The 221983-nt window shown below is 44.4% G+C and overlaps 3 protein-coding genes and 1 long non-coding RNA gene across 20 annotated transcripts; 2 read left to right on the forward strand and 2 right to left on the reverse strand.

Moving 5' to 3' along the window:
* The first annotated feature begins 9828 nt into the window (after nucleotides 1-9828).
* On the forward strand, nucleotides 9829-81193 carry ABI1 (abl interactor 1). 11 transcript variants are annotated; one of them, XM_068146077.1, is made up of 12 exons: nucleotides 9829-10074; nucleotides 31695-31862; nucleotides 52205-52381; nucleotides 60926-60940; nucleotides 61723-61823; nucleotides 65221-65361; nucleotides 68226-68326; nucleotides 69439-69519; nucleotides 71163-71339; nucleotides 74332-74418; nucleotides 78521-78706; nucleotides 80282-81193. In XM_068146077.1, the coding sequence occupies exons 1-12, from the start codon at nucleotides 9958-9960 to the stop codon at nucleotides 80455-80457; spliced, it is 1527 nt and encodes a 508-aa protein (XP_068002178.1). In that variant the 5' UTR covers nucleotides 9829-9957; the 3' UTR covers nucleotides 80458-81193. The 11 variants fall into 11 exon arrangements, with proteins under 11 accessions (XP_068002178.1, XP_068002181.1, XP_068002180.1 ...); XM_068146080.1 differs by lacking the exon at nucleotides 74332-74418 and having other exon boundaries at nucleotides 9840-10074; XM_068146079.1 differs by lacking the exon at nucleotides 69439-69519 and having other exon boundaries at nucleotides 9840-10074.
* A 1629-nt stretch (nucleotides 81194-82822) lies between these two features.
* Nucleotides 82823-104316, reverse strand: PDSS1 (decaprenyl diphosphate synthase subunit 1). Of its 5 annotated transcripts, none has more exons than XM_068146089.1 (11): nucleotides 104160-104316; nucleotides 102461-102525; nucleotides 101481-101604; nucleotides 100976-101106; nucleotides 94202-94343; nucleotides 93051-93162; nucleotides 92852-92961; nucleotides 88082-88162; nucleotides 87775-87888; nucleotides 83973-84053; nucleotides 82823-83234 (listed from the first exon to the last, which is right to left on the reverse strand). In XM_068146089.1, the coding sequence occupies exons 1-11, from the start codon at nucleotides 104283-104285 to the stop codon at nucleotides 83094-83096; spliced, it is 1227 nt and encodes a 408-aa protein (XP_068002190.1). In that variant the 5' UTR covers nucleotides 104286-104316; the 3' UTR covers nucleotides 82823-83093. The 5 variants fall into 5 exon arrangements, with proteins under 5 accessions (XP_068002190.1, XP_068002192.1, XP_068002194.1 ...); XM_068146090.1 differs by having other exon boundaries at nucleotides 83143-83737; XM_068146092.1 differs by having other exon boundaries at nucleotides 83143-83740.
* Nucleotides 104317-106068: 1752 nt separating this feature from the next.
* LOC137444919 (uncharacterized) lies at nucleotides 106069-113985 on the forward strand. The gene is made up of 3 exons (XR_010988300.1): nucleotides 106069-106358; nucleotides 108059-108151; nucleotides 113903-113985. It is a non-coding gene; the product is annotated as an uncharacterized lncRNA (long non-coding RNA).
* A 4609-nt stretch (nucleotides 113986-118594) lies between these two features.
* On the reverse strand, nucleotides 118595-177729 carry APBB1IP (amyloid beta precursor protein binding family B member 1 interacting protein). Of its 3 annotated transcripts, none has more exons than XM_068146096.1 (14): nucleotides 177641-177729; nucleotides 165114-165185; nucleotides 164109-164196; nucleotides 161917-162203; nucleotides 160692-160769; nucleotides 157807-157966; nucleotides 155450-155571; nucleotides 146432-146506; nucleotides 143997-144140; nucleotides 139780-139890; nucleotides 126128-126226; nucleotides 125082-125196; nucleotides 122524-122615; nucleotides 118595-120393 (listed from the first exon to the last, which is right to left on the reverse strand). In XM_068146096.1, the coding sequence occupies exons 2-14, from the start codon at nucleotides 165183-165185 to the stop codon at nucleotides 119863-119865; spliced, it is 1974 nt and encodes a 657-aa protein (XP_068002197.1). In that variant the 5' UTR covers nucleotides 177641-177729; the 3' UTR covers nucleotides 118595-119862. The 3 variants fall into 3 exon arrangements, with proteins under 3 accessions (XP_068002197.1, XP_068002195.1, XP_068002196.1); XM_068146094.1 differs by having other exon boundaries at nucleotides 122518-122615; XM_068146095.1 differs by lacking the exon at nucleotides 177641-177729 and adding an exon at nucleotides 177282-177606 and having other exon boundaries at nucleotides 122518-122615.
* Nucleotides 177730-221983: the final 44254 nt, after the last annotated feature.

Below are 221983 nucleotides of genomic sequence, written 5' to 3' on the forward strand. Positions count from 1 at the left end.
GAGGTACTTTATATCCATCACAGAACTGTAATGGAAAATCACTTTATATCAATTTTATTGTTCTAATGGACTGTTACAGCATGAAGTTACTGTAAATAAATAACACTCAGAGACTATCTCAATGAGGCTTTTTCAGTTATGAACACATAATACTACTGAATGGGATACTTTCTGTCAGATTTGCTGCTCTTTTCCTAAGGCAGAGTAAGAAAGGATTGGAATACTCAGTTCTTTCAGTTCTTTTATCTGAAATCAGATGAGGAACCTTTCAGGCCAAACAATATGAATAATTAACAATTAGAGATATTAGCCATTTGACCAAAGAGATTCAGCCTTTTTTTTTTTTTTTAACATTTTTTTCTTCCACTGGAAACCAAAATAGTCTTCCAAAGGCAGTGGGTTTCACCAAGTGTGTAGGATAAAAAAGACCTGCTCTCTTTGCCTGTGTGATGATAGATGACAAGCACTAGGTAATTACCTGGTCAAGTGTGTGGGCAACAGCAGTACCAACATGAGGATTTTTTTTTTCTTATCTGCAGCAAATGACCTTTATGTAGCAGGAGTATCTGGCAATGACTGGTGGCTGCACTCCAGAGTTTTCTGTGATTTTTTTTACCACTGTGCTAAAACAAGAGCAATAAGTTCCTGAGTCCATGCCTGTGTGGAAAGTGCTGACTTTTTTACAGCCCATTCTGCAACAGCACAAACCTAAACAATCTGCATCTCATCATAGTTCCTCTTGACCTGTGCTGCTGCTTCTTCCCTTTCACACCTTTACATTCCCCTTTTCTTTGCCTCTTGAAAACCTCTCCACTACCTTTTGTCTCAGAAGTTATCACACTATTGCATTCCAGGCACCAGGGGACAGGACCTCTGTGCACAATCCATCACAGGGGTACTCAAAAGTGTGCTGCAAAGAGCACAAAGGCAGAGAGAACCCCCTTGGCCCTTGCAGTGCATAGTGAAACATCATCAGCCTAGCCCAATTCCTCAGCAGATGTATCTTAACTCCTAAAAACCCTACTGGGAATATGCAAATATATTGCTTTTAGAACCAAATGTTGCCAGGTGTTCTCAGGAAGAACATTAAGTATGACCCTGAAACTGCCCCATTCAAAATCCAGAGCTACTGGGTGTTTACCACTTGGCTGAAATATTTGTTTGCATTCAACAGGAAGCATTGCTGCTTGTTCCATCTCACAGATTCCCTGAAGAGGCACAATAAAGTCTGCAACAGAAATATGTGCTATTGGGGCTAAACTATGACCGACAAAGGTATGAACAACTGAAAGCAAAGCATTGCAAGGGGAAACAACAGCACATTTCACACACAGCAGTCAAGTGTCTGCATCTTCCATGTAAAACAGCATTTTGATCCCTTTGTAGTTACAACAGCATTATTTTTTTATATCATAGTATTATAGGATCAGTCAGGGTTGGAAGGGACCACAAGGATCATCTAGTTCCAACCCCCCTGCCATGGGCAGGGACACCCCACACTAGATCAGGCTGCCCAGAGCCTCATCCAGCCTGGTCTGAAACACCACCAGGGACGGGGCCTCAACCACCTCCCTGGACAACCCATTCCAGGGCTTCACCACTCTCATGGTGAAGAACTTCTTCCTCATGTCCAGCCTGAACCTCCCCACCTCTGGCTTCATTCCATTATATTTTTTTTTCCTTAAAGGGTTAGAGTTAGAATTAGGGTGAGAGGTTAGGCTTAGAGTTATGCTTAGTGGTTAGAACTGGGTTAGGGGTTAGCATTAAATTAGGGTTTAGGGTTAGATTTAGGTTTAGGGGTTAGCATTTAGGGTTGGGGTTAGCATTTAGGGTTGGGGTTAGCATTTAGGATTGGGGTGAGAGCTAGGGTTAGGATTAGGGTCAAGGGTTAGCATTAGGGTTAGGTTTAAGGCTATGAGACACTTTCCAATTGGTGTAAAATCTTGCATAGGCTCCCCTTTCTACACCAAGGAAATTTTGGAGTACAAACATGTCAGAGAGCAAAGGGTGAGACATTCATACAGAAGTGATGGCAAGCTTAATTAAGCCACTTCACAGGCAGAATTACTTTAAAGAAGGCTAGAAATATTTTTAGTACTGAGTAAGCATATATGTATTACATGACAGTGTTTAGAAATCCCCACCCTTCCTGGCCAGGACAATTCTGTGGGTTTTTCAAGGTTATGACCAAATAAATAGAAACATTCACAGCTAATGTTGACATCAAATAGCTGAGCACAGCAGGAATCCACCATCAGTAATTTACATATTCACTTCTAATTGTGCCTTTGCATCATCAAGACTGTTCATACTTGCATTTGCTGGCCTCTGCACCAAGTCATTTTCCAGTGCCATGTATTCACTTTCACTGCAGGTAACTTTCATTAGTGGTAATTAAAGGACAATTTTTACTGCATTATGCTACAGGAAACAGTAAGTGGTTGCTGAGATTGATTAATATCTAAACCATGTTCAAGACATGAAATCAATCTCATGGGCACATGAGATTGTTCCTGTTATGTAATGAAAAGTAACAGGAAATAAACCCCCTATTTATACTGAATAGCCAGTGCCTACCCTTTCAATTCTGCTCTAAATGGCCTGATTTATTTTTAAACGTTCCCAACAGAGAATAGCCTCAGTCTGTCTGTAATGACTTTTTACCCTCATTATCTGCCCAGGCTACGTTTGGGCTCTGACTGTGACAATGCCAAGGAGGATGTCAATGTTGTCTTAGCGTGGAAGCGATGTTTTAGTCGACAACTGCATCTGAGGGCTGCGGTGCATCCAATCCCATTCCTTCTGCCTCTAGTGCCTTTTGAAGATACTCCTTTTCCAATACTGCTCAGCCCCACAGACTCAATACTGCTCTGTGCTGAGGCTTCCCTGTGAGCTGGAACAGACCCAAAAACGGCACTGTGCTTTCACTCGCTGAAAAAAATAATGCTATTATGCTGTGCCTTATTCTGCTATCCAAATATTGTGCCCCAAAATACTATCTCTGCAGAACTGCTGTCAAATATTTATTGTTATTGGGGAAATGGCACTCTTTCTGTGGTAGCATGATGTTATCATTTAATTATTTTTTCTTTTCTGCTTTCTGATGGCAAGCTGCGATTCAATGCAGTATATATTTAAATGCAAACGAGGCACACCAATTAATCAGTGGAGAATACAAATGCTTTTAATCTGCATAAAAAAAAAAAACCACCCACCTGTGGGGTTTAGGAAAACACCAATCTGTTAAATAGAAAGCGTAAACAAGTAATTCCTATTCATGCTCACACTTCCTCAAGCACAATGAAAAATGGCAATTGTGCAATTCAACTATCTCCACAAGAATATATTCTTTTAAGCTTTTGCATTGTGCTACAAACAGCTGGATGAGACTTTGTTTGGTTTGTTTCTTTTGGCATAAGAATGGATTTTTTTTTTTGCATAAAAAGGTTGATTAAAAAAAGTCAAAAATCCATGGAGATAGAGCAAAGGTTAGCTCTGAAACGCTGAGAACTGAAACACAGCTATTTACTGCTTTCTGGTTTTTACTGTCTCGTTAATCATAGACTCGTAGAATAGAATCAATAAGGTTGGAAAAGACCTCAAAGATCGTCAAGTCCAACCTGTCACCCAACACCTCATGACTACTAAACCATGGCTTCAAGTGCCACGTCCAATCCCTTTTTGAGCACTTCCAGGGACGGTGACACCACCACCTCCCTGGGCAGCCCATTCCAATGGCCAACAACTCTCTCAATGAAGAACCTTCTCCTCACCTCAAGCCTAAACTTCCCCTGGCGCAGTTTGAAACTTAAGGATATAAACAAGAGAGCAAGAACTGTGACACTGGGTACTAGTTTCTGAACTACCACTGCCCTACTACATTGTCTTTAGTCTACACAGAAAGACATGTTCAGCTGTAATTCTCCACTAGGAAAGGTTTCCTTGACTTTATTAATCACTACTGAGCTTCCTGTTTTAATACGAGTACCTTCTGACTATCAGTAGTTTTCATCTATAAAGTCATGCAACTCCTGTAATTAGAATTGAGATTCTTTAAACTTGGTTGCCCTTTTCTCTTGCACATTTAATTTCCACAACAAAATAAAAAGGAGCACTAGTTAAATCCTGATTACAGAAGCTTAGTACTGAAGATAGAAAATAAATTAGGCTAGAAACTGCAGTTTAGTATAGCCATGAGTGTGGACTAATCAATTTTGAGGTGTGTATAAACTAGATGAAAGTGTTATTACAGGCAGCTGTCCACTATCTGGGATCACAGGAGTCTCAGAACCGAAGAACAGAAAAAAATATTAGAGATGCTCCAAGGAATACCAAGCTAAGACACTTCAGTTCTGTATACAGGAAATACAGTCCTGAAGAGCTTTTTAATTCTGTGCCCAGCACTAGCCAGTGGTCTCAAGATGTGATTGGTGGTGTTGCATGAATTTGCAAAGCCATCTTAGGCTCCACATCTCAAGGAAGCAGTCCTGTGCCTGATGACCCTGCAAATAATGTCAGCCTGCTAAGCCTGGGGTGGCTTCACAATTCTGTGTTACTCTCACAGCCTTTACCAAGTGTTGCAAAACAGAACAGAAATGGCACTAGTGGTGTTTTCAGACTTCAAAACATCTCCCAAGAGTCCTGCTAGGGACAGTCACTCCGAAGAGATAAGCAAGTAGGCTATTGCTGACATGGGACATCCACCTTTCAGTGTCTGCTTTCAAGTCAGGAGACTTGCCTTTGGATCTGCTATGTTCCTTGTCACTGCTAATTATCCAAGCACTACTTTTTCCTGAGCAAGGTGTCTCTCTCTCTGCTTTTGACCAGAAGCTCTACACAGGGTGTAACACCTTTGCTGAGAAAAATTTTATTTCATATACACAAAGAAAGTTTTCCATTGTAAAGGAAGGCTTGGCATTCTCCAACAAACAGCTATCTCATCAGGAAATTCCAACCAGCCATGTAATGAGTGGGCCAAAGCTGCATGGGTCCATTCAGAAAGCTGACTTTCACTCAGTGCCTACCCCTTGCACTGGGATTGATTCTTTTCATATTTAAAATAACCCCCAAAGCCATTAAATAAAAGAAGGCCAAGAAACATTTGCTAATAAAAAGAATTACTGCCAGAAACCTACCTCCTGCTTTAAGTGGCTGCTTAAAGCCAGCCCTTCCTTAAAATGCTTTTATTACAAAAATAGTTTAGCCTCATTTGTTATGGGTGTAAGAAGAAAGCCATCTTGTCACACAATACCATGTTACCTGGTTTAGGGCTGAATATGTGTATCTGCATCACCAGAGTCTGGACATTCCACTTTACTCATGCTGTTAGGGCAGTGGATGACTCCTCTGCCTTGGCAGTATTTTAAGGGATTAAGAAAATAGATCTACCTTCTGATAAGCAGAAAGGAACTAGATCTGGAGCTGGAAACAGAAGATAGTCGAGGAATTTTTTGATGCAGTGAAAATGGAAGAGCAAAGTCAGAAGGCAACCTGGTGGTCAGAGGCTGAGTTGAGAAAGAACGAACATCAAAATTAAAAACACCAATGGAACAAGAGATCAAATAGAACATGGGAGAACAACCAGGATGACAAACTGAGAAAAGGGAGGTGAGACAAAAGGAAGGAATGCTGACACCAGAGCACTGTTGAAGAGCAAAGATAAGCATGCAGGATGAAAAGGAGAGACTTTTATGAAAAAGAAGGCTGAGACAGAAGGCAACTCCTGCTAGTGAAAATGCATTAGAGGAGAAAGGTCACATCAAAATACAGCAAAACTAAGTATTTTTGCATGGCTCTTATCTTGTGCATTCTCAAAGCACCAATTTTGAACCTTATTATTTTTTGCTCTCCAGTAGCTCTGGCTGCCTAGCAATGCCTGGCTGGCGTGTGCTGGCTCTGCTGCGCTGCGCTCACCGGCTGCCTAGCAACTGCCGGGGGGTGCAACAGGGTGCCCGGGGATGCAGCCCTACCCTAAACACTCTTGCTCCACAGCAAGGCAGGAGGGAGCATCTCCAAATGTTACAGCTGTGTTGAAAACCTTAGAAATATTAATTAGGAAAAAGGACACACAGAGGTCCCCATGAGAGTGCAGAGAGCCTGACAAATGGTTTCTGAGAGGTGGGAGCAGCCTCATTCATCACTGCAATACTCACACACTCTGTAATGGGAACTGAAATATCAATATGGTTAATTATTCAGGTTCTCAAGTTCTCTGTGGGCTGGATCTAGAGCACAGGAAAGCAAGCCAACACAGCGATGTACCTTCTTGAGCAGCTACTTCTAATTTGGTGTAGGAATTACCTAAACCACAACTTTTGGTCCCAGGAAAAAACTTTAAAAAATGAGAGTTGTGGTATGAAGTATTCCCACAGGCCTGTCCCAGTACAGGCACGCTTGGGGAACTGTAATCCACAGAAAAGTTCTTATAAGAGCATGAGACTTGGCATTTGGCAGTAGAGTCGATGTGGCTGATCTGAACAGGCCCTGTGTCCTCTCTGCTTCCAGCTGCCCCCTCAGATCCCTCATCTCCCTTTCCACTGCACTGTCAAAAGTGCTTGTGTGGCTGAACAGCCGGATTGGGAATTGATCCAGCTGAGAAACAGCCCAGCAAAAAAGAAAGAGTTATTTTCCAGTCAACACTAGTGAAGCAAGTACTGCTCCCAAGAGAAAAGCAAAGACACATGTCAATCTACAGCCTAGGAAAAGGAATAGACAGTTACAGAGCTACACAAATTGCACTGCAGAGGAGATTGTGTTGATGATGCTGCTACTTTGATGCTGCTCTAAACAGCTGCATTTAGAATATAACCACATTTTTCTCTCTCAGTTAAAAATTCACTATGTCACTGAGAAGTACATAAGCACATTTTACTCTGTGTGTGATCTCTTTCAGGGGATTGTTTGGGTAAAGAAGAGGAGCATCACTGTATTTTTTCTTCTATCAATTCAGCCTCCCTAGCCAGGAAAATGTTCATTGCCAGCTCCCTTGCACACTTGAAGTATCTTAAGTTAGTTAACTTTTCCTTCTAATCTTCAGTTTATTGTCTGGAGTAATGGGAAAGCGTGATAACTAGAAAAAAAACCAAACAACCTAACAAATGATGGAAGAAAATAATTTCTGAAGAAAAACACAGTTAATGCAGTTCAGATGCACACTAGTGTCTTCAGCAAATGCCAGCTCATGTCCAGGGTTTATTTACCCCGGCTCACTGCTGGGTCTGCAGGATTTGTCCAGCCTTTGCATAGCTACCCAAATGTCTGCTATGCTTTTAGGCACTTGGGCATCTCTCAGTGTACACACCATGCACGCACATGGAACCAGCTTGGGTCATGCAGCTGAGTCCATAAACCTTCCAAGAACCTCAGACATGAGAAACATGCTGCAAAGACACTGAAGTGATGCTGCAGGAAGTCAGTTGTGAAGGCAGTAGGACTAGCATGGGGCAGGAGCCAGTAAGACCTGCTGATCTAATCAGCTGAGTGTGCCCACACCAGAATTCCCAGTGCATTTTGGACTGTGTGGCCCTGATAGCAATACTGCTGTGGTTGTACGGCACTAAGCCAGAAAGTTCTACTGGGGATGACTTCGCTCAACACGGAGCCAGTTTGGGTGTTCGTACCTATCCCAGGTGTGGCCACCAGACATGGGGCTAACGCCCGGCTCTACCAGGTAGGCTGAAGAGAAGTCCCAGCTGTCACACGGTGGCGCTCTCCGACTCGGTCTGCCGAGGTCTTCCTGGCTGCGGCCGCATTTTGACGTCGTGTTGGTAGCTTTTTGGGTCGAGATCCGTCGGAGGGAAAGGGACTGTAAACCCTCCTGGAGCTTCCGCTCTACTGCTTGAAGCGAGTGCACTTCCTGCCAGCCAGCACTGCCCCGATCAGCTGCTGCCCTGCCTTCTGCTTTCACGACTAGGTTGCCCGGGTGAAGCACAATGTATTTAGCAAAACACTACTGAGTTTTTTTCCATGCTGAAAAAAAGCTGATGTGCAAGACCCCACATATCTGCTGTCTCCTGGTACGGGGGCAGCAATAACATTTTAAGAAGAGCTGACAATTGCTGCGCTACGTTTGAGGAAGTTAACAGCTTCCATGCAGCCACTCTGTGATCGGTAGGCAATTTACTCATCCAAGCCAATGGGTGTTCAGCGATTGGAAGCCACACCGAAGAGAGAAATCAAATTTGTCTTTGCATTATGATAGCTTTAAACTACAAGCCAGAAAAGGAGAAGCCAGTGCCCAAGATGGTTTCTGATCACACTTGGCCTGGTACCTATTAAAAGCTTGTCTATATCTCAATACTCTTGCAGGTCAAGTTAAATTATTTGACATTAAAAGGGCACTTGGAATCCAAAAAAAAATGTTTTATTGGAAATTACATGCTGACCTAAAGAGGGTTATTGAATCCTCCTTGAAAATAATTTTGCTAAGCTGCCAAATGAATTAACCATCAGAAGATCTCAATGTAGATGCATTTCTATCCCACAGAAAGTGCTGTGTATGCACCATCCCCTTCCTCTGCTGTCCCAGACAGTACTCAAATACCTCTCAGCACCTCTCCAGATGTTCCCAGCCAGCAGGTGGTTGTGTGCAGGGAAAGTGCAGCCACCAAGAAGGTGGCTGCAACACCCACTGCAAACACCTTCCCAGGCTCCCCTGTCCTTTTCTTACACAGTTCTAGAAGAGAGATGCTGGACTTTGCTGACCTGAGAATCAGACCTCCTCTCTCCACCTTGGTTTGGAGGTAGTACATCGGTAGGCATACCACAGAACGTTGACCAGAAGAGTTTTCAGTTCCGCAAACAGAAGGCAGCCTCTAGAAGACATGCAAAATCCCACACAATTACTCAGAGATGAGGCAGTCTGCTCATATTATGAAGTGCTTAACCACCCCAAAATGCGACTTTTCCACCACTGTGTGTGTTTCTCTGGCACTACTAAAATGCAAGGACTAATTACATTTGTACAGACAGCACACAAAGCCAAGGCATGAGTAACGGGCCTTGGAGACAGCTTCTTCTGGGCCTATTACTCATTGCCAGGGCAGGCTTGAACATCCCAGCATAGAAGCCACCTGCTATTATTGGCTTTTCTTCTGCTATGATCACAGAAACAGAATTCTGCTTACAAAACCCCCAAACCCACAACAAAACCATCACATGCAAGAAAGACTTGCACTAATCACCAGACCCTATCTTCCATGCTTTTCTAACAACCAAAGGCAGCCCCAAGCAGTGATTAACAGCCGAGAGGTAAGAAAATAGCAGGAAAAATGTATTTACCTCAGCCAATTATTTTAAGTTCTTATGAAACGAAAGCTTTGACAAACACTTAATGTCAATTATTCCTACTGGGCAAGCCTTCACAAAGATGTAGATTCAATATCGGAAAGGGACTAATTGCTGCTAATCGGGAAGAGTTCTACCAATTTTGTTGTCATCGTACAAATTCCTAACCTGACAGGAGGCTGGATAAGGAGGGCAGTGTGTCCTTCCTAGACCCTTCTGGCTTCTCCGAAGAGGCGCAGCCTCAGGGCGGCACTGCCAGGGCTAATGCTTTCTTTGAAGGCGGGCAGGGGAAGGACACAAGCGTCTTTCTTAATCTGCAGGCGCCCAGAAAGCCGGTCCGACAGCCCTGCCGTCGTTCTCCGGCCGCAGGGCCAGGCAGGGCGGCGCCTCCGGGAACCGCCATCTCCGCGCCCTGTTCTCCCGGCGCAGGCGTGCTGCACGGCTCCGCGCTGCCTACAACTCCCGGGGTGCTCTGCAAGGCGGGGGTGGGGTTTTTATAGTTTTTTTTTCTTTTTTTCTCCTTTCCTCCCCGCGGAGGGGGAAGGATGGGTGGGGAAAGCGACAGCTCACGAAAGCGAGGCGAGGAGGAATCCCACAATACCAGGCGGGTTGCGAGCCAGGCACTGCCGCTGTCTCTTTAATGCAAGAGGAAGCGATGCGGAGGGGTGGAAAATGGCAGAGTTGCAGATGTTGCTAGAGGAGGAAATCCCTTCTGGCAAGCGGGCTCTGCTCGAGAGCTACCAGAACCTCACTCGAGTCGCCGACTACTGCGAAAACAACTACATCCAGGTGAGGAACGGCGGGCATGGCAGCCGGGCCAGCGGCGGGGCGGGCAGGTTGGGCTCGGCTCGGTTCCCTGGTGCGGGTGGTGGGGCCGGAGACGCCTGAGGGGCAGCGCGGCGCTCGGCTGCCCACGCCGCGGCCACTCGCCCCGCAGCCGTTCCCCCGGGCTTGCCTTTTCTTTCAACTTTTCCAGCTGAACGACTGGACGTCCATCGCCCTGCTCCGGAGGGGAAGGGAGGGGGTTATTATGTCAGTCCGGCTCGGAGGGTGTGTCTTTTTTTTTTCCTTTTTTTTTTTTTTTTTCCCCCTCCCCGTTCTCCCTTCTGTGTTTTTTTTTTTATTTTTTCTTTCTTTCTCCCCTCTCTCCTTTATTTATTATGAGTCACATCCCAGAGACCTCCCTGGGCTGGGGTGGGGGCTGAGCAGGGCCGTGAGGGCCCGATGAATTTCTCCGTGTGGCCGGCTCAGACCCGGTATCTCCGGTTTTCCCCCTCACTTCCCGGCGGAACTGCTGCCTCTGGGGACAGCCGGCGGGCCCCGGGGCGGCGGTCGGTGACGGTCGCCGAGGCGGGCAGCGCCGCTCCCTTCCCCGCGCCCGTGCGAGGCGCGGGTGCCGGCCGCCCCCTCCGCCGGGGCCGCCATCCGCAGCGGCGAGCGGAAGGGCCCCGCACACGGGTGACATCACGTAATTCGGTCATCGGCGGGGCTCCGCGGTGGGAACCGTGCGCTGGGTCCTCCTCGGCGAGGCCAGGGAACCGCGGCTTTCGGCGTGGCGCGTCGAGGTCCTCCCCGCTGCCGAGAGCGGTTTGTAGGGGCAGGAAGCTGCCCCTTTACTCAGGCTTCGCTGTGTGAGCCGGGGCTGGCGTTTCAAAATGGCAATCGGTGCCTCTCGCGGTTCAGACGCCCTGCTCCAGTCAGCTCACGCCGGCTCTCCCATGCTGGAAGAGGCTCCGCTGGTTGGAGCATGTCTCCACCAGCCGGTGTGGATGCCCCGGTTCCCCACCCCCCGCCCCGACTACCAGTGCTTCTTGGCCTTGCTTTAAATCTATTTTTGTGGAGCGACTTTAAGCACAACTGATCATTATTCCAGGATTCGAAGCACATAACTCGTGAAGTCTGTATATTTGGTCATACTGGTGTAGATACAGAACCATCCAGAGATGCTCAAATTCATTTTCCTTATCTTTACTTTAAAAAAAAAATGAAGGGAAAAGCAAATAAACTCCTTTACTAGCCGGCTCGTAAACTGAACTTGTTGAATCTAATACTAGACTACCTGTGCCGGGTATTTAATACAGGCTGTTTGATTTTCTGGCATCCATCACTGCTGGAAAGATGTCCTGCTGCTTGTAGTAATGGAGCAGCAGATTTGAATATACAGCTTTAGTAACATAAAAATATATATTTTTTTTCCAATTTCATTTGTCCTTTCCTTGTTTGATTAACCACTTGGATTAAAACTGCTCCAGCAAGCCACGTTTTTGAGATCCTTTTGGTTTTTTTTTTTTTGTGTGTGTGTGCTATGTGAGGTAGTATGAGTTAATGTCTATTTACTCTTCCGAGTTTTTTGCTCCACCCAAAGAAAGCTGCTGATATAAATGCTTCTAAGAGGCGAGGTTCATTTGGTTTTACTCATGGGAAATATGACAAATACATGAGCATGGTAATTGCAGCACAAGTTTTGACCTGTCTCCTGCTCCTGACTTTTTTTTTTCCCTGTGTCAAAAAGTTGCTGGCAATCTTCAGTTACACATTTTCTTTGGTGTCCTAAAACTTGTCTTTTTCTTGTTTTTGAAACAAACCAACCCAAACCCATCAACACTTCAGCTAGTTCCCATTTGGTCATTTGTAGGGTTTTTAATTTTTTCTTTAGTTTTTTTTATTTGGTAGCTCATTTTCACCTAGAGCATCAAGGTCAGCTGGATGTGGGATTGGCACAGTCTGTTTTATCCGTGGTACAGCTGTGTTTACCTCTTCTGAGAGGAAGCTGGAATTCTAAAATTCAGAGCGAGGACTTGCACAGGAGCTGTGAGAACGAGCTTGCTTCTTGTGTGCCCTCATGGCACACTTGTTCAGTAAAAATGACAAAGATGTGGCTAAAATTCCATATATATATATATGTTTTAATGTGGGGTGGAGGTGGGTTTTTAATCAGCACTTTGTACAAAGCCATCTGCTCTCCAGTTGGACTACTGAACAGATTATACTTCCAGTGCCTGTGGTGGGGCCACTGCAGGATTAGACAGTGTGACACAGGGCACTGGGTTATGAGATTTGGGAATGTTGTGTGCATTGTGACACAGGGAAGGGAGGAAAAGGGAGGAAGAGGCTTAACCAACACTGTTTGTGTTTAACATAATCATAATTTTATATGAAAAAGGCAGGCCAGGACAGAGAGCCTGGCCATGATGTGAGTGCAGAAGTGGCTGTGCATCATAATTTACCCCATAGTACGTGATTGATTCAATCTGGCCTCTTTGAGTTTGGGTAGCTTTAAATCTTGAGAGTTTTCTCTCTGTTTGTGGGAAAAGGCTATGTGCTTCTTATTTAGGAAAACTTACTGTGTGCTGTTGCCCACTCTGTATTGTGGCATTGAGGTGGAACAAGTTCCCACCTACAGTATCGCTGTATTCAAACTGTATCTGTATTTTTTGGATCTAAAAACACATGAATCTTGTTTCATCTCTTTCACTTACTCTGGGAAAATTTCACTCTTGGTGATTTTTTGTTTTTCTTTAAAAAAAGAGAATTTGTCTTCAGGAAATAAATGAAACTTCTTCATAGATGCCATATATAAAAGTAACTTCCAGTATCTAATACATTCCACAAATCCTTTTGCCTGCAAATAAAATCTGGGATTAGTCCCTTTGTGTGTGTGTAACTGTAAAAGGTTATCTTAAAATCTGTAGCAGGAAGATACTAATGAGGGATTTCATCACTATCCTCGACATTATGAACTGTATCAGAACTATTACAGACATAACACAGGGAATTAAAACCCTTACAGCTCTAATTATAGTTCTTCAGCTGAAAACATTAAATTCCAGAGAGCTTATCCAGTCAGTTTGGTGGCTGAATGGAATTATTTTCACTTTTTAATGAACTTATTTACAATAACTAGCCTGTGAAGTGTTAGAAGGGCACAGGAAACCAGCACCTCCAGTGTTGCTGTGCTGATGGCTTCCTTTTGAACAAGTTCAGTTGACTGGTGTAGCACAGGGAGGCCTCACTGTGCTATAAAAACACTGCTCACAAATCTCCCTACTGTCTAAATGGGATGTTTCTTGTAGCTGTGTTTATACATAGGCAGGTGCATAGTTCTCTCTGCTTCCAGACCACTTGGGAAGGTCTATCTGTAATTTTTTATCTATTTAATATTTTTTTTAAGGCTCAAATACCATTTTAATTTGACTGCAAGAGCCTCTAAATGAATAGCTTGCAATATGTACTACTTGTGTGAATTCTGATCTTGACGGTATCTAGGGGGTAGATTTAGCAGCTTTAGAAAAGAAGCGAAAGACCTTTTAAGGAAGTAAGAGCAGTGTTGCCTAAACGTGTGGGGATTTTTGCTGTCTTCTTATTTCCTCCTGTAGCTTCCAAGCAGTAAGGGGAAACTGGACTGTGAGTTAGCAAGACTGTTTTGGGGAAAAGAGACAAAAGGTTTCGGTTTGGCTGCTATTTAAAAGTCTCTTTCCAGCTGGTAGAAAAAATAAGCGTGAGGTTGGGCAGATGTGTTGCACGCAAGGAGTTTCACAAATCCTTATATTCCAGTATGCAAATAGGAATCCTTTCTGTTTGATAGGTTGGATGATCTGCATCTCCTGAACAATAGATAGTAGATACTGGACAGGAGATAACTATTTTCCCCATGATGTTTCTTGTTGCTTAGACATTGGTGAGTGATCTGACACGCAAGTTTTGTTGTCTGGTGTGTGGAAGGTGGCTTACCTTAGTTCAGTACAAAGTCCACTCAGAATGTCTAATTCAGGAAGTGACCTGCTTTAAAAGGCTAAACTTCTTAAATTGTCATTACCACAAATCTTTTATGTGCTGTGAGAACATGCATGTTCCTGTGTTCGTGGGTTAATTGGTTTGCATTGAGAACGAAAACAGCGATTGGGTTTTTCTTTCCTAGTTCTGTTGCTAGATTTGGAGCGTTCTGAAAACAACCACCCAAATTAAGCCATTTCACTTTCTGTAACACCAAAATATGATTCAAAATTGGACAGCTTGAGAGCAACAAGATGAAATATGGATGTACCATCCACTATGCTTTGTGGGTTTAAATCATATTCTGTGAGAAGTTGCGAGCTTGTGCTTTCAAGCACTGTTCTTTACAAAGGCAGTCTAAGCAAATGCTTGCCAACAGTATAAAAGGCACTTGCTATTGTTTGTGAATGTTTGGGGGTTTAAGAACAAAAATAATGTGGATACAAGTTGATGGTTTAGGCTTGCAGCTCTTCTCTGCCTTGTACAGGTTTTCTGTGGCAGTGCATTTTCTTGTTTGGGGAAATACAGCTGTATATTTAACTCAGAAGATATGGTGCAGCTTCACTGAATCAGCAAGGGATTGCAGGATACGGATCCTGTGGTGTTGTACACCTGGTTTGGGTCTGGGGGAGGTGGCTGATCTCAGACCAGCTTTTCCTAATTTGAAATATTTCCATTAATTTTGGTACCTTTGGTTTAAGAAGCCAGCAAGATGTCAACTGCTCTTCCTGCTCCATTTTTTCTTTGGTATTTTTTCAGCAGATGATTTTATCAGCACTGTTCTACCTTAATTAGGTGGAGTAAAGTGGATTGCCATAAGCTTTTACAGGTGCAGACTTCTTCCACAAAGGAAGCGCCATCCGCTCCCTCCTGTGTTGGAAGGAAGAAGCTTGCAGGTTGTCTGTTGTCAGTATATATTAAGTGTGATCCTTGCTTGCTGTGCCCAGCCCTGTGGAATTGTTGGAAGGAGGAAAGAAGAGTATGATATGCAACTGTCTATTGCTTATCTCCCCCTGGATCCCTGTGAGCTTGTTGCAGTGTGTTTAACAGTGAAGAGAAAATAGATGGGCCTTAAGGAGGGCTCATAAAGTGGAGCCCTTGTTGTCCTGAAGGTAACAGTACAGGAGCAGTCTGTGTACAAGAAGGAAACATTGTACCTTTGAGGGCAAAGTTCCTGTGGGGATCTGTGCTACTGATCTGAGTTTAACAGCAAAACCCCTTGAACTCTGAAGGAAAAAAAATTCCCTGGTATCTTCCTTTAGTATTTTGAATTGTCTTAATTTTACAGGAGCATAAATGGAGGCATAGAATTTATAACTGACTTGTGGTAGGTCACACAGGGACGTGCTGTTGGATTTGGGAACAGAACCTAATTGTCTGGAAGTGCAGTGCTGTGCATAAGGGTTTCCCCCTCTCCCCCTCTCTCTTTCCAAATGGCCTCAGCAAAAAGTATGTATCTGCAGAAAAGCAGAAAGAGTGTCCACAGTGACACTGCAATGAATCCCTGAGGGAAAACAAGCACCTGAAACCATCACTGACCTCATTAGCAGCAATTACTTTAAAGAGTTTTACGTATCTCCTCTTATAAGAACCTTGAGATTCTATTTTTTTGCTTTGCAAACTCCTGGAGTTACATAATGCTCATAGCAGTGTGTCTGCACGTTGGTGGGTCTCTGTCTTGGTAGATGCACGAGAAGTTATCACTCTTCGGTGAAAGCAATCTGTGTTTGACAGTTCTGGTGACTGAAATCTTTCTTATCTGCAGACAGCAGAGTGGCAGATGTGTGGACAAAGTGCCAGTTCTGTTGTGGCAAGGTATCCCTGAGGCATGAGAGGATATCTTGCTCTCTCTCTGCCTGTGTCTGGTCTTAATTAGTAACTAAGAGGAAAGTGTCATGTCGTGGTTTTTATTTGTTGTTGGTTTTATTTGTTGTTGTTCCTGGTAGGAAATGACTTGTGGGACTCGGTTACTTAGTGTCCAGGCTTGTTCATAATTATCTGAGCATTCTTGCTCTCTCTAATACTTGTATTACTGAGAGTAGTGCTCCTTTGATGTTGTTCCTTCCACCCCTAGATTTGAGCACTGGTAGCAGAGATGGGTGGGCATGGTCACAGGGATCCTCCCTTCCCTGCACCCCTGAGTAAAGGGAAGTAACTACTGAATTCGTAATAGTAGATATGGTGCCTCAGTGTGGTTCCTCCCTTTTCCTGAGCTTGTGCTGGTGAGGCAGATACCACAGACAGAGACTTGATGTCTCTTGTGGGTTGCAGAAAGAGCCCTTTGCAGATGGAAATGTGCATAGAGCTCTTGGAGGCCAGGACCACAGTGCTGTGGAGAATTGGTCATGACCTGCTCCTGAGCAGAGCTCTGTGAGCAAGATAGTGTCGGCAGCTGCCTTTCCTCCTGCACCACCAGCCTGCCAGTGTGTCCTTCTGACAGTGTAGGGGGGCTGTCTCCTCTGCTTAGGGTTAGTGAAGTAAAAAGTGTTTCTTACAGGTGGGGCTTTGGAGAATCCATTTATTGCACGGCACATGAGGGAAGAGCTCTAAACTACTCCTCTTGGTATTAGAGGGAGTGTGTTCTGTTTTGTTGGGTTGTTTTCCTTGAGTTAATTAGTATGAGTGTGGATGCCACCTTTGCTTGAGACTATGCAAATAGTGTTACTCATTACTCACGTGAGCCCTTAATGCAGTTAACAGGAGCCCTGCACACTTTGCAGAGTGTAGATTTGTTACTATGATGCCAAAATTTTGCAAGAAGAGGAGAGCTGGGGAGCCCTGCATGGGGATTTCAGCTTGGAGCAAAACAAGAGAGCATCGTTTTCAGATCCTGCTTCTAAGATTCACCAGTCTGTACTAACATGAGATGAAACTGGCCACCAACCTGCTGGCTAACCTGACAAAACAAGCTGCTTTTACTCTGAAAAAGACTGCTTGAAATATGTTTAGTTAGTAAGTGCTAGGTTTGACAGAATAAAAAAGGCTCTGAAAATTCAAACCTTTATTATATATAATATTATATATAATATATATATATTATAATTTAGGCCCCTCCTCCTGTGATAAAGTCTCTTCCTACCAGCCACAGATGATGTGTGTATCTTCTGTCATCATGGAATATTCTAAAAGAACAGTGAATACTGTCTGCTGCAATGAGATACAGCTTTCTTAGGTTCCTTCTGTTAAGACAGTAGCTATATTTGTGGTAGTGTCCTCCCTCCCTCTTCCTTCCTCTCTTCTTTTCCAAAGAGCCCAAAATAATCAACTCTGTACTCTCTGCAGCAGGAGTTAGCACACTGCTCAGTGTTGTGAGGAGGCTCTGATGCCATAGTGGTGAGCAGCTAATGAGCTCCTGGGGAAGAGGCTCTGCATCACTTTCCTAATTTTATTGTGACCTCAAAGACAACTAGGAGTGAAATGTGGTGCTCTTCCTACTTATGTTAAGAAAGCAGGAGGCCTCAGAACTTGGCCAGAGGAGGAGGCTTACTAAAACAAATATTAGTTTGACATCCTTCGAGTTGAACATAATGTTCTGACTGAGTGGTTCCAGGACAAAAAAATAGAAATTGCTTGTTTACTACTTGAACCATAACAGCTCTTTGAAAAGAATTGAAGTGTAGATGTTTCTGGCTTCTTTCTCATCACTGTTTCACATGATGATGCTTTTTCTAAGCTATTCTTTGCCAGGTAAGCAGAGGGTGTGTGTTTGGCCTTTTTTCTGGCTAATCTTTCACCAGATGCGTATCTTCTCTTTCAACCTCTCATCTCCTTGTTGTACTTTGGGCTCAGCAAATCTGTATTTGTCCTGCAGCAGGCATTGTCAGCTGAGCATCTTATTTGACTTCATTGTAGCAGGTGTGCTGCGAATTAATATCTGAACTATGATCCCCTTGCAATAATTCTGTGTTTCCTGGAGCCTAAGATAAGAAAATGTCTCCATAAAAGAAAGGCAAGACAAGAACAAGGTGTCCAGGCAGCTGCATCAGGCTGCTGCAGTAACAATTAGGGAGCTGCAGAATGCTGTGCCATGGCTTGTCTTTTCATATTCATATACCTGATAATGTTAATCACTATAACAGAACTAATTGTTACTAGTGGCAACATTTCCCTCCTTACTTCTTCCTAATCTGTGATCTAAATGTGAATTTGCTGATTTCTGTCTTGCTGTTGGAGTCAACCTATCTGCTTTCTGGCGGCTTTTCCCTAGACCTGTTGTCTCACTTATTCTCCTCCTGCTGCCAAATACTGTGGACTTTTCTTTTGCTACCATTGATGCCAGAATGCTCTCACCACAGTTTTTGCCTCTGAAACACTCACGTGCTTGCTGTCTACCTCATTGACTTTCAGTGTCATTTCAGATCTCATCTGAAAACCTCTTTTCCCTTGCCTATTTCTTTTAATTAATCTCTTTCTATTATTTAACTGCATATTTTACTGCCTTGCAGCTTAAATTATGCAGCTGTTTTTTTCCATAATGCCTTTCAGAAAAACAGCTTCTACTAGGCTAGGTTTGAATAATTTGAAACCAGCAGCTACTGGAGGCATTTATATATACTTCATTGTTTAGATTACCTGTACTGGCATAGAGTTGAGAGAAAGGCCTTGGTTGGGAAGTGGTCTGTAAGCGCCTGAGGAAGCCATGATGAGCAGGATAAAAGGGAAACAGAAGGCAGCTGGGGAGATGTGGTATGCATCGGCACTGACATGCTTCTGTCTACTAGCAAAACTCTTAGGAGGCCTATCACATACCTGTGGCCAGGCCTTTCTTTTATATAAAACCTGTCTTGCTTAGGAAGCTGGTCCTTTTGTTACTCTGAGACCAAGGAGTGGAAAGGGGTTAGTAAAACTTCTTTGCTTGGAGGTCTTTGGATCTCCTAACAGTGAGGGCAAAGTGGATGTGTCAGGGGAAATGATACTCTGCTAACATCCATTAGCAGGTATATATACACAAAGCAGAGCTGGACTTGATCCTGAAGGGTTTTCATAAAACATGATTCTAGCTTCCAGGATTCCCAGTGTGAGGCCTTGTGGCAGGTGGCTCGAATGATAACTTCAGTCAAGGTCCAGAGAGCATTGGACTAACAAACAGATATGGTTGATAAATGCATTTATGTGGGGCAGATCCTTGGAGACCTGGCTGGGGATCATTCTGATTTGCTGGCCGACTTGCAGGATTTCTAAATCTCTGGGAGGAGCTGTTGGTTTTGTGATGCAAACTCCTGGCTTTGGCTGCATTTAGATAAAATGTGTGTCTTGTCTGGAAGGGCTTTGCTGTGCAAGGGCTGTCTTCAGATACCGTGGGTGTTTCTCTTGCTGCAGCAACCGTATGTTCTCCCAGCACTGAAACGATCTGGTTGCTGCAGGAGTCCTGAGACTTGTCTGGGAGCATTGCAAGTACATGTTGTCTTAAATGGCAGCAGATTTTGTATCTCATAAGATGTCTTTAGCATTGAATGTTAGATAAAATTGCTATTGCCTTAGGTGTAGTTGAAGCTTAGGCTCATGCAGTGCTGCTTCCTTTGTGAGAAATTCTGTATCACCTGAGTAGTGACTGTGTAATTTCTAGATGTGTATTTCATTGTGGCAGTCTGTCCTTTAAACCAACAGAGAAGTATGACAGTCAATGGAAAGCTTTCTAGAATGTGTTGCCTCTTCTAAAAACCTCCTATTCATGAAAGGAGAACTTTAACCTCAGCTCCTGTCAGTGCTCTGTGGTGGATATTGACTGTCCAGAGACCAAGGGAGATGTTTGTTGTCATTGTGAGAGAGGCTTGTGCACTGAGGATAAAAGCCAGCTGTGCAGGGATATGGTACCTGTGGGCTGTTTGCTCCTCTGAGGGGAGAAGAGTTGCTAGGTTTGGTCCTGACTGTGGGATGAGTTGGGGATTTTTGAATGTGTTCCTCAGGCATGGAAAACTCTTAAGAGTTAATAAACTATGTTTAATAACTTTCTGCCTTGCTGACAGAGAATGGAAATAGTTTGAAAGATGGTTTTTGAGCAACTCCAAGTTTCTGGTAGGGATAAAAGTATGGGAGGAATGGGGGAGAATGTGTAATGCTCTTTCACTGCATGTCTTCAGCCACTCTGTCCTGCTGTGATGTGGTAGAAAGACAACATTAAAAGCAAATATGGTTACTATTTGCTTTCAACCTAGAGCAGACAGCTAGGGAGGTAGCTTTGCTTTTCTGTCCAGCTTGCTGTGAGGGGTTGCTGGAGCAGTGCTGGGAGTGGGGGGAGTATGAACTGAAGCAGGTACTTACTGGCTGTGTAGCCTCCCACAGGGCCTGTGGGGATGAATGTGGGGAATACTATGAGTCATGCTTGTCAGTCTCATAAAGCAGGAGGCCTTTTTAAAATTGCCCTTGGAGGGGAAGAGGTGTTTAATGGAGCAGTTGAGAAGGAATTATGCAAAAAGAGAACATAAATAATGAGCAAAAGATACCTGTTTAAGGTTCTTGTGTCCTCAGAAAATGGCTAAATACAAACTAACCACTGTGAAAGTTAAGAAAAATGCGTCATCAGTAGGCATAAAGATGTTGCTGTTCATGATGATGTGGAAATTCTCCTTTTGTGGCTGGGAAAATGAATTTCTGTAGCTGTTGAACAGAAATGATAGGGTTTTTCCTTCCAGTTTGCTTAAAAAAAAACACCCTAAGATGGGAAGCTGAAAAGCAGTTCCTCTTGTAAGAGCTGTTTGGGAGGGGAGGTGGTAAAAAGACTACTCTCCAGTTTTGCTTTGGATGTATCTTCAGTATGTAGGCTGCTTTTGCATAAAAAGTCTTCCCTCTTCCATCCCCCTATTTGTGCAGGGTTTCATTTACATGCAATGCTGTATATTCTCTGGTACAATTGAGAGCATATTTTTAGGGTATAAGTTTTTGGGTTTTTTGCTGCCGACAGCTGCTTCTTACTGTTTGAAAGAGTTTCAAACTAAGCTTCTGAAATGGAATTATTCCAGTCCTGGTTTTGCTTGCATCTAGTCATGTTCTTGTTGTCAACAGGCTGTTTTCTCTGAACACCACTCATCTGTGATTTTAATAAGGCCATTTACTCTGTCAAGCTGGTCACAGGCTAGATAGTAGTAAAGCGTCCTGGTGTCCCTCCTACAGGTGCTGCAGTAGAATAGTTCAAGGATTGGCTTACTACTGGAGGGGAGTGGTGGGTGGGATAAAGTGATGTGCATTTGCTTATTCTCATTTATCTGGTTGCATGGAAGTGCAAGTACTGCTGTCATTTGTAGGACTCTGCACTCCTGCGTCTGCCTAAAGCCGCCCTCCTCACTGCTGCTATGCTAACACCACATCAGCTCTCTCTCTGAGAGACAGTTTGTTTTATTTTAACACATTATTTTAAAAGAACATTTATTTTATTAAACCCCAGCACAACCCCCTTATTTCCAAATGTAACATTCTGTTTCCTATTGTAGAGCTTGCGTTCTCTTTTTCTGTTGGTTTCCATACGTTGCCTTTTATCTGTTACTGGATGTGGAGATTACCATAATGATTTGCTTGTTACTTGTTGTCCTGTTTGGTTTTCTTGAGGGGAAAGAGGCAGTGGTATATTACTAACTTACCATTCCTGCTCCCTCTCCTCCTCCTCCTCCATTTTCTTGAGCCATCTCTTTCATTCTGTGGTTCATGTTGGGTTGTTTTAGGAGCTAGATTCTTACTTGCTGGAATGACCCAGTATTCAAATGAGCTTATGTATGCAAGGTTTTGGAATGCTGTTGCTAACCATAGGCTCAAATTTCAGCATAATACAAAGTAATTCTTCTAAAAAAAAACAACTTGGATGTTGTGTACTTACAGCCACTATCAGATAAAAGTTGTACAACCAGGTCCAGAAGTGTGTGAAAGGCCAAGCAATATTAGCAGCTGTTTATGTGATCAGATGGAAACTGCAATCCATGACTTTATCACCATGAGGTCACTGTATAGCCTGCATGCTATGTGGGAGCAGGTCTGGTGCTGGGAAGCAAGCTGCTATAAGAGTCTGGAGATCCACTGCACCAGCCTTGTGAGGTATGTTCAGGCCCTTGGATGGTTTCCTGATGGACTGAGTATATTCATCTTCAAGGCACTAAATAGCAGGGTAGTGCTGCAAAGGATGAGGAGAGGGTTTGACCCTGTGATGGCCCTTGTTTTCTTTGTCTTAAAAAAAAATACTGTGACTTTGGAAACTGCCTGAGCTGTAAAATCTGGCCACCAGCTGTGGCAAAAGTGCCTTTCTTGCACATGAGAGCTCTTCCTGAATTGGGAACACTTGCAGTCTAGACATGTGCTGGATGTCAGAAGGCCTGTGTAACTCTTGGCTCTACATTTTAGTGCCTTGAGATTCTTCCTGGAGCTGGACAGGCCTGCTAATGACTTTCCATGCTCTTCTTTCCCACTTTCTGTCCTGTTTTGTTGTCCTGTGGTATCTCTGACATCTTCAAGTGAAGAAACATATTGGGGTGCAGAGCATAGCTTTGAGCCTGCTTGCTTTTGGAGCAACCCTTCTGCAGGTGCTGATGTTCAGTGTGTAGCTGTTTTGGAAACAGCAGTTGAAGTTACTCTGTTGTATGGGTTCAGAGCACTTTTGGCATACAGTCTGTGGTACCAGGACATGCTGAGGTGCCACTGTCACTTGATCCTTCCTGCTCAATCTTGTTGTCTTAACCTTACTTGCTCAATGCAGTCTGGTATGGTTCCAGGCTTGGCTAAGAAGGTAGGCTAGAGAATGAGGATCTGGAAAGAAAGGTAGTCTTGGAAGCTCATACATAAAAAGGTCATCCAATTTTAGATTGTTGCCTGTCCTCAGATAAAGATTATTTATCATAGGATTTGGGGCTTATTCCTTAAGTTTGATTTATCAAAACAGAGATGAACATCTGACTGTGAGCACTCAGGAGTCCTTGAGAGTAAGCTGAAGAGGTAAATAAATTCCATAGAAGGAACCACATTATTGATGTTATGAAAAGTCACACAGTATAAGCTGAAAATCTTTACCCCAAAACAGGTTTCTCTGAGCTGCCTTGATTCAAAGGCTTGCATGATGTGTAAATCTACCCAGTTCTGATGTTTCACTCCAGTTAGATTTCTCCCAGTTAGAGGGATATTAAGGTAATTAGTAAATACTAAAGTGTCCCCTTCCTATTTCTGTGAAAAACAGCTCTCTGGCTTATCAGTGAACATGGCTGTGCTACATGAGCTTAAAATCTGTGGGTGGGTGGTGGCATTTAAGAGAGTAAACAGAAAGCCATTTTAATTTCAAGCCCTATTACAGACACAGAACAGAAGATCAATATTTGAAACAGTGCATAAGGAGACAAATGGAATGTAAGATTTCTAATTCCCTTTTATCTGCTGTCTGATGTGCTGAAATAATCACATGCTCCAAAGCCTTGGGTAGCTTTGAGTGCTGAAGAAGGAAGACTGCTATGGAAATGCCCAGAGTTTCTTTTCCTAGCTGACAGTCTGAGGGTGGCATTGGTTTATATTTGAAGTTCATGCTCATGTCTCTGTCAGAGCCTGCTTCATGTGAGCTCTGAAGAAGCTTTTCTGTAATTGCGTCGGGTTGGAAGGGACCCTGAAAACCCATCTTGTCCAGTCCCCATTGTCATAAGGCAAATCATAGGCACTGCAAAGATAGCACTGCAAGGAACTTACAAGTATAATTTTGAAGCAACTGTACACGCTGATACCATGCAGAGCTTTACAGGAATGGAAGATATGGTTTCTGTCCTGGGGCTTGTGTTGTACAAATCATGGAAAACACAGAAAATAAGACTCAAACCAAATGTCTTCAGCTTGCTGCATATGCAGTGTTGAAGTCTCACTAATTCAGTGTTCAAGGTTTGTGTGAAAATGACACATGGGCTTGTCTGCTTCTGTCATTTTAGTTCAGGGTGCTGTGCTATTTTGGTTTTAGACACAGACTGTAACAACTGACATGAACAATGTGTTGTGCCAGCATATGTTTACTGTGACATCTCCTCTATTGGATTTGTTAGGAGAAGAGAAAATGCTGTTTTCCACAATATTTTTTTTTTCTTTTTAATATTTATTTTATTGAAGGGAGTGATTTAGTCCAGAGCCAGCATGGCCACTGTTTGCTGCATTGGGCAGAAAATGCTGCTAACAGAGCAGCTGGCACATATCTTCCCAGGCTCCATCTGTCGGAGTCTGCATTGCTCTGTGAATCGCACTCCTATTGGATAGATCCCCTTCTTCCTGTAATGTTGGCAGCCTGGATTAAAATGGAATTCCTAAGTTGATTTCTTTTTTTATTATTATTTTTTTTTTAAAGTTATTTACCATTTTAACCCCCCCATGCTTTTGTAGGCTGCTTCTGCTCTCCTTCACAGGTCTGTCGAAGCCTGTGTTAGTGTTGTGAGCGCTGTGTCTGTGTGGACTTGGCTTGGTTTAATTAAAACAAACATATATGAGGGTAAGGTAGGTAGTGGGAGCTTAATCTCAGGTGTGGTTCTCTGCTGGGTACACACAGGTGAGACTGGGCTGGGATCTGATGACCTTCATCACTGTATCTCGGCAAGTTAAACACCGGGGAACATTCATCTTGCATTTTTTTTGTTATCAAGACCTTAGACATTTTTACCATCATGAGGTATACATATGTTTGTGTGTATGTATGATATAGACATGTTCCTTGCTGTCCTTTGGAATGAGCTCCTTCCCATAAGGGTGAAACTTCTCTCTCTACCTTCCCCAGAAGAGACAATGATTAGAAAAACTGAGGCTCTTCTTTTTGCAGTTAATCAACAGAATAAAAAGCAACTTCCAAGTAACAAGATCTGCAGGGAGGCAGGGACAGATTGGCTAAATTGGTCTTGGCCCATAGAAATGCTAATTTGCTATCAAGGCTATTCAGGACTGGTCAGGGGAATATTATTGATGGAAATGAAGGATTTGCTTCTAGCTGATTGTCTAGCATGTACAGGATTTGGGGGAAGGGCCTGTCTGCAGCAGAGCTTGTGAATTACAGGCGGTGCTTGGTACATTGTCCTGCGTGTTTGCTAAACTACAATCATTTGGTATGTGCCTTGTCCCTTCAGAGGTGGAATAGCTGACCAGTCAATGATCTTTGTCAAGATAACATTTCTAAAAATAGAGGGTGAAATCTTGTTTGTGGGCTGTGGTGTGTTTCTTGCTGTGGTGGTGATCACCTTACCGTCTGGTGCCTTGAATGGATGCCAGCTTGATTGCACAAGGTCTTTACCTGGGGAGAAGAGATTTCAAGTTCTGCCAGTTCCTCTGCATTTGATAGGGCTGAGTTACTGCATCTTATCTTGGAGAAACCTGACAGACATGGTATTATTTCATACCAATGGGTCTTTTTGTTGTGGATGCTGGAAGGAAGTTCACTTGAGTTGAATTGTAGGTGCTAGCCTGTCTGTGCTTACTGAGGTTTTCTGCCTCAGTAGATGGAAGAATTGCTGTTGACTGAATGTGCTTGCAAGAATGTCGTCATCCTGGTTTTAGTTTGGGAATTGCTGTTTTGAGAGGCATCTTGGGGTTTAGAACTGTTCTGAATAGTTAGACATCTTTCTGTGCTTCCCCTTGTCTAAATTCCTTCATACTCCTTGAACAACCAGTTATTAAGTGGTTGAGAGCTTGATACTTCTATTTGACACCACTTTTCACTACATGTGTAGAGAGAGGTGTGTTGAATAGTCAGTGCTATTTCTCATTTTCGCTGTCAGTGAAGGATTGGCTGCCAATCCCCCTGGAGAGGCGGCCTTGGACAGGAGGTGAGCATGTTCAGTGACTGCAATACATTGCTATTAATAGCATGCAAGATATTGGGAGATTAAAATCTTGAGATTTTATGCACCCCACCCTCACTCCCCTCAAATTCAGGAATGGTAGAAAAGTACAGCAAAATTACAAGTGACAGCAAATGACTTCAGTAAAACACTTGAGGGGTTTTGTGCTGTGCGTACTGTAGTACCTTTGTGATGCAGAACTAGTGGAGATTTGGGTGTGCTCTGCAACACGTGGGGTTTAGCTTTAGCTCCCTTTCATTTGTAGGCTAGGTTTACCCTGATGTTTTATCAGGCTGTGCTTGTACTATGTTCCTTCCTGTTCCTTGTCCCCACATTAATGCTTGCTTTAAAACTTCCCCACATCTGTTTTTACTGGTGATAGTACTGATATGCATGGCAAAGCAGGTGGCTCCAGTGTAAGAATACTGATGGTGGCTGAATAGTGGTGATCTGGGGCTGATAGTGTTGAAGACAGTGTACTGTAACCTTCTGAAGTTTCACCTGTGGTGCTATGGGAGGCTGTCTCTTGTGCTAGTGTGTTGGGCAGAGGTTAAACTTGAACTTCTGAGCTAAGTCTCTTGGTGGCTTGTTTCACTTTCCAGTTGGGGTAGTAAGGTGCTGATCAGTGAGGAACAGTCTGTAACTTGCAGGCATGTAAATATTAGGCCTAGTACAGCTCTGTTGATATTGGGAGGTACTCAGTTCATCATCCCCTTGAAGTAAAAGCCACCCTAATATGCTCTAGAGAGACTATGGCATAAGCACAGAAAGCTGATGTCCAGCAGACAACTGACACATCTAATTCATGACTGCCCTTGCCTGGATGGCACACATAGCATAAGCAACCTCTGCTTGTAAATTCTGAAGCTTAGTTTCCTCTGCCACTCTGAAATTAGATATATCCTTTAAGGCTATAGTTGTGATGAGAGATCCATGAATGCTCCTTGCTGAGCACCTGCTAGTAATAACCACAGTCTGTTTAGATCTTGGGTGGCTTCCAGGTCATAGTTGGCACCTGAAAGTCCTTCAGAAGATAGGAACTTGTGGCACTTCCTGCTGTGACTTGCCAATTAGACTTTCCTCTCACATGTAAGTGGTATTCTAGTGTACTACCTATCAGTGAGGCAAAAAAAGTCTACCATGATGCAGTGTGGGTACAAAGCAGTCTAACAAGCTTCAGGAACTATAATGAAGGGGCAGCCAGTTTGGTGTGATCTGAGGAGCTGCTTTCTGACTGTTGTTAGATAGAGCCTGTTCTTATGGTGGGGTGTTTATCTTAGAGGGAGTTTGAAGCAAAGTGAGTGGATCTGAAGTGGAGAGAGGGAAAGCAGAGACTGGAGAACAGGTAGTGAGGGTATGGACCAGTGCACTTGAAACAAATGCTTCCAGAGATGCTTTTGCAGTGTAAGCTGATGCGATTTTTCAAGAGGAAGCTTGACATGCAGTCCTGTGCTGTATGAACTAGAAGGTGGTGGGAATTGGCTGAGAGAAAGCCGGGTGGGCAGATGGTTTGAACACTGCATAGACACTGTTGCAGGGACGTGACTGCGTGGGTGGCAGTTTGGGGAGGAGGAGAAAAATTGGACTGGCTGCAACTTGTAAAGATCAGCTGCTGCTGGATGATGGACAGGCTCCGCACTGTTTGACCTTAATGTGTTACTGAGCTGAAGAATCAGTAAATGAGATTCTACCCTCTTTACTGTGGCAACTGCTTGGGCGCAGTTTTGACTTGACTGTAGTAATTATGTAGAGTTTGAAAGGATGCTTTATGTTGTTTTGCACTTGACAAAAATAGAGGCTGTGCAGTGTGGAATGCCATGCAAGTTTGACTATCTTTTTGTGTGTATCTGGCGGGGGGGGGGGGGGGGGGGGGGGGGAATGTTAGTGTTAAACTTAGCTATGTGAAAGCAATTTCAAACTGCAGTTTTGCCATAGTAACGTGATTAAGGGTGAACTGGGGATACAGGTGGGAGCTTACTTTAAGAGGGAAACTTCAAAAGCTGTGATATTCTACATTTAAAGAATATTCTCTTTGCTACTAAAGGCCACTCACTTTCACTTATATCAAGGACTGCTGGAAAAAAAATTACATCTCTGAAGCTTTCAGCAGAGCTCAAAGTATTTCTGAACTATTAGGAAAGTAAATCAGCCTTTGTATTTTTAAAGTGTGGATAGATAACTGCTGCTCTGGTATGACACTGAACTACTTGAAGGTATGGAAATCTGCATTACCTTAGACACTGCTTTTAGTTTCTGCTTCAGGGAGGTGAAACTTACAGTAAAAAACACTGGAAATCCCAGCTCATGGCTGCCACACAGGTCTTGGCTTCACCTTCTCCCCTCCCCCATTTACTTGTTGTGAAACTTTTAGCTTATATCTTGCAGATGCCAGCAGTTCTAATTGGAAAAATGTGAAAGACTGTGTGTCAAATTAGTTTTAATATAAACTGTGAACTGAAATTGCCTGAATTATCTGCAAAGCTTGAAAATACTCCTAACCTAATTCTGCTAGGACACAAAATACATTCCACATCACACCTGTGTTCATCGAATCTTGTTGCCAAACTAATTGTTTAGTCAAATAACTGATGTTAGGTCCTTGGGCAGAAGAGGGCAAGGCTTTTGGTCAACAAATCATTAGAGAAGTCCAGAGAAGGGCAACAAGGCTGGGGAGAGGCCTTGAGCACAAGCTGGGAGCTGGGATTGTTTAGCCTGGAGAAGAGGAGGCTCAGGGGTGACCTCATTGCTCTCTACAACTACCTGAAAGGTGGTTGTAGCCAGGAAGGGGTTGGTCTCTTCTTCCAGGCAACCAGCACCAGAACAAGAGGACACAGTCTCAAGCTGTGCCAAGGGAAGCTTAGGCTGGAGGTGAGGAGAAAGTTCTTCACCGAGAAAGTCGTTCACCATTGGAATGTGCTGCCCAGGGAGGTGGTGGAGTCACCATCCCTGGTGATGTTCAAGAGGGGATTGGACATGGCACTTGGTGCCATGGTCTAGTCATGAGGTCTGTGGTGACAGGTTGGACTCAATGATCTTTGAGATCTCTTCCAACCTTAGTGATACTGTGAAGAAACTTTTTATACACTGAAGTTTTGTCATTTGACAACACTCAGTAATTGAGTAACCTTTGTAAGCTATTAGTGTTTGGCCTAACATTATTTAGTTGAGACTGTGTAATAAGAAAACTGCTTGAGTAAAGGCCCAACAGATCTACACTAGAGTTTATGTAAAGTTAAAATCATCTTGTCTGTCTTGTTCAGTAAATCTTTTGTTTCAGATACTACTGAAGTTGCTGCCAGTCTTTTCACCATTGCCCAGAGTGGGAAGTTCAAGGGTAAATCATGAGCTGTTTTCTTTAGGTTCCAGCTCAGCAGGACAGTGTTTTTAAAGTCATTGCTAGTGGTGGTTTGAGGCTTAAAATACCCTCTTTGGAAAGTCAGGATGCTTTGAGGAACTTGCTTCTTGAATCTTGACTAGTTGTTTTACAGATCCTTTACCACTGACACTTGTTTTCTAAAGAAGCAAAATGACTCTTACTAATGCTCTCTGACAGCTAGATATGTCATGGTCTTTTATTAGGTGAAAGGTAGCTTTCTTTGCATTTGGAAATACTGAAAAATAGAGTTCTGCATGGTGTGACCTTAGTATGTGAAATAGCTGCATTACCTCCTAGCAACAGATTGCAACTGTTCTTGCTGCTTTACCTTGTGGAAGGCTTCTGTCTGTGGATCTATTTGAAGGATGACATTAACCAAATGTTCTGAGCAGTATCAAAACACTGCTGGGAAGGTTAATAATGAATAGGAACAAATTTCTTGGATTGGAGGAATTCAGTCTTGTTTATAAAACTCTTCAGTTGAAAGGTAGCCTAGTGTGGTTTGTGTTGCAGTATGCAGGTCATGCTGCAATGTTGTGATGTACTCGAACAGGCTTCTGGCTTTCTTAAAGCAGGAGGTACAAGAGATTGCTTATTAGCTACTGCATCTTTTTACATTTTAAATCAAGGGCTGGCTTAACACTTGTGAATGTTAAACTAAAATATTGAAGTGAAGAAATTGAGTCAGATATAGGAGTGAATGAGTGTGTGGAAAGGTGCAGCAGCTAATAAGGAATCCTTCTTATTTGTCTTGCTTTAAGAAAACCAGAAGGCTGTTCGTGCACATTAGAAAGTTGCAGGTCAAGAGAGGTGATTCTGCCCCTCTGCTCTGGTAGACCTCACCTGGAGTACTGTGTCCAGCTCTACATGCCCCAACACAAGGACATGGAACTACTGTAGTGGGTCTAGAGCAGGGTCACAAAGATGATCAAAGGACTGGAGCACATCTCTTATGAAGACAGGCTGCAAGAGTTGGGGTTGTTCAACCTGGAGAGGAGGAGGCTCCAGTGAGACATTAGAGCAGCCTTCCAATACCTGAAGAGGACCTACAAGAAGGCTGGGGAGGGACTATTTCAAAAGGCCTGTGGTGGTAGGATGAGGGATAGTGATTTGAAACTGGAGCAGCAGAGATTTAGGTTGGACATTAGGAGGAAGTTCTTTACAATGATAGTGGTGAAATACTGGAACAGGTTGCTCAGGGATGTGGTTGAGGCCCAATCCTTGGAGACATTCAAGATCAGACTTGATGCATCCCTGGGCAGCTTGATCTCGTTTGAAGTGTCTGTGCTGACTGCAGGGGCGTTGGACCAGACAAGCTTTGAGAGGGTCCCTTGTTGCAATCTGTGAATCCGGAAAACACAAGGCTCTGTTGAATGCAAATGGAATTGCTTTGTTTCCTTACTTTGTGCTTTATATGGTAACTGTGTGTTGAGTGTTATTCAAAGAAATTAACAATAAAAAATAGAAGTCTAGTTGGAATGGGCTATTAATATGAACCTTGGCTTTTGGTTGCTGAGATCAACTGACTACTCCATAAATAAATAAAATGAGGAAGAAACTATGTTAGCAGTGAGTCATCATGCACTGAGATCCTTCCTTGTGCAGTGCACCTTTCCTGCAAAGGGGACAAAGGAGAATTCTGGAGAGCTGCAGTTTGCAGTAACTTCCAGTTTGAGTAATAAATGAAGTACATGGTCTCCACTGCCAGCTCCCAGGCTGTGATAGAGGGAGCACTTCAGAGTGGGTTGCATTGTATTTTTAAAGTGGAGATGGGGTTGGTACCTCCCAGTCTACCACTAAGAGAGGACTTACTTGGTCCTTGTGGTTCAAATCATGGAAGCAGTTAATGATCTTAGATAGTAACCTGCCTCCTGACTACAGGGCAATGCCTTGGGACAGGCTGAGAACTCTGACTTAGCAAGGTGTGATTTCAGGGGGAAAGTGATCCTGTCTTTATCTTTTTTTCTTTGCTCCTGATGCCTCAAAATGTGTATTCTTGGTCAGGGGAAATGTCACAAAGACTCTTGCTGGCAGGAGCCCTCTGTGCACACCATCCTGATGTATGACTGGCTGTGGGAGGGTTGACTTTGTAGGTGGCATGTGCAGTAGGAAACACCCAGCTGTGGGAAAATATTTCTCTGTCTGACTGGCATGGGCTGTGTGACCTCAGAGAGAGGGTGAAGGCTGCATGCCAGTGTTGGTGCGAAACTGCAGGCTTGCTGGGAAATGAGGGCTTGGGTGGGCTTTAGAAACTCAACTTCAGCAAGTCATGGTAGTGTTGAGTTTTCTACTGAATGAACTGGTTCTTGGCATGTTAATTTTGGTTAAATACTTATCAAATTTTCAATCTGATCTTATTATTGAGGATGTTTGAGATGGAGATGGAGTACTTTGCACAATCAGAATAATCTGATTTCAGTTTGTATTTTTTTGTTACTGCCTTCCCACAGCCTTTTCCTGGCCTTCAGCAAACATCTTGTTCTTTTGCTTTACAGGCTCCAGATAAAAGGAAAGCATTAGAAGAGACCAAAGCCTACACGACTCAGTCTCTAGCCAGTGTTGCTTATCAGATCAATGCACTGGCCAACAATGTATTGCAACTGCTGGACATCCAAGCATCCCAGCTGCGGAGGATGGAGTCCTCCATCAACCATATCTCCCAGGTAATCTTTTGGAGGAGGCATTATCTTGTCTTGTATTATTGAACTGGATAATTTATGTTGACTTCTCTTGAATTCTCTGACTAACATGACAGAAAATGGTGAGGCTTTTTGTCTTTTGATATTTATGAAAGCCACTTTGTGGTGGAGGTCATGACTGAAATAAACCATTTCCTTTATAAAGCAGCACTGGGATTATATTTGATTTAAAGCAGGAGTTAATAATGAAGATTCCAAGATCTGAAGCAGCAGCCCCAGGGGTGCAGAGAGAAGTATTCTGTTTCTGAAGGAAGTCCAGGTAGAGGTACCAGACCATACAAATGGTGGTGTTTTGACATTGCAACCTATGCAGTAATCTCATTTGTTTTTATAGCCTTGCAGGATGTAATTTCATGATCTGCATGGAGAAGGACAGGGGTACACATGCTGCCACTACTGCTCAAACCACTCTGTCCAAGGCAGTTGGATGACTGAGCTGACCTGGCTTGTACTGTGATTGCACATTGCTAGAGTTGATGCAGGGGGGACATGGAAATAGGCAAGGGGACAGAACAGACCTGTCAGTGTCAGCCCATGTGCCATTGGCTGAACCCTCTTAGTAGCTGGCTGCTGCTGTGGAGGGAGTTGCTGCTGCTACCTACCTTGCACCTGGTCTGATTGTATGGTAATTTTAAAAGTACCTGCAGCTGAAACAGGAAAGTAGGAGGGAGTACAGTTGCTGCAGATAAGTTTTTATGACTACCTCTGAAGAAATAACTGGATAAAGGACTGACCTACAGGCTTCCCAAGCATTGGAAGCCCTTTTATACTGAGCACATCTTGTGTGTTTCAGAGCTGCAGTGTGTGTACAGTGATTATTGTTAAATTCTCATTGGCCTACTGATGACTAACCATACAACATGCCAAAATGTTTGATACTAGCACAAAAGGTGTTAACCCTCTGTACTGTTTGCTGCTGCGATTGAAGGCACTGTGCTGAAAGCTATTGAGTCACCTGATACATGAACTGTTTGCTAAAGACCGTGAACAATCAGTGCTTTGTAGAGCTTTTGAGGAGTGTTTAGCAAGGTCACTTGCTTGTAGTTTCTGTCCTGGTTGGTCTTTCCTGAAACTAACGCTTGCAGACTAATTTTGTGAACTCAAACTTGCTACAGATAATGCACAAATACCAGCTCAATTGTTTTCTTGGAAATGCTGCTTCTGCTGAAATGCTTCATCTGCATATTTTAAATCTGCTGTTCAGTTGCTCTGATAGACTGTTTCTAAATTCTTCAAGGTCTCCAGCGTCTCCTTCCCCATGCTCATATCAGTTGTGAATATTTTCATGCCACTAAAGCATGGGGATGAAGATGTTCTCAAAATGGAATTCTCCATGCAAACCACATTGCCTAGAAACGGATCTGAGGTATTGCCAGTCAATTACTCAGCTCTGGGATTTGCAGCAAAGAGCAGGTAGCTGAAATAAGCTACACTTTGATAGTTTTCCTCATTAAAGAATAATAATTCTATAGTAGAAAATCCTATGGCTTTTCAGACCTGCAGACAGTTTGTGTTTCCCTGCTGTGTTTTAGTCCTCTCTGCATGCTTTCCAAGATGGCTTTAGGCTAAATGGCTGGACAGCCAATCTTGATTAGTAGCCACTCAAATGTTTTTCACAGGTTGCACTGGGTTGGAAGGGACCCTCAAAGGTCATCTTGTCCAACCTCCCCTGCAGTCAGCAAGAGCATCTCCAACTAGCTATTTGCCCTTCTTTACTAGGAAAAGCACTTAAGAGAAGTTGGATGATGGAGTTGTGTTAAATTCTTGTCACTGGGGTTGAATTTGACAGGTGGAAAATTTGCTTAGCTTTATAGGAAAACATTCGTTCAACTTTGGTTTCTTGTTGAGAGCAAAACCAGAGACTGTACATGAGCTATGACCTGGTGGTGAGGGAGTGCTGCTCTGAGCACACAGGCAGTGAACAGCTCCAGGAATGGCTTTCTTGGAATAGCCAGAGCAAAAGCCTGCCCAGCTGTGTCTGTATTTTCTGCATTCAAATTTGGTTTTCAGCTGTTATGTGTGGGCCCTGGGTGACCTGCCACGTAACTATTTACTACACCTGATACACAGAGCTGTGCACATACAGCTCAGCTTTTTGACTGAGACCCTTGATACTGACTTTGAGCTTTGCCAAGCTGCCTTGACCTTTCCAAGCTGCTCTGTTATGGCAGATGTGGTGCTTAGGGACATGGTTTAGTGGTAGACTTGGCATTGTTATGTTAACAGTTGGAATTGCTCTTAAAAGTCTCTTCCAACCTAAACGATTCTGTGATTCTCTGTGTACACACCTTTCAACTACCTGCTAGCAGCTTTCTGCTGCAGTCATAGTTACATTGCGTAGTTCTGTCAGTTCCTATTTACTACTACAGTTTGGTTTCATTTGCTTTGAGGATGGGCACACTTGGAAGGGAAATTTCAGGTAGGAGTTGAACTAGTTTTGATGTAGGCAGATGTGGTATCAGAGACAGCCTGAGTGCTGCACTGTTCTGATTGTGCCATCTCAACTTTCCCTGCAGGACACTGGTGTGAAAAAGCAACGGAGGAAGGGCTTTGAGCCCCTTGTGGTTCCTCGCAATTACAGCTGGCTGGCCTGCCCATGTATGCTAGGCAGCAGTACCAGAGCAGCAGTTCTGCTATGGTTGAGATTGTTTTCAGTTGCAGAAAGCAATTTTCCTTGACGATTGAACTGCAATAGCCAAGTGTCTTGCTTGCTTTGTAGTGCATGAAGTGTAAGGTATCTGAAATAGGTAGTATTTTGTTTTGTAGCAATTTTTAGGATTACATGGACTTGACAGTGAAAGGGGAAAGTAGAAGCTGGGGGTCAGTCTGCAGTGGGAGTGTCACCAGGGAGGACCTTGGTCATTGAGGTGGGGAAGGAATAAAGACTTGTAACATTCAGCATATGATATTTTTTAAGGTGTGCTGCAACTAAAACCCAGGATTATTTTTGGGTACCCTGATGATATACCCAGGATATCAGGTAGCGATAGGACTAGGGGGAATGGAATGAAGCTGGAGGTGGGGAGATTCAAGCTGGATGTGAGGAGGAGGTTCTTCACCATGAGAGTGGTGAAGCACTGGAATGGGTTGTCCAGGGAGGTGGTTGAGGCCCTGTCCCTGAGGGTGTTTAAGCCCAGGCTGGATGAGGGTCTGGCCAGCCTGATCTAGTGTGGGGTGTCCCTGCCCATGGCAGGGGGTTGGAACTAGATGATCCTTGTGGTCCCTTCCAACCCTGACTGATACTATGATGAGTTGAGCAAGACACACTTCTATTTGTGCTCTGAAAGCAATTTATGCTTATTATGTTCATTTTCTGTGTGTATTTAAATGAAATTCTAGTTTGCAGTCTAAACTTGTCTTGTTCATTTGTGCCATTCTGATGTGAGTCTCTGAGCCAAAGAATGAATTCTTTAAGGAAGAAACCCTCCCTTCATTCTGAAGAGCAGTGTCTTCTAGAAGAGGAGTTAAAATTTAGGCTTCTTGTAATTTGAGTATTTGACAAGGGAAAACTGCTGCTCCAGAAATTTTGGACTATGTCCTTTTGCTCTTTTGGCTTACAGATTCTTGACTGTTCTTCCCTCTTCCCCTCCTCTTGGAAACAGGAGCTGTTTTAAGCTTATAGTTAAAGATAAATGTATTGCTGCTGCACTTCCACAGGCTTCAAGAGGATGAAGATGGGACAGCCACATTCGTCAGAGGAGAGAGAGGTTGACAGGGACATCCTTGTTTACTGTGTCAAAGCTGAAAAATGTAACAGATCAGCACTCACATTTATGTCAGGGCAGCTGCTGTACTGGATGTAGCAACTACTCTTTCTTTTTTTTTTCCTTTTTTTTTTTTATTCCTGAACATAAACAGTTTTTAAATAGCTCAGTACCTCCTGAAGCATGAAGCAAGCAAGAGTCTCCTTTTTAAGAAAGGATGATTTGCACCACGCAGGAGACACTGCACCTCTTAAACGTTCAGTGTGAAGATTTCCTTTGACATCTAAAGCTCTCCTCTAATGGGAAGTAGGGACTATTAGAAAACAGCATTCTGAAAGCATAACTCTCAGCCAAAACATCTACAGGGATGGTGACTCCACCACCTCCCTGGGCAGCCTATTCCAATGCCTGACCACTCTTGCAAGAAAGAAGTTTTTCCTAATGTCCAACCTAAACCTCCTCTGTCACAATTTCAGGCCATTTCCTTTTGTTCTCTCACCTAATACTAAGGAGAAGAGACTGACCCCCACCTCACTACAACTTCCTTGTAGGTAGTTGTAGAGGCCAATGAGGTCCCCCCTCAGCCTCCCCTTCAAAGTCAGGAAAGAAACTGCTGCTCCATGTCTGCTTCCGTACAAACTTGCCTTTCTGCATGTCCAAATCAGACCAAGTGTTCCTGCAGGAGCTAGAGTATCATCTGATGTTGTATACATTAGAGAAAAAATGTCTTCTCTCTGCTTCTCTTGGACTGTCACTGCCTGTCAGTAGACACAAATATTCTAAAAGTGGCAAAGAAATCTGCACCTTTTGTTTGGATTAACTTGGCTCCAGCAATATTCCTTCTCCCAGTTAAGTGCTGACAATTATCTCTCTGGCCTTTGATTCACATACTGTTCTTCCTGTACTCTCTGTGGTAGAGGCCAAGGCTCCAAGCTGTACTGTGCTTACTCTTATCTGTGTGCTGATGATGATTGTTGTTAACTGTCTGCATATCAGCTTCTACATGATCTGTATAAACTGCTCAGAATGTAGCAGAGTGCCTTAGGCTTGCCTTGTCGGCACTTCTGCTGAGAAATTCCCTTCATGACCACAAATGAATACACATAGGATCTGTTTGTAATTCCTCTACAGTTCAGTCAAAAAAACCAAACCCACAAACAAACCCCCCCATCACGTGACCACCACCATCAACACAAACAACCCCCCTGTGTTAGTTATTTACACCTAAGAGAGAGCAACCACAACCTTCAGCCTTTCTGTGATGGGGAAGAGCAGTGGCTTTGATGAAGATGAAGAAACTGAGCCAGAAACCTTTTGGGTTTCCTTTAATTCTTTATTCCCACTTTTTGGTGCATGCAGGATTTGAACTTATTTTTGGGGAGTAGGGACATTGCTAACTTTAATGGCAATTGGTTGTAATTAATGTCTTCAGATGCTGATTCCTGTCCCACAGTTGGGGGGAAGGGCAGTCCGAGTGCTTGGTTTTCAATGTGGCTTAGACCATTAAAACCTCCTTTCTGCTAAATGGGTGTTTGGCTGCAAGCTCTAGATACCTCATTAAATACTAAATTAAGAGACCTGATACAGCCTCTTGTCTGGCTGAAATCAAAGCCCAAAATCCCAGGACTGTGAACAGTGCCCTGAAAGGCCTTTTTGATAACGTTCTGCAACAGAGGAGTCTAAGGTGTTTGTGCAATCTTTCTTCTTTAATGAAAACTTCACACATCTGGAAGATACACCACAAAAGTGAAATGAATCACTAACCTGTTGTGAAGTCACATGTTGGACTTCTCAAGAAGGCCAATCAGTTTTTTCTTCAGATGAATCTGGTCAGATAGTTGCCTGAAATTAAGTTTTCTTGTATTTCAAGTGTCGATAAACCAGCAGCCTTCACCTGTGAATAGCTCCAGTTTTACCTGGAGTTTGGGTTTTCTTATCTCTGTCAGTGTTCCAGTGGCAAAAGGAAATGCAGTGTGGGAGCTGAAAGGAGGTTGTAGCCAGGAGGGGGTTGGTCTCTTCTCCCAGGCAACCAGCACCAGAACAAGAGGACACAGTCTCAAGCTGCACCAGGGGAAGTTTAGGCTTGAGGTGAGGAGAAAGTTCTTCACAGAGAGAGTTGTTAACCATTGAAATGGGCTGCCCAGGGAGGTGGTGGAGTCATCATCCCTGGAGGTGTTCAAGAGGAGATTGGACATGGCACTTGGTGCCATGGTCTAGTAGTCATGAGGTCTTGGGTGGCAGATTGGTGATCCTTGAGGTCTTTTCCAACCTTATTGATTCTATGATTCTGATGGCTGTAAGAACATTGTGTCTAGCACAGCAGCAGGTAACCAGCTACCAGAGTGTTAAGTTGGTTACCATATCTGTGCCATGTAATACAGCTGTTTAGGACACTGGTTTTCATAGAAGCTGGGTAGTGTTAGGCTTTAGCTGACCATATTTGAGGAGAAGGAGAGGGAAAACAAATGCAGTCTAATTGTGGAGCAGATGAGTCTTGGGGGTGCTGCGTCACTGAAGCTACCACCCTTCATAATCTGCCACTTGTGCTCTTCTGCTGAGTGCTTGTGGCTAGGCTTGTGCTGTTCAGAAGGGAATTGCTTAATGCTTTCTGCTGGCTGATTTTACTGGGGAGCACATAAGTGCTTAGTTAATGTTGATCTGCAGATGGAAAACCAAGCTGTGATTCACAGGAGTGTTTTATAAGCCAGTAACATTTTGCCACTCTTTATGCTGCTGCTGGTTGGACTTTGTTCTCTTTACTACCAGCCTTTTGGGACCCATTATGCATGTCCTGAAAAAAACCCTTTACAGGTTATTTATATACAGTGAACAAACTCTTTATTAGTTCATGGGAGGTATATGAATGACTTAGTAGCTGTTCTTCTAAAGCTGAGGCAACTTCCATTGTTTCATTGTCACTTTGAAGAAGTGTGTATGAAGGGTGGAACTCTATCCAACTGTGTAAATCTAACTGAGCATTTGCCATGTGGCTGCTGTGTCCTGGTGTGTATCTCTTCTCCAGCATCATCTGGGACAGTGTGACCTCAGCATCACAGAGCACAAAGTGAAAAGTGTAAGGGGGGGAAAAAAAAAGGTGTGTATGAAATATTATCTGGTAGTATAACTTACGGCTGAACACCTAAACAGAAATGGGCTACCATGAGTAAATTTGGGGTTTGTTGGTTTGGGTTTTGGGTGTTTTTTTAGTACTATCTAGTCTCCTGGAGAATATTAATTCTTAACTGACCCTACTGCTAGTGCCATCATGGAAATGGCATCATAGTGGTAGTAGAAATAAAACTGTAGCTTTGTGTAGTTAACAGCTGCAGTGTATTGAGAGTTGTTGGGTTTGCTGGGCTGTTGTTTTGTTGTGTGTTTTTTTGTGGTGTGGGTTTTGGTTGGTTGGTTTGGGTTTTTTTTTTGGTGGTTTTGGAGGAAAAATCAGAACCTTTCTCTGGACTAGTACAGTTTGAGTGATAACTACTGGAAGCCATGATTAGCTTTTTCAGTCATTCCCATTTGGAATGCTGGCTGTGCACGTGGAAGCAGCTACCATAAAAGTATGTCCACCTCTTCCTTAATTCCAAAACATATCTTACTAAAGCAGTCAGTCTCCTTTCTAATCTTCATTCCTGGTTCCAGGAAACAATTTTACTTAATGATTTGCATAATTGTGTCTTAGAGGCATGAAAATGTAAGTGGTACATGGCCTTAGCATTGCAGTTCTTATATTTTGTTTGCTTCCTCTGTGAGGATCTGCTAAATAGCTGATTATTTTCCCTCCACCCCCAAATGTACTCTGGTATGAATGCTAATGTGAAATGATTTTTGTAGCTTCACCTGTTCATGCTTGAAACCACTTGCTTTTTCCTCTGGCATGTTGTCCTGGGATGGTTGTTTCCAGTGGATCCATCAGCTCAGTTCAGTGTGGTGTCGCATGGGGACTGAAGCATAGCTTGCTGCTCCTCTAACTGGCTTCTCTGTTCCTTTCTTGCAAGAGCAAAAGGATGTCTTGTCAACCTGATCTTGTCATGCTCTCTCAAATTCCTGTATGTGGCAAAATCAGGAGCAACCAGAGTGTGATTAAAAGCTATCAAGCTTCTGTACAAAGTGAGAACAAGTCGGATGGGGACCTTAGAGTTAAAAGGGGGCACCATGGAAATAATAAAACATATCTTTGCTTCAGGGAAGGTCAGTTGGGCCATCTTTTGAAAATATACAAGAAGGAGGAAATGCTAAATAATGACTGAAAGGCTTGATTTGATCACAGGAAATTCTGCTTTCAGGTTCAACTCGGTGTATTATGGGATTGCTTTTCTTCGCTTTAAGTTACATTTTTGAGCCGTGTTCAAAACCAGACTGTGTAAGGTTGCAGGCTAAGCCTTCAAACCACAAATCAACCTTTATCTGACTGGAAAGGGGATAAACGTCGTCTTTGGGAAGCTGATCCTTCTTTGTCCATTTATAGGATTTCCTGATGTGTGTTGTGAAGTATTGGGCAAGATGCAGCAATGGCCAGATGTAGTGCAGGGCTGGAAGAGATGAGTTGGACTGTAGATAAAGCTTGTTGTCTCCTAAGCTGGGCTGGAAAGAGGTTTTGAGCAATACACTTTTTTTTTTTTTGCTCTCTCCTAGCTGATAGGAAATGTGTTGTAACTAATGACATGCAAGCTCATGTGGGCTAGCAAATTGTTTATTCTTCTTAATTAGAAGGAATTTAAGGGCTACTTAAAAAACATGCAGGTTTAAAAATGAAGCTTAGTTTGAAATGCTGCAGTTGATGTTTCATCTGCCAAGGCACACATGAACGTAACCTTTGAGAGTGGATGAAGAGTCTGTAAAGGTACCAGAGTAATGGACCTGTGTGTGACCTGCCCTTGGTGATCCTATTTTGGCAGGGGGCTTGGACTTGATCTCCAGAAGCCCCTCCATGCTGGAATGATTCTATGAAGAGTATTAAAAATAAGTTATTCCAGTAGTCCAGCTCAGGGCACTCTTTGCCTCCTGTAGTGAAATGCTGAAGTAACCGAGGACGTTCTCAATTTGGGAGGTGAAACCACCAAGTCATACCATGAAATTGCTATCTTAGTGTAATTGTGGGTCAAGGTAAAGAGAGCAGTCCAGTCAAACAGCCAAAACCAAATAAAACTTGCTCAACTATCTGAGCTATTACCTGTGTCACTGTTTGGATTTAGTTTCCTCATACACCCTAATTCTTACAAGACAGCACCAGCAGGTTTGTAAGCCTGGAAGCTAAGAGGAGCTGGACTTATCCTTTATTGCTTCCTGTCTGCACACTGCAGGTGATCTGCTCACTGCTTGTGTATCACTTCTTTTAGTCCCTTCCTGAACTGATGAACAATTAAGCATATCTGTTTCTGTGCTATATGAATAGTGCTCATCTGTGTGACTTGCAGGCATGTCCATTAGTGCCTCATTTTGACAGTGGCATGACAGCTGACTGCAGGAGTGCTTCTCCTTCATGTCAGAGTTTTGAAGCATTCCTCATGTAGTAGCATTGGGTACTACTCTGGCATCTGGATGCTAAAACTGGAGGAGAGAACTGGGGGATATTCATAGACTCATAGAATCAATAAGGCTGGAAAAGATCTCAAAGATCATCAAGTCCAACCTGTCACCTGTGTGTTGGTTAAAATAATGCAGTTTTCCCTTTTCTTATAGCAGGCTGTGGCACGTGAACAAATCATGGAACTTCAGGAAGTGGAGGGATGATTTCCATAAGTTCTTCCTGAGAGAAATCCAAGTTCAGTCACTTGGGATTTTGATCCTTTAAGCATTCCTTCTGTAGCAGAGTTTGCCTCTTGGCTGGCACAGAGAGTATCTAGCTTCAGTCTCCATTACCTAACTTCTGGACTTCCAGACCTGGGAGCAAAAGGAGTTTGATGGCACCACAACTACAAGTTTCTTGCATCTTAGTTTCAACTCAGCTTTTTTATGAAACTATTTCCCTGGGCTGGATGAAATATGTAGTCTTTTAGTCAACTCTTCTGAGATGCTTTCTACTAGAGCTGCCTGAATCACTTAGAATAAGTGTATCTAACACATTTATTCTTTTGGAAATTACTTGGAAAGCTTTTAGAATGCTGTTTCCTATGTGAAATGTTTGCCTGAAATAAGATTGTGAGGACACTGTTGAGTGGTCATTCTTGGGTAATGCCAGGTCACCTACTTCAGTGCTGTTTAAAAGCATCATTTAATCAGTAGAAAAAGAACAAATAAAATGTGGATTGAATTTTTCCAAAGGCATTTTTAGAAAGCAGAGGTTCTGCAAACAATTACATGACTTAAGCAAACATCCTGGAGAAACAGATTGTGCAGATCTTAATAAAGATACTTTTGCTGTGTACTCCTCCCCCTCCTTCCCCTTTGCCTGGATTTCTTCATTGTGGTGGTACTTAAAACAAATGCATAGCTGTTTATATGAGCGCCATACTTTGGGAAGTAAACACTGTCTATATTGCTGAATGGATATATACAGCTTGCATCCAGAAAGTCCATTGACCTCCCTTAGGAAAACCACCAAAGTGGTGGTCAGAAGGCAGGCCCTGGAAGTTGGCACAGCTGTCTTTTCATAGTCCATTAAATTGTGTCTTAATGCACCCCATTATGGCTGAGGGTAAACATTTGACTCCTCACTGACACCTCCTTCCCTGACTAAGGTAACTGCAGCAGTCTGTTCATCCCAGTCACTCTTCTGCACAGTTAGTTCCTGGCAGAAGGTCAGTAACTCTTAGTGTGCTTAGCTGTCCAGTATTGCATGAGTCAGTGGTCAGTCATACTTGAGTCTGGGGTGATTGTTGTGGAGCTGTAAAGCTTTCTCTTGAAATGCCATGGAGCAATTCAGAGGCTTCTTGCCCACTGTTGTGTTTGGAGCGCCTTTACCAGGACACCAGTGTACCTTCCTCATTTACAAATTCACAGATTGCATCAGGATGGAAGGAACCCTCAAAGCTCATCTGGTCCAACCCCCCTGCAGGCAGCAGGGACACCTCCAACTAGAGCAGGCTGCCCAGGGCCATATCAAGTCTGAATGTCTCCAGGAATAGGGCCTCAACCACATCCCTGGTCATCCTGTTCCAGTATTTCCCCACTCTCATTATGAAGAACTCCATCCTAACATCCAACCTCAATCTACCCTGCTCCATTGCCCTCTCACCAGAAGCTCTTTTAAACAGTGCCTCCCCAACCTACCTGTAGGTCCCCTTTGGATATTGAAATACTGCTCTAAGGTCTCCCTAGAGCCTTCTCTTCAGGCTGAACAGCTTGTAAAACACTTCACTGATCAATATTTGTGTAGTGTGTGTCTCACTTTTGCCTAAAGAGATGTTAAGAGATGGCCAGTCTCTCTTTCTGCTGCTGTTCACTCATGCCAGGCAGTGTTTTGTTCTCCCCCACCCCAAATTTGAGACTCAGAGGGGAGACAGTGTCTTGAAAATACAGATTTCTAGTTGCTTCTTTCTGTGTGTCATCCCCAACAGCTGACACTCCATTTCTCCCTGAGCTTTTGCAATCAAGTTTTAATCATTATGCTAATAACTGCACAGTGGAAATGTCTAATTTCTGAACACATGATCAGGCTGACTAATGAATTTACTGTAAGAGCAGTGGGAAAATGCATTCAGCACGGGGTACACAGAGGTGTCACCCCCTCTGTGCCTATGCAGAACACTTCTCTTGAAGCCTTGTGCTGCCTTTCAACCTGCCATCAGGCTGCAGTGTTTGTGTTCAGGTGCACTTGCACAGGACAGAGCCAAGAACTCACTCCTGGGTATGTGCATGTACAACTCTGAGAGGCTGGCCTCAGGGTGGTGTGTTGACTGGTGATGTTCTTTCTTTTTGAGCCATGGTCCTTTGCCTTTGTCTGGAAAGTTTTTGGTGGAGTGAAGTTGTGGCTCAGTACAGAGTGAGTGCTGCTAGGACTGCTGAGGCTGAGTAGATGTTCTCAGCACACATAATAGTAGCATTTCATATCGGTTGTGGCTAAGAGTAGGAGGCTAAGGGAAATCCATTTACAGAAACAACATGCAACTTCTTGCTTTAGTCATGTGTGGAAATGAAAATGGCAGTGGGGAAGTAGAACAGCCTTAGAAATTCCATCTCTGCCCTGACCCTTCCTCCCCACCCTATTAAAACTGGTAAATGTCATACGTGCTTATTTAGTTATCTATCTTCTGCTTTTATTAAACATATCCTAAATTACAAGAGTCCTATGTGACTCAGTCCAGAATACTGATGTAGTTTTAGGAAAGAAACATGGGAGGGAGTTTTTGTTAACAATTTTTGTGTGTGTCTAGAATATTTTAATAGGCTTCCGTGCACAATTCTGTAGAAACTGGGATTTCAGAAGTTGGAGCTGTGTGAAGTCAATGATGCTTCTAAGCCTGCCTTCTGCTGAGGTACCTTCAGAAAGATTACTGGTTACTGAAAGAGTTTTGAGAAAGGGGAGACTTGGTCAAGGAGTTTAGCTGTCTTGGTCTGTATTTGTCTTTTTGAAAACAGAATTGAGGAGCTTGTCAGATCCTAATCATTTTGATATGAAAGTGATGTGGAAGAGCTCTTTGCTCCAGTCATATGCTGAAGGAAGGTAGTGGCATGGGTAGTTAGCTAACTGCAGAGTGGAAGAAGTATACTGAAGGTTTTTTTTCAGTGGGATCTATAGTGGCTAAGGGTTGTTCTTGACATTTATTAATGAGATGAGAAGAAAACCTGTTCATTGCTGATTATTCTCCCATTTGAGTAGCACCGTATAGTGTTGCAGCCATGTTGATTGCTATACAGACTTGCTTGCTTTGTACCAATAATCTTGAAAAACTCCAGAACTTCAGTAGCTCTCATCTGGAGAAAAGATAATCTTCAGTCTTTGAACATTTAGGCAACAAAAGAAGAGAAGAAATTCCTTATGTAGAAAGCTGTTTGTGGCACTAAGCCAAGAGGGTTTCTGGTGCAGTTAATACAACCTTTAGCCTTCTGATGGCTGCTAAATTAATACTCTTAGGTTGTTCCCAGTGCAGTGCTGACCCAACTGAAAACCAGCAGATTTCCCATTGGCTTATAGAATAGAACAGAATAAACCAGGTTGGAAGAGACCCTCGAGATCATTGTGTCTAACCCATCATCCAACACCATCTAATCAACTAAACCATGGCACCAAGCACCCCATCAAGTCTCCTCCTAAACACCTCCAGTGATGGTGACTCCACCACCTCCCTGATCAGCCCATTCTAATGGGCAATCAGTCTCTCTATGAATAATTTCTTCCTAACATCCAGCCTAAACCTCCCCTGGTGCAGCTTGAGACTGTGTCCTCTTGTTCCGGTGCTGGTTGCCTGGGAGAAGAGAGCAGACCCCGCTGTACCACTGCCATTAAATGATCAAAACGGTAGAGAAATCAGAGTAGGTTTTGTGGGGGAGTTTTGTTATTCTTCAGAGTAATAATTGTTTTGAGATATGCAATAAATCTATACATGCACTATTCCAACCATGTAAGATAACCTGTATTGTTGGAAAAGATTGGCTTTGGGGTGTTTTGAGGTTTGCTTTGGTTCTCTTCAGGCGTGAGCATTCAGGCTTGTCATTATTCCAGCTTTATCAGTTCCTTACCTCAGACAAACTTTCAGAGAGTTCAGAGTTATTCTATTGAGTTTATGGGGTTTTTTTTATAGGCTTTTTTTAGATGGTTTCCTTTTCAGCCACCTGCAGTGCTCTTTGCAATTGCACATGTTCATCTCCGAAGAGGTTGCTTTTTTTGGCACACAAAATGCTTTTTGTTTGACATACAATTTTTTGTCTACTCCCATGGTGGCTCTTTAGTGAGTCCAAACTACTGAAGAAGCTGTTTAATTTTTTTCCTTTCTTGTCAGAAAGCAAGCACAAACACAGAATATATTTAATTTGTGTGTTTTGTTTAATTCTAGACAAGCACATTGCTTCCAGTAAGAAAAAGAGGGACTCATTCAGCTACTTTTAAGATGCTGAAGCTCTGGCATGGGAGCTTGCACCAGCATATTTTGTTTCTCCTTTTTTTTCAAATGAACCTACTCACACATGCATATCTTGGGGGGGGGGGGGGGGAACAACCCAGCAAAAAAAGACATTTGAAATAACTCACTCTAATTTCAGGTGCTGAAATACACTCACAGATAAAGTTGAAATTTTGACTTGGCACAATCAAAAGCATTTATCTGCTTTTTGTGCTCTTGTAAAGACTGAACACCAACGTAACGTGTTATGACTGCACATGCAGAATGTTGTTCTGTCAAAATCAATCAGCAGGATTGTACATTTGAAAAGGCTTATCTTTGTGAAGTGTCTTCTATTTTAAAGACTGGTTTTAATCAGCAGATTTTTGCATCTCTGGCTTGTGTTCAAATATAATTAATAAGTCTTTGGTTCCCTTTAGATAGTTTTGGGTTTTGTTGGCTTGGTTTTTGGTCGTGTGTGTCGTCCCCCCCCGCAGAAACTTGTGTTAGCAATGCTGCTGTTAGATAACCATTGATATCCAGTTCACTGTATAGGACATCTACAGCTCGCTGGAGTAGAGGGGATGTACCTTGACAGTTTCCCTTCTCAGAATCCTGTCTTGGTGAAGGGTAGATAAAGGGTGCAGAGGGAGAACTGGAGCCTGGAGAAGAGGAGGCTCAGGGGTGACCTCATTGCCCTCTACAACTACCTGAAAGGTGGTTGTAGCCAGGAAGGGATTGGTCTCTTCTCCCAGGCAACCAGCACCAGAACAAGGGGACACAGTCTCAAGCTGTGCCAGGGGAGGTTTAGACTCGAGGTGAGGAGGAAGTTCTTCACCGAGCGAGTCATTAGTCATTGGAATGTGCTGCCCAGGGAGGTGGTTGAGTCACCATCCCTGGAGGCGTTCAAGAGGGGATTGGATGTGGCACTTGGTGCCATGGTCTAGTCATGGGGTCTGTGTTGATAGGTTGGACTCGATGATCCTCGAGGTCCTTTCCAACCTTAGTTATACTGTGATACTGTGAACTGAGAAAGAGAACTGTTCTGCAGAAAAGTGTTTGTCCTACACCATGAAACTCAAGAGGATGGTTAGCAATCATTTATTTGGGTTCTCTCCTGCCGTGGTTGTGAAGCGGTGGTGTGTGGTGCTCAGACACAGCTGACTCTCCAGCAAATACTGGAAGGTGTATTCTAGAGTGGTAGAGGATTGTGTGTTAGAACAGAGAATAACATCCTGAAAGTGGCTTATTTCTTCCTCACTCCCAGCTTCTGATGCTGAAAAGCCACAGACTTCAGGAGGCAGGTAAAAGATAATTGCAAATAATCTCCTCGTCTTCCCTGCTCTGTCTCTTCCCGCAGCGATCTACATTTCTTTTCTACCTGCTTATTAAAATCATTCTCTAAGGGACTGAACTAGCAGTTGGAATTGAAAGACCAATAAAACTCCCCAAACCAGTTAGCTGGAATGCAGAAATTCCTGTTCCCCACTGACGTGTGTCAGACATCATTAGAGGGCTTCCTTTTTTTCCCCATGTTCTTTAAAAAGTGATGTTCACAGCGCACTTCCTGTTGGAGTGTGTGTGCATTTGGTTTGCTCAGGCAGCTAAAATGGGCAGGAGGCTTTGCCAGCACACAGGAAGCATGATCTGTAGCTCACTCCTGCATTTCCCCTAGCAATTAAAAGCATGGGTGGAAGCTGTTTCACAGAGAAGTCTTGGCTATCTTTGTTGCTGAATTTTGCTCTGGCAGAGCAGACAGCTATGGTGGAGTTGCCCCTACCTGTGCTCGCCTACACTCCCTGTCTGCTCTCAAAGCTGCTGCAGGTGGGCAGCTCCAAGAAGCTGGCCCAAGCAGCAAGGTGCTTAGAACAGCACAGGAAGCTTGGCAGAGCCAGGACTAGGGCTTCAATCTGCAGTTTTGCAGGGTTTTGCTTCTAGCCATAGACCCAGCCCACTTCTTGCCTGCACTTGAATGACATCCTGGCAGACAGCTGCGTCTTGCGTGCAGGGCCAGCTGCTTCTGCAGCACTGTCTGACCTCCATACTCCAGATGTTTGAAGTTCCATTTCCCTCATACTTATGTGAACTTTAGCAAAGTGCTTCTGGCATTTCACCAATGCAACAGCAAGGAGGGAGGACTGTGGTTTTTAACTGTTTTCTTTCCATAGTGAGGGCCTCTGTAGAGCTGCTAAAAATCTCTTCCTCTGTAGGACTTAAACTCCATTTGCCTTCAGTTGCCATCTGTCAGTCTTCTTTCCCACATCCCTTTCCCTGTTCCCAGAGACTCCTGCAGACCTCATTTTCTTATGCTGTGTTGACATAGTCTTCCTTTCAGCTGGGGAAGGTGGGCTGAGGGTGTGATGAGAAGCCCTTGTATCTCTCCATAGATGCCACTTATTTGCAGAGCCTAATTCTGAGGTGGCATTTCAGAGGTGAGACTTAATGACTTCCTTCAGCTGGCCCCTTTTTTTGTGCTCAGCATCTTGCATGAACGTGTGCTGACATAGCAGTTAGACAATGATGTGAGAAACTTCTTTACTTCTGCCCCATCTGAAGGATGAATGTGTCCTCCGTAGCAGTCCTCCCATTCCCAGTTGGCACTAAGAAACAAACATCAGGCATGAACTCAAGCCTGGCTCTTGGACAAGTGGGATGGTTTCTTTGCTCTGATTCTTGTCCTAGAATGTAATGCACCTGCTCCCAGCCTCTCTAGCCTGTCCTTGCCCTGTGTTCCCTTTGTGCATGCCCTTTTTCTGCTCGCTTTCTCCAGCAGCATGTGTGACTAGACTTGCCAATATGGTCCTCTGAAAAGCATCTGTATAAATAATCCTTTAGCTGAACAGACCTCTCTTCCCTCTCCTTTGCAGTGCTGTTGTGTAGGTATTTGTTCCACCTCACAGATAGTGCTTTGGAAACTGGGGTAATTGAGTCCAGTGCTCAGTGAATCCTGGTCTTCCTTTTGGAAGAAAGACTTCCAGTTTCATAGCAGCAGGAGGGCTAAAGGTGAGGCTATGTGACTATGGCCAGTAAACTGTAAGCCTGTTTCTCTAGATCTTATTTTCTGCTTCTTGATGTTAAAGAGGTTTTAGCAAAGCCCTCTCTCTTTTCTGGGTTGGTTCTTTGTTGATTTGATTGAGGTTTTTAAGACATCTGAGTATCTTAACTCTTGTAAGCATGCACTCTCTCAGTCAGGAATCAATGTTTTTGTTACATATGCCTTGCATGGAAATTGGTACAGCTTAAGAAACATAAATCTGGAGCTGGACATGCCATGGGCTGTGTGCATTATTGTTTTACAGTCTGTACTTCTGAATTCTAAAACCATACAGCAAGCAAACTGTCCTAGGTGAATGGAATGCCTGTCACATACTTCCCTCCCTGACACTGCCCTTCCCAAATGTCCTGATATCCCAGGAAAAGTACTTAATGGAAAGGTAGAAAATATCTTCAAACGTTTGAAATCTGGTCTGCTTTATGCCAGTGGTGACTGCTAGGAGAGTCTGGGAGAATCTGCTGGTGATTATAAAGAAAAATATCTAAATTCTTAAAGCAAGTGGCAGCTTTATAGGATTACAGTGGTACATATCTGGATTCAGACACAAGTGAAGAAATCTAGTGTCAAACTGTCACAACAAAAAACACATCCACCACTTTTGACATCCTCCACCCCCCATCTGTGGATGATACTAGTAAAGTGCATTCTTAACATTGTGAGCTGATGTATAAATAAAAATACACGTGTTCATTATGAGTATAAATATATTTTAAAAGTGTGCCCTTACCTGTGTACCCTTTGAAAATGGGACTTAGTTATTTTCCCTTTGTTCTGTCTAGTGTCTTGCAGCCTCTGATGATGACGAGCGTTTTACACAGACCATGCAAGTTGTTGGGTGTTGATGTCCTTAGGTGATTGCGTTAATCTCTAAAGGCTCTTGATTGTGAACCCTCTCTGCAGGAAAAGGAAGGTGATGTATCAGATTACAGGAGAGAGGTCTTATCTGGCTCCTCTAGCCTTTTACCTTAGGAGGCCTGGATTTACCAGGACTTGAGGAGATGAAGCTTTCTGGAGAGCCTGCCCTACTAACTGCAACTTGTCTGTATGTTAAAGGGAATGTGTGAGAAACTTCTATCTATAAACCTACAAGAAAATACTGCTGGATTTGCAGCTCTGAAAATACAACTCTTCATTCTATTTCAGTTGCCTCCTACATTGCCAGCACCATGTAAGAAGCAAACACACAACTACTGTTTGGCTCTCTTGTTACCAAAGCAGATTGGACAGGTACCTGTAGCTGCAGGTGCCACACATGGCCAGAACTTTGGCAATGGTCTAGTTTGGCTGCTGCCTGGTACATGTGACTTGTATTTCATGGCAATTAACTCTGGTCTGTCTGGATAGCTATGTTATCCTGCTCAAAATTGCTTGTGTTTTGGAAGTTAAAAACATTGCCTTTGAGTAAAACTCCAACACCAAGCAAATAGATAAAAATACTGGCATGAGCAACAGTTCTGTGCTTTGTTTTGCATGATGAACACAACAGTTAATAACATGCAGTCTTTATAGAGCTAGCAAAAAGTCATTGCTGCTTGAAGAAGCAGGGTGCTGTCAGGTGGCTGATATTGCTCTGGGCAAAGCATGTGCTGGGAGCTCTGTTTTGCATAGGGGCAAGTATCACCTCGCTTTTCAGGTGTTCCTGCTGTGATAAGAGGTCAATCTGCTTTGCTTTGAGCAGAGAATTAGTCCCTTAACCAGGCATACCTGCATGAGCATCAGGATTTACATACATACCCTAACCTGCTGGCCCTGCACTCTGGCACAGACAATCATAGAATGGCTCAGGTTGAAAGGGACCTCAGAAATCATCTACTCCAACTCCTCCTGCCATGGGCAGGGATAGCTCTCAACTAGACTTGGTTGCCTAAATCCTCATCCAGTCTGGCCTTGAACACCACCACAGATGTGGCATCTACAGCCTCCCTGGGCAACCTATTCTAAAGTCTCACCACCCTCATACTGAAGAATAAGATCCAGACTAAACCTCTCTCTCTCTCATCCTAAAACTATTACCCCTGGCCCTGTCTTCTCTTGGCTTGGGTTATATTATGAAAGCTGTAGGAAGACTTTACAGCTGGCTGCTCTATACCTAATTTTGGATAAGCTGTCTGATGTAATTAATATATGTTCTTTTTTTTGTTCTAAGAGGTTTTCCCATTAACAAGAATTTGTTGCAAGATTGCTTCAGTCATTTTCCAAATCTTGTATGGCACAGCATCTGTTCCTGGAATTTCTTATCCTCTGCTCTAGTAATTTGTGGAATTCTCATTGTTTATTGCAGGGAGGAAAAGGCAGTCTTCCTGGACCACCTGCTAGGAGAAGATACAGCTTTTTGTACTGTGAAGGGCTTTGGGGTTTTTTTGTTTCTTTTTTTCTTTTGACATCAACATCAAGAGAACTCTTTATACTAAAGATGTGTTTCTGTTTATCTACTGAACAAAAAAGTGAATTTATTAGTAACAGTAGCTGCTGTCAGTGAGAATGGAGTAGGAGCATGGACTTATTTCAAGGGGCTTAGTAGCATTTTAAAATACAAGAGTTGGGGCTGCTCAGCCTGAAGAAGAAGAGGCTCCAGGGTGACCTTAGAGCTACATTTCAATATCTGAAGGGGACCTACAGGAAGGGCTTGATCTTGAGGTTCCAGTAAATTAAATCCTAGAGGCTTGAAACAGACTTCCTAGAAGTGGAACTTCTGTGGCACCTAATGCCTGATTTGTACTTGCTCTCTTTCAGCTAGTGTTTCAGTGGTGTTTATACTGCATATAGAAACTTAGCCCTTACTCAAAGCTTGGTTTGATCCTTCAGACTGCTGGACTGACTTTTCATTGTCTCTTTATTTTAGAATACAAAACTTCATTTTAGAATAAACCAAACCAGGTTGGAAGAGACCTTCAAGATCATCCTGTCCAGCCCATCAACCAATCCAACCCACCTAAACAACTAACCCATGGCACCAAGCACCCCATCAAGTCTCCTTAGATATGCTGAGCTCTATCAGTTGATTAGGAAATATTTTATGTTCCTTTACCTGCAACTTTAAGGCTCTGTTTTATTCTTTTAGTAAAGCTGCTATAAAGAATATGACTGAAATTAGCCTCGGTGTAGGAATAAGTCCTTCTCTGTGCAGACACTTACTCTGATATGCACTGATGGCTTTGCTGAAAGAAATTACTGCACAGACTTCCCAAGCTTAGTGCTCCTCTGGGGCTCCAGGCAAATTGCTTAGCTTGTCTGTCCTGGTTTCCCAGCTGTGGAGTTGGAGTAATTCATTACTAGTGTCAGTCATAGGAATGTCAAGGGTTAATCTGCTAGGACTACGTAGTGTCTTTAGTGTGTCAGAGCAGTAAGGTATTGTTGTAATTGTGTTATTAATATTGGTTATTTCATTAAAATGTAATTTTCAAGCAATGTTCATGTAGATTAAACTCATTTCATCAATGAACTGGCATCCTTCCAGCAGGATTAACTCGGTTCAGAGTCTAATGGTGAAGCTTAAACCTGTAGATAGCTCTGTAAAGAAACCAGCAAAAGCCTCAAGAAACCTGTGCTTTCTTGCTTTGAATCTAGACCGTGGACATCCACAAGGAGAAGGTGGCTCGCAGAGAGATAGGCATTCTGACCACCAACAAGAACACCTCGAGAACTCACAAAATCATCGCGCCAGCGAACATGGAGCGCCCTGTAAGGTACATTCGAAAGCCTATAGACTACACGGTGCTGGATGATGTTGGCCATGGCGTAAAGGTAAGCATGCCTGGGCACCCGAACGCTGAGAGTGACACAGACCAGGAGCTAGGACTGGGACAGAATGTGGTTGACATTAAAACCTTTGAGCTCATTTGTAGTAGGAAGGATTATGGGTTTGATACGCTGCCATGTACAAACATTTCAGTAATGGACTGGTTGACAGTGAGGGGTTTCTGAGCAATGCTTGCCACAACCCTTGTGACTGTCAGTGTCTGGAAGTAATGGCTCATGATCTTAGGACTTGTCAAAAAAGCCATGACTGACTTCTAAAATTATCACTCCTGCCTCCTCTGATTGTCTCTGCCAGTCCCTTTGCTTCTTTTGTTATTGAGCAAAAATAAGTTACCCGTTATGGGAAAACTGGCTGGTGGGGTGGGCAGTTTGGTTGGGATCTTTAGGAGGGTGGTCAGCTGGTTGGCATTTAAATCGTAGTGGCACTTTGTGTCTCACTCCCTTTGTGCTATTAGGCAGCCTCATTTTTCCTTTTCTCTAAATAAAGCCTTCATAAATGAATGTTTCCCTCCCCTGAAATGGTCATAGATGAAGTGAATTGATACAGCACCCTTTACTCTCTGGACATCATCTTATAAAACAGAGCTTTGGTTTCCCCTAGAGCAGGCCTTGTCTTGAGTGGCATTAAGAAGCTTTTATTCAACACCCATGTATTATCTAAAGCTTGATGGGCTCTGGTCAGTCAGTTGTGCAGCTAGATCAGCCGATCATGTGCCCTTTGAGTCACTGAGCTTTTGAGAAACAGATCTTTTAGAATTACTTGACATGAGAGTGACAGGTACCTCCTGCTTTGTAGTAACCCTCTAGATGGCAAGAGGAGTCTTAATTTCAACACAAGTTAGAAAGCAGCTCCATACCATGACAATTCTAGGCTATGAATTAATGTAGTGAGAACTTTAGACCACTTGCAGTTCTTTGTTTTGCTTGTAGCTAATCCTCTACTACACATGTAACACTGAGGCTTGTTTTGCACTAACAATTTAAGTGAGACTGGATGATGTGCTTTGTGGAGGCCTTTGCTGAAGCCTGAAAAGCATGCTCTGAATTGGTGTGAAATAGAAACAGTTGGGTCAGAGAAACTGCTAATTTTTCAGTACAGTGTCTGCATTTGAGGAGAGAGCTCTCTGAATAGAGAATACAGCAATCCACAGATTTCGTGCCAGGATAGTGGTCTCTGCATTTCAGTGCTCCAGGGATCAAGTGCTATAAAAGACTTCAAAAAAAAAAGAAAAGCAGATTACTATTATGCTCTGCAATTGATGCTTTGCTGAACCAATTGTATTGTGCAGGCTCAAAATGGGGTTCCTGATCCATAGCACCGAAGTCGCTAACGTGTAGCAGTTACGTTTTCCAAGACGATTCCTTTGCTTTTAGCAGTACTGGTCTCTTTATTGATGTGACCCTGTTTGTTTAGGGAGTGGAAATGAGGTGCTGTTTGCCTATTTCAAGGCAGCCTTCATAGAACATTTTATAATAAGGGTTTTTTTTTTAACTGTTAACTGTTTAATGCTCTATTAATCTTAGTCTGGTCAGAGGTAAAATAGCTTCCAGTAATAACCAAAAGAACTAATTACAAGTCAACTACAAATTATATCTTGCTGGGTTTTATTGATTTGTCTTACAACTGTAGAAGGCATGAAACCCTCAGCAGAAAAATGATGCTGGTATTTTCTGTGTGGACTTTTTATGCAAGTGAAATAAGTTGCCAGCTAGGCCTCAGGTATGTAGTTGAAGAGGCTTGTCATGCATTTGACACATTGACCAATGTGGACATTCACTGCTGAGAAGAGTGGGAAGGAAACATACAAGGAAGGAAATGAAAGCTACAGGCTGCTTTATAGGCTATTTCTGCTTCTATTTCATTAAATACTGATCCTAGGAAAAATGTCATTAAAATATGCAGTATATTTTAAGGGCTCCTCTCGATTTGGTTTATATAAGAAATGTAAATAAAAATACTGTCTCAGATTTAAAAGGAAAAAAGAGAAAAAAGGAAGATGGGCAGTCCTCAGAGTGAATACTGCTTTCCCCTGTACATCTGCCATCTGAGCAAATGTAGAAATGTCTCCATGTATACTCACAGCTGATTTACTTTGTGTCTCTAATGCACGTCATGGCTGTGCAGAGGGGATGGAAAAGCAGATGCCTGTGCTCGTGCCATGGAGAAGGGCTCTGCATGCTGCTTCTGCCTCACATGCATGCTGCAATTTTTGTAGGGGCAGGTGTTGAGAGTGGGTGACACTAATGGTAAGCAGCTGCCCTGTATAGCAGATTTCCACCTCTCTGGAAGGCAGTGCTCTTTCTTCCTCCAGCAGCAGCTTGGTATAAAAGCTTTCGTTGAGCACCCTGGGATCACAGAGGTGTTTTCTGCTTCTGCCTGAAAACTCTGTGGCAGCTCCAAGCTATCCCATATGGACCTTTCCTTTGCAGGGGCAGATACAGAGCCTCCAAAAGGAGTAAAACTGCCTTTAAAAAAAATTATCACTTATACATATATATACACACACACACACACACACACTATATGTAAATACATGCCTATGAAGCCAAGGCTAACAGCAGTCAGAATCAGGGTGGCTTTTAAAGTTGCTTTGCTATGAGAAAGCTTTCCCTTGCAACACAAATATTATGTGTAGATGGCTCCAAGAAACACACAGGCAAGCATTTTTGCCGGTCTGTTAAGTAGTTGCTCATCTGCCACCCTCTGGGGATAGGGGAATGTAGCTGAAGTCATCCTTGGTAAATAAGAGTAACTGTCACGATGTGGGAGCCTACCTTCCTGTGTAGAGCTTGGTTTAAAATTATTAGGCAGAGGCTACTTGGACATTTCCTTCCTTCTCTTCCCCTTCTTTTGTGCAAGGGAAAAAAAAAGAGTAGTGTGCCAGCAAATAAATAGGTCAAATACAATTACTCATACAGAAAATCCTCAGTTTAAGAGGGGGGAGAAGGAGGAGGAAGCTTGGAAACTGCCTTAGAAGCCTAGAAGTTCGTCTTTGAATTTATTACAATCTTCTTTTTTTTTTTCAAATAGAAGGCAGGTAGAATTGCAGCAATTTGTATAATGGCATCTAAGTGGGGAAATTGAAATGATGCCTTATGGTTAAGTGAGATAAAATGTTGAATACATGCTAAATTGAAATGCTTAATAGCTGTAATTGGATCAAGTTTGGGTTTGTAGAACTATCAGATCCATAAACCAAGCTTGAATTGTAGATGAAGACTGATCACTTTCCCAGTTTTGTCACCATCAAGCACTTGCATTTCAGTCCATTAGAACTGTAAGAATCTCTCCAGCCCAGGAAGTCAAACAGGAGTTAAGCATTCAGGAATATTTCTCAAGCGAGTGGAAGTTGGAAGGACTCCCTTAAAGGAAGGGATTGGGCCAAAGCTTGCCAAATGCTAAGCTTAGAGATGGGAGCCTTGCTCTCACCCTTGTGATACTTCTCAGCCTGCCCTACTTCCCTGCAGTCCTCGTGCTCACATCTGTGCTGGTGCAAAACCAAAGTGCAGATGCGATGCTGATGTGAGGGTGGAAGGCTACCTAATTGTGTCTGCTTCTCCTTTAGGATAAGACCTTTTCTGTGATAGCCACTTGAGTATTAACCTCTAAATAATTCACTGCAATAAAAACAAAGGCAGGCGTCCTGAACCTGAGCCTTTGCTGCCTTTGTCCCTGTATTAGCCTCTGTCAGACACTCATGCTTCAAAGGATGTCATGTTGCCAATTTCATTAATGTCACATCATCCCTCTGGGGTCATGGCCAAACAGTAAATATTGCTGTAGGGTAAAGAGCCCTTCTCTGGGGGGGAAAAGGAACTCTTCCTGTTGCCAGCTGTAATGACTGTTGGGACTGTTGTCACTGTAGATTTCATTGGGCACTTGCCACTGGAAATTCAGAAGTGTTTGGTGTCAGCTGATACAACGTAGGTTTCAAACCTTTCTGCTTACAAAGAAAACTTGAAACTGTGAGGTCTCTTTATTTTCTGCTTTTCATTTCATTCATTTATTTTCCTTTGACTTCCCTGTGGCTAAATTTAAAGCTAGCAATGCAAAAGAATTCAAAAAGCTGGAAGTATTCAAAGGCAGGAGTCCAGGTATCTTTCTCTGAGCAAGACTCTGAACTTAAGTTAGTCTGTCATCCAGCAGCAGAGTTGTTGGGGTTTTTTTTTTAGGCTAATAAAAATATGTAAAAAGATTTTAAGATCAAATGTGACCTGCAAATTTTTGCCTGCTTGTTTTGGAAACAACAGTAAAAAGGAGATAGAAGTCATTCTAACAAGTTACATCTGGTAACTGTTAACAGGAGATGATGTAATTACTAGGCTGTAAATAACACCTGGGAGAGTATATAGTTAAAGGTGAAATTGCACTGAAGCTCTCTTCACTCACATCACACTATTATCACTTCACTTCACACTATTAGAGTGTTGAGTTTGCCAGAGCTTGCTATTAATGCAGATTAGACTGGCACAGGTTTTTAAACCTTTATTTCCACTCATCAGCATTTATATAGGACAGTCTTTATTGATGGTTTTCAGTGCTCCTAGGTCTGTCAGCATATAGAGTGAGACCAGCCCTTTAAATTCAGGAGCTGGAGAAATAGTGAATGACATAGACCAGGGGAGGTACAACCTACTTGCACAGAGATGTGAAGTTTCTGCCGCCTGAGACGACTGAAATGTGCAGGAGAAACCTGCTGGACCTCAGTGTGATGAGGATTTTGCTCCTCTCTGCAGACCTGGCCTCTCATATTTCTGTGCTTATAGATATATTTGCTCACACCAAGAAGTTGTGTGCAACGTCCACAGCACTCATTTTCCAAACACAGCTTGGAAACACTAATTCCCTGAGTCATGATTAATGTTCCCCCATGAGTTGTTACTTGGCATGGAAACTATGAGAAACAGATAGATGGCTGTCTCCTGACACCAGCCAGCAGAGTCCCTCAAATATTTGGACATCCTTTGGCTATCAATAGATACTCCTGGTGGCCTCACGCACTACCCATTCTTGGTCCTGTCCCCTTGGCCTCAGTTACAAGAAACCTGAAGCACTGTCTTTTTTTTCAGCAGGTATTTTCAGACTATTTAGACTGCTAGAACTGGGTGTGCTGGAACTGGCTGTGCTGGAATTGCCAAAATAACTTGTCTTAAGCAAGTAAACCTCTTACTTAGAGTCAACACTCAACTGTCCCAAAGCATTGCTAGTCCTTTCTTAGTCCAGGTGCTCTGAATTCCTGGCACCATTTACAGAAGCAGCCTCACTTTTGACTTTGCTGGAGGCCCTCATGGCTGTTGCAGACCCCTCTTTTGCCTGTGGCTTCAGCTGCATTACTCCTTTCCAGCCTGCTGCTGTCTCAATCCCTGGCCAAGCTGCTCTCCCACACTGCAAAACTCTCCGGATGTGTCACTGCCCTAGCTGTGATCTTTTGGAAGTGCAGTGAGGTTGACTCCTGTTTCTTGAGCCTGAGACTGTGGTTTCTTTCTCTTAATTTTGTGACAGCCCTTAAAACTTTGTTCAGGACTGCCATGTGCTTGATGGACTTTCCCTGGAAAGGCAAATTTGTTCTGCTTCCTTCTCAAAAACATCTCTCTGCTATGATGCTTGCAACAAACCTCAATCAATACTGCTGCTTACCATGTCTCTTGGAACATCCTGATCTGTTTCTTTGCCTTGGCATCACGAGCATCTCCAGCAAGCCCACAGGCTGTGGTTTTGTTCTCATGTGTGTGCCATCCAGGACTCTGGTATTTGGCTGAAAACTGTCTCCTGTGCGTGCAGTAATGCTAGTGTGGGGAGAAGGGACTCCTGCTTCATTACAGCTTCTGCAGGAGTTCTCTGTGCTGCTCTTCATTTGACTAAGCCCTTTTCCTTTTGCACCTCCTATCATTTTATAGATCCTTCTCAGAACAGTCTATTCCCTCACCAAGCTGTGAACCTTATGCATGCTGCTGCTTCTCTTCCTCATGTGCTGCATTTCCTTCCTTCCTGACTCTGACCTTCTTGCTTATCAGGCGGTTGGTGATGGTTGTGTTCTGCCAACTGAGAGAGGCATTTGTAGGGGGGTGCTTAACCATGTGCCTTTTGGTTTTCTGCTGGCTTTGTATCCCCAGTTTTTCTTAAAATCATGAGTCTGGACCCTGCTGCCTAGGCTGCTCCCAGTTCAAAGCAATTTTAATTGCTTAGAAAGCACTCCATTTGGGTTTCAGACCATGAAATGCAGCAAGGTCGACCTCATACACTTAACCAATAAATACAAGAAAATGCGTCCTCCTAATTAATTAGCTTATTAACCATGATTAAATAGCCATATGGTTCATCTTGCTTGAATTAATTTACTTACCTCCCTTATTTCTGTCTTTTGGATCAGGAGTTCGTCTCCCATAAGAATCCCTGTTCTTTTTGTGTTCTTCCCTTCTGTGTTTTCTTGCCCATGACTCCTGTTTACATTGGTAGCAGCAAAGAGGACATGTGCAAAGCTTTTTACTTCTAGAAATCAATATGCCAACAGTTCCTAATTCTTCCCAATAGTGTGTGTACCTGTCTCTCTGTTGTTTTACTGTAACAAGAGAGATGAGGCTCACCTGATGCAGTGGTAGAGACTGGAATCGAGGTCAGGAGCTGTAGGACTTGAGATACATGCTCAGTGTGTTAAAAACAGCAGAAGGGCTCGAGAAGATGAGGATTACTGAATCACTGCTAGCTGGTGACATTCATGTTGCGACTGCAGCGGAGGCAGAAGGTAGCGGTGATTGAGGAGGAGGTGGAAAAGCTCGCCATAAGTGCTGAGTGACACTGCATACGGAAGGAGGGAGAGGAAGCTTCTGGTTTGATGGTTTTTGAGGCAGGCAAATTTAGTAGTAGAGGCTGCGTAAGGAACCTTTTAATCCTATACAAGGTTTCTCTCTGTGGCTGCTGGGAACGGATGGGACCGAGTGTGTCACTTCTTAGTCTCTTCTAACAAATTCTTTGTGTTATGCCATTGCCCTTGGCAACTGGTGAAGTAAGGGGAAGGGTCACATATTCCCAAGAGAGAGGAAGGCCAATTTCAGTGCTAAAAGCCTGTGTTCAAAATATAATGCTTGAGAATCTACCCTGGCAGCCTGGAAACTGAGCCTTCGTGTTTAGCCATGAAATGAGTATGTGGGGACAGAAGTGGTTTAAATGCCTTACTTCTGCCACTGCTGCTGAACTTCTGCCCAGTCTGGGAGGGAATGGGATGACCTTCAGGTTATTTACCACAGCTAAACTTTTCATTTGAGTTTTGGAGCAGCTTTTGTGTTTCTGTTCTTGTAAGACGAATCGCTTAAGGGCAGCGGTTTCAACCTCTTTTGATTTGTAAGCCCCAGCTGTTCCTCAGTGGTTTTTGCAGACCCTGTCAGAAATAGCACATAGGCACTTTGCTTTGTAGCATCTTTTAACCAGTTTGTTTTTCTGAGTTCATGGATGCCTTGAAACTGATCTGTGTTTCTTGGAGGAGGAGATGAAGATGCAAACTGCACTTGGAAAAGTAGTTCATTGAGAGGCTTCTTCTGGAAGTGATGGTTTATTTCCAGACCAAACACTGGGATTACTTTATGTTTGGGGATTTTGTGTTTGCTACTTTTTATTTAATTGGTGAAATCAAACTTTTTCTCCATTCAGAAACAGGGGTCCCCATTGTGGTGTCTCCATCTCTGTCCCCCATGTCATTGTGTGTCCTGTAGTGCCACAGAAGAAACTTAAGAGAACTGAATTTGAACATTCTTAAAATTTTAGATTGGTTTTCCTTATGAGGCCATATTTTCATATATATTTAGTTAGTTAGTTTCATTTATGTATATGTATGTGCATCTGTATTTTTTTCTTCCCTCTGCAGTGACAGAAGCTGTAAAAATGATATAGTCAGGTCATATAATGACTTGATTCTAAAAGCTGAAATTTCAAAATAACCATCATTATAGCTCTGCCAACACAGTTCTGAGCAGCCAGTGCTGTGCTCTGCCTTGAATCAGGTTTCAATCAATAACCCAGAGGTGAAAGGCACTGCCTCTCATCCTGGTTGAGAACTCCTTGCTTTATTTACCTTCCAGCACACCAGCTAGGATTTCTTCAAAACACAAGGAGGTTAAGTGTCAAAGCAACAGGCAAGTCTGTTCTGTGCCATACAGCTCGAACTGTGGGTTTGTCAGCCAGCTCTGAGGTGCACATTGCCATTGAAATAGCACTGATTTGGGTTTGGACTTGAATGGTCAGCAAAGGGATTTTCAACCCTTTGCTGCCTGTGGGGAGTCTGGCAAACGGACCAAGCAAAGCTTTGCTAAACTTCATTCTGACACAAGTATTTGTCCTGTGGTCACTCAGACAAGGAGCTTTAAATGACTGAGACAGGAAAAATCTCTGTTAGTGTACTGGGATGGAACTGAGTAACAGTAGACACAAATGACTTTAAAAAAAATGTGATTATCTGTAGTTTAACCTGTCCTATCAGTTGTGATGGATCTGCCATTAATTTCTACCTTTTTCCCCCCTTTTTTGCCAACGTTAAGTGGCTAAAAGCCAAGGTAAGAAGTGTTATTTCTCCTTTGACCCACAGTGCCTCATGTGACTGATAGTAGAGGCTGCAGAGCCATTAAAACTGAAAACTAGCACTCTCTTATGCTCTCCTCTGCTTTCCATAGGATATTTAGATTAAACATGCTATACTTGACTTTTTTTTGTTTTCATTTACAGCGTCAGTATATCTGCAATACATTGACACCTGCATTTAGCCATAGAGACATTAATTCCTCTAACACGTTTAGTGCTTTGCTCTGAATTTAGTAGATGCCTTGATTCCCTTCACTTACATTTTATTTATTTATTTATTCATTTATTTATTCATTTATTTATTTATTGGTGGGAGACTTCCCAGACAACCTGAATGACTCTGCTAGTCAAATAGCAGGGAAAGCGAGAAATTAAGGGCCCGTGCTGACCGTATTGTGCTGTCAGTGTTAAACTTTGATTGAAATTATTAACACCCCCCCCCCCCAGTGGAGATGAACATAAATGTGGCTTCCCATTAAAGAGGATATAAGAGATTTGTACATGAACCTGTCAATTGCCTACCCCTCTGATGTCTGCTGTAAATTAATAGCACAAAAAAAAAAGAACATTAAGCTTGTGTTTAGACTCTGTATTTGCTGGTGTCTGTCTTGCGTGTAGTTGGAAACTTGCTGTTTGACAGCTGTCTGGGAATTCTCACTTTGTATTCTTACACTCAAAAAAAAGAAAAAAAAAATAAAGCTGTCAATAATAGAGCTGCTCTGTTATAAAAATAAAACCACGTTTTCCCTTATTTCAGCATGGAAATAACCAGCCTGCAAGAACTGGCACCTTGTCAAGAACAAATCCGCCTACACAAAAACCACCGAGTCCTCCCATGTCAGGCCGGGGAACTCTGGGGTAAGCAAGGAGGCTGCTTGGGTCCTGTCTGTGTAATAGCAGGTTTTAATTGTGCCGGTTTTGGTGTTCTTTAAATACATGGATGGATGGAAACAGATTGCTTTGAGCAAAGAAACAATTATCTCTTCAGTAACAACCCTTTCGGCTGCATTGATTTTTGTTTTCCTGATGATCTTTTGAAAGAATGTTATTTCATGGAGGAAGGATTTGTCACCGATACAGGTGAATGAGGAGGCTGTTGTTACCTCTGATTTTTGGGGAGAAATCCTTAGTGACACAAAAGAATAGCAATTGTAACTCCAGTGAGGGAAAGAGGGTGTTAAAGTTTATCTACTTATTCCTTAATATTCTAGGAGATAGGAAATGGCTGTTGGTGCCATATTTGTTGTGTTACTGAAGCAAAATTTGTGCATTGTGAACATATTGGCAGCACTGATTCTCAGAGGCTTAGGCATTTTTGGTTTTATGCTGAAATGAGGAAGGATTTTGCTATTCTCAAGTCCCACTGTGACAAGAGTTCCCTGCCGTTGCCTCGTATTTTGCTGCTATGGACCTGTGGGGAGTGAAATCTGCTTATCTTGGTGTGCCAGCAAGTAGTTGTTGCTAGAGACCAAAACATTAATACTTGAGAAGCTCAGAGCACGTGCCATATGGTTTTGTCTGTGCAACATCTGCCAAAAGGCGTCCTAAACAAGACTTCCTACATATTTGTTGCTCTGCTTTATGTTCTGAGGGGCTGAGGCACTGTAAGGTGGCAGGCATGGTTGTGTTGGATTCAGATATGTTTATCTGGATGAGGTGGGGAGATGGAAAAATAAGGAACAATGACACACAACAGGATGGGGACCAGGAGCAGCAGTGAAGGAAAATCAGAAGCAGCAACTCCCTTTGTCAATGACTTCAGTGATTTTTAATTCTGACTTGATGCATGGCTGCTTCAGGATGGCAGCGTTTGCTGTGTATTGTGCAAAGAAATCACCCCAGAGGTTTCCTCAGCATGTTTTGTGAAAATTCCCATTGCTCAAGGGCACACAATCAGTATTCCAATTGTCTCTCTTATCCCAGCTGAGAGAGAGTTGTTTATCAGCCCTGGGAAGCTGGGTTGTGTTTTCATGTCCTCCTGGACGTTTGCTGGTGTACGAACAGCATGGATGTGCTAGTGAGCTGCCTCTCTAATGCTCCCCCCTGAACAAGCCAGAGCTGTTTGGTTGCCTTAGCTGATGCCTGATAAGGATTAATCAGCTGAATGTCATTTCCAGATGAGCCTGACAAGAGGCAGCAGTTGGCTGAGGGGGAGGAATAGTGTGGGTTCCTAACAGAGATTTCTATCTGCCCTTCTTGTTCAGGAAGTACAGCTCTTGTCTTCAGCAGCCGTGTTCTGCCAAAGCATGAAATATCAGAGGCATGACTCTTTCCCTAATCTATGCAGAAAAAATTGCTAGAAACCACAAAGATACTACTCCTCTCCCTTTGATCCAGAAAACAGAGATAAGCATGTAAAATTAGAATGAGCTTGGCCTTTTTCACTTTGGCCTTTAAATATGAACTGCCTGTTGTGCAGCTTGTTCCTTCCAGGAGGGACTATCTAAAGGAGTATGGTGAGGAGGGAGTCCTGCACAGGCTGAAAAGGGAAAGGGTTAGGGTTAGCAGAGGTCTTCTTGCTGGGCCAGGTATAAGCTATGGAAAGCCTTAGATGCTCAGACTAGAACTACCTCAGGGCAACAGTGGATTGCTGGGGCTGAATGGAGGGTGTAGTTGCAGTTGTGCCCTGAGGGTCCTGGGCAACAGCAAGGCTTTGGACTCCCTGTAGGTCTCCCTGGTGGTCATGGGCATCAGCATTGCACTGAAGCATTGGGGAGTGCAGTGAGGTGGGGAGCGCTGGACAGTGTCAGGACGGAGTGTTTTCCTCTTCAAAGACTGGCAGAAAAGCTGAGGGAAGGATTGAACTGGAGTGATACAAAGAAACTGGGTTTGGCTTCTCTGATGCTTAGGAGTTTGAGTGTTTTAGTGAAGCCAAGAAGAACAAAGGAGAAACTGAGGCATGGCTGAACCTGAGGATGTAGTGGGTGGCTGCATTTGACAGTACTTGTAAATTGTACAAAACAAGTAGTACTAGAGAGCTGAGCAGTAGTTCCTATTGGCAGTGCATTGCAAGGTAGAATACTTGAGGCATTGATTTTTCAAGGTTGGAAGCATATGTAAAGTCTTCCCTGCTGTTAGAATTTTGTCTGGCAATGTTTAGAGCTCTCTCTCTTACAACTGCAATATGAAGTTTATTTATTTTTTCCCACGACTGAGCTCTTTTGGCAGATCCATAGGTGGTGGCAGCCTGCATATTAAAGTCATCTGGAGTTCTTTGTATAGACAAACTCATTTACAAACACCACAGAGCATGCAAACAATGATGGGATTTCCATTTTTCTCCTGGAGAGGTTGTAATGAGAGAATGTTACAGTTACGTCCTCTCTTGTAAAGAGGAGGTCAGTCAGTTCTTAAAACACTAGGAAGCCATGTAGTTTACCAGCTCAGTTACAACCAGTGACAGGACAAATGATTGAATGCCAGGAGTTTAGTATGCTTGGGTTTGTTTAGCTGGTGTATTGCCAAACTCCACGTCTTGCAAGGGATCGCTTGGTTGCTAGCGAAAACTAAAGAGCTCTGCAGTTTAGGACAATACATGCACTGTTCTTAAGGCAGTGATGTGTGTGGTAAATAGATCTCAGAAGATCCATCTTATATTTCTGACCTGATGCAATCTGCTAGGTGACCCTGGAAGCCACTGGGCTTCACTTTGGCTGCAAAATGGAGATAATGAAGCTCATCTGTGAGGCTTAAGTGATCACTTAAGTGATCTGAGATGGCTTGGTTGCAGTGTGAAACAATGCTACTAGAAAGAGTGCTGGTGATGTGTGACTTGTCCTCTGAACCTTTCAGCCTTGCTCCTGTTTTAAGGAGTAGAATTCTTTTAACTAAGAGTACTTTTGGAAGGCATTTGGAGGGGAGGGGAAACAGTTCAAGGGAAAGCGATTGTCCTGTGCAGGGTGCTGCTGAAATGTAACCCCAGTATGTTATGCAGGAGGAACTGTGGGATGTTTTGGGCTTCAAAGAATGTATTTTGGGTGGTAAATTTAGTTCAGGCTTTTTAAAGCAGTTTGTGTTGTAGGACAACTTGTATGGATCTATCTACATAAGACTGTGTTGGATAGTCGAATGTGACCTGTCTACTGTGCCTGGTGGAATTTGCTTCATGTACTGTAATGTGGATCACTGCAGTGATCTCTCATGAAAACTTCAGGAAACACATAGCTTCAATACTTTATACCTTTGGTCTTCTGATCCTTTATCTTTCTCTCTTCAAATCTTTTTTTTTTTCCCTCTGTTTTTTTCCCTTGAGCAGGCGAAATACTCCTTACAAAACCCTCGAGCCAGTCAAACCACCAACAGTCCCCAATGATTACATGACCAGTCCTGCCAGACTGGGCAGCCAGCACAGTCCAGGAAGGACAGCTTCCTTGAACCAGAGACCAAGAACACACAGGTAGAACTCTCTTCTCACTGTTAACTCTTTCCTGCCTGGCATGCTGATGCTTGCTAAAGTCACCTAAAAATTTTGAATCTTTATGCCTGTTGACTTACTGTTGAAAGGCAAAAGGTGAGCTATTCTACCACCTCTGCGTTAGCAGAACTTCACTGTGTTCTTCATACTTTCTAGAAGCCTCATTATCTAGCAACTTCCATAACCACAGACCTTGTTTTGTATCATCAGTTTGTTTTGTTCTGTGCTAATTGTTTCTCAGGAATAAACAAAACTTCCAAACTTAGGCAGTTGCAAGGTAGGGTAATGAGTCCTAATGGATTTCAGTCTGTATTATTAACCTTAGCCTACAATACACTTAAGCTATTTTTTGTCTCCAAGACCACTAACTGCAAAGGGAAATTTCTGTGGATTAGAAACACTGTGATGAAGATATTCTGCAAGAGCTGGTTGCTTTGTTTGTCTAAAACTTCATGCTCATAATCAATGCTAGCATGATAAAACCTATTCACAGAGCAGGTAATAGTATCAGCCCATTGTTTCAACATGCTTATGGGCTTTGGTGAACAAGTAGTGTGTGTTCTGGGGGAGAAGGGTTCTGAATGTACCTTGCTTGGGAGCTAGTTATTAATGTAACTTTTTTTCCCCTCAATTTGCAAGGCTAGATCTTTCTCTGAGCCTCTTCAGCTTTTTCAGACTGAAGTTTTGAAGTTTTCAGACTGAGTTCAGGTTTTTTTTTCAGTTAGATTTTTTTATTGTAGACTCTAAACTGTAGGGGGAAAAACCCAACACAAAATAATTCAATGTAGTTAGAAATAAGAGTTCAGCTTATTTTTTTTACAGCCTTTATTTAGGTTTTTTTCTTTAGTGTCTTTTTAAACTCAGTAGGCAGTTAATCATGGTAGGTCACTAATGGGGGTTGAGAGAATATTTTGGACACAGTTGGTCATGAAATGCTGTCAGAACAAAACAACTTCCAAATCTGGCTGCAGCAAAAAATCTTGTTAATCTGTTTAGCTGGCTACTGTGAATGCTCCCTCCTCTTGTCTCACAAGGTTGTCTTTTATGTAGACTGCAGTTAGAAATTCAGCTGCAACCATGGTGACAAGATCAAGGTCTTCAGCAGACAGAACACTAATTTTGAAGGAATTATCTTGGCTTCCATTTCACATCACTGATTTGCTTTGTTGTAACACTGTTATTTTCATAAGATACATTTGAATGGTTTGTGCTTGACTCTTGACAGCACTGATTTGTGGCTACCCAGGAGTGGTAAATAGACTATAACCTTACTCAGGACTCTTTAATTAACATGGATGGGTTAAAGTAGTGTTTTGGCTTCAAAACATCTTGACTACTTAATTCTTTATGTTATCCATTTAATCCATGTAAATTCAAGCCTTGGCCTGAGGAGTGCTTTTGGATGAGAATAAGGATGGATTCTGCCTGAATCTTGATTCTTTGTCAGCTCCCTCAATGGAAGGAAGCGTTAAGGCCTCCAGAGGGACGTGTAGAAATGTTAGCCAGTAGTTCACTAGAAGCATGTGCTTCAAAAATCTATTGCTGGCCTTTAATGTGTCTCTCATGTAATGGTACATGGACCAATTGTTACCTGAGTGTACTTTTACCTTTCAGACTGTCTTAAAAATGAACTTCTCATACACAACAAGTGTGTGCATGGCTTGGGGAAGTGTGTTAAATACATAGGAAGTTATCCATACCATTCCCCACACCACACCTCATTTAGTTTATTGTGGCTTTCTCAGTTTAAAAGTTTTCAGTCCAAACAAATGTTCCTTCAACTGACAGTATAAATAATTATTTACAGTTTAGGCATGAACTCTTCCCAGCCCCACGTTATTACTTTGAATTAGAATAGAATAGAATTAACCAGGTTGGAAAATACCTTCGAGATCATTGAGTCTAACCTATCATCCAACACTATGTAATCAGCTAAACCATGGCACCAAGTGCCCCATCCAGTCTCTTCTTAAACACCTCCAGTGATGGTGACTCCACCACCTCCCTGGGCAGCCCATTCCAATGGCCAATCACTCTATGAAGAACTTCCTAACATCCAGCCTAAACCTCCCCTGGTGCAGCCTGAGACTGTGTCCTCTTGTTCTGTTGGTGGTTGCCTGGGAGAAGAGACCAACCCCCCACTTGGCTACAGCCTCCCTTCAAGTAGTTGTAGACAGCAGTAAGGTCTCCCCTGAGCCTCCTCTTCTCCAGGCTAAGCAACCCCAGCTCCCTCAGCCTCTCCTCACAGGGCTTTTGCTCCAAACCCCTCCCCAGCTTTGTTGCCCTTCTCTGGATAAGTTCCAGCAAGTCAACATCTTTCCTAAACTTAGGGGCCCAGAACTGGACACAGTCCTCAAGGTGTGGCCTAACCAGTGCTGAGTACAGGGGCAGAATGACTTCCCTGCTCCTGCTGGCCATGCTGTTCTTGATACACGCCAGGATGCCCTTGGCCTTTTTGGCCACCTGGGCACACTGCTGGCTCATGTTCAGCCTACTGTCAACCAGTACCCCCAGGTCCCTTTCTGCCTGGCCTTGAACTATTCCTGCAGATGTTACTCCATTGCCTAGAGCTGGTATGGCTGCTTACCTTTTTATTTTGTAAAGCATTTAATTAAACACTTTAAGCATAGTGATGTTTATGTTACCAGCTCAGCTAATTCCCTTTATTAGGAGAGTATTGCATCCAGACTTGATTAGCTGTGTGTAATTGTAGGTAGACACAGAGGCATTTTATAGGGGAATTTTCAGCAGTCTCTCTTAGGCTAGCAGAGCTCACACAAGCAGTGTGACTGTTGGGAGGCCCTTGCAGGAGATGCTGTGCTCACCCTTGTGCTCTTACCCCGCAGCGGCAGTAGTGGAGGAAGCGGCAGTCGAGAGAACAGCGGAAGCAGCAGTATTGGCATTCCCATTGCCGTGCCTACACCTTCACCACCAACCATCGGACCAGGTGTGTGGGGCTCCTCCGTGGGACCTTCAGCTGCAGTGTCAGCTGTTGGTGTTTGACTAAATACAATGGGGTAAAAACTCTCCTGAAGCACAATCCTGGTCAGGAGATCTCTTCTGAGTGATGAGGAACATCTAGAGTCTTAATTCTCTACCAAAAGTACTTGCAGAACAATCACTTACAGTGGATGGTTCAAACACTTTTTTACTGGTCCATGTTTTTTTCCAAGATAACCAAGGAGGGGAGGAGGTAGGAGAGATGTGTATCTTTTCAAAGCTTATTTTTAACTGCCTGTCTGCAATTTGGCATTTCTGGCTGCCCTGAGAAGCAGCAGCAGCAATGTACGTGTTTGATTGGAAATGTTGTCTTCTGAAATAGGCTAGCTTCACCATCTGCCAACGATGGTATGTACATGTTCTTCATTAAATAAAAGTCTTTACTGTGCATAGAATGCAGGAGATGACCCACAAAAAGACTGTTAGTGGTAGAATTCAGGCTTATCCATGGGTGTTAATGCTACAGTTACAGGTCTGAAGTTGCTAAACAATGATGGAGCTCATGGAGAGAGCAAAGCTGGTGTACATAAGACAGCTCAGCAATGGAAAAGAACCAGGCAGGATCCCTTTTCACCACTTGTCATCCAAGTTTGACAAGACTTCACTTCCTTATGCACATGTAGGCTTTCCCTTCCTACCTGTTTGTGACCCTGCAGTGGTACAAATAGGCAGGAAATTTTGCTGTTGTCTGGCATCCCATAAAAATCAGTGGGAATAAAGTTCTGCAGGTACAGAGCCTTGTGTGGCATCAGAGCCTGAATTTCACAGTATAACTTAGGTTGGAAAGGACCTCGAGGATCAGTTCACAGAATCACCAAGGTTGGAAGAGACCTCCAAGATCACCAAGTCCAACCCATCACCACAGACCTCATGACTAAACCATGGCACCAGTTGCCAGAAGCTGAGTTTCTGTGATTATTTGGAAAGCCTATCACGTGCACCTCCTTCCTTATTTGTTTGGGTTTTTTGGTTTATGTGGATCTTTTAAAATCTTATTTATTTCTTTTTTTAAAAAAAATAAGTATCTGGCCTAATTGGGAATATAAACTATTTTATTAGCACACATTTCTGTTCCTCCTCCTCCTGGAGCCCCACCAGCACCACCACTGCCACCACCTCTCCCGATGGGCAGTCTGATAGGTGAGACTCGTGTCAGTGCTGCAGTGATCGCAGCCACGCTGCATAATCAATAATCATCTCTTCCTAATGGACTTAGTCAAGGGTGTTTCTCCTTCTCTAGTGGGGTCTACTTGATTTTTTTTAATACAAAAAGTTGCTCTGGGATTAATTTTGTTTGTTTGTTTTTAAACAAATCTAATCTCCACTAATTTCCTGTGGTTAAAGCCTCTGAAGGTACGGGGAAAAGGTTGCCAGTTGCTTGAAATCTCTGTTTGCAATAGAGCAAAGATCCAACTAGCATGGTCTAGAAGAGCTCAACATCAGCTTGACTATTAATATTCAGTCCTATCAATCCTGCAGCTGAAACTAAGCCACAGCAGTTTCACTCTGGATTAAAACTGGTAGCTGCCATGTGGGGTAATTGTGTGGGAGTGAGGTGGCTGAGAAGCAGAAGTGGCTGTCACGGTGGCTTGGGTTTGATTCTGTAACGCTGCAGGCAGCAAATTGCAAGACTTGAGGATGTGAGCTAAGAGCTGTTGAAAAACTGCTTCAAGCGTTGCATACAGCTGTTGGGATGGGATCTAAAAGCAATACTTTTCAAAATAGGCAGGAAAAAATACCCCACCCTTTCCTATCACGGGCTGAGGACAGCATTCATTGATTGTGTCATGAAGCTGACTTTGGAGGCTTTGACCCACGTAACTTTTTGCACTTTCACTTACTGAAGCATTAAGTGAAAGTGGCTTTGGATAGCAGTAGAGCACTGCAAACTTCTGATCCCACACTGTGCATACCTCTGTGTGTGTGTACATTTTGGGATATATATTATATGTTGATGTAAGATATATGCATAGTTACAGAAAAGCACAACACAAGTGACTGCAAAGCCCTTTTTGTATTTAAAAGTTGCCTTGATCCATGTGACCTCACCGTGTGAGATTGGTTAAGTTTGCAATGTGTAACTCTTGCCTCTGCCTGTAGGGAGGCAATCCAAAGGAGAACTTCAGTTGTTTTATTAACCTTGAAGTTTGTGCAGCAAGCATGTGGAAGGTACAAGGTTGCTCATCCCGAAGAAGGAGTGATGTCTTGCTGTCAGCTGGCCCTGGTGATGCTGATTTCTTAGTAAAGATTCCAGCAGTATGAAGGCGCAGCAAGCAAATATGATTGATAAATGTGCCAGGTGTCTGAAGCTTATGACACTGGTGGTACTATTTTGGTAGAGTGTCTTTCTATATCAGACTGGAGACGAGTTCTGCTTCACAATGGGAAAACATTTGTTTTGAGTGGAATGCGGGCTGCTCTTTTGTTTGTTTGGGTTTTTCCCCCCTGTGTGCTTTTTAATAAAGGGCATTGCATGTAGAATAATTGAGATATGCTTGGGACTTGGAAGCTGATTTGATTTTCGAGTCCAATCCAGTCTCTCAAAGCAGTCCCCAGCATTTCTCAAATGCCCTTTATATAACTGTTGGTTTATGGGTGCTTTTCTGTGTTATTGATTATTACAGGGATGTTTGTTTTCTGTTCAGCTCCTCTTACTGGCCTTCAATTACTGGAGACCTGTAATCAAATATTTCCCAGGTTTGGGGCTTTTTTTTTCTGCATTCTGTCCCAAGTGATGCTCTGCTTAAGTCTCTTCCTTGGTTCCTCTGGCTAATACTTTTCAGCTGCTCCGGGCTCAGCTCCTGGTTCCCAGTATGGCACAATGACCAGGCAAATCTCGCGACACAACTCTACCACTTCTTCAGCATCTTCTGGTGGATACAGACGGAACCCTTCTGTGACTGCCCCATTTTCTGCTCAACCTCATGTTAATGGCGGGCCTCTTTATTCTCAAAACTCAAGTAAGCTTCTGAGCTCTGAAATCACCCACTGTTTTGAGCAAAATGATTGTACAAGCATGCATGGCATTTTAATTCATTTATGAAGAGCATCAATCAGATTACTGCTTTCTTTCCCAAAATAGAAGGAAAAACAAACAAGTAAAACCATGTTGGAGTTGTGCAGTGATTGCACTCTATGCAATTACACTGTTTTCCCCTCTGATTTATTTGCTGTTACTCATGACAAGAAATTATTATGATTGCCTGTCTAATTATAGGCACGTTATACTTAACATTTCAGGTGTGCTGAATAAACTAAAACCAGATTTTTTTTGCAGGAGACCTAATATGGTTGTAGTGCAGTCCCTCCACTGCTGGGCTAGTGGCAAGAGAGCACTGTCAGAGCACAGGGCTCGTGTAACAAAATTTTTCCACTGCACAGATCCTCCCTGTCTCTGTCTCTTTCCTAAGTCCTTTCCTGACTCTAAGTTTGTCCTTTGTTCTTAGTTTTGACTTGACTGTTCAAGAGCAGCTCAGTCTCTCTCTTTTTAGCAAACCTCTATTTCCTCAGTAGTAGTAATATAGATGGAGATGAATGAGAGAAGGGATGGAAGCCATAGGCAAGTGAGCAGGTTTTAGTGAGCAGGAGCCCACCTACCTTACAGGGCAAATGAGGTTCGCTGCAAAAGAAGGGTCTAGCTGAACATTGGCAGAAAGCTGTTTCTGTCTGGAAACACCTTCCTTGCTGTTTCCATACATTTTGACCAGCTACACATAGAGAAGTGATAGTTCTCTGATGGATTCCGGTGGTGTTCTTCACTGTGCCAACTCTTCAAACTTCAGAGGGACACTTCCCTTTAAAAAAGAAGTGATGCTTGGGCTGAAGATAATTCTGGACCAGTGATTGCTGATGCTTTAGGAAAGAATGCATAGGAAATGTTGGGGACACTGAGGTGAAGAGTGTTCTCAGTGTTTTACAAGTATGACATTTATCAGAAGCGTTTTTATATGCAGCCACAGTGCCTCTCTTTGTTTTTTACTTCTCCCAGTCCTGATTTTCCTCTCATTTTCTCTCACCCACTCTGGCCCTCCATTTTCCTCCTCACTCTTTTATTTTTTTCCCCACTCCAGATTCATTCACCCTACCAACAGAAACTCCTTCCTGTTTGAACGGTTGGTGAATAAGCAGGACTTTAAAGTTCTGGCAGTAGTTCAGTTCGGTGCTCTGCACACCACCGGTTCTCAACATTTCTATTGCTTCAAAGCAATTTTTTGCTCAAATGCAGGTGCTGTTCCTTAACCCAGCCTCTCTGATGTTTTCAAAATACTGATTGTCAGCATTATTACTGTATTTTTTTTTCCCCCCAACAGTATTTTGATGAATGTGGTTTTCTGCTTTAAGCTGGTTTTCTCTGTTTCTGTAACTGGTGATTTTCAATTATTTTATATTTATTTTTAGTTTAAATTCTGCTGTCTTGACACTGAACCCAGGTCCCCTGTTCCTTATGGTTTTCATGCTAACAATTGCCTTTTTTTTTTTTTCCCCCCTCTTAGATGGTAACTTCAGTTTTGTGAGAAACCTCTTTGTTCTCCTCCTTTTATTGATCGTTTCTTCCATGCAGTTTATTTGGTTATTTGGTTTTTGTAATGAACTAAATGCTCCATTTTTTTTTTTTCCTTTTGTTCATCAAGCATTAATCTTAGTTATGGCTTTATTTAAAACTGTTGCTTACTTGGAAGTGCAGAACCTCTTTCAAATTTGGTTCCAACTGGATTAGCCTGCTCAATTCCCACCTTCACGGGAATTTGTCTGCTTCAAGTGCAGGAGAAATTCCACTGGGGGGGGGGGGGGGGGGCTTGGCTGGGCTTTTTAATCTCCCCTCCCACAACACCCCACTTCATGGGGAAACACCCTGCCAGAGCTGATAACTTGGAATGGCATGATGGCATGGTTGGAGAGGACATGCCTCCTTCCTACCTGCAGAGGGGAGAGCTGAGCATCTCAGCTGTCAGCCCAGCATCTCTGGGCGCTGGTGCCATGTGTGTGCTATCTTATTCCTCACCCAATAGGTGCAAACTTCAGAGAGGACCAACTTGCAAGTGCTTCCTGGGAAGCTCTGAGTGCTGTGTAGTGAGCTGTAGCTGTTGAAGCCTTTGCCAGCCTCTTAGGCTGCTGAGTGCCTATTAACCACAGAGGACTTAATTTAGTATCATAGTATCAGTCAGGGTTGGAAGGGACCACAAGGATCAACTAGTTCCAACCCCCCTGCCAGGGCGCCCCAACCACCTCCCTGGACAACCTCCCTGGACAATTTAAAATAAAGCTCTGTTCTGCTGTAAGCCCATCTGGCTTTCCTACCAACAAGCAACAAGGTGCCTTTTTCTATGCAAGACAAAGCCAGTAAGGCCACCCCAACAGAACAAGACTATAGGAGGTGCTCTCTGTGTGGAGATGAAGCATTGATGCTGCAGTCTTGGTTCCCTTGTACAGTACCTGTTAGGGCTGCTTTGCTGCACTCCTTGTAACTGCTCTGGTCTTGTTTCAGAGGAGTCCTGAATCCTGCAGAACATCACCTCTGCCTCTAGGATTGTGCTTTTAAAAGAGAACTGCTAAGTTTGAGCAATCCTCATTTGGCAGCAAGATGTTTTGTGTGCTCCCCAAGTGAAGCAAGTGCCTTTACCCTTCACGCCCCGGCCCCACCTCCCCACCCTGTGAGCCTCCAGACACAGCCTGCAGTCAGCTTTTCACTCAGCTGAACCCAGGGGCACGCTTTGCTCTTTGGTCCTCTATTGGCTAACCACAAATTCAGCCTTGTTGGAAACACAAGCTTGAAGAAGGTTCTTCCCTGTGCGTGTTCTTGTTGTTCTTGACACGCTGTGTGTTGTGGTCCTCGTTACTGACGGCTGCTTTTGTTTGTTCCCTTTTTTTTTTCCCCCTTCTTTTTTTCTTTTCCTTTTTCCTTTGTCTGTTTGACTTTCCCCAATATGGGGGGTGTGTGTGTGTTGCTACCAGTTTCTATTGCTCCACCCCCTCCCCCTATGCCTCAGTTGACTCCACAGATACCTCTCACAGGCTTCGTGGCCAGGGTGCAGGAAAACAGTAAGTTTGGACAAGCCGAGCTGTTAAAGGGGTAGAGCCTACTTTCTTCTAGCATGCATGGCTGGCAAGTCAGACTCTTATTTTGTTTCCTTTTCCAGAAGCTAATACCATCTTGCATTCTAGTGTCAATATGCTATTGGAGCTGAAGGGCACACTCTTCAATATTTTATAACACATGCATGATTGTTACTGACCCATTTTAAGTTCTGAACTGCAAATTTATTCTAGAAACACAGTGTGAAATGTGGGGCATATGTTTGGTGTGAATATAGAAATGTGTCTTAATTAAAAACATATTAATTTCTTGTTGAATTATCCTGCCTGAGACTTTTGCACCAGAGGTAGTTGGTTTAGTTTGTGTTAGCAAGGCTTGCTTGTGTAGGTTGTCAGAATCTCTGCTGCGTAACCACTGGGTTCAATGCTGCAGCTGCACACTGCAGTCTTACAGTCTGCTGCCCTTACCAAGGAGCTTGGAAGATTCTTCTTCTCTCAGCAGCCTTTCATTCTCCATTTCTGTGTGTTCTTTAGCCAGATTTGCCTCCTGAGCGTGCAGCTTAGCTCTGTCAGGTTTGTGAGGGAAGTGCTTGCTCCTTGGCCAGGCTCTGTGCTGCAGGGTGTTCCACACTGGTAACTCTGCTCTCACCCTCACTGCTTGATTCCTTCCAGGGCAGTGTTACTGCCCCCAGTGCTAGAGCAGCTGTAAAGTTGTGTTCTGTATCTGGGGACGTCTTTACTGCAGGAGGACAGTGCAGTTCTGTAATCACCAGAATGAGGGGACATGAAGGAAGCCTGAAATGCTTTTGAAGTTTCTGGGAACCACAGTGAAGCTTGCTAGGATCTCAGGAGCTGCTGCTGTGTAATAGCTACATATCCCCAGCATGCATTTAGGGCCCCCACCCCTGCCTAGTACTGCTGTTCAGATTCCCATTAGAGCTTTTAATTGGTCATATTCTGGGTATATTCCCCTAGAGGCAGGAGGCTTCTCTCTGGTTCTTACTGGAAAAGGAGGTATTTTGGTGTTGTGGTAGGTAAATAGCAAGAATGATATGCCACAAAACTCTGCTGTGAGCCTTTCCAAAATGCAAAGTGCAGGGGGAATTCTAAAGATGGAGATTACAGAATGCCTTCACTTGCAGATAAACTTGGGAGAACTGACACCTGCTTCTGAATTGCTCTAAGTATTGTCCTTCTGGAGTTAACACAGCCCTTGGGAGAGCGGAGGTGGAAGGGACAGACTGATTCGTGTGTGCCACAGCAAGATGCCAGCTGACTTGTGAATGAGGCTGCAGCAAAACCAGCTGAAGCTTGAAAATATGGTCTTAGGAATGGTTTTCTTTCTTTCAACAGTCCCTTGGGTTTGAAAGTTATATAAGGAGTATGGCTTGGAGCTGCTGCTGCTGCCTCGGTTTGGGGGCAGGGATGTGTGGCAGCCTGTGTGTGTGCTCAGCAGAGCTGCCTGCAGAGGCTGCTCTTGAGGTTTGCCATTGGGTGCTAGACTGTCAGCTGTAGGGGGAGTGGAGCTAGGGAGGGTGGGTAAGGCTTATCTTTTCCTTTTCACAAAGATCTGGGGGTTTGGAAAGCAGCATCCTCTACTCTGTGTGTCTCTTTCAGAGGCGCTCAGAGGCCCTGGGAACTGTGCTCACCTATTCTTTTTCCTGCGCCCTCTGCCCAAACTGTGGCTGTCTTCTTCAGAGAGGTTTTCCAGTGTGTCTGGTGCCCAGGGACAACTGATTGGAGGCAAATTGCTGTCCTGTCACACTCCATCCTTTCACAAGGAGTCTGCTAGTCCCCTTTAAAGATCAGAGATGTGAATACAAGCAAGAGAAGATGCCTCAGCTTGGAGCTGTATAAATACTGGTCCTTCTCCCCTTTTCATTTAGTATGGTGTTCTGTATGCTTTTTTTATGCTTCCTTAGGATAAGTAATTCTCTTGGACAGACTGCCTGGTTTAGGTCTAGAACCAGGAGAAGTCTAGGTTAAAAACCAAGAGGCAGGGAGATACTTCCATGGGCTGGCATTGTCTGATTTTCTGTTCCATTCTCTCCCCTTGTTTCAATGTGAAGTTGAACTGTTTTAAATGTTTCCCATAAAGTGTGCAGTTTCTGCATTGCATCTGAGCTAGGATATGTGTTGGCACTTTCACACTTGCATTTCCTGCCCTCTTTTCTTCTTCTCAAACAAGCAGCTTCATTGTTGAATAAATACAACTTTTTGCATTTCTTAAGGTAAGGAGCTCTCAAAGGCTTGTTTCCACACTAGTTTGTTGGGTTTTTTCCTCCTGGCTGCAGACAGAAATTAAGGGGAGAAACACATTTTGTGAAAGATGTGCCAAAACTCCTGCACAAAACCAATCCATTCATGAACAGTGTGGTCACATGGCTGTGGTGGCTTACTGAAGCCTGCCTATGAGTGCTGTTCAGTAACAGGGGCAAGACGTGGCACTCACTTGGCCAAAGGCTTTGTTAGTCTGCCTCCAAGTGACATAAGTGGCCTCTGTGTGGGACAGGAATCACTGACAGTGTCTTACTGCTGGAGAGAGCTGTGTGCTATAAGCTCAACTGATGAAGTGGAAGAGGAGCTGTGCTTGCAGGTGAAAGCAAGGGGTAGAGAGCAGGCTGGGTGCCAGGGCTGAGGCAGCCTTTGCCCCAGCACTTCCTGCTGACCTCTGCCCCCCTCAGAGTACCAGGTTTGATTTCCACTACACCAGCACAACCAGCGTGACTCAGCTAGGACACAGGAGATATGCTCAAGCCCCTTGTCAGGGGCATTTGGCTAGAGTGCAAAGGTTAGGCACTGCTGGAGTAGTGGCCAGGTGAAAGTAAGGGTAAGAAAGCAAGCAGAAACCCACTTCTAATCTCCTGTGTCATTGTAACTAGCAGCAGCTAAAGCTTCACTCAGTGGTGCTCTTTCCTTGCTGTGCATCTTGGCTCTTATCTCAAAATTACTGTCATGTGCTGGGACTCCATGTTCTGGAGCATGTGCCCAGCCTGATGGCTCCTTGCAGCCAAAGCCTTTCTAGAGCAGTGGCTTTCAGCCTTTGTTTTCAGTGTGCAGACTCCCGCATCTGTTGTAATTAAAGCTGTCTTGCTACGTAACAGAGTTGAGCTCAATTACAGTAGCTTCCTTCCAGAAACTTCTGTCTTGGTAGTGCTTACAGCTAGGTCTGTGTGTAGTGGGTCAGTTTCAAGAAAAGGTTAAGTGACTTGATGTCTGATGACATCTGAGCTGCCTTCCCTCTCCTTTGCTGTCAGCTGCAGTCAACATTACTGAGAACTGATCTGGTAGACTGATTTGAAGAGTGACTTGTACCATAACACCTTTCTCTTTCTCTTTCCCCAAGCAACTTGTAATTGTGCTGATTGCAGAATCTCAGGGTGGGAATTGGGCATTTTGGATTATACACTGAATTCCTTCAGCACTTCTTCCCCAAGAGCAGCAGCTGCCTGTTGTAGTTTTCCATTTATTAACGGAATCCTGGATGTGTGCACACACAGAGGCTAGTCTGCAAGATAAGGATCTGTACACCAGTTTTCTTCTGCAGAAGGATTACTTGGCTGCTCTTACCTGGTTAAACCTCAAACATGAGGCTCCTTTTTTTATGATGCACACCAGATCTTTTGATTCCCTTAATGCTAGCTTTGAGAGAGAAGGCAACCAAGGAAGCAGTGGTCAGAAATAATGATTTTTATAGCCAAAGGATTTGTTACAAAATACTCAAGCTGCTGGCCCAACCCAGAGGCCCGTTGCTGCCTGGCTCAGAGGGTGCCACTCGGAGTCCTCCCATAGCTAACCGCTGCAGCTCGCCCCTCAGCGCATGGGCGTCGGGGCAGGACCTCTCCTGCTGCTGGTGTTGAGCTTTGCCCTGCAGCATGTGCTTTGACTCCTAGCATTTCTACATAGATCTGACCCCTCACTAATAACAAATGTAGCTCTGTGTGTTGTAGCTCTTAATACAAAGGCTCTGTTTCTAATCGGTGCATGGTACTCTAGTGCATGCTGTGTGTGGTGTCCCCCCACCCCTTCTATTTGCAGTGCACAGCCCCAGGTTTGTTTGCATCTCCACACCCTTTTGATTTAAGACAAAAATGATCTCCATTTCTAGTTGCTGATAGCCCGACTCCTCCCCCACCACCGCCTCCCGATGAGATGCCAATGTTTGATGACTCTCCTCCTCCTCCACCACCCCCCCCTGTGGATTATGAGGATGAGGAGGCTGCTGTTGTGCAGTACAGCGATCCCTATGCAGATGGAGATCCTGCCTGGGCACCTAAAAACTACATAGAGAAAGGTAAGAGAAGCGTTGCAACTGCTACTGCAGTAGCAGGGAATGAATGGTATCTGAAGGGGATAGAGGACTTAGCTTGGAGCTTGGGTCTGGTGAATACAGTCCTTGTCCTTGCTAAGTCAAGGCTAAGCCATTCTTCTCCTAGTTTGTCTGTGGCTGCATCCAGTATGGTAACATCTAGTCCTCCTTTGGAAGGATCCTGAAATACCTGTGAGCACTCCAGAATGGTTTCAAATGATCCTTTGTTATCAGAAGCAGATGTACATCAGGTGGCTTTCATCTTTGTCCAGCTGCTGGACTGTGTCTGTAGCTACCTCAGGATTGCTGGGCAGTCATCTAGAAACAGTCCTGCAAGAAGGCCAGAAGGTCCAAGCTCTGCTGATCCCATCAAACTAGATAGCTAGAGTAGATAGCTCCATGGGGTATAGATAGATAGACTCTCAATTATGGAATGTAGTGAGGCTTCCTTGGAGGCTGAGCTCAGCAGGCTGTGAATAGTGCTTGGGTATGAACTCAATAGTAAATGTCTCTCTCCATGAATTATTGAGCTGCTGCTTGCCCGCCTGTAGAGCTGTGTGCTGACAGTGGCTATGCTGCCAACAGCAGTGCTGCAAGATGTCTTAAGACCTGGCTGGTACTCTGCACGTATGAGATGGGGTAGGGTACCTGTGATACCTGTCTTGGCAGGAGCACAGTGCTCTGTCTTCACTCCCAGCTGGACTATATGCAGGATATGCCCATGGAGTGAAAACAACTGATACACCACATCATAATTTGCTAGGCAGTAAGGCATCAGGCTGTGATTTTGTGAAAGGATTGCCACACTCATGGAGCTCTTTACTTCACAATAATCTTCTAAGTGTCCATATGCTTGGCTTTGAGTTGCAGCCAACTGTACCTGTCAGCTGTTGGCCTGAGCACTGTCACCACCCACCTCATGCTGGTAGCTGAAGTTGCAGGAACATTTTCCAGACTTAATGTTCAACAGGGAAATTCATTATGGAAAGTCCCAGGACAGCAAACTAGCCTTTTAAAAACCACTTTACTTCAGAAGATGTTAGTGCTGGTGCTATGAAGGTGACTCTGCCACTCTGCTCTGGTGAGACCTCACCTGTAGTACTGTCTAGCTCTGTGGCCTCCAACACAAAAGGGACATAGACCTGCTGGAGTGGATCCAGAGGAGGCCACCAAGATGATCAGAGGGCTGGAGCACCTCTCCTATGAAGACAGGCTGGAAGAATTGGGGCTGTTCAGCTCAGAGAAAAGGCTCTGGGGTAGTTTAGAAGGGCCTGTGGTGGATAGGACAAGGGGCAATGGTTTGAAACTGGAGCAGGGGAGATTCAGATTGGATATAAGGAAGAAGTTCTTTGCAATGAGTAGAACAGGTTGTCCAGGGATGCGGTTGAGGCTCTGTCCCTGGAGACATCCAAAATCAGACTCGATATGTCCCTGGGCAGCCTGATCTAGTTGGAGGTGTCCCTGCTGCCTGCCAGGAGGTTGGACCAGATGAGCTTTGAGGGACCCTTCCAACCCAGTGCCGCCTGTGACTCTCTCAACGTGTCCCTGTTGCCTCCACAGTTGTTGCCATCTATGACTACACAAAGGACAAAGACGATGAGCTGTCGTTCATGGAGGGTGCAATCATCTACGTGATCAAGAAGAACGATGACGGCTGGTATGAAGGAGTTTGCAATCGAGTAACTGGCTTGTTTCCTGGGAATTATGTTGAATCAATCATGCACTATGCTGATTAAAACCTTTTGCTTTTCAACGTTGGGTCTTGTATTCAGTCATGCCATGATTATTTACAAGGGGTAACTAAAAGCTAACAGAATTGTCTTAATCTCCTTTCACGAGGAACGTGCCCATTCCTTCAGGCCACGCTGCCCCCCAGGGTATGATGGGAGGCCCATCTCCGAGCCCCTGGAGGCAGCGCGTCTGACCTGATGGCAATTTGTAAAACAAGCAGCTGTCTGTAACTGGTTATACTTATTTACTTATGCATTGTTAATTTCATGACCAGCCTAAAAAAAAATATTCTGGGGGGGAAGTAGGGTAATAATATTTAATGAACCATGATCAGATTGTGCCATTCCATTTCTTTTCTTTCCAGTGCAGCATGGTAACTAACACTACGTTAGACTAACACATTAAAACCTGGATGAGAAGTTTTAATGTTAGTGCTGGTCATAATTCCTTTTATTTTGGTTGGTTTTGTTTTTTTAGACTCTCTGCTCATTCTTGGAACTATATTTGTTTAAAGCATGCATACAAAACTTATGTATTGAAATATACTTTTTTTTTGGTTGGTTTTTTGTTTTGTTTTGTTGGTTTTTTTTTAAATCCAAGATGCTTCCAATTGTTGTAATCTTTACCTGGAGTATTCTCACTAAAGTCTATTACAAATGAAGTTGTTTTTTTTGGGTCTAAGGTGTCCATGTGAATCAAAAAAAAAAAGAAGAAAAGGTTAAAAAAAAAAAAACAAACTAAGGGTGGTCTTCTGTATGTGTAATTTGTACCTGAGTTTTTTTAATGAGTAAATTTACATTATGACTTTTTTCCATTCATAAATATATAAGTGAACCAAAGGTCTTGTCCAGTACTTTGTTGGTTGGCTTGGCACAGAAGGTGGGAATGCTAAAAGGCAGCAGAAGAATGGCTTTGTTATCCCAGGCACGCTGTACTGAAAAGCGAATGTTTGTGTACGTGACTTTATCACCCACAGAGGGCAAATAAATTGGCTCTGAAACCTAAATGAGACACATTCATACACACTCTTCAAAGTCCTCTTCTTCCAAAAGCAGTTTCAGCAAGCATTCTGGGTTGTACCTAGTTCTCTAGCTGCAGTGAGTTGACCATCACCTGCACCTGCCCTTTCTCGGGGTACACTGTCTGTTGTTCCCACCTGAGCAGGGACAGCAGGATCTGATCTCAGCTACAACCAAGGGGGAACAAACAGGACAGGAACGTGGCCAGTGTTAGATCACAGGCAGAGATAGGTGGAGGTGTTGTCCTTCCCCGTGCTACAACTTCTGTGGCTTAAATAATCTGAAAAGGAAGGGGGCAGTTACTGTAAGAGGAATGTGTCTGGGATTTCAAAGCAGGCCTCCAGGAAGGTACTGGCCTGGAAGGGGATGGAGATGAAGCTTTGAGTGGCTCTTCAATCATTCATTTCTAGCATGAGTTAGAAACACTGAGCCTTTCATTTTCTGAACAGGATACCGAATCGGAGCTGGCTACAGTTAACTGCTGGAAGTTAGCAAACAACAGCACACCTGCATTTCCTTATCACAGTATCACTAAGGTTGGAAGAGACCTCGAGGATCATCGAGTCCAACCTGTCACCACAGAACTCATGACTAGACCATGGCACCAAGTGCCACGTCCAATCCCCTCTTGAACCCCTCCAGGGATGGTGACTCCACCACCTCCCTGGGCAGCCCATTCCAATGCCTAACTCACTTGGTGAAGAACTTCCTCCTCACCTCAAGTCTAAACCTCCCTTGGCGCAGCTTGAGACTGTGTCCCCTTGTTCTGGTGCTGGTTGCCTGGGAGAAGAGACCAACCCCTTCCCGGCTACAACCACCTTTCAGGTAGTTGTAGAGGGCAATGAGGTCACCCCTGAGCCTCCTCTTCTCCAGGCTAAACAATCCCAGCTCTCTCAGCCTCTCCTCACAGGGCTGTGTTCAAGGCCTCTCCCCAGCCTGTTGCCCTTCTCTGGACACATTCAAGTGTCTCAGTGTCCTTCTTGAACTGGGAAACTTCTCAGTGATCTTGAATGGGACTTTGACCAACCTGGTCTAGTGGGAGGTGTCCCTGCCCATAGCAAGGGGTTGGAACTGGATGATCTTGAAGGCTCCCTCCAACCCAAACCATTCTGTGATGTGCATAACCAAGTAATGGCGGCATAGAGAGAGGCTTCAGCAACAAAGCAGCTTCCATGGCTGTAGTTTTAACAGCCAGGGAAGCATTCAAACCCCCTCTTTTCCCAGGCCATCTTCACCTGCTGTTCACACCCAGTAGCATGCAGGCTCTGGTACTGAGTGACACGGGGAACCACTCCAGTTCTCATACACTGATGTTTATTCTCCTTGTGGCTGTTGTGCACCGACATGTAAACATCTTCCCCACCCCCTCCCACAACTAATAGCCCCCACTAAAACAGCTGTACAGCACAGTTTGAGTTGCTCTGATTGCATGGCTTCCCACAATAAAACACTTGAAACGTTCTGGTTTAAAAAACAAAAAGAAAATAGAAGTAGAACTTAAAAAAAAAAATAATTCTTTAAAAAAATAATTTTTGGTAGTTTGTGGTGGAAGCAAATAATTCTTGAAGTAGATTGAGGCACAGTCTGGTAAGTAGCTGCCAGGAGGAGTGGAAGGAGCGCTCTCACTTGTCTCGCATGAGGACCATTTCTGTCAGCTGGATGAGGGCTTCTCTCTCGGGGGATGGCCGCAGCTTGCTGATCTCTCTGGTGGCTGCATGGCAGTAGCGCTGGGCGAGGTAGGTGGTTTGCTGCACACCATCACTCTTGGTAAGGAGACAGTGAGAGGTAAAGCATAACTGGTCAGCCTCCCTCCTGCTCCTCTCGTTACAGAGGAAGATGCAGGGTCAGTAAGTACCCTGCGCACTAATTACACGCTGAAGGGGAAGGTTTGTTCTCTGGTCATCGAATCCCCCTTCTCTTCCTCCAGCTGTCCAACACCCATGCTGCACTTCAGTGCGCTCACAATGTAACACTGGTATCCATAACATCCTGGGCAGTATGGCTAGGAAGTAATGGTTTAACCCTCCCCTCCTGCCCTAAATAGAGATGGACCCGTATGCACAAATGTAGGTATTCATTTGGCACAGGCAGTTAATTCAGCCTTTCCGGACCAGAGTCAATTCAAACTGACAGGCACTGTGCACTGCAGTTACCAGACTGCGTGGTAATTACATGCTGCTTCCGTCAGTTGTTGGGTACAGCTACTCTTCAGCTGAAGAAACTGAGTTCATGCATGAGCTTTTACTTTAATTATGTGGGGCTTATGCTACTGGAAGGAAAAAAAAACAAAAGAGAAAAAATGGTCTTCAGTACCAAGCATTGCTGCTAAAACCCAGCCCAGAAAGATGCCTGGAGAGTGCTAACTCTCTATTGTACACAGCACAGCCCTGAGCAGGTCTCTGGAAATGCAGCCCTCATGCTGGACTCGAGAGGTAATGAACTCCCACCTGCTGGCAGCAGGGCCAGCACTGTGGGGCTGCAGTGTGTGGGAGCAGTCCTACCTGCAGCACGTATTTGCGAGCACGTTCAACGTCTCCGGGCTTGCTGAAGCGTCGCATGATCAGAGCATTCATTTCTGGAAACTAAGCACAAAGGGAGAAGGGTTTGTACTGCTCAGGAGCTGCTTGTTGTGATAAGGTCAGAAAGCAGCCAAAGGAGAGTTGTTAGCCGTTGGAAGGTGCTGCCCAGGGAGGTGGTGGAGTCACCATCCCTGGAGGTGTTCAAGAGGGGACTGGACGTGGCACTTGGTGCCATGGTTTAGTAGTCATGAGGTGTTGGGTGACAGGTTGGGCTTGATGATCTTTGAGGTCTCTTCCAACCTCATTGATTCTATGACAGCCCTCTTCTTCCCCTGTCCTTGCTGCTTCTACAGGTGTAGCTATATCTATGCAATCTGCCTGGGCCTATAGCACTGCAAACTTAAACTGGCAGCCAGTGGGTAGCAAAAGGTAGGACCTGGTGAGCAGGTCATCCAGTGTGGTCATGTCTGGTGCAGCTGCTTCCAGGTCTATCAGGAGCTTTTAGATCACAAAAGGTTTTCAGTGTTGGCACACCTAGAAGCAGCAGCACCTCTTCTCCCACCTGTACACCAGAGGACAGGTTTGTTGTGTCTCTGTTGGACAGTTCAAACTGTAAATCCTTCCAGGATACCTTTAACTGCTGTGCCCACTCAGGCTTCCCATGGTTCTGGTATTTTATGTGCAGGGGCTCTGCCTGTGGAAAGCACAGGACAGGTTCTTTTCTGTTCTAAGCTCTAAGGCATTTTGTTTTCAGTCACCTAGAATTTGTAGTTAGTACTGTATGGTCAGGTAGACAACTAAAGCCAGTTGCTTGAGGAGGTCACTGCATCACTTATCAAAACCTGCAGGCACTTGCTTCAGATGATAGTCCAGAAATACATAGCCTGGTGCTTAATAAATGAATTAAGGCCAAAACTCAAGGCAGATACTCTGCAGAAGAATTCTTGTTAGAGGAAAAGAGGTGTTTGTTCATCTTGTCTGAAAGGATTACAGGCAATGATTCTTTCATGACTGTACACTTGTAAACAACGATCTGCTTTCCCTGCACACCTTTGGTCCTGAAACTGCAGATCTCCAAACTTGTTAGGGAACAAACAGGTAGCATCCCTCACTGTTGTGACATTTCCCTGTTTCTCACAGGTAGTTTTCTTGGAAGATACACTTAGAAGTTTATTGATGACTCATGCTTGGCTTTCTCCAGCTCCTAGCTTTCCTCCTGTGTAATGACAATTTAATTACAACGTTCCTTTCACCCATTTTCGTATCATTTCTATTTACAATGGTACAGGATGCATACACTTTCACTTGTTATATTTAAGCAGTAAAGGAGAGGAAAATCTCCAGCCCTGTAATGTAGAGCTGTTATCAGTAGATTTCAGGGGCAGTATGTAAGCCTTTGATGGGAATGCTTCTCAGAAAAATATCCTCTCATTCTTCAGCTGTACCAGCCTGAGAGTGGCTTTAGACTTGCACTAGAAATACTGGTGTTTGTCCTTAACCAAATAAAAGGGGGAGGAGGGATTTACTGAGACAACTGAACTTAATTACTGAATAAACAGATCTCACATCAAGCTAAACTGTTTTTGTATAGGCTCCCCAAGGAGCTGCTTGAATCCCCATCACTGGAAGCATTTAAAAGAAGTGTGGATGTTGGGCTGAGGAACGTGGTTTAGCACCAGACTTGGGAGAATTAGGGAATGGTTGGACTCAATGATCTTAAAGGTCTTTTCCAGCCAAAAAGACTCTATGATTCTGTGTATTAAGGGTTCTCAATATTCTAATGCACAGAGAGATTTCAGAAGGGAGAGGGCAAGAAGAAAAGGTGGCTGTCACTGAAGATCCAGAGCACATTAAGAACTGAAGCATGTTTGTCAGAAAGACAACATGAGGATGACCAGATAAGCTAAGGGCTGCAGGGCAGCAGTAACACTCATGTCAAGAGAAATGACAGACTATAGCTAATTTTGGACTGACTGCCAAGTTCTGGCTCAGAAGTTTTTACTCTGAAACATTTCAGTAGCAGCGCAGAGAAATGTCTGTTGAAGCTCAAGACTCGTTTAGCACTTGAACTTTTTCATGTCATTTAAGTCTGCAGTGCTGTCCTTCCAGTGGCTGGAAAAGGAGAGGAAGCTTTCAGCAAAGAATCCTTCTGGTTTGTGTGGAAAACTCTGCACGCTGGTCAAGTTATCTGAGTGCAGAAAAACACACCCTTGCCATCTAGTGAAGACAGGAATGAGGAAAAGCATTTAAAAGTGACCTACAAAGAACAAGTAAGACTCTAAAATAGAAGTGACATTTTCTTCTCTCGTGTTTCCGTATTATGAACTCATTTTCTCTTACAAAGCTAATTAAATGATAGATGAAAGTCAGACAGGCAGCCCAAACAGACGAATAAAAGAATAGTTTTAATTTTAAAAAATGGAATATTCAACACCCACAAGACAGCCACTCTCTGCCAAAAGCAAGAGCATGTGCAACATGTCCTAGTTTCTCTCTCCAGGCAGCTTTAACACACAAACACACCAACCATTTCACAATCACATCCTCTTGCTGTTCCTCAGTCTCTCACTGTAGACAATGCCAGTTACTGATGACTAACGAGGTCCTGCTGCTTATCAACAGATTCTGAGATCAGGATTCAAGACGTTGTTTGTGAATCCCCCAGATAAGTCTGTGGGGAGGAAGTGAGAAGATGGAGGAGGCTGTTCTCAGCAGGCATTGCTCTGCATTCTTAAGTGGCTGATGCTCTTTGCTCCCCTGCCTTTTCGGAGATGTGTGTCCTTGTAAAGGTACAGAGGGTGACAGAACACATGTGCACATGTTCTGCCATCCCCCCACCCCAGGCTCTTTAAGAGAGGAGGGGAAGTAAATGTCATAAAGTTGTAATTTTATAATAATTTTCAAACTTTTCCCATCTCCACCTCTGAGCAGTTCCAATGAGATCAGAGACTAAAGCCGTACTGAGCTAGCTGGGCCAGTTTCTGTGTTGTGCTGTGAAGTTCAGTAGGAGAGATTTGCTTTCTAAGTCCCAAATCTGCTCTCCTCAGGTGAACCAGCAGCTTAAGCAAGATGCACTAAACTGGTTTCCCCCACACTTTTCATGGATTAGCATCAATTTTACTGTTTTGGTGCTGCTGACATTTCTGTTTTGCTTCTACTCCTCCAAATAGTTTTTAAGCCACTAAAAATCTTGACTGATTTTAACCTTCTTTTATGCATGATAATCCTTCCTCTCTTCTCCAAACTACTACATTTACCTTCAGAAGGGAATTTTCCTTGTGCTTGTAACTGGGTAAGACTCAAGGACAAAATGATGAAGAGATCAAATCCAAGAAGTGGAGGTGCCCACCTAAAATCTAGGCCCCAGAATGGATAGAAAGCCCAGAACTTGGCAAAAAGCCTACAGAGAGAGTCAAGCCTGGGGAGACCAAGGTGTCTCAGGAAAGAAGATAAGCAAGAAGCTACTTAGGAATAACCTGCAGAAAACATGCAAACACTGCCTCCTGTGCCAAGGGTGAGCACTGGAACTGGAGCAACAAAAAACCCCAGTTCAGCTCTTCATACAACAGCCTCACGGTAAAAGGAGCTGTGCAGGAAGCTGTTTCTCAGCCTGAAGGAACACCTGTGCACACTAAATCCAGCTGCTCTGAAAGGCACTGGTGTTTCACAGGCCATGCTCATCACTCAAGCTGCATGATGGATGTGCTGGAGCTGGAGCTCTGGGTGTGCTGTGAGGAGCAGTGCACACTTTCTGTCCTGGGGAAAGAGACTCCTGCTGCCTTACCTGTCGACAAGCGAACAAGACAGGGCCCGTAGCTAATCCGAGCTTGAGATCCGCCGCTGCTGGTTTCCCCAGATGGTCAGCACATGATGTAAAATCCAGCACATCATCTATTAGCTGGGAAGAGAGAAACAGATTACTGTAAAACTTACTGCCTTTTTTTCTTTCTTTTTTTTAACCCACAACTAAATATATCCTAATCCTCTCAAAGAGAAGATGTCTAGAAAGGATTAAGACAGCCCACTTTGATTTCTAAAGCAGTTTGGAAAAACTGAGATTTTCATTTCCTTTAGTTCAACCAAAGCACTACCTGAAAAGCTATGCCAACATTCTTTCCATACTGGTATGCAATCTCATGAACTTTGGGATCAGGGCAGCCTAGGATTGAGACCTAAACAAAAAAAAAAGACAACAAAAACAAAGCCAAGTAAATAGAGAGCTTTAGTTAGCATCCACTTTTACTCTCGGACCATAGGTGTGACACAGCAAGTATAGGCAGCAGGGATCTGGGAGAGGAAAAAAGCTGACTCAGGAGCACATACTTAGAATAAATAAACTTAGAATAAACCAAACCAGGTTGGAAGAGACCTTCAAGATCATCGTGTCCAACCCATCAACCAATCCAACCCACCCAAACAGCTAACCCATGGCACCAAGCACCCCATCAAGTCTCCTTCTGAACACCTCCAATGACGGCGACTCCACCACCTCCCTGGGCAGCCCATTGCAATGGGCAATCACTCTCTCTGTATAGAACTTCTTTCTAATATCCAACCTGAACCTCCCCTGGCACAGCCTGAGACTGTGTCCTCTTGTTCTGGTGCTGGCTGCCTGGGAGAAGAGACCAACATCCGCCTGTCTACAACCTCCCTTCAGGTAGTTGTAGAGAGTGATAAGGTCACCCCTGAGTCTTCAAAACTTCAAAATCCCAGCTCCCTCAGTCTTTGCTCATAGGGCTTGTGTTCCAAACCCCTCACCAACTTTGTTGCTCTTCTCTGGACTTGTTCCAGCAAGTCAACATCCTTCCTAAACTGAGGGGCCCAGAACTGGACACAGTACTCGAGGTGTGGCCTAACCAGTGCAGTGTACAGGGGCAGAATGACCTCCCTGCTCCTGCTGGCCACACTGTTCCTGATGCAGGCCAGGATGCCATTGGCCCTCTTGGCTGCCTGGGTACACTGCAGGCTCATGTTCAGCCTGCCATCGACCAGTACCCCCAGGTCCCTCTCTGCCTGGCTGCTCTCCAGCCACTTACTTCTCTGTGTTCATGGGTACACACAAACAGCCAAGCTGATTAGGAAACAAGGCTGAACAACAGTGCAGTATTAAAAATATATTCAAGACTGAAAGAGATTAGCTTCATCAAACATTTAACAGGCTTAGAAATTCTAATGAGGGAAGAAGAGAGAAGAAATGTGGCTGCAGTGCACACGCAGACGACCAGTCACACAATTTACTACCTATATAAATCAGCCAGGAGATAATTGGAGGTCAGACAACAGCTAAATAGACATTGCACGCCTCATAAAAGATCCACAAACCTGAGTGTGCTGCACCCAGCCTAGGGGGGACAGCTGAGACAAGGAAGGTGATCTTTAAGGGTGATGTTAACTAGAAATGAATTGCTCAGGAAGGTGACTGATTAGCTTGCAGATAAAGGTACTGAGGGATGAGTGGCAAAGAAGACAGTGAATGAAGGAAGTACAGCGAGCTAGACAAAAGTATCACAACAAAACATCTTTGAGTACAAAGGAATCGACTCCTCAAGAGACACAAGTTTGGCTGAATAAACTCCACAAAGCTAAAACAGAGCACAAAGGCACTTCTGCTTTTTTCCATTTAAGTATTGATTATACCCTTTGCAAAATGAGGCTGGTTATGTTTAAATACCCAGGTTTATTTCAACCCTCACTAAACAATTGGGAAGGAGGGGCAAAAATCCATCCTGGTCTACTGCAAACATTCCAAATCTGCTGTGAGTAACAGAAGGAGTGAGGATACATTTTCCTTAATGTAAGACTAAATTTCTGCTGGGAAAACCACACAAGATAAAAATGTATGTGTGTATAAACTCCTCTTCAAGATAATGTTACATAGGGTCATTAAAAAAACCCCAAAACCAACCCCAAAACCAACTCCAGAGCAGTAGCTCTGAAGCTGGAAATAAGAAACAACTTTATTTCCTAATAAACCCAACTCACACAAGCTCAAAGATTTTTTTCATGCATCAGTCAGTTTCATAACAGCATCAGAACACTTCCCAGTCATAACCTGCATCTGTGGATAACAGTTAAGCCCCAGAGGAATCTGGATGCCTGAGGCATTAACAGCATCTCTCTCACATTTCCCAGTTTTATTTAAAAGAGGAAACCATAGCAGGAAAATAATGCTGCTTATGGCTAATCATGCAAAGTCCTGGCAGCTATTAAAGCAGACTGAACTGCAAATCAGACCTATTGAAACAGATGCTGCTAGGGATATCAAACCAGAGCATTTTGCCCTTTCATCCTCCTCTTGATTCTTGTCTCTGGAACAGCAGCGATTGCCCCGAAGAGCATCTGCTGCTGTACCATGCCTGGCAAAATTCTGGTTGGTTCTGTAACATAGATCAGACAAGTTCAGCAAATGGGGAGGGGGCTGCATCTCCCCTGTTTCAATTCTATCCTTACCTACCACCATCTTTCACATCAAGAATCAAAACATGGAACCCAGCAGAACAGTGACAAAATCCTGGTTAATGGCAAAGGGTCAGAGCAGACACAAGGTGGTAAATGAAGAGGGGAAGTGCTGTGTGAAGGAAGAGCTTTCTCATCTCATCTGAAAGATCAGAGCAGAGCTTTTGCTGCAGGGGACAGTTTCCTGGGGAGGCAGACACTACCTACATAAAGAATCAAAGCACCTTATGTACACTCAGAAAGCAGAAACGTGAGTTGCAAGCAAAATTCATCCACACAACATTCATTCTTCCATCTTTGAAAGAGAAGACCTTCAGAGCTCCTGTTCAGGTTCTAGACATTTCTGAAGACAAAAAGAATGTAAAAACCAGACTGCTGTGCTGGTGGGGGTCAGAGGTATGAATTTTCCTAGACACCAGGTCCACATCCTGGTGGTTCTTTCTGATGAGGCCCTGTGCACACAGCAGACTACGAATGAGGTAAAGCAGGAGCTCACAGGCAGATCCAGAGCTGCAGGCTGTTCCTTTTCTTCAGTGCCTGAGGCAGACCTTCTGTGCAGTCTTGCCTCACATGAGGAGGCTGCATGCTTTCTCCTAGCAGAGAGCTCAAGAATCTCTAGTGCAACTTCACCCTTATCTCAAAACAAGCACAATTTAATCCTTCTGAGACTGTGCTGTACAAAATATAAACAGCTTTGTGAGGGTTAGGAATTCATACTGCAGCAGGATAAAGAAAAGAGACAGAGAAAGAACCTGCTCAGCTTATTTTGCTATCTCCAGCGTGCCCAGTGACTAATAGAAATTCCACTTCAACTTTATTGCTTCTAAATTCTTGAACCAAAATCACCTCTCTTGTTCCTCTAAAAAATGCCTCTCAGTAACTAGGGCTTTAGTGACCATCTGGGCCATCTGCCACCATTTCCTTTGGCAATGTGTTACTTTGACTGCAGCTCTGGTACCATTCCTCCACGCAGAATTGCTATTGTGGAGATAAACTGGAGGCTGGGATTGTGCTAACACCTCCAGCAGACTGATCTGTCCACAAAAAGAGGCCTTTGCTAATTTGAAGGGCTTTTGATTTGAATGCAGCAATGCTTTGGCAGTGCAGAAGGTATCTAATAGTGACCAGACCAGTGCTGACAGACTGCCTATTACCTTGCTCAGATATTTTTCCAGGAATACTCCCCTCTTCCTCCTGTAAGGCATGACGCTGTAGAACTGCAAGGTGCCACCTGTACTTACAGACTGAAGGAGTTGGGGCTGTTCAGTCTGCAGAAGAGAAGGCTCCGAGGTGACCTAATTGTGGCCTTCCAGTATCTGAAGGGGGCCTACAGGAAGGCTGGGGAAAGACTTCTCAGGATCTCAGGTAGTGATAGGACTAGGGGGAATGGAATGAAGCTGGAGGTGGGGAGATTCAGGCTAGATGTGAGGAGGAGGTTCTTCACCATGAGAGTGGTGAAGCCCTGGAATGGGTTGTCCAGGGAGGTGGTTGAGGCCCCATCCCTGGGGGTGTTTAAGAGCAGGCTGGATGAGGCTCTGGCCAGGCTGATCTAGTGTGGGGTGTCCCTGCCCATGGCAGGGGGGTTGGAACTAGCTGATCCTTGTGGTCCCTTCCAACCCTGAATGATACAATGATACTATGATCTTCCTTCCAGTTAATACATATATCTTATTTAAGCACAGAAACAAATCACTGTTTTCCCCCCCTCCATCATTAACAGAAACTGAACTGCTTCTGGTGACACACCTGCCTGGTTGGAGCTGATGTTCTGAAACCCAGGATTCTCTCTCCTCAGCTTTGTCACTACAACTAAACATGGGGTTTTTTTTAATGAAAACATCACATTGAAATCAGATTTTTTTTTTTTTTTGGGGGGGGGGGGGGGGGAGTGATTAATTAACTGAGAAACAGGTAGGGTTGGATATAGCAACTGACAATTAAAAACCCCAGACAAATCAAGAAGTACCTGATCCTGTTCTTTCACAATGCCACGTAGGGTATGCAGAATTAGCTGCTTCCTCCCACTGTTATAATTTAAGGCCCCACTGGGCACCAGTGAGCAGGACCAGATGTCAAGCAAGACTTAAAATTAAATTATAGTACCATGAATTACCAACTCTGTCTCAGAACTGAGGAATTTCCTAACCTGCAAGCTGCCACCATGAGCATTGTTATGATTCAAGTGAAGATAACAACAAATCTGTGTAGGAATATGAAGGAGAAAAGAAATGAAGGCGCCACAGCTGAACTGTGCTATCGTGCACAATCTCAAACCCATTCAGGTTCTGGCAGGATACCATTGAAAGAGCTTGCTTTGGAGGGTCTCCAGAGAAACCAGCAGTAATAGTTTGGCTGTGAAGCTCACAGACTGGTATGTTAACTGCAGAAGAGACAGACGTACATACTGCTTTACAACTGTTGGCTATCAGACTCGCGGTCTTCTTGAAAGTCTTCTCGAGGTAGTGAGCAAATCTCTCATTCTCATTTTCCTTGGAACCCAATTGGAGGAATTCACCTAAGAAAGTTGCACAGATGGGAGTTTTCATTTGTGGGTTTACTGCTTAGGCAAGCAAATCTGAGGGTAAAAGTAGAAAAAGATCTTACCACGCACCAGATCTTCAATCACCTGAGTTAGAACAGAGACGATGGTAGTGTTTCCAATTCTTGCTAAAGCTACAGAGGCAGCTGAGAGGATGAAGTCACCAGCTAGAACAGCCTAAGATCAATAAAAAATGGATCTTTTAAGGCTTTTCCTGTTAGTACACACAAGATAATTTCCTTCATCTGGCACATTTTCCTACATAAAGCACACACAGCCCATTGTAATGGAGAGAAAAGGGAAGATAACCAAACATTAACATCTGAGCCATGTTTGCATCCCTATCTCACATTGCTGTTCATGTTCTTCCATGTAAGCACTGTCCTCCCTGTGTGCAATATCTGAATACCTGCTTGCCTGAGAAGTGTTTTTGAACATTACTTCTTTATCTGACCACTCTCTTGTGAGTGTTTTGCCATGCTGGCTCTGGATTACCACAAGTTCAGTCAGCACAGCACTGTGACAGAATGAGGGGGCAATGGCTTCAAACTACAGAAGAGCAGATTTAGATTGGATGTTAGGAACAGATTCTTTACTATGAGAGTAGTGGATCACTGGAAAAGGTTGCCTGGGGAGCTGGTTGAGGCCCCATCCCTGGAGATACTCAAAGTGAGGCTTGACAGGGCTCTGGGCAACCTGATCTAGTTGAGGATGTCCCTGCTTACTGCAGAGGGGGTTAGATTAGATGACCTTTGGAGATCCCTTCCAACCCAGACCATTCTATAATTCTTTCTCTGCATTTTCTGATGAAAACCTTCCTTTTAATGCTCTATGAAGAAACACCTCTCTCAGAAAATGAAGAGAAAATAAAATTCATGCTGACTGAAGCGTTGTTGTGTTTGCTACTGAACCGGAGTACCATACAGTGCTCTGGGTGAAGCACCATTCCAAAGTATTCCATCAGCATTGCAAAGAATGGCACAGGGACTGTAAAATCCATAAGGAGCACAGTACAATCATACATTATTATCTAAGGCTTCCAACAGCTCAGAAAAGGAACACACATTTGTCTCCCCCACAATCTGTGCCCAGCTCTTCAGACTTATTTTTAGCCTATCCCAGGACTGTGCCTGGGGATGGCGATGTGACGAAAGCTCTGGGTCCTTGTGCTCTGCTGAAACTCCAAGGCAAGTCCTGTATGGGACAGCAAGCTCACCTTCCTCTCTCCCCAGATCTGGTTGACTGTCATTTTCCCCCTGCGAGAGTTTGCATCATCGATGACATCATCATGAACGAGGCTGGCTGTGTGGATCATCTCAGCTATTATGGCCACGGAGCGCTGGCTTGCTTGCACCTCCCTTCAAGAAAGGGACAACTGTCAAATGCTTGCATCGAGTACACCTGTGGCAACACCCTAAAAGAAATCTCTACTAAAACAGCACAATGTTTCTCTGACAACAGCTGTTGCAGCTTTTCCATGGTCTGAAACCCACCTTTCAAATGTGGAATTAGGAAGAGAATAGAAAGTAAGACGGTGTTAGTACAGTTAAGTGCAGAGGGATGTTTCCATCCTTATTAGGCCTGTTTCTGCCTTGCTGCATTCACAGTACAGCAAAACTCCTGACTTACTGCCTCTAATCCCTCTAAATCCAAACTGCAATAAATAGCACAGCACCAAGGATGCCTGGTTCCAGGAAGATGAAAATCGAGGAATCAGCAAAGAAAAGAATGCCAGGTGGCCACAAAGATATCCAAGAGCTGGAACACCTCTGCTACCAGGGCAGGCTGAGGGAGCTGGGGTGGTTCAGCCTGGAGAAGAGAAGACAGGCAGGCACAGCAACCTGTTTTCTAGATTTGAAAGACTTAACTCAAGGGTCTTACTCTTTACATCATCTGACTACCTTAAGACCTTGGAGGTTCTTCAAATGCCTAAGGAATTAACTGGAATTATACTGCAATCACTCTAGGATTGTAAACACTAACTACCAATCACTTAGTGAAATTCAGCCTCTGGGAAGATCTAACAGGGATGATTCAACTCTCAACAGCCCACACCTACTTTATTTTTTTAAACTAGGTGAAAAGAAGGTAATGGAAGAACATTGAAGCAGCTATCTAGGGAATAATGTTGGCAAAATGAATAGAACAGAGCAGACCTAGCTCACACAAAGGACCTCCTACCCCTAGGGCCCAACTGCCACTGCCTTGTTCCGGCATCTTTTTCTCTTTTTCTACCCCTTTTCCTCAGGATCCCAGAAATGGCTATCCCAGTGAGCCTTGCCTTACAGCTCTAACAGCCCATGGGGACAAGAAAAAAACACCACACAACCCCCCCAAACTCAACAAAAACCTAACAAAAAGGAATAATGACTTCTGATATATAGTTCCCTTACTTCTGGCGTACAGGTAACAGAGCAAACCACACTATTTCCCAGCAGAGTAGAAAAAAACAACCAAAACCACAACAAAACTGAGACAAACTGAAGAGCATCCCAGCTCAGATGAAGGGAAAGGAAAATCTTGCCTTGCCTAGGCCTATTCAAGATCTAGTGATTAATCACAGCACGAAAGAACATCTTGCAGTCTGCTGACATAACGCTGCGTTCTGACACCTACCTCTGTGCAGAGCTCTGCATTGCTGTCAGTGGGAGTTCTACATCCTGAACAATAGCAGGATGTGTGGCTCACAGGCTGTGAGAATGTGGCTTTTCAGTAACAGAGAATACAGGCTGGAAACCTTCACAGTTGTTTGACAGTAAGCTTTACTGTGGACTAGTGATTTAGTCAACCTCTAGTTCAGTGTTAAGCAGTTTTCCAAAACAAACTCTCAGTTACTAAGAGAACTTACCTTCAAAAAACTGTAAAGGTCTCCAGCCTCTTTCATGCACTGGTCTCCTTTTGGGGACTCCCTTTTTCATTAATTATGTCAACAGACTGGACTTCCTGCTGGGAAGTAGCAGTAAATGGCAACACTCACCGACACACCGAAATCTTTCAGCAGCATGAAGACAGCAGAAGGACAGACAATTCAAAAGCAGCTTTTGAAAAGTTCTGCATCCTAGTGCATTTCATCCCTGAAAGTGACTAAAACCGGCAGAGGAATGCTCCTGGTTCATCTGCCTGGCTCCCAGAATGCTGTAGCAAATGTGACCAGTTCACCTGAAGGGCTTTTTCTAAACTACTATTTCTGCAAGTTCTCAAGCAGGGTTCTTCCCATTGCTGGCAAAAAAAAAGATAGATTAAAAAAACCTGCAGTAGTTTCCTACAAACATCTGACTGTGATTGTCAATCAGAGCATGCCTTTTGGGGGAAAAACAAACAAGGAACAGGATCTTTCTCATTCCCTGCCATTTTTTGTTCTGCTTCGCCTGCAAAACAAAAGCAAGGAGTAGCAGTAACTCAGCTCAATAGATGACTGGCTCCCCACAAGGCCAGGAAGTGCAGAGATGCCACTTTTAGGTCAAAGAAGGCATCCCAAGATGGCATATATTGACACAAAATGTTTATACAACTGTAAGTTTGGGGTTTGGGGTTGTTTTTTACACACACACTGTATTAATTTTTAAGTCCCTGCCATGTTCTGTTTTTCAGTAGGATCCCCTGCTCGACAATGTGAAAGCTGTTATAGACCTACAGTGCCCTGAGCTCTGTTCCACTACAGAACTTGTTTCTTGTGCACTGAACCAGACCAAAGCTGATCTTACAGGTTAAGAATCCCCCAAATACACAAGCATACCTCTCCCTCCAAATATCCCTATTCAAAAACATAAAAGGAGAGGGGTACAGAACCTTAAAACAACAAAACCAAGATGACACAAACCAGTATATACATTCAGCAACAGGAAGCTTTGCCAGTAAGCAAATATTGCCAGTTTGAAGACAGGAAATGTGCAAAAAAACCCCTTGCAAAATTTCTGTGTCATGAGCACACTCCTCAAACTACATTTTCTTTTGTTAAGTCCCTGTGGCTCAAAGAAATGAACATTTCAGCAAGAGTCTGGGACAGGGAAGGGCACTCACTGCAAGCTAGGGGAAGCACAGAGAATGATGTGTTGACACAGGAGTTACACAACAGCTGTAGACATCTGACAGCCATGGTTTGGAGGATGGGGAAAAAAAGAGGGCTAAGGTTGCTGCCAGGTCCTCATATCTTTAGGAACTATCATACTATCAAGTTGAGCCAGGATATTATAGTTAAGTATTTCTTGCACTGTTTTGATGGGACTTGTTTCCCTCTTCCTCCTGTAAACCTTTTGTGCTCACTCTTTTCTCAGTTGAGATGTCTCTGTACCTCTTTGGCCTTATTCTGGCTGCAGAATTAGAAATAAAAACTCCTATTTGCAACCACCTCTGGAGAATGCACCCTGACCAGAAACATCACCTGCAGTCAGGCTAAGTGATAATGCTGTGAATTTATGCACACAGGTATGTGAAGAAACAGCAGAGGAAGTGTGAAACTGAAGGTCTGCATGACCTCATCTTAAACTCTTACAACAATTCTCACTCTTGTGGGGAGCCAAACTCCTATCATTAAGCAAAAAGCCACTGCCCAAGGGACCTAAGGAATTTAGAGTTGGACTTCCAACACTTGGACCTTCAAGGGTACAAAACCCAGTATGACATCACAGACAGTTTGAATGCTTCAGACACCTTTTTGCTAACAGTTCAGATTCTTTACAGGACTGTCATTCTCCTTACTATGACTACCATAAAGTGACCTCACCCTAGGAAGACAGCTGATGTGCTGAGGGCATTCTAAGTACTGAGCCTTCCTCAAATCTAAGCAAAAACGATCATGTCACCTAACCTATAAGCTACCTGGGTGTTCCCCTGCATTCATCTGAAAGCCCAAGGGCAAGGTCCTACACCTGGGCTGGGGCAATCCCAAGCACAAATATAGGCTGGGCTCAAGAGTGGTCTTGAGGAGAAGGACTTGAGGCTGTCAGTTGATGAAAAACTCAACATGAGCCAGCAACAGTCACTGGCAGCCCAGAAGGCAACCTTGTCCTGGGCTGCATCACGACAAGTGTGACTAAAGCAGGGCAAGGGAAGTGATTCTCCCCCTCTGCTCTAGGACAAGAGACTGGAGATTCTTTACAGTGAGGGTGGTGAGACACTGGAACAGGTTGCCCAGGAAGGCTGTGGATGCAAGCTGGTCCAGTGGAAAGTGTCCCTGCCCATGGCAGGGGAGTTGGAACTAGATGATCTTTAAGGTCCTTTCCAACCTAAACCATTCTGTGAATCTATGAAGAATCTCAGCTACTATGGTGGGGGCTCTGTGAAGACAAAGATGTTTCTGTGGACTGCTTTGTAAGATTAGGACCTGTACCCATACAAAACTGTGTGTGTTCAGTCAAACAAAGGAGAGCATTACTTTTTCTACTAGAATTGCACAAATGAAAAAGGAAAGGAAAAAACCAACAGGCAAAAGCATGCTGGGTCTAGCAAGTGATATGACAACTGAGAATGGCAGCAAGATGAAGCAAGAATCCAACACCAGTAACACAAACCCCAGAGGCAGAATGAAAAAAAACTGCTAGGGATGTACTGCACAGGATATTGGCTCACCCCACGAGTCTACAGATGTGGCCAGCATCTTTGATTGTACATGTGGGAACCTTAGCTTCAACAAAGCAAAACAGGGCTGGGAGAGGAATCCTTTTTCACTGAGGAAAGGAACAAGAAAATGCTTTCAGGGGAAATGACAAGCAGAAAGAGGAAAAACATCCTAAAAAAATAATGTCAGGAGAAGCAGAATGGAAAACAATGATTTTTTTTTCCCTCCCCTCAGGTTTACAGCAGAGTAGCAGAGTTACAAATACCTCTCCTTATACAAATCTCCTCAAGAACAGGAAAAGGCTGGAAGAACAATTTGTCACCTGGAAGCAATTCTGCTTTAAGAAGCAACAAAAATGAGCTCAGCATCAGTGTGAACTGGAATATATATACATATATACACATACCTACACAAAGCAGGTGCAACAGCCTGCTTCAAGAAGCTGGAATGCAAAAGAGAAGTAAAATGGCCACAAAACTTCACCACCTCACAGTAAATGGGTACCCACAACATCAAAGAACGTTCCTGTGGCATGGCCTGCCTAACCTTCAGAAGACACTGGGCATCCTGAAGACTTGTACAAACATATGTGAATTTTAATCACAGAGAAAAGTGGCATGAGGCAAGGGAGAGGAAGGTAAATATCCTGGGATTTCATTCTCTTCCTTTGCTGAAACACTTCTGCTCTCCCTACTCAGAATTTCATTCTAAAACCAACGTGACAGAGATAATGACTCAGTCTGTTCTCATACCAGGAACATTCAGATTAATGAAGAGGCTTTCAAACATCAAACACAGTTTGTAGCTGCTGACAGAAATGGCAACAGATGCCAAATGACATGGGCACCTATAAATCAGAGCACTTCTGCTGAGAGCTGGCTCTGCAGAGCAAACACTTACCTCAGGCACACATGGTGCTGAACTCAAGAGATCCCACTTCCTCACTGGCATGAAGCAGGTCTCAAAATTGGTTCTGATGGTTTCAAGACACCAGAACACAAGGACAAGAATATGCCAAAAGACAGCAAACGTGCTGTTCTTTCTACAGCTACTTCACATCTTTGCTTCACTGCTCTTCCTCTACACCACCTGACACTGATTGCAGCTTGCTTGGTGTTGCAGGTCCACTACATAATTTTGTCCCTAAGTTTCTCATGCACCAGAATGAGATAACATTATTTCCCCCATTATTCTGACTAGAAGGATGCTCCAAAAACTCACTGCCCCAGTTGCTGAGTCTCCTCTTAAGTTGCCACCCTCTTGGCAACATCACCCTTGGTCTTTAACAGCTTTCACCTCTGTCCCTGATAAATTTGTAGACCACAAGTCCCTCATTCTCCCTGATTATCTTTGCAGTCCATTCCTGAAGCTAGCTGGACTTCCCTTCCTTTGCACACAAGGATCAGACATGCAGATGATTTCACAAAGGGTCTCAGCATTCCCACAGCTGAGCTGGATATACCATGGTTGAGGCATGCTTAGGATTCCTTTGAGGTTTTTCAGAGAGAAGATGGATGCAAATCCCACTGGTGCTGTGCGCTAGTGGGACTCTCATGAGCCTCCAAGCTCAAGCAGAAATTTGTGTTTTGTTGTGCTTCTTTCCATTCCATCATGGATGGTCATTCAACAAGAATGATTTTGTCCCCCAAAAGTGCCACCATCATGCTCCTGCTTTCCATGTCAAGGTCACTCATGAAAATATTATGCCCACCACCAAAATGACATCCTGGAGAAGTTTCACAACTGATATTTCTCCTTTTGCTACCTCTAAGACAATGGCAAGGAGCAGTACTGAATGGAGAACTACTGTTCTCCATCAGGCTACAGTGAAGCTCATTAATCCTGGACAATGTTTTCCTAGAAGGAGAGGAATTGGCACACACAGGACAGGACACTGCCAACCAGGTTTGGCTTCCTCCTTCGAGGTTATACTCACTTAGGAAGGGGTATACTGGGAGAGGTGCCATAGCAAGCAGCAAAATATAAGTCATACTCTGAGGTAGAAATCAAGTTCAACACGGCATTTACCTATTGCTAGAGATAAAAATGATTCAAGAGCTGAGAAATTCCTTAAGACTGATAAATTAGTCTAGAAACACCTCTGGCAAGGGACCAAAGATTTCCTATTTGAAATTCTGTGTGAGGGAAGCCTGGAGGTGTAGCTGGAAGGCAGAGAATGCTCCAGCCAACAGCCTTGCTCAATGTGTAAACATAACAATCCAAGAGGAAGGTGTGGAAAGAAGTGTTTGCAACCAGCCAGAGCAAGAGCAAGGAGCTGCCAGAAAGTATAGGGCAAGCATGATGCCCTGCACAGTTCAAACTGCTTTCAAAAGACAATGGAACTTCAGGTTCAGGTTTTACTGAAGAGCTTTTTACAATCATAAAGCTACTAGATACATTTTATATGTCCCTATATCTAAAACTGAGACTCACCTGGAATTATTATGGTGAATGTTGCAAGCCCTTGCCATTAGCACCACAATCACTGGTCGAAAGGCCTTTCCTTTCCCATCAAAGTAATACTCACACATTTCCTTAAATTCTGCTGCAGACACAAGCAATTCCTGTGAAAAGGGAAAGAAAAAAGAAGCCTATCAGCCCCAAAATCACCAACCCAATCTGTTCAGTGTAGGCAAAACAGTGGGCATGTATGAAGTTACTGCTTGCATTCACTCCACTCAATGTAAGCTGAAGCTGTTTTTAAAGTTCCTGTGAGCAATCTGAAAGACAAATTATGTACTCCAGCAGTATAAAACAGGAGGAAAAAAACCCCTCCATTCTTGTTGAGTAAGATATGTAGACATGCTCTCTTTGCCTTCAGTTTAAGTTTCAGACAGAGCTGTTCATAAAGAATATTCTTTCAGTAAGCATCCTCTAAAGTGATGGCTGCTATTTAAATCAGAACTATCACATCCCAGACTAAACTACTACCCCTTACCTTTTTAATGTCTTCATAGAGATTCTTCAAGTCTTTTCTACCAAGTTGAAAAGGGTCTTGGTATTTTTCATCACTAACTGTCTTGCTACAGCTGCACAAGTGGGATGCACTCGTATGATGAAACCTGTTGACAGTGTTTTTCAAGACAGTAATGTTGTTAAGAGCAAACTTTCCCCAATTCTTCAAGCAGAAACATTTCAAAGTATTTATTCCTTCTTCTCTCTCCTCACACAAAATGAAACAAATGGCTAAAACAGAAGCAGAAAGTGTCAAAACACTCTTTTCATCCAGTTAATAAGCTATAAGGATAGCACAGCTATGTATTGATGATAGCACTTTTAGGAGCTAACAAAGTGCAGCACCTAGCAAACAGCAACACACACAGACCCTGCCCTAACAGATTACAGAAGCCTTCTGAGACACATGAACCTACACTGCTCTACATGCATTCCTTTGGAATGCACTCTGGATGGCACAGTGTACATTTGGAGAGGAAGCATTCCTCTTCCAGTAACACAATTACACTCCTGGAATATGTGTACTCCTGTCAAGGTGACTTCCATTTGAAAAATTCTCCTTTGCACACCCAGCTGCATTATAAATTAAACCAACTACCTTCCTGCACCATGATGATATCAAAGATCACTGGCAAAGGGTGGAAGCTGCACCTGGATGCATTAAGATGCATTAAGCTTAAGGCTGATGTTTTTTATTTTTCCTGGAGTTGAAGTTTATGCCTCTTGTTTCCTTTTCAAAGTGAACCATGTGGGCTTTTTTGGAGCACTCTTGTTTTGCCTGTTGCTCTCCAGGCTTGTGGACTACATTCAGATACAGCAGCAGTCTACAGAGAATTCTCCATGTATGCACTACAGCAAATAACCTTGTTTTTGAAGGTTAGAACTCTCAGGTGTAACTACCCAGCTGTTACCCAGTTCACTCAGTTGTTACCCCTCACACAGCAGTAAGGATCTCCAACTTACCGCCACAACGCCTGATCTATTTTTGGAAAGGCCAGGGTTGAACTTCTTTGGGCCAAGTGGCACATCTGCACAAAGAGAAATCAGGGTCAATTTCACTGGACTTTAAACCGACAGAAAATATCTGACTACAACACCCCAAGCATCTGTCCCTCCCCACTGCTGTATTTCCCCACTTTACCAACCCAGCAGCAAAAGGAGTAGCACAACCTCCTTCCTCATCACGTGAGGCACAACTCCCAGTGTCTGCATTAGCTTCCGACTTAAACTGACTCTTCCACTCAGGCATGCTGGACTGTCTCCCCAGCCCAAGAAGGCATATCAGCTTACTTCCCAGAGCTGCTCTAATGAAACCTTGCTTCCACACCCTTGCAACGTGGTTTTCAAATGTTCCCTGTCTTGCAGATAAACCTGGACTGCATCAATCAAAGCACAGAGAAAAGGACGAGAGCTGTTGCAGGAAAGCACTGCACAAACAGAAGAAAAATGTGTGCTGCTTTTCCCTGGAGGCAACTGTAGTTCAGCTTGCTTTTTATGGTAATTTCCACCTGCACATCTTCCCTGCTAAATGTCAAGAACCTAACCTCCAAACCTAGCACTTTCTCCAGTAACCCCTCCCTGAGGTCAGAGCCCAGGGAAGGCAAAGTTCCAGGTACAGGATACCAGCAGAGATAAGCTGAACAAGGAACCGCACCTTTTGCTCTGCTCCAGGCAACCTGCCAGGACCTGCCCAGCCCAGCCCTGTGCAGGCTGACTGAGGGACCCAGCCAGACCAATTCAACCTTGAAATCACTGCAATCCACACGTTCACCAACTGCCTCTCCAAAAGCCTGCACAGAAACGCTCAAGCGGACCTAAAACTGGTGAATTCCAGCCCCCTTCCCTTAGTACTGTACTGAACCTGAAGTCTCTCTCTCCTTGGACACAGGCAGAGAAACAAGAGCATGGCAATGGCTGCAGGGCACCATACACCCTCATTGTGTACAGCATTAAAAAAGGCCAAACAAGGAGTCAAGGGAAAGAGATGAACCCTAACCTATGACAGAATTGCAACTCACTGCTGAGTTCAGTGCCCAGCCTCATGGCTGAGATGTTCCTGAGTTTGCTCTCGTACCTCTCACCGGTTTTGTTTAAAAGAAATTATCTCTTCCTGTTCTTCCCTCGCTGAGCTCACGTCTGTGTGACTCTACACTGACTGCTGCTTCAGACTGAACGACGGGGCCATGCCAGCCCCACAGCCAGAACACCTTTCTGCAGGCGAGGACAGCACCCTGGCCACAGCATCCTGGCCTCAGCATCCTGGCATGCAGCCAGCGAACTGTCCCCGTCGCAACTCACACCACTGACTTACTCAAGAACTCGCTGAACATCCCACACTAACGAGAGTCATTTTCCTTGTTCCCACGTAGAGAAGGGTCCGAGAGGTTCCTCCCCACAGCTGTAACCCTGAGCACCCTTAAGCCACTGTTAAGCCTTCCACCGGGAGCGCTCCTGCGCCTTACAAGGTCCCCCCACAGGCAACCGCCTTGGGCCTTTGCACTTCCCGGGCAGGAGGAAGGCGTGGGCTCAGCAAGGCCGGAGGAGCAGTGCCTGCGATGCGGAGCTGCTGTGAGTGTCCGACCCCTCCGCCCCGCGCAGGCCCCTCCGCCGCCCCATTCATTCCCGGTGACCTCCAGGCGCCCGCCGACCGCCCCGCACTCACCGCCGCGCTGGGGGCCGCCGGCGTGCCGCGGGAGCCGGGCCCCGGCGGGCGGAAGCGCGGCAGGGAGCCGAGCGGCGGCGACCGGCGGGAGCAGGCGCCGCACCGCCACCACCACCGCAAGGCCATGGTGTCCCCCAGCCCCGCCGCGCCGGCACCGCCTTCCGGCACCGCGGCGACCCGGACGCGGAAACCAGGCACCGCCGCCGCCCTCAGGCAGGGGTGGCGGGAGGACGTCCGTGAAGGCGGGGGGCCGGGACGACGTCCGAGGAGTCACCCTTCCCTTCGTCACTCCGCACCTCGCTTCCCGCCGTCCTCTCCGGGCGCTGAGCGGGACGGCGGTACCGCCTGGCAGGGCTCAGCCCGGCCACTGCACCCGGCTGTGGAACAGGGCTGGGGTTGCTGCCGCCCTGTCCCGGCAATCCAGCTCTGCCAGCTTGCCTGGCGGGCACGTGGAAGCGGCACACCTGGCCCCAGCCCAGCTAGTGTGGGTTTCAGAGGCAGCCGCTCTGTATCCGTCCTACTCGGTGAAGGCAGTAGCTCTCCCCTGAAATCTTAGTCAGGAAAAGGCTGTTTTTGGGGGCAGAGAGGCTTCAAGCCAGTTGCTTACGTGACTTGGTGGTGGCTAGGTTTGGGGGACGTGTGGGGGTACCCCCTGGCTGGCCGCATGCTCGGCCTGGGCCGGGGGTGCGGCACTGCTGTGCGCTCCGGCGGGCTCCGCCTGGCTGCCCGGGCTCCGGACTTCTCGTTCCTGAAGCACTGCCTCGGGCAGTGGGGCACGGCTGAGCTCAGCCCTTCGACAGCCTCCTAGGTGCAGCCTGCGCTTCCCTGCCGCTTTCCTACACCCTGGTTCTGCCCCTCTGGTGCTCCTGCTTGGTGGGTTGCAGCAGCTGCTAGAGCAGTATTAAGGCACAGAATTAAGTGCTGCCTTTAAAATTACCTTGGCCATAAGGAGCTTTTTTATCTTTTTATTTGGTGTTAGCAATTTATCACAATGAAAAAGCACACACGTCCCAATTATGTAAGACAAATAACCTGGCACCTGCTTTGAAACACAAAAGGCATACAGCTCTGAGGCATGTAGAAGTGCCTGCAGTGATTTATATGATAACATGGTAGGAGCGATGTTTTGGGGGTGGTACAATTACTGGTGAGTGCTAAGAAAGAATACTCTAGTGGCAGCTGGCTGTACATGATTCATCATTAGAAGGATTGAGAAACTTGGCCAACACTAAGTGTCCAGAGATGCTAACTTCTAATTTGTACAAAACAGGGACTGTGAGGTGCTGGGGTTTTGTCATGTACATGGGATCTTAAGATTGTGGCCAGCAAAAATCCATCAAGATGTTAAAACATACAGTATTAGTTCAGTGTTAGTGTGAATTGGGGCGTGGAGTATGTCTGAGGGATGAAGGATGCATCTCTTTTGCACATATGCCACAGCAAGAGCTGCATCTTGCCCTTTCATTCACTGCTTTCATTACTCAGATTTCAAGCTGGTTTCTTAGGTTACTTGGCCTTTACTGCTGCGTGTAGATCATGTACCACAGTTACTGCTGCACAGTGCCTTCATCTGTTGCACTACATTATTCAACCAAACTTTTGTTTCGTGCATATAGGGTTGCATATAATTAACTGCAATATAAATCTGCCCCAAGATTGTTCTAATCACAGTTAATTAATTCCATGCTTAAATATGTTTTGGGACTTGAAAGTAGCTTGGCCTACCAGTTTGTTTAACTGCAGGATTCAGTCCTTTACAAAAATCCCAAACAGAATAAAATCTTGAATCTATTTGGGTTTGCTTTTCATGCAGGCTTGATATACATTGTGGTAAAGAGTTGAGTTTTCATTCTCTGTTTCATGTTTATAGATCCTTTTCCAATTAGAATCATAGAATCAGCAAGGTTGGGAAAGACCTCAAAGATCATCAAGTCCAACCTGTCACCACAGACCTCATGCCGGCTAGACCATGGCACTAAGTGCCATGTCCAATTCCTTCTTGAACACCTCCAGGGACTGTGACTCCACCACCTCCCTGGGCAGCACATTCCAATGATGAATGACTCTCTCTGTCATGAACTTTCTCCTCACCTTGAGCCTAAACTTCCCCTGGTGCAGCTTAAGACTGTGTCCTCTCGTTCTGGTGCTGGTTGCCTGGGAGAAGAGACCAACCCCCTCCTGGCTACAACCACCTTTCAGGTAGTTATAGACAGCAATTAAGGTCTCCCCTGAGCCTCCCCTTCTCCAGGCTAAACAATCCCAGCTCCCTCAGCCTCTCCTCATAGGGCTTGTGCTTGAGGCCTCTCCTCAGCCTTGTTGCCCTTCTCTGGACACATTCAAGTGTCTCAATGTCCTTCTTAAATTGAGAGGCCCAGAACTGGACACAATACTCAGGGTGTGGCCTAACCAGTGCTGAGTACAGGGGCAAAATGACTTCCCTGCTCCTGCTGGCCACACTATTCTTGATGCATGCCATCAGTTGTCTATGCTATACCTTTTAAATCTAGAGTTCCTCTTGGAGCTGTTTCGAAGGCTGGTTGTTATTATTATTCAGTTCCTTTCTAACTAACAGAGCTCGTTGATACATGTACTAAAACACATTTTGGTATTCCTTTGCTATTAGTTGTGAAAGCTTCTTCTCAATGTATACTTTAAACAAACAGAACATTAACACATATTGTGAGGTGTCTTTTAATAACAACATCTGTAGAGAAAACCTACCACTGAAAATGTCCTCATGTTCAAGTACCATCTATATTGTGCTTTTCTCCAGGAAGTTCTAGAAAATGTTCTGGATTTTGATCTGTCAGAGGAACATCTTCAGTTGTTCAGTGGTGGGAAAGTGATGGGTCTGTTCCATTGGCCCATAGGTATGGGGGTCATCAGGTAACTTCCAGGTGGAATTATGTGGGGTTTTTTCATGTGAATTATACCTTGGTAATACCTCTGAGTGTGTGCCTGTAAGCCTGTGAACACTTAAGAATGTTTTGCTTGCAGATTTGTTCTCCATAAGGGGCTGCAGATGGAAGAGAACTATAATATTCTTTCATGGTACCACCTCTATTTTCTCTGCTTCTGTTTGTACCAGAAGCTAATGAATCTATTTGACTTCTGTTAGCTATGGAGTCTGCTTAGCACCCCTGCAGCCTGACAAGCTCTGCTTTGTGATACAGCTCAGACGAGTGAGGAAGGACAGAGCCTCACTGCAATGCCATGATTGAGTTTTATTGAGATGGGTAAGATTATTCATGGAAAAGAATGGTAGAATTTCCAATTATGTAATTACAAGCTGTGTCAGTTTAAAAGCTCATTATACAAAAGAGACAGGGCTTCAGAGCTGGAAGGTAGAGAAGAAAAATGGGGATTACTGGTGTTACTCTCTTTCTGTGGTTTTCTGATTCATTTTTGGTGCCAGTGTGGAAACACAGCTTTAGGGAGCAATAATGACTGCCTGAGCAAATGTGTAATGATACTCTCTAGATAGATGACAGAGAACCTACACGTAATTAGTGCTGTTTCATGTGGAACTGCTATAAATGATTAAAGGAAATAACTTGATTTGCACTTTTGTCAGTTTGGTGGCTGGGCAGGTCAGCTGGGTGTACACAAACACCAGTGAGAGGTGGGAACTACAGTTAAAAGGGTCTGGAGAGACCCTATACTCCAGGAAAGGAGTGGTTACTCTAGCTACACCAAACCTGGATGCTTGCTTTTTGAAATTTGCTTTGATTTTATGACCTGCTACTTATTTCTCTGTTCTTTATAGGAATGATGATGGAAGAGCTGTGCTTTGCTCTTCTGTGTGAGAGTTTTTGTGTGCAGCAGGGCCATGCACTAGCTTGGAATTCCCAGAAGCAGAGCTGCTAGCTAGGTGTTTTTCTTTTTCTTTTTTTTCACAGCATCCTAATTTACAGGCAGCTTTATGACTGAGTTTTCACTGAGCATCAATAAAGCAGGGCAGTTAGTTGACAAGAGGATAGATCTTCCTTCCGGTATGTATGCGATCAAAGCAAAATATACCCTCTGATTTTGTAGATATTTTTTAAGATAAAATTTTCCAGTAATCATGAGTTCCAGCAATTAATCCACTCACTTTTGTTTCTGCTATGTTTTAAAGTGCTATTTTGCTTAAATATGAAACTGTGCTGTCTGTGTCTGGTGGTGAACAGCTGTCGGTCAATTACATACAATGGCTTAGGTTGGAAGGGACCTCAGAGTTCCTCAACTCCAATCTCCCCTCCATGGGCAGGAACACCTCTCAGCTAGACTTGGCTGCTCAAGGCCTCAAGACTGTCTTGATTTAATTACACTAATCTGAAGTCTGGTTCATTTTGTAAAGTCAAAAGTGGAGGTTAGCTTGATACCTGACACTAACTCCCCTCTCCAGCTTTTATGGTTCTGCAAATGCAGAGTTTCTTCTCTTCTCAGGATCTCAGGTAGTGATAGGACTAGGGGGAATGGAATGAAGCTAGAGGTGGGGAGATTCAGGCTAGATGTGAGGAGGAGGTTCTTCACCATGAGAGTGGTGAAACCCTGGAATGTGTTGTCCAGGGAGGTGATCGAGGCCCCGTCCCTGGGGGTGTTTAAGAGCAGGCTGGATGAGGCTGTGGCCAGGCTGATCTAGTGTAGGGTGTCCCTGCCCATGGCAGGGGGGTTGGAACTAGATGATCCTTGTGGTCCCTTCCAACCCTGAATGCAACTATGAAGCAACTATGAAACTAAAAAACCAGTATTCAAATTGTTTCCTCCCTTGTTGCTCACCAAAAGGCTTGCAGAAAACAGCAGGACTAGATTTGCCCTGTTTAATAATAATAATAATAATGCCTCTCCTCTGAGGACAGATTGAAGGAGTTGGGGCTGTTCAGTCTGGAGAAGAGAAGGCTCTGAGGTGACCTAATTGTGGCCTTCCAGTATCTGAAGGGGACCTGCAGGAGGGCTGGGGAGGGACTTCTCGGCATGTCAGGTAGTGATAGGACTAGGGGGAATGGAATGAGGCTGGAGGTGGGGAGATTCAGGCTGGATGTGAGGAGGAAGTTCTTCACCATGAGAGTGGTGAAGCCCTGGAATGGGTTGTCCAGGGAGGTGGTTGAGGCCCCATCTCTGGAGGTGTTTAAGCCCAGGCTGGACGAGGCTCTGGACAGCCTGATCTAGTGTGGGGTGTCCCTGCCCATGGCAGGGGGCTTGGAACTAGATGATCCTTGTGGTCCCTTCCAACCCTGACTGATACTATGATAATAATATTTCTTTAGTGTATGTGGCTCATCAGTGAGTCTATTAATACATTTTACTTGCTTAATAAGTGAGTCTTATTACACTGAAGTTAAGCATTTGGAGGAATTTTTCTAGAACCTGGCCAAGCAGGAAAATGTTGCAAGTAGCTATTTCTGTATTGTCATAGTCACCTGGTTGCAACTTCTGCTAGGGAAGACTGTCAGTCAGAATAGACAGAAGTTAATATTGGAGGTATTACTGAATGTAGGAAACTGATCTTCTTTGTGCAAACACCCTTTGAGCAGAGAGAGATTTCATAACAGAATCATGCCCAGCTCATTCTGTGTGAAGCAAAGAAGGCCAATGCATTTGCTCACTTGGGGGAGTTTTCTCAGGATGAAGGAAATTGCATTTGTCAGATTATGGTGTTTAAAATGTCAGGTTGGTGTTGTGTTTCCAGCAGGGTGATGCCTGTACTCTGGCATTTCAGGCTTTAAAGAAAGTAAATGCTCTGCAGACAAGGCCTGTGCTCAGCTGCCACGTGGCTAGGAGTCTGTATTTGCAAGGTGTCTGCGAATCTTTCTAGCATTAATTCTAACGTGTTTGCTCTCTTGAAGGGCAGTGTTTGTAAATGACATTTGTGATGGCTTATTCACTGAGTTCACCTTGAGACCCTGTGCTGTTGGCTGGCTATGCAGAACTTTAAATCTGTCTGAATATAGCAGCATGAAAGCATCTGGCAAGGTTACAGCCTCTCTTTGCTGTCCTCTCAACAAATTGTTCAGTGCAAAACCAATATGAAATTACTCCTTAACTGTGCACAAATTCTACTGAGTACACAGTGTGCTTTGGCTCTCTGCTGACAAATTGGTTAAATGTCTGGCTCCCTTAACTGCTGTACAGGCACTCCAGACTGTCTGCAAGGCTTCATTTGGAAGAACCCCAGCTGATACCCATATTTTTCCCAGTGGGGGGCTCTTGTACTGAGGCTGGTGGGATGCACTTACAGAGGTCTTGTCAAGTCTTGGCAGAAGTGTGGGGAAAAGTCTTATAGTTTATCCCTGAACACCCAGCAGGTTGGTTTGCTCTATTAATTTTAAGTACTGTGTTCCTAATGGAGTGGTACAGTTTATGAGTACTGCCAGATAAAGAACACTTCTTTATATGGTACCATTTTAGTCACATACTGGGACTAGCAGTGAACAGTGCTATGCATTAGGCCAAAAAAGTCAGCCAATATGAATGGTTTTCAGAATGGTCCTTACTTGCACAGGGCTCAGTGTTCATACCAAACAGCAAGCAGGACACTTGAGAGTGTTAAGTCCAGCCCTTAAGGCAGAGCCAGGAGTTAGAGGGATATCATCCAGCTATCCTTCTCTGAGTGCTGCTCCAGCTTCTCTGCTGCAAGAGTAATTTCAGTGCTGTTTCATGTGGTTAAGTGTACATCTGGTCTCCTGCTGCCTTCCCTCAAGTAGAGGTACTTACCAGCTGCAGGGACCCCTTGAAAGCTATTTTTATAGTGGGAATGTAAGTATCTTCATGTGGCAGCTCAGCTATCTGGCCAGTGTTGCAGGTCCATTAACTTTTAAACCTTAGAATCACAGAATGGTAGGGACCTCTGGAGATCAGAGTCCAACCTCCCTGCCAAAGCAGGCTCACCTAGGGCAGGTGAGCAGGCAACACAGGAATGCAGCCAGATGGTTTTGGAAAGCCTCCAGAGAAAGACTCCAAAACCTCTCTGGGCTGCCTGTTGCAGGGCTCCAGCACCCTCAACAGTAAAGACATTTTTACTCATGTTGAGGTGGAACTTCTACTCAGATGTGGAATACAAGTTCCTGTGCCTGCTGATCTCTGCAGCTTGCTGGTTACTGGAGCTAGCCAGCTTTGGAGAGTCTGTGATGCTGTGTCTGGTGAGGAGGGCAGCACAGAGATGAGGAAAGCTTAAAATTTACATAATAGGTTAGGTTGAAGGGACCTTAGAGATCTTCCTAAGATCCACTCTAAACCCACTCTCCCTCAGCTTAGATCCATTCTCCCTTGTCCTGTTGCTAGGCACCCTTGTGAAAAGTCGTTCTCCAGCCTTCCTATAGGATCTCTTCAGGTATTGGAAGGGAGCTATAAGGTCCCCAACCTAGAGTCTTCTCCAGGCTGAACAACCCTAGCTATAGCAGTTATAGCAGCCTATACTCATAGCAGAGGTGTTCCAGCCCTTGGATCACTTTTGTAGCCTTCCTCTTGACTCACTCCAATAGCAATGTGTCCTCCTCACAATGGATGCAGTATTTGAGCAAGGTCTCACAAGAGCAAAGTAAAGAGGCAGAATTGCTTCTCTAGCCCTGCTGGATACACTCTTCTTGATGCAGCCTAGGATACAATTTGCCTTCTGGGCTGCATGGGGGCACTGCCAGCTTATGTTGAGCTTCTCCTCAATCAACACCCCTAAGTCTTTCTCAGGGCTACTCTCAACCCACTCTGCACCCAGCCTTTATTTGTGCCTGGGACTGACCCGACCCAGATGCAGGACCTTGCACTTTGACTTGTTGAACCTCAGGTGCATCTATAGTGGCTTTGGCTCTTGTCTTGGCCTTTTACTTTCTTTGAGGGCACTTTGATGTACTTACCTGGCAAAGACTCTAGTTAAATGAGGTTATTGTGCAGTCACATCATTCAGAATGTGAGAGGCAAGTCCTGACAACCGGAGATACACGTTTAAAGCTAGAATGGATGACATGTTTCTAAAGTGAATCGATTGTTTCTGTTGTTTATTGCAGTCCATAATTTTGATTCAGAGGACTTGAAGTCAAAGATGTATTTGATTTTAGGAATTTTTCTCTGCAGTCTTATCAGAGACTGCAAATCTGATTGTCCTCTGGAGTCTGCAGGGTTTGCACATGGGAAGCTGCAGTGGCTGCTTTAGAGTGACTCTTTGTTGTCTCCTACTTAAAGATGGCTTTTATTTGTCACTTTGTTCTTTGGTTCTTCTGATGTCTTTGCCTACAGCAGTATCTGTTATGCATTAATATCCCAGTATTTTTGTAACAAAGTTAGGAGCTCTTTCTGATCTTCCAAAGCATGACTGTATCTGACAGGAGCAGGCATTGTCAGAGTGTTGTAACGGTCTGCTCTACAAAGCCCATGTGTTGGTGTCACATGTGAGTTTAATTGCTCTGAGGATGATGCAGCCACGTAGACCCCTCACATTTATAGTGTATAGGACACAGTGCTGCCCACCTTTGTTTCAGATTTATGGTAACAACAACAAAATAGCACTTCCTTGCTATTTTTTTTTATTTCCTAGTCAGCTTGCAAGGAAGCAGCTAGTGCCCAGTTAGCAAGTGCTGTGTGGCACTGCAAGGGGAACAGTGCCACCTAGGTACAGAGCCCAGATCCAGGAGCATGTAGTGAACACCTTCTGCCTGCCCTGCTGAAATGCTTGCCAGCTCAAGAGTGAGATGAGGTTATTTTCCACAGTCTGCTTTCTGAAAGGTAACTGCTCCAGGGAAAAATAAAAGAAAACCAAGTAATGGAGCTAATCTATTTGATGGTGATGACTTATGCTGGGGCTTCACTTGCATTAATTCTGGCTGTGATTCATTTTCTGAAGGCTGTTTGTCACCCTTGCACTTGCAGTTATCCCTTTAATTGATGCCCTTCATCTTCTGATCCCCTGGCTGCTGCTTCTCCTGATCCCCCAGAGCCGTAATAGTTTATTAATTAGCTGTTAAGATAATTGTTAATAGTTCAAGATGGTTGTTGTTTGTCCTATTTGGATACTATTAATAGTTTAAAACAGCTGTGTGTGTTGTTGTGATTATATTGGTTAGGCACTGGGAATGGTTTAAAACAATTGTTATGGTTGCCCAGTATTGGTAATCTCTTGTTAAAAGCTTGTCATTCTATTGCCACCATGGGGAAAGACAACTGTTGGCCTTCTGGAGGGGAATGTAGGACTCTGAGGCCAGGCAGCTGTCAAGGACCAGCTGGACTGCAGCCTGTCCAGACCACTTCAGGCTGGGGCAGATGCCCTGGAGTGTTAGCACCTGTGCAGCAGAGCACAGGGACAGCCACATGCCTGCAGGGCTTACCACACTGGACTATAAAGAGCAAGGCCTTACAGAGAGATGGAACCAAAAGGAATGGAGAGAGACAGGAGAGATGAGGCTGAGACAACAGCTCCCTTCCAACCCAATGCAATCTGTGAATCTGGAATTACTTTTGTCTCACTAGCTCATGGAAGACACACAGTCTGATTTTTACAACGGCCTTTTGACAGGACAGTGAAATTACTGAAGCCCAGTTAAAGGAGCTCTGTATTCCTGAGGTATTCATACAAGCACACAGTTATAGAAGTACTTAATATAAAATCAGTAAATCAAGTTAGGCAAAAACTTGGTATGATAGAAGATGTCTCAAGTCATGCTTTGTCTGGGAACTGTGTCCTTGTAGCATTATTAATGGACAAGGAAAGTAGTAATCTGTACCATGCTACCACCCCATGTTAAGCCTGTGACTGTAATTTCTACCCACCACAGTCTGATAATGAAGGATGTATTAAAGAAGAGTGATAATGAAAGATACACTAATGAAGAGTGCTGAAGGCAGATTTTCACCCTCTGATCCCAAGCCTACTTTGGGGTTGTTGTCCAACACTGGAGGCAGTAACGCCACAACTTGGTTCCTCTGTGCCTCTTCCAAGTTCTGTCTCCTCTCTCTTCTTCATCTCCTGCTTCTCCTTGGTCTTTTTATCCCTGTGGCCATAAGTTTCCCATTTTCTCCATACTTCATCTTTCTTTGGCAGTATATTTTCCTTATTCCACACTATGGGAAAAAAAAGAAGTCTCTACAAATAGATCTTATCTACTGAGAAAAGGATACAATCTGTAGTTATCTAACCTGAAAGCTAGAGTAGCTTGGACAATAAGCCAAGGAAGAACAGAGGTGAAGTACTGGAGGTATTTATGTAGAATTTGCCACAGGGGTTAATGTGAAAGTATCATGCTGGTAAAAAGAAATCATTTAAATACAGAGATTAAAAAAAAACAATTAGTAGAATTTTGGGAGAGGTGATTTCTTAAAGGGTCCATCATATGTTTTTCATCTCTTTTGAGTTTCAGACTGGATGTGAAGAAGTTGTTCTTCCACCATGAAAGTGGTGAAGCCTTGGAATGGGTTGTCCAGGGAGGTGGATGAGGCCCCATCCCTGGAGGTTTACTTTCATATATAACAAGGTGTTCAAGAGCAGGTTGGATGAGGCTCTGGCCAGCCTGATCTAGTGTGGGGTGTCCCTGCCCATGGCAGGGGGGTTGGAACTAGAGGATCCTTGTGGTCCCTTCCAACCCTGACTGATCCTATGATACTATGAAATTTGAGTTTGTTTACTTTGGGTTGGTGGGGGGGTTTGGTTTGGTTTTTTTTTTGCTTAACAGGAACACAATTCTGACTGTTTATTCCTCTTTAGGAGTCCTGAGCTCTCCAGGATCTGGATAGACAGAAGTTGTTTCCAGAGTCCTATCACTGTCATAGAATGGCTTACATTGGAAGGCGCTTCAGAGGTCATCTACTCCAACCTCCCTGCCATGGGCAGGGATGCCTGTGAACTGGCTGCTCAAGACCTCATCCAGCATAGCCTTGAACACCCCCAGGGAGGAGGCCTCCACAACCACTCTGGGCAAGCTATTCCACGGTCCCAATCCAAGATGCAAAACCTTCAGGCAAGTGTGTGGTTTTTGCCAAGTCTCATCATTCTTAGCGATTCACAGCTGCTCCCACTGAACATAAAAGCACTTAATGATCTTAATGCAAGTCTAGTATTTCCAAAAATCATTAAGTGTAACCTCATCAGCTGAAGCACTTCCTGTTCCTTCTTTGTGTTATTTTTCATGTATAGCACAGGGGTGATTCAGACACCAAGAGAAGAATGAGAATGACAAGTGAGTACAACAATCCAAGGGAGTTCCTGTGCTTGGAGATGGTAGCTCTCTGTGTAGCTTCTTCAGTGTTAGGTGTTGGTCCTTTTGAGGAGAAGTACAATGTGCCATGTTTCTGAAGAGGAGAAGCAGCCTCATCATGAGCAAGTCTAGTGAAATATCTCAGGTCCTGAAGTACATCACCTTGAAGCATTTCAAATTGATCACTAATTACCTTTGTTTTTTTCTCTCTTTTAATTTTCAGTCCTTAGTAGCACTTCCTCTTGTTCTGCCTGAACAGTCTCTTAGGAGTTGATAACAAAAGTTTTGCCAGCCCAGATCCCCACATGAGTCTGTCACTGTCTTTCTTTAAAAATAACAATATTGTAGACTAGCTCAAAGAATGCTCCTAGGGGCACAAATTTTGTTCTGCTTTGTCCTTTTCTTCTCTGGCTTGTCTTAGGCTCTCCCAATTATCTTGTCACCTGTGTTAATTACAGATATTTTTACACCACTGTGAAACTTATCAATTTGCAATTGTTAAGAAGAATATATTTCTGGGACAAATATTCTGCTGAGATGAGTCATGATTTTAATGTGAATTATCATTTTGGGGGGGGGTATGAGTCATATGCTAACTTCTCCACCTTTTAAGTACTCTTTTTATCTTGTTATCTGACTTGACTATTGAAAACTCATTTACTGGATGAAATCAAATACTTGGCCAGAGCAAATTCCTTTGCCAAGTGGGAAGATGTTGTTTTGTCAGCAGTTAGGGCAGGGCACAGAGGTTATCAGGGTTCCAAACAGCCAATATATTTAGTGACCAGCTTGCTCAAGAAGGAATATCAAAGTAGATCTTGTTTAATGAATATGTGGAAGGCATCTATAAGGTCTCCCCTAGTGAAGACTCTAGGGGGACCTTATAGCTGCCTTCCATACAGGGGACCTGCAGGAAGGCTAGAGAGGGACTTTTCAAAAGGCAGTCTAGCCATAGGACAAGGGGGATGGGTTTATGCTGAGGGAGAGTACTGTGGCTTGGGATCAAACTTGTGTTTGTTTGTACTCTCACCCTCTTTCTGTGTGAGAGGACAGTTCTGAGGGGCAGCAATGCTGATCCCCCACATGTGGTCTACTTCTAACTTCTATAACCCTGAAGACTGATGGAAAAGTGGTCATTCTAGTAGGCCCTTCTTCCTGATCAGTGATGTAAGAGGCCAAAGAAGATGACAGCTGCTGAGACTGCTTCCATTTGAGGCATGGAGAAAGGTTAAAAATACCATGCTGCAATTGCAGTTCTTTTCCACACTAAAATACTGTGATCTCCAGAAACAGCCCCACTCCTGCCAGCTACAGGGACAAGTCCATTTCATGTTGCAATATGTTAAGACAGAAATGGATTAACTTCTATTTTTTACAAATGCTTTGCTTCATTTCCTTTTGGAAGGGAAGATCTGGTGTTTAGCAGCATCTTTTATGTACCAAATAAAGCCAGATAATTGTGTGTCATTAAGATGGTAGCTCTGCTCTGTGAATGGAGAGTGTGAATACTTGCATCTCAGAAATTCAATACAACCATGGACAGAGAAAAAAATAGCTGATAAAGGTCTAATCACCACAGCATTTTAACTGATTCCTGGAGTTTCCTGTAGGCTTTGGTTCCTTTTGTTTTGAAGAAAGCTTAACTTTTATGTAAGATTTAAGTGCATGAGTTAAAATTGACTGCAGATGTAAAATGTCTAAAACTGGGTTCATTGTGCTGTGACAAAAGGAGGGATGGAAGAAGGCAGGAGACTGGAGCATTCTGGGGAGAAGAGTGAATGCTAGGAAAGCTGTGTAGAAGTCTTAGTGCTTTCAAATTCAGAGAAACTAGCTTATTGTGTAGCATTTTCCTAAGGCTATGTGCTGATGCATTTTGAGTCTGGGTCTATATTTCCTACAAGGAAATTTACTTGATTTAAAACTAGTTGGATAGTAAACAGTTGTTGTCACCCAAGTGTCTCGAACAAGATGTGCACGCTTTGTGCTTTGTCAGAAAATGATACCCAGCTCTTCCGTGATTCAGCATCATGCTTACCTCAGTTACATAGGAGAAGCAACTGGGAAACAGTCATCCTTTTTTAAAACCCTCTTACTTTTAGCTAGTTGGTTTTGTTTCTTCTGCACTTGGAAGTAAAGCTTGCACTAAGCTTAGGAGCCTTATGAGCCTGGCCCTGTTCTCAAGAGCATTTCTCAATGTTCAGAGGCAAGAGAGACCTTCTGAATGTTGAACCATGTCAGTTCAAAACTTTGTGGGTAAGGTTTGTGTTAATGGTAAACATCATTCTTTTGATGAGAACTTTTTGCTCAGCTCAGTGAAAGCTCAAACCAGGAAACACTGCATGAGTTCTGAATTTGTCAGAGGGGCAGGAGGGCCCTTTGCCCACAAACTGGCCGTACCTGCATCACGAGGGATTGCTGTACAGGGAGTGAAACCTGCTGTGGACTTGCCCATGTCTTCTGGGAATGGGGGCAGGGCCTTAACTTGGGCCTGGGACTGTTCAAGTAAGCCCTAGGCCTGCACTCAAACTTACATCCTCATCCCTTTTTATACAGTAGCAGAGATGCCTGTGTACAAGCTGTAGCATCTCACTAGCAATGCCAGCTCTCCAGCCAGACACTGCAGGGCGAGTGGTTAAGAGCAGTGTAAGACATCCCCTGTTCCCATCTCCCTGATGTGAGCTTTACTTAACTCCTCCTTTCAGTGCTGAGAAACCAAAAACTATAAGGAGGAAGGGTGGCTGTCCCATGGCTGTATCTGAGTAGCTCTGGGAGTGGGCACAATTACTGCAGGGGAAAAAAACCCATCCTTTAGCTTCAGCTTGCCTCAGCTGAAAGCAGATAAGAGTAGCAGGACATAACCTAAACCTTTTTTAGGGATTCATCTGGCACTTCCCTGGCTGAACTATCCCTGTTATGAAACACCTTCTGTGCACCCCCAAGTTCCTCTTGTGTCCATCCCTGCCCTCCCCACTGGCTCCTGCCTTTCACTTCTACTGCTTTGAGCAGGTACTGCCTGCTCCTCCTGGTGCTGAGACAGGCATGGTTTGCCTTGCATTGCTCTGCCAGCTGCTTTCAGGTACTTATTTGGATGGCACACTTTGCTTTTTATGCTTTTTTTATATGGCAGAATACAGAAATATTTATGAGATCTTGTGCATGAGAAGAGGCAAAGACTGGAAGCAATAAAGACTAGAAGGTATAGGCAGAAACTCTTGAAAACATTTGAAGTGGGACCAATTGCCAGTAAAGTGGCTGTTCATTAACTGTGACACTTCATGCAGCTACAAAATAGAAGCTATTTTTATTTGAGAACTAATAATGAATGCTGCCCAAATGAACAAGGGAGAATTCAAATGGGAGAACAAATTGGGGGGGGAGGGAGAAATGTAGGAGGAGAGATTTGTATCAGGTACAAGATAATGACAAGGTCTTTCAGAAGAGAGGCTATTTCTAGGTACAGTTCAAAGACAAATGTTAACCAACAGGGTAGGAAAAAAAAACCACCTCCCTGCTTACCAGGGGAAGCATATAAGGGTTTGAAATAATTATTTTTGGGGTCTAAGATTAACCAATTGTGTAAGATTTAAGGGCAGCAGCTGTGAGTGCTGAAAGGTATGAGAGGAGCTGCGTGGGGAAGCAGGAGTGTACAACAATTTGGGGTGACACTATGGAAAGGGTTGTGGTCCTCACTTGCATATCATAGTATCAGTCAGGGTTGGAAGGCACCACAAGGATCATCTAGTTCCAACGCCCCTGCCCTGGGCAGGGACACCCCACACTAGATCAGGCTGGCCAGAGCCTCATCCAGCCTGGGCTTAAACACCTCCAGGGACAGGGGCCCCAACCACCTCCCTGGACAACCCATTCCAGGGCTTCACCACTCTCATGGTGAAGAACCTCCTCCTCACCTCCAGCCTGAATCTCCCTCAGAATAATCTAGCTGAGGTTTTAATTTTTGAAAGGGAATATTTGTTTATTTACTTCTTCATTTTTAAATCAGGTCTTTGTATAGGGGAAAAACCACCACCCCTGGAGGTTTACTGATGAAGAACCTCTAAGGGGAATTCTGTGAAGGGGGATGTCCCCACTTCTCAAAATGCACAGGAGAATATTGATGTATTTTTGCTGTCAGCTCAAATTCTGTTTGAGAGGCAGCCACAGAAGCTGTTTCCCTTGCTGGCCAGCTCTGTGAGTGCTGCTTGCCACCCCTGACAGAGTAGGGCAGGACTCTGCAGGCTGTTCTTACCTTGGCCTGATGCTGGAATGGTGGTTCATGGAAAGGGGCAGGGCAGGGGGGAAAGGAGCAGGTCATAGGGACAAAGTCAGGGACAGAGGGCACCTCCTCCTTGAGAGCCCCAAGAGGAACTGGAGGTGTCTAATCCAACACAACCTTAGAATCATAGAATGCATTGGGTTGGAAGGGACCTTTAAAGGTCATCTAAGTCCAACTCCCCTGCAGTAGCAGGGACATCTTTAACTAGAGCAGGTGGTTACTGATGCCTCACAAAACCAGCTATGGCTTGAAGTTCACCTTCTCCCAGAGTTCAGGAGCTGCTGCCCCTTTTCTTCTCAAGAGCTTTCATCAGGTCAGACATGAAATCTGGTTGCCTGCCTCCACCCCCGGTCGAAAGTGGTGCAGCTGGCTGTGGCTCCCCAGCCTGTCCTGTGCTTTCAAGCCTTTTTGGAGGAAGTGGCGCAGGTTTCTTTGCTGGAGGTGGTGGCTTAGTGAAGACAGGTGGAGGCGGAGGGGGTAATGGCAGGTCCCCATTACTGCTGCTGGAGGCTGGTGGTGGCGGAGGCACAAAATCAGGAGGAGGTTCACAGAAATCAGCTGGCGGTGGTGGCGGAAAATCAATCTGCAGCGTCGGTGGTGGTGCTGGAAAGGTGTCTGGATCCATTAGGTAAACACCACTTCCTCGCTGGACTTTGGAGGGCAGGACTGGTGAAGCAGCAATGGCAGAGGAGCGCCGCTCAGGTGGGGGAGGAGGCTGCAGTGTGTTCCTCTTGCCCTGGTGCTTCTGTGGCCTCAGCAGCGGCTGCGCCAGGCCCGGCACGCTGGCTGTGTTTGACTTGGCCTTTGAGAAGCAGAAGGAATCAAAGGACAAGACATGGTTAGTGCACTGTAAACGAATGCCACTGCCTGAGAACAGGGAAAGGGTGTGAAGGTACATGGGGAGAGGGCAGCAGGCAGCCAAATGGAGCAGAGTGCATTTTGCCTGAAGAGTGCAAAGAGTGGTTGGATTTCTGTCTGGAGCTTCCCACAGCTTTGGCAGTGGAAACCTCCATGGTGACAGCATTCATAGTGCTTCAGGGAGTGCTGTCCTCAGAAAATGAGAGCTTTTAGAAGTTCAAAGAAGTGCAGTTAGCAGGACACTTACAGATGCTTGCTTTGTGTCCACCCAGCTGTTCATTCCCTGAGGAAATAAAGGTTTAAAAGAGGGCCCTGGTCCCTTCACAATGCAAGGCTCTGGGGAAGACCCCTCTGTCACCACTCAGTGTTGTGCAGCAGGGGAAAGACACTGGGGCAGGGTGGCTTCTGCCAGCTGGGCCAGGCACCTGCACACTCCCTCACTTCCCAGCCACTAGTGTGACAAATAGGCCCTCAAAGACACTAAGTTCTATCCATGTTTGCAAGGGTGGGAGCCATCGAACCCTCTGACAACTGTTCTGAAGGAAAAATTAAACAGAGGCTCCATCATACAAGTAAAGAAGAAGAAAATGTAAGAAAATGTAAGTTCAGGATGGAGATGTTTATTTGGACAACATTTTAGGTGCCTTTTGTTTGAACTAGGGCTTGCCAGTCACCACTCTGAAGATCATAGAATCATAGAATTGCCAGGTTGGAAATGATCCTAAGGTCATTGAGTCCAACCATAACCTAACATCTCCCTGTGCACAGCTATTAGACTATGTCCTCAAGCTCCTCATGCAAATGTCTTTGAAACACCTCCAGGGATGGTGACTCCATCACTTCCCTGAGCCTTTTGGTGCAGAATAAATAAAGGCCATTTGTGATAGCTGAATGTAGTTTGCTTTTGGGGTTTCTCTTCAGTTAACAGTTACTACACAACCATGGTATCTGTTGTTGTAAACCTGTGGAGAAGTCTGCTGTGCTGAAAACAATGCTTTGTAACACCCTCATGCCTAGTGCTGCTGATTTATCAGTGTAGATCCAGCTAGATTAGTGCTCTACCTGTAGTGCAGTGGGCCCTAAAAGACTGCAGCTTGATCCTTTGCTCCTAGGCTTGGAGAAGCTGTGAGGTGAAGAGGGCAACATGTTTGCTTCTGCTAGACGAAAGTGCTCTGCCACCCTGCAGTTAGCAGTACTCATTCTGGTACTAGCTGAGGATACCATGCAAGCCGTCTTTTCCTTGCCTACAAAGATGGGGGCTCAGGAGGAGGGAACCAGCGGCTGAGTTCTGAGAAGAGGATCTGTTCCAGAGGAAGTGAGGCTCAGAACAGAGAAACAGCTTTTTAAAGGAGGAAATCCAAGGCAGAAACAAGAAGTGTAGGATATATGATGCAGGTGACACAAAAATCCCAGGAATTTCATTTCACTTGTCCTGTGCACTTTAGGTGTGATAGAGGGGCTTGATAATGAACTGCAAACAAATGCAGGGAGTTTTCTGCAGGAGGTTTTTGAAGCCCTCATATGGTGTCTTACTGATATTATTACAGCCAGAGATGGTGCAAGTGAAAAAATTTGGAGCTCACTCAAGGAATGCAATTAAAGCCTAATGAAAACATGTTTCCCTTACTTCTTCACACTTTCTTACACATTCATCATTCATCCTTCTGTTGAAAATACTGCTGTGTACTGTGGGTTACCAAGGCAAGAGCTGTTTGCTGGCAGAGACAGAAAACAGCACAAAGGATTCTGGCAGCACAGGCTTTGAGACTATCCCAGTAGGCACATTCCTGTCCTTGCTCCATGACCTCACAGCTTTTTGTTCTGAAGAAGGAAAGTGGCAGATGGCTATTCCTTCACCTCCCTTTGTGGCATCTTGCTTCTGTGCAATGAGCACTCTGCAATGTGTCAAGTGTGAGGAGGAGCAGCAAGGAACCAGCAAAAGGCCCAGGAGTCAAATCCTTGTCAGAACGCTACAGTGGCACTCTGAGGGGTGAAAACAGTGGGTGAAGAAATGCAGACCTGAGGAACTGGGTGACAGGTGACATTTAATTAGAGCACTGCTGCTGACCTGTACCTCTGGTGTGTCCATTTTCTTCTGAGTCTCTGGGGACTCTAGGCTGGAGTGATGAAGAGTTTGAGGAATCTGTCCATTGGACTGCACAGCACCTGTGGCAAGGAGAGGAGAGAGGGGAGGGAGTGTTACATTTCTGTGATATTAACCAGACCAGGCAATAGCAAACTTTTGAAAAAGGCTGTAAAAAGATCTTTACAACTCCCACCAAGGAACCACATGCTGCAGGGGTTTTATACATAATTCAGTAAAATCTATGAGGGTTTCTGTTTTCTGCTTCAGGCTTATTTTGTGGCTTTTCATATTCAGTTCAGGAATAAATAAACAAGATCCCTCACATTAAAGCTAATAGCTGTCCCCACACCTCTGTGGTTGTAGCTGACAGTCCCACAGTGCAAGTGGCAGAGCTGTGAAGACATGACAGAAATTGTCAGAGCATGTGAAGGCATTGACAAATGAGGAGCTCTCTCTTCTGACTGTTGTGAGCTGATTATTGAAGGGGACCATCAAGGCTGACACAGGAATAAAGAAGGGGAGCTGGATTTGGAAGGGAAGCTAAGCAGAAATCAGACTGGCACTAGTCAAGCCCACCCTCTGGCCTGCCTTCTGTCTTTTCCTGTCAGCATTTCAAAGTTTGCAGTGTGCTGCAGTACCTCAGTCTCAGGTTTTCAGTGCATGCTTTCCCCCTGCCCCCGTTCTCCAGGTGAAAGATTCAAAGTGCCATAGGGTTATATCAATAAGAGTTGTGAGAGCTGAAGGTGTGAAGCTCCACAGAGGGGCTGATCCATGCTCTTTAGTAAATGAGCTAACAGCTCTGAAACTTCTTCCCCATCTGGAATCACAGAGGATTTGTGAACCTTGCAGTATGCTCAGAGTAGTGAAGATCTGCTAGCTGGCTAAGTTAAAGCTATGCAAAACATCCACCCAGCATGACTACGTTTGTGAGGGGTATGCATGCATAACCCAGTGCTGTCAGTCCAAAGGACTGATTTGATTATTCACACTGCAGTCTGTGTTTGATGAAGGACTAACATGGAAGTCAATCAAGAGTGAAACCCAGTGCTCAGCAGAGATATAGAACCCTGGGTTCTGTGGCCCTGCCCTCAAATGGAGCAAGTTACTGTCTCTCCTTGTTTCATCTGCTGTCCGCAGCAGAGCAGGAGTTAGGGATTTGCATTGCTCAAAGACATTGCTGCCCTCAGCCATGCTGAGATTTAACTAAATGATAAAGAGCAGTGGAGTCTATAAAGCACTTGGCAAACATGAGCCCATGACTGCTCAGAGCCAGGCAGTTCAGGCCCCAGGTTTTATGTAGGGCAGTACCAGCAATTGTGAGAGAGCAAGAATCACAGTGCCTTGCCTCAGAAAGCTAATGATCCTTCAGAGCTATTTCCATAGAGACTATACACATGGCTGAAACCTTTCCAGGCTAGTTACCCATTTAATGGGACCCATTAGTAAGGATTAAGAGTATATTTTGTGATCACATGCAGAGTTCCTGGATTCTAGTCTGGAACTGAAGTTACACAGATGTGTGATGTACTTTATATGGCCTCGATCCTGCCCCTATCCAGTACAGAGTGCAGCAGCAGTATGGAGCCCCACTGGCCAGCCACCTCTCTTCTGCCATCAACACCAGGACACTAAAGCTCTACAACTGTCCCATCCATCCCCATGCACAGGCTTCAAAAAATCCTCTGATCTCTGAAATCTGTTACTAGGTCTCGCTATCCCAGCTGTGCATTTTTTCCCATGAGTTCATTCCAAGGAATGAGCCCTTTTCTCACATGTATGGAGAAGAGGCAAACTAAAGCCCTAGGAAGCTTTTTGGAGCAGTTAGAGTTGTCTGTATGAGAAATCAGAATATTAACTGCCACCACTGATCTTGACTTTGCCTGTCTTATGACAGCAAGTACTTGGCCAGCATGTCCTTCCTAGTAAACAAAGTTTATCTTAAACATGTAAACTAAAACCATTGCTGCAAGTTACAGCAGCACTGGTCATCACTGTTGTATCTGTACAACAGTAAAACAGGTAACAGCAATATCATGAAGCTACTGGAAAAGTAAAGAGAGAGTATAACCCAATCCTTTCTTCCTCTGCATCCTTCTCCTAACATCCACAGTGTTAGGAAAGGCAGTGGCTTACCCTGTAATAATTTCTTTCTGATGTGATTCTCAGCATATCCCACTCATCCTTTTTACTCACTGGAAGAAAAGCTCCAATACAGCCAATGTAGAGATGGGCAAACAGAAAACTTCCAAGATATGGCCCATCCTCCACAAAATGTGGAGAATAAAGAATTATGCCAATAGAAAATTATCTTATTAAATGATACAGATTTAAGCTGAGCTTTGGTGGGCTGTCTTCATATCCTTCAAGTTCTACCTCTAAACTGGGAGCTCTGCTGTTAGCTTGGTGGTAGAAGAGAGTTACACTGGGTTGTCTAGAGCAACACAGTATCTTGCTGGGATAGTTTTCTGGCAAAGCCTATATGCAACACTGATGATGAGAGAGGAGAGCAACAGCTGTGATTTCAACTGCTGTGCCAGCATTGGTACCTGCTGAGGAGGGCCCTGCAGGCGCAGCTGATTTCACCGTCCCTTGGTTTGCCTGCCGAGACAAGCCAGCTCTCTTCACAGCACACTTGTAGTTATCATACAGGGTCTTGCCATACTGCAAAACAATGGAAACAACACAGCAAGAATGCTGTAGGGCTTCAAATAGGCCAAGCACTGACTTTGCTCTTGGAACAACATTTTTGCCATTATTCCTTCCTCCCCAGTTTTGTTTAAATGTAGCTTTCCACAAGTGCTGGGCTTACTTCTTTACAGGCTAGGTGGAAAGCATCTCTGTAACGCCACAATAAAGCACCAACTCCTGTGACCAAACACAGTTCTACTGATACCATTCTCCCATTTCATGTTCAATTCAGTATCTGTAAACCTCTTGAAATTTGCTTTCAAAGCAGCAGTTCTCAATGACTGTCTTTCTCCATTGCTTTCCAAGAATTAAATTTTGAGACTGAGGACTTGAAACACTGACTCCTGGGCTCTAGAGCAAACAGCTCTGTTAGTTTAAGACACAAAGTAATTTGGTGTTCCACCCCACACAGCAGAACTGTTCTGCAGCAGAACTGGCAGAAAAGAACATCCACCTACCAGGAGCAGGGCTGTATGGCCAGGTGCAGCCTCTATATTGGGCTGTGTATAAATCCATCTCTGTTACTATTTAGTGCAAACCAAAATGGTCTGTGAATTCAGACACTGAAGCAGTCATTTGGGCAGAACTGCCTGAAAAAGATCGCAGCTGGACTGACCAGAGGTTGCACATCTTTAGCCACAGCATGCTATTATTGTGCCAGACAACTGTGGAGTTTGATTTACGAGTGCATGAGGTTTATAGCTACAGAATTCACCCGTATGTTAGTGACAAAACCACACTGGCAACAGGCTACAGGAGCAGTCAGCAGATCCACTCTGCTCCTGCCCTTCTGCTCTTCCTATCAGCATGATTGTCCATTCTTGTCACAGTGCTGAGATGTTGACAGTCCTGAGGAAGGCAAGATTTTAAAGTAGACTTAACAAAATTATACTTTGACTCTCACCTTGGCAATCCTTATTCCTGTCACCCACTGATGCAGGGTTGCTTGGTCATCGCAGCACAAGTACTTGATGTATTGTGACTCCTTTTGAATCTGGGGGTGCTGGAAGATTCATAAAGCAAGACAAACACAGAAATCAAAGTGATGTACAGAAGTGTGAAGGCAATGCACAGCAAACTGGGCGAGAACACTGCTGATAGGCAGCAGGTTAAGGTGAGGATTGTCTGGGGGGGGAAAAAATGGAGACACAGAGTACAAGAAAACATAAGAAAAGATGGTGATGACAAACTGTGTGTGGGTTGCCACTGGCAGCATTTGCTTGAAATAATTTTAATGCATCATAAAGTGAATTCGAGGCCTACAGCAACCTAGTAGTGATCTGGAATTCAATGAAGTCTACAAAGTGGCATGGTTCAAGGTCTGACACTCAATCTACACACGCTGGAAGGAAGTCTGTTTCTCGTTGAGGTTTGTCATCTGCAAGGCATCCAAGCCTGAGCGCTGTACACAATTAGTTTTCAAAGGGTACATTAAATTTGTTTTAAGTAAAAACTCTCAGCTGAAACAGATTTTTCATCCTGCCTGCCTTTCTTTGGGCCTAGTTCTACCTTTCTTCCCAAACATTTTTGTTCTGCTTTGCTCTTGCTGTTGTTTGGCAACAGTTTTGTAGTACCTGCCACATGCTCGGGACAGCTCAAAACGCAACCCCATCTGCAGTAATCATTTCCATTTGTTTGTACCAGAAACCTTTACAATGTTAGAACCTCTTTTCTTTGTTCTTTTGGCCACAGAATAACAGAATATATCTGATTGTAAGAGACCTCAAAGATCATCCAGTCCTACCCTCAACCCAGTACTGAAGGGTCAACACTAAACTGTGTCCCCAAGCGCCACGTCCACATGCTGCACAAACACCTCCAGGGATGGTGACTCCACCACTTCCCTGGGCAGACCATTTCAATGTTTGAGAACCCTTCCAGTGAAGAAATATTTCCTAACATCCACCCTGAACCTCCCCTGGTGCAGCTTGAAACCACTTCCTCTAGTCCACAATTTAGGATCTCCTCCCCTTACTGACTGCTGTAGTAGCAGTATGTGGTGATACACCACTGCAACTCAAAGATGATCAAAATACCAGGCTGCCTATTTGCCTGTGGCTGAACATCCTCTCTAAGGCTGCAGGAATTTGGTGCCCCTGCTGTAAGTCTGTAGTAGCTTGGATGGAATAATCTACTGCCACCTCTTGATACACAAGAATGAAACCAAAGGAAAAGGCTATGTTATCCCTCATTTGTGTGCTCATTTCTCTTTATATTCTTATAAATTACAGGTGCACAGTTAGTGAAATGCACAAAAGAGCATCTGAATATGCTCCAAGAATTCACTCATGTCCAATTACTCTCTTTTTGGCCTGGGTAATTGACAATTCAAAGCATACCTCCACCTGGCAGCAAGGAGCCTGGGTTTACACACATTATTAGGCCCCCAAAGCAGAGCAGTGTTTGACATGGGGACCCTGGGCAGGACACCATGACCAGCCCACCAGCATAGGCTGATGGAGTTGCTGGATGTCTCCTCCTTATACCTGCTGGTGTCTGGGACATTTCCAGACCAAACACTGGCCACATCCAGGTGATCCAGGAGCTGAAGAGCAGAGCTCAGTGCAGAGGTCTTGCTCCTCAGCCATGTGTCCCTGCTTCTCCCTTGGCACTGCTCACACCAGGCTTCCCTTGCTTGTGCTGACCCAGCTGTTTAGAAGGCTACACTGTGACCTGAAAAAAGAGGAACTGGTCTGGGTTAAAGATAACCCATTTCATCATGCTTGATTTACTTTGGTTTGGTTTGTTTTTTCAAAACCCAGCAGACACTTCTCTGTGTGGCAGAGCACATCCCATAGACCCGGGTTATCACCAGCAGAGCCAAAAGAACCAGGAGGTGCAAACAAAAACACTGCAGTCCTGGGTAAATTCAATCCTTCTAGCACTTATCAATCAACAACTAGTAATTTTGCTCCAATTGTAAGGTCCTACTGAACCCAGCAGATGGCACCCAAAGCTCTCAAAAAGAGAAGGCAGCCTTTTCCTCCTCCCCTTCTCTTTTTCGTGTCAGGGAAGTCCAATGGATCTACATATCTTCCCTCATTTCCAAACATCACACCTACCAACAGGGTTTTATTACAAGAACGAACAAACAGCCTATAACTTCACGGATAATTCATGCAAACATCTGGAAGGAAGTGCACACTGCTTAAAGAAGGCCGAGGAGGACATGGCAAGCTAGGGCTGCTGATGCCTCCTCTGAGGCTCCCTCCAGAAATACCAGTTTCACAAGAACGCCCTTACTGTGTCAGATCAAAGGTCCTTGAACTCTGTATTTGGACTTTGACAGTGGCCACAAATGGATACTGAGGGAAGAGAAAAGGCAAGCACCTGTGCTACTTCCTTCTGTGTTCTCTCCCTGTCTGCAACTATTTTCAGGTCCAGGGATTTTCTGACCCCTGTGGGATTTCTTTGTATTTAGGTTCTTCAAGGGATTTCTCTTCCAGGTACTTCAGTTTTTATTGAGCCCAGAGAGTGTTCTGGCATCCACAGCACCTGTTAGCAACAATTTTCCCAGGTCTGCTATTCACTCTGAAGAACCACCCTCTTTTGCTCTGTAATGAAACTGGCTGCTACTAGCTTTGAGTAACCTTGTTTTGAAAGAGACACTGAAGGGCTGACCCCTATCCACATCTCTCTGTGCCACTCCTGATCCTTGGGATCTGCATCATATTCTTGGCAAGTTGTTTCTTTTACAACCTACAGGCTTTTAGTGTCTGCAGTCGTTCTTCAAGTCAAAAGTCATTCCTTACTTTTGCTTATCCTTGTTGCTCCTGGATCCTTTTTCAAGATTATTATATACTCTTTGAGATGAGAGGGCCAGAACTTCACAGGTGAGGAGAAACCATGCCCTCATCCCATGGTATGACAACATTTGCTGCTGTATCATCTAGGCCTTTCCTAATCACTCTTATGTTTGATTTATACATCTGACCACTGAGCACTGGCACAAAGCTTTCAGCAAGTTGTACACCACATCAGCCTCGTGCTCTGGAAGGGCAGAGGTCAGCTCAAAGATAGCAGTGTCACAGGTGAAGCTCTGACTGGTTTTGTCCCTATGCACATTGCTGTGAGTATACCCAGGCAGTTAAGTCACTTTGTTACATGATGCCTGGTTTTTGGAGGTGTTGGATACCTGTCTAGTTACTTAAGGCCTCAACCTTTCAGACATCAAGCTACAAAAAGATGTGCCATGTTCACCTGGAAAAGTACTGAAAAGGCTTGGAAGTGAATCTCCTCTGACCCACTGTCTCCTCTACAAGTCTCAACTGTCTAACAGATAAAGCAGAAGCACTTTCAATATAAAGAGCTTATTTTCTGGAGAGGTTTAAAAAAAAATATATCTCTGCACAGATTACATTTTCAGATATAAAATAAACTCTTTGCCTAAAGAAAAAAAACAAAACCAAAAGATAAAGCACATTGAAAACCTGAGGAATTGGGAACTGAACAATGTGGTATCTGTGGTCTGTGCCAAAACAAATGGCTAGAGGCTGTGTGTGCATGAAATCAGAAATTACCCCAATAAAATGTTCTTTTGCTTTGCCTTCTTCCAGCACTGAAGATGAAAAGTAAACTGAAGTTATTCAGGCATCTCATTGGATTCCTTGCCCCAAAATACATGGATCAGTGCTCAGTCTCTGAGGCAGAAATAGCCGCCAGAAGCATAAAGAGTGACTAACTTTGGATCAAAAGCTTTGGCTTCAGGCCAGGTTTTCACAAAATGGTCAAGGGTTTTGGATAGCTTATCTTCTACTGATGAATTTGTGCTATGTTGTGCTATCTTCTCAGAGAAGCTGAGACTCTTCTGGCCCCCCTGACTGCAAGCAGAATTAGTACTCAGCTCAGCACCTTTAAAAAAAAACAAACCCAAAACCAAACCACACTGCAGTGGTTCAAATTCTCTGTCTGCTGTTACATGTGGTCAGGCATTGGAGCAGGCTGCCCAGGGAGGTGGTGGAGTCGCCATCCCTGGAGGTGTTCAAGAAACCTGTGGACATGGCCCTTTGGGGCATGGTTTAATGGCCATGGTGGTGTTGGGTTGATGGTTGGACTGGATGATCTTGAAGACCTTTTCCAACCCCCAAAATTCTAAGCTTCTATGATTCATAGTATCATAGAATCAATAAGGATGGAAGAGACCTCAAAGATTATCAAGTCCAACCTGTCACCCAAGACCTCATGACTACTAAACCATGGCACCAAGTGCCATGTCCAGTCCCCTCTTGAACACCTCCAGGGATGGTGACTCCACCACCTCCCTGGGCAGCACATTCCAATGACGAATGACTCTCTCTGTGATGAACTTTCTCCTCACCTTGAGCCTAAACTTCCCCTGGCACAGCTTGAGACTGTGTCCTCTGATTCTGACCCTCTGCACTTCTCATGTTAAGATGACCAGGCTTAACTGATCTCTCAAAGCTGTGTGTGAACTGTACAGATAAAAGAGTAACTGTCCTATTACAAGGCAATTATTCTTCTGACCTACATTTCTCTAATGACTGAGGCAGAATTTTTAGGTCACTAAAAATATATGTAATAGCCATAACCAAAGAGGACTGCTTTATGCAGCAAAGAATATTTTCCAAAGCTATTACCTTCCATTTCCATTCCCTGTCCTTTTTCTCCCCATCTTGCACAAGGGTGTGCATGTACTAGGAGAGGAATTCCATGTAGCTAGAAGTGTCCTGTAAGAAAGACTATTTCTGGTTTTTGCTCTTCAGTTTATCCAGCAATGAATTTTACTCTGAAATACTTATCTGAAGCATTCATGCTAACACAATAGCTTGCAAATCTTTTACATAAAGAAACAGAACATCCCTCAGTTTCTGTCCTCATTTCATAGATTCATAGAATGATTTGGACTGGAAGGGACCTTAAAGGTCATCTAGGTCCAAGCTCCCTGCCATGGGCAGGGACACCTTCCACTAGCCCAGGTTGCTCAAGCCCTCATCCACATTGGCCTTGAACACCTCCAGGGAGGGGGCATCCATGACCTCTCTCGGCAACCTGTTCCAGGGTCTCACCACCCTCACTGTAAAGAATTTCTTCCTAGTCTTTAGTGTAATTCTCCCCTCCTCAAGTTTCAGTCTATTCCCTCTTGCTCTATCACTACAAACCCTTGTAAAAAGTTCCTTCACCGCTTTCTTGTAGGCCCCCTTTGGGTACTGGAAGGTTGCTCTAAGGTCTCCCTGGAACTTTCTCTTCTCCCTGCTGAACAGCCCTGACTCTCCCAGCCCTCTGATCATCTTTGTGGCCTTCTCTGGACCTGCTTCAGCAGTTCTATGTCGCTCTTATGTTGGGGGCACCAGAACTGGACACAATACTGCAGGTGGGGTCTCACCAGGGCAGAGCAGAAGGGCAGAATCATAGAATGATTTGGGTTGAGACAGACCTCTAGATGACTTTTAGGTCATATGATCTCCCCCCAGTCACTTCCCTTATCCTTCTTTTGATGCAGCCCAACACACATTTGCCTTCTGGGCTTCCAGTGACCATTGCTGGCTCACATGGAGTTTTTCCATCAGCTCACACCCCCAAGTCCTTCTCCTTGAGACTGCTCTCAAGCCACTCCTTGTTCAGCCTGGATTTGTGCTTGGGATTTCCCCTGTCCAGGTCTCCTACCATTTTCTATCTCAATCACTGCTGATTCTCACCTTCTACCTTCATAACTGTCACGGTGCTGAATGCATGACATAGTTTCATAGTTTCATAGTTTCATTCAGGGTTGGAAGGGACCACAAGGATCATCTAGTTCCAACCCCCCTGCCATGGGCAGGGACACCCCACACTAGATCAGGCTGGACAGAGCCTCATCCAGCCTGCTCTTAAACACCCCCAGGGACGGGGCCTCGACCACCTCCCTGGACAACCCATTCCAGGGTTTCACCACTCTCATGGTGAAGAACCTCCTCCTCACATCCAGCCTGAATCTCCCCACCTCCAGCTTCATTCCATTCCCCCTAGTCCTATCACTACCTGATATCCTGAGAAGTCCTTCCCCTGCCTTCCTGTAGGCCCCCTTCAGATACTGGAAGGCGACAATGAGGTCACCTCGGAGCCTTCTCTTCTGCAGACTGAACAGCCCCAACTCCTTCAGTCTGTCCTCATAGGAGAGGTGCTCCAGCCCTCTGATCATCCTCGTGGCCCTTCTCTGGACACGTTCCAGCACCTCCACATCCCTCTTGTAATAGGGGCTCCAGAACTGGACACAGTACTCCAGGTGGGGTCTCACCAGGGCTGAGTAGAGGGGGAGGATCACCTCCCTCGACCTGCTAGCCACACTTCTCCCGATGCAGCCCAGGATCTGATTGGCTTTGCGGGCTGCAAGTGCACACTGAGAGCTCATGTTGAGCTTTTTGTCCACCAGCACCCCCAAGTCTCTCTCCTCAGGGCTATCCTCCAGCCAGTCACTGCCCAGCCTGTATTTGTGCCTGGGATTGCCTCGACCCAGATGCAGGACCCTGCACTTGCTCTTATTGAACTTCATGAGGTTGGCTTGTGCCCACCTCTCCAGCCTGTCAAGGTCCCTCTGGATGGCCTCCCTTCCCTCCAGCGTGTCTGCTGCACCACACAGCTTGGTGTCATCAGCAAACTTGCTGAGGGTGCACTCAATGCCACTGTCCATGTCCCCCACAAAGATGTTGAATAAGATAGGTCCCAGGACTGATCCCTGAGGGACTCCACTTGTCACTGGCCTCCACTGGGACATGGAGCCATTGACAGCCACTCTTTGGGTGCAGCCATCAAGCCAGTTCCTTATCCATCTAGTGGTCCACCAATCAAACCCATGTGTCACCAGTTTGGAGACCAGGATGTGGTGTGGGACAGTGTCGAAGGCTTTGCTCAGGTCCAGGTAAACGACATCAGTTGCTCGCCCCTCATCTATTAATTTTGTCACCTGCTCATAGAAGGCCACCAGGTTGGTCAGGCAGGATTTGCCCTTGGCAAAGCCATGCTGACTGTTCCCAATCACCTCTTCACTATTCTTTTGAGCGAGTAGTGACTCCAGGAGGATCTGTTCCATGATCTTTCCAGGCACAGAGGTGAGACTGACTGGCCTGTAGTTCCCTGGTTCCTCCTTCTTGCCCTTTTTGAAGATGGGGGCAATGTTTCCCCTTTTCCAGTCTGTGGGGACTTCACCAGACTGCCAGGACTTTTGAAATATAATAGAGAGGGGTTTAGCAACCTCATCTGCCAGTTCTCTCAGCACCCGTGGGTGTAACCCTTCGGGTCCCATGGACTTGAACACTTTCAGGTTCTTCAGATGATCACGAACCTGATCTGCACTTACAATGGGCAGTTCTTCCTCCCCGTCCCTGGCTTTGACTTCCATAACATCAGGAGTGTGGCTAGAGGCCCTTGCAGTGAAGACTGAGGTAAAGAAGTTATTAAGTACCTCAGCCTTTTCCTCATCACAGGTGACCATGTCACCATTTTCTTTTCTGAGGGGGCCCACACCTTCCCTAGTCTTCTTCTTCCCATTAATATACCTGTAAAAGTTCTTAGTATTCCCTTTAATCTCCCTGGCTAGATTCAACTCAAACTCTGCTTTGGCTTTCCTGACCAGGACTCTTGCTGCTCGGGCAGCTTCCTTGTATTCCCCCTGTTTAACCTGTCCTTCCCTCCACTTCCTGTAGAGTTTCCTTTTAAGTAATAGTGTGTCCAGTAGCTCCTTGCCCATCCAGGCAGGCCTCCTAGCATTCTTACCTGCTTTTCTCTTTGTTGGTACACAGAGCTCCTGGACACAGAGGAGGTGGTCCTTGAATACTGACCAGCTGTCCTGGGTCCCTCTTCCCTCCAGGGCTTTGTCCCATGACACTTTGGCTAGCAGATCCCTGAAGCGATCAAAATCTGCATGCCTAAAGTCTAGGGTCATGAGCTTGGAATACTTCCTCCTGATTGCCCTGAGGATGTTAAATTCAACTGCTTCATGGTCACTGCAGCCAAGGCCGTCTATGAGCCTCACATTGCTTACCAGCCCTTCCCTGTTGGTGAGAACAAGGTCCAGCATAGCACCATTTCTTGTTGGTTCCTCCACCATTTGGAGGAGGAAGTTGTCTTCTATGCAGTCCAGGAACATCCTGGATTGCTGGTGCCTTGCTGTGTTGTCCCTCCAGCAGATGTCCGGGTGGTTGAAATCACCCATGAGGACCAGGGCTTGTGACCTGGAAGCTGCTTCTATTTGCCTATGGAGGGCCTCATCTGCTTGGATCTGCTGGTCAGGTGGCCTGTAGGAGACCCCCACAGTAATATCTTCTTCCTCTGTCCTGCCTTTAATTTTGACCCATACACTCTCAACTAGCTTATCATCCCTCCCCAGTTGGAGCTCCACTGATTCCAACTGGCTATTGACATAGAGGGCAACACCTCCTCCTCTCCTTCCCTGCCTATCCTTCCTAAAGAGTTTATACCCATCTATGCCTACATCCCAGTCATGGGATTCATCCCACCAAGTTTCAGTAACAGCCACTATGTCGTGGCATCCCAGCAGCACAGTGGCCCTTAACTCATCCTGTTTGTTGCCCAAGCTGCGCGCATTCGCATAGAAGCATACATGACTTGGTCTGCAATGGAGCATACTGTGAGCCAGAAGGGAAAGGGGAGTGGAGTGGCTAAACACCAAATTACCTGCCACAATGATGTGCCCCCATTGCAAAGGGAAGCTATTCTTGAAAATGGACTTCCAAAATTATTTGGATGATTAATTTTTCTTTCTTTCCCTTTTTTGTCCCCCCCTAAAGAATCATAGTTTCCAAATGACACCAATTTATTTCTTTTTTTTTTTTTTCTAATTGTGGTTTCCAAATGACACCAGGAGAACTTAGCTGTTTAGATTGCACAGGCAAATGTACCCAGCTGTGGAAATAGAGGATGATTTGCCTTTGTCTCAGTTTATCCCCAGGAAACCAGTTTTTTCATCCTAGATTAATTCAGCATTATGCACCATTACCTCCAGATTACTCAAGCACAACCAGCACCAATAAACTATAATTAAATCCACTCTTTGTCACAGGCACATCAGACTAACCCAGCAAATTTGCATATAGATTACCTTGCTGTTTGTCTGCTTTGAGAGATTTTTCAACATGGTGTGACCAAACCAGCTCCTGGGCTAGCAGACACACGTGTGCACACACACACACAGACACTCCTCATGCACAAAATAAACAGCTTCACAATTTCTGCTCAGTGCCAGGGATGCTGTTACTAGCACAACGAACAGATCCCTTCCTTCATGGTGGAATCTCTTAGTGTCGAGGGCTTTCAGCTTTGGAATATGAAATAAATCACAAAAGGTCTCATCCACATCCACTGCATTTCCCATATATTGTGGTAGATGGTGAAAGAGAAGATCTACAGGGAATAAAGCATTTGCAGATGCACAGGTGACTGTGGGGAGCCAAAGCACTCCAGCTTGCACACTTGCTGTGTGTGGTGTGCCATATTACTTTCTCTGTGAAGGAGAGAGATTTCTGTTGCCTTGCTGTTCCTCTTCCAGAGGGTGGCAGGGAAAGCCATGCTGCTACTTTCTGCTGCTGCCTCGCCTGGAAGAGGGGGACAGAGCTGCCTGACAGATGCAGCTTTGAGCAAGGGTCTTCTTTCACACTTGACTACCCTTTCCTTTCCTCTTTTCTTAACACAGTCCTCCATATACAGAAAAGATTCACTTTATCTGACGTCCAAGTGAAGGGTGGGAGCTTTACCTTTTTGTAAGCATTACATTTAGGCTTGTTTAGCAGTGATATAGAACAACTGGATTTAAGAAGGTTATAGCTCAGCACAGGCCAAGTAGCTACTGAGGAAAAAAAACAGTTTAGTAGCCCCAAAGCCTAAGGATTCCTGAGAGCCAGCTCCATCAGAGTCTTTGTGCCAGACTGCGCTCAGCCTCAGGACCTAGCCACATCAGTTCTGGCTTGCTGCACAGGGACAACTGAAGGTGACCCTACTCTCTGACACCAACTAGCCAGTTGTGCTCTTTTCAGTTGGTCCCAGCTGGGCTTTCTGCTGCCTGAGAGGAGCTGATATGAGGAAGAAACTGCTTTGTTCAGTTACTGGAGTTGTCTCTTGAATCATCTTGAAAGTGAACTCATGAATAAGCTCAGGAAAACGATCTTTCTTTTGGTACTAGGCACTGTGCCGTGCTTCTAAATTGTTTGTGGCACACCACCCTTTCCCCCCATTATCTCCTCAGCATTGTGATGGTTAAGAAATGAGGAAGATGCACCCCATTTTTGTTCTGAGCTACAGTATAAGCAAAGGGAGGCTGATGTAATGGGAAGAGATGATAAGCAAGGAGCATTCACAGCACATCATGCTTCTCCAGCTTTAGAAGGAACGCTCTGCAGGATGGCTCTGCAGACAAGAACATTTATATCTGAGCTAGGTTAAAAGAGCTCATCTAGGTGCAGCTCCAGCATCACAGGCTGCAAAACCTACCCCAGTCTCTGGTTAAGCATCAGCAATCTTTCCAGTGTGTTCATGATCTTGCTGTTGCTGCACAAGCACCAGCAGCCAAGATAGCTTCAGCTGAGTAACCCAAGTATAAGGATTGAAGTTGAAATTAAATGGCTATGTAAAGGAAAAAAAAGAGAGAGAGAGAGAGAGAGAGAGAGAGAAACAGGACAGAGGGACCTGCCAGCTCCTGATGAAGGTATGTTAGCTGTGGAGAAATTTCCATCTTGCTTGAACTGAACTGAGCATCCAAACCCCTTCAAAATTCCTAGGATAATAAATGTTTACCAGTTCAAACTATTGCCTTTTGCTCACTGCACCTGTCACAAAGTAGTCATTTCATCTTGAGATCTTTATTCTCAAAACATGGCAGGATGAGAAATAATCTCAAGGATAATGGTTTGTTTTCCTTTGACATCTCAGGACAAGTGTCTCCCAGCAAGAGAGATATTGTCTTCTGGGAAACCTCCATATAAAACCAGACAGGAACAAAACGTGACTAAGTGTAATAAATGGTTCTGTGCTCCTGTCCACACACTTTTGTGTCACCAAGCATCCAGGCAGAGAGACCAACATTTGACTTTGCTCTTTCCCTCAGCTCACAGGCCTCAAGATGTATTACATCCTCAGCTCCAGCCTCTAAAGGGAAGAGAAGGCTGTGACAGAACTCATCTCAGCTGTATGCCTTCAAAAGGACAACAGAAAGAATTCAACTCAATCTACAGAAAATATAATAAATATGAAACTCTCATTGCCCTCAGAAAGCCAACTTAAGTGGGAAGCTTCTAACTTTGAAGATTTGAAGATACTTATCCATACTTCCTGACCAACTCCAGCCACTTGCAGCTGTTTAAAACCCAGTCTGAAACAGAGCAGGTCACAAATCTATCAAATGCTGCTTTGTGGGGTTTAAAATGAAGATCCCTGTAACATAACCTATTCATCACTAGGTAATGTTGCTCAGGTATAATGATCTTGTCAATATGATGTTTACTCTAGTACACCACAGACACATTTTAGAAGCATCAGAGCAAACACTTTGGCTCAGCAGGCTTCATACATTTATAAGCCTGTTACATATAAAGCTTTCCCTAGTGAGCTTTTAGATCTTGTTCTTCACATTTCACACTGAGGGTACACAGCCAATAAAGCAAGGATTTTAGTTGAGTTGGGAATGTTCTGTGAGCTCTTATTTATAGCGTGTCTCTATTCACAAAAGCCAGCAGTAAGTCCAGGAAACCTTGTGAACAGTTAAACATATTGCTACCTACACTTCAAAAATGGTGCTTTGATTTTCCCCTGAACAGCATGTGAGTGTTTGTTACCAGGCAGATATTTCTTTGACCAGAAAAATCAACCTCTGCTTATTTTGTAAATCAGCTCCACTCTGCCTTTCTTTGTGTTTTTCAGAATCAGTGCTTACCTGCTCACCTCAGAAGGCCTCACCCCTGTTTTACAAAAGAAAAAGGATGAATCTTTTGGGGTTTTTTTGTTTGGTTTGGTTTGTTTTGGTGGTTTTTTTTCAGAGCTTTTAGCAGGACACTATAGCATTAAAACTGCTCATCTGTGTTAACGAGGTACATCTGCTTCAGAAAACAAGTCTGGGTCTATGAACCACTTCTGCTTGGCCAGGTGTAAATTAGGCTAGCAGACATTTTGAACCTGAATAAAAAAGGGCTGTAATTATGCTGCTACAGCCAGAAATGGGATACTGTAAGTGAGCTCTGATGGGAATGCTTCCCATACTCTTTTTTTTCCTGGGATGGCAAGATGCTTCTAATACCTTGTTTGCCTTTAAAGAGAGAGAAGAGGCAACAAGATTATCTTCTGTCTTTTACACAGTAATCTCACCATGTTCTAAAATCCATTTTAATGACAGACAGCAAGCAAGGTCTAATTGCTGCAACCTCAAAGCCTGAGTTAAGTGAAAAGCAAGAGGTTCTTCTCCTTTCCTGAAAGGAATGTAGACTTCCCAGCCTTTCTGCAGTGCTGTTACCTGGAGAGGCAGCAGCGAGATACTTCAACAGCAAGTGCTGATTCTCATGAGTGGGTGAACAATGTCTTTTGCCCTGCTGCCACAAATAGTTGTGCAATAAAGCAGGCCATCGGAGATGAATGTTCCTGCAAGATTCTGAACCTCAGTTTAACAAACCACTCAACAGGTATGACTACACTGCAGATAACAGGTAGACATGCTTTTTGGCATATGTCCATAGTGCTCTTAACATCAGCCTTGGAGGCAGGCAGTATTTTTGTCACACATCTGCCTTGTGTGACATTTATCCATGTGTTGTGAGGCCCCACCTGCACCACTGTGTCCAGTTCTGGTGCCGCTAGCATAAGAGGGACATAGAACTGCTGAAGCAGGTCCAGAGAAGGCCACAAAGTTGATCAGAAGGCTGAAGAACCTCTCCTATGTGAACAGGCTGCAAGAGTTGGGGCTGTTCAGCATGGAGAAGGTTCCAGGGAGACCTTAGAGCAGACTGAGTACCTGAAGGGGGCCTACAAGAAAGCTGAGAAGGGACTTCTTAGAATGGCTTGTAGTGATAGAATCAGAGGGAATGGATTGAAGCTTGAGGACAGGAGATCTAGGCTGGAGGTCAAGAAGAAATTCTTTACAATGAGGATGGGGAGACACTGGAACAGGTTGCTTAGGGAGGTCATGGATGCCCCCTCCCTGGAGGTGTTCAAGGCCAGGCTGGATGAAGTCTTGTGCAACCTGGGCCAGTGGGAGGTGCCTCTGCTTATGGCAGGGGAGGTTGGAACTAGTTGACCTTTAAGGTCCCTTCCAGCCCAAATCATTCTATGAATCTATGTGTCCAGTCATGCGAACAGTCACTGGAAGCATATTGAGCCTCCTTTTGAAGACAAGATTTTAGATGCAGTGTAGATACATATCACAGGACTGCCTGACCTCAAAATTGGGGTTCATAAGGTAGGTTCCCGCTCAGTAACAAAGTGAAGAATTAAACAGACATGGCTTTGCAGGAGCTATTCTACCTCACCAGGGTCCCTGAAGCTTCAAACTTAAACATGTTTACACATAAAAGAAACTCTGCACAACATTTGCAGCAGGGTTTGTTTTTTTTTGGTGCACCTTACCTTTAAGACAAAGCAGTGGTCTGTAGGTGCCTTATATTTCACTTTGTGTTGAGAACCGTAGTAGACGTTCATATTCTCAAACTGAAGGAAGCACGCCAGGTCCCGTGATGTCTGCAAAGCAGAGCCAAGTACATCACTGTTAGAACAAGCTGAATGTTGGTGTGAAACTCATTAACAGGCCTTTGTTTTGTTGCTGTCATGGAGCTGACTGAAGAAAGGTTATTGTAAGTGGGTGCATTCTTAAACTAAAAGTCAGAAGAGGGTCAGTACCTGTTAGGAACAAGAGATAACGGAGTGCAACATTTTGCTGTTGCTCTGGTTTTGCTGTGCTTTATGGCTTTGTGGGAAAGCTTTGGCTTCACAGAATTCACAGAACATTAGGGGTTGGAAGGACCCTCAAAATATCATCTAGTCCAACCTGCCAGAGCAGGTCACGCAGGAATACATCCGGGAGGGTTTTGAATGTCTCCAGAGAAGGAGGACTCCACAACCTCTCTGGGCAGCCTGCTCCACTCTGCTGTCACCCTCACAGTGAAAAAGTGCTTCCTTATGTAGACATGGAACCTCCTCTGCTCCAGCTTGCCTATCATTGGACATCACTGAGCAGAGCCTGGCTCCATCCTCCCAACGCTGCCCTTTACATCTTTATAAACATCAATGAGGTCACTCCTCAGTCTCCTCTTCTTGGAGCTAAAGAGACCCAGCTCCCTCAGCCTTTCCTCACAAGGGAGATGTTCACTCCCTTAACCATTAGCTTACCACTAATCAAACAGAACACCCTAGTAAGAAAGAACTTGAGTGAAATAGACCTAGGCCTTGCAACCACACCCTTCAAATGCTGAGAAAGAAGGTCTGGGGTTGTAAACAGTTTTGGAAGCTTGTTTTTCCTTTGCTACAAGTAACAAACTCTCAGCAGGAAATAAACACAGGGTTTCACCCCTTTGGGTTTGTCATTTCTCCAATTTCCTGGCATCCTTCCTTTTCTGTTTATCATAACATTTGCTTGTTCACTACCTGTTGCTAAAGTAACAAGCCTTCTGCTGCCGGCACGCTTGTCAGCGCAGAAGCCTGCACACAAAGCATAACTTTTGCAATCCTCTGAGTGGAAATGCAAAAATGGTCATGTTGTAAGGTCACTGTTAGCTAAACTGAGAAATCAGGAAATTGTGGGGGGGAAAAAAAAAAGAAGAAGAAAGAAAAAAAACCAACCAACCAAACCACACCCTTGCCACCCCTCAGAATGGGGTTACAGTTCTCTGAGAGATGGCTCTCTAAGCTGTTCTGTTCTCACTCTTTCATTACAGTGTGCCCTTGAGTTAGGTTTATTTACAAACTGAAGTTCCAAATAGGATTTGTGGGGAGAGCGAGTACTCCATACTGTATGCAGACAGGACTTGTCTCTCCATTGTCTCCCCTGAAGCTGATGTCAGGGATTTTGTCACTGACAGTGTTGACCTGGGATTTTCTAACAGTTTAAGTTCCTAAATGTGCTCAGATCCATGCATCATAATGAGCTGTTCCTTCCCCACCCCTCCTTTTTTCCCCTTCCTTTTCCCTTCTCCCCTTCCTTTTCCCTTCTCCCCTTCCTTTTCCCTTCTCCCCTTCCTTTTCCCTTCTCCCCTTCCTTTTCCCTTCTCCCCTTCCTTTTCCCTTTTCCCTTTCCTTTTCCCTTTTCTTTCCCTTTCTCTTTTCATTTCCCTTTTCCTTTGCTTTCCCTTCCTTCCCATGGCCATCAAGGTCACTGAATGCAGTTGTTACTTCCTTCCTTAGAAGGAACACATTTTTATGCATGGTCAAAGGCATTCATTGCCAGTATTTCTACAATGTTAACATGAGAAGCAAAACAATCATCAGAAACAATGTTTAAAACTGTATCTGCAATTCTAACTCTGTTCTTTTGTGAGCTTTTCCATTAACAGCATGGCTTTGAATGCGATACAAGTAGGATAATGCTGGAGAAAGAAATGAAGCCAACAGTGCTGATTGGTAGCCTGTTTTGTTAACAAAACCCCCAAAGCTGTTTGTGCAAAGTGATGTGAATGTGTCCCTGTGTTTTCACATTTGCAATGTATTTTAGAGCCAACATGAAGTGCCAACAGTTTGTCAGACTCCTTTGTTTTTTATAACATGTGAAAACACCGTTACAGGATGAGTTTCTGAACAGCTGCAGCAGCTGAAGATACTACTGTCCAGCAGCTGTTTGTTTCTGTGCCTCAGTGAAAGATCACTCTGCCCATAACTGAATGACTGGCAAGGTGCATGTGCATTCTTCATGCTATCCTGCCATGGGATCGACCCTTGCAATTTAGGGGCTTTGACTGAAGAGCTCTGCTGCAGTGCTTCAAGATGTTTAGCACCCTCACTGCACCCTGCCCATATACCAGAGGTTACTGTCTCCACTAAAAGCATGTTACCTGAGCCTCAGTTGCTCAATACAGAATCCAGTAACTAAAATAAATCTTCATCCAACACAGCTTTGAGCTGAGATACTTGACTTTCTCTGGAAGGGCTGAGGCATGGAGATGTGCAATTTTTGCTGTAGGAACAAACATTTTTCTATAGTAACATTTTAAAGAGACTGTAACTATCTCCCCAAAAGCCAGTCTCAAAAGTTCCCAGTCTCTGTGTGTGGCTGAGTTGGTAATACTGTGAGTTTGAAGCAGCCACATAGTTCTGTGAGTTTGAAGCAGCCACATAGTTCCTTGAATCAGCTCTGTTACAGGCAGGGTGGTTGGCACACAGGCTCTAACCACCAATAAAGCATTAAACTAAAACAAGGTTTCCTCTGTTCCAAGGTGACTGCATGGCTCCATCCTGAGCCTATGTTTGCAGTCCAAGAGCTGAGGAAAGAAAGCACTTTCCTCATTTTCACTATGATGGAAAGTCCCTGAAACAGATGATGAAAAAAGGCTGGGTAAGTATCAGTGTATGCTTGCCCTGCTTTGGCACTGTGCTACCAGCCATCAGTAGAGGCAGGCTACAAGGAAGTGTCCAAGATGAGATCTTTCATTTGACTGTTGTTACACTCTTCCCACCTTTAGTGACCTCTAAATACTGTCCTGGTTCCTAATTGATGTGATGTTATGTGTGTGGGAAATGTATGTTTTTATCTCAGGGTCTAGCAGTCGAAGTAAATTGCTGTGAAAGGAGCAAGGTGATCCTGGCCTGTGTTTCACTGGGATTTGGTTCTAAGAACAGGGCACTGAAGCAGCAGCACAACATTCCTTTACAAGCTACCAACTTGGGGCCAGCAGTGTTTGACTTTATAATTTAGTCAGTGACTAGCAGAACAGTGAAGTTTCACAGCACAAATCATAGCAGTAAAGCTCCATCAGCAGCACCAGAATTTTCAAACATGAAGCACTAGCAGAGCTGGAAGCAGTAACAGAAGTGGTTTTCAGCATACAAAAAACCCCAAACAAACCAAACACACACCCCCACCCCCCAAAAAAAACCAAACCCAAACCAAAGCAAACAAACCCCAAAACAAAACAAAACAAAACAGCCAAACACCACCAAACCAACAAAACTCCAGGCCCAGGAGCTACCATTCTATCCCAATACTGTGCAAATGAGAAGCCAGCTGCCCTTGCATGTGGACCCCCTTGCTTCTCTAGTGCTGGTGATTCAGACTCTTTAAATGTTTTGTAACCCTAACAGTGCATTTGATCCACTCAGGTGGCTGCTTCTGTTTCACTTTTTTCTACACAAAGGGCGATCTTAAAAAGCCTAAAACTGCCTAAAAAGGCATCCTCTAGGTAAAGATCACCCAAGAAAAAAAAACCATCTATAGCATTTCTGCATGCTGGTCACTACTGCAGAAGGTCAATATTAAGGAAAGTCAAATTCCAGCTATTTTGAGCACTCTAAAAATATTCTTCCATGAGGAACCTATCTATCAGGGAAGCATTTCGGCAGCATGACACCAGCCGAAGGGTGCTGTGCTGTTTTTCTTTCCCCCACTGACTTCCCAAGGAGTGCTATTTCATTAGTGCTTTTATCTACCCACTGAAATCGAAAGGAGAGAAATGTGACAGGATTCAGTGACTACTTTCTAGTGTTTGCACAAGTGCTGCAGTCAAAGTTAACCCCCCCAAAATACCCCCAAACCCTCTCAGATGCACCAGGCAGTGCTCTTAAAAATGTCTCCTTGGGAGTTCTTCTCTTTCACCCCTGTGAATTGTTTCATTGCTCAAAGGATTATTTAGCTTCCTGACCTTGGTTTTTCCTTTGGGTACATAATAAATTCCAGAAGCTCGTAGAAGAAAGTAACGTCTCTTCCAGGACTTTTTTCCATCTTCTTTTAAATAAAGGGCCCCTTCAAGCTCTGGCACAACGACAGATGTCCCACAGAAGCTTTCCTGTGCAGCAAGAAGAATAATAGACAAAATAAATCAGTTTAAGCACAAACCTATTCATAAATATCAGCAAAATGCCCCCTTTTAAAACAAAGACATTTCCGGTGACAGTGAACAGAGGAACATGGAGAAGAGAGGATGGAAGAGAGGATGGAAGAGAGGATGGAAGAGAGGATGGAAGAGAGGATGGAAGAGAGGATGGAAGAGAGGATGGAAGAGAGGATGGAAGAGAGGATGGAAGAGAGGATGGAAGAGAGGATGGAAGAGAGGATGGAAGAGAGGATGGAAGAGAGGATGGAAGAGAGGATGGAAGAGAGGATGGAAGAGAGGATGGAAGAGAGGATGGAAGAGAGGATGGAAGAGAGGATGGAAGAGAGGATGGAAGAGAGGATGGAAGAGAGGATGGACCAGACCAGGTTGGAAGAGACCTTCAAGATCGTCACATCCAACCCATTATCCAACACCATCTAATCAACTAAACCAATCAACCAAGCACCCTATCAAGTCTCCTCCTAAACACCTCCGATGATGGTGACTCCACCACCTCCCTGGGCAGCACATTCCAATGGGCAATCACTCTCTCTGTGTAGAATTTCTTCCTAACATCCAGTCTGAACCTCCCCTGGCACAGGCAGTTACCAGGCAAAGGAACACCTTAGACAGGCAAAGGCAACTTTTCTAAGCTAATGTGGCAACCTGGCTGTGCAAGCTGGGTGCTCACACTGTCAAAGAAGGCTTGCAGAAGCTCAGTCCTCTGAAGGGTCCAGCAAAAGCCTACAAAAGGTTTCTGTTTAGACACAGATATGCTCAGTTTAAAGCAATAAAACAGAACAGTTGGTACTGCTGCTGTGGGTTTTTCTCTACTGCTGTATCTACAGATTCTATAGAAAAATTCTTCCACAGGGAGAAACTCTGGAGACTGCTTAGAGCTCTAATACAGCTAAAGAACAAAAATTTCCCCTCAGTCTTTGCTTTCCCTTTGAAATCCAAGTTAGCCTTTACAACACTGTTAAAGCAAATATACTTCATTGTTTGCTTGAAGGACCCATGGTTGGGTAATTTTTGATGCCAACACACTTATCACTTCATGCTTTCATTCGGAATTCACCAGGACTTCTGCTGGTTGACATCTGGTGCCTTCATGAGATGTGCTAATTTTGAAATGGGAAGCCTCAGGCACCCAAGAACAGCATTTCCTTTGTGAACTTTCACCAAAGTCAAAATGCTTGCCAGGAGAATTGGGATAATCTGGATTTTTTTTCTCTCAATCATACAACTGAAGTAAAACTTCAACAGGAAAGGCAGGAGGCCAAACAGACCTTCAGGGAAAGTGCAAAGCCGCTTTTTCTGTTGTTGCAGAGCTAACAGTTTGAAGTGAGATCCATTTCCAACCCAAAAGGTAATTGTTTGCTGCTGATCAAACTTATTAACAATCTAAATTGAAAAGGGCTGGCCCAAGAGTGTGGCACAGCTATTTCTTTTATTAATATTAGTATAACACGGCTTTTGTCATTTTCATGGCATTACCCTTCACAGAAACATTAAATAAATGCTCAGAAGAGCAACAAAGTTGGTGAGGGGTTTGGAACACAAGCCCTATGAGGAGAGGCTGAGGGAGCTGGGGTTGCTCAGCCTGGAGAAGAGGAGACTCAGGGGTGACCTTATCACTCTCTACAACTACCTGAAGGGAGGTTGTAGACAGGCTGATGATGGTCTCTTCTCCCAGGCACCCAGTACCAGAACAAGAGGACACAGTCTCAGGCTGCACCAGGGGAGGTTCAGGTTGGATGTTAGGAAGAAGTTCTATACAGAAAGAGTGATTGCGCTATGGAATGGGTTGCCCGGGGAGGTGGTGGAGTCGCCGTCATTGAAGGTGTTCAGGAGGAGACTTGATGGGGTGCTTGGTGCCATGGGTTAGCTGTTTGGGTGGCTTGGATTGGTTGATGGGTTGAACACGATGATCTTGAAGGTCTCGTCCAACCTGGTTTGGTTTATTCTATTCTAATAAAGGTTTATTCTAATAATCTTCCGTGGCATTGAGATCTACAACAACAAAATAATTCTGCATTGTTTAATTCCTCTGTAGGGGATGCAATCTGCACTTCTCACGGTGAGCAGCAGACAGAGGGGAAATACACATCTTGAACCTCAGACACAAAGAGACAAGTCATCACAGAACTTCCTGTTGTTACACATTTCCCCACAAAGAACGCAATGGTGTTGTGGCAGAGCAGATGCAGCGGGGGGCAGAGTTTGTGTGACATTTGCACCACCAGCCTAGAAAGCTGGCTTACCTCCAGTAAAGCCTCTTTGTTTTTATCATTCATCTCCTTGCTTTCATTCTTCTCTTTGCTTGCCAAGTAGAAATTCTGATTAAAACACAAACAAATTTGATGTTCATTATAAAGACAGCAATGCAAGTAACTAGATCACTACAAATCCATTCAACAGATACTCAGTCTTTCAGTGCTGAGTACCCAAACCAGGGGATTCAAGAAGCAGATGCTTACAGACTCAGCTCACAGCTGTCTGCTCGTGAGTTTTAATGCTTTATTTTTAATACCCTTCAGAAGTAATGCAAAATTACTTTTGCCTCCCAACAGTTTAAAAACACTGGCTTATGTTTCAGTCTGCTTTTCCAGATCGATGGGCTTGAGTTTTTCATTCCAATTTTCATGGCTTCCTACCTTATTACAGCCAGCAGAACATACAACATTTTATTGCATGCTGACATGCAATGAACACAGCACAGTATCAAAAGGCTTGGCAGCATTTCTCCTAACAACCTGATCTGGTCAGATGCACACTTCATTTCTCCAGCTATAACTCAGCTCATCATTGTTATGTGCCAAAGCCTTCATCCAGAGTTACATAAATCTCATGCCATTGGACTCTGCCCATCTGTCCAGCCTGTTGAGGTCCCTCTGCAGAGCCTATCTACCCTCCAGCCGATCAACTCCTGCCCCCAGCTTGGTGTCGTCAGCAAATTTACTGATGATGGACTCAATGCCCTCTGCTTTCAAACCCCTGCTCATGCTTTGCAAAATGTTTTTATGCAGTGAGGAAGGTATTTAAAAATCTAGAAGAAATCAGAACTGAGCACAATGATATCTTGGCAAAACAAAAACCTACACTTTGATGTGATCTCCCCCATTGGTGACAGAGGGCTGCGAAGCTGCAGCTGCCCTCTGAGGACCCAGTGCCTGGCTGCCCCTGCAAGCAAGGCAGCACAGCACCTTGTGCATGCACTTACCAGTAAAAACGAATTCATCTGCTGTTAAATGGCAAAACCAATTCTGCACTCATCTGCACTCTATAGATGGACAAAAGGACAGCACTTGGACACACAGGCAAATTCAGGAAGGGGGAAGGTAGCTCAGGAGCATGCTAGGACTTGTGTGCTGGAGCACGTGCAGTGGCTTTGCTCAACAGAAAACATGGCCAGAGGGCAGAGCCTGGCTGCCTGCAGCTGGAAGCAGATAGTTCAAGAAGCTATGTCATGCATCAAGCAGCATTTGGATCCGTAGGCTTGAGGCCAGAATAATAACAGTCAGTGTTCTCACATTTGATAATTTTCTAAACCAAAGTACAGAAGAAGAGGAGCTTGGCTTTGGAAAATACCTGATGCATGGGACAGCCTTACCAATTTCCCTGGAATTAGTCAAAAAGCTAAGTTTGCAGAACCAAGGGCATAAACCAAACACCACTATCCAGGAAATAGACAACACTGCTTAAAACCCAACAAGTTTTGAAAGCTCTCCACTTCAAAATGACTCCTAATTCCGTAGCTCTTCAGCAGTTCTGAAGAGTTTATCTGGCTTTTCATCTCTCTCCATTTTTTCACGTCTCAAGACTATGAGATTGTGGCAATGTCTTTACATGGATAGATCTTCACGAGGACTAAACTGCAACACAAATGCAAACATTACCAAAAGTTGAAGGAGAAGTGTGTCAATGAAGGAACACACTGTTGCTACAGTATAAGAAAGAAGCAAACAATCAGCAAACCTGCCCTGCCAGCATGCCATGTTTACAGCAACAAACCTTATCTGAAGTGAAACTCTGCTCTTCCACACAACCACATCTTCTTTTTCAAGCAGTGCTGTGAACAGCTCTCTGCCAGAATGCGAGCCTCAAAACAGATGGTGTCTGGGGGGGCACCAGGAGTCAAGAGATGTGGATGACCTCAAAACCAGTTCTTTAAAAACTGCTCTCTTAAACATTCATCTTACCAGACAGGGAACGTCAGAGACACAGCCACCTGCAATCTGCCTATGCTGATGCCACACCTGTGGTGTGAATGTGAGAAAAGCAACTTGGACATTCAATCCACAGGACAGCTATGCTGGGAAATACAGCAATGCTCCTCTCCAGCTTATGCAGCAGCACAGAGATGGCTCCAGGCTGCCTGGAAACAATTTCAGTCCATTGATGAAGGTAATCAAACACTAAGGACCACAGCTTCATTACTACATCTGAAGACAGCATTCATAGAGGAAAACCCTCAAATCTGCTTAAAACAAAATACACTTCAAAGTGTGCTCTCAGTACAACCCTATAACAATGTAGTCCAAAATCATAGGTCTGTCTGAGTGATGCTTCACTCAGCTGGAAAAAAAAAAGATACTGTTCTGAGCAGCTGCAGCCAAGTCCTCTGCACATATGCAACAGCTTTTCCTGACACAGAGCACTGGCACAGCACTGCTGGCTTGGTGTTGACAAACTCACTCACTTCTGCATTAATGAAGGTGTGAAGAGAAACCACAGAGGGCACTGTTAGGCTGGGTTAGGCCTTCAGCCTTGGGGATGCATTTGGAAAATTGAGGGACATGGAAACTCTTAGACTTCTACAGATCATTAGAAAGACACAGTACAACCCCTAAACAACACAATGAAGATTTAACATGGCAGGTACACCATTATCAGTGTCCCAACAAGACTTGGCTCATCAGCTTTACTACCAGTGGGGAGAGCACTCATCTGGCTCCATCAGCCTTCAGTGCACTGATAATAAGTAAACAAAGTTCCTCTGATTACAACTGATCCACACTCAGGTATCTGGCATGTATTCAGCAGAGGCACAGACCACCCTGTACTGACATAATCAATAGTAAAGAAAGTGCATCATGATCTCCATGCTGGATCTGTAACAGCACAGAGATCTGTCACCTAAACCAATGTTACACAGACATACACTGTCATCTGTCACGCATCAACATTTCACTTACTACTGATTGCCTCCTTTACATCTGCCCTGAAATCTGGAAGTGTGTGGTACTTATGATTTGTCAGTGGTTAAAAACCTGGGGAGTAGACTGCACACTGTGTGGTCTCCTATTTTTGATCAGAAGCATCAATCCTATAGGAGGCAAACCACATGTGTCCACAAGAGGTCATTCCAAGTCCATTAGTCAAAGGTCACGATAAAAGGCAAGTTCTTTCCTGTCAGAGAACCCCAGCAGGAAAGGCGTGTTTGGTTTGAGATGTCAAGTCAGTACTGGGACAAGCTACAGGGCAGCTCTCTGCATAGGTCTACAGGTTTGAGAATTAACTTTTTTAAGCTCCAAAGACAATATCTTTCTCTTCATAAAGAGCTGAGCTTACTTGCCAGGATGGATTGCCAGGATTCATCCTCTTGGGCTGGTAACAGGAAAAGTAAGCATAAGGGGATGTTTGAGCAAACACAACAAAGCATGCTGGCACACTCTATCATGGGGTTTGCTTTGCTCACACTGTTTGGGTTAGTGCTGCAGAGATGAGCAGTCAAGTGATTTTTGCTGCGTTATTTCCTTTGCCTACATACCCAGAACAGCTGAAGCTGACACAAAGTCAGTTGCCCTCCCATGTCATTCTGCCTGACTCAGATCAATGCAGAGCTCCTGCAGCAGTTTTGACACGTACTGCCAGCCAGCTATGACATGCTTAGGAGACCTTACACCCACATTTCCCCTGGTGCTAATGCAGGACAGTGGCAAAACTAACCAATTACCTATCTGTGGCTTTACTTTAGCAGGAAATTCCATATGCTCAAAAGAAAATTATGTCAAGATGTTATAGCCAGCTTTGGTTACTGTTGTACTCTGCACTGTAAAGTACCATTAGTCTCTGTAAAGAGCCTTTCCACTTAGGATACAGCCATCTCCTTGTGTGGAAAGGCAGGGAACAAAATTCAGGCTGTATCTCTCTACTCTGTATAATCCTCAAACAGTGGAGGACAGAAGATGTTTTCAATAGTTTCAAAGAACAACCCTAGGGGCATGGAAGCAAACTGAACCTGAATCATGGTAGAAACAGTAGCCTTAACTACTGCAATGCCAAACTCCCTGACTGGTGTTCCACGTCTCCATACCTGGAAGAAACAACTTCCTAAATGTGAGAGTATAACTCTCATCTTTTATCATACACAGCCCCATCCAAGCTGCACTGAGCACATTGTAAATCATAGGCGCTCAAGACAGCATCCTCTCTCTGCTTCCCATTTGGTTGTATTTTTACTTTCAAGTTATTGAAACTGTTTTTCCAGAAGATCTGCAAGGTCCATGGCAGCATAGATCAGACAGTGTGCAGCAAACAAAGCAGCTGCTCCTTTTCCTTGCCCATGACTACCTTCAGTGTGCAATGAGCTGCCTCTTTATGTTCATCCAAAGTGCACCCAGAATGAGGTAAGAACTGGCCAGCTCACAGCTCATGTCAGCCTGTTGCAAGTGTGTGCTGAATGCACACAGATTGTGCAGAAAAAGCCCACACAAACAGAACATGGCTGTGCCTGCAACCTGCAGCATGCTGTGTCCCCAAGAAAAATGCACGGTAAAAATATACAGAAGATACTTGTGTTTGCTCTGAAGATCACAGAGATAAATAAATACACAAAGCTAACAGCAAGGCTATTCTGAAGCCCTGAGAGCTTCATTTTTCAGCTCTGGCGACTTGATTTTAAAATGTTGGGGAAAAAATAAGTCACCAGAGTTGACCTCTCATGCCTTGAGGATGATGGCCTTCATCATCAAAGAGGGGAGGCAGGCTGAACAAATGAGAAACATGCACAGGCTAGGAGACAGTTAACAGCAAAGCACGGAGTAAGCTGATTAAAAGTCACCTGCAAAATGGTTTGAATCTGTAAAGACTGTTTCTGTGTTATAGACCCAAGGCAGAAAAAGAAGAATATTTATTGAAGTAGCATCTTCAGCTTGGAACCACACCATGGGCTGAGATACACTAACAGAGAGGAAAATGAACATTTATTAAGCAGTAGGAGTACAGTGAGAAACACTTCCCAGTCTCACTTGTATTTCTTGGCAGATTTGCCAGCAGACTCAATAATCAGGTTTCCTTTCCCCTTTCTATGTTTCCTTCCCAGGGTAACAGCAGAGACAAAGAAAAACCTTTATGCATAAGGGTGGCTAACATGGTGAAAAGTAGATGAATCACCTGGTAGACACAGGTACAATTTCACTGACTTAGCCATGCAAGCATGAAACTCACTATAGCTGTCCTGTTATGAGAGATGTTGCTAATTCCAGCAACTCTCCAGCTGACTCTCATGCTGTTTAATCATAGAATGGCTTAGGATGGAAGAGACCTCAGACCTACTGCAACCTCCCTGCCATGGGCAGAGAAACCTCTCAACTAGATTCAGATGCTCAAGGCCTCATCCAACCTGGCCTTGAACACCTCCAGGAAGGAGGCATCCACAGCCTTCCTGGGCAGCCTATTCCAGAGTCTCACCACCCTTGTATTGAAGAACTTCTTCCTAAGATCCAGTCTAAACCTATTCTCCCTCAGCTGAAGACCATTCCCTCTTGTCCTATTGCTAGATACTTTTATGAAAAGCCCCTTTCCAGCCTTTCTGTAGGCTCCCTTCAGGCACTGAAAGGCAGCTAAGTTCCCCCTGGAATCTTCTCTAGGCTGAATAACCCCAGCTCCCTCAGCCTATCCTCCTTGCTTTTCAGAAGAAATAAAATGTCAGTTCAGTGAATGGGTTCTCCATTGAAGCATATAGCTCTTGCTTTTAGCTTACATATGAGAGAGTCCTCCTCACATATGTAAGTGTTCCCTGTAGAGATTTTAATTCATTTTCATAAATAGTGTGGAAAGAGAATGAAAACCAAACCCCTCCACTTGCATGTGGTATCACCTGCAGTTCGACTTTATCCTCTCTGCTTTTATCAGCAAAAGAGAAACGCAGGCAATCAAAATCCATGTAAGCAAAAACCAAAGAGCATGGCCAGCAATTGCAGGCAGGAGTTTAGATTCAGCTGTGCCTTGCAAACAGCTCTCTTTAAATGAAGCCAAAGCATTTCCTATGTTTTTCCTATTTTAGAGCCTCCTTTAGGTGAGAATTATTTTTCCAGCTTTTTGAAGAGAGGTGTTTAGAGCCAACAGCTTTTCCTTCCAGGAGTCAAACACATCATCACTGAACTGTATGACAAAGCATCACCTTTCCTATGTTACAAAGGTTTTCTTTATTTGGAGATGTGTATTTTTGTTTCACTCCTTAGTCACAGACCTGTGACGCTCCATCTCTGTAGATGAGTCACTGATGTCATTCATGGAATGGTCTTTTACTCTGAGTTCCCTGCAGGGTAAATTATATCACAGTGAGGAAAGAGCAAAAGCGTGCCTGACTTGGTGAAGAGGGGAACAGCTGAGGATTTAGCTGATGCATTTTTTCTAGATGTATTCCAAATACTTTAAGAAATTGTTTTCAGAAGCAAAGCTGCAGAAAAACGTCAGAGCATGCAGGGCAAGAAAGGCAATCTTCACAAAAAGCCACTGGGCATCAGCTGAGCAGCGTGTTGCCAGCACAGAGAGGATAAACCCTGCCTTTCAAAAGCTCAGGTCCCCCACAGAAAATAAAACATGCTTCAATAATCCTGTTCTTTATTCTATACCAGATAGATAACCAGCTCCCAGACAGAAACAATGAATCTTGGCACAGGTCATAGACCACCTCCAGAAGTTCACTTGCTTTAGCAATGCATCTGGACACTTTGATGATAAGATTTTTTAAAAGCATTTAATTGCATCCAACCTCTGTAATGACAATGCCATATCACTAGTTTCTCTAGGACTATATTGTAGGCACCTGGTTACATCTTATTTTTTGTTTATTCCCCCCCCCCAAAAAAAAAAAACCAACCCACCTGCACATTACAAAACTGTGAGGTCTCTACAATTCCAACAGAAACCCAACAGCAGCCTGCCGGTACCTGAAGAAGGCCTACAAGAAGACTGCAGAAGGACTGCTTACAGAGGTCTGGAGTGACAGGACAAGGGGCAATGGTTTGAAATTACAGAAGAGCAGATTTACTTGGATGTTAGGGACAAGTTCAGCACCACGAGGGTGGTGAAACACTGGAACAGGTAGCCCAGGGAGGTAGCTGAGGCCCCATCCCTGGAGGTATTCAAGGTCAGGCTGGGCAAGGCTCTGAGCAGCCTGCTCCAGTGGAAGATGTCCCAGTTGACTGCAGGGGGGTTGGACTAGGTAACATCTGGAGATCCCTTCTGGTCCAATCCATTCTATGATTCTATAAATAAGACCAACACAGAACCCAGCTGCTGCTGCACTACTGCCACTGGCTGTCAAAGGAAGCGTTCTACAATTTCTGCACTCACAAAGTGAGTTTATAAGGCAGTCTTGACTGAGCCAGGAGGAGGAGGGTAAGCACACTCAGACTACGGTAACAAAGCACTGGATTTCAGTTTCCCATTGCTTGCACCTTCATTTGCTTGAGTAGTTAATTAGGTATCATGCTCCCTGTCCCATCCCCATGCCCCCCAGGCATTTCCTCTTGGTTTCCCTTTGCGGGGACTCACTTCAGACCATGTATTTTACTTTGCTTCATTATCCAGCGTGAGCTCTGTCTCTACAATACTGCTTCTTTTCTGCCAAGAAGCCAGCCCACCGATATGACTGCACCATTCTGCCTGTCTCACAATGTTTGCATTTACTAAGCCTGGCAGATGGTTAGAGTTTATTGCTGGCAAAATATTTCAACAGTGTGATAGCTGCAACTGATCCAGTTTCCTCAGGCTGTTCATTTTACAGTTTATCACAGAAGGACTGAAGCTCAAGCACTACAGACATGTCCAGATCAAGCTCAGCATGTCCTGAGGTGGTAGGACAGAGCTACATTTCTGATTCTGGTTTAGGTCATCTTTATCTCTAAAGTTCATCACAATCAATGTGCCCAGAGCCTTCAGCAAAGATTTAGGTTTTATGGGAGGTTCACAGCCTTGCCCTAAGACACTTGGTCAGAGAACACTACTAGAGTACAAATCCAATGCAAACCACACCTCTGCTGCTAGGTATGTTCCTGTGCATTAGAAATATGATACCTTGAGCCATCATGTGTGCTTTACTTCCAAACTTGGCTTTGCTGTCTCATGTTAAACATCAACAGCAATCCATGCACAGGGCAGGGTAAGTTTTCTTTCCCTGACTGGATACTCAGGATACTTGTTATATCAATGAAGGCAACTCCAATCTGCAGGTTTTGTTTGAAACACTGGCTCATTCCAAAAAAAGAAACTTGGTGACATTTGCTGCCCCATTACATATTTGACTCATTGTTTTCTTTCCAGCAGTTCTCAGTTGCTCATTTTTCTCTTGCTGCTCTCAGGAACAAACCAGCTGCTCAGGGAGCTAAGAGATCACTTGCACAGGGAAAAGATCCAGCGCCTCAGAATCCGTCAACTGCACGTGCTAGGGTTTTGACCATGCATCACAAGACATCATTTTGTGTACACACCTATCCTAAATAATTTGGCACAGTTCAGTTTGCAGACTCTCTTTTCACAAAGCATGTGTAAGCTACTCTTCACACAATTCTTCTCCCCAGCCTAAATGAAATCCCGGTAAACTCTCTGTTGTACTCAACATAGTCATTATGAGTTTCATGTATAACTGGCAAAAAAAAATGGACCCTCAAGAAAAAGTTGATTTCCATCAATAGAAATAGTGGAGAAAGTGTACTAATAACAAGTGCCAGGTTTTTACAGCTGTGCTGTCTCCTCCCTCTTCTGAGAGCAATACCTAAGCATCAGCTTGTGCCAGCGGAGAGCTATGTGCTTCGTCTTTTACCACTGCAGATGGGACTTTAAAACAGTATCAGAAAAGAACAAACAGCACTAATTGTCAAATCCTTGCATTCAGCATTCCAGGTTGGGTTGTCTTTTTAAGGGGAAAGTACAAGTTTTGCTTCCTTTAATTCCAAACGATCAGGGCTGAAAGCAAATTAATAACGCAACAGGGAGTGCACAGACTAAGTGACAGAATCTTAGACCCTTACCCAAACACCATGTTGGCTTACCTGGGGATTCTTAAATAAAGCATATTTTTCACTCTTTTCCAAAAACAGAATCTTATTCTCAGTGTCTCGAGTCCAGCTAGACAACACTTCAATAACATTCTCATGGTCTTCAAAAAACCTTTCTGGAGAGACAGAAAAGGTAGTGTAAGGCTCAAACTTCCTCAAAACTGCAACTGACCTCTCCTGAGGCTGCAGAAATTCCTGAGTAAGAATGTAATCATTATCTGACGTTCACTCAGAGCTGGAGAGCGCAGCTCTCTTTTCCACCACACAGAAGGGTGTGAAACCACATGAAAACAGTGTCATGTGGAAGGGCAAATCAGCTACAGAAGATGCGTTATGCAGTTGCAGCATGCTCCTGCATTCCTCCTGCATCTCTGTGCTGCTGCCTGAAGACCATAAAGGACGGATACAGTGACCCACCAAGAGGAGATGGTTACACCCATGTTTGCTTTTGGCTTTTAAGGTTTGCAGTATGACTGGGGGGATTATTCACTTTGGCTACTGAAAAGAAACCCCCACCCCCAAGCCTAGCAAAACCATTCCCTTGTCTTTTTACTTATGGGAACAAATGAAGAATTGCTTTTTGCGTGCAGGAAGAATTCCGTGCACTGGAAATAAAACTATTTGTTTTGAGCAACTGGATTGAAAAACAGAAATAGCAAACCAGAAGAAATAGGAAGACAGGTTGAGAACTGATATGAAGATACACTGTCTCATTCAGCATCTCTGTAGTTAACCTCACCAAAGATGTGGGAGACCTAGTGATAGTCTCTCCCTTCCTGAGCTGATCTGAACACAGACCCTCCACCCAGGAAAGCCACGGTTATGCAACTCTGGTCTCTTCTTCTGTGGTTTCACTTCTGCAGAGCAGCTGAACACAAAACATAAACCCCTTTTGGAAGGAAAAGGAATTGAGGTCATTTTGTAGAGACCCAAAGTGCATCCTTCTGCAAATTCAGTATGGGAGCAAGGCGATCAAATACTGAGTATGATATGGGCAGTTCCAGAGAAACAGCTACACTCCTACTGCAGTGGTCTGTGGTGATTGCATCTTCAATAGCCTAGAGTGGCCTAGTGTAAGAGGACACAACAGAACATACATTTTGGAGGCTTTCCTTAGCACATTTTCTTACTTTAGACAAGGGTTCAGTATGTTCCATCTAAACTAAATGTTGTCAATGAATTACACAAAATGAGATTAGCTTCAGGGCTGCTTTGTATGTACACAGTAACTGTTAACAGCATGTGCAACATAATGCCTTTCCTTTAGCAGCTGATACTTTTGCAAAGCACTAGAAATATAAAGCACTAAATGTAAAAAACAAGTGATGGTCTGAAGGGTAAACACCATCTTATAGTCCAGGACAGCCACAAAATAATTCTGAGGTCATATTACCAGTTATTTAAGGCTAGTCAGTCTCTGCCACACATCCTTTTGGGCTTTCATTTCCATTTCCAGGCTTTTTTTTGTATAAAAGGTGTGACCTTGTCATCCTCAGGAGGGATTTTTATAATTATTGTTGTTACAAAATAATGCCAAATCTGGATGCCTATCATAAGGCAATGCTCTTAATAAAGCAAAATACGTGCTGGTATTGACAGCCCAGTGTTATATCACCATCTCACTCTCTAAATCATAAGGCACTATCAGCGGAGCTGTGGCCCTCTTAGAGAGTAATATCCTGTTCACAACTACACATAAGAAAAGTATCACGAGAGAAAAGGATTAGGAATGACTGAAAAGCTTCTCAGACAGCCTTGTTTAGGCTCAAGGTGAGGAGAAAGTTCTTCACAGGGAGAGCTGTTAGCTATTGGAATGGGCTGGCCAGGGAGGTGATGGAGTCACTGTCCCTGGAGGTGTTCAAGAGGGATTGGATGTGGCACTTGGTGCCATGGTTTAGTAGTCATAAGGTCTTGGGTGACAGGTTGGACTTGTTGATCTTTGAGGTCTTTTCCAACCTCATTGATTCTATGATTCTATGCATGATTACAGTTGTTTGTCCAGCACCTCAGCACTGCATCCTCTCTTCAAAATCAGAGTTGAGTACTGCTGCATTTGGGTCTGTCACCACCTTGACAAATGGTGCTTTTCATATGGCCCCTTCATTTTGTGTAAAACAGAATAATGGAAATGGTAGTGGGCAAGAAACCTTCAGCAGCTCACAGAGCAGAGAAGCAGAAGACTCACTTCTATAGCAAGAACAACCCAAGTACATTCCTGCAGCATCCCTCAGCTTAGAGACTGTGATGTTCCAACAGCAGAGGACACAAGGACAGGAGATGCTTTCAAGATTACCTAGAGCACAGAATGCACTACATCTCTTTGCTGTGTGCTCTGTCACTCCACCACTTACCAATTTGCAGCTCTGGGTACATTTCATACAGGCACCAGTCAACGTTGCAGTCACAATGGGTTTTCTCAAAGAGGTTGTCTAAAACATCCCGTGTCACCTGACGCTCGTCCACCATCAGGGACTTTGTGCTGTTATCATTCATGTGCACCTTGACAACAAGCTGAGAACAGAGGCACAGGAGACTCAGTTAATTTCAGAGGCAAAGCAAAAGGCTAGGCTAAATCTGCTAACACAGATAAGCAAGATTAAGGCTGAAGGTTATTAATGATTCAAAGGCACCACGTCCCACAGTGAACTGAGGGAATGAAACAGCTTGAAAAAAAGAAAAAGAAAGAAGAGAACCTTGTCCTGTGCATGGCTCTTCAGGAAAGGTGAAATTGCTAAGGAGAAATTAATCTCTTCTCTAAATCTACTAGATGTGCAATTAAGGAAAATGCTTGATAGGGAAACCAAGCAGAAAAGGACAGAGTGCCCTTAATGCAAGCTGGAAATGCAGAAAGTTTAGTTTTAAATAAGAAAAAGAACAGAAGAATCTTGCCATGCCAACAGACCTACCTGAAACCAGAGTGCATTAAGATGGGCAGTAGTCCAATGCCCATCAATAAGCAAGCAGATGATTTGCTTACATTGACCAAATTAACCTAAGTATTTGTTAAATGACAGTGTCTGCCTCTTTTCAGAGAGGAACAATGCAAGAAAATGCTGAAGTAGAGAAAATATGATACAGCACTGCAAGTACAATGTAAGTGAAATATTTTATATCCTACATTAGCTCTGAAAGCAGAAGAAAAAAAGTGTCTGCAGGATCTGTACATGCAAAATGGAACTAAACTGGTGAGCTGGGAGGACTTCTACATATAGTCTCCAAATAGCCTCCAAGTAGCTCCTGATTTTAAAGTATGTGCATAGTAAGCTTTGGTACTATGGAGACAAGCTGTGTTAACAGCCAGGTAGAAACAGAGAACAATGATCCCAAAGAGATTCCCCCTTCCATGCGGATCTCTGGGGAAGCCAGAGGCTGCTTTCCTGAAATCCAGGGCTGTGAGCTTGCTTTTCACCATCCTCCCTGGCTTCTGCCCTTCACTTTCAGTAAAAGAGAGAACCATGTTTCTGGACAATTCATTAGTCAATGCAGAATTCAAGAGTGACATGGTTATTTCATTACAGTGACATGGACACAGGAAGGTTAAACCTCACTTCTACCCCAGGGTTCCAAATATTCATGGTGGGGAAAAACAAGGGGCGGGGGGAGGAAAGAGAAAATTCTTCAAAATGAAGGTTTCCTCCCAAAGGAGAATCGCTCACATTGGGAGAATTTCTCACATTGCAAGGAAAAGGAGAGAATTGAGCAGTCATATGTTTAGCTATAGAACCTTCTAACACAACATTGGTGAAATCCTCCCAATGCATTCTCTCAGAATTTGTATTTTCACATGAACATAAAGGTTGTGTGGGAACCATCTCTAGCCTGGACACCCCCAAATTTATCAGGAACTTCAATTCTTCTTGGAGGCTTTGCAGGACCTGACCACAAGCAACTCAATCTCCTAACTGAGCAAGACTGTAAGGTCAACTGATTTCTCTTCACAGCCATTTTTCAGACTTACTGAACATAGAATCACAGAATTGTTTTGGTTGGAAAAGGGCTCTAAAATCATTGAGTCCAAATATCAACCTAACACCACCATGCCCCTTAAGTCACATCCCAACGTGCATTGTCCACATTTCTCTGCAGATTCTGTGGAGCTCAGCTGGAACTCTAGCTTGGGATGAGTGGGTGTAATTACAGACTGCTGCACTGTGCAGGTACTGGCTAGAAGCTTACTAAATTGTTGTTCTAAAATAATTTCTATTATCCTTGTACATTGCTACACTGCTGTGAAAAGATTTGGTAAGAAGCTCCTCATTAACTTAACTGGCATTAGCTAAATCCACATCCACTGTAGAAGAAAATTTGAACACTTCTGGAATCGGCACTGCATAAGCACACAACATTTTTATGCCTCTTCTGTTTTCTCTAAAGCACCCTCTCAGAACAGTGGGCTTTACCCCAACACTGGGGCATAAAAAGGCAGAGCCTTCCAAGCCCTCTTATATTTAAGTCCCTCAGAGGTAGCATCCTCCCAAAGCCAATCAGATCTTGGGCTGCATCAGGAGAAGTGTGGCTAGCAGGTCGAGGGAGGTGATCCTCCCCCTCTACTCAGCCCTGGTGAGACCCCACCTGGAGTACTGTGTCCAGTTCTGGAGCCCCTATTACAAGAGGGATGTGGAGGTGCTGGAACGTGTCCAGAGAAGGGCCACAAGGATGATCAGAGGGCTGGAGCACCTCTCCTATGAGGACAGACTGAAGGGGTTGGGGCTGTTCAGTCTGCAGAAGAGAAGACTCCGAGGTGACCTAATTGTGGCCTTCCAGTATCTGAAGGGGGCCTACAGGAAGGCTGGGGAAGGACTTCTCGGGATCTCAGGTAGTGATAGGACTAGGGGGAATGGAATGAAGCTGGAGGTGGGGAGATTCAGGCTGGATGTGAGGAGGAGGTTCTTCACCATGAGAGTGGTGAGACCCTGGAATGGGTTGTCCAGGGAGGTGGTCGAGGCCCCGTCCCTGGGGGTGTTTAAGAGCAGGCTGGATGAGGCTCTGTCCAGCCTGATCTAGTGTGGGGTGTCCCTGCCCATGGCAGGGGGCTTGGAACTGGATGATCCTTGTGGTCCCTTCCAACCCTGAATGAAACTATGAAACTATGAAGCTTCTCTTCAGGCAGATGACAAGTCACAGACAAAATATTCAAAAGCCAGCAATTTTAGTAAGAAATTCACTATGGAGAAGAATGATAATAGCTACTTAGTTGGTGACTCTCATGGTAGCATTTCAGTATTTTAAGGCTCACCTTTCTAACTTTGGCTTCTTTCAGTTTCTCCAATGCAAGTTTAATCTTGTCAGCCTTAGCCTGTGCCTCTTGTTCTTCCTGAAAAGACACAAGATAGTTGGTATACTTCCTGTTAAGTAAGGCTAGCAGTTTGTTTACTTGAAAAGAGTTGTTTCGTATTGCTTGTATCCATAACACAAGGCTTGTCATGGGAAACTTCACAGTTACATGCAATCCCCAGCTTTCCTTGAGCTAATATCCTCGAGCCAAAGCTTTGGTTTACAGGTCCAGCTCTTTTGTTGCCCAGTCATACAGCTCTTACAAGATCTGTTCATCAAATGCTACAATGATGGCTAAAAACGGGACTCTTCTTTTTCCGTATGAGTTACAGCTGATGCCAAAGACAAGATGAAGGAAGATCTAGCCTGAATGGAATGGGACTGTAGGTGTTAAAGAGCAGGCTGGATGAGGCTCTGGCCAGCCTGATCTAGTGTGGGGTGTCCCTGCCCATGGCAGGGGGGTTGGAACTAGATGATCCTTGTGGTCCCTTCCAACCCTGACTGATACTATGATAAATGCCTCTATCTCCTGTTCCCCTCCTTCTCTGCTCTCTCCCTGTGTCTGGAAAGAGACCAGAAAGCACAGCCAGAGATTTAAGTCAGCGCACAGTCTCAGAGGGATACTCTGACCGAAGGAGACAGAAATTACTTCCACCTACGTCTTTGCAGCTGGAATTCCAGCTGTGTTTAGCAAGTCTAGCCTCTTCTCTCCCTGAAACCTTGTTTGACTCTCAGGTAACGTAAGATGCCAGCTAACAGAGAATTATCTCAGTACAAGCCTCACAGGAAGGAACTATGCAACACTGTTGATTTCAGTGAGCTTTAGGTCACAGCATCATAAAAGTGCTGGTTAGAAGAGGGGTCTGGAGGTTTGTAGTCTGGTTCCCTGCCCAAAGCAGGACTGCCACCAACACTGATGCCACAGCAGGTTCTGTATGAGAAGGTATTAACTGAACCACACTTACTAAAATACTTCAGTATCAAGCTTTCCATTATAGCAGACAATCTGCAATAATTTATGTCTGTCTTAAGCTATCAAAATGATGATTACAAAGCAAAGGAATGGGCCAGAAATGGTCAAGGAACAGGCAGAAATTACTGAGCTCACAATAACAGAACACTCTCGCTCTACAGTTCACACATGTCTCATCACTGCAGAACTTCACCAAGGTTCCATCCAGACTTACCTGGGTGAGTGGCTCAGGAGGAGGTGGTGGTGGTGGTGGAAGTTCTAAATTAGGGTCTGGAGGTGGAGGGGGCAAATCATCCTCACATTGCCCAGCAACGGTAACACAGACAGCTGGTTTAAAATGAATGTCATTACCCCAGTTTATTGAAGGCTGAGTGACTGTACTTTGCTGGTTGCTAGAAGTTTTCTGGGCTTGCAGAGTTCTCTGTTCAACATCATTTATGTCTGCTACAAGATCTGCCATTAAAGCATCCAGGTCTTTGTCCTCTAGGGCACTTAAGGATTCTGTAAAGAGAACCACAAAGTGTGTCAGAACAAGTGCAAGACAAACCACTGCGTGTGCAGTTCAGTGGAGATGAAATTGCAGGAGGCATGGTTACTGTAACATAGAAGGGTTATGGGAAAGGAAACAACCTTTTAAATGGGTTCAAGTAACAAATGTCTTTTAGGAATAGCCAGGAATCTGGACAGACTGAAGTTCAGAGTACAAGGAACTCTACAAATACAAATTAAACAGGACAGGAAGCTTCATTTATGATACAGTCTCAAGCCTTATGATGTTATGAAACCTGGCCCTGACCCAGCAAGTGAGCATATGATTGGTGATACAGAGCATGAAATTCCATTAGACCCCATTAGGCCATTTACTTATCTTAGTCAAGTAACACACTGTGTAACCTAGGCCTAGATCAAGACTCTGCATATATACTACTGTGCTACAACTCTGGAAAGAAGCACAATCAGAGAGTTCTAATACCCAGGAAGTGGTATGGTAGCATTTGTGGCACATCAGTGTGATCAATACCTGTGACACACTTCATGTGATATACCTTTGTAATATGTAGGGGTTTGAGGATCCTTTAATAAAACAACCTAAACCAAACCAAACACACACCAACAACAAAAGCCACAAAATAAACCCAAACCAAACAAAAACCACAAAACCCCCAAACAAGAAAGTCTCTTTTGAAAAGTATCTTATCATCCAGATAGAAATATTAGAACTTTTGCTTCCTGTCCTCTAGTCTGTCAGGCTGTAAGATAACATCCTATGCTAGAAATTCACCAGCAATTTCTTCTTTGGTTCTTTGAATAACCCTGGTACAAGAGAACCTGTGAAATAGTATCCTGAAGGATGATTTACCTCCCTAGAAGAGAAGGGTTCTTTGAGAACCAACAGATTCAGTAGTTTAAATCTCTGTCAAGAGTCTAGTTTAAAAGAAACTGAATTGGGAAAGCTTTAAGTGGGATTCTGGAAAGGGATGGAGAGCCCTGACTAGATGCTGGTAAATGCTAATATAGTCCAACAAAGAACAGATCGTTCAGCAGACTAAGTCTGAACTTGGCACTAGGCCATCTCAGTTTACTCTGCTTTGCCTGCTATGTTAACAGCATTTTCCCAAGCCTTTCTTTCCAGTGGGAAAGTTGGCTTATGATCCTCTCTTGTTACATACTATTACCCACCTTGCTGGGGGAGGCATTAGGTAGTTTAACAGTGAACTGATTCTGGACAAGAAGGTTAGAACAGGTTTAACACGGGTCAAAATCAATTCAGGCAAACAGAACCAACTAGCACTCAGAGAACACAAAAACAAAACAACAAAACAACCCCAAACAAACCACAAAACATGACAAAAACCAAACCACCAAGCCAAGCAAATCCAAAGGGAGGGATCTTTTTGATAACATTCCCTCATGTAGTTCATCACACAGCCTCAACAAGCAGCTGTATGTGCAAAAGGGACAGTGCAAACCAGAATAAGAATAAGCAATGCAGAGCAGAAGTAGACAAAGCTGATCCTTCCACTGGATGAAAATGTTTTTGCAGCTCTGAACTCACACTGAGGAACTTCCTCTTCTATTCAGTTCAATCTTTGCTTAAATAAGGTTGCATTTTAGAAAGTTATTTGGCGGACTTCTCATTTTGGCTTTCCTCTGCCTTCAGACATACTAAGAAGTCTGATTCATTTATGAGGCCAAGCATGTCTCAATGTGTCTTAAAAAAAAAATCCCCAACAAAGCTTACTATATATACTTCCCCCTCCAATAAAAGAGAGTTGTTGCTTTTTTGGGGGATTGCCTTTTTTTGTGTGTGTATACAAAGGTGTTCAAAGCTTTTCTTCTCATCTGTTGCTGTGAGGGATTTTACATAAGCATAAAAAGTATGAAAGAGTCCATTCAGCTACTTACCATTTAAATCTTTAAAGCCAACTGTAAAGCTGAATTCATCGTTGGACACTTTGGGGGATGGAGGTTGGACGGTGTCCACTCCTAAACTCTGTTAAGATTAAGATAGGAGGGGGAAAAAAAACAAACAAACAAGTGTCTGATGACATAATTATTATTACAGACATTAACATCTGCAAATCAATTACCTGTATTTTCCTAATGACATTGATTCTGCCTCAAAGACCAGAATGCCACAGTAGTTTCTGGGATTATGCCTAGACTGGTAAACTAAAACAGACCAGGACAAGGGTTCAAGCACTGTCTCACAATCGTGCCCTGGAACAGGCTGTCCAGAAAGGTAGTGAAGTTTCCATCTCTGGAGACATTCAAAACCTACCTGGACGTGCTCCTGTGTGACATTCTCTAGGTGAACCTGTCTTCGCAGGGGGATTTGAACTTGATGATCTCCAAAGGTTCTTTCCCACCCCTACCAGGCTGGGATTCTGGGGTGTCAAGTGTTTAATGGTGTGAGTGCTTCTCAATCCAACACTGCCCCAAGGCAACTGCAATTCCTGCCAGGCAACACCCAGGTTTCATGTGGGGAGCAGCAGAGGCTAGGGCTGTTTGTAGTAGAGGCTGGATAAAGCCAGAGTGATTTTTAGGGTCTGGTGTTTTTTTTCTGAAGGAAGGTGGAGGGTAGGTGATGGAAGGATTTAGCTCTGTGCACATTTGAGCTACTCAGTATGGTTTGCTCCAGAGTGCTTTAGTTACCCGTGAAAATGTAACCTAGCTGTTGCCTTCTCATTATTCTCATTAACAGCTCTCTCAAGCAACCCCAGCTGCACTGACATTGCCTTACTCCTCAGGCTACCTGTTTTAAATGTCTAGCAGAGAAATTTAGTTGGAGGTTATTCAAAACAATGTATTCCGAGTGGAGATACCTGAACAATGTAGAAAGTCTGCCTCATTTCCCTACCACCTAACAGCTATTTTTCTAATCTTAATGGGAAAAAAAGAATGATTTACCTGGGTCAGCAAGTCCATCTCCCCGAGTAAATTGCTGAACATTTCATCTATATCCTCACATGTTTGCTCCATCTGAAAGAAAAATCATCCCCAGACAAAGAATCAGCACAAGTTCACATCAAAGCAAGCAATGGTCAAACCCAAAGGACACACAACGTTCTTTTATTTTGCTCCAAAGGAACTTTAAACTACTGCTCATGACTTGCAAAAACCTTCATCCATAGCTTAGAACTAACTACTAACAGATCCAAACTCTGTCCTGTAGATGTCTAAACACACACTTAGATTTGGACTATGCACTCACTGGGAGTTCCAACAACCTCCTCGCATTATTTCCATTTCACAGAAGTCATTAGCTAATAAACCATGCTTGGATCTTAAACATCCAAGGAATGTAGATAGCAGGAGGTGAAGAAGGAAACAAAGTTTGAGGGTGAGAAATTCCTGAATGCTTCATCTTGAAAACTTTCTTCAGCTTAGAGTTCTAATGCACCAGGAGTTTATCAGGTGTTACTTAGTGAAGGACATGGTCATGCTTAGGTACATGACCAACCTTTTGTCTCAATACTTCTCCCTGCTTGCATTCAAACACTAGTGCACTGAGAGAACCCCAGTCTTAGCTAACCTGAAGTCATCTGAGGGAGACCACTGAGATAAAGAAAATAGGTACATGATGCAGGACAGTACACGGTGGCTCTTCTTGCAAGGGTGGGGTGTGAGGATACCACTACACAGTGGTGGTGCTGAGATACTGGGGAGATGAAGCTTCTGTAATAATCTTCCTCTTCTTTCACACAAATATATTTGCAGAGAGAGTAGGGTAAAAGGGTGTCTGTTATGGAACACTGCCAGACAAGGACTATAAACAACCCTGCAAGGGCTTGAGAAGTCTGGCACTGAAGGTATAGCAGTAGGATTCAAACTAGGGTCAGACTTTAAACATCTAAGTAGTCCTATTGGTTCACTGGGTTTGTGTGCACCTGTACTGGGTTTACATGGCAAGGTTTTGATGATAGCAGGTGGTTTGTAGGGGTGGCTTCTGTGAGAAGACAACAGTAGCTGCCCCTATGTCAGACAGCAGTTCCAACTGGCTCTAAGATAAACTTGGTGCTGGCCAAAGCTGTGTTCATTAGCAATACTAGGGTAAGTGAGAAAGAGGAGTGAGAAAATAGCCCCTGCAGACACCAAGGTCAGCAAAGAAAGATGAGGGCTTTGAACTTTCAGTTTTCTCAGAACCCAGACTTACAGATTTGGGAACTAGATGCTGTTGAAAATATTTTACTAAGATGTGGTTGGCAAGGCTGAGGGCAACCCTAGTCCAGCAGCGGAGATGGCACAGCTATGCCCATGTGACGGGGGACACACGTCACACGTGGCTGCACAAATGGAGAGCTACAGTCATCTTGTCTGCTTCATTTCCAGCTGACAAACCCACGATGGATGGCTCACTCTCTCTGTATGTATCACACCATCATGCAGAGACCTCTGTATAAAACTCCACTCCGGTAGATTTGGCAGCGTACTGCCTGGGTAAATGATTACTGAATCTGAAGGCATTTATTTGAATCAACAGCTGTGTGGCTTCCTACACACCTGGCACTCAGAGAGTCAGTTGTCACAGCACAGATAAAACAGCACTGATTTGATCAGGCAGAGTGAAGTCAGATTTGTTATGAGACCCAAAAAAAAACCAGATCTGTAGTTCACACTGACAAGTATCTCATCAGTGCTTAGAGAATACTGAATAATTTCATGTTTTCTGATTTAAGAGAAGAAAAGATCTGCTGGGGGAATCTCACCAGCTCTAGCCATTTGAATAGGTTTGTGGGTACTGGCAAGATCTGCTTTCAGGAGAAACTGTTCCTACTGCTTCCTTTGACAAAGTGAACTCCTGCTTTGCTGTATTTTTTTTTTTTCATAATAGTAATATAGACATGGCAAAGAAAAAAATATTACTCTAGGCTTACAAGCAGGGGACCTTATCAAGAAGAGTGAGAACTGCCTAAAAAGGAAAAACTATGATGTTTCAGAAACATGTGATCCATAAAGAAAAGAGTAATGCATGAAAAAAAACCAACCCAACGTGCAAAGAATTCTGTCAGAGTTACCACTGGAAATTGGATGTGGGTTAGTCACTGATGACTTCTCCTCATCGATTCAAATCGATGACATTGAACACTAGGGGTGGCGGTGGGGTTTCAAACCTTAAGCACATAGGGGATGGGAGAAGGCTTGAACACACAGACACACACAGAGAGAAGGGAATACATCAGTGTCTCTTTCAATGATCAGACATCCATCATCATCACCAGATTGATAAAGTCATATTGCCACCTACTCAGGGCTCTTTTTTTCCCCCTCTTTAACTTTTATTGATCCAATTCAGGAAGAAAATATTAGCATCAGAATCACCAAATACCTTAGTCATATGAAAATTCTCCAGATTCATCAGGGATTTTGTCAAGAGCTAGAAACATGCAAAACTGACTCCCCCAAACATGGAACTGCACAAGAGTGTCCATCCCCTCTCCTCCTTTTTTTGACTCCTCTCCACAATCATTCCCATTTCTTTTATTGATTGCCACAATAGGAACAAGCAGACAAACCAATATGCACATTTGGGAGTGATTCCATTCAAGGAAGATGTTGCAGGATTTTGGACCAGCAAACCCTTTTGACTTTCATAAATTGCCTTGAAGCTATTCAAACCAGAAACTCAAGTGAAACCTACAGGTGTATGAGCTATTATTAACTGAAAAGGGGAAAAGATTGACCAAAGTCCCCAGAAAGTTGAGTTTTATACTCAGTCCTCCTCTATATCCACTGCCCAGTAAGTTTTCTGTATAGAGTACTAATGCCAGTGACTCTTAACATCATTATAGTACTAGTAACTCTTAAAGCCACTGTCAACTAGAATAAATTCAAGAGAAAGACAGTACTTTGACAATAACTTTCTCATGCTATGCATACAATTTTAAGCAGAGAAAAAGATACAGAGTTAAAAAGAGGAAACTGTGGTTGTCAAGAATAAATGTGCTAAGAAGGGCCTTGTGGGAAAGCATAGATGTGAAACCTAACCTCTTTTTGAAGTGATTGATTTTCAAAGTCATGTTTTCCAGAACACTTTTTGAACTAACACCAAGCATACAAGTAAATGTATTCCTGATCTTTTATTTCCCTCAAATTTCACAGCCTGCAACCTTCACATCCCTCAGTTCAAGAAGGACCTCAGGGGGCTGCTTGAAAGAGTCCAGCACAGAGCCACAAACATGTTGAAGGAATGGCTGAAGGAGCTGGGGCTCTTAAGCTTGGAGGACACTGAGGGGTGACCTTATTAATGTCTGTAAAGATGTGAAAGGTGAGTGCTGGGAGGATGGAGACAGGCTCTGCTCAGTGAACAACACTGGTCTCTTGTGGGAATAGGGCAGGATTCAAAGGCACCAAAGGAAAGCAGTGAGTGAGTAATTCCTTGCTGAGATGCAAGACTGGAGAAGCAGTCCTTGCACTCAGTCTTACAGAGCAAAACCTTACTTGGGTTAAGTAGAACCTCACTTATGCCATTTAGTGTCATGCCCTGAGAGATGGAGCAGAAACTGCCTTTCCTGGCATATGCTATGAATTCTGTAATTAAAAATCAGGGTATAATTTCTGCATGGCTGCATACATTGTGATTTGTTAAGACAGAGAATAATAAAATTACTTTATTTTGTTAAGGATGAAGAGAGTTTTGTGATTTGCACAAAAGAACAGCACTATGTATGAACACCAAGGAAATGGAACTGTTTGATAGAATTGCTAGCCCATGGCAGGAAGCTGACAGCTCAAGCAGTAAAATTCATACAAAATTCACTCTGATTTAAAAAGAAACTATTAAAAAAGACCACGAAAGCTGACAGAGTGATCATACAATGTAGCTCAAAAACCCCAGGCTTGGTGCTACACCGAGCAGAGCCTGAACTGCTAGTATCTGATAGCTCTGTGAGTTACTGAAGCCAGTCCCCTTCAACAGGAAGAGAGGGCTCAGTCAGACGGCAACGCGGCTCCTGCACTTGCAATCTAAAACCAAGCTGAAAGCCTTGTGCAACAGCGAACAGGAAACACCAACGGTATCACACAGGAGATTACCATCTCTGCAACTCAGCTGCAGTGGAGCTGATGTAGTTTAAATCAATCTAAGGGCTGCAAACAAAAAGGAATGAGGAAAGGCATGGTATCAGCGCAGCAAAGGCAGACAGGAGATTCACACAACAAAGGCAATCAGGAATCAGTCCGCTCCATGACCCGGGGAACAGTTACAGGCACATTAACCAAATGCAAAGCATTGTTGTTATTCTTAAACTGTCACATATGCAAACAGCAAGGTTAAAAATTCATTGACAATAATCTTGTAAGCCACACAGAAAGATGAGGAGCACACCTTCATCTCCTAGCCCCACACTGAAGTGTGTAAGCCGTGGTGTGCCAAGCCCACCACCACAAACACTAATGGTTGGACTCTCCAGGTGACCACTACCAGCACTGCAATTTCCTGCTTATGCTTAATGCTTCAGTGCTTTCTGAATTAAGAAATCTTTAACGTTTTAGAGAGACCCACTGAGCAGCCCAGTGGCTGAATCACTCAAATAAGAGATTCACCCTTACCCGTGGCAGACTGTGCAAAGTACATCATCCCATATCAAAGAGAGAAAAATAGAAGAGAATTAGGGAAAAGAGGTGAAAGTGACAGAAGCCACATCATAGAGGGGAAAGCTAGAAAGAGGGTAACTGTTTGCCACACAAAGCAAATGTGCAAGTAGTGTGATTTTTAAAAAGGCATCAAATCCTAAAAGAAAGTTCCTGAGGCATCAGTCTGTCCCCCCTCAGAACACAAAAATCAATAGGAATGGACGAAACTGAAAGTCTGTACAACCATTCCAGGGAAACATGGGCAGCATCATTGTGAAACTCTTCATCAAAACTACTGAGTTAGCAATCTGGGAAGCTGGTTTTGCTCCAAGCAGTTATAGCTAGAAGTGAGAGTATTCCGGAGAGTTCTGGGCAAGGACCATGAACCTCATGATTCAAGACTTGAAGCGAGGGCTTCACCAATTTGTAACCAGAATCAAACTTGTCTGGCAGATGGGTCACACCACTCCTTCCAGCACAGGATTTCCTTATACCTCCTTCTGCAGCGATGTGGTGTTAGCAGAGACAATTTGGTGGAGACAAATAGCTCAAGAAATTGATTGCAGATTGGAGACAGACCTAACTAGGCCTCTTACAATGATTTTACAGCTAGGTGTCAGGAAAATGATTCAACAATTAGGTGGAAAGAAAAAGTCCAGCAACTCAAATGTGACTCATATACTTAAGTGAGGCAGAATGGAAGTTCCTTAGCCACCTATTGCATCATGTCTAGCAAAAAGTCCCTACCACACATTTAGATCAAGTTTTCAGAAGTAGAAGACGAGGGATCATCTATCTCTGTGGAATTCAGGCTAGTTTGTTACTAACTCCAAGAGACACTAAGAAAGGAAATTAAAGTTTTTCAGTGGTAAAGCAGAAATGGCAGCTGCCCCCAGGCTTTCAAAATTAAGGATTTGGCAATGAGCATGCTGACTTTTCTCTTCCTTACCTACATAACATGGCCCTGTAACTCTCTTTTAACACTAACTCATGTTTTGAGAGGATGGATCAAAAGCAATTAGACTGCTTCCAGCACTGCATTTACTTAACACTGATAAGTGTGGCATTTTCCAAGAAAAAGATTGCACACACAGTTAACTCTGAAAGCAGTTTCTTACCCATCTCATCTGTTCTTCTGGGAAATCTGGTATGCAAGTTTATCTGCAGCTGAAATTGCATTACACATTTATCTCGGGGGTGGGTGTGACGTGTTCTAACTCTGCTCGGGATGGAATGAAAGCGTTACACTAAAACACTAGAAGCTGCAGGAAGGCTGATACAGCTGCAAAGTATCCTTCCTAGTTTAAAAGAAAGTCACATCTGGCTTTAGATTGAAATGAAAATGGCAGATAGATACAATCATGTAAGAGAATTTTCCTCCAATGCCAACCTGGGGCACTAGAGTATCTTCAGGTAACCATGCCACAAAAAACACTGCTAGCATTTGCCATTCATTGCTACAGGCCAATTTCTATGTATGCTGTGGAGCAGACTTTGAGTCCAGTTGTCCTGATATATTGTATGGCATTGCTCAGAGTGAATCTAGCAAGACTAAAGGCACACCTCGCAATTAAGCTTATAACTCATACTCTACCCAGATGTAAGCACAAACATCTTTAGATCAGAGCACCCCAAACTCAGGGATCCTACTTCTGTTTGAGAGAAATTGCAACCAGACCATTTACACAATTAAGCCTCTTAAAAGCTTGATCCCTCTTTTGGTGTTTTGGAAATTGACAGTTAACTCTTGTATTAGAGTAACAAACCTGCAGTTAGGACTGAATTTGGAAGAAGTCATTATTACTGCACTGGGCAGCAGTTGTATTTTACTTTTGTTCAGTTAAGATGGTAACTTCACCACCACAGGAGCTCCTGTGCATGAGTACACCAGCTGAGCACAAGTACACCACCATTCTTTTCAGTGATATATTTCAGTACTTCATTTTTCAGTGGAAAGTGTTTCAGTATGTTTGTAAAGCACCACAGGACACCATGGGAGTCTGAGGCCATCCTTCAGATGCTGCTGCCTCAGCAGCTCCCCCAGGCACTGTCCTAAGCACTCACTCTCTTCTTTACCCTACTTGCTCAGTGCTGTTTGGGAGAAGCAGCTCTGCGTCCTGTTCTTAGCATGAGGTGGGGTGGCAAAATTACTGAATGGTCCTGGAGGCTTGTTTAAGAGAGGCTGAGAGGAACAAGGGAATAAGTAAAAGCTTCTCCACAGTATGTCAGGAGGAAGTTACTCAAGTTCAGAGGAGGAGTTAGCAAAGGGCTCTCATGCTGAGATGTGAGGGCAGGAAGGACAATTAACCAGTGACAGGCAGCATATGTTATTGCTATGGAAAAGAAGTACAGAGGGATATGGAATGCAGGCTTTTAAATACCTCCATGGATGGTAACTTAACCAGCTCCTTCCAATGTCCTTTTGGTAAAGAAATGTTTCCTAATGGCCAAGCTAAACCTCCCCTAATGCAACTTGAGACTCTCATTCAAGTAATGAGTGATAGATTGGAATAGATGATCTCTAAGGTCCCTTCCAGCCTAAGCCATTCTATGATTCTGTGACTCTCTCTTACAATCACATGTTCTCAGCACACATGGTATGGAAAAGGATGACTGAAAGAGGAAGAGACACTGGCATAAAATGCTCTAACAAATGAGAGAAGCAAAAAGGTGAGACTAAATCTGTAACTGAATCCATCTGTTTGCATATTAAGCTCAAACAAAGTAAGTAATGCTTTAATATGAGCTTATAAGTATTTCACCAAACTACAGTGCTCAGCACCAAAATGAAATGAAGATTTTTCAAATTCTCTCAGCTTCAGCACTGCCTGAAGACTCAGGTAGAACTTCAAGGCCCATTATTAATACTCCACCTAGAAGAGCTGTTTATTTCAGTCTATATAACACACAGTGATCACAAACTGCTATAAGCAGTGAGCTTCAGTCGAATATCGCAGAACCACATCCATAAGGAAAGTGGAAGCCTGGAGTCACCACAGATGGCACATCACTTTGGTGTGGATGTGGTTGCTTTGCCACAGCCCAGCAAGGCCTGAACCACACAAAGGAAACAGTTATGGGAAGAAAATGGTGCAAGAGAGGAACCTTGTGACCTTTCCGGTGTAATTCTTCCATTTCTGTAAGGTTTTCCATGAGAAGGAAATGCCACTGCCTCCCTCTCTTTTTAGCTTACCAAGTGGAAGAGGGATGGAATGACTGATCAGAGGGAACAACAGATCAGAGCTAGTTGTCAGAGTCAGTTGTCGACTGGTCAGAGACAGCAACTCCACCATGACACAGCGGAAGCAAAGGAGGCCAATTTAGCAACAGATATGAAAGGCTTTGCTGAATTTCAGGGAATAACATGGCCTTCATGGGAGAGAGCTGCACTTCGGTTTATGCTGAATCCCTTCCTATGACTGGCACCCAAAATCACTGGTTGATTTCATAGTATCAGTCAGGGTTGGAAGGGACCACAAGGATCATCCAGTTCCAACCCCCCTGCCATGGGCAGGGACACCCCACACTAGATCAGCCTGGCCAGAGCCTCATCCAGCCTGGGCTTAAACACCTCCAGGGATGGGGCCTCAACCACCTCCCTGGACAACCCACTCCAGGGCTTCACCACTCTCATGGTGAAGAACCTCCTCCTCACATCCAGCCTGAATCTCCCCACCTCCAGCTTCATTCCATTCCCCCTAGTCCTATCACTACCTGAGATCCTGTATTTGCTCTCTCAAATGCTTGGGTCTGCCAGCTTCTCCTCAGTCATGAAGATATGGTCACCAAAGTACAAAACTATGCTGTAATCACAAGCATTTGGGAATGTTACCTGTGCTCAGCTTTGTAGCATGTTTGCTCAGGGTTATCTCAGCAACGTAAGCCCTTCAAGCTACACATACAGCAACTTTCTAAATACAATATTTCATCAACAAGCAGAGAGAAAGTAATGTAGATCTGACTGTTATTTAAATGATTATTAAAAAATAAATAAATACAGAGACAAAACCCACATCAACTTCCCAAAACACTCTAGGGGCTGTTGCATCCTTCTTCTGTGCTTCAGTGAAATTCCCATAGGAAGTAAGAGACTGATGGCCTTGAGTACCACTAGAAAGGGCTGGGAAATCTTCAGAAGTGCACCAAAATCTTGCTCTGAAGCAGAAGTAGCCATGGGCCTGCAGTCTGGGCTACCTGAAGATGCAGTGAGAGTACCAAAACAGATCAGACGAGGCCACTGAGAAGCACATTTTCGTTTGCTTGCCTGTATGGACTTGGTGGCAGGGGTCTGACAACTCTGTAGAACTTGCCCAGTCTTTTGGTGAGCATTCATCCAGGCAGACACATTATACAGCAAGTTATTTTGTCTAAAACTGGGGAATCAGAAGATAACTTACAATTTTTAATCAGCAAAAGCATCCTGTGAGTGTCTCTATGATTTTGGCTGGTAGCTGTTGTCTCTGTCCTTGATGGACCAGCAAAGCTGCTAGAAGCAGATTTGCTCCCATACATCCACACTCTCCCTGACAGCTGTAGGTAAAATGACAAGATTCTCACCTGAAAAGTTATTATATCAGTTGGATTGGCTGAGGACAACTAAGAACTTTCCTTTGTTACTGATAATTTGCCTTGTAGGGTCAGGAATCAATAGTCTGGATGATAAGGAAAGCTGACTAAAAAGTCTGCTTTTCCAAGAGCAATTTTACTGGATCATGCATTACTCCTAATCATGAAAAAACATATGGTGGAGTTTCTATGACAACTGCATCTGACCTAATGATCCTAGGCCCTTTTTAGTCAATGAAGGGAAAGAAAGGCAATTTTATGGAGCATGATTCATGACAGCTGTCTAAAACTGGGCAGCTGACCCAGGCTTTAGCATTAGCCATCTCTCTCTGCTGACTGTAAAGGTGACTCAGAACCTCAGGTGACTAACTAAAGTGCTGATGGCTAAAGCTGGGTGAGAAGGATCCTGCCTATAAAGTCTAGGGAGTGCTTTGAAACATCTGCACGGATGCAAGTTACCACTGTCGCTAGGATCCTCCCAAAAGAAACAAGCTCATGCTTTTGTGTCACTGCAGGCAGACAAGAGGTCTTATTTTCACTTTCACCCAAATCAGATCAGCACCTGGCCATGTGAAGGTCAGGTGGGTCTGCAATGAAACAAGTCAAGCCATAATGAAATGAAAGGCTAAAAAATTGCCCAGGGCAGGGGGGGGAGGAGCAGAACCAGGTGTGGTTTGCAGAGAGAGCAGGAAAGGACAGAGGCTTTGAGATTTGAGTGATACACAGGAAAACCAAATTCAGCTACATTCCTGTAAAGCCACCTCTGAAACATAACCACCCCAGTAAATCCACAGTCCCAGGTTTTTACTACCTAGCTCTTTACTACCAAAGAAATCTCAGGCCTTAGCACTGGGTTAAGCTGTCATGCAGCAGGTTCCCCCATTCATATTGCTGCTGTCTTTGTGCACGTTGTTACCCTGCTTGTGCACATTGTTAACCTCTCAAACCTATTAGTCCCTAAAGATTCATAAAACCAAACCAGATCAAGTCTGCAGCCTGATTCACAGGTGCATGAGTTACAGTGTGTGATTTAGTAGACACTGCTCAAGTATAGTAAGAACCAGAGTTTTGGTCCATGAAAAACCACACTTAGCTGGAATAAATACATTTAGTAACAAAATAAACCAGCACTTCAAAGGCACTGTACCCTGCCTGACAATACTGAACATCAAATAGTCACAAATTCCAGTACAAACAATTAAAACACAATTCACTCAATAATTACTTTAAGCCCTCAGTCATATTTGCCTCCAACCACCACAAGAGTCTGCAGGGCCCACAGGAGTTATTTAAAGAAGAAATAAAAGACACAGGGAATGACTAAAAGTAGCCTTTCAGGGACAGTACAATTTTCCAGTTATGTGTGCTCCCAGATAGATCAGAACTCTCTGAGAATATAAAACATGGATCACTCAGCTATCTGCAATGCTCCATTGCTTAAACCTCCCAAAGACATTTGTAATCTGCATTTTAAACCAAATTACCTCCATTTTCAAGTTATGCTTGCACAAAGCATGAAATACAATTAAAGGTAATGGTCTTCTTCAAAAGCCCACAGGAGAAAATGGAACTGAACAGGTTCTGCAAAAAGTTAAACATTCTGTTTTACACATAAAGCTTTAACCTAAATTCTTACTCTTTACACAATTGCTAGAAAAACAGCTTTGTGAAGTTAGTGAAGACAAATGAGTAGAAGCCTGCACAGGTGGAGCAGGTCATCTAGTAAAAGGCCTCCAAAGCACTGGGTTTTATCTATCTGTCTCCAACGAAGCAGATCACAGTACCACAGAAAGTTAGGGGTTGGAAGGGACCTCAAGGGATCATTGGGTCCAACCCCCCTGCCACAGCAGGATCACCTAGAGTAGGTCACACAGGAATGCATCCAGGTGGATTTTGAATGTCTCCAGAGAAGGAGACTCCACAACCTCTCTGAGCAGCCTGTTCCAGTGCTCCAGCACCCTCACAGTGAGGAAGTTTCTTCTCATGTTGAGGTGGAACCTCCTGTGTTCCAGCTTGTACCTGTACTAAGCGTACTAAATCAAGATGTACTAAATGAAGTCCTGGAAACACTGTATTTACACCACTATTGTGCAGCACAGTAAATAATGGACAGTGATGTCAATAGAGTCATATGTGAAATGAGTACTTTTCTAGAAGCAAGTGAGGAATGGATGACAAAACATGCATGTCTTGCAATTCACTAAGAGGAACTAGAACCAAAGAGGAGAAACGACTGCCAAAGTCCTGCAAGCAGAAGTCTTGAGGGGTACAGACAAGCTGGAGCCAAGCGAATCACAGAGTAATCTGGGGCAGGAAGGCACTTCAAAAAGCTAGGCTGTCCCAGTTTGGTGGCAGGCTGCATGATATGCTGCACAGAAGACTCTATGGGATACATCCTCCCAGTGTGCCAACAAATGGATTTAGTAACTTCTCTTTTAGTTAACAAGGGACTGAAAAACTAACCCAAGCTTCTGGAGGCTGTGTAAGTTACTTCTCAGTGATATTCAGATGAGGGTATTGTGCAGGATGGGCCTTCTCGAAGTCAAGAGGCACATCTGTTCCTTTCCTAAACCATGTGGCCAAAGGCCCTGCCAGCAGAGAAATGGGAATTGTGTTCCTTCTAAGTCTGTGCTGGCTGTTCTGCCATAACCACACCACCTTCTTACATGCTTAGGTTAAGAACGGTAGATTAGTGCAGTCACATGGTGTATTTTTGGGACATTGGTGCCAGGCTGCTTGGACAGCAGCCTCCTTGCCTGCCTTTCACTTTGCCAACACAGCCACCTAAAGCAGGGCACTGCATCCCCCGGCTGGGATCCCACCTGCCTCAGGAGGCTGCTGGGAAGCTTCTGCAAACCTCCTACTCGACCTTCAGGCTGAAGGTGTGATTCAGTTCAACCAACACCCACGGAATCCCACTACCCCGTTTCGACTCACCGAGGCCACCTTTGCCCCGCAAGGTTCCGTGTCCCGAGCAGGGAGCCCCGCGTGTGAGCGGCTCCCCGGGAGGCGAGGTGGAGTCTGCCGGGCTTCCCTCTGCGGGCACTCCCGGTGCCCACCCGGGGCTGCTGCCCTCCAAACGCCGTGCCCAGAGCAGGGTTTGCTGCAGCTCCTCACCTCGAACACCGCTACTCGCCATCATTCCCCACCGCAGCATGCGGGACTCCCCACGTCCCCACCACGCCTGCCTCACGCTTCCCGCGACGGCCGCGCCTCCTCCCTCCCACCCCGCCAGGGGTCTCAGGCTGGCACTGGGAGCCCTCGGAGCTCCGACAGTCCTTCCCCGCCCTGCTTACCTTGGCAGGCAGAAGCGGGGACCGCCGGCTCCTGGATGCACGGGGCGACGGGGCTGCTCTCTGCACCCCTTCTCTGCAGGAGCTCGCCCGCCCTCCGCCGCTGGGGAACTGGGGCCGCCCCGTGGGCTGCCGAGCGCCCTGGGGCGGCTACCTCTGCGGGAGCCGCCCCGATGCAGGCAGCACCGCCCTCGGGCCAGGAAGTGGGTTGCTGTCCAGGCTCCTCGGGGCTGCTGTCCGCCAACTGTGTGGCCAGCAGGGTTAATACTGTCAAGTAAAAAAGTCCTGAGTGCTGCAGGCAGCATGCAAATAAACCCTTCTCTTGATTTAAAATCTTCTTTTCCTTGACCATAACTTTGCCAAACCAATGCTTTTTGCCTGATTTTTTTTTTTAATTCCATATCTAAGGCACTGACAGACTGTGAAGTGTATTGAACAAAGGTGAAGATTGTCACTGTCATATTTTAGTTCAGTTTAGAAAAGTAATCAGGTAGTTTAGCTTAGCCTTGTGTTTATAGGCAATTTCTATTAAAACTCCAGGTTTTCCTCCAAAGCAGGCAAGAAATCTCTTGTTCCCTTCCTCCAACACTGCTGGAGAGAAAATAATTATAGCAGAAGGATGGTAGCATTTAAAATTGCCATTGTGTTTTGCACAACAAATATGTTTCAGTGCTTTAAGGGGTAATTGCTTTGAAAAATTCCAGCTGAGACAGCTCAGCCACATTTAAGAATGAATTTAGGGAACAAAACAACAAAAAACACCCAAATTATTTCACTAAGAAGCTGGCTAAAAAGTCCCAGAGACTTTGCTGAGGTCTGGCACATGAAAATGCATCTAAATTTAGCATACTTCTTAGCATCTTGAAAATCATGCATGTGGTTGATATACAGGTTCAGCAGCTTGGGAGTCTGAGACTCCATGGATGATGCTTACTCTTTTTGCTGACTTTCTTTGGAGTTGGATCCTTCTGGGATCATTATGAAGCTAAGGAAAGAGGCCATTTCAAAAGATCAACTCTCAATCAATCCATATATCTTTATATGTGTATATCCCAAAGTCAAATTTTAAACCAGCCCTTCACAGTGGACACTCTGCACAAAGAGAATAATACTTGATGGTGCATTTTGTTGTCTCAGCATGGTTTTTCACTTCTGTCTGTGACCTACCAGCAACATGGCCACACCCTGATTACACTAGTGGTTTCACACTTATTATGCTGTTGTTTAATTACATGACCAAGCTGTTTGTAACAATAACGTAGCAAACATCTATTCTGCTTGTACAGATGAGCCTTTGTTTTCTCTTTATCTAGATGTTTTTTTCCTTTGTCCTCTCCAAGTACCCTGAAGTAATGCTAAGAAAGTTGAGTGGCAATATTTTCCATCTCTCCTTGCACCTGGATGTAACAGATAGGCAGCATTCTTTCAAAGAGGAAGAGTGGAGATCAGAACAGCACATCATGAGAAACCAAGGAGGAAAATCATAGAAATCCCAGAAAATCTTGAATGCTGTCAGGGAAGTTTTTGGGCTGCATTCAGGAGCATAAGCATTGTGCTCTCGTGGGATGGGTGGAGGCCATCATGTAATCATAAGGAAGAAATGTGGTGAGGGAAAAGCTGCAGCAGATACAGACTGCTGTGTGTCCTGATGTTAAAGACAGGCAAAGTTCATGGTAAGAAGCAGGTGGAAATATGTAATGCTTCCTAATTTATTTTCTCCTCCCTCAGCTAGAATGAATGTGCAGCAGAATCACTCCCCTGACTTTCAGTCCTCCACTCTGCTCTTCTCCAAAAGCTTTTCATTTTCTGCTGGAAAGAAGGGACATGTGCCCCACCCACGTCAGAATTGTGTGTTTAACAGCAGCTGTGTGACTCAAGATCTAAGACATGCAATTACAAATCATTCTTTTCCTTTTCTTATCATGGGAGAGCAGATCACTCCATAGATATGCTGTCATAAAGCCTCAGCTGGAGGGGAGGCAGAGCTTTACTAATCTCTGCAGTCCTTATGGACTGCATTTCATTGTGATGCAGGTATCAGTTTCCTTCTGCCCATCTATCCTTCCATCCTTCTGGTGGCATCTTTCAGCAGCTCAGAAGTGCAAACATAATTCTTTCTCCATAACTGTTCATAGGAGAGTTTATATGCATTGGTTCTTAGAGTGGAAAACCAAGAGCAAAACAAAGCCTCAATGTGCATGAAAAGCTGACACCTGGAATGTCAGTTGTGAAGCCAGCAAGTTCCTATTTGTTACCTGAAGGAAATCAGGACAGAAGTACTATTGAAATGTTTATCATCTGAGTTTAGTTAATAGAGCTCTGCCCACAATGAAGATTTTAACATGGATTTGCACCTTTTTTTCTTTTTCTTTCCTCTGTGCATGGTAGGGCCCCAGGTTAGTCAGTGGCTTCCATTTCTACATTTAGAATATGTTCAGGCAACCATTTGCATGTCCAGACATTAGACTATTAACATTTCAAAGGCCTTGAGTTGAAGTCAGAGGTGCCTGAGGGAGCCTTTCTCCTTGGGTTCAATGAGTTTTAGATCAGAGTCTGAATTTCCAGCTCTCATAAATATCACTCTGTGTACATCCATCTTTATGAACAACAAATATATGTCCCTTTTTGTTCTTCAGAGACATCTATTCAAGGCAGCCCACTTCTTCACTGTGAGAACTGAGCATCTGACACAAACTGCAGCTGAGGCAGGAAAAGCCTGACTACCATATCGTGTTTATTAGCTTTATTAATCTTATGATAAAATGAAATTGTCTGCACCCATAAAAGGAAACCTGTAGATGGTGTGAAATGAAATATTGAAATCTCATCTAACTCATTCAGAATGCTACTTGCTATTAACTAGAGGTTTGTAACCCTGAGGGTCTTAATTTAAAATGTCAGCATTTATTACTAACATTATTTCTTTAGCTTTACAAGATAGGCTTTTAGCTATTGCTCAGAGCAACATGTACAGAACTTAGCTTAATGAGAAACACAATTTAAAACTGGACATTTGATTTAATTAATGTCTTGTGTTAGTTTTCACATGTAGAAAACTAAGGATGATATGAACAAAGTTTTGAAGCTTCTTACTGAAGCTTCTTACTGAGGCTAAGAGCTTTGTCATACCATGACAGCTTTGTCCTTCTATGGCTTTCTATGGCCTATAGCTGGTGCTGGACTGCAACAAAATGTTTCTGAGCTCAGAAGTCAGGATGAGACTCTCCTTCCAATGACACCACCCCACTTATGACCAGTTGTGTCACTTTTACTCAAGACTGGCATCACACATGACATAAGGCAATGAACAGTTTACTGAGATTGATGTAGTAATCTAACAGCGTTTTCCAGATGATGTCCACAGACTCACAGATTGCATTGTGCTGGAAGAGACCCTCAAAAGTCATCTTGTCCAACCCCCTGCAGTCACCAAGGATACCTCCAACTAGATCAGGCTGCCCAGGGCCACATCAAGTTTGATCCGGAATGTCTCCAGGGACAGTGCCTCAGCCATATCCTTGGGCAACCTGTTCCACTACTTCACCACTCTCATCATAAAGAATTTCTTCCTTATGACTAACTTAAATCTACCCTGCTCCAGTTTGAAACCATTGTCTCTTGTCCTATCACCACAGACCTTTTCAAACAATTCCTCCCTAGTCTTCCTATAGGTCCCCTTCAGATATTAAAATGAAGCTATAGAGTCTCCCCAGAGCCTTCCTTTCGCTATGCCAAACAGCCCCAATTCTTTCAGCCTGTCTTCATGTTGGCAATACAGTTTTCCATAGCATACAAGTTAAACATGAGCTCTATTTGTGTTTAATAGAATCAATAATAAGCAAAAGAGGAACTTGACAGCAGCATTGTGCTTCCTTTGGTAGTGTGCTTTTAATTTTAGTAGGAGGAATTGAATTCTTACTTCCTCTTCCATTGAAGAACTCAAGTTTCTGCACTACACAGCTGCAGTGTGCAGCTGATATTATTTTTAGAATATGACTATAATAAATATATTAAATATTGCCATATTTTCCTCATATGACAGCCTTGACTGTCCAATTGTCAAGAAATGTTTGTACTCTTGCATAGTAACACAACCATTCTCTGACCACAGCAGAGCTTTCTGTGAGAATGAGGAAAAATAAAAGAAGTTAAAGAATCCTGCAGGAAGGCTGGGGAGAGATGTTTCATAAGAGTGTCTAGCAATAAGACAAGGGAGAATGGTTTTAAGATGAGGGAGGGTAGGTTTAGACTGGATCTTAGGAAGAAGTTCTTCAATATGAGCATGATGATACTCTGGAATAGGCTGCCCAGAGTAGATGCCTCCACCCTGGAGGTGTTCAAGGCCAGGCTGGATGAGGCAATAATAATAATAATAATAATAATAATAATAATAATAATAATAATAATAATAATAATAATAATAATAATAATAATAATAATAAACAAGGTTGGAAGAGACCTTCAAGATCATCACGTCCAACCCATCAACCAATCCAACCCACCTAAACAACTAAACCATGGCACCAAGCACCCCATCAAGTCTCCTCCTGAACACCTCCAATGATGCTGACTCCACCACCTCCCCAGGCAGCCCATTCCAAAGGGCAATCACTCTCTCTGTATAGAACTTCTTAACATCCAACCTAAACCTCCCCTGGTGCAGCCTGAGACTGTGTCCTCTTGTTCTGGTGCTGGCTGCCTGGGAGAAGAGACCAACCTCCGCCTGTCTACAACTTCCCTTCAGGTAGTTGTAGAGAGCAACAAGGTCACCCCTGAGTCTCCTTCTCTCCAGCCTAAGCAACCCCAGCTCCCTCAGTCTTGAGCAGCTGTGTCTAGTTGAGAAGTGTCCTTGCCCATGCTGGCAAGGTTGGAGAAGATGATCTCTAAGGTCCCTTCCAACCTAGCCATTCTATGATTAAACAGCTTCAGTAGTCCAACCAGAATCATATGCTGGTTTACTAGTCTTTCATGTTACTGGGTTCTTATGTATTAGCTGTGTCAGTGGCGATTTTAGGAGTTTCAGGACACATCAAGGCAGGATGTGGCTTTGGGGTAAAACTTTTCCAGAAATGATTTCAAATAATATAGCTTGCCTTTGGGAAAACTGATCCTTCTGCACACAAAATATGATAAGCATGAAAGATCTTTTGGCTAATAAGGTTTCTCTGAAAGTAAGCAGATTTTCTCAAACAGTCTCAACAAATCATTTATTTCAAGCTCTTAACCAGTTTTGCCCAGGATTTTCTGCTGCATTTCAGCAGAGCAATTAAGGAAGTGTTTGTCCCATGCAGTTCACTGCATGTGGTGTTTATACTTGGTGCTTTCTTATTCATGTTGAGGTTTCTGCTCCCTTTTGGCCTCAGGAACATGATTCTTATCTCTCTGAACATAGTTCAAATGGTTTGTCTAGCCATCACATTTCCCTCTACAGTATTCTTTTGTTATCATTTTCAAATGAATATAATTTCCAGCAGCATTTACCAACAGAGAACCTTTCTAAGTGCTGGTAGAAGTAGTAGATATCAAATATGTTTGTCCTAGCATTAAAAACAACTTTTCAAAGGCTTTTTTTTTAAGAAGTCTCAGATCCAAAGAATAAAACATGAAGGCCTTTGTGAATTTTAAGAGATGGGAAAAGGAGAGATGAGAGCTGATGAGCCTATAGTGAAAGAGAGGTTGCATGGAATGAGGAGTCTCCATGGAGGAACTAAAAATGAAGATCAGTGGCTCATGTTTGATTTGAGTTGGAAGGCCATGCCAGCTAAGGAATGGAGAAACTAAGTGATAAAACAGTAGCATTGGCCCTAGAAAGTAATCTTCAGAGAGAAAAAAAGAAAAATAAGTAAAAAAAAAAAAAAGAATAAATGAGAAGGGAAAGACCACATCTGGAGAGCAAGCATAAAGGGTATGAAATGAGAGCCTTGCTTCAAGCTTGGACATATGGAAAGAGGGAACCTGTTTTAGTGTTGCAAAGAAATAATCAGCAGATATTCTCTAGATACAATTGATCTGGAAGGATCTGGATGTATGCCTGAATCAGAGATGATGCCCAGTTTACAGCATAGAAGGGATGCATGTGGAAGCAAATATTTTCTGAAATCTCTTCATTGGCTCAACTTAAGCTTGAGCTGACAGCTGGATAAAGAGAAAAGTTGACAGGCATGCACTGAAACCTGGAACATGAAAACACATGTTCCAAGTAAATTCAGCAACTGCCAGGCAGGTTTTTGAAGCAGTCAGTATTATCATGTGCATGGCACACTCGTGTTGGGTTACTTGTGAAGACTGTGGAAAGCAAACTCTGCACTTTGCTCTGAGTGCTGTAAGGGCAATAGGACCTTCAGAGACCAATGCAGCATCTTTAACCATATTTTTTCCCCTGCATTCAGTTTTCTTTTCCTTTCCTATGCAGAAAGGATTCCTCACCGTATAATAGAGATGTACAAAGGAACATCTCACTTATGTGAACACAGATTCATAGAATGGTTTGGGTTGGAAGGGACCTTAAAGATCATCTAACTTCAAACCCCCTGCCATGGGCAGGGACACTTTTCACAACACTGGGTTGCTCAAGGCCTCATCCAGCCTGGTCTTAAACACCTCCAGGGAGTCTGCACCCATGACCCCCCTGGACAACCTGTTCCAGTGTCTCACCACCCTCACTGGAAAGAATTTCTTCCTAATATCCAGCCTAAATCTGCCCTTCTCCATCCTAGATCAATTTCTGCTCATCCTATCACTACAAGTTCTTGTCAGAAGTCCCTTCCTGGCCTTCAGTCTTAAACATTTTCAACTTTGCAACTTTGCAAACTTGTCTCATAAAGTGAAGATACTTTTGCTTGGCAATGCTATATACCTTCTGTAAGGGTCATATGAAACAAAAAGTGGAATCCTTTTCAACTAGAAGTGAGAATTTCCATGGGTTGTCTTATGGGCTTTTCCTCTAGTAACTCTGGATCTCACATTCTCCAATGTATCTGCCTCAAAAATTTCTGGGTTGTAAGGAAGCCTGATCTTTTCTTTAAAGCACAGGTGACTGGAAATAAAGCAATGGAGAAGCTAAATGAGGGAAGACCTGAGCTGCAGGCTGCTTAAGGCACCTCAGATTGTATTTGGGTCAGATTAGCTATGTGGCTCTGCCCCAATGCCTAGGACTGCACCTTAGTTGTCTAGGAATCAAATCCTTACAGGTGAAGAAGGGGAAGGGAAGACTCCTCTAGGTATCAGATGTGTTCTGAACAGACCTTCTCACAAACTCTGGCTAGATTTGTGACCTCACCTTGGGGAGTTATATCACTGGTTTAACCACAGCACATAAACTCCAACACAGCTCCTGAAAATACTTTGCAAACACAGGATGTGAGTAAAACTGGGCTAGTATATGAGAAGAAAGACACAGATATTCAGCCTGCTCAACAGCCTTTTTCTTTACAGATTTCTTTACAGAAACAACATTTTTGCCAGGTTAATATTATTTCTAGAAACAGAGGCCAAAGCAAACACTCTTCTTGGAGTATCTGATGAAAATCTATCTTGAGTAGAATAAACTCAGCTGGGTCTCGATCAATCAGTGTTTGAAATGTTTCCAGTTTGACTGCTAATGTGGGGCTTTGCCAAAATCTTAGGCTTTAAATTTATTTTAGGACTATATTGTTGAAGAAAAGTCTTTGTAATTGATCCTGACCTATTTTTAGTATTACCAAAAGACAAGGTCTTGGGTCTTGATGATGGGCAAATAGCCACTCTGGGAAAAAAAATAAGCCAATCCATAAACATCTCACAGCTTGGAGCAAAGATCAATGTAAACTGTTTACAAAGGGCATTTGAGAGACCACCAGACACTGGAGCATTATTGAGATGAACCTTGTGAGTCAGGGTGCAGAATTCTGCACCAGGAGCCAAGGAAGCTGATTTGATTTCCTCTTATACTGCAAGAGTGTAGCTCATCTCTTAAGAAGGAAACTGGATCCTTCTTGGTAGAACGGCACTAAGATCAGCTAACGTGGAGTGATTGTTGCAAGAGGTTTTATAACAGGTTGGAAAACAACAGAGATCACCTGATTTACATCTGTGGTAAAGCTTCTTTACATGGGGTACATGAGGACCAGGGCTACAGTGTTTAGTAGCTTAAACAGTCTTATTTTAGTCATCTTTCCAAGAATAAACACCTCTTTTCTCAAAATTCTGAGCTTGCATACAGAAATGTGAAGAGATCTGCATTTTCATCTGCTCCAATGCTGCCTGTCCTTGAAGGAGCCTTTCATGGCAATACCTTTTCCCTGGCCATGTCTTATTTCTGTCTAGGAAAAAACTCAGTTATTCTTGGATCATCAAAGATACAGAACTGGAAACCTAAAAATGCTCTGTGGTATCATCTCTGTGCTGTTTCTCCCTTTGTTAGTTTGGAAAACTAGAAATCCTCATGAACTAAAAGAAGGGGGTGGGTGGTGGTGGTGGTGGTGGTGGTGGAGTGGCTATAGCAATTATTACAACTGGAGTTTTCTTCCCATTTTCACCCTGAAGGCAAAAGGCACCAAGATGCATTCCCATCTTTTTTGTAAGTGCAGCTTGGCTTGTTTTTTCCTTCCCTTCCCTTCCCTTCCCTTCCCTTCCCTTCCCTTCCCTTCCCTTCCCTTCCCTTCCCTTCCCTTCCCTTCCCTTCCCTTCCCTTCCCTTCCCTTCCCTTCCCTTCCCTTCCCTTCCCTTCCCTTCCCTTCCCTTCCCTTCCCTTCCCTTCCCTTCCCTTCCCTTCCCTTCCCTTCCCTTCCCTTCCCTTCCCTTCCCTTCCCTTCCCTTCCCTTCCCTTCCCTTCCCTTCCCTTCCCTTCCCTTCCCTTCCCTCTTTGCTTTCTTTTTCTTTTCTTTCTCTTTTTATTTTTGTTTTTAATCACAGTACTTCGAATTGTGTGGATGAAAACTATCTGGGATCTTACTATCTTCTTCTTTTGTCCTCTTTGGCAGCCTTGAGACTGAGTGGTGAGATTTTTCAGCATTAGTGACATACAGGACAACATTCAGGAGTTTGCCATTTTGAGTTACAGGTTCAAGGCCCCGTTTTGAGCAGTGATTGTGCACTTGTCTCAAAGCAGAGGCACTATCAGATTCATACCTGCTGTGTCTCTAGGCTGAAGTGCTCACTGGAAAATTTCACAGCTAAGAGTTAGATTTGATTTCCTCATTGTTGGCAAGGGCTCAAGTCAGTCCTTGTTTCTGACCATTGGACATAAATTGATCAGAGAGAATGTTGCCAAAAACGTTGCAAAATTATTTCAAACAATGCTGTTGCTTTTTTGCTTTTTCTTTTTCTCTTTGACTAATTTTCACAGAACCCAGCAACTAAACTGTGAAACCTCGTGAAAAATACTGTATACTCCAATACTTAACTCCAGTGCTGCCCAAGGGAAAAATTCCCTCATCAGTCGTGTGCTGTTCCCATGATATAAGGTCAATGAAGAACAAGACTCCTTCTTAAGGCAGATTGATCATGAGCATTCCTGGGCTGCCTGGTGATCTGTATTTGTATTTAACTAAAAACCTTCAAAGAATGCAAAGCCCTCAGTCCAAGAGATTCTCTCTATCCAAGCATGAACACACTAAGGATTCTGTGCTGCACTACTACTGCTCGCATGTGGCATTACTGAAGGAGTGCAGTTGGCAGTTAGGAGCACAGAAGGTGACTCAGAGGTTGCTAATTCAGGAGGGTGAGACTTGTAGTACCAAACTGGTGCTGCTCACTTTATGTAGCCAAGAGTGAGATGTTTCTGTCATTGTGTCATCCAGCTGCGAATGCATTTCTTTGGAAACACCACTCTGCTGGCATGTTTTCTGTCAAAAATTGCTGGTTCATTGAGAGTGAAACATTTCATGGAAGCTTATCTCAGCAAGCCTTATAATGAAATACAGATAATTTTTGATACTCCTCTGCTAGGTGGGTCAGTTGCCAATTTTCCATTCAGCCAGATCTCCTCATGTATGGTGGCCTCTTGCTTGTCTCAGGGATCCAGGGAATACAAGGACCTTCTGGAACTCAGGGCTCCACTACTCTAGAAAGAAATAGTTGTTTTTCAGAAATGCTGCATATCTTTGTTTCTCAGATGAAGTTATTACTGGAATGCCTATTTCTTATATTTCTATATTGGGACAAATTAACATTTCTAAGTGGTGAGATTTCTCAGAAAATGTCCATTCTGACCTGTGACCATTTCTAACCATAAGCAACTTCTAAGTATTTGGAGCATGCTCCACCTGTAAAATCCTAGAAGAGACAGAGTTTGAGAGCCTGAAGGCTTATCCACGGAGCAGATGTTGCTCACTTGGGGGGGAGCAGTTGCAACACTGAGCAGATCTGCAGAGCTGTGTGCAGGCCTGTGAGCCAGTGCAGAGCAAATTAGCACAGTGATAGGCAACAGCGTGATGTTGTGCAGAGAAACTACACTGGGTTATGGAAACACTGCAGTGATGTCAGTAACCTTCCAAAGCTGTGTGTGCATTCACAGCTACCTTGTGAAAAGGACCTAATTTTCCCCCCACTACTGGAGAAAACTATTTGTATTTTGTGCCTTGGTACTGTTTTAACCATAGGAGTATAACTCACAAAAACTAAACTTGTACTACCAGCCTAATTTGGTGTGCTTTTTAAATCAACTTATAAACAATTATTTTAGGTGATTCCTTATAATTCTTTGTATAATCTGGTCATTCTAAAGCTCAGGGTGGTAGTCGAGGCACCATACCTGGAGATATTCAAGGTGAGGTTTGACAAGGCTCTGTGCAACCTGATCTAGCTGAGGATGTCCCTGCTGACTGCAGGGGCATTGGACTAGATAACATTTGGAGATTCCTTGCAACCTAAACAATTCTATGAATCTATGTTATTTCCCATTGTTTGCATGATAACCTAGCATCTCTGTAGGGATATTGCTTTGTTACTCTCATTATTCAGTGGGGTTTCTTGCATCTTCTCTCTTTGGGAAGCTGTGGCTTTACATTTATTTTTCCATGCTGGATGGAAAACTGTTAACCTGTGAAGAGATGACAGTCTAGACATATAAGAGAAGCTGGCAGCCTCCTAAGATTTGATGTTATTTCTCTATGAAGGACATAACAGAGAGAAGTACTACTTCAGTGACATGGCTCTTGCCTCTGTCTAGTTGCTCAGTCCCTCAAGGTATAGTTACAGGCAAATTAGTCATTACACATATCATTGCATGCCACTCTGCATGACATAAAATCATTAGAGGAAAGAAGGAATCAAAGTTTGAGGTCTGTCCACTCTGTACCAGCAACTGGAGGTGATGGCTCTTTCAGGAGAAACTTGTCAATCCCTAAGCACGGAGCCGGGAGGGGACGTGGAGGGGTCCGAAGGGGCCGCGTCTGGCGGGCGGGAGCGGGGCCCTGCTGCCCTCTGCTGGCTGCCGCCTCGCCCCGGGAGGGCTGAAGGCCGCTCAGACCTCCGCTAGACCTCCGAGGAGCCCCGGCAGACCTTGAGGCAATGCGGAGCCTCGGCAAAAGGTCTCTTTGGCCTCGGAGAGACGGATTTCGAGCAGGACAGAGCCCACCTCCTGCTATGCTGGACACATTAGAGCTGCCGTGTCTGCGTGATGCTGCTGCTAAGAGAATGGATTTGGGGTTCTCTGGGTTTGTGTGCTGGTTCAGAGCTGCAGGGCAGTTTGTTGTAGCAATTCCAGTCTTCCTCTCTCATTATACTCCATTTTGGTGCTCTGGACAGAAATCAAAAGGTCATCAATGCCTGACTGAGAGGTAGTGGTCCAGAATAATTCTGTATGAATTTTAATCACTGCAGTGTCTGAAGTACCCTCCCCAAACTGTACGTAGTGTGGACATAAGAGCCTTCTTGCTTGCTTCTTTGATCTGGGCCACCCCTGTTGTGCTAGGGAACACAGCCCATCTGAATAAATGCCCTGAAGAGAAAGAAAAATGCCTCTCACCAAAGTGCCTTCAAACACATTAAGTGTGAGCTCTCCCTGTTTACACACAGAGCCTGTGCAGGGAAGCAAAATAGGGGTAGGTACTGCCTTGTGTGTGCTGACTTACACAGCACTGACTTCAGTTTGAATCTCTGGCAGGGTTGCTGGGTGACCCTGTGGCATTTATGCACTGCATTTATGCACTACCTACAATAGTGTCATATAGCTTATATGCCATATGCTAAACATCTTTTATTTTCTTTCTCCCTTCATTTAGCTGATGCCCAGTTTCTGAGTCATATGGGCCAGCACAGGGATGCTTACACTCCTGGTCAAACCATTTCACATTGCTGCACTCTGTCCTGTGGTCACTTCCAAAGTCAAAACACTCTTCTTTGCACCATCACTGACATGATGTTTGCCTATCCAAAGGCTTCTTGGGTTTTGTTTCTTTGATCTTCTGCAAAGACATTATTATTAAGATTCAGGTCAGAAGTTAAATTCTGTTGTTACATTTCCCAGCAGTATACAAACACTTCAGTTTCAGCAGAGTCGCTCTTATTTGTGCTGTGACTGAGAACATCACATGTTCTTGAGTCATGAAATGACACAAGTGAAGTTTCATTAATTATTGACCTGCAAATCCAGTTATCCTGGGAATCATCCACAACTCTATAGCTCTATATCATCCAAAGATGAGTTTGCATCTTTGGTAGCTTTATATGCATGGTATGGATCCTCAAAATAATACAGTTGGGTGCAAAACCAATCAAGGAACCTGAGAAAATAGGGAGGTGCCTATTCAGAAGAAGAAACTAGCTCTTCCAGAGCTCCGTACTACCACATGTGGATGTGGATTCCCAGGAGGGACAGATTCTGCAGGTTTATCTCCATTTATTCCATGTCTTTTTGTGATAGACATATTGGAAACCATGGGAACACCTAGGATCTCTCAGGAGTAGTTGATCCTGTCGTCCTACTTCAGCTGAAGGTCAGGGCAGAGAACTGTTGGGCATTTCATGTAGGATTTGGTCTGGCAGGGCTTCCAGGTTCTCCTGTCTTGCGCAAGGAGCCCTGCAACCTTGGCAGGGGACCAGCCTTGCAGAATTCAGGTAGGGGCATCACTGTGCTGCATCTGGAGCCTTTGCTGCACAGTATTTCAGCTTTGATAAGCTGATGTTTTCAAAGGAAGTGGCCAGCCAGTTGGAATTGATTTGGTGTACTTTTTCTGTAGCAAAAGAAACAGTAAATTGATTAAAAATTGGAGCTTTCCAACAAGTTTCAAATAGAATTTGTAACAGAAAGAGCACAATGTGATGTTTCTCTTCTTTCCTATTACAGGTAATAGCAGAGACTGTGTGAGAACTTTGCGAAGATACTCTCAGAGGGTTTACGTGTGTGTGAGCCTGTGGATGGAAGGAAGTTGAAGGCAATGAATCAATACACAGTCTTTTCTGTGACTTCTGTTCATAGGTATTGTATCTGTGCTGGCCAGCTTCCAAGACAAATTGCACACTGCAGTTAGTGCTGAAGTGGACATATACTTAGTGTCGCTTTCCCCCGGGAGCACGTGGAAGAGATTAGGTAAGTGAGGTGGCTCCTGCTGCGGGGAGTTTTTCACGCTTCGGAGCACTTGAAAGGTATTCTGCTTTCACACACGCAGCTGCGAGCGCTGCCGGAAGGGTCCAGGGACGCTGCTGTATCAGAAAGCACCGCACCTCACCGGAGTCTGGCTTTAGAGGCACCATCACCCCCCCGCCGCGGTTTGCGCTGCGGCTGTAAGTAGCCCCTGAGAAAACGGCCGCTGCCCATCGTGGTTGCCCTTGGTGTAAGTTCCTGACGATCCAAGTGAGGACCAAGAAACTCAAACTACAGGTAGCTTTTCCCAGCCAAGTAAAATTTTCTTTGCTGAAAGATGCATCACGCGTCTATTTTATTCCTGTTTCTCTGGAGTGTATATATAGACACACACCGCTTTTGCTCTTTTTTTTTTTTTTTTCCTTCTAGGAGAAATCAAACCTCTTGAATGAAAGCTAGCTTGTTGAGACATGTACACACCGCCGCCCGGCTCGCTGGGATAACACCGCGAAGAAATGCGGCGGCTCCCGCGGGACAGCCGGCGCTGGCCGGTGGCAGGAGCCGCTGGGCAGCCCCCGCCTCCGCCCCGGACAGCCGGGAGGGGCTGGAAGGAGCGAAGGAGTTAAAGGGAGGCGCTTGGGAAATCTGATGCTAACGAAGTCCTCGGAATGTAGCACATTTCCATTCCCCTCCAGCTTTCGGAGGAGGTCAATCCCCATCACGGGCGGCCGCTTCCAGGAGCCCAGCCCCGAGGCCGCACTTGTTCCAGGCGCTGTCCCGCACCTTCCCGCAGGTTACGCCGGGAGACGTCGGGGAGGGACGGAGCTGGGGGGTGGTGGTGTAAAAAGTTTCTTCTGGATTTGGGATTCTCTGGCGAGACCTGCAAAGTCGAAGGGCAGAGGGATAGAAGTTGGTCTGCGGCTAGGGCGGAGGGAGCGGTGGGATCGGGGCTGCTCCCCTGACCTACCGCGGCCTCTCTTCTCTTGCAGGCGCGGCCGGAGATGCCGGAGAGACGGCTGTGGTGGGCGCGCTGCTGGCTCGGCCTCGGCCTCTGCTTCCCACTGCTGAGCGCGGGGAGCAGCACCGCCGAGCCCTGCCGCGGTGCCCCCTGCGCCGGCGGCGAGACTCCTGCACCGCCGTGCCGCGGACTCCGCTGCGGCGGCAGGGCCGGCCGGCCGGCACGCTCCTTCCTCCACACCGCCACGCCGCTGCGGCCGCCGCAGGGCAAGGCACCGCCCGCTGCCCCTCACGCCGCCCCACCGCCACCCCGCCCGCCGGCCGGCAGCGCCCCGTACCCCGCCGCGAGGCGGGGATCGCCGGAGGCTTGCCCCGGAGGAGACTGCGCAGTCAACGGCACCCGGCGCGACTGCCAGGGCTTGGAGTGCCGGCTGCCGCCCCGTCTGCGCCCGCGGCCCCGCGGTTCGGGCTGCGTCGCCCCCGCCGAGGGCTGTCCCGAGCCTGCCCTGCTGCGCGTCGCCGAGAAAGCCGCGCAGTTCGCGGGGGACGACTTCGCCTACGCCGCCTCCGAGCTGGGCGGCAGCGCCCTGGGCGTGCAGCTCACCTGCGACGTTAAGTCAGGTGCGGACCGCCCCGAAGGGGCCGGGAGCGCGGGAGCGAGCCCTGCCTTGGGTCGGCGGGTGCCGAGGGTCGCGGCTGGGGCCCTGCCGAGATTTCTGCAGACTGCGGCGGCTCGGTCAGAGCTCGCCGAGAGCTGCAGTCTCGGGGGTGCCAGGTCTCGTCCTGCAGGGCTGGACCCCTCTGAGCCGAGGAGCTTGAGTGCCTCTGGGACTCCGGGCTCAAGGATCCTCCAGATTTCCGTGTTCTGGGAGCACTGGAAGGCAAGGCTATCACTGGTCCTTGTGAGGTTTAAGGAGCTGCTGCCTCGGCTCCCCGCTCTTTCCTTCATCTTCCTGTTGCACACACCTGTGTGTGAAGGAGACCCAGCGGCTGAAACATGGCAAAACCTTTTTTGGTGCTGTTTAAAAAACAAGTGCAAAAATTCTAACTGTCTCTCTTCACACTCTGGAGTTTCTGGGATTTTGGGTTGCCAGGAGGAACAGGCTGGTCCCATGGTGCCTTTGTGGGAAACATGCTGCTGCTGACATCTTGCTGTAATAGCCAGCAAAAGAACCCAAAACACCAAGAAATTGCAGAGCACAACCTGCCGAGCACCTGTCTGTCAACTGACAAGCCCAGCTCTGGTCAGTGCAGTATGCCTGTAGGAAGCTGCATATGTCCATAGTTGCAGGTGAGCAGAGCATGTTGTGTAGTTGCCTGGCATATCTGGATTTCGCCACAGGGAAAGCACAGGCAGGCAGTTTGGGGTCCGGTTTAGTGTCTTATCTGAAAGACGTGAAAAGGGTCATTCATTTTACTCCCCATTGATGTTAAAAGTTGCTAGAAAGCATGAAGAAAGTAATTTAAACTTTGATACATCGGTGTGGCTAGTCCAAGGGCTGTGGCAGCATCAGCCACCAGAGAATTGCCAAGCCTTGTTGCCATCTGCTAAGTAACAAAGTGACATCTCCACCAAAGCAGACTGAATCCAGTACTTAGTACAGTCCCAGGGCTGAGATTTAACCCTCCCTGTGCCTACTGTGATGACTCTTGTTTGATACTCCAGGTATCTTGCAGAACCTCTAAATGCTTTGTGACCAAAGGTGGGCAGAGAACAGGGAAGTTAGCATTGGTTACCTTCTATTTTCTCTGCTTCTGTGCATACTTTGTACTATCATCATAACTACCATACCTCCCTTTTGCAAAAGGACCCAGGGTATTTGCATTTTCTTTGTCCTTACCAAAATCCATCTTTAATACAAGCCCTGGAAAATAGCAAGGACATTCTGCATGGACATAAAAGACTTCTTGGATTGTGCTGAAAGCAGACATGCTGTATCTCCATGAAGGTCTTACAAAGAGCATCCCACTCAACATGATCTCTTTTCTCCAAACATCCACCTGTTCTTTGGTTGTCTTTAGAGGACCTGGATTGGTCTGTGCTGCCCAGTCTCCAGTACCATCAGCATTTCTAGCTAACATGGTAAGTTACATGTACCCCTCATCTCCTGGGCATTAGGGGTTAGGTACTTTGTCTCTTCTGACGTTGGTCAGAGGAAAATGGAATAAGGGAAATTAAACCAAAAGGATCAGAGAAGAAAGATGCTGGGAGGTTGGAGAGACTTGACACAGAGTTCACTGTACTCTTTCAATTTCATGCTCTTTGCAGGACGGGTACCAGGTGAAGTCTTGGAGGAATGGAAGTGTGGTTAGAAATTTCCCTGAACAAAAATCTGGGGTGCATCAAGAATGGATTGTACCTTCTGGCTAGCAGCAGCCATGGATTTGTGCACTCATCTCCTTCCTGTGGCAGAGAAGCATCCTCTGTGTTGGCACTGCCCACTAAACCACATTGTCTCATGGGAGGCACTGTCAGCATGGAAGCACACAGTGAGCAAGCCTGTAAGAACAACTGAGCTTCTGTGTGTGAGTGTTTTCACATGAGGGCAGCTGTACCCTCAGATGTTCTCCCCTCTCACTGTTTTTGCTGTGTGGCCAGCAAAGGACACCGAGTGGCACCAGCCCACACTCAGGCCCACTGCAGAAATCATGGCTTCAGCTGCTGTGGACAAGATCTGCTGTAGGCATACTTGTGTCCTGACATATTTCTGACTGGACAAAGGACATATGTACGTGTTTTGCATGTTCCTCACTCATTAATTGCCATTAAAGACTTCATTTTGCCCATCAGATCCATCTTGTTGTTGTTTTCTTTTGGACAGGCTTCTTTGCATCTGCAAACACTTGCATTTGGGCACAGTAATGTGCAGCTGTGTGTCATGCCTGCCAAACCTGGTGAACAAGGTTGTAGGTTCTCATGGTATTGCTATCAGTGCACTGAGCAGTGCCTGCAGCCCACTGCTCTCATCTGTGGTTACCAGGAATGACTGGCACCATCAGATGGCCCTGTTCTCTCTGGTCCCAATCAGGATCTCACCTTCCCTTCCTTGCAGTAGGATGACTGCCTACTTTGAGCCGTGTGCAGTGGCAGATTATGAGGGCTGCCTTGTCCATGCAGCTTGCCCCCAGGGTGTTCATTCCAGGCATGCTAGGGAAATGCAGCAGAGGTTTGTATGTGGCCCTGTGTTTGCACCATGGATTGATCCTGGAAGCATGGAGCAGATGTCTGCAAAGTGGACTGTGCCATGGTGCTTGTGCAAGGAAAGTAATCCTGCATCTGTGATCATGGGAACGTGTGGCTGGTGCTAGTAGAGGTACCTGCTTGATGTACCTGGGCAACATGGAAAGATGCTTAAGTTGGATGACTGGCATCTGCTAACATGTAAACATCACATATGGTGGAATTCTCATAATTTTAGACACCTGCAGTAGAGACATTTCCATCTGGCATGGGCACCAGGCCTTACCTTTGTATGTTAGTAGAAAAAATCAAGGCCACATTTTGGACACCCTGAATCTGAGCTACTGTAGACTTTACTTCAGAATCTCTTTGGCAAACAAGATACCCCTTCTGCTTAACTGAACATAGTTTGTTTCCAGTAAAGTCTTCTCTTTCATGCAAGAGCTTTATTACACTATCAGTAACCCAGGAATTGTGAACTGCCAGTGGCACTGACTCTGCTTTTCAGGTTCTTCTGTGTCCTTTTTTGGGTTGGGGAACCAGGACTGCATGCTGTAGTAAAGATGCTCTGTTGGTTAATATAATGTTATAATGCCGTCTTCTCTTCTGTTATGTATTCTTCTTCTAATTAATCTTAGCCTCTTTGACTTCTGCTGGGCACTGAGCTGATGATTTTATGTTCCCATGCACCAAATTCTGTATCTAGATATATTACCTCAAGATAATTTCCAAGTGGTAATAATAATCTACGAGTAGAATGCTTGAAACAAAAAGCTTAGATTTTATTTTCCAGTGGGTGCCTCACTTCACCTTTATCTCCATTGAGTTTCTTGGCACCATTTTATTACTGCTACTCAGTATCACAGATTCCTTTTGCAGCTCTTTGCAATTGACCCTTGCTTTTACTGCCCTTAATAGCTTAATATTTCCAGTAAGTTTTATCACCTCATTTTATCACCTGGAGAGTGAAAGCTGATCATTTACTCTTTAACTGTATTTGAAGATGTACATAAGAATGATTAATCTGTTATTGAACCCCAGTGGCAATTAGCTTATGGCCTGAAGTAGATGGCTTGATTACCACTTTTTTATTGTCTACAACTATAAATGTTGTTGCTTGTCAAATGGAAGACTTTGTGGTCCCATAAAAGGGTTCCAAAGATAGTAAAGGACCTGGCCTTATAATTGTGACTTGAATTTAAGTGAGACTTTTAATTAGCTTACTAAAATTTAAATGCCTTTGAAGAGATAATGGAGGAAGCGGGAAAATGACTTTTCTTAGACAGTAATTGATCACTTGTATTTCAGGAGAAAATGAAGTTCCATCTGAAGATGCCCTAATACTACAGCTGCACCTTGCAAAAGGGCATGAGAAATTCACTGAAATGCTAAAAAGCCAACAGCAGATTATTGCTGATTTGCAGCAAAAACTCACTGAACAGCAGCACATATTGGTTAGCCAGCAGCGGGAGATTCTGGAACAGCAAAGAAAGATGTATGAGCAGATGGATCTGATCAAAGTCCAGTATGGTATGCTTTTGGACACGGTGAAACAAGTGTCTTTTCAGAGTTTGCAAGAAGATATTCAAAGTTATTTTGAAAGTCATCTTCAAGGACTTCAGAACCAGGTCAGAAATCACCTCCAGAAGTCATACTCTGTGCCTAAAGTAGAAGTGGATGCAAAAGTGATTAATGTTGGGGAGTCTTTACTGGACTGTGGCCTTTGTGAAAGTGATGAGTTTTGCAACTTCCAAAAGACACCTTCACAATGTGAAAAATGCACATTGTGTCCTGCTGGCTTTTTCCAAATGGCTGAATGTTCTGCAAACTCTGACCGGATTTGCCAGGTGAAATATAGTTCTGTGTCTTTCTGCTTATGTGGTGGTGTGTTGGGCACGCTGGGGTAGCGTTCTGGAAATAACTGCTCGGAGAGTCAGATCCAGTTTGAAGCATGTGTTTTACCAAATGGGTCTATGGCACTTCAAAGTCTGCCTGAAGTTGTTTGTGGGTTTTCTCTTTACCATTTAGTGCTCTAGATGGGGCATGAGTTTGTGCCCGTTGGGTGTGATGCTTTCCCAAACCTAACAACTGGCAGGACTTGGATTCTTTTCTTTATGCTAGGAGAAGACATCCTAACATTTCTGCATGCTGAATTTGCTTATTCAATCCCATTCCACTCTGCAGGACCTCCCAGACATCTCCAAAAAGCAGAGAAAAGCTTTACTAAGCCAAACTGGAGGTCAAATATTGATTTAAAAGTTTAGAAACAAACACTGTCAGTTAAGACTAGTAAAAACTGATTCCAGCTTAAACATAACATACAAACATATAAAAATATAGAGCACAGATGGTTTTGTTATTAAATCAATCTTGGTACAAAATGTATTTGATTATATGACACAAACCCAGCATGTAAGCAACCTAAGATGGTTCTTTGATCACTTTCTTTTGTTTAGAAGTCCTAAGATATATGGGTAACTCGATATTTAAAGCAGCATCTTGCTTGCCAAGTGTAGCTTCTAGTTCTTAGCTTAACGCCAGCGCAGATGGCTGGTGACCTAAGCTCAGGATAGGGAGAAGAGAACCTGAAAAGGCCTGTCCAGTTCCTTCTCTGCTAGTTTCAGTTTCTTTTAATGCTAGCATTTAAATGCAAATGTAGCTTATTGTTCTGTCCCCTCTGCCCACTGCTGGGTGAAAGGAGGGATTGTTGACAGGAAATACTTTATCGATTGCCTTCCTTGTTTGTTTTTCAGTTAGCACCTTCCTCACAGAATAAATGTCTTTTGAGTCGTCTGCCTATCTCCATTGTTGCTGTGTCCTTAAGACCACTGGAGTGATGCACTGCTCTGGAGGCTGTGGCGCTGTTTTATAGACCACACATGCCTTGGTTGTACATGCAATACACCCAGCTCATCATCTGTGCCCTACAAGCTTTCTGTGGGCACCATGCATCCTTTTTGGTTACCTTGTTAAAACAAGCAAATCCAAGGCAAGCAGTCTCACTCCGGTGTGCTTATGGGATCAGCCCCCTCTCCATCCCTACATCCCCCTTTTCCTGGCAGATGGGTGTCACAGGGCCTGAAGAAGTGCCTGCTTCATGTTTCAGTTGCCGTAGTAAAGTGTTTCAATGTGATTCTTGTGATTTACAGGACAGGGATGAATGCACTGAATCGCCAAGCATTTGTGGTGAGAGGATAAAATGCCTGAATACTCCCGGTAAGCTATATTCTCTGGTAATTAAAGAATGAAGATAATTAGATCTTCAGGAACAGGCCAAAGAGATAGAGAAGGGCTCAGGTCTGTTTGTTAGTAGTGGCATGCTTGGCTTGTTGGCATGGTCCATTTTACCTTATTTTTTGTGAGATTTTATATGCTTTGTTTGTCATCCACTCCAACACCCTGGATGTCTCTCAACTACACTTGGTTGCTGAAGGCATCATCCAACCTGGCCTTGAACACCACCAGGGAGGAGGCATCCACAAACATTCTGGGCAATGTATTCCAGAGTCTCACCACCCTCATACCGAAGAACTTCTTCCTAAAATCCAGTCTAAATCTATTCTCCCTCAGCTTAAAACTATCCCCCCTTGTCCAGTCACTAGACATCGTTACAAAAAGTCCCTTCCCAGCTTTCTTTTAGGCTTGCTTCAGGTATTGGAAGGCAACTGTAAGGTGCCCCCAGAGTCTTCTGCAGGCTGAACAACCCCAGCTTCCTCAGCCTATCCTCATAGCAGAGGTGCTCCAGCCCTTGGATCATCCTTGTGGCCCTCCTCTGGACTCACTCCAAGAGCTCTGTGTCCTTCATATGATAGGGACACCAGAACTGGATGCAGTATTTGAGGTGGGGTCTCACAAGAGCAGAGTAAAGAGGAATAATCACATCTCTTGACCTGCTGGCTGCACTCCTCTTGATGCAGCCCAGGATAGTGGAAGGGCCCCTCGTTCTCTCTTGTTTTCCTTTTTTTCCTGACATACCTGTAAGATCCTTTTCTGTTATCTTTTATGTCCCTGGCCAGATTTAATTGTCAGGGCTCTAGCTTTCCTCTGTTTACTACCAAGGTCACTTTGACAGCACCAAATGATCTAACTTCATAATTCTCTTCTGTTTTCTCCCTTGTGGTTCAATGTGTTACCAAATATACTTGATATGTGGAGCTGTAGAGTTATTTTTACTGTTTTGAAGCTATGACAGTAAAAACTCTCTGTTTCCTGTGAACAGGTGGTTTCCGATGCCTTGGAGTTGCTGAGAAAGATGCAGCTTTGGGAATGTGTGGAGAGGATTATTTCTTTAGTAAAGAAATGCAGGAATGCCAGGCCTGTTTAAAATGTGAAGATGGAATGGTGGCCATGCCTTGTTCCCCTGTCAGTGATACAGTCTGCTCAGCAACCAGTGCAAACAAGCTCTCAGAGTCCTGGGCTGCAAACATCGTTCTGCCCTCCGTGAAGTCTGGTGTCTCTCAGGTTTACTCTGGCTTGAACTTGAAGATAAAGGGAAAGCTTCCCTGCGAAATCCTGTCCATTGAAGATAACAGCCTGGTGTTCAGGCAACATGGTCTGTTGTGGACTGACCTGAATTTTGCAGTAAAGCACAGCTGCAGGAATTTTTTGCAGCTTTCCTTAAGGCTGAATGGCAGTGAGGAAGGCTATGAACTGAGTGGGGTTCGCATTGAGCAGCCAGAAGGGAAGTATTTCCAGAGCACTAGTTTAAGCAGTGCTGCTGAAGTGGAGCCTAACCAAACTCTTTCTGTGTATTTGAGGAGCCCAAATCAGTTCTGCAATCAAAGTAAAGACTTAAATATTTATGACCTTCATACCCCACTCAGTTTGTTTTGGTTGTCCCACGACACAGGTGCTGTGGCACTCAGTGCACAGATGTCAACAGCAATGCATTACCAAACCAACTATAGACCTACCTTCAAAATAATTTCTGTTTCTGACCCTTACATGCTCAGTTTATCTCATGATGGCAGAGCTATAAGGTTCACTGAAACTGGTGTTGTCAAATTTGTGTTCCACCAAGCACTGTATTCCATGGGTCATACGTGTGTCCGAGAGGGCTTCTCCTTAATTTCTTATATCAATAGGAATGGTACCAACAGAGAATTAATGAATGTATTTAAATCTGGGGTAAATTACAGAGACACATCAATATCTGCTTCTGGGGCCACAAAAGTTGCTGCTGGAGATCTGATTAGCTTTGAGATACTTTCTCCTGCACAATGTAACGTACGGTATTTTGGGGATAGTTCTGGAATTAGCATGTTTAGCCTCATCTGGATCCCTTCAGCAGTTTCTAGTACCATATCAGCCACAGTTTCTGTTACAGGTCTGCCTACTGGAGCTGTGAGAAACAGATTACTGGAGTTCACCCAGGTCTCATCCAATGAGAAAGAGATACAACTGGTTTCTTCTGGACAGCTTGCTCAGAAGTGTTTCATTTTTACTGAAAAGGGAGTTGCCAGCATTGCATTTAACCTAAAGCTGATCCACTCATGCAGTGTGCTCAAAATGACTCTCAATCAGTTCACCATGGATCACATGCAGCCTGCAGCAATTGCTCAGCAGATTGGAGGTCAGATGCCAGAGGGAAGCATATGGACCAGTGTGTCCCTCCGTGCATCTTTCCAAGTCCATAACGGGACGCTGGTATCAGTTTCTCTTGACTGCGTGCGTGGAAGGATCAACCAGATCACTCGTGAGCATGGAACCAATATATCTATTTTATGGATTGCATCTTAATTTCTGTACAGCAAAGTTAGTACACTGGGGTTTAAGTTGCATTTGGATTCTACTCTGATACTGTATTGGCATGAGCAGACTGTCCCACTGAAATGCTCACAATTTTAGGAGTATTTAAATACAATCCTAATCAAATGATCAGTATTTAAAGAAGAGAGCTTTCAGTGTTCCAATACTTCTGTTAACATCTTCAGGCAAGGGAACCTTGAATTCATATCTCTTAGTTTTACTAAAGCAGTGTCTTAAAATGGGTTGTTTCTGGACCGCCAAAATACATGGCTATAAAATACACAGCCTTTAGTACTGCAGCTGAAAGCAGCACAGCTGAGTGATGGAAACCTGCTTTCAGTTTCTTCACTGCCAACAGGCCTAATAACAAGAATAAAAGCACTTTGAGGCTGATTTGTCTACATCTTATGAAGTGTTGTGCATTTTCTAGATGGGGAAAACACACCTTAGAGTAGAGGTGGTCATCTGGAGTATACATGCTTCATATTCCAGAAATGGACCTGGGTCAAAAAGGGAACAATTTTATATATATATATATCTATATCTCCAACAGAAACATTGGAATTAATGACTGTTTTGACTTCTTTTGGGAATAGCCTGCGTTTAAAGAATTTGGGAAAGCCTTTTTCCTGCTTTTCATATTTCCCAGTGGAACGCTGCAGGGTGAGAAGGAAGTCTGTTTTGAAAAGTGACAGTACATTGGAGAAAAGAAATGAGTATTCCCAAAAGCCTTGAGAATGAGACTTTGGGAAATCAAGCACATTTTTATGCCATTTCTTACAAAGGATAAAATATTTTTCTGACCAAGGTGGAGCAACATTCAGAGGCATGTTTATTTTTCAGAACAAGTACTTAATTTAGAAAGAAGGGTTGGGTTTGGTTTGCTTTGGTTTTTAAGCCACTCAGTTAATCCCAAGGACCGGTGTATTCAGTGGCACTGATTTTTGTCCCCTTCCAACTCTTCTATCAAGCTGTTATTTCTTTTTTCTTATCTGTGGAGAGTGTTTTCTCTCATTTTCTCCATTCTTCTCCTCCACAAATGCTGCTTTCTCCTTTCTTTGGAGTAAACAGCATGCTCTGTCACACAGCTCAGCTCTTTCCAGCCTTCATTCACCATCCCTCCTAAAGAACAGGTGCCTGTATGCCACATACATGGTCACCGAGGAGGGACATTACTCATGCCCTTGCAGTCTGCCTTACCTCACCTTTCTGAAAGAAGGAGCATTATGCATGATGTAACTTTAATGTAGGTGTCTGCCTCAGTTTGTGTACCTGAAATACAAGTACTTCCCTGTGGCTTTTCACCCCTTTTGGAGTTTGTCATGCTGGTTTTGCTATACAGTCACCCCCTATAATTTTCTGTAAAAGAATGACCCCAAGACTTCTGTCTGGTGGTTCTTTTTTCACTGGTAACATTTATAGCTGTGTCCTTAACACCTGTGATTATGTTTCCACTGTCTTCTTTTTGTTTCAAGTGTATGCTCAAGATCTAAGCTTTGGAAAAACTGCTTTCCTTCTCCAAACAGAGAACAGTAATTTTTCTTGCTTTCAGCTGCAAAGTCTAAGCAGTGCATCACAAGATACCTCGCTGGGCACTGTGCTGAGGCACAAACCACAGTAAGTTGAATCATGGTGTCCCCGATGTCTCTGGCAGAGGTATCATTGCCTGCATGCAGCCAGGCTCTCATTCATTCTTACAAGGTCATGAGGGAGGGTGATTTAAAGCTAAAGGTGCTCAACGTTTTCAAACTAGTGCTCTTGTTACAGAGGATAGTTTGCAGTGGTAGAAAAAGAATTCTGGAATAAACGCATGTGTCTGTTATGTGGAGACAAGCTGCATTACCTAGGAACAGAGCAGCTTTTCCCAGTGCTTCACTCTGCAAGTCTGCTGAGCCTGAACAAGACAAAGTGCCAGGGGAGCTGAAGTTTTCTGATCTATCCACTTGCTTTCTGTAGAAGGATGCATGGGATGTAAGAGGAGCTCTGCAGAGAGCAGACCTGCGTATTTCTAAGGTACGGCTTGAGGGGATGTAGTGTTCAAGAAGGCTCAGGATGATACACCTATGGTTTTGTTTTACAAAGGAGGTTAAGAAAGTCACTTTGTCACAGATTTTCCTTTGTTGTGCAGTTGTGCTCAAGGCTGGCACTCCCTAGAGTAATGGCAACTAAAGAGTCATTCTGGATTTCAGCTGTGTAGCAGATAGCAGAATCTGATGGCAGACATCATCTGGTACATCTTTACTGTAGTACAGATGGTATTTAATAAGCATTTGCCTGATATATACTATACAGCAAATCTCATAGCCTGATTTGTATGAGTATGCTTTGTTTGAGTGAGGTTAAGGGACCAGGGCAATCGCTTGAATATGGAAAAGACTGATGCTCAAATCTTGTGTTATGCCTGGTGGTGGTGGTGCTTGCATTTAAATGCACCTCCATTAAAGGATGCAGAAACTGCCAGGGTGCATTGTTACAGTTAAGAGAGGTTTCAGAGAATGAATGCTTCAATGTAGTAAATCTTCTTGGAGGATTCTGGGGAGAGTGCCCATAATTGCCTCTAAATGCAGAGAATTTAGGTGCACAGTGGCAGAAATTCAGTATTTTACATCCATCTGGTGATAATAATGCATCATGATGAAAAAAATGATGGCTAGGTAGTGTTAACTGCAGATTATAGCAAGCTTAGCCTTATTTCAAGCAAGAGAAGCTGGTCATTTGAGCCTCTTTTGCATCTCTCCCTTTTGGAAAACCAAAACCCTGAATCCATAGTTCAGGCCACTCATTGCCCTTGGTTATAGTAAGATGAATTTGGAGCGAGTGTGTGGGAATCAGTGTGGATTTTTGATAGCCTAAGCATCATATGTAGGCTTTGCATCTATGGAAATGATAGATACTGCCTCATGCCATGCAACATTAAATGCTTCACTGTGATCCTGAATGAGGTGAAGAGGAAGCAGACAGTGTACAATGAATGCTAATGTTATGGCACTTATCCCATTGGCTGTAATGAGCTGCATGTTTTGTTGACAGGTATATCTTGTTAAGTGTATTTACAACTTTTGAACTTTTAGCTTTGTTTTGGTTTTGTTTTTTCTTCATATGGCTTCTCTCTCTTAGGAGCACAACATAATACTGTGAAGTGCAAAAAAACTTGTCTTTTGCATCTTTTTATACCATGCTCATGAATATGATTAAGATAGTTGGAGGCATTCTCTCCAATCCGTTCTGCCAGAGAGTGTTTCCAGTGGAGGCATCCATAAAGTAATAGAGTATGAAGTATTCTGTATGAGACTGGCAGAGTCTAGCTGTACAAAAAGAGTTTGCTACATCCAGCAAGGCAGGTGATGATTTCACTCAGGTTATGCAGATAATGGGCAAGAGAGGTTGTTAGAGAAAACTTGACCACTGCAGGAGGAAATCATTCAGGTTGTAGAGGGCTGCTCATATGAGGAAAAGTGGGTTTGGCTTATGAAAACCTGCACTGTCTTGTATTGTGAAACATTCTGCAAGTTCAGAAATTATACCTGGAAATATTTTATTACCTATATGTTGTTTGATTGTTTTAAATCCTTTCTATGAAGTCAAAGCTGGGCAGAATATGTTGCATCTATTTTAATTCGGTGGGGACTTCCTCTGCTCTGGGGTCTCTGTACACGGTGAGAACTACACTGCTTTCAAGTGGTGCTTTTTAATGACATTACCTTGTTTTACAAATACTGTTTAGACATTTGCCTCTGTTAAAACTGCATTGTAATATGTTTTAAGAAAACATCACTGAAATAAATCAGTAAGGCTTCGTTGGTGCTTTTATTGCAGCTATTGCGGTTTTTATCACTGCATCTTTTGGGGCCAGGTTTTCACAGGCAGTTGTTGGGTTGTTTTCTGAGTTAGTCACCTGTGTTTGCTGAAGTGGTGCTAAACAAGAACAGTAAAGATTCATAGATTCATAGAATGGCTTAGGTTGGAAGGGACCTTAAAGCTCATCTAGTTCCCACCCACCTGCTGTGGGCAGGGACACATTCTACTAGATCATGTTGCTCAGGGCTTCATCCCACCTGGCCTTGAACGCCTCCAGGGAGGGGGAAACATCTAGTCTCCCTGTTTTCCCACTGTTGTAACTGTAGATTGTAACTGTAGATCTGAGAAGATGAAATTTGCATTTGATGCTACCGTAAGTACAGTGCAGAGCAGTACATTTTATCTTGGTCATTGCTACGACCCTAGTAATACAGAGAAGAAAAACGAGGAGAACTTTGTCCTGCCTTGGTGTCCTGCAGGCTCTCTGTCATATGTGGAAGCTTGGACAGTGTTGTGAGGGTTCTAACTGGACCTGCACACAGGGTCAGGTTAAAGATTATGCATTCTCAGTAGAGACTCTTGATGATTCTTTTAAATCATTCACCTGTCTCTTATTTTCAGGTTTGTTAGAATAGAATAGAATAGAATCTGAAGGGGGCCTACAGGAAGGCTGGGGAAGGACTTCTCAGGATCTCAGGTAGTGATAGGACTAGGGGGAATGGAATGAAGCTGGAGGTGGGGAGATTCAGGCTAGATGTGAGGAGGAGGTTCTTCACCATGAGAGTGGTGAGACCCTGGAATGGATTGTCCAGGGAGGTGGTCGAGGCCCCGTCCCTGGAGGTGTTTAAGCCCAGGCTGGATGAGGCTCTGGTCACCTGATGTAGTGTGGGGTGTCCCTGCCTGTGGCGGGGGGGTTGGAACTAGATGATCCTTGTGGTCCCTTCCAACCCTGAATGATACTATGATACTATGAATAGAATAGAATAGAATAGAATAGAATAGACCAGACCAGGTTGGAAGAGACCTTCAAGATCATAGCATCCAAACCATCAACCAATCCAACCCACCTAATCAACTAAACCATGGCACCAAGCACCCCATCAAGTCTCCTCCTGAACACCTCCAATGATGGTGACTCCACCACCTCCCCAGGCAGCCCATTCCAATGGGCAATCACTCTCTCTGTATAGAACTTTTTCCTTAGGTCTGAATGGAAAAGAGGTGCAATTAAATGACCTCTGTTTAGAACTAATTTGGAAACAAATTCCTTCAAAAATCAATTTAAGACTAAATTGGTATTTATTTCAGCCTTTACATTTAAAAGTAAACGAGAGAAAATTAGCATTTTGTTCTTCCCCAATTGCATTTGTACTGATTTGAAGGTTAAAGAAATAATTCCCCTAAGAAAGGGGTTACAAATGTCACTAATGGATCCTAAATTAGCCAAAGACAAAATTCAGAGGAAAAGAAGTGTCTGTGAAGTATTGGTGAAAACAGAACCCACCTCCTCCAGGCTGGATCCCAAACTGCCCCTTTTGCCCTTTGGTAACTCATCCAGTTTATGCCCTTTCCATAACAACCCAAACCACCGTGATCTATCTTTGACTGCTGGGTGCTACGGCTGTCTCAAATTCACCTTGTTTCTCTTCAGGGGTCTAATGCTCACTTGTACAACAACCATACATATGTCTGGCAGCATGCTCTGTGACCAAGCCTGATGCCCCTTCTCTGCATGAAGGGTTTGACTGAAAATAAGGCTCAGAAGAGATCAGCTGTGGTAGTGGCAATGTCTGTGCTGCCTGACAGAAACAGGTAGTGAGTGGACCTCAGAACAGCTGTATTGCCACTTGAACGTGTCCAGAGAAGGGCAACAAAGCTGGGGAGAGGCCTTGAACACAGCCCTATGAGGAGAGGCTGAGGGAGCTGGGATTGTTTAGCCTGGAGAAAAGGAGGCTCAGGGGTGACCTCATTACCCTCTACAACTACCTGAGGGGTGGTTGTGGCCAGGAGGGGGTTGGTCTCTTCTCCCAGGCAACCAGCACCAGAACAAGGGGACACAGTCTCAAGCTGCGCCAGGGGAGGTTCAGACTCGAGGTGAGGAGGAAGTTCTTCACCGAGCGAGTCATTCGTCATTGGAATGTGCTGCCCAGGGAGGTGGTGGAGTCACCGGCCCTGGAGGCATTCAAGAGGAGATTGGATGTGGCACTTGGTGCCATGGTCTAGTCATGGGGTCGGTGTTGATAGGTTGGACTTGATGATCCTCGAGGTCCTTTCCAACCTAAGTGATACTGTGATACTGTGATACTATGTGCTGAACTTTAGTACCTCTATATCAACATCTGTACATGTATATTCCCTGCCTGGCTCTGGATGTGTGAAAGCCAAGACTGCATAAGAGAGATCCCAGAAACTCCCGTTTGCGTTAAATACTTGATTAATCATTGCTAAAACAACAGAATTATTATTGGTAAAACAGAGTTTCTTGGCCAGCTGCAGTTTGTGTAGCTGTCTTCAGCCCTTCCTCGGAGCTCTGCAGGTATGTTGTAACCTGCAGGATTGCATCTTTTGTTGACAGGCTTTTCAGAAGAGAAACTGACTACTCTCCAGACAGTCTAGTGCAAACTTGTTAAAAGGCATCTCTTAAAAGTAGCCTTAAAAGCCTTCCTCGCTAGAAGTTTCTTAATGCCTCTTTTTAGCAGAAGCTTGAACTAAATCTTGTGTTTATAAAACAAAAAAAAAAAGGAAAAATCAAGTATCTCTTTAAGTTAAATAGCAGTTTCTCTTCTAGCATTTTCTCTAAAAGAACAACTGTGAAAAAAGAACTTTCAAAAGTTTCTGCAGGGTAGAAAGGGCAACCCCCTCCCAGTCAGGGGCAGAAGCTCACAAACCCAACACTGACACTTCCCCTGCCACAGCAGCCTCAGCACAAGAACCTCCTCCCAAATTTCACACTCCTGAAGCTGGCCAGGAAGAGGGGAAAGCCAAGCTGGGCACTGTCCATGGTGTGTGGCCACACAGTGCAGCTCCTTGTGCACCAAGGAAAGCTGTGGGTGGATAGCTATTGAATGGCATGGAATGGCATGGAATGGTATAGAATAGAATAGAATAGAATAGAATAGAATAGAATAGAATAGAATAGAATAGAATAGAATAGAATAGAATAGAATAGAATAGAATAGAATAGAATAGAATAGAATAGAATAGAATAGAATAGAACCAAACCAGGTTGGAAGAGACCTTCAAGATCATCCTGTTCAACCCATCATCCAACACCACCTAATCAACTCAACCATGGCACCAAGCACCCTATCAAGTCTCCTCCTAAATACCTCCAATGATGGTGACACCATCACCTCCCCAGGCAGCACATCCCAATGGGTAATCACTCTCTCTGGGAAGAATTTCTTCTTAACATCCAGTCTGAACCTCCCCTGGTGCAGCTTGAGACTGTGTCCTCTTGTTCTGGTGCTGGTTGCCTGGGAGAAGAGACCAGCCCCTGCCTGTCTACAACCTCCCTTCAGGTAGTTGTAGACAGCAATAAGGTCTCCCCTGAGCCTCCTCTTCTCCAGGCTAAGCAACCCCAGCTCCCTCAGCCTCTCCTCATAGGGCTGTGCTCCAGACCCCTCACCAGCTTTGTTGCCCTTCTCTGGATGGAGAAACAGAGCCAGGAAAGAATCTGGTTTTAGGTCTGCTAAGTGCTGCCTGGGTTTACATTGTGCCAGTGATGTTTCTGCACCCATCAAGGCTGCCAGCAGTAGATTTGACTACTAGAGAGGATTTCTTTTTTTTCTTTCCAGTGAAAAGCTCTGGGCAGGGCAAGGTCTTATTTATCACTGCCTTGGCTTAGCAGTCATAAAAGTGGCAATAATAGTTAGCTGATAAGAGCAGTAAAAGGGCAAGTCTCCAGCCCTGGGGAAGGCTTTGACAAATGGCTGCTCTCCAGGTTGGAGGTGTTGCTGGCTTGGAGATGGATGGGCTCATCAGATGGATGTAGGTAATGCTGCAGGTAAATGATAGAGAAATTCCTGTAGTTGTATTTGAGGTAGTTAAAACAGTCTCTCATCTACTCTTGGCATTTTTTGTCCTCATGGGTAACTCATTTTTATTGTAAAGAGACCTTCAGAGAGCAGAGAGTGAAGGATGAATGAGCTTTTGGGGGACAAAGGATGTCTTTTGTAATTGGTACCATATATTTAACAGCTGTGCTTATGCCAGGTCTTTGCCCCAAGTTGGTTTGTTCCAAGTTCCACAGGCTTCTGATTTGTGATTAGTTCATCACAGATTTTATTTCAGTCCTTGCTCTTACAAACTGTTGCCTTTTCTGTGTCCTTAAGAGTATCACCACATGCATCAGTTGATATTCACTGTAACTATTTGTTAGAAATCTTAGTAGAGATTGAGATGAGTGGCAGTTGAGTGTTACACCCTCACCCCTACACACTTTCAAAAGGACAATGTACATCTGCCCTTTGCCTTGTTGGATGATATGAGCAGTACAGATTTTGTTATACCTTTCCTCTCATATCCAGTTCTGGGCCCCTCAATTTAAGAAGGACATTGAGACTCTTGAATGTGTCCAGAGAAGGGCAACGAGGCTGGAGAGAGGCCTCAAGCACAGCCCTGTGAGGAGAGGCTGAGGGAGCTGGGATTGTTTAGCCTGGAGAAGAGGAGGCTCAGGGGAGACCTTATTGCTGTCTACAACTACCTGAAGGGAGGCTGTAGCCAGGAGGGGGTTGGTCTCTTCTCCCAGGCAAGCAGCACCAGAACAAGAGGACACAGTCTCAAGCTGCACCAGGGGAAGTTTGGGCTCGAATGAGGAGAAAGTTCTTCACAGAGAGAGTTGTTAGCCATTGGAATGTGCTGCCCAGGGAGGTGGTGGAGTCACCATCCCTGGAGGTGTTCAAGAGGGGATTGGACGTGGCACTTGGTGCCATGGTTTAGGCATGAGGTCTGTGGTGACAGGGCTTATGTCCACTGCATTTTGAATAAAATAGAAATGCTTATGACAAGTCATTTTCCCTACACCTTTATTCAATTCTGAGTGACAGAGTCTCAAATCATCCATGTTTCCCTGATACATTCAGGGAAGAAAGAATCATAATCCTTGGAAATTAACCTGGCACAATTCCCTGGCAATGGTCTGGTGGCCAGTATTGGGAGCTGGAGCTTGTTGTCTTCATGCTCTTCCCTCAGCAATTTATTGTTGACTCATAACAAAGTCACCCTGCTGTCTGGGTGACAGTTACAACTGCTCTGTTCTTCAGATTTCAGGGGGCTGGCCACGGAATGCTGCTGTGACTGGGCAGGTGCCTTGGCCTGTTTGCTTTCACTCCGTTAAAAATGTGCTACAGGGATGTCATGAAGGTAAAATTCATTATTAATGGCGGAGGGGTGTTCAGATGGAGTGGTGATGAGGCTGTGTGGATGTCTGGAGTATGTGCTTCACTGCACATCTGAAGCAAAACATGTCTGTTTCCTTGACAACCCCTCTGCAGCAGTACCATTGTAGCTGCTCTCTACCCTGTGTGGAACTATCCAGCATCATTACTGAAGCTTGCTCACATTTTGCTCCTTTCACACCCTCCTATTAAAAGCCTTCTGTTTGCTGCATTGAATTGTGCTGCTCCAAAGGGTGCAGGTCTGTTCCACCCTGTTCCTTCCTCTTTTTCACCCTCTCTGAGGCTGCAGATCCCTCTTTTTCTCTACCATCAGGATCTGTGCTTGCCCCTTCAGGAGGCTGGTTTAGCTCCCTAGTAGCAAGCTAACCTTGTGCAAAATTGAAATAAAGGAATGGTTTTGTGCTGAGCTGCTTTTTAGAGGGTTCAGTCGGGCATTTGATGCTGCAGGGATGGCAGGGGTCAAGTGAGAGTAGAGAGAGGCAGGAGAGAGTGGAGCCATGGTGAGGGACCTCAGCTTAGCCCTCCTTCGCTTGCAGCAGAAGCCTCAGAGTCACCCCACAAAGGGTGGGAAGCAGCAGAGCTTCTCCAAGCAGTGCACAAATGTGGAGCTGTGGAGAAAGACGTCATGTCCATGTCCATGCATTGCCCTGGAGAAAATGAAAACATGAACTTTGTGAACAACAATTAGTGCTGCCATCTGCTCCTGTCAGCAGATGTACGTGATAACCTTGTGTTGGCTTCCTTGGGTCATGGCAAACCCGTGAGAAGCAGGGAAGCAAACCCCTTCCTATTCTAGCTGGCACCACGGTTCACACTAATTGGACTTCTAGATTGCTTTCAATCAATAAAAAGCTCAGGGTTGTCCACTGTGCACTGCCCAATGGACTGCACTTCTGTATGGCATCAAGTAAAGCCTGTGTGCTCTCTCCAGTGGCAAAGCTGGTCCAGGAAGCTCCTTCTGTTCTTCACAGCAGCTATGAACAAGTGTTGCAATGCCATGCTGAAGTTTACTGTCTCGAAGCTCTGAGGCTGGGGCTGGTTTTGAGGTCATAGTGGAAACAGGGTCACTGAAGTGCTTAGAATAGTCCCCAGAAGTTCCAGAGCAGATACTTCTGAAGCCAGCTTTGTCATCCCAGCCAGCACTGCATAACTGTACAATAAATGTTGTAGCTGAGTACAAATCCCCAAGAGGAACCTGGAAATCCATGAAAGAACATGAAGAAGAATGCAGCCTGCTTGTGTCTATATGACAAACAGCCACTGACCACAGCTGCAAAAAGGCTATGGAGTAGCATCCAGACCTTGGCTGAATTATTTACAGCACATCTGATCACACCACATTGTTACAGCCACAGAGTTGTTAGCAACCTGCAGTTGTTTCACAATTTCATTTTGACTTTTACAACTGTTGGTGGGGAAAACCTCTCTGGTTTTCAGCTGTTCCTGAATGCATAGGTTCCGTTTTATTAAAATGGCTTATTTCAATTTATTTACAGTTAAGGAGAGCCAACAACCTTAAAATGCCCTTACATCTAAATAGGTGTTTCATTTCATCCCAGTTCAGTCTGAAGAAAAGGAGGCTGAGGGGAGACCTTCTAATTCTCTGCAACTCCTGGAAAGGAGGCTGGAGCCAGGTGGGAGTACACAATGAGAGTGGTAAAATGTTGGAACAGGCTGCCCAGGGATGCAGTTGAGATCAGACTCAGTGTAGCCCTGGGCAGCCTGATTGTCGTAGGGTTGGAAGGGTAAGGCCAAGAAGCCTCCTCCCTCCCCCCTGTAAAGTAAAGGGAAAGAAAATTGAAGGGAAAGGGAAAAAAAAACCTCACAGCTGAATTAGCAAAGCAGTGGAGCTGTATATTTACAAAGCAATATAGGATATGCAGGGGAATATATACAAATTTACAATATTTACAATATATACAAAGATATACAATAAAGTAGCACAGAAATGAGAGTTCCCCCCCTGCTGAGGGGGTTCCCCACCTCCACCCTCCCCCTCTCTCCCCCTTTTCCCCAGAGCAGGTTAGAAAGAGAGAGAAAGAGAAAAAAGGTTAGAAGCAGTTGTGTTAATTGGAAAGCAGTTAATACAGGCCTTATCAGTTTCAAGGCCAAAGCCTTGGCCGAAAGCCCAGCACAGAGAGCTGCTGCTCGGCAGAGGAGCGGAGGCAAGGCTGATAGAAAAGTGCTGGAATGCCCAGTATACATAGTTTCATAGTTTCATAGTTTCATTCAGGGTTGGAAGGGTCCACAAGGATCATCTAGTTCCAACCCCCCTGCCATGGGCAGGGACACCCCACACTAGATCAGGCTGGACAGAGCCTCATCCAGCCTGGTCTTAAACACCCCCAGGGATGGGGCCTCGACCACCTCCCTGGACAACCCATTCCAGGGCTTCACCACTCTCATGGTGAAGAACCTCCTCCTCACATCTAGCCTGAATCTCCCCTCCTGCACTCCCAGTTCAGAAGGTGATTCCTCCCACTCTACCAATGAAATTAGTTTAGATCCTTCTTTTCGTTTATCAACTTCCGTCCACCATATTCCCTTTCTTAAGGGGACAGCGTCAAACGGTCACACTGATCTAGTTAGACATGGCCCTACACACAGTAGGGCGGTTTGACAAGATGTCCTTTGAGGGTCCCTTCCAACCCAATGCAAACTGTGAACCTGTGAAATAGCTCAGCCTCAAATACCATTTTCATAGTTGTGTCATTGAGAAGGATTTCCAGTGAATAAGCACCTTAAGGTTTTGTATATTTGGGGAATTTTTGAACTGAAGCAATTGCTTGCAGAATTTCCCAAACCAAAGCCATCATTCCCACCCCACCCCCCCAATGGTAGAAATACTTTTGGCAGAGTCAAGGTGTTCACACTTGCCTTGGCGCAGCTACTTGAGGTTTCCACAGCAGTAGCAGGTAAGATGAGGGTCAGTAACCAGAAATTGGGGTCACTTTTCCAGATATCACATTACATATCTCAATCACCAGCTCTTTCTGAAGTGTTTCAACTGCAGACATTAAGGTTTAGCTGCCTTTTGAAGCAAGGTCACTCCATTTCTTCGGCTTCTCTCTCCATCCTGTGATTTTTTTGCACAGACTCAGGTGAGATTTGCACACAGCTGTTTCTTGGCACATGAGTGGCCTTCATTTGTTGAAGATTTGAATACCAACAGAAAGCTGAAACAATGCTGAGTTAGTGCTCCAGTTCAGTGCTTCCTTAATTTAGTGGAGAAGGAATTAAGCCTGGGGAAAAAGCTGCAACATCCCAGGGTTATTTCTGTGGTGGGAATTTTGCATGCATGTAGCAATAAATGTGTGGAATTCAGCAAGCAGCATTGCCTGCTGTCAGATGGGAGGGATCAGCACATGAAACAATTGGATCATGAATTGAGAGTGAGCAATGAAACACTTGTTTGCAGTGTGCGAAACTACAGGGGAAACAGAACTTCCCCTGCTGTGCTGTAATGTTTGACTTTGCCTCTGGGAAATCCCAAGCCCTGGCTCCTGCCTGGTCCTGATGGAGGAGCACAGGAGCGCACTCCTGCTGCAGCCAGCCAGGAGTGAAGGGCAGAGGAAACAGCAGGGCTGGAATCTGTCTGTCGTGACTCAGAGGAGACCCACCTAGCCAGCTCCTGTTTATTTGCATGCTAGTCCTCACACTGGTTGGTGTTTTTCACAAATGTTATATGGTGACAAAGCCTTGAAATATAGTCACTTGGTGACATCAGAGCCGTGAGATACGGCTCCTTGCCCTCGCTGTCCAGATGATTTGTGCTTTTCATTACAGCAATATGATAATAAAATCAGAGTCTGGAGAAGGAAAATGACAGACAAAAGCAGAGGTGTGCCAGCAGTGTGGTGGAACCAGGTCCTCTGCTCCATCTGGAAATATCAGCCTTCTGCATCAGTAGGAAGCTGTTTGGTTGATTCTCATTCAGTGTATTGATTGAGTGGCTTTATAGGGGACTGGTAACGATTCAGTGGAGATGGCCACTGCAGTTTTCTAAGTGCCTTTCTGTCAAGTGCTGAAATGGTCCATCAGGCAGGAAACCTGGCTTTAGTGGTCAGCTTCAGCAATTAGAGGGAGAAAATAATGAGAAGATGCTGAGCTTTACAAAGCAATTCCTTTGTCTATTTTTAATCACACTTTCCTGGAGAGACACTGCAAATATGAGAAGGTGCTACCAGGGAACTCAAGCTCAGGCCCTTTTCTCTGTGTGATTTAACAATTAGACCGGGGGGGGAAGAAACCAAAGTAACAGAAATTGCATCATCAAATTGTTCACATAAAGGAGAGAGGCTTAGAGTTTTAGAGCTGAGAGGTTAAAGCCACTGATTTGGGGTTTTTTTCATTGTATCTCTGTGTAGCAAGGCCTCTTGCTTACTAAACATTGCAACAAAACACAGTGATGTTTGTTTCTTTTTGTAAATTGCAGCTTTCACTGTACTGGCTAGATGACGAATATCACAGAATCACAGAATTACCAAGGTTGGAAGAGACCTGAAAGATCATCAAGTTCAACCTGTCACCACAGACTTCGTGACTAAACCATGGCACCAAGCGCCACGTCCAGTCCCCTCTTGAACACCTCCAGGGATGGTGACTCCACTACCTCCCTAGGTAGCCCATTCCAATGGCCAACAACTCACTCTAAGAAGAACTTTCTCCTTACCTCAAGCCTAAACTTCCCCTGGTGCAGCTTGAGACTGTGTCCTCTTGTTCTGGTGCTGGTTGCCTGGGAGAAGAGACCAACCCCTTCCTGGCTACAACCACCCTTCAGGTAGTTGTAGGCAGCAATAAGGTCTCCCCTGAGCCTCCTCTTCTCCAGGCTAAGCAACCCCAGCTCCCTCAGCCTCTCCTCATAGGGCTTGTGCTCGACAAAGATAAAAAAATCCTTGTTCTCTTAATTCATGCTTAGAAAATGTAGTGATTTTTTTCATAGACTTAGCAGCTCACAAAAAAGAAGAAATCTAAAGCAGACTTTTAAGTATTTTCCAAGTTCTTTCTACAAAGTAGCAGATTAGTCACTAGCCATGAAATACAGCTGAATTGATGGGGTTTGTGTGAATGCTAACAGTCAGTAAAGCTTGTTGAATAACAGGACATACATATTTAATCCATTTTTTTTTTGTACACAGAAAGGGGCAAGCTAACATAAGACAGACTAATGTGTGCTCCAAGGTTTTCATCATTGTCATTAATCTTGGCTTGATCCCTCCTTTTCTACTTAAAACATCCCAGTCACGTTCCACCTAAAGCTCTTCTAATAGAAAACAGCACATTAGGATAGGAGAATGCAAACCAACAGTGTGCTGCTGTGGCAAAGAAAGGCAGCAGGATGCTGGGCTGCATCAAGAAAGGCATCGCTAGCAGAGTTAAAGAAGTCATCCCACTCTTCTCAGGGCTGGTCAGCCCACACATGGAATATGGTGCTCAGATTTGGTCCCTCTTATGCCAGAAAGATGTGGACAGGCTGGAGAGCTTCCAGAGAAGGGCCATAAAAATGATCCAAGCCCTATGAGGAGAGACTGAGGGAGCTGGGGTTGCTTAGCCTGGAGAAGAGGAGGCTCAGGGGAGACCTTATTACTCTCTACAACTACCTTAAGGGAGGTGGTAGACAGGGGGATGCTGGTCTCTTCTCTCAGGCAGCCAGTACCAGAACAAGAGGACACAGTCTCAGGCTGTGCCAGGGGAGGTTTAGGTTGGATATTAGGAAGAAGTTCTATACAGAAAGAGTGATTGCCCATTGGAATGGGCTGCCCAGGGAGGTGGTGGAGTCGCCGTCATTGGAGGTGTTCAGGAGGAGACTTGATGGGGTGCTTGGTGCCATGGGTTAGCTGTTTGGGTGGGTTGGATTGGTTGGTGGGTTGGACACAATGATCTTGAAGGTCTCTTCCAACCTGGTTTATTCTATATATTGTATATAGGCTGAGAGAACTGGGCTTGTTCAGGCTGGAGAAAAGCAGGTTGAGGTGAGACCTTCTCACCATGCTCCAGTGTGCAAAGGTGGCTACAATAAAAAGCTGGAGACTCCCTTTTTACAAGAAGTCACATGGAAAATACAAGAGGTGATAGGTATAAGTTAATTCTGGGGAGATTCTGGCTGGACATAAGAGGAAAGGTTTTCAAAACAAGGATAATCAGCCACAACAGAGAGCTCTGTGGTGTGCTGGGATGCTCTGAGGTGCTGCAGCCCAGCCCCACTTCACTGCATTTCTGCTGCTACTTGCAGCAGAAGACTTGGCTAGGGGTGGCAAGACTTCAAGCAGACAGCATCTCCTCACCCCAGTGCAGCAATCTTCACACATGCTTGTCCTGAGTTTTAAAAAACCTTCACAGGCTTAATTTGTATTGGGCCAGGATTGAGAAATGAAAGCACTAGGAAGCTCTCTGCTCTTTGTCAGCGCCCACCAAAATTCTCTCTCCTCCCAGGCTTCAGCTGTTGATTCTTGCTGCCCAATTAATGCCTGAAAGGTGAAAGCTCAATTTCATGCCTTGCTTTAATCTCTCTGATTCACTCTTCCTCAAACCAGCCCAGCTACCAGCTTTGAGCTTATCTTTTTTTGAGCTGCATTATGGAGAATACCCTCTACAGAAAAGTAAATGTTTCTAGGATGAAAGTTAACTACAAAGTACAGTTGAGATTTCTTTTATTCACGGTTTAGAAGGTTTAATTCCACATTGCTACTCAGCTCTGATGTACCTCATTGATAACAATATCATCTTTATAGGCATACAGCAGTAAAAATTGGATTAAGTTAAAGTATGGTGGAAGCATGAACATGAGGGAGAAAAGAAATAAAAGGAAATTAGGTAGTGAGGAGAGGAACAGATTCATGCATTAGAAATAAGGGAATGAGAGGAACAGTTTTTATCTAATGAATTCATCTAATAGTTATTAAAATGCTTAGATGAAAATATGTGACTAGGAAAACCATCAGGAATCAGTGCAATTGTATATAAACCACTGTTTAATTGTATCACAGTATATCAGAGGTTGGGAGGGACCTCAAGAGATCAAGGGGTCCAATCCCCCTGCCAGAGCAGGATCACTTAGGGCAGAAAGGCTCTCCAGAGGGACCTCAACCGACTGGACAGATGGGCAGAGTCCAATGGGATGGCATTTAACAAGTCCAAGTGCCGACTGCTGCACTTTGGCCATGGCAATCCCATGCAGAGCTACAGGCTGGGGTCAGAGTGGCTGGAGAGCTCCCAAACAGAGAGGGACCTGGGGGTACTGATCAACAGCCGCCTAAACATGAGCCAGCAGTGTGCCCAGGTGGCCAAGGCGGCCAATGGCATCCTGGCCTGCATTAGGAATAGTGTGGCCAGCAGGAGCAGGGAAGTCATTGTGCCCTGTGCTCAGCATTGGTTAGGCCACACCTTGAGTCCAGTTCTGGGCCCCTCAGTTTAAGAAGGACATCGAAACACTTGAGCGTGTCCAGAGATGGGCAACAAGGCTGGGGAGAGGCCTTGAGCACAGCCCTATGAGGAGAGGCTGAGGGAGCTGGGATTGTTTAGCCTGGAGAAAAGGAGGCTCAGGGGTGACCTCATTGCCCTCTACAACTACCTGAAGGGAGGTTGTAGCCAGGAAGGGGTTGGTCTCTTCTCCCAGGCAACCAGCACCAGAACAAGAGGACACAGTCTCAAGCTGCACCAGGGGAGGTTTAGACTCGAGGTGAGGAGGAAGTTCTTCACCGAGCGAGTCATTCGTCATTGGAACGGGCTGCCCAGGGAGGTGGTTGAGTCACCATCCTTGGAGGTGTTCAAGAGGGGACTGGACGTGGCACTTGGTGCCATGGTCTAGTCATGAGGTCTGTGGTGACAGGTTGGACTCGATGATCCTCAAGGTCTCTTCCAACCTTAGTGATACTGTGGTACTGTGATAGTCCTCACAGGAATGCATGCAGGTGGGTTTTGAAAGTCTCCAGAGAAGGAGACTGCACAACCTCTCTGGGCAGCCTGTTTCAGTGCTCCATCACCCTCACTGTAAAGAAGTTTCTCCTTGTTCACAAGTGTAACAAGTTAATTGCACAGTCCTGGGTCATCTTGTCTCTTGTTAAAAATAATGACATCCAAGGTAAGAATGGAATAAAATGTTTCAGATGGTTAAATTAGCCACTGGGAGGAAAAGCAGAAGGTTTCCTGAATACAACTAAGGTACAGAGGAATTGCAGGAAGGACTAACGAAGAAAATCCATCTTCTTAATGACGGTGATCACTTTCACATTTAGTGGCCTCCCTGTATGATACTAGCATGTCAGGGAAATCCTTCAGCTCTCTTAGGTCAGTGAAGATCTGATTATTGATGTCTGATGTCTGCAGCAGCTTGTGCTCCCTACTCCTGTCAAATTCAGGTTTCTATCAAGCAGTCAAACCTGCCACTCACTGGAGGTCTGGTTCTTGTGAGAACAACGAGATCACTGCTGTGTGGTGTAGAGAGAAACTACCTTCTCTGGAAACATCACAGAGAAACCCTGATCACGTTCAGAATCCTGTAATGCTGCACTCCTTGCAATAGCTGGAACTGTTACTGCCGACTGCTGCAAGGCTGGGATTTCTAAGATCCCTTCCCGTTGCCAGCACGGCACAACTTGGAACATCGCAGTCTCTCACGTAGAAGCTCTCAGCTTGGTACCTCTTTCCCCTTCCCCCAAAAGCATAACATTAGCTTTAGCATAATTTGCTTCGCCAGAAGTTACAATGTGGAGGGACACATGTGCAGTTTTCATTTCTAAAATAAAAAATCATGTCAGATCAACCTGAATAAAGAGTTAAAAACTCTCCTTCTTACACCTGAACTGAAAAACTCATTCCTCCTCTTTTAAGTCTCTTCATCCTTGCTTCTTTTTTCTTCTTCACTTTTTAATGTTCCTTAGTTGGCCCACCATGGAATGGTAGCTATTACCCAGTTTCTTGTGCCTATTTTAATTCCTTCATCCATAGAAACTGAACATTTGCACCCAAAATTACATGCAGGTCAGGAACCAGCGGGGTTTTGTTGTTGTAGTTTGTTTGTTTGTTTTATCCTGTAGAACTTTGTAACAGTTTGGCAACACCTTCCCTGTCTAGAAAGCAGATCAACACCCATCACTGGCAACTGCCTGCCACGGGGCATGAGGACCCAACAAGGCAGTGAGAGGACAGGCAATCATCTGCTTCCACTGATTCCAGATGACCCTAAAGGTCCCCCTCCTGCTTGGGTAAGATCTCAGATGGGATGTGAAGAGCTGTGTGAGAGCACTGCTGCAGGGAGGGCTCCCTGAGAAATGGCCATGTCTGAAGAGCTGCTTTGCAGCAGCAGTGACAATCCAGATTTCCATTTAGCAGTGGCCTGCCAAGCCCCTGAGCTCATCCGATTTGTTGGGTGTCGTAAATGGCATCAGAACAGATGGACATTAGCTGGTGCAGCCAAGACATCCTGTAAATTATGTGGCTCATAAACTCAGCCCAAGTCCATTTGCAGTCAGGGAGAATTTTACCACAGATTTGGGCAGTGGCTGGATCAAAGTCAGCTTGGGTGGGTGTAGAGGAGCAGGATTTACAGCCACCTTCCTCCAACATATACCTGTCAGTAACTAAGGCTACAGGGATATTTTATCACCTGTTCTCCACTGCACCAGATTCATTTTCAAGGTGAGTTAGGGTGAGGGAGCATCCAAGTCCACTCAGCTGGAAAGATGAATTAAAAGGAGTGACCACCAGCAGGATCTGCCTTCTGTATTTCATTCAGGACTAGACTAGCACTATCCTGTGATGCACAGCATCTACACATGTCCCCCTTCTCCTTCCTTTTAGGAAATATTTCTTCACTAAAAGGGTTCTCAGACATTGGAATGGTCTGCCTAGGGCAGTGCTGGAGTCACCATCCCTGAGGGTGTTCAAGTGGTGTGTGGACCTGACACTTAGGGACATGGTTTAATGTGGACCCTTCAGTGCTGGGTCAAAAGTTGGACTGGATGATCTTGAAGGTCTGCTCCAAACAAATATATTCTGTGGTTCTGTGATTCTCTAGTCCCAAGGGAAATCACACCCCCTGTTCAGTCACCTTGCTGCTAAACACTTCCCTTCCTTCTTCCAGCCACTCAGCCAAAATGATTCTTTGAGAGGACTCTGGTATAGCCTGCAGAATGATATCATTATGCATGACACCAGGGTAATTTTTATGTATCTGAAGTGGCCACATCTCCTGTGATGCAGAAGTCAAACTTGGTGCAGCCTGCATCTGTGCTGTCTGCTTGGATCAGACTCTGTGGTGACCTATGCTGTCAAATGTGCCCAGTTTCCCATAGAAAAGGATTAGCTGGGTCACTCTGAGAACAAGCCTGGGAGCAAGTGAGGCTGCCTACACTGGGAACAAAGAGACAGACCTTCTGTGTGGGAAATATCAAGGCTGATGATCAATAGCTACAATTTAGTCACCATTCCTACCAGAGTTACTGCAAGAAAATTGCTTTCAAGAACGGTAATACATCAGTAATTTCAGCTGCATTGCAAGTGAGGCATCTACAATCACTGTTTGATTATTTCTATATCTTTCTCTCTCTCTCTCTCTCTCTTTTTTTTTTTGGTAATGATTGTGGCTGAAGTAGCCAAAGAAAAGGGGAAAAGTGATTACAAATTGTTGTCTGCAGAGGACAAAGTCACAAACAAAAGGCAAAGCGTTTCAGGAGCAATGGCAAAGTAATGAGTTGATCTGTGCATACCACTCGGGTTGCCAGTGTCATATCAACAATATGTGCTTGGCTGGAAGATTTTCCTGCAGCACCAGCTCATAAAAACATGCCACTGTGAATTAAGAGGAATGGAAAAGGGAGAAAAGCATCTCGGCAAATTGAGCTGTATTAAGCACAAACAAGGCGCTAAGTAAAGTGTGTGAGCATCAGCTGACAACTCTGAGCAGCGCCATTAATCGTGTGCTTTGTGTATTTCACTTTAATGTGATTATTTCTTACAACTACTGACATCTGCTGAGATGTTAGCAAATGGGAGATGTAAATAGACAGATCTCTGTTTGGTTAAGCATGGAAAGCATCTCTGTCATAAGTGGGTCTACAACTTATTTGTATTGAAGGCAAAAGGACAGAGTGAGGTATGGAGGCACTTGCCTTATTTCATAGCCCTGCCATTTATCATTTGCCTGACTTAAGACTAATTCCTGAGGCAGCTCCTTGGGTCTGTAGACTGCAAGCAGGAAGCAATTATATTTTTACCCAAAGTTATGGCAGAAAATAACCAACCAATCATCTTGCCTCCTAAAAATGTCTGTTGAAGTGTCTGTTCAGAGCAGTCACAGATCTTGCTGAGCTTCCTTAAGGCACTTTGCATGTTATCAACGTGATCCTTGCTGGCTGTAGCCACTATTAATGCACCTCGGTGCACAGTCTCCCAAATTTAGTACAGACAGGCTTGTCTGGAGTAGCAGCCCAAACTGTTTGTGCAAGAGCCATAGCCACAGCCATAGAAAAAGGGATGAGAAAGGTGTGTGAGAATAAGTCTCTTGCAGGGGATTCATAACTTGGCTAGATGTTTTCTGCTCCCAGGTGGGACTCTGATGTCCACTGCAGGAGGAAGATGCACTACCCCACCTCTCCCAGGAAGGACAGCCTTTTTGGCCCAGTCTCTGGGAATCCTCACTGTAGGCACTGTGCAGAGGTGCTGTCCTGGTTTCTTTGAACTTTCTGTAGCCAGAAGGATTTACCAAATGTGCTGGTGGAAGGCATGCATTTGGGAACTGGTGAAAGGAAAAAAAAAACATC

This window comes from Melanerpes formicivorus, unplaced genomic scaffold, assembly GCF_026170545.1.
Source record: "Melanerpes formicivorus ecotype bairdi unplaced genomic scaffold, bMelFor1.0.p_v2 SCAF_13, whole genome shotgun sequence".
Classification (NCBI taxonomy): domain Eukaryota; kingdom Metazoa; phylum Chordata; class Aves; order Piciformes; family Picidae; genus Melanerpes; species Melanerpes formicivorus.

Bases quoted from the DNA above. Each gene is read 5' to 3' on its own strand.
- APBB1IP (XM_068146094.1), bottom strand. From the start codon at position 165,185: ATGGAGCAAACATGTGAGGATATAGATGAAATGTTCAGCAATTTACTC. The intron at 164,197-165,113 runs GTAAATCATTCT...TAATCTTAACAG, and splicing joins AGATGGACTTGCTGACCCAG to AGTTTAGGAGTGGACACCGT. The intron at 157,967-160,691 runs GTGAGCCTTAAA...CTCTGTTCTCAG, and splicing joins AAGAAGCCAAAGTTAGAAAG to CTTGTTGTCAAGGTGCACAT.
- ABI1 (XM_068146077.1), top strand. From the start codon at position 9,958: ATGGCAGAGTTGCAGATGTTGCTAGAGGAGGAAATCCCTTCTGGCAAG. The intron at 74,419-78,520 runs GTAAGTTTGGAC...CTCCATTTCTAG, and splicing joins GGCCAGGGTGCAGGAAAACA to TTGCTGATAGCCCGACTCCT. The intron at 78,707-80,281 runs GTAAGAGAAGCG...TTGCCTCCACAG, and splicing joins TAAAAACTACATAGAGAAAG to TTGTTGCCATCTATGACTAC.
- PDSS1 (XM_068146089.1), bottom strand. From the start codon at position 104,285: ATGGCCTTGCGGTGGTGGTGGCGGTGCGGCGCCTGCTCCCGCCGGTCG. The intron at 93,163-94,201 runs GTGAGCTTGCTG...TATTGATCTTAG, and splicing joins AGATCTGGGGAGAGAGGAAG to GCTGTTCTAGCTGGTGACTT. The intron at 87,889-88,081 runs GTAGTGCTTTGG...CTCTCTTCCCAG, and splicing joins ATGTTGGCATAGCTTTTCAG to CTAATAGATGATGTGCTGGA.